At 31.5% G+C, this 288,358-nt stretch overlaps 5 protein-coding genes and 2 non-coding genes across 18 annotated transcripts; 2 read left to right on the forward strand and 5 right to left on the reverse strand.

Moving 5' to 3' along the window:
- The first annotated feature begins 4,480 nt into the window (after nucleotides 1-4,480).
- Gpdh1 (Glycerol-3-phosphate dehydrogenase 1) lies at nucleotides 4,481-15,093 on the forward strand. 8 transcript variants are annotated; one of them, XM_076394652.1, is made up of 8 exons: nucleotides 4,481-4,602; nucleotides 5,135-5,191; nucleotides 5,328-5,505; nucleotides 6,365-6,505; nucleotides 10,947-11,201; nucleotides 11,262-11,599; nucleotides 12,490-12,582; nucleotides 13,724-15,093. In XM_076394652.1, exons 2-8 carry the CDS (start codon nucleotides 5,142-5,144, stop codon nucleotides 13,779-13,781), a joined length of 1,113 nt encoding a protein of 370 aa, XP_076250767.1. In that variant the 5' UTR covers nucleotides 4,481-4,602; nucleotides 5,135-5,141; the 3' UTR covers nucleotides 13,782-15,093. The 8 variants fall into 8 exon arrangements, with proteins under 8 accessions (XP_076250767.1, XP_076250766.1, XP_076250769.1 ...); XM_076394651.1 differs by lacking the exon at nucleotides 4,481-4,602 and adding an exon at nucleotides 4,870-5,079; XM_076394654.1 differs by lacking the exon at nucleotides 4,481-4,602 and adding an exon at nucleotides 4,870-5,079 and having other exon boundaries at nucleotides 14,400-15,093.
- A 1,585-nt stretch (nucleotides 15,094-16,678) lies between these two features.
- LOC143190399 (methionyl-tRNA formyltransferase, mitochondrial) lies at nucleotides 16,679-18,138 on the reverse strand. Its single transcript, XM_076394655.1, has 4 exons — nucleotides 17,924-18,138; nucleotides 17,677-17,871; nucleotides 17,289-17,590; nucleotides 16,679-17,234 (listed from the first exon to the last, which is right to left on the reverse strand). The coding sequence occupies exons 1-4, from the start codon at nucleotides 18,088-18,090 to the stop codon at nucleotides 16,882-16,884; spliced, it is 1,017 nt and encodes a 338-aa protein (XP_076250770.1). The 5' UTR covers nucleotides 18,091-18,138; the 3' UTR covers nucleotides 16,679-16,881.
- A 90-nt stretch (nucleotides 18,139-18,228) lies between these two features.
- On the reverse strand, nucleotides 18,229-19,727 carry Upf3 (UPF3 regulator of nonsense mediated mRNA decay). The gene has a single exon (XM_076394645.1). The coding sequence runs from the start codon at nucleotides 19,636-19,638 to the stop codon at nucleotides 18,280-18,282; it is 1,359 nt and encodes a 452-aa protein (XP_076250760.1). The 5' UTR covers nucleotides 19,639-19,727; the 3' UTR covers nucleotides 18,229-18,279.
- Nucleotides 19,728-19,946: 219 nt separating this feature from the next.
- On the forward strand, nucleotides 19,947-97,998 carry LOC143190392 (uncharacterized). Of its 4 annotated transcripts, none has more exons than XM_076394633.1 (16): nucleotides 19,947-20,116; nucleotides 59,171-59,317; nucleotides 75,311-75,606; nucleotides 79,013-79,256; nucleotides 79,317-79,575; nucleotides 87,942-88,153; nucleotides 88,225-88,466; nucleotides 91,062-91,163; nucleotides 93,180-93,344; nucleotides 93,568-93,774; nucleotides 93,829-93,984; nucleotides 94,046-94,222; nucleotides 94,280-94,609; nucleotides 95,795-95,974; nucleotides 96,032-96,163; nucleotides 96,773-97,998. In XM_076394633.1, the coding sequence occupies exons 2-16, from the start codon at nucleotides 59,223-59,225 to the stop codon at nucleotides 96,898-96,900; spliced, it is 2,925 nt and encodes a 974-aa protein (XP_076250748.1). In that variant the 5' UTR covers nucleotides 19,947-20,116; nucleotides 59,171-59,222; the 3' UTR covers nucleotides 96,901-97,998. The 4 variants fall into 4 exon arrangements, with proteins under 4 accessions (XP_076250748.1, XP_076250747.1, XP_076250749.1 ...); XM_076394632.1 differs by having other exon boundaries at nucleotides 19,948-20,116; nucleotides 91,062-91,223; XM_076394634.1 differs by lacking the exon at nucleotides 93,180-93,344 and having other exon boundaries at nucleotides 19,979-20,116; nucleotides 91,062-91,223.
- Nucleotides 97,999-98,404: 406 nt separating this feature from the next.
- On the reverse strand, nucleotides 98,405-98,510 carry LOC143192129 (U6 spliceosomal RNA). The gene has a single exon (XR_013004748.1). It is a non-coding gene; the product is annotated as a U6 spliceosomal RNA (small nuclear RNA).
- A 6,782-nt stretch (nucleotides 98,511-105,292) lies between these two features.
- Nucleotides 105,293-160,411, reverse strand: Hr4 (nuclear hormone receptor 4). Of its 2 annotated transcripts, none has more exons than XM_076394643.1 (10): nucleotides 160,271-160,411; nucleotides 150,956-151,060; nucleotides 144,148-145,497; nucleotides 142,771-142,965; nucleotides 140,090-140,366; nucleotides 139,843-140,026; nucleotides 118,180-118,372; nucleotides 115,055-115,194; nucleotides 106,194-110,299; nucleotides 105,293-106,148 (listed from the first exon to the last, which is right to left on the reverse strand). In XM_076394643.1, exons 1-9 carry the CDS (start codon nucleotides 160,281-160,283, stop codon nucleotides 110,219-110,221), a joined length of 2,538 nt encoding a protein of 845 aa, XP_076250758.1. In that variant the 5' UTR covers nucleotides 160,284-160,411; the 3' UTR covers nucleotides 105,293-106,148; nucleotides 106,194-110,218. The 2 variants fall into 2 exon arrangements, with proteins under 2 accessions (XP_076250758.1, XP_076250759.1); XM_076394644.1 differs by lacking the exon at nucleotides 105,293-106,148 and having other exon boundaries at nucleotides 106,389-106,518; nucleotides 110,168-110,299.
- A 4,796-nt stretch (nucleotides 160,412-165,207) lies between these two features.
- On the reverse strand, nucleotides 165,208-165,312 carry LOC143192110 (U6 spliceosomal RNA). Its single transcript, XR_013004732.1, has one exon. It is a non-coding gene; the product is annotated as a U6 spliceosomal RNA (small nuclear RNA).
- Between the last annotated feature and the right edge of the window lie 123,046 nt (nucleotides 165,313-288,358).

Below are 288,358 nucleotides of genomic sequence, written 5' to 3' on the forward strand. Positions count from 1 at the left end.
CAAGTGGCCATATATGCATTAATGATATTTCAGTAGTTGGAATGTTTGTCAGGATGACAAATTATATCATGTAGTTGATTTAAATCATAAAATTAAGAATTAACAATAAAACAGGAGAGTTTGTGTTTATTACAAGACAATTATTTGTTCTTAATAATCTCTCTTTCATTTAACTTAATCAATATCACATTTTAATGTTATATACCAATAATTTCTCCTTCGAAATATCTTTATTAAATTATAGATACACACTTAATAAAGCTGAAGTCACTTTAACCATAGATCAATATATAAATAACATTGAAAGTTATTGTTCTTGGTAATAATTGACTTTTTTGGCCTTGCTGATATTCAGATATGTATATATAATTAACATTCAATTAAATATTAAATTTGGCTTATTCATTTTTAGTTACCTATGTCTCCTCGTGACTTTTGACTACTCTAATCTCGACCTGTCATTTTATACAAACTTAATTTTTGCTATGGAAATACACCATTACCGGTAAGAACAGTTGGCTACTAAGAAATAATTAGATTACTGTTACGACGCAAATTTATTATGAATGGTTGGAACAGCCCTAATGTAAAATGTAAATTAAGCTAATTGTAAAATTCTTTCGGTTCTATTGTTAGAGGGTCTAATTTATTAGACCTTTTAACTGAAGTTTTTAATATATATGACATGGAAAAGAATTATGACCTGATAAAAAACATAACGTTCGCAGTATATTTAACGTCTGGTAAATATAGACAGGCAAAAAGATACCAAGTAAAGAGAACAGACGTGTTCAACAAGGATGATTCCCATCGGCTCATTGTCAAGTGTTTAGGATAGCGAGAGTTTAAGTACCGAGGCTAGACGAAACGTGTCGGATGTTAGAGGACTCTTTATGGCGCCTAACCATAAATATATCAAGAAGACGCGAAATCGTGGAATTTTTGGGAATTCCTTAAGAGTCCGAAACGCACATATTTCATCAGCGTGAGAAGTTCCTGGCTGGAAGAGTGTTTCCCACCCCGATATTCTCAGCGAATCGGGGTACAGAAAAGGGTTTCTTGGACCAGCCTTGTCCACCACCACCAAGAACCCTAAGGAGGAGCTTCAGCGATAAAACACTGTGCATCCATAACGAGAAGACATATTCACTTCGCTATGAAGAAAAAGCTCAAGGTCTGCGCAGTCTTTTTAGACCTAACAAAAGCGTTTAACAAAGTTTGGCACGACGGCCTAGTACACAAAGCCATCGAAGAAGGTTTACCTGAAGACCTGATAATTTTACTGCGTTCCTTTTTGTCGGATAGATCCTTTCAAGTAAAGATTGGTAATACACTATCCGGTCCTAAATCAGTCAAAGCAGGAGTCCCCCAAGGTTTCCCATTAGCCTCAGCATTATTCAACCTCTTTATGTCAGATATCCCAATAAAGAAAGATGTTGAAACCGCCCAATACGCGGATGACAGAGCTTTCTTTACCAGTTCCCGTTCTGTAGATACCGCTCAGAGAAAACTTCAAATTCAATTAAATGCCACAGTTCAATGGTTAAATTACTGGAGGTTACAAATCAACCTCCAAAAAAAACCAAGCCATAATCTTTCACAATTAGAGAGACATCCGCGCCTACCAGCTGAGGGTCTCAATTCCGTGGCGACAAAAAGCCACATATCTCGGCCTCATCTTTGACCGTATATTCCTATGGTCATCACAGATAAATTCATCGGGAAACTGACACACCAGACATAAGACGGTTCGTTTTCTCCTTATACAAGAAATTCCATGCAACCTCAGCTCTCTCCAACAATTCTCACATCAGATCTCTGTCAGAGGCGTTCCCAATCAGGTAACCCCGAAGACTATTCCCCCAAAAGTGGTTCTTCATGCCGCCAAAGGTTCTCATACCCCAAAATAAAGCGCCTTCCCGGGCAATCCTCTCTTATAAATTGAGTTAACATCAACAAGGAAACCTTTTGAGCTGGTAAATCAGGCCCAAAAAAAAAACGGGAAGACAGTCTGACAGTAATTTACATGAACACCGAGAAAAAGAGTGTTATTTAAAATGAGAAGAATAAAGTATTGCTGAGAGAAAATATTGAATTGTTTGAAGAAGAAACTATTGAATTGAATGAAGAAGAAAGAATTGAATGAGCCTTAATTGAAGAAAACCTTGTATTAATTGAAGTATTATTGAAAGCATAGATTTCCTGTATATATTAGCCAATCTACAGCTTTCGTTAATAGTAAGTACAGGCGATTTGAATCATAATCCTTTTCTCATGACGTATTAAGTAGTATCTTAAATGTATATATGTGTATGTATATATGTGTATTATTCGCATCTCAACAATTACAGTAACTTCATAAAAATATCGTTATTATATTTTTCAAAAATTCAAAGCATAAGATGGATTGTTTCGTTTAAAATAATTTACCATATACTTATTTTTTAATTTGCCAAATAAAGTTATTGGGACGTTACTCAATGAACGACTGGCGAGTAACCAACTTAGAATTAATCCCAGAAGACATCTGGCCTTACCCAGCCTGGTTACAGATGTGACTAGGGTCATTTTTCCTTGTCGCATTTTGCATTCTTGTCTAGGACAATCACAAACATACATTTACGACCATGCCCCAACACGATTCGAACCTTCGACTATTGTAACAATAGATAGACCTCCTATGGCCTTTACTGCGTCAGCCAAGCTATTGGCTATTGGATTATATTGAATTTAATAATACACATCTCTCTGGGGTTATTGACAATAGCGCACTTCCATGTCGACTAGATCATACTTTATCTCAGCTCCTTCATAGTTGTACGAGCGATATCCTTCGCTATGACTCAATGTCGTTGCTCCATCCAATTAGTTTATTTTTTCTTAAAATTATGCTTTAAACCTAATGCTCTTTAACCGAATTCGTTCTTTTTTTAATTCTATAGTGACTCCACAATGGGTAAGTTGATAGGGTGCGCTAATGTGGCTGACGAGCCTGGATTATCCTAATAGGCAATTGCAGGCTTTGATACGCTGTATAGCATCACCCGTCGCTTCGGCAACTTCTAGTTGATCACCTTGTAGCTCTCCTACAACTGGAGTTCGCCGAGATGGCGCCATGCAGAATTTAAAAATTATTGTAACTTTATATAGATTTCTGTAATATTGGTATGATTAGTACTATTAGTATAACATTTTAGGCAGAGATGGTACCCACAAAAAATTGTTTCTCAAAAATATATAGGATATACAATCTTTTTATTAGTAAGTTGAGTGATAATGTAATTAGTTCTAAATAATTTTTTTTTCGTTTTCATTCATCTATGATACGATGACTCCGCAACCTGATATAAACAGAAACTGTAACAATATATTTATTTAATGATAATTTACATATATAAGTAACATCACATTTCACACATTTAATCCACAAATCAAATTTACTTTTTCTTTTTGGCATAAACTATTAAATGAGAATAACACATTATCCATTAATATCTAATCTTATATCGTTTTCAAAACGATATTTTAATTCACATACAATCATTTAAAAAATATCAATATTAACAAAGGCTTCTAATGGTTGTACTTTAAACTGTCAATATAATTTTGAGAGCTAACATATAGTCAAATTTTGATAAAGCATTAATAACACAAATATTAACACACTTTTTTAATCTCTTGTGAATATATCCTAGTAAATAATTAAACCATTTGCAACAGACAATTTTAATACACAGATAATCTAGATTGTAATTAAATGTTTAACTGTTTTTTTAAATATCTCAACTTTACAATAGTAAAGTGCTGTTTCTTTAGAATAATGACCTTTAACATAACATACATTCTTTTTAAGCATGAAATTCATAAAATATAATGGAAATATAAGAGTCAAAATTCTCTATAAGAGTCTCAATTTCAATCAATTATTATATAGCTTCTTCAACCTAGAATATTGTTACATTTTACAGTTACATTTTTGTTTTAAGAATGAACCTTTCGGAATAATGGTTAATTCGAACCAAATTTGTTAATTTGCATGTTATGTTAAAAAAAATTGCTACAACTAGCTAACAATAAAACTAATAACATTTATTGATATTAAATATTTAAATCATAAGGCATTATTGGTTACATAAATAATTTTAAAATTAAATAAATATCGGTTATATGGCATCAAATAATCAAAGTATTATTAAATAAATAAAAAACAAGCTTTTTTATATATTATCTTATCAACTGCTTTTAAAATATAACAAATCAATTTCACAAGAAAAAATAACTTCACTTGTACTAATTAAATTTGAATGCATATAATGTTTGTTTTTCTTTTAACACTTTGTTATTTTTTAGTTAATTGTGTTTTTCTTATGCAACCTAATATACGACATATATTAATACTATTTAAATCCGAATAAAATATTGATTATTTAGAATTAAAGGTAGGTAATTTATTGACAGAATAAAATTTGACAAATATATAAACAGCATGAAGTTCGTTGTCACTTTTCATATTGTTTGATATTAATTAGTATAAAAATGTAGATTTTTACGAAAAATCCAGATTTAATTGGAAGAAGTAGGTCAATTTGGATCATTCGTTGGGTAATGTTTTTATATTTATTACAACCGTCCTATATATGTTCTTGTGCCGTGTTAATATTACTATTATTAAAGCTTAAACCATTTACTACAAATATTTAAAAACTGGAACAAACCGAATGTGATTGTTTGGTCCCATAATATATAATACAAAATCTCGATTTATTTATAGCAACTAGTTACTCAATCTTTTCAGGTAATAAAAAAGGGAGCATATAGAACAGGATTAAGGCCATGTGATAATTGCGTTTTAAAGTAATTGCGTCATCTATGCTCATTTTTTATTTTAAACCTTTGGTTATGTCTTAACCATTAGATTATCTATGATTGTCTTGTCTCGTTTGGTTTTAAATACAAGCAGAGAAATATGTAAAACTTACTTTCAACGACGACCTTATACCCCGGTCGTATCATTCAGTCGTGTTATCGCTAGCTCCTTCGCAGGCTCAGTGCGAGGCTTTCGTTGCTTGTATCTGCTGTGTATAAAATCGACTGTTAAACAGATTTCCATTGTAAATAACTCTTACTTTTCCAGTGACACGATGGCCTGTACAAACCCAAAGAAAGTCTGTATTATAGGCAGCGGTAACTGGTAATTATTATTTTTATTTTATTCATTTTATATAATAACATAACCTCTATAGGGAAAGGATATTTTTATATTTTTTATACAATAAAAACAATGACAGCCTTGAATAATAAAACTTAATGAAAATTTATTTTTCAAGGGGTTCAGCAATAGCAAAAATTGTTGGATACAATGCCGTTAGATCAAAGAATTTTGATGATAGAGTTACGATGTATGTATATGAAGAAATTATCAATGGCAAAAAGTTAACTGAAATTATCAATGAAACTCATGAAAATGTAAAGTATTTACCAGGCCATCCATTACCTGTTAATGTGGTAAGTAACTTTATTCAAGAATACTATTTTAAAATTAATTTTAATTAAAGTTTGGCCAATATATTCTTTACATAATTATTCACATTGTTAATAACCAACTTTAAGTTAAATTATACTGTATTTATATTATACTTGTAGAGTTATACTATACTTATAGAAACCATAATATATTGTTTCATTTTAAGTTAAAGCAGCCCAAAGGATCTGATTGATACACACACATTTTAGTGAACTATTGATAAAAAGATTAAATTTGGTTTAGAGATTACAAAGATTACAAAATATGATATTTATTGATTTTTCCTATAAACAAAATTGTATGATTTGATTAAATGGGACCTTGAATAATTTTAAGTAAACTAATGCTTCAAAGATGTAATTAAAACCTTAAAATTATTTCACACATATCTCACCTTGAACCATAATTTGTTTTAATATAATGAATTATGTAAAATTTTCTAATATATAGTAATATTCCATAATATGTAATAATAGTATTTTTCCATTATAAAAATCGTTTCATAATAATTAATTAATACTAACATAAATTACTGATGTTTTTATTAATTTTAATTATATTTAAAATGTATATGTTTTATGCCTTACCAATTAGATAATAGATTATATATTAAACAATGTTATCAGCTGAAATTATATCACTATATTTTTATTTGATATTAAAGGAATGTATATGCAGTTAAAAGTTGAGATATTTTTATTAGTCTGGATGTCAGAAGGTCAATTGTAGTAATTAAAACAAGCTTAATAAATGACGTAATTGGTATTTGCTTCTAATTGATTCAAAATTATATTTCCACAAAATGTCTTATGTGGCGAATAAGAAATATATTTGTTACAGGTCGCCATTCCTGATGTTGTGGAAGCTGCTAAGGGTGCAGACATACTTATTTTTGTAGTACCCCATCAATTTATTAGGACAATATGTTCCACACTATTAGGAAAAATAAAACCCACAGCAATAGCTTTATCGTTAATAAAGGTAAAAGTTGATCATGTATGTCTTTCATCTCATACCTCAACATCCATTACACCCAACTTCATCATTTAAATTATTTTAATTCCATTCATATTCTCATTTTTATTTAACCGTTTGTGTCAATAAAACCACATATATATGTTACTAACTTTATTATAGATTTTAAACCACATGCAACAGTAGACATATTCACTCATCATAAGATAGCATGCCAAAAAGTGGTTCAAACTAATTTTCTCTTTTGTATTCACTGTACTCCTGGGTCATTCAGCTTTTGCCAAATTTCAAGTAAAATACTATGTTATGTTAATTATATAGGAAATTCCTCGTTACTTAACTAGTAAAAAATTAGATATCTGTTGCCAATTTTTTTTAATGTGTGCGTCATTTGTTACATGATTTATTAGAACGCAATCCAAATACCAAACCAAATAAAATAGTAATCATATGATCATTTTAGAAGGAATAATTAGTTTGATAATAATAACATATTTAAGCAAGAAAAAATCGTAATAAATTTAACTTCGTAATACATTCACGAACAAAAACCTATTAAGTTTGAAGTTCAGTTTAATTGGAGTTTGACCATGTTGCCGATAAAGATACTTTGTCAACAATAATAACACCATATTTACACCTTCTATAGTGAAAAATTGCAAATGCGCAAATTGTTATTGAATTTATATACATGAAAATATGCATTCGTAATTGTTTTTGTCCAATTAAATTAATCAAACCTCGAATCAACAAATCGCAACTCTGTTAAAATTATAATTTGCTATCTATAACATCAATTAAATCGGTATTCATTTTAATAGTAAAATTCTCAGCTGCATACTGGATAACTGATAGTTTCTATAGGATATCCAGTTCATATTCACTTTAAATTAAAAAATTATTAGATGCAGTTCTGTAGCCCGGCTGTTTGCAAACTTAGATCGGTCAAAAAAAAAAAAGATTAATTTTAGGCAACCTTGATAAATTCGTTGTTTCAAATTAAAAATAGACCCATCTTATTCTGATATTATGTAAGGATTAGCGAATTTTTTTTGCGAAAAATCTAATCAAATTGATTGGTATTTCTATGTAAATTTGTATATTATACCATATGGATCATGAACATATAGCAATTTGAAAATACGAAATTAAGACATTGTAACACAATATTTATCACAAACAATTAAACATGCCAAGCGTTGTTATGTACAAACCAAACATAATAATATACGGAGCCTATTTTATATTCATTGTATTGTTTTGTTTTTCTAACATACGGAATAATTATCATATAAAAATATCTCAAAGTCAATTTGCTTTGTTTTTTTAATATAGTATTCTGATAATAATGCAGAGGAAAAAGCATCTGTTTCGAATTTGAATATTTATTTTTAAATGTTTTATACATAATGAAGATTCTCATTAATTTGTCCGTCGTAAATGGTGTACATTAATAGATATTCTCGATAAGTATGTTCATTTATTCAGACTAGATAATTAACAAGCCTACACAGGGTCGGATATATTATGATTAACAACAGTGTTCTCATTGTTTAAAGAAAGAAAGTGTTTAAAGTTTATTCTATCAAAATTTGAATATGCCGGTTTGGTGGCGCAGTGGTAAAAGCGATAGGACGGTCCTACTACTGTTACGATAGCCGCGGTTTTGAATGCTGCGGGAGCTGATCGTAAATTTATGTTTGTGATTGTCCTAGACAAGAGTGTAAAATCTGACAAGGAAAATGATCCCAGTCACTCCACTAATCACGCTGGGTAAGGCCGATTGTCTTCTGGGATGATTTCTAAAGTTGGTTACTCGCCAGTCGGTACTTAATGCTGAGAACCGTGGTTCGGATCCCACGTTAAACTGTAGGTCCAGTCCGGATAAACCCATAGTTGGTAAAAGGAAACTAAAAAATAATTAAAAAAGATTTTAATATAAATTTTTTATTCCTTTTATATACAATTATTATTCCAGGTGTGTTAATTTCTGTTACTGATATCTCGACAAATTTGTGTTAACAGTTTTTACTTCTCAAGGTTTAAATTTAATCCCATTTTTATTCCCCACCATCATGATGGAGGATAACAGACGGTTCTTTTGTTTGTTATTTCTGAACAATAATGATAAGGAATGTGTTATATTTTTAGGATTTTTTAAATAATTTTATGAGATATTTGAGACATTGTAAATAAATGTTACTTATTCGACCGCTGTTAAAAGATGGGCCGATTTTGTAACTAGAAACATAGAAACTGGTTCGCTCAACATGATCGTTAATATATTTTAAAATGTGACCTTTAAATGCGGAAAGTTAAATAACATTACCTTGGATTCAATTAATATAACAGATCAATTGAAAACACTTTTTTGGCAAAATTAGTTTTTTTTTATTCAACATAATTCCCCTTAAGGGTGATACACTGATTATAACGACCCTCCAACTTTTCGATACCATTTTTGTAGTACGATTTACCCTTTGCTTCAAAATATGCTACAGTTTCGTCGATCACCTCTTCATTCGACGAAAATTTCTTCCCATCAAGCATTCTTTTCAGATCTGGGAACAGAAAGTAGTCGCTGGGGTGCAGATCTGGAGAATACGGTGGATGAGGAAGCAATTCGAAGCCCAATTCATGGATTTTTACCATCGTTTTCACTGACTTGTGACACGGTGCATTGTCTTGGTGAAGCAGCACTATCTTTTTCTTCAAATCCAGCCATTTTCGGCGATTTCGCCCTTCAAACGGTCCAATAACGCTATGTAGTAATCGCTGTTGATGGTGCTTCCTTTTTCAAGGTAGTCATTAAAAATTATTCCATGCGCATCCTAAAATATAGACGCCATAACCTTGCCAGCCGACTGTAGCGTTTTCATTGTCACATGTCGACGAAAAAACTCGGATTTATTACGCTTGATTATCTTCAAACAGTGCTCCGAATCATTAACTCGTCGTTGTTTTTGGTCAAAAGTGAGCTCGCGCGGCACCAACTTTCCACAAAGCTTTCTTATACCCAAATATTCGTGAATGATATGATGTACACGTTCAGTTGATATCTTTAAAGTGTCTGCTATTTCATTGACTTTCAATTTACGGTCATTCAAAATCATTTTGTGGATTTTTTCAAAGTTTTCGACGGTAAAAATCTCTTTTGGGCGTCCACTGCGTTCACCGTCTTCGGTGCTCATTTCACCACGTCTAAACTTAGCATACCAATCCTTGATAGTTGATTTTCCTGGAGCAGTGTCCGAAAACTCGGCATTAAGCCAAGTTTTTTCTTCAACTGTTTTTTTTCCTTCCAAAAGAAATATTTTATTAAGACGCTAAATTCATTTTAACCATTTTTTTCACAATAACAAAAGTTGCTTCACTCAAAATGCTATAATTCACAAACCAATGATCCGACAACTGTCAAATTTATACACGCATCTTTTGAGGGTTTTGAGCTAGCCAAAAAACATATGGATTTAATTCTAGTAGCGCCATCTATGTGTCAGGCCGGGGACTTTTTATTAACCTTTTACATAAACAATCGATGCAACTTAGGGTAATAAATCGTAAGTGTTTTTAAAAATGTGCGGTGTTAAACATATTTCTATTATCAATTTTGAAAACGTTTCTTAGTTGTGTAAATAAAGAATATTCTTCAAATCATAGGTGGCCGTTAATGCCGCCACCTATGTCTTCTAAAATCGAAGTAAACGAATTAATTATATATTATATATTACTGTGATTATAAAATAGTAATGTTTGAAATAAATCTCAAACGATATCCATAATCCAGCTAAAATAAAGTTTTACATTCGCAGAGGTTTTTTGAGTTTTGAAATAGCTAGAAGTTTGACGAAATTAAGTTAGGGAAATAGTTATTGTAGAATGAAAGTGGAGAATAATGAATAATGATGAAAACCCTAAAAGTTATCAGTCCATAATTTTGCCTTCTTTTTTACTAATAAGCCGATTTGTTGCAAAAATAACACTTTTACAACTTATTTTAGCTTATTGTTTGATCATATTAATAGTAGGGATAGCTCATTTATTATCTTGCAAATTAATAATATTGGAAACAGTAACAATATTATTAAAACTAGATAAAAATATATTTTCCATATACGAAAATAAACTAATTTTATATATGCATTCATCTATTTATGGATGCTTACATGACGAAAGTACATAATTAAATCTGTTATTAGTATCACTCAAAAGGTTACTGATAAATCGGTTATTTATTGACGCTCGAAACTAATGATTGATCTTTTATTTGAACCTTAATAAATAACAGGGATAGGTTACATAAAACCAACCGTTTGGGTTTGATAAAGAGCGATTCGTGTAAAGAATTTGTCTATATCACAATGTAATCAATATATGTATGAAAATACCAATTGAGAATCTAAATAATTTTTCTTCATTTTTGTACTAATTGGGTTGTATGTTTTAGGGTTTCGATCAAGCAGAAGGTGGCGGTATTGATCTCATCTCGCACATCATCACCAGACATCTGAAAATACCTTGTTCCGTATTGATGGGTGCCAATTTGGCGAATGAAGTTGCCGATGAGATGTTTTGTGAGACTACGATCGGATGTAAGGATGCCACAGTTGGTCCGTTGTTGCGCGACATCATACAAACCAACTACTTCAGAGTGGTGGTCGTAGACGATGAAGATACTGTTGAAGTGTGCGGTGCTTTGAAGGTAAATTACTTAATTATATTTATAGTACCTTATAGAACAATGATTCTAACTCATTTATAGAACATCGTTGCCTGTGGTGCAGGTTTCGTCGATGGCTTGGGATTAGGAGATAATACCAAAGCGGCTGTTATTCGGCTTGGTCTCATGGAAATGGTTAAGTTTGTAGATGTTTTCTATCCCGGCGGTAAATTATCGACATTCTTCGAAAGCTGTGGAGTCGCCGATTTGATCACTACTTGTTACGGTGGCCGTAATCGTAAAGTTAGTGAGGCTTTTGTACGAACTGGCAAATCGATCAAAGAACTAGAAGATGAGATGTTAAACGGACAGAAGCTGCAAGGTCCATTCACAGCTGAAGAAGTAAATTTCATGCTGAGAAATAAAGGAATGGAGGAGAAGTAAGTGATTTAGAAATTTATCCAATAACTTTTATTTTCAGTAAAAAAAATACTAATTATCGAAACATGGATCAACCTAGGTATATATAAAGAAACTTACGAAGTTTTCTGGTGAAATGGTAATTATGTATAACCCTGCACGATGTCAACATTGTAAATTAATCTTGATCGGGGTATTACATATCTAATACTGCATAATTTTGTATGCTGTGATTTAGTATCCTTTTATGTTTTATTTCAGTATATTTTTTGTCGAGATCTAGTCACTCTAGATCCGGACCTTAGGAAGAGAAAATAATATGGAAAATCCCCCTCCGAATGTGTGTAATTTTGGTCCATAATCGTACAGTTTCTTCTTATGCTTTAATTAAGTTTTAAATGTGGTTTGTTATTCATCTAAATTTAATTTCATATTTATCATGTTTGTGTTTGTAGTACTTTTCTATAAAGTCAGTTCGAGATTGGCAGTCTGTGGCGGCCATATTTTTTTTGCCTATTTCTATTTAATCTGTTGAGTATTATAACTGATGCGAAATCACCGCCGCAAGTAACACGATTGAGCAGCATGTTCAAAAAATTATTTCGAATGATTAACTTTTATTATCAATTTTTTTACATCATAAATGAAAATTAATTTAGACCTAAACTACACTTATACATTATTGGTATGGTTTGATTCGCCTCAATTATCTTATTTCCTGAGCGTTGTCCAATAGTTATATTGTTTCCAAGTTGTGATTTAATAACTTTTCGTGTTTTACGGCAAAATCGTGGAGCTATGTGCCCTTATAAGAAGTAGACCCATATTTCATTTTAACATCGACCCACTCCTATTTAAAACCCGATATAATTTATTCTCCCCTTTACTAATTGCAAATATTTTTTTGTAGATTCCCCTTATTTACAGCCATCCATAAAATTTGCACAGGCATACTGACGCCCAAAGACTTCATTGACTGCATTAGGAATCATCCAGAACACATGTAAGATATAACAGTACTACTCTTTGTTTCCAAGCTATTTCTTACTACAATTACTGCCTGTTTAATTAACTATATAAGTTAATTTGGCATCTATATATCTGTTAACCAAACATCCTGTTTCACATCTTCCTCTTTCTAATATCCAATTGAACCACTACAATCTATCTGCAATTTCCAGCTAAACATATCCTTCTTTTGAAGGGATATGTTTGCATTTACTAGAATAAAATGTATTTTTCTATATTTTCCTTAATAATTTTCTTTTAATTCCTTAACTAATAGCATGTCTTTTCACTTTATGCTTTAAAAAGAGTCGTTTTAGTCAACTTTAGTACACGTTTTGGTTTATTTCTAGCATTAGTGCTCGAAAAGGACCCATCTGGAATAAGTTGCATCAGTGATATTCTAATGTAATAAAAAACTTGTTTATGCTTATTTGAAAATATTTCGAAAAAATTTCAAAATCAAATAGTCATAACACATTCTAAAATATTGTATATGTAGCTTTTGCTAAATTATGCAGTGTTCAATCAATTTCTAGTCAAGTTGAATAACTTGCTATTCAGTGAGTGTAACTATATTTAAGTTGCTTTTAATTTTCAAATTAATTGGACGAAACGGAGTTATAATTGATAAAATCATATATCCTTCCGTAAATAAAATTGTTTCAGATATATCCCAAAACATATTGGCTTTCAATGACCATGTTCCCAGTCCATATCATCCGAATCCAAAGAATCCTTTAACTCCTTGTTTATTGTTGTGTTTTTATTTTTAATTATTTTATATAATTATACACCTCTACTAATTTGTTATGGTTATTGTTAAATAAAATGTTGTCCCTTTATTAACAAATGAGTTTTTATTTATTAGTTTTATCGTTTAGGATGTCCGTAATAAATCATATTTTTTATTGAGAATTGTTTACAAATCAAGTTGTTCACAGTTCTCAAGATTTTTTAAAATTATTTATGAGAGACCTGTTTATATTAAGATATTTGATAAATTTATTATGTGATAATTTAGTGATGCACAACTAAATATATGATATGTTGTTCCCCTTTCCCTTTTTTATTTAATTAATTTATAATAATGTTTATTGTTGTTTTATTTTTATTTGTTAATGGTTGTTTTGTTTTAGGAATTCTATAATCGATCATTCTGACAGAATCGTTGATCATCATTCTAGCAAACTTTAGGACCCTACTAAACCGCCATCGCTATTTGTGATACTTGCATTTAGTCACCAACACTAAGCATTTTAACTCACGTATTAATATTTTCCGGAGCATTTTGGTCACAGTAACATAACTAATAATGCAATAATGCCATCTGAGTTCTTTAATTTAACATATCAAGTTACACTTTATGATGTAAGAAGGATTACAGTCACAGACTTTAAAAGAATTTGTTACTTTAATTTGCAACTTTAATGTTCCAAATAAATTAAAATAACGGCTCTCGAAATTTTACATCTAAGTATTCCCAAGTGACTGGAATCTAAAACTATTTACTTAGTAATAAATTATCTAACATTATTTACTTTACTACTCTAAGAGGTACTCTTTCTAGAATATTGTTTGCCAAATTTATCTAGAATAAATACAAATATCAGATATATAGTAGTTAGCAATAAAAAGGGTTCTTCATAACATTATCATTGTTAGTATTAGAACAAAAAAAAACAAGAGGGATTCTTCAATACCCACTGTTCTATTTATTTTTATTTTTTGCACTTTTTTATTCACTACATCATCTTACTAACCATCAAAAAACTTCAACCATTTTCTTGACTCCTATTAATTTTTATTTTACAGGATAAAGCAGGGTGCTGTTTAGATTTTCTACTTTCATCTCACCTTTTTTCTGTCCATCATATCTTTATGTCATTTTTTTCCCATGGGATCTTTTTCTAGGAGAACTATTAGCATTGGTAAAAACTAATATAGCAATTTTAGTCATTGGTTTGTATATGCTGATGACATTATACAATTTAGTTGCTTTGTTAAGATTAATGCTATAGTACAAGTACAATTTGTAATGGGCTAAAATAAGATAAAACAAATGGTTAGTAGTTGAGAAATTATCAGTACAAAAAATGGACTGGAAATTCCTTTTGTACATACAATTTTCTTACTGGCACTAAGGCTACTAATGGTGTTGGTCTAACTATTTGGAGCATTTTGCTTCTAAATTAAAATTATTACTAGTCAATATGCCTTTATTGTATACATAATAGTTTAGATAATTAAAATGTAACACATTTTTTATGGGTGTATAAAATATTTTGTGACATATTATTTTGAACTATGATGTAATAGGAGAAAAATTATGTTTGAGATGTGTTAAAAGTTTTAGCCCAAACGGTCATCTAATTTACGTATAGTGAGGCAATGAAGGAGCAGATGATCGATTAAATGTTTCGAACCTTTTTAAACAATAATCTATTTGTAAAAAAAAAATCCAAAAAATATTGTTATTTAAAAGAGTAATATATAATATTCTGATTTCTGGCACTGTTTTATTTTCGGTTGTTAAACATTTGATAGTAGAGTCCGGATTAATTAAGTCACTTCACGTGTCTGCCATATTTAGGTGCGTGCTAAGATGTCGATGTAAATGATACCAGTGTAAACTATAAATATTTCTTCGACTTGTACAGTGGAAGAAATTTTTAAGGAGAAATGTATATTTGTATTCTTATTACTGCCATATTAGGAAAAACCCTCGAATTTAATTCTATTAGTTTCCCGTAACGAACTGTTTTTATTCTTTGTTAAGATTTTCTCGTAAAACGTGATGTCCAAAAAATGTATTCCCATGTTTAAATCAGCGTTGTCACATTATTAATTTTAATGTGTAAACTGTTAATTGAGCGTTTCATTTGGCAAAATCAACGATCATGTCATCCGCAGAAACTGCAAATTATGGCGTATAATTAAAATTTTAAGTCGTTGATTTGATCTGTATAATTACTCTGCTGGTACCGATTTGTCAATCTCAGTCACAAAAAAATAGAGTAATATATACTCTATGTAGGAAAACTTCAAGTGAAAAAAAAGCTCCATAAATTGTCAATAATAACTAAATCTACCTAGCCAGTAAATGGATTAAATTCCACATAGACTCACAAAACTCCTGCTAGTGATTATTGCTCCGGTGTAAGATAGAATTTAAGTTGCTTAGAAACTATAGTTTTTATTGAAGAATTATTCAGCCAAATGGATCTTTCCCTTTGTGTGCTAAATGTATGTAAAATACACAGATTTACATCTTCCTAATGTATAATAAAATAATATTCTAGGCCAGTTAAAAGTAAAAATCATGAATCATCATTGGCTTGATTTGCAAAGCAAAGTTAACGCAGAATATTCATCATATTCTCCGGATTCAGCGCGATCCGTCTTGTGGCTAATGTGACATTTAAACAAAATCATATGTAGAATTTTAATGCTGTAATAAATTAGTCCAAGTAATTAGAAGAATTTAAGTGTTTTAAAGAGGTATAAAAAGTATTGTACATTTTCTTTGTAATATGGTGTAATAAGAATGAATGAATGCAATATTCCCTATTATACAAGAACAGTGCAATGAACATATGTTAAGAATAATCGGGTTTACTTACGTTTTAAATGCATTAATAATTTATTTGGAGTATTATCCATGTGATATTACTACTCCAAAATTATAGTAATTTTTAGACAGGTGTTATTTTATTATATTTAGTTTTATTACATTTAAAACAGTTACGGCCTTTTCATATTATCTAAAAAGCATAAAATATGTAATGTTTGTTTTTTTATTAAAAAGTTATTCTAAACAATGAAAAATATCACAAACAAAAACGGTTACTATTATATGTACTGTTATATGTGTATGTACATGCTAAATTTCAACAAGCTTCTAAATTCCCAGATTAAGGAAGGAATAATATAAATACAAAAATTTTTTATGTATAAATACAGCATAATAAATCTAATATTGATTATATTCAAATATGTATAAAGTAGCCTAATTGCTCGCGGTTTTCTTTAGCTCTAGAATAGTTAACAAGGGAGTGAGTTTGTTGTTTAATAATTTAAACATTCTAAATATATAAAATTTTAAAAAACATTTATTTCTGATTTTGTTTTATTCTTATACATTTCATGTATAAGATAACTCAGTTTTTATAAATGTTTATGATATACATGTATGATAAATTTGTCAATTTCAGTATTTACATTACATATACTCCGCATCATAATAAATAGCATGCCTACATTTGTTATTAAAAATTATTACAGTAATCTAAAATATTTATTTAAAAGTATATATTTGATCTACAGCTTGCTTTTTAAGAAAACCATTATTGAAATCATTAGCTGACATAACTTTTTTGCCAGGTATACCTATCCTTGATATTTTTATAAATGTTCTTTTTGCACATTCTATTCTTAGTATATTTTGAGATCTCACATACTCTAAACTGCCTGGTTCTTTAGACGGATAAATATTATTATCTATACTAAGATCAATCAATTTTAATGAAATATCTCCCCAATTTGTAGTCAGATGATGAATTCCTTCCAATGCTCTGGCCAGATTGTAAATATCTTTAGATGTCATTCTGTTCCATTTTATCCTGGCAAATTCTGGAGTTATTTTTGGAGCTAAAATTTTTTGTTTTCAAAATATCCAAGTTTAAGTTGCACTTAAAAATTTACCATAGGTTATTCCTTCAGAAGATTGTGGTTTACAATTCAATAGATAACCCTCTAAATTCCTGATAGTTTCAACCAAACATTCAGCACCTAAATGTCCCAATATTTTGTGTAATTCAGGCATAGTCATGTTGTCTGATATACTAACTTTTCTTTGCATTAACACTTCTCCAATATCAAATTTTTTTGGTTTAATTTGCATCACAGTCACACCAGTTTCTCTATCTCCATTTGCTAAAGCATAAATTATGGGTGCTGCACCTCTCCATCTTGGTAGAAGACTTGCATGGACATTTAACATTCCTCTGATATGAAACAATATCGATTATATACTATAAATTTTTAAAAATAAAATATCTAGATTCGATAATAATTACATTTACTTACTCACATTTTAAACTTATTAATTATTTGCTCTGGAATTAAGTACCCAAATGATACAACTACACCCAGATCATAGTAATTCTGATATATTTCTGGGGGCCAATTTATTATATTTAATTTATGTTCTTCTGAATATTTCCATATTGGATTTTTATTAGAATTTGTTACTACATCTAAAACTTTTATGGTGTTTGTATGTTTGCTAAAATGTAAATAATATATAATAATTGAGATATATTTTCAATTTAACATACTGCTCGTTTAAAAGAGATTTTAAACTGTAAAGGGCAAAATTATCACTACCAAAAAACATAATTTTCCGTGGCGTAGTCGTTTGTATAACACTTTCTGTACAAAAATATTTGTAGACCTTTTGTTTTAACATAAAATACAAATCATTTTTTCTTAATATTATGGACATTGTTAAGAGAATGTTTATTGTAATGGTTAATATAGGTTATCTGTATATCTAGCTGCATATATTCAGGAACTTTCATCGTATAGAAGAATCTAACAAAATTACTAAACGATGTGGTACACATAAATAAAACCAAGTATATTTAATACATAATGTTTATTACAATATTAATTAATAATAATAACAGAGCATTTATGGTTTCTTATCTTCGAGTTTAACATCATCATCATTTTGTTTTCTTTTCGATAACATTCCTGGTCTATACAGGGGTATAGTAGGCCGATCTTTATTTCGAATTCTTCTAGAGTTACCTTCAGCCTTATCTAGCTCCTTTGTTTTATCGTCTCTTTCTGTATCTTTTTCTTCTGAGGGTTGTTCTTTTAATGATGCATTTACTTGTAAAAGCTTTAAATCATCATCTTTTGTTGTAGAATTTGCTTCCACAGTATCATCTCCTTTGCATGTATTAGCTTCACTAACACTTTCATCAACACACTCAAGTTTTTCCTTATTTTCTTTTTCTTGTTGTTCCAACTTTTTTTGTTCAGCTTTTTGAGCTTCCATTTTTCTTTCTTCCCTTCTCTCACTATATTTTTTAACCTTTTTGGGGCATGTTTTATTATCTTCTTTTTTATAATCTTCATAGTATTTTGGTCTATACTCTCTATGGGAATAATCATCACGCTTATAGTCTCTATTATCAACATATTCTTTTTTAGGAAATCTAGGTTTTATTTCTTTTCTTTCTCTCCTATCATCATATTTTTTCTCTTTGCTTTTAGCCAAAGGTGATTTATCATTTGGAGATTTATCACTTTTATCATCAAGTGAATCTAACTTTATTTTATCATTTGGAGACTCATTTTTATTTTTTGGTAATGGTATTCGATTACCTTTTCCTGGTGATCTTTCATCATACTTTTTATCATCATAATATCGTCCTTCATATTTATGTTCTTTCTTTCTTTCAAACTCCTTCCTTCTTCTTTCCCGTTCCTCTCGTCGAACTTCTCTTATTTTTATTCTTTGTGCACGCTTATTTTTAATAAACTCAAGGAGAGGGGTTGTAATATCTTTCTTTTCTTCAGATTTATCATTTAATTGCAACGTGTATTCTGGCTTTTCATCTTGACCTACTGGTTTATTTAAGGCTGCTACAAAATCCAAATAATAAGTGTCAGTTTCAATGGTAGCACATTTAGGGTCCATTCTATTTTTTCCTCTTTTCTTTGGTATTTTTTGAAATGGAGCAAATTCCACAACTGCTGCATATTCATGACCTTTATTATCGACAAACACATAGTTATCAAATCTTTCCTTAAAGCTATAAACATCCTCAGGGCATATGAAGTTGATATACGCTCTAGCAAAAGAATGCTCCCCTAAACTCATATCCCCTTTAACATAATAAATATAGTTGTATTCTGGTACTGGAGATACTTGATTCAGAAATTCTTCTTGAGTCATGGTAGGTGGCAGACGCCGAATAACCACTTTAGTAAGTGGTTTTTCTTTTTTCTCAACTCGTTTTTCGTTTTCAACTAAAGTCATTTTGGTTTAATGAACTTTTACACCTAATAAGACATTGTGGTTACGTACTAACCATAGATAAAAGTACCAACTTTGACGTTTACTTACTGATCTGACTTTAAATTTCTTCCTTTTTTTTAGAAATATCTATTTTTACTATAAAAATTTGATTTTAAAATAAATTTATAATACATTCATTTTAGAATTTTATATTTCATTATACATGTACATTTCCTTTCTTTAAAACTTCTTTAATCTTCGTTTCATATTTTCTATGATGTAAATTTCAAATTGTCAGATTTTTGAGCAATCTGACAACCTTGCTTTATATTGACGTCTTGCATTAATAACAATGAAATCCGTTTAGTTTGTTTTTAGATTGTGTTGTGGTGTGTTGTAATTTTATTATTTTTTAAGTTCGTTTATAAACGTTATTTTGTTTTGTTTACAGTGAATTGAATATGATTTAAGTTAACTTGATCTATATATTTTAAGTAAGGTAAGAAATTAATCTCACAGGCTTTGACTCAATTAACCCGATTTCCTTCTAAAATCATTGTAATATAAAATTCTATTTCGCAAAAAAATGCGCAACTATTAACAATTTATTAATTCAGTTACAGAAAATAGGTATTACGTTACTGTTGAAATCATATAATACTTGGTAATTAAAACATTGACATTGATTTTTGTGTCCACTTCTCTAGTTTAGAACGTGTTTTCTTTATTGTTCAGGACTTTCTAATTGAATGTTGGCTCCAACTACACAAATTAAGATTTGTTTACCATTTTAGTTGTTGTTTATAGGAGAACTAGTTAAATAGGAGCATATTTAATTAGTATATATTAAACGACAACAATTTTAGAAACATAATTTGAGTCATCATTCTGTTTAAATCATTAAATTTGTTACATCCTTGTTTAAACGCATATAGGCTCGGTATGATATAATTTGTTGTCATTTATTCTTCTCAGCCAAGCGATGCCGAAATTATTATCCAAAAGAAAATAGATAATGCTATGATCTTGGTAATTATATGTAGCTTTTATACGTCTTGATTAATGTTATTAAATTAAAATCAGAGAAATACAACAAAAATATTGGCGTTAGCAAGATATTACAGTTTTATAATGGATTATTATTTTCAATATGGTAGCATCTATTGCTTAGTTTTTATTTTACTTTGTTTATATTTATGTTAATATGTTAATAAACAAAGCATAGGGATTAAGGTTCAACTATTTATTGAGAATTATAAATACATAATTTATTATTAGTAATAGTACTTCTAGTTATACTAAGGGGAAAAAGAAAGTATTGATAACAGTAGTAATAATAACTGTGAATATAATCTTTGAAAGTAAGTTTTATTTCCATATTTATTCAGTGCAGGAACATTCAATTACGCTCTTTATTACCGAAATACTATTGGCCTGCATTTCACTGATATGCGGGCGACAGAGTCTTTATGTACTTTTTCCTTTACATTTAGTAATCTAAAACCATTATGTATATTTTGATATATAGCTATCATCCCTTCTATTTAGTCGTTACAAAATAGCGTTATCACATAATGATGGGCGGTTTATATCCTTCATTTTTATAGCCAACAAGTAGAAAATTAAACGTTCTGTTTGTTGCAAATACGGTCTTAAAATGTTTCATAACACCATTAATTTGTCAGTATGTAGTGACAAAATTTATTTTTTCCTTTTCCTAGAAAGTCGTTGCTTTCATAACATTTTAAATAACGTAGTTCCATCTATTTGGATATGAAATAATTCCTAATAATTTTAAATATTCTAGCTAGGCTCCTATGATGTTTGTTTAGATTTTTTGTTAGCTTCTGTTTCTTGATGATACGTTTTCAATTCTTTGATTGGTCGAACGAGTTCTTAGTACGGATGCTTTTTTACCGGTGGTATGTTCAGGTCGGTCTTTAATCTGGCTCAAGGTCGTAGAAGTTCATTACCCCGGAATTATCGTGTCACAAGTGGAGAAAGCAAAATATACCGAATCTTATAGGTGTGTAACGCAGTTTTACACTTGTTTCTAATATTTTTGTGTAGATATAAGGAATGTTGATTTGTTACTTTAACTGATTTGAAATAAGGTAACGCCAAAAAGCACTAGGCGTTTGTACGCTATTTAAACGAAATGTTGAACGAAAAACGTTACCTCTTAAAAAAGTGCTGGTTTATTTTAAATCATTTTATGTACCCAAATGCTTTTATTTAAACCTCCTAAACTGCTTGGAATAATATTTTATTCAAATTTCAAATCAATTCGTCCTCTACTCTTCGAGTTTTATGGGCACGTCTATATGCAGAGCTCACTATCAAAAATCACGAAAAAACATCGCGATCCAAATGAAGTCCGAAATATGTAACTTTTTATAGCCACGGAATATAAAGTTTTTCAGTTACTAAATTGGTTTAATTAAGAAAACTCTTACGGTGTAAAATTCAATACACCAATTTTCAAGTGCCAATTTTCAAAAATATCGATATATCGGTCAAAAAATATTAGCCAAAAAATCCATATTTTTCTCAAAAAATATCGATATATCGATATTTTTTCGACATCCCTACTTCATACCATTCCCGAGCCATCATGTCACGAAAAAAGAAATTAAAACACACCCTCCATCCAAGCTTTGAATTTCTTATCACAGTCCCGGTTCCAAACGGTAACTTAACAAACGGTAAACGGTGGCAAAAAAATATGCAAACAGAATGTATATTTAAAAACAAGACATTAAGATCGCAATTCTAATTTCTGTTATAACGATGGATCAAGCCAACTTAAAACGCAAAATAAATCTTAAGTATTACGAAATATTCCTCAGTTATAAATAAATCCACTGAATACTCAGAGTTTTGTAGACAGAAAAATTCGGACGCTGAATATTTATATCTTGAGATACCATTAATCCAATGTCTCTTCCTTTTTTTTTTAAGTTGCTGAACTTCTTCATTTAATCCCAATTTCATCGGTCTTTTAGCGTTTCCTAAACAAATAATGTAGAACAACCATCAACGATTTAGTTGTTTTTACAATACGTTTTTCTGATTAACAAGAACTTTTTTTATTATGCGATCGTTTTGTCAACGCGTCTATTCAACACGTTCATTGAACTGAACAATGAACCCTCTAAATGGTCAGTAGCCGTTTCAGGTTGTTGTAGATCGTGAACAGATTAGTTTGTTGCATTTAGGATGTCATCTTCTGAGTTCAACTGGTCAGATCTATTCAGAGCGAGAGTTATTTTTTGGCTAGCAAATATTTTCTTGGACCAAAGTAATTAAAACACTAATCACTTTTTTGGATTGTATTTTTTAATATTTTTAGTACATATCAACAAGTAATAATTAAAATTACTGCAATTCAATACCTAATGATTGGATGCATTAAGATGGCGAAAAAATATTGATATTTTTAGCCGATATAAGCTTTTTAATTATTTTTTATGAACCTTTAAAGTTGGTATTTAATCTTAAAGCCTTAGTTTCTTTTTAAAATGTTTACAGAATATCGATATTTTTTTTCTTCGATATATCGATTTGTTCTTCTGTACTTATTCGCTAATTGTAGATGTATGATATTTAAAATTAATATTATATGTTTTTCTTTAATAATTGAGGATGTTGTTCTAATAATTGTGGAGTGTTTTCTTGGGCTGTCCATTCTTCATCTTTCGGTTTCATATGACCTTCTTCTCCTTGCTATGTTATGTACTATGTTGAGCAATCACCAGCAGTGTAATAGTTTCGGGTTTATATTTAGAATTTTTTTCTCTCCTGTCGTGTCCTAAAGACTCCATTTGTAATGTAGAATCTATTATGAGTATCTTTTCGGGATCCTGTCCTATGAATCAATCATGCGTGAACCAGCTTGGTGTCGCAGCGGTTAAGACGACAGATCCTTCTACTGTTGCGATTGTTGTGGGTTCGAATCCTGCTGAGGCATGGATGTACTTTATATTTGTGATTGTAATTGTAAATATCTTTGTAGGCAATAGTGGAAGATCCGACAAGAACAAATCCCACTTTAAACAGTAGGTCCAGTCTAGATAAACCCTCGTTGGTAAAAAGGAGACTGTAAAATATATAAAAAAATCATGTGTGAACTTATTATATATGTTATAACGATGACTGGACGTTTGTGTACCATATGTGCATAATATTTAAAAAAACATCACCAAACGTCAAGGCCAATTTTCAATTTTTATTTTACCGATTCTGTTTTCCTTATGGTCATGTCTTTTTAACTCTTACTTATGAATGCGTGGGTTGGTTATGGTTTTGCAGAATGTGGTATTATGGTCGTTCTGATGGTTGAGATTACAATCTCTAAGACTTTATTGGAGATATAGGAATGTCGGGAAAACCTTTTTCAAAAAATTCGTATCTCTGAATCAGAATAATCTGTGGCGACCGCCACGACCCTTTAGGCCACCACGAATTCATCAACAAGTACAAAGGTTGGCAACGCCGGTGGATTGGTACCATGCAGTTCCAGGCTATAAAAGACCATCACGACGACGTCTCGCTCTTTTTTCTTTTCTCCATCCCCTTGTAATAGTACCACTTCCACAGCGCTACCGTACTTCCTCTACCTAACCTAATATCTTTTCAATTCTCCCGTCGACCACATGTATCATTTAACATTGAAATGAACAGTATTTCTTCCACCAGTGCTTTCAGTTCTCGTGAAAATTCCTTCCAAAAATAGTAGTGAGTGTTCTGACATATCATCGCATCGCATCACACATTTCGACCGACTGACCGACCCGACGAACATTCCTACAAATCTAACAAAGGCTACAGATGCATCTATTGATTAGTGCAAAGAAATGTTAAAGAATAGATCCAATGCACAAATATTAAAAGCTATGTATTACATATATACAAGTGATGAAAACAAAAAACCTAATAAACCTTCATTGGAAATATTTTTTTAACAAAAATCGAGAGTGTAATCGGAAGATTATGTATTATTGCCTATCTATCATTCACAATTTTAATCTATTGCATTAACAATCTTGAAAAATATCGTTTCAAAATGCTGCTATATTAATTTAATTATTAATTGTTATTTACAAGCTAACTACCAAAAATGTACGGAAGAATTACATCGAACTCGATGTGACGACAGTGGCAACGTGTGGCGGTAAATTGTGAATGGATACGACCATTTGTTTGCTAGTAACTAGCATTGGGCACTCAAAAAACTTGCGACTGAAAATAGTAATTACTATTTTCAGTCAAATGTACTACGGTTAGACTCTTTTTTTCAGTTCGTGATGTCAGTCGAAGATGTACGAATTCTTTCCTGTATAAATTGTGAGAGACGAAAGGACGGAGATAATTGCTTGGAGCAGTTAATTTTATGTGTTTATGTTTTCCAACGGTAGTATAAGCGAGACGGAGATGTACATATTCCTTCACGTATTAATTTTAAAAAAGAAAAGGAATACTAATAATATAATTACTGAGTACTGTGAAATTAATTATTTCATTTTAAAAGAACTAGAATTACTTTTGTATTTGAATGTTCTGTGGATCTGTAAATAGAAATTGAATTTTTCTATGGAATAATACCCTACAAATTTTTTATCACGTTTTAATATGCTAATTGCTATTTTTAAATAATATACTATAATAAATATAGACAATACTATAGAACTTAAACAAAACCTAAAAACTAAAGATGTACAATAACCATAAATACAATACTTAAATAATCCATGACATAATTGAAAATGATCGCACAATAACTACTAGAGCTTTTTAAAATAAAGTATAGGCTTTATTTATTATTGAACGGAAATATTTTTTAAACAAAAATCGTGAGTATAATCGAAGTATTACGTATTATTGCCATAAAACTAGTCAAAGGTATTTTACTATTTATCATTCACAATTTTAATCTTTTACCCTATTGCATTAAGAATCTTGAAAAATATCGTATATAATAGCTGCTATATTAATTTAATTATTAATTGTTATTTACAAGTTATATATATATATATATATATATATATATATATATATATATATATTTTACATACACCTATGTAATCATAAATTGGGTACATTTTTGTCAAGGTTGCGGCTAGGACGACACAGCCAGAACGTTAAAAATCGGTGAATCAGAATGAAACTAGTAAAACCAAAAATAGTAACTAAAAGTACACGACAGAAAGAGTTGATAGCAAATAGTAACAAAATCAGTGGGGCCGAAATTAGCGACTGAAACAGTCACTAGTAAAAATTAGTAAAATCAGTGGAACCAAAAATAGCGACTGAAACGGTCGATAGTAAGAAGTAGTCAATGACTAAGCAGTCGATAGTCAATAGTTAGAAATTAGTAAAATGTCGAAGACTCATCATTATCTCTATCAGGAAAATGCAAGCATATGGAAAAATTCATTGATTTTCGTGGGTAATTTTAAAAGCCAGTGCAGTTGCTAAATGCCATTATAGAAAATATCAGTAGTAAATAGTTACTGCAAATAATATAGAATAGAATAGCATATGTCCTACCTTTATAAGCTCGATTACTCCTAATATGCGTTATCGATTTAAACGCTTAATACCATGAAGGATTTTGAGATACAACCAATCTGTTCATGCATAATTTACTCTTAATATGTTTTTGTGGCTCGTCAAGCACGAAAACAGCACGACCACAGTCGGAGGAGCCTTCGGTTTATATATATTAGAAGTTATTGCCAGCTTAACCGAGAACTAACCATCAAAGAAGATCAATATGCTGTTGCTTTAACACAAATGCATAAAAGGTATTCCAGAGGTTCACATGCAATGTATTTTTACTTCAGCGTAAATGCATTTATCACTGTTTTAAATCTTGGCGTCCCGTTTGTTTTCACACCGGCATAAATGCTAACAAAAGCAGTTCTTAAAATATATCGTATATGAAGAAATTCTGGCATTCTTGCCAACAAAAGCATTTTTAAATGTACATGTTTGGAAAATGTTTATGTTGCAACAGATTTTTAATTTTTTTATTCACATAATTTTTATTTATATTGTGTTAATAGCATGGCAGTAATATTTATGCAGAAGTCAGTGAAATTTGCTCGGTGATCTGTCGGTCTCTATTTAAATAATATTTATAGGCTGTACGGTGATTCTGAAAACCTTTTTTGTTGGGGTACGGTTTTTAGAGGTAAATTTTAGAGGAACACAGTAGGCTAGATAAGTAAGTGTTCTAGGCTAGTGCTGTAATAAAGAATTACAAAAATATTAATTTATAATAAGAACTAGACAGATTATTAAAAATACGACTTAGCGCGTTTCAATTTTATTTGGTTTATTTATCTAATGTTTCACAGTCAAAGAATTAGTTTTGTGCTACCAATAGATAGAAATGGTAAACGAAAAAATTTGAGACTGTGATTTATTAAGGCAAATAACCTAAATTTGCCCAGAATCCATTCTGCACTGTGTGACAGTAATATAAATAATAATTTTAAATAAAATATTAGATGTTTTATATAATTGAAGTGAGTGAGTAGTCCAGACACTAACCATGAAATATGACAGATTATTGAAAAATATTAATATCAATAATATCACAAGCACCAGTTGAGAACTATGATAATAGTATTATTGACATCAAGTGCCCTATATTTGTTAAGACAAATCAAAGTTGGATCGATGGCAATGATGATCATTGCATCTCTGCTCTCTCATATTCATTTTACTTAGTTGATAGCAACTACAATACAAAAAAGGTTTAAACTACAATGTATACATTTGATGACGGATGTTTGACTTTCTTAAACCGTATTGTATCATATTACCTTGTAATATTTGGGTAAGTTGGTTTACATAAAATACACTAATTGTAATTTTGAAGTTTTAATAATATCGATTTTAATAACTTATAAGCACGAGTGACTGCAATATTTAATTTACATAACTACTTTACAAAATGTGTGTTTAGACATGCTTTAATATATTAAGTTCTCCCATAAATTCTTAAACTAGATCTCTATTTAGTTTCTTCTATTTTACTTGATAGTGACGTTCGGGTTGATACACTGTCTGTACATAAGTGTTGTTTGAAATATTTGAATCTTCTGTTTGCTAAAACACGCACGTATCAGGCTATAAAACCTTGATAAACCTCACATTGTGCAATCAAATATGTATCAGTTACTCTTAACCTGGTGAAGTATAGCCCATCGAACTAATTAATGTACAAGAAACCAAATATTTAATATTGCTTTTTTGTAATCTAACCGGCATGGGATTTGACACTTTTTGAAGGCTTGAATTATATATTTTTTTATATTTTCAGAATATATGGTCGTTTAGTAGTGAACAGCAGTGAATGTTCAGTGAGCTCAATTATAAGCATATTTTCTTTTGTTTGGTTGGCATTCGAATCTCGTAGAAATATATACTGATTTCATTCACAATTGTACGATTAAACCCATTGCATTATATTAAATATAAATTTCCATATTATTTGAATAAAGAACAAAATTATTATCAAGTATGTTATTTACCTCGATATTACGTTTATTACACTTTAGCCATAATTAAAGATACTCAAAATAGTAAATACTTACATTAGAATGGACCCATTGAGGTGAATATATCGATGTTCAAACTATATAGGCTGGTTTGTGCCTTATTTTGCTGGCTTGGAACTAATTCTAATGGGGAATTATTTTAGATTGTATTCATATATATTTCAAACACTAATGTCAATAATTGATAAATTTGTGCTATTTTTCTGATAAAATCATAATTCCGTTACTGTCGAACTTCTGAGATTTTTTTGGCGTTTGATTTGAATCAAGTCATATTCATAAGCCTCTGGGGAACCTAGTTTTATAATATTTTGCAAGATTTTTTTTATTGAGCAAATAAGTATTATTATATGATTTCAGTATAATATAATATAAATATCTTGACATGTAGTAGTTCACTTCAGTAAGTGATACTATCTAAATTCTTTTTGGCAATTTGAATGGCGGTGTTAAAGTTATTGGATAATACCAGGTAAAAACTTTGTTGAAACCTTATTTTGATATTAAAAACACTATAACATGTGAAATTGACTGTTATCGAAGGTAGTTAAAATTATTTTTTTATGTTTCTGCTTCATTATTTACCATTGGTAATTTGTTATTACTAATTGGGACGTTTAATTAGTAATTAAATTATAATTGAAGAATAATAGTTTAATGTTATGTTTTAATTTATCTCCATTTATTAATGTATTTATTTATTGTCGTCGGTTTTATAGGACTTTTTGTTGTTGTTTTCTACACAAAGTTAAAATTAGTTTATTCCAAATAAACTTAATTTACAAAGTAGACGGGTATAATGAATTGTCAATAACGACAATTTTTACACTATCAAATGACACCAACAGGGAGCTTCTCTGATTTGGTATTTGAATGTGACTGGTGAAGACTCCGTTAAGATGTGAAGTATGTGTGAAGAGTATGCTGTACTGTTTTACCACTGTAGAACACTGACTAGAACCTCTTGCTTAGCCTGGTGTATGTCACGCTCCTTCTATATTGTTCTTGCCAGTAACTTTTCCTTCTGATTGATAGACATTTATAAGGGTTCTTCCATGTGCTATATAAATTAGAGGGCAGGCAGCGATATAAAAAATCATACAATGACCATCAATCTGACGGAGACCCAAATATATCATCATAAAACTATAAAAGTGCAGATATAATAAAAACGTTATTCCGACATTTAAATATTAGAATTTTCTGAACAAACATTATTTTATAAGTTGAATATATCATATTTACGGGATATTAGAAAACGGAAGAGGTAATCGCTCAGTTCTGAAAAATATTTAATGAAATAGATAAACATAATGATAAATGCGATAATCTTTGGGGTTTTTCATTTTATTTGCGTTTGTACACGTTATAATTCATAATTAATACTCAGAATAAATAATTTTGATATTTTCCGATTCTGATATATTTGATTAACGTTTATTGTTGAGAAACACAAACTGACGCCAAGCCCTGATGAATGTTTTGGTGCGAATTTAAACCTTAAAATGTGAAAAGCTTAATTTACTCTAGTGAAAATATATTTTTAAAAACTAGTAAGAATTAGAATTATAACAGAAAGAAATACAAATTAGAATGTTACAGAATTTTTAATATTAGTCATCATTGAATTATATCCAGCTTGAAAAGTACAAAAGATTGCAATATCAATAATTATCGATGCTATTTGGTAATAGTATTGAAGGAAATGGATATATCACTAATCGATCATACTATATTTTGCAATAAGTTTAGTCATTCGATAAAAAATCATTTGGTGATTTGAAGTACATTAAATACATTTTATTACTCAATTTAACCACTCTAAACTTCGATTAGACTCATTCCATATATTTTCCAGAAAGAATCACTCCAGTTATCAATAGACAATGTTTTTAACAATGGAATAAGGAATTTTAACACGTAATTTTATTTGTGTTAAAAAAATGTGTCACAAAGTGTTATTCTGTACTAAGGTCAAGGAGTTTGCAACATCATAGTGAATATCATTGTCTATTTTTAAAACTTTTCCCTGTAATATAATCGATTACGGTGTTGAAAAACACTAGCCATGAAGAAGGGGGTGTCGTTTCATATTGAATAAAATGTAAGTATATCAGTCAGTATATTAATCCACTGCTCTTTGTGGCGATTTTTGAGCTATGGAAAATATATAAATTTCTACGTTCAGTTGGACTAATCTGGTCTTCGGTTTTAAACAGTTTTGGAAGTAATTCAAGGAAAACATTTTTTGTTTCGAAGAAAAGTACAGAGCTAATATATTGGGTTCATGCATATGAAAATATCTTTTTTGATAATTTTTAGTTATTTCGAATGTGTTTTGTTTCTCTGCTGTTAATTAATGCAATATACAACTTTCTGAAATCTAAAGCTTAAACCAAAATATTGGTCATGTCAAAACTGTTCTGAAATATAAGACATAAAATATTGAACAAATAAAAGTTTGCAATCGCATAATAGAGCCGCAGTTCTACTTGCCCGCTTTACATTGTAGTACTAACCGGTCATTTGAAAAGTTCGTCATTGAAAGTTCTTCAAAATTAGTTTTTTTTTATTCAACGTAATTCCCTTCAAGGGTGATACACTGATTATAGCGACCTTCCAACTTTTAGATACCATTTTTGTTTCATTCCATTTTTCAGTTTTTGTTTTGTTCCATTTCAGTTTCGGCTATCACTTCTTCATTCGGCGAAAATTTATTCCCAGCGAGCATTCTTTTGAGATCTGAGAACAGAAAATGGTCGCCAGATCTGGAGAATGCGGTGGATGAGGAAGCAATACGAAGCCCAATTCATGGATTTTTGCCATCGTTTTCACTGACTTGTGACACGGTGCATTGTCTTGATGAACCAGCACTTTCTTTTTCTTCAAATGCGGCCGTTTTTCGGCTATGTCGTCCTTCAAACGGTCCAATAACGCTATATAATAGTCTCTGTTGATGGTGCTTCCTTTTTCAAGGTAGTCAATGAAAATTATCCCATGCGCATCCCAAAATACAGACGCCATAACCTTGCCAGCCGACTGTTGCGTTTTCCCACTCTTTGGAGCGGGTTCATCGTGTGAAGTCCACTCGGATGACAATCGAGTTGGACTTCGGAGTGAAATGATGGAGCCATGTTTCATCCATTGTCGATGGAAAAACTCTGGTTTATTATGCTTGATCATCTTCAAACACTGTTCTGAATCATCAACTCGTCGTTGTTGTTGGTCAAAAGTAAGCTCGCTTTCTCATAACCAAATATTCGTGAATGATATGATGTATACGTTCAGTTGATATCTTTAGAGTGTCTGCTATTTCATTCAATTTCAATTTACGGTTATTCAAAATCATTTTGTGGATTTTTTATATATTTTCGTCGGTAACAACCTCTTTTGGGCGTCCACTGCCTTCACTGTCTTTGGTGCTCATTTCACCACGCCTAAACTTAGCATACCAATCCTTGATAATTTATTTTCCTGGGACAGTGTCCGGAATCTCGGCATCAAGCCAAGTTTTTGCTTCAACTGTATTATTTTCCCTTCAAAAGCGATATTTTATCAACACGCGAAATTCCTTTTTATCCATTTTTTTCACAATAACAAAAGTTGCTTCACTGAAAATGCTATAATTCACAAACAAACGATCCGACAGCTGTCAAATTTATACACGCATCTTTTGAGGATTAGGGCTAACTAAAAAATATAGATTTAATTGTAGTAGCGCCATTTATGTGTCAGGCCGGGGCTTTTCAATTGACCTGTTATATCGGCAACTATGTATTAGTTGCTTGCATGTATTGTAAAAGGCATTTATTGAGAAGAATTACTACGATATATATTAATCAAGATATTTTCCATCATTTCCTATCTCTTTTTCCCATTTTTCTCGTAACAGAGAGATATCGTGTTGTTTGAAACTAAGCTATGCTGCATCGACCTTAATAAGTGGTAACAAAGAGGCGCTATGTCTGGCGAGATTGCTGGTTGTGGCACACTTCGTATTTAAGCTGCAATAAGGTATCCTTCCCACCTCTTGCAACCTGTGCACGAGCGTTCTTATGCAAGATTCAATAATTACTTTGCATATGTTCCTCGCTATTGCTGGTCTCTGCAACAAATACGTCGTACAATTTGTTCAATTGACGTCAGTAGACATCTGTAGTAACATTTTCATTCGGTTTTACCAACTTCTGATACACTACATCTCGCTGATGCCATATGCATAACAAGATTTTATGATCATAAATATTCCGGGATTGATTGGGTATTGATGTGGATGACTTTTGTGGGCTAATGGCTTGTTCCGCTTGGATTTACATGGTACATTCCCTTAGCATATCCCCCTACATTCCTTCTATGAAACTGCGAAGTTAAAACGGTTTGAAATGGTTTTTTCGTGTGCTAGCCATTTTCCCTTATTTTGGATCGTTACCATGTCGTGTAAACATCTGAAACAGTTGATTCATTTGCTACTAAACTGTCTGAAAGTTCTTTGAACTGGGTTTGGTTTGACTTGGTCCAATTAGTTTTACAATTCATTGTCTTCATCTTGTATTTATAGATCGTTCGATCTTTGTCAGTTAATCAAAATCCGTTTTTAAATCGTCGAAAACCAAACCAACAATTGGAATATGACTGAGCAACATCTCCATAAGTTTCTAAATCTATTTTAGGACTTCGACAACAGTTTTTTTCAAATTAATTAAAAAAAAAGTAATGAATGTTGAAATACGTTCCATGATTAGCGTCTGTCTGAATAACTCAATAATACTAAATGGAAAACTGTTCCTTTTTTGCTGAAAAATATTAAGTTAATTTACATTGATATTTAGCATTTTCACCAATAGATCCTTAATCAGAGAACATGGAAGCATCTAATAACACTCAAGTATATTAGTCACGTCGTATTTACCTAAATTCACCTGCCTGAAGGTTGCGTTTTTGCTTTGTTGTAATATTATTGGAAGATATTTTTTCTTGAAGTAATCCTGCAGCATTTGCAGATTCAGTACTTTTGGATTTGTTATAGTAACACTTTAATATAATTAGTTAATAGCAGTGGTTTTTGATGTTTGGGTTTTTTTATATTATTGGGTATACATTTCCTGTTTTTTACTTAAAGCTTTGAGTAATATAAACATTTATTATTCTAATCATTTAGTGGTATTAATTCTTTGTTGTATTAAAAACCGCACATAAGATATATCTGCTAGAGTTTTTGCGGTTTATTGTATGCAACATTTTAATGTCATTTAATCGAATATCTATATTAACCATGTCCTGTGTGTTTATTTTATTTATATTAATAGCAAGTGACAATAGATTATATTTAATTTATCTTTAATGGTATCTATCTTTAATTCTATAGAAAGCAGTAGTAGGTAAAAAAAAACATATTTTCTGGTTTTACGAGCTAATTTATTTAGTGTATATTTTGACGCTATCCGGTGACTAGGTCAAACACTCTAGGCCGGCCATGTGTACAATTCGCTATATTAAAAGCTCTATCCTATTCACATGTGGTAACAGATAGTCCGCTATAATAATACATATTGTTCTAGTTTTAATAAACTCATTTATGAATGAATGAATTTGTATTTAAATGTTTTTGAATCTGAATATTCTGTTTAGATTAATTAAAAAATTATACAATTTATTTGTTTGTAGTTAGTATTTTTAGTGGATAATATTCTTAGTACCACTCTTAATTTTATTTATATTTTAAAGTCTCGTTTCTGAACTATGGTTTATCTGGACTGAGTGTAGGTCTCTCGGAGTTAAACTTACCGATTGGCGAGTGACCAACTTAGAAACTATCCTAGAAGACATTTGGTCTTATTATTGATACTATAGTATTATATATATTTGTTATTATTGGTCTTCCTGTAGAGGCATAGCTTCAGTCGATGTATCATTCAAATTCAATGGAAATTCAATTCAAAGCAAATGAGCGTTTTATCAGTAATAATATGAAACTTGAAGGTTTAATCATATTCCTAAAATTTTTAATGTGCACAGGAATGCCATAAGTAAATATTTTCGGCGTTTGAAAAATCTCTTTTGTCTCTTGTTTTCATCTTATATCAGTAATAAAAACTGATAAAACAATAAACGTAAACATAAAACATTTGTAACCTTTGGAACAATTTGTTGCAAAAATATACAGTATTCTTTCATATTAAAGTTGAAACATTCAACTGTAACATAATATATTATATTCCACAAATTATAGAATATCCACAAATCGAAAAAGTTAATTAAAAATCATTTACATATAGTCTATTCAAAGTTTTTTTGTACATACGTCATTCAAGATGTTTAATGTAGGCAATACATCGCAATTTGTAAATTCGTTTTAGAATCAGACAATATTTTCTTTCTCATTTTATTCTAGTTAAAAAGAGACACAGTGCTGTGTGATAAGTTCAAACGTGTAAACGAATGAGACTGTCAAAATCGTCCGGTTGTCAGACGTATGCAAAATTCTTGAAAGCAATAGTGATAAGAGGTTATAACTCTAACCTATAAACTATTGTGGCTGCATAGTTAACTGTAGTTTTTAGATGTACTATAATGTAAAAATAAAAATTATATTTGTTAAAAAAATTTAACAATTATTTTATTTCGATTAGAATTTTGTTGTATGTCGTAAGCCAAACCGAACTAAAACTCGGAGTTGATGCGGCAACATTGCGACGTTTTTTGACGTCACAAATTTAGATGACGTATATACAAAATAACTTTGAATAGACTATATACTTCTACGTCTGGATCTACCTATACATTAGATCTCCCCCTTAATTTTATATGTTATATATGATTGATCAGTTTATTTAATAATTTATTTGTATTGTTTTTTAGTCTTTATTGTATTATTTTACTATTTATCAGTGAAACTATGTTATACCATTATACTAATAAATAATTCTTAAAAATATAATTTCTAAAAGAAGAATCTTGAAGAGTATTTACCAAATTCCTCGATTACTTACAATCAGCCACAACCATTCTGATCTTATATGTTGTTTACCTTCTATTCTTCATTCTGTATGATCTTAATTCATATCTTTTTAGTGCTGACCGTTGGATATTCCATCCATAAGTGCCAAACATCAGTGTATTTTGATATTTTTCTTGACTACAGTAATTGTCGAATTTCGAAAATTCGAAATATTTTTTACATACAAGTTTTTCAGATGTTAGATTATTGTTAGATGTTTCATTATTGTAATATATCCCTTCTTCTATGCAACTTTCCTAAATGATGCTTTTCTGTTGTTTTCGAATAATCTTACTAATAATAAACCAAGTTGTTTCATTAGAATTGCGATAAAAAGAATAGTACATCCGAGTAAATGAAATGAAAAACATAATAAGAAAGTGACTAGTTATCAAGAACTATGTTGGGTGATTGGACTAAGATCTCATTTAATAGAAAAACTGGTGCTAGAGAAAGTGGTTTCAAAAACACAACCTATGGCTTTATGGAAATGATCTTGCGACAAAACTCCTAACTAAAATATTTAAATATGTTTTCTAAATTACTTTGAAAGATTTCCCACCCAAGCAGACTTATATAAAATTTAATTTAATTAATATTAAATATTAGATCATCATAATTATCATGATCTCCTTTTTGATTGAGGAGGTTGTATTCGAATGCAACATTCTACATTTTTTTAAACCAATAAACTTTCTTAATTATACGGTTTTTTTTTACAAACGAATATTTATGTAGATAATTTAAAATATCAGTAAACAATTATTATTATATTAGAGGAAACTACCACTGGATTTCCTGTTTGATATCATTTACTGTCATAACAATTGCTGATGCGCTTTAATGTTGTAGATTATAACAAATTGGGATAAAATAATCTTATTTATTTTTTGATCCAAGCCAGGACTTCCTGTAACTAATTAATGTCTATATTAGTATTATCATTTTATCGGGTGGTATTCCTATCTTAAATTGACATCTCTTAAGAGTTATTCATTTTAAAGCATGGATCTTAAAACAATCATATTTGTGCAAAAAAGCCTATTAGGAGTAAATGTTGTTATACTTAAAATTTACCTAGATATTTTTACTAACATTTAAGAAGTTCGATCCGTTTTAATTGTCGTTAATAATTAACTATGTTTATGTTTATTCAACAAAATAATTTGATAAATAGCAACGAAGTCGACAAATAAACAATTATGTGCCAAACGCCAATAAACAGAAGTATCTAAACATGACATGCTGAAGGGGTATAGAAGGATCATTTGATTCCCAAATTTACAAAAACCTATTAGTTACTTACGTGTGAGTATGATTGAATCAATTACTTCTCTATAATTGCATTTTTAGATTAATATGGGCAGGAAAATCCATCTAAAATTCAATATTTCAAAAAATCCACCATACAATATGTTCAGTTGAATTTTGACAGTATAAAAGTTGATGTTAATAACAAAAAACATCTTGGTTGGATAAATAATTATCTGTATGAATTAAAATACCATTACTAAGGTCTATTGAAGATACTACCAATATCACTTTTGAATTTTAATTTGAATAAGGAATTGTTGTGGAAAGGGCCAGAAATAACGAATAATAGTCACAAGGTTATAATCTGTCAGCTTAAGGTCTTTCAAAGACAAATTCTACAAGTTATTTTCCGAGATTGTATTAGAAATTAAATCATTCAGTTAACATGAGACAATCAGTGCGTAGTTGAGAGAAACACTCAGAGGAATGAAAGGTGAGCGAACTATTCACAGATTTCTGTTGCGACAGCAACCTTTTTGCTGGATGACGGAGCGAGTACCTTCGAAAAAACCTACAAACAAAACAAAAAAGGAAAACACGTAAATCAGATGAACATAGGTTAGATGGCTGTCATAAAAAATCACTAAAATATTAATTTGTAATTTGTAATAATTATATATTATAAAGAAATTATTAAAAATTAACTCACGCAACTTCACATTTCGTTCATTGAAAACGATTTTCTGGTATTTGATGTTCTCTGATGTTACCACCTCATTTAGACGTCCACTGCATTCTGCATCACCGGTGTCTCTAACCGGAGGCTCTGATAGAGCGGAGTCCTTATAACACTTTCCAAGCCATTGCTTCGCATGAACGGTATTTTTTCCATCAAGAAGCAGTGTAAAATTAAAACACGAAGTCGTGTCACTCTTAACAAAATAACACACAAACTTATGAGTAGAATATCATGAAATTTTAACAGTTTTCTTCTGAAGATTTGTACTAATTGAAAAATAGTGAATGCAATAAAACTAGCGCCGTTTATATGTGGTGTCCTCGATTTTTCTGCCCATGTGTTATACAATAAACAAAACAAATGATGCTTAACCCTAAATTTTATCAACAGTATTATTTACCTTGATGTTACTTGAATTACACTCTAGATATAATTTAAGGTACTAAGGTAACTTTAAATAGTAAATATTTACACTAGAATGGTCTTATCGCTATAGAAAAATTTATCAATGATCAAACTATACCGGCTGGTTCACTGTAATATACAATTTTGACTTGGAACGAAAATACACAACTGGCTTGGAGTTTTTATCGATGTGTAAATGTACTAGGAATTCTCACACCATCAACACACATTAGGATCTCTACTTATAATGCAAAATTATTAAAATAATGTATAAATAGGACGTGTGCCCATACACACCGTACGGTGCAACCGAAACAATTACGTCACGTGCAGATTTGGAGCGTTCAAATCCATTTTTTTACGAAAATATCTTTTATTGCGGGTAAATTAAATACGTAAAATTGTTATAAGGTAGTTCTTCAAAAAAGGATATCTTAATTTAACCGTAAAAAACGCTTGGTATTATAACATAAAATAAAAATTCGGCACTTGCTAATTTGTCAAGTTTTGTTAATATTTGCCATATAACTATATCTGTTTATTAGGTCGCGTAGTGGTTAAACAATTTAACCGTTATTTCCATGTATAAACATTGTAGCCTCGCTATCGTACTGTAACGTATTGCGCATTAACAGAAAGGCTCACGTAAAGACAAAAAGCTGTAATAATAAATTAAATTTGCTTCAAGATACATAACAGTAGTTAGATTGCAAAACCATAATAATTAAATTTTGTTAGATTTATGCCTCGTGAACTTGTGGAAGTTTATGAGAGAATATGTTCTCTTTAAAATCCAAAGCAAGGTTGGGACGAGAAGTATATAACAAGATACTAACAAAAATGGACGGACAACACTTATTTGTATTTTGCTAGATTTTATTATGAATAAAAATGTTAGTTAACTTTAAAAGCCTTTACGTAAAAGTTAAGTAACTAATAACATCTAACATATAGGTTATGTTTTATGTTTGTCAATACATATATTTGCCAGTTTTCCAAAGTATCATTTCAGTTTCAACCAAGTATAAATGATGCTAGTTACATATTTTTTTATCCGACACCATGCAAAATTCCATAATATTCTATTCCATCGCAAGAAGGATTTCTGCGCATACCGCCTCTAAATTGAAAAAGTCCTTATCCTATGGCTCCAGAAGGTATCATACCTCGGTCTGCAATTCGACCTCAGGTTCCAATGTCAGCTCAAATTCAACAAGCTGTGTGCAAAGACAATGATGTATACAGCCTACTATTTCCATTCCTCTGCAGAAAAAACAAACTCCCAATCCCCGAGAAAGCCGCTCTATGCAGAGTGCTGGTCGTCGGTATAGGTACGTCTGTGAGAGACAACTTACACTATTCCAAGTGCTCTAATCAAAAAAAGTCTAGAATTAGGCATCCCGTTTGTAGAAAGCTTCGCGAACATGTTCAGTATGAGATTCTCCCAAGGCGGCGCCTTACAATACGATAACAATCTGATCAAATCCCTACCCATCTATAAACCTCGGTAGTTAAACCAAATACGATAATCCCAGTTGTAATCCATGGTCTCTGTCGCCCTCAAAACATAACTATCCTGAACTCGAAGATCATCCTGGAAAAAGAAACAAAAATCATGATATTCTTAGTCAATTTAGAATGGCTTTCAAAACTGTAATACTCAACTGCGTATTTACTTGTTCATGTTTTATTCAACAGTGAAAAACGCTTTCGACATGTACGTTACTTCCATTCAGACACAAAAAGTATCCAATAATTATTTGAAAGGTGGTACAGTAGAGATTGCGCTCCCATCATTTTGTCTAGGGTATTTTTTCACCTGTGTTGTAGTTGCGAATAATTTTGATCGTATACGTCCTTATTAGGTATTCCTTATTTGATTTTTACAGTAAGTAGTGTCAGTTTCTCCCTATCATACGAGAATCACTGGAAATCTGTATCTCATATCAATAGAAACTCCACCATTTTGCAACCCTTATGTTCTTACAACCACTTACTGACATACGCTTGTTCATGCGTGAAGCCCTTAGATCCCTTAGAGTCAACCATAATATACTCAACTCATTAGAAGAAACATTCACACCTAATAATATAGATAATCATTTAGCTTATCTGGGAGAAATAAAAATACAATTTTCCATTGAGTATTTATTTATTTCATCCAAACATTCCTTTCATTATTTATCTTCTGTGTGTTAATTTGTTTTACTATTCCGCATTAACTAATTTTAAGTACACACTCTTTATTTGTCATGCATTATTTATGTGCCATTTTATCTTTCGTTCAATGGTTTTAATCTTTTCTTTTATGTATAAATCTGCAAATACTCACAGATCTAATATTAATATAAAATAAATCAATCTTCTAAGTCTCTGAATAATGCAACTGTGTTGCGGAATATAAATAATGTCAGTTCCTTGTAATTTTACCATTTGGTCACAGTGACCGAAGAAAACGAGGAAAACTCTTTAAGTGCCAAATTGCCTCGGAGATAATTTCTTTCGCAGACACGTTTTGTCCCTTGATTTTTAACACAACCTTATGAAAATTACTGGTCTGACTGCATAATAAAATACAACCTCAGTTCGGTAGGGGTAATAGAGATTTAAAAAAATGCTTTTAAAAGGGGCTGTTATTTATACTAAAACGGATTTAGCAAATACGGTGCGTGAGGAAACAATTCAAACCCCAATTCATGGATTTTTGCCATCGTTTTCACTGACTTATGAGACGGTGCATTGTCTTGGTGAAGCAAGAATCAATTTCGTCCTTCAAACGGTCCAATAACGCTGTTGATGATCCTTACTTTTTCAAGGTAGTCAATAAAAATTATTCCATGCGCATCCCAAAATACAGACCACCACATATACATCCACTCGGATGACTGTCGATTGGACTTCGGAGTGAAATGATGGAGTCATGTTTCATCCATTGTCACATATCGACGCAAAAACTCGGGTTTATTACGCTTGATAATCTTCAAACACTGCTCCGAATCATCAATCAACTCGTTGTTTTTAGTCAAAAGTGAGCTCGCGCGGCGTCCATTTTGCACAGAGCTTTCTCATACCCAAATATTCGTGAATGACATGATGTACACGTTCAGCTGATATCTTTAGAATGTCTGCTATTTCATTCAATTTCAATTTACAGTCTCTCAAAATTATTTTGTGTATTTTTTGAAATGTTTTCGTCGGTGACAACGTCTTTTGGGCGTCCACTGCGTTCACCGTCTTCGGTACTCATTTCACTACGTCTAAACTTAGCATACCAATCCTTCCTGGTTGATTTTCCCTGGGCAGTATCCGGAAACTCGGCATCAAGCCAAGTTTTTGCTTCAACTGTATGTTTTTGCCTTCAAAAAGCAATATTTTATCAACACGCGAAATTCCTTTTTTTATCTTTTTTATCCATTTTATTCACATTTGCTTCACTCAAAATGTATATGGCTAGGACTAAATAGAAAACACTTGGATTTAATTCTAGTAGCGCCTGTTATATAATTATTGATTTGTGTAGGTAGCGAAACACACTTACTTAAACTATTTCTTTATTTCTTCTTTTTTCGAGAATAAGAAGTGGTAATATGTTAAACCCACCGAGACCCCAACAACATTGTTCGTTCAAATACGTATAATGTATATGTATAAACACTTCGCCATCAATTGACAAGAACCATTGCTCTTCAGGGATTGACAATATAATGTAGACACTGTACAATATAGTACTGCTTCAGTGTAAATAATGCACGATTATCTCGACATCCTCAATGATGAAGTTCTTACTATGACTGCTCCCTCACACTTATTTGACATATGCCAAGATAATGCGTCCATACATACAGCTAAAACGGTTAGATCTTGATTTGAGAATCATCAGAATATCATCAAACATCTTATCTGGTTAGTATAGTCGTCAGAATTTAATATAATTGAATCGTTATGGAAAAAAAGTTATGGAAAGTTTTGGTGCAGAATGAGGAGTAGATTTCCAACTTCAGTATTATTAAATCAATTGGCGGATGTTTTTATACAAGAATGGGACAATATTCCTATGTAAATTATTCAAATGTTCTTCGAATTTCAATTGTCAAAAGCAAATGGAGGCTTAACAACTTACTAATCAATAAATATTGTATATATCAGGCGCTTTATATTTCGTTACTATATTATTGAGTAATATTCGACATTGACTAACATTAGTAGTCAATATATCCGATAGGATAATTTGTGGTTTAATGATACAGATGCGGAATACATATTTTTAATCTAAAACTATTTCTATAGTAAATATCTAAGAATAAAAAATATAGAAGATATTAAATACTTCCTTTGTCGGTGATGTAGTATCTGGAATTCGCTGGGGTTTGCGGTTTTTTGCTTGTACCATTTGTCGAACGAATTAGTATGATATTAGTCATGCGTTCATGAAATTTGATACCGCAATGTATGTATGTATGTGTCCTACTGCTGTTCCAAAAGCTCTATCACGACTTTATCAATGACTAATATGTTTAAAAATATACGGTTTGTTTTTTTACTAATTTTATTTCGATATTATAAATATTGTTATTAAAGACCCACAACGTTAGATATAATGATTAGAGAAGTAAGTTTAAAAACCCCGCTCTATTACACAAAAGCTCTTACATTTATTCTGAGAAATATTGCCCCATAATAAAATTCGTCTTCTGTGAATGCCATACAATAATCCACCCAATTCTTGTGGTGCTATTATTTGCTCAGATGAGTAACTTTAACAGCATTCGCCACCATATATCCTATCATTTTAAGCTTTAGTTAGAGATTTTTTGCAGTTAGAAGCATTCAACGTTGGGATCATTTTCCTTGTCGGATTTTATACTCTTGCCTAGGACAATCACCAATTTTAAACAATCAAGAAACATAAATTTACGACCATGCCCCATCAGGATTCGAAGCCGCAACTATCGCAGGAGGACTGCCCTATCGCCTTTACCACCGCACCACCAAGCCGGCGTCTCGATAATTTGTTTTTAGTGATGTCGTGAACATGATATTCTTCTTGATTCAAATTTAAAGTACCATGAGCAGAAGACCATTTGGACCATCTGGGAATATTTTGGTTTAGTTTTTAAAAAATCTGATATTCCTTTAGAACCGTTCACAATTATTACTTTTAGTGGTTCCACAATCTGCCCAATAGGCAATACGTATTCTAAAGTCTATACATGTCCTATAATCAGATCAGATTGTGTTAAACGTCTAAGCATTTCACTATCACGTCGCATATTTAGCTGATTAGCGAGTCTATTGAGATGCACTGACACTCTTTCGAAGTACTTCATACAAACACGTTGAATTACACTTGTTATAGGTTCTAGGGAAATATTGCGTGGTATCACTTCATTTGAAACATAGTATAGAGCATCAACAATGGCACGCAACAGTTTATTTTGGAACCGTTGAATGATGGATATATTAGATTTGCTAGCGGTACACCATAGTTGGATTCCATATTACCAAATAAGCTTGAATATAGACTCTTACAGAAATACCTTGTTACCTAATGATAACTTGGATTTGCGCCCGATGAGCCTATACATTTCATATAATTTAAGTTCAAGTTGTTTTCATTTAGAAAGTATGTGCTTCTTCCAGATTAGGCGTCGATTTAAATGCATACCAAGATTTTAACATCCTCTGCTTGGGGGACTTGACAATGATTGATATTCATTGGAGGACATGTTCTTCTACACAGGATAAAAGTTATATAGGTGGATTTTGTTTCGTTGGCTTTAATGCGTCATGTCTTCAACCATAGTTGTATTTGCTCCAGGTGGGTTTGTAGGTTCATTGATGTTGTGGCTGGATTTTCATGAGATGCTAAGATTCCTGTGTCGTCTGCGTATGTTGCCACAGTAGTTATTTTTGTGGTGGGTAGATCGGCTGTATATAGAAGATCTATCAGTGAGATACAATTTTCCGAACACGAATATAATGAAATGTAACGAATGTAATGTCATTAATCATTGATTACCATGTTTGACCAGTGTTGATGACGGTAGAGAAATGCATAAACTGACGTAAAAAGGTAAATAGGCTATTTTTAATTCAAACTAAAATGCAGGGTTTTCGACAGACCAAGGTGATATTGTTTTGTGGTCACGTCACAATACTTTTCATATGTCCTTGCTAATGTTTGCTGTCTTAACGTTTTAGTATGCTATGTATGTGTTAATGTGTATTAACAAATACACTGTGTAAAATAACTGCGCTACTCTAAATAGATCGGATGATTAGAATTCATAAATATTTTTATAATATAATATATACAATGAAAACAACATTTGTATTTAGCTTATACAACCCCAGGGATAATGTTTTTTGTTTCTATGCAAATTAGTAAAGGAGAGTGTTTCCTAAACAAATCCAGGTAAATAAAAGCGTAGTATTTGTAGTTTATATTAAAATTTTCTGCAAACTATAAATTATGAAGGAATAAGGCAAACTATAAATTATGAAGGATACATATTTTGATTTGCTTCATAGGTTTTTATTTTATAATTTTCGATGGTGTTGTCATACGATGATAAATTATCGAGAACAGATCCTGTTTTAATTTTAAAAAGTTTTTTATTATATATTATGTTATGTTTACGTCTAAATGGCTAAATATTTAAAACTGAAACATCATCTTTATTTTTGACAGAATTAGTAAACCATTAATATCATAATGCTAAAAATAGAAAACAGTTTACGTATACCCACCTGTTCGTTCCATGCAAGTACAAATGAAGTGATGCCGCTTGGCAGCGTTAATACTATGCACTACACGGTTTTTTATTAACCTTATTATATCCGTCTGTTGTGTTGCTGTACGAGAGTCTGCACATCTATTTCTTTTCTAGAAAATGCTCTGAGGTCTAATAGTTTGCTAGATGTTACTAGTTTAGATCTTTAAGACCGATACTGTTATAAATAACAGGTCAAATGAAAAGTCCCCGGACTAACACATAGATGGCGCTACTAGAATTAAATCAATGTAGTTTTTTAGTTAGTCATAACCCTCAAAATGTGCTTGTATAAATTTGGCAGCTGTCGGATCATTAGTTTGTGAATTATAGCATTTTGAGTGAAGCAATTTTTGTTATTGTGAAATATATGGATAAAAAGGAATTTCGCGTGTTGATAAAATATTGCTTTTTGAAGGGGAAAAAATACAGTTCAAGCAAAACCTTGGCTTGAGGCCGAGTTTTCGGACACTGCCCCAGGAAAATCAACCATCAAGGATTGGTATGCTAAGTTTAGACCTGGTGAAATGAACACCCAAGACACTGAACGCAGTGAACGCACGAAAGAGGTTGTTACCGACGAAAACATTTAACAATCCATAAAATGATTTTAAATGACCGTAAATTGAAATTGAATGAAATAGGAGACCCTCTAAAGATATCAGCTAAACGTGTACATCCTGTCATTCACGAATATTTGGGTATGAGAAAGCTCTGTGCAAAGTGGGTGCCGCGCGAGCTCACTTTTGACCAAAAACAACGAGTTGATGATTCGGAGCTGTGTTTGAAGATGATCAAGCGTAATAAAACCGAGTTTTGCGTCGATATGTGAGAATGGATGAAACATGGCTCCATCATTTCACTCCGAAGTCCAATCGACAGTCATCCTAGTAGATTGCACACGATGAACCCCTTCCAAAGCGTGGAAAAACGCAACAGTTGGCTGTCAAGTTTATGGCGTCTGTATTTTGGGATGCGCATGGAATAATTTTCATTGACTAGTGTATCACCCTTGAACGGAATTATGTTGTATAAAAAAATTATTGCCAAAAAATGTGTTTTACTATGGTAGGCCGGGGACTTTTCAATTGACCTGTTATAATCTCTCTAATAAAGAAATGGTCATGTATCATGTACGTAGTCGTTGTCTCGTGTGGACAAATTTCAGTACATTCGAATTTTCCATCGACTGTACCTTCGACCGCCAGTTTGCTTCTGACGATCTATATTGCACTGTTCGTACGTACACAAATATCAATGGTATAGCCTGTATAGGTTTGTGTGTAATGGTTTCCCAAGTGTTAATGTCTCCAAATTACAATCATCTACGTCTGAGCAATTGAGTTATTGCAATCCGCTTTTGGTGTCTTGTGTAAGCTTCTGCCGAAATTCTAGCAGATTCGAGTAATTCCCAGCAACTTTTGTGGCTTTTGGTGGCCTAGGGATGTTTAATTCCTAGTTCTTGTTCATTTAATTTGTTTCCTAATTCTTATAGTTTAAGGCTAATGGATTTTGAGCACCTTCAATCGACCTTCGATGATCTTAATGAATGTTTCATAACTTATCCAACATATGGGACTCTCCTTCTGTATATATATATATATATATATATATATATATATATATATATATATATATATATATATATATATATATATATAAATTGTGTTTATATATATTCGTTTTTAAGTATATATTTTTAAATTAACAGCATTTAATTAGGAACATTTTATTCAAACCCAATAAGGTGTGGTATATACTAGTTAAAAAGATTCTGACGCATCGAAATATGTAACCAGTCGATAAAATTGTATTTGTATTATATACTCTAACATGTGTTTCTTGGTTATTAAAAGTTTTGTGTTTTGTTTTTATAATAAAATATTGTTTTAATTCTGGTTTTGTGGTACTAGTTTTTCGTAACTTTAGATTTTATATCTTGACTTGACTATTAAATAAAATTCTTTATAACAGTTAATTGATTACTCTAAATCTGAAGTAACCAATACCCAACATTGCATATGGTCATTACATTCAATTCTTGAGCCAAATACCTTTTGATAAAAATGCAAACTTAAGTCTCGATGTAATATTCTTCTGGTTAAGGCGTTGTTCAGAGGATTATCCTTAGATGCAAGAAATCTTTTATCATCATCCTGTAGTGCTCATCCTTGAGGATTGACGAAGTTTTTAAATAAATACGGAGCAATAACGTCATGAAACAATAACTTCTTGTGGATACATTACTACTTGAAAACATTCGGGTTGGTTAGCGTAGCAATTTTGGATAAATGTTTTTAGGGTAAATGATGAGGCTGGGTGAATGGAGGTAAAACGAAATGAAACAGTGGTGTTTACATTATGTATCCGTTATTTATTGGCAATATAAAAAATGTAGAAAATACAAAATAGATAAAACCATGTCAGTATTATTTACAAGTACACTTCATATATTAAAAATATAATTCTAAAGTGATAAGATGCGTTGATAAAATAATATACATTTTTAATCTATAAATACACCCGTACATGCTTATAAAACATGACTATAATCAAGGAGCTGCAGACGTCGTTTAATTTGAATTAGGCAATGGTTTGCTAGTATCTTCCGTTATATCAAAACATAAACTTAACGTTTGGTGTTTGCATAATTTTGTAATAGAATTTGATGCAATTTAGGTTAAATAAAGCTGTTAATAATGTTGCGGTTATTTTAGGTTTATAAAGTTAATTTTCAAGCAAATAATCTAAATATAGTTTTTATTTATTTTGATTGGTTTTTGTTTCATTCATTATTGCTCGGTAACAAGTTCTCGGTTATACAACTTACAAAACGTAGAGGGTTTAAAACAAAAATTTTATTTCGTGCGAATACTATTTTATTTTCATTTCTATTTCTATTTTTAATTTAAAGGAAAGAAGTGGCGACTTGATATAACTTTATTGCTGATCCAGTCCTACTCTAATATAAACCAACCCTTATTTCTAAACATTTTATTTATTCTCCTATCCAGACAGCTTGATTATCTTCGAAACTGCACTGTTTGTACTTTTTTTTTGGTATAGCCTGTACTTTTTTTTGGTATAGCCTGTACTTTTTCAAGTTTTGGTGTCTCCTAATTCCATGGTCTAGGCTTGAGCAACTACAGTTCGCCTTTCCACCGTGAGCTAGGGATACCGAAACAATATCGATATTTTTGACCGATGTTTTGGTTGTAAATGAGAGTATCGAGCTTTTGTGTTGCAAATTAAAATATCGATATTAAAAACCTAGAGTTTTTGTAGGAAGTATTCTTTTGTTTTGATATTTCTCCCCTCGGTTCAATTCGGTCATCAAGTGAATTTTGCGTCAAAAAGTAAGGTTGTAGTGAAGAAATTTTGATACTGATAAGTATAAGTATCGACTTTTTTTGGCCGATATATCGATATTTTTCTCCGAGGTCAGCATCTCTGCTGTACACCAACTCTAAGCTTTGGTTAGTCACCGAGTTAACCGCCAACGCCTTATCATACATGAAACTTCACCAGAACCAGGGGCAATCGGAATTAATGATGATCGATCATGAAATGATCGAATTAAATGTGCGACATCATGAGTAAATTTGCCTTTGCTGGTCGAAAGTTCATTAATAATTAAAATGTAGTTATTTTCAAAATCAGATCGACTATTATTTAATATACTGATTAAAAAACTGAAACTAGATGTGGTTGTGCGATGAAAAAAAAATATCCCAACGAAATAAGAAGCCTACAAAATAGCTTTTGAAAACGTAAAATGAAATTGTATGAGATAGCTGACATCTGAAATATATAACGTAAGGATTTTACAATTTTATACAAAAATGCGGCTTTGAAGTAAATCTTGCATTTGCTATGCCTGAGAAACAAAAAGAAAACAAGGCCACAATAGTTCAGATGAATGTTTGCTTAGGTATTATTATGTTGTAACAAATAATATCCACACTTATATATCTGAACCAGAAAAATTCACAGCATCTGCGAAAGTCGGCCAAAGCGACTAAACATACAAAAAGTAGGTTGGCAAAATTATGGCATCTGCATTTTGGAACGCATGATATTTTGTTTATCGACTATCTTGAGAATCGCTGAATCACTGAAAAAATTATTAAATAAATCACAAATTCGTTTCAAATGAAACAGAAAATTAATCTTTCTACCTCTCCCCTCTACACTAAATTTTGAAAACACCATATATTTTATCACACTGTAACAAAAGTTATTAAATTTAAGCTGTGTTTTTTTCAACGTATCGTATATATATGCTTCGTGTATATGGATTAATTTTAAGTGATTTACAATACGTATATGTTCTAAATGATATTTCGTAATCTACCGTCTAAATTCATGTTACATATTTACTAAATTTTTATTTTTATCTTTTCATTGGGTCATTATATTTTAGCTACGTCGTATATTAGGTCGAAAATAATTGCTGCTTTTTTTGTAACATTAAGCTGGCTTTTTTTTAGTATAGAAATTAATTTATTCCAACTAAATATGTTGAATTATTATAGATGATTACACTAATAGAGTTCGATGCTCCATTATTTGCATTGCCATGATTATAAACAATATATTTTCGAGTTAGATTCTTGTATGTGTTCGGATGTTTTCACGTTTAAATGCCTTTTTAAGAAAAATTACATTATATATTGATCAAAATGTTTTCTATCATTTTCTACCACTTTTCGATCTTTCTTACAACATTGCGATACCGTATCGAAAAAATAATGTTAGTTTCTGAAAAATGATTAATGCATTTTTTTGCAATAATACGACTTTCAGTTGACGTATATAGATTGATATCCTCAGTAGCAGTTTCATTCAGCTTTAGATGCTTGTAATACACTACACCTTGCTAATCCCATCATATGCTCAGTAAGATTTTATGCCCATGAATATTTCGTTTCCCTGCTGATGTGGAATGGCTCTTCTGAGTTAGTTCATACACCACAGAAAACGCTTCTTTTTTGCTTGGTAAGCAATGGAAACTACGATTTGGAAACTGTTCAGAATGGCATTTTCAATCAATTATAGTTGAGTACACATTAAGAAATTAAATTGAGTGTTGAATATGATTGAGTTTTCACAGTGAATACTCCTTCGATAGGATATTTTAGAAGTACAAAATACATACATACAAGCAATTATATACATCGAAGGCTCTGTATCACTGCATTACAGACATAGTAGGTTTTTGTCATTGCACATGGCACGTAATATTTTTGTTTTGTTGTACCAAATGGATAGGGTATTGATTTGTCGAGCAATAACTTATTTCCTAATAAAGCTGATGATAATACATAATTGCGCCTGACATTTAGGTTAGTTTAAGTCTATGTCGTTGTGTTTTCTTAAGGTGAATTTTTAGGTGTTATTATTAGATCTTCTTGTGATGATAAGATTGTAGTATTGTCTGCGTATGTTGTCACACTACTTATATTTGTGTTCGATAGATATACAAAAGATAATTTCAACCCAATATACTGCCTTGTTAACGAAGTATATTGTATGTAGTTCAATGCTTCATTATTTTGTCATATAGTAAACTGTCTATTTAAAGTAAATCAATGAGGAAGAAGCTTCTTTAATTTAACTTATTGCCGTCTGTTTGCTTATTACGAAATCTAAATTAATGTTATGGAATAATATTTCTATTTTCAATTAGTGTATTAAGTTTCGTGATGTTGAGAGTTGTTGAGATGAAGTTATGAAATTAGCTTACTTTTGAATGGCCTAAAAAATTGTTTCTTGAAAATTTACTATTTAAATACTACCGCAAATATAAAGAAATTAAAGATAGATAAAACAGTTGTGGTTAGTTATGAACTATAAATAATAAAATATACAATTTCTACAATAATATTATTATGTTAATTCATACTCTTATACTTTACGTATATGACTTTGTTAAATCGTACACAATATATTTTATTGTTCCCTACATTGTTAGTTAACAACAAATGGTGATAATTAAAACAGACGCAATAGTGCTATAGTCTGAGTCGAATTGCCACTACTTTGACATTAACGTCTTTAACATTAATTTTAATTTTGTTCGTCGATAACAAACTAATTAACTTTGTAAATATTTTCGTGTTACCTAAAGGAATAGAGTGATTTATTATTTATCATCTATTTTCGGAGACATAGTCATTACCAGATTTTAGATAAAACAACACTTATTCTAGCTTATTTTGATGTTTTATTCGCTACATATCGGTATTTCTACAAATAGTGAGTCACATTTAAGATTTATCGATAATAACAATTTCCTGGTTATTGATGAATGTATTATACAAGAAAATTAGCTTGTTCTTAATTATTTTATTATATACGTTTATTTAAACGAGTTTGTGCACATCAAATACAACAACAGCGAGCACGACTAATGCATTTGAGCGATTCCGCAGACACAATGCTCCTGTGATCCTGGAACGAGCTGCATTCCACTATGTGCGGCAATAGATTATTGTGCCGACAAATCGGTAACAATTGGGGAAATGACAATAATTTGTAAATATTGCAAGGCGTTAAAATACAGTGGTGAATCTACTGGATTATGTTGTGCTGGAAGCAAAGTAAAATTGCCACAATTGGTTCCACCACCAGATCATTTACGCTCTTTGGTTTCTGGGATTGGAAATGATTCAAAGCACTTCTTGGAAATAATTATTGGACAAATCTTTAGAAACTACAGATACAAGGACAAATCTATCTTACTGGGGGCGCAGTTACCACGACCAGATGCAGATCGTCAATTTTTAAAAATTTATTTTATTTCTTATTTTTATAATCCAACAGTGAAGAGAACCATTGTCCAAGAATGACAAATGTTTCGTCATCAGAACAACAATTTAGTAAACATGTTCAAAATAGCATTGGATCATTTAGTCATTCATTGAGGCAGTACGAAGTCTGCCGGGTCAGCTAGTCTTTAATATTCATTTATAATGTAGGCATCCAGTTTGATATTGTTTTAGTAATTCTTTACAGTTTTTTAACGAGTAGTATGTTCTAGGCCTTTGTAGTGATTCTCTATAAAAGATCTAATCTCATGGTCAACCATAGACATCTTCAGGTCGCAATGACAATTTGTTGGAATATAACATGTTATTTACTTCACCTTTTCGCTTATTCTAATTGATTTAATCAACTGTTTAATTGTACATGGCTGAAATAAGTTCAATCTATATAATCAAAGTTTTATGTTGAAGCTTGAAGAAATCATATCAGCTCTCAATCTAATAAAGTTTTATGAACTCGCTAAATACTCTGAAAGAGAAACTGAGTCTAAAACTCTTCGATATACCGATATATAGATTCGACATATAAATATCTATACGATTCAATAAAAATGTCTTTCGAATTAAAAATTTTGTTTATTTAAAATGTGACATTTGTACACAACAGTATATTAAAATATTTATCTACTCTTTGAGACTCAAATATCAGTAAAATATTTTAATTGACAGAAAACGATTTAGAAAGGAAACAATATACCTTGAAGAATATTTTCATTTATTTACGAACTAAACAGTTTTTTTTGTTACGATGCATTAATTCAGATTTACTAGAATGAAAAAGTGATGAGTTTTTTATGGTTTAATGAAAACATCTGTTTTGTACCAAATGTGATTAATTTGAAGATAAATGATGGCATGTGTTCGGTAATAAGATTGACAGACGGGGTTATTTATGACTAGGAGGGCAGTTACTCTGAAATGTGTTTTTTTTTAAATGAGGATCCATTTCTATTCAACTTCTTTGAATTAGACTATATATAGATATACATGTTTGATAATGATTTCATTATATCTAAGTTTCTATAGAAGCTGTTTCTATAGTGTGTATAGCTTGTTATTGAGTAATGTCATGAGGTAATTTAACTAGTAAAATATATGTATAATCGATCTACCGAACATTCTTCTCTGGGATACCTTCAGTTATTTCTCCCTTTCCATTGATATCTAAAATTGAAACGGTAAAATCCGCATTTTATGCTGATGAGGCTGTTTTATTTTTACGTTATCAATAACAGCTAAATATAACAGTCAAATAGCTTAAGTTCTGGAAGCTGCAAATTATTCCACAAAAAAGCCAAGCTATAATTTTCCATCATAAACACTTTATTTAAACTAATTTACTTATTAAAAAATTCCAATTCCATGGCTACAAAAAGTCACTTAACCGTTCATGATCTTCATTTTGGCCGCCATTTGAGATGGCCAGACCAAATCCAGCAAACCACTAGAAAAGGTTATGGTGCATCGAGACCTTGTGTGAACTGCTAGTCTGAATTAAAATCCTTGTAACATATATCATACTATACGATGCGTTTTTCTATATGATTTGCAATTATGGTTTCGATGTCTTAAACCGACTAATATAAACAAACTGTATGTGTTTCAAAATAAGATGTAAGTGATGATTATTGTATGGGCCCAAAAGTCCCGTAATAAAGAAAACGCTTTTTTTGTTCAAAATTGCATTAAAATCAATGTAATCTTCACCAAGAGGTACACAATCATTTCAGCGTCGCTCTAACATTTCACTACCACTTTTGTGGAACCATTTATCTTTCTGCCTCAAAATAGGCCTGTCACCAATTGCTGTCCAATCAGATGACGTTCGTTTTGATTCCGGAGTGAAGTGATGGATCCATGTTTCATCCATTGTCACATATCGACGCAAAATTTCCGGTTGTTGTTTTAACACCTCGTTTGGACGTCCACTGCGTTCTGCATCATCGGAATGTCTACGACCACGTTTGAAGTCAGCAAACTAACGTTTTAATGTTGTTTCTGATGGAGCGAAGTCCCATAACACTTTTAAAGCCATTGTTTCGCTTCAACGGTATTTTTTCGCATCAAGAAGCAGTGTAAAATTAATACACGAAATTGTTTTTGATTCATTGTTTCGGAAATAACAAAAATAATGTCCAGTCTTAGCACAATAACTCATAAACTTATAAGTAGAATACGATGAAGTTTGAACAACTTTTTTTTGAAGGTTACTACTAACTGAAAAAGTTAGTTTCCATTCTCGAGTTATTAATTAATTCCGGAATTAAAAAAAGGCCTTGACCCGTCCTTCGGGTTTTCTACAACAATCCCGATTACAACCGGGCCCGAATAGCAGTACTCAAAAAAATATTCTTTATTTATTGGTTATTGTTTTTATTTTTGCGCTTAATAGTTTTTTTCAATATCAGCATTTAAACCGTAAGAAAGTACACAACTACGTAGGTGAATATACAATTCTCAAATTTATATGTTATAATAAAAGATGCAAATTATAAATCTTTTAATTCAGAAACAGGTGTCAGTATTATATCTATAAAATCGCATTTTATAATATGTGTACAAAATGCAGTTAAGCTCAGGAGAATTCACTGTCTAAATTCACTATATTTCTGCCCATAGATTTTTACAATTTCAAAATGTCTTTATAAAAATTCTTTATGCAACGTAAAATACATTTTTACAGACCGTTGTATCACTACTCTGGTATATAACTATCGGTAAGAATAATGTTCCATTCTTGAAAATTAAAATAATTTCTATGTGTAAAATGTAATTTTTTGTATAATTTTTTGTACTGAATTCGAATTAATATGAACTATTGAACTAACGCTTTAATGTAATAAACGCCATTATGCATGATATTATATATTATGTAACGATATTTAACTGACAAAGGTGATTTTTGTATTTAAAATTATATTAAATTTGAGTTATTATTAAATAATGATAAATCCAAAATACCGTCATAAAATGATTGAGAAATAAATATTAGAATTTTATAAACATAATTAGAATAATTATAAAAATTAAGAATTATATGATACTCTAAAATATAATAAAATTATAATTTAAATTATAATAAAATTATAAATTATGTGTAATATGACAACATTGACATATGATATATGACATTAATTATTTTATTTATTTATTAATTATAAAGGGGCAACTTATTAAATCAACCGTTCTAATCTTATTTTAACCAAAAGAAAAAAACGAAACCTTTAAATACATTTTTCCGGACAATCAGGGCCATCTTAATCACTATAATATAACATTGATAGTGTAATTCTTATTCTAGACAGACATTTAGTATTTGAACCATATATGGAGGTTTTGATAGTCATTAGGGTACGACAGAAATTCAATCACTTTTTCTTCGGTGAGAGTTTATTTTAAATTAATTAAAATATGAACAAATAATTGTTGAGTTGGTGAGTAATATTGTTCAATCCTACATTTCTACAAATAAGATAACTGAAGATTTTCGCGCTAGAATCTCTTATTTATAATGACTTTTTTTCGATCATATTGACGTGTACACCAGCACTATGTTCTGGTGTTACACATCAACACTTAACACGATTCAAAAGGTTTGGCCCTCTTGAGGTGTCTTATTGTCGATATGCTAGATTACTTCAACATTGGTGTGAAGAAGTATCTGTTCATGGCTCTTGGCAAATCTTGTAATAGCTCTGTTAATGGTGTCTATTTCCAAGTCTCTGTGAAGATCATTATTTCTGAGACACCACAGGGCTTTAATAGTATTCCTCATATCCTATGTCATTCCTATGTCCTATATTTAGATAATTAAATATTTGATTAAATGCCATACATCTATATGGACTTAAGGATTTGTTATACAGAAGTGCTTTGTTGTATTTTGACAGGGTAGAATGTCTTTAAAATAGCCAATATATTTTTCCTTCTTGATATGAGTTTTCCGGCGTAACTAATTGATGTAAATATATTTAGTTTCACTCAATTTGTCTCTATTGCTTGGCTCAAGCTACAGACGTCTGCAACATTGTTGCTGTTTCCTTCTGATATTTCCTACAGCTGTTTACATTTAGCAGTATTGTCAACAAAAGTCGCTTATGTATATTATTATGTTGTAACTCAGAAACATCATTAGTATACACTTGTAAAGGACCTGTCACTAAGGATATTTTGAGTTTTTGTAACATTATGATGTACTTGATCTGGACATATTTGTTGAATGGAATTGATAACAAAAGTTTATGAAATATATTGAAAATATATGTGGAATATTTTTGACACATTTTTATTTAGAGTTCTTATGTTTAAGTTCAATGATCAGTTTGGTTACATGCTAAAGTATTTAACAGTATACAATTTCAACAAACTGAAGGTGGACTTTGGCTGATTAATTTCAATATTTTTGAATAGTGGTGAATCTCATTAAGTCTTTTAAATTTTATTCGAGGTCATAAAGAGATAAATATAGGAGGTTATTATTGTTTTATTCATTGTGTGTAAATTATTTTAAACGAGTCATCCATTTCGTTTTTTATTGATCAATTTAACATCTGTCTAATTAGAAAATAATTTATGTTGCGGTTATGAATGTTTTTTTTAATTAGCATGCTAATTAATAGTGAGTGCAGGACTACTTCCAGAATGGAGTCTCCTTATACGAAACGTCAACGGTTTCGAGTACACACACTCATTCATAACTCAGTTCATTCATAATTTTCTCTCTTCACATTTGTTGAAATTTTGTTCTTGTAAATTGAAGGTATTACGAAAAATTATATACATTCTTAGTCAAAGTGTTGTCTCGCTAGTTATTGAACTGTACGATGGGAAGAAATTAAATACCGAATGGTCAAAACTAATTTATTATTTAAAAAAATCTTTATTTTTTTTTAATCATTTTAATTCTTTTTTATGAAAGATATTGATAAAATGTGGCGTAGTGTAAGTCAAAGTCCGTGAGTCATGAAAACGCAAAAACAACGTATCGGAACCCGGTAAAGTTCAATCGGGTTTCTGAATATTTAAAGTTTTATTTTGTATGTTTAAAACAAAAAAGCAATCTTGGGACATAAAAAGCAAACATGACGATGGTGTATATGGAGTGTGCTTTATAGACTGTGGTGAATTTATTAATTATAATAAGTATTCTTAATCAATTTGATATATTTGATTTATTATCTATAAATCGGGTGTACAAATCTACGTATTATGTAATATAGTATTATTTATTTCTATTATATCGATATCTATTGGTGAAATGCGTTTGTGACTAAAAATCAGCTATTCATTACCCTGGGATGTCATTGTATTTAGAAAGTTGGTACAAAGTTGTTTTTCAATTCTTGAATTAAGATTATTTTGAAATAAGACGTAAGTTGAAAAGTTCCGGGCCTAATTCATAGATAGCGTTAGTTTTACTGCATTAACCGCTTTTTTAGTTCCAACCTCAAAAGAAAGCTGTTAAAATTTCATGATATTCTACTCATAAGTTTGTGAGTTATTGTGCTTAGAGTGACACTACCTTTGTTATTTTCAAAACAGTGGATTAATCAGTAATATCTGCTGGTTGAATAACAACTGTTGAATTCGATGGTATTGCTAATCTTCTATATAAAATAACAATTTTCCGTCTAGTATTTAATTTAAAGAAATTAACATCAACAACAACATAGTTTCAGCATCCTAGTTTCATTGCTTGACAGGCAAGAAGAGGGTTTTCTGTGGCATGTTGCGACGCGTTGTCTATCCTAGGGTCAAAAAGTCATCAGATAGTTCAGAAGAGGAAAGAGGAAAGAAACAGGCAGGTGCACATCGACACTAACGCGAAAAATTCGTGGTCATCATATTTTATTTGTGTGAATGAAACTATTACTGTAGACACGAGGTCACTTGCACAAGATGAATGACGTATTCTTACACAAAATACTATCAATAGCGCGTAATAGGCGCATGATAAGGGCATACGCTGCAAGAATTGTGAACGGTTGTTGGTCGAACGAGGAGTACTGCAACACTCAGTCTGTTCACCAGACATAAGGTCTTTTGATTACCTCTCTCGAAAAAGAAGTGGGTTCTTTAGACACAGTATCGCTATGTTGGCAGAAAAATAGGAAAAAGTTTAAAAGAATTATAGAGAACATTGTAATTAAATATATACTGTACCAATTTTTCACAATATATGATTTTCAAAGTGACAATATGATCATGCAAATACCTAATAATATTGAATATCAGTCGGCAACATAACATTGTATCACAATCAAATCACTTCCTCTTTTATTCAACGGGGCTAGGCATTTTTTTCATCAAAGTGAGACGCTTAAGAAATTGTGTTTTTGTTTTGTATTCTTCTCATTTTTCTATATTTAATTATAAATAAACAGACATTTTATATACATTTTGATGATATTTACGCAGTTGTTTTATGCCTGACGGCAAAACGAATCAATTTCAGAATATTAAGTTTGTCTGTTTAAATGGGCCTTATTGGTTGATATTACATTTGGTTATCAGTTACGCCTTTCAAAAGTGTAAATATAAAAACTAGCGTTGGACGCTATCGACTGAAACTCGCAAAACTAGTAAAACACTTTTTTTTTGGCAAAATTAATTTTTTTTATTCAGCATAATCCTATGCTTCAAAATAGACCTCAGTTTCGGAGATCACCTCTTCATTCGACGAAAATTTCTTCCCAGCGAGCATTCTTTTGAGATTTGAGAACAGGTAATAGTAGCTGGGGGCCAGATCTGGAGAATACGGTGGATGAGGAAGCAGTTCGATGCCCAATTCATGGATTTTTGCCATCGTTTTCACTGACTTGTGACACGGTGCACTATGTTGGTGAAGCAGCACTTTCTTTTTCTTCAAATGCGACCGTTTTTTGGTGATTTCGTCCTTCAAACGGCCTAATAACTCTATGTAATAGTTGCTGTTGATGGTTCCCTTTTCAAGGTAGTCAATGAAAATTATTCCATGCGCATCCCAAAATACAGACGCCATAACCTTGCCAGCCGACTGTTGCATTTTGAAAAGTGAGCTCGCGCGGCACTCACTTTGCACTTGATTGATGATGAATGATATGGTGTACACGTTCAGTTGATATCTTTAGAGTGTCTGATATTTCATTCAATTTCAATTTACGGCCATTCAAAATAATTTTGTTGATTTTTTTAATGTTTTCGTCGGTAATAACCTCTTTTGGGCGTTCACTGTCTTCGATGCTTATTTCAGCACATCTAAACTTAGCATACCAATCCTTAATGGTTGATTTTCCTGGGGCAGTATCTGGAAACTTGGCATCAAGTCAAGTTTTTGCTTCAATCGTATTTTTTCTCTTCCAAAATCAATATTTTGTCAACATGCGAAATTCCTTTTTATCCATTTTATTCACAATAATAAAAGTAGCTTCACTCAAAATGCTATAATTTACAAACTAATGATCCGAGAGCTGTCAAATACAAATTTATACACGCATCTTTTGAGTGATTTGTGATTCAACGTGAAATCCGTGTTTTATCTGCACTGAAAGTAACTAAAATGAACAATATTTTGAATAAAATCCATTGTACAAATTTCTCGAAATAAATATTAAGAGGTTGACATTAAACATGTAAACTTAAAAAATAAAATATATATGATTACAAAAGGACCTCAAATCTTATATGTACATTCTATATTTTTCAGTATTTAATAATATAATCTATTTGGGTTAAAAGCGAATTTAACAAATTTGGTCACAAGTTCTGCAGTGACTGACTATATTTGATATATTTTATTGTATTATGCGTTTGACTAATCATGGATTAATGGTTCAACATTTGTACGACTTTATTAAATATTAAGTTAATAGTGATATGGTGATTATGCATGATTTAAAATATTTATAATCTACCTTTTCATTACTGATATGAAATACGTTTATAAGCTTTATGAGCTCAGCATATGACTATGTTGAAATCATTGTGACTGACATTTATTTCATTTCCAGATTTGTGTAACCACGTCTCCTTACATGGCATATTAGATGTGTAGTATTCGACATGTTTTTTTTCTCAGCCCTATTTTTTATACCGATTTTCTTTAACGAAATTGGCGGAGAGTTAGAAGGACCCAACGTCTGTACGCGGCAGGAAACGTAAGTATTTTAGTGAGATTTATTGGAATGGAAGGAAAGTAGTTTTGATTTTGCAGGGAATAAAGGTTAGTTTGTAATATATAAAAAGTAAATGTTCGTATGTTGTTCATAGTTCGAGATGATATTTTTTAGAATAGAATAATATCATTTTAGTATGGATATGCGATAAATTTTTAGAAATATTCTACAATGTTTTTCTAATTTTAACTCGGTGTCTAATGGAAAAATGTCCTGTGATATTATTTACATTAAGATAGTGAAGAAGCGATTGTTCGCTCAATAAATATCTCATTTAACTAAGAAATTATTTTTTAGATTTATTTGCTAACTTGCTCAAATTATAAACTTATATTTATTCAATCAGTTAACTTTCCTTTAACTTTTTAACTTTTGGAGCTTTTTTTTACGATAATTCTTATTTAGGTGTGTTGTTATTGATCAATGTTGCATCATCAACGTGCTTTTTATTTTCGTTAAATAGTACGTCGATATTCTCTTTGGTACGGTAATATATTCACTCTTAGTCCACATCCAAAATTTTAATTTTTCTCGATATGCATTTTTACTGCCAGCTGCCAAAAATATTTTATGTGTTTCCGAATTATTTCTTAGAATAGGGATTGTCAAAATTTCCATATAAATTTCCCGCAGATCTAAAACCGTGTTGTTTAAACTTGAACAAAGTGAGTCAAAGATAACTAAAACGTAATAAATAGTTAACAGAGGTGGGATAATGCGGAATATATATGTTAAATCTATCAAAATTCACGATTCTAGTAATATTGATGCGGTACAATTTAGCACATTGTGTAGAACTTATTTAAGTTTGAACTATCAGCCTCTGAATAATATATCAGTAAAGAATTGTACTCACTCTTTGTTTCAAAATTGTACATGTTGAGCTATTAATTGAATTGATGTGTTTTTTTTTTGTATTCCAAATCGGTTATAATCTAATCTAGTAGATATTCTCCATATGGCTATTATGTTTATTTTAAGAGATTACTTGTTTAATGCAGCTGCTGTCATCACATATAACTTGTTTATCAATATATTTTTGGTTTAGTTATAAATTTATTTATGACACCATATGTCATAAAGTTATGTTATTTATGGTGCTTGTATTTATGATCATTTTTTCATTTTAGAAATACATTTTTTGGAAAAATTGGTACACTATATAACCCAAAAAATTTCCGACATTTTCTAAAACTTTTTCCCATCTTTCTACCAACAAGACGATGTCATGTCGAAAGAGTTGTTAGTTCAGAATATCGAAAGAGTATTCTTTACAACTCTTGCAACGTGTGGTTGAATGTTGTCATGTAAGAGGATGGCTTTGGATCTCTTGCTCGTTATGGCTGTGTTTTTTTTGCAGGAACACATCATTCAATTGACCTCGGTAGACATTTGCAGTAATGGTTTCATTCGATTTATCGATTGCTAAACGACCTGGAAGTTCTTAAGAGTTTGAGCTGTATTTTCGTCCCATAATATTGCAACTCATTATCTTCGATCTATTTTGGACCACCAGACTGTTCCTTATGATTAACATCAAAATCACCATTTCTAAATAGTTGAAACCGAAACCGACTACTGGGATATGACGGAGGGGCATGACGTTTCTTAAAGTGGTCGATGAACTTCAACACCAGATTTCTTTAAATCAAAGAACTAAAGTAATAAACTGGCAGAAATTGTCAAAACCATCAAAATAAACAGTTAGAGGAGGTTGTTTAACAGCTCTTTATATTGATGCTTGGCAATTTCATCAATATATATCTCTGATTAAAATATATGCAATCATATAATATATTTTATATTCAATAAAATCCCTGTCATTTTAGTGTTTATTCAACTAATAAATCAAACCGTCCTCTTTTGTTTCAGTCCTCTTTTTTTTTAAATCTGTTTATTAATATAAATACACTTTATAACGAGTATAATTATATGTAATATTTCATTTGTTTGTATATATTTTTTATACATTGTAAAATAATTGTCTATGGCTAGGCATTAGTGTGCTGCTTTGCTTGCTATATTTTTAAGTTATTATTGGGCTGTTTTTTTTTGTAATCATTTATTTGTTCTTCAGGGCTTAGTGAACATGAGTAAATATTGCTTAATCTAAAAATATAAACAATGTTTTCTTTTTATATTAATATTTTCAATATTTCATTTTGAGCAAAAATCTGTATAGATAATTTAAAAAAAATGTCGATTCAAAAAAATAATTGTTTTTTGAATTGTAATTTTGAACACACCCTAGTTTGTCTGGAAATCCCATTTTTACCGCGAAATGCCCGATGGGTGTCGATGCTCTCTTGCTATCTAAAACCAACATCCGAAATTGTCCTTAAACAAACTATTCTGGACATGCTTTATATCAGTTTTATCATAATTATCTGTATATTTAACTGTGATAAAAGTGGAGAGTAAATCATCTTGGTGTTATGCAGTTCGTTCAACCAACAAGTCAAACATCATTCTTTTCTGGGTTCAATTTTCCCTTATCTGGGTGATAAAGGGCAAATTAAAATCAAATGATAAAAGTCCAGTTCTAGAATTAAAATATATTTTAAGACTAAATTATTTTTATTTTTTTATTGGAGGCTCTTATAAAAAATTGTCGCGCTGATCAGACTTGCAGGTATTTTCGCACCATCCTTAAAATAAAATGGAATTAGCTCTGAGGTCTTATTTTCCACGTTAGGATTTTGCAACATGTGGTTAAGCAACAAGAAGTGAGAGGTTTTCTACAAATAGTTTTACTTATTGTGCTTATATTTCGGTAAAATGATAATTTAACAATATAATATGAAACTTAATGATACAGCATGAATATTGAGTGTTCGATGGAATTTAACATTTGTAAAGACATCAAAATTAATCCACTGTCCATCTTAATTGCTAGAGTTTGTTTAGATTTCTCGAAACTGCTCAAAAAAAATAGCCTAGCGTTTTCCATTTTTTTAATTTCTTTCAAGTAATAATTTGTATTTCTCAATGCACTCAAAATAGGCGTTTGTTTCAGTTACGGCCTCTTCATTTATCCCAAATTACTATTACTTCCAGTACTTTGAGCACTTACACCTCAAATTGTCACTGGTTCAAGGAGTTTACTCCTGCTAATGTTAATAACTATAATTGCTAAACTATTAGGCTTCCTTATATTGAATAGGTTTATTATAAGGTTCAGCAATTTATAATTATATATATATATATATATATATATATATATATATATTTAGTGTCATAATATCTATATACATTTTTACTTTTAGTTTTGAGTAATATCAGTGATGAGGTGAAACATTGGCTAAACTAAAAATCCTCAGTGTCAAGTCAGCTTTTTCCCAGTAGATCTAAACGAAAACAGTTCATTATTCGTTAGTAGATTTAGATATCTTTATTTATATATTTTATAATTATATATTAATTCATTATTAGGCCTATAAATTAGCTTTAAAGGTTTTTTTTTTAATTTGATCTTTATTGAAAAATCGGTACAATGTATTTTATTTAAATACTTTTTCTCATCTTTCAGGCAATTTACGGATTCCATCTCGAAAGAGAGGAGACGTATTTTTTGAGGCTATCCACGAATCGAATATCTCTGTTTAGAGAGGCCATAACTCAAATATCGGAATAAATAGTAATCAGAAGGAGCAAGGCCTATATAATTCAGCGGGTGGAGTAGATTTTCCCATTTTAATGTTTCCAAGTATGTTCTCACAGGTTTTACAACATGTGATCGACCTTTGTCATGGTTAATAGAGACAGGGCAGTTGTAGTCGATTGCGTTCCCCATTGATGGTTTCATGGAGTAATACCTTCAAAATTTCGTGCCAATTTTTTTTTTGCGTTGTTCAGAATGCCTTTTGCCTTCGGTGTCAAAATCACCACTTTTAAAACGTTGAGACCAGTGTTCACATTTTAAAATCCATAGGGCACGGTTGCCATAAGTTTCACACGGCATTCGATGATCTTCAGCCGCATTTTTCTTCATACCGAAGTACTTCCCACTTATGCAACTTACCCAGTATGAATTTACACATGAAAGATGACACATATGACGAAATGATAGATACTAAAAGGTGAAGTGAGGCTGCTACGTGAAATTGCTTACAAATGTATCCGATGCGATTAATACATTAGTAACATTATCTGTGGTAAATCCTTTAAAATTATTTTATAGCCCTGATAAATAATTGATTGATATGTTCTGTTATTTGCGATGGTTATAAGTACCTAGCTTTGACAAGGATAAATGTTTTTCTATTTTTGTGTACCTTTAATAATTAATTTCAGCGACGATATGGTATTTAGAGCTAGAATTATATTTTGTCCAATGAATAATTTTTTTCTAACATAAAATATGGGGAATATGTATATATTTTATTTTACTATATAACATAGTCTGAAATTGTCTGAATTGACTTGTTACCATTGTTAACTGACTCTTGACTCTCTCATTGACTTTGTCGATAATCTCGTAAAGTCAAGTTTTTTCATCCCTGGTATGTGCTGGTGAATCATGTTTCCTCGGTAATGATAAACCGGTGATGATAATCATTGAGATTCTGTTTTAGGACCAAAGTCTGTGTTATAAAATGGAGAAAATATTGAAACCATCAGTATAAACAGTTAGGTTAACAGCTCTTTATATTAATACATATCGAATTATATCGCTGATTAAAAGCATCTAATTTTTTTCCCAATAGAATTCCCAATTTTAGTGTTTATTCAACAAATTTTTTTTTGTATATATTTTTATGCATTGTTTGCTCTATTTTTAGCCTATTATTAGGCTGTTTTTTTTAAATCATCTACTTGTTCTTTAAGGTTTACTGAACATAAGTAAAAATTGCTTAATCTTAAAGTATAAGAAATGTTTTCTTTATACATTAATCTTTTCAATATTTTTCTATATTTCTATTTTATTTTATTTTTCAATATAACACAGTTCAAATTGTCTGAATTGATATAACTATTACATCCATTAATCCTTTTGTTGTTTTTGAGATAACCGACATGAATTATCTAAAAACTGTTACCACTGACTTTGTCGATAAACTCATAAAGTCAAGTTCTTTCATCTTTAGTATGTGGTGATGAATCATGTTTCCTCGATAATGGTAAACCAGTGGTAATAATCAATGAGCTTGTGTTTTAACAACCAAAATTTTGTGTTGATCATCATTAATTTCGCTGAACTAAGCTTTAATATATCTAAGTATTAATATATCATATTCTTTCGATATAATTTTTTTCACTACCAGATGAATTAATAGAATGTTCTACATAGTACATAGGGACTTAGTATTTGGTGTAAATATTTGTTGAGTATTCTATTTTTACAGTATTTGTTATGCAGTGCTTGTCTGAGCTAAGTTCTTATACAACCCTATACATAGTACATTGTTATTCCTATATACTACCACAATATTAATACAATATATAGCTTTGTATAGTTTCCAATATCATTTAAATGCTCTATGAATATTTTAATTTCATTCATAATATTCCCGTTTATTCTTTCAGTTAATTTTTTTTCAAATGTATGTAATATACAATTATTTGAATATTCATAAGTTATAAGTAATTAATAAACGAATAGTTATAAAAGTATGTATGTCTTTTGTTTTTTTGTATGTATAATTTATATAAGAGTTTAATATATATATATATATATATATATATATTGAATTGTGTAAAAACAATTAAAATAAATACAATAAAATAATAAATGCAAACGATGCACTGGAATATTTTCCATATATTAAGTTAAAAATATACGTATTAATTTATAATTTAGTTATGCATAATTAAATTTTAAACCGAAAATATTATCTTTCCATATAATAAAATAGAAAGGAAATTATAAATGTATATACGTCAATTATTTGTCCTGAAAATAATATTGCTTTTTGTTGGGTTATATTTAATAGTTTTAAATTTTTTTAATTGTTTTTTAATTAAATATTAATCATTTCTCTCAAATATGGTTCCATGTTTTTTACTACATCTCAGTTCTGTTTATCCGATTTGATTATTTAAGGTAGTTTAAGGAAGGATCATCCCATTGGTAAAAAGGATGAGATATATGATGTTAAAATCAAACAGTTAAGTTATTATCAAACAATTTAGTTATCAAACAGTTGAGTTACCAACGTGGCATTGTTTCTTGATTTTATCAACTTACTTATTCAGAAAATCGTTATCGGTGCCTTTTTGCATACGCTCATAAACCATAAACAACATTGACTCATTTGGATTGCTAACATAACTTATTTTTCATTCTGTAAATTAAACAATGCAAATCATATTAAACTTGATTGTTTAAATCCTACCATTTGGGACCACGTCGAAGACTCACTTGAACCTTAAAGATCTGTTATTATTAGAGTTCGTTCATCTCTTCATTAGAGTTCATTGGATGAAACCTTTTGGGCGTTAGTTGCATGGCCATGCTAAAATTGCATGTAACAATGCTGTCTTATCCAAATTATTTTAATACTCATTGTTTTTATTTTGATTAATAAACATTTAATTGTTTCAAAATTAATAGTTGAACGTCGATATTATTTCAGGACAATTCAATATAAATAATCTAGTAGACCTTGTGGATCAAAAATCACCTACTCACTTGGTTATTTAATTTTAGTCGAATGCCAATTCTGCTGGCGTTATTTCTATTACGTATTTCAAACTCAAGTATATTTAAATCAAAATATTTGCCAGTCTGCATCTCTATTTATAAAACACTAAATCACTTAACCACCGTTAAAATCGCTTCATTTAAAGCATTCTTCCTGTTCAGACAATATTAATAGAATGGTGCTAGCGCTGGGTAATTCTTTTTATTTTAAATTATTTAAAATTATCTGTAGCAATTATCTATTTTTGAAGGGCACATAAGATGTACTTATTAAATATTTAATATTGACAATCAATGCTTCGTAAATAAAAAACAAATAATTTAAATAACGTTCATAAATTTCTCATAAAAGTAGAAATATTTGGCAACGTAACCATCGCAAAAGTAACCTCTATTTTTCATTGCCGATCTATTTTATTTATGTGTGCTTTAAACACAACACGGTCAAATGATACCAATTTCGTCATTTAATTTTAAACTAAAACAATTTATTCAGGTCAGGTTTATGTTCCTCTTTTCATTTAGCGCTCGGTTAAATTGATTAAAATCGTTCAGTTAAAGATATAATCTGCATAACTATTAGGCAACCCACAATTAAATGAATAGGCACCGATATAAATAGGGGGCTACATTGACAACGCATATTTTCCGACAATGCAAGATTGCAACCATATGTCCTTGAAATAAAATATAATTTCCAAGTACCTGATAATAAAATTGCAGCTGTGTAATTTCAAGAATTGTACATTGCATTTTGACCGATATCAGACACACTAAATGTTTTGTTTAAAACAATGTACATTAGTGAACATGAATCATCGACGAATCATTAATATAAACATAAACCATTATTTCCTTATTGTCAGAGTAGCAATCTCGCAATGAAAATTGACTTACAATAAATCCGACTATATAGTATTTAATCAATTGTATTTGAGTCATTCTGATTATTGAAATTACATACGTATTTTCCAACAATTTATAAGTTTTTAAATTTTTTTTGGGCTATTATGTAACTCAATATTATCATTTTAACTATTCAATTAAATGGGTCATTTAAAAATTAGTATTTTTTTAAAATATCACCATTTCTTTATTTAATTAAATACAATACCAAAGGATATGAGAGTTTCATATTTGTTGTATCTGCATATTGCTTATTATGACTTTAAATTGTATACTGTTTTACGTGGGTAGATGTATTTTTGTCATTTGTATTTTCCGTTTCTTTAACTTTCTGTTGGAGGTTATTTAAAAGTAAACTGACGGAAATTTTTTATTCTCTATATAATTAGAGATTACTGTAGATGTTTTTACTATTCAACGTTTAAAATTCGAGTTATTCTAAGTTTTTAACTTCATATAAAAAGTTAAATTTCAAAAACATGGCACATGTTATTTCTATTTATTGTAATTTTTTCAAATAATCGGTTTTAAGGATCTTGAATTTAATTAGGACTTATTAAAAGCTTGACCAATTCGATAATTTTATTGCATTTGTGAGCATTGCATAAAATGAGAAATTGGAGAGATTACTAAAAAATAAAAAGATACGTCTATTGCTTTTTGGGTCTGTCTAGGATCAGATTAAATATTTTTCCTAGATTTACAAATCCTTCTTTCTGAATCTGGTAGAGCCCTTTACATATTTCTTCTCAACAAACACTAACACACTTCTTTAAAACGACTCCGTAAATTTCAACAAAAAAGCAGTGGGCCATATTTCATTGATTGCTGCCTTGTTGGAATATAATTGAATCTTTTATAATTAATATTATTTTTTTTAAATTGCTCTATAATTAAAATGCTCTATCCTATCTATAAATATGTGTACATATTGTTTACATATATACAAGCCTATTTTATTTATTTGCAGAGGTTGTTACACCTGTTTTAAGTGAAAACGCATTACGTCGTCAGATAATATTACTTATATTATTTTAAAACTTATGATTTCCTGTCATCTCTATTGTTATAAATGCGATATAATTATTATATATAAGATGCAAGTAAATATTTTAATAATAAAAGCAAGAGAAAAAAATCTGAAATTAAATCTCTTTGTGTGTCTTTAGATGAAATCTAAAAATTGAGTCATTTTTGCAATTTTGTCCCAATAAAGTGAACTAATAGGCCATTATTTTGAACGTGTCGGTAGTCGGACGATGCAACATCTGAACGGTTGGGCAAGGTCAATCGTGTATTCAATATATCTAATATATGTAGTATATCTATATATATATATATGCAATAGATCTGTAATTATGGTTTTATTTGAATTTAAAATTTAATTTAATAAAGTTTTTTAATTTAATTTAAGTCCACTTTTAATGATTAGTTCCGATCCTGATCACAGAACTTTTTCGTCAGTCCATTCGTTTTTTGTCTTGAACAAAATCACCACTATTAAACAGGATGACTTTCAAATAAACTTTATTCTGTATAGAGTCTCACATATTTGATATATGTGGTGCTTGCATGTTTGATGATCATTTTTTGTTCCTGATATTTATTTATGATATCTTGTCTCTGATATTTTTTAATTCGATATATTAATTAAAACTTTTTCTCCTCTTTCTGGCAACATGTCGTTATCGTATCGAACGAATAATTGGTTTGGCAGCGGTCCAATCATCGATCGACACTTCTTTCGCATTTCGAAACCGTGTTAGCCAAGCCATATTACAGAACAAGTGATAATTAAGGAAAGGAAAGGAAAGCTTCTCATTTGAGTTGGAACAGTGCGTTCTTCACAACTTTTGCCAAGCGTTGTCATGCAACAGGAAGACCTTGCATCTGTTGCTCACTATTGCTGGCCTAGATATCTGCAGTAATTGTTCCAGTAGGTTTTAGCAGCTAGTAGTAGACCACAATGTTCCACTATATGCAAAGTAAGACTTGAATTGCAGTGAATATTTTGCTTCGTGTTGATGTGGATGATTCTCCCGGATGATCAACTGTTAATGGCCAGTCACAGTATACCACAAAACATTTTGTTTGACTGACAAGAATGACATTATGAAGTTGAAACGGTTCGAAATGGCATTTTCGGTCAATTCGTGTGGTATCCATCTTCTATCTTTTGGATGTTTCTCATCACGTCATCTGGAATCAATTAATTAATTAACTACTAAGCTGTCTGAAATATCTTTCAAAAATGACATCAAAATCACCATTTTAAAATCGTTGATACCAAAACCGACAATTGGGGTATAACGAAGCACCCACAAAATAACATAAAAGTCACCGTAAAAATCAAGTAACAATTTCGCAATTTTTATGAGCGCATTGTTATGGAAATGGATAATTGTTATTTTAGAATAGTCATTCTAATATATTTCATAGTCACCTGCTATTAAAATACATATAAACACCTAATATATTAATATAAACACACATTTAATGAAGACTGTTTTTTTTTCGGAAAATCGATTGTTGAACGGAACAATGGACTTCTGTTACCGTACGCCTCTCTTTATCTTTTAGAAAATACTACGAATTGATTCAAACACCTCATGTTTTATTAACTTTTGTTCAAATGTATTTTTCCATTTCAAGCGCAGTAATTTTATTTATTGTGTATGTTTCTTATAACTTAAACAATTTTTATTTAATTGAAACTAACGTGTTGCCATTCCGAAGGTCGCCTTTATGAGGATAATTTAATTTAAATTAATTTCATTGTATCGTTGCATTACTTTTGAACTTTGTTGCCATGTTGATTTCATTGTTCTAATAAAACATTCCCCGCAGTTGATCGAAATTGTCCGCGTATATCGGTTTTATGTTTTTACCTTATTTTATTAAGCAATTATATAACCAATTCGCGTTATATTACTTGTGTTTTTCCGACTAATGAAGGTTGAAATTGTCATACTTACAAGTCAGCGGATACGGTCACTTTGTAATTTTACGCAGATGTTAGACCTTGAAGATATTAAGTGAAACAAATGCTTTTTTCGGTTTCAATAGAGATATTTCAATAAAAGTTAATTATTTAGGTTTTATTTATTTATATCACCTTTTTAAGCCAATAAATAAAACATTTTTTTTGAAATTAAAAAAAAAGTCTAAAGTACCTCTATAGAAATGCAGAATACTCATAAATTTTAAAATGATATTGTTTGTTATTAATATGTAGAGAAATATTAGGTGCTTACATGTTTTGATCAGCAATGTACACCACTGTTACATTCAATGGTTTTAACATTTCTCTGCGTAAAATAACTTTTCCTTTTAGTATTAGTAAGTTATTTAGTGTAGGATAAATATATTGATATATCGGCGAATACAAAAATTTTAAAACAAGTTCGATTATCTCCTTCAAAAACCCTAGACTTTTAATATCACATTAAGGGAAAAAAAGGCAACAAAAACCATTCACACTTAACAGTCCACCCATCAGACCTAGACAACCAGATATAACATATGCACAAATGGTTGAAAATGGCCCAACTCAAAATCCTGAAACCGCACCACAACCTACTGAAATTAGCATCATCATCGCTAAATTGGAAAGCATGATGATGATGACAAAATCACCGTCTGGAAGGCCAATTCACAGATAAAATTATCTGAAAATTCCTAACTATAAGCTTTATCATAGAAAACCCCCAAATAAAAAAGCACACGGAAGTACAGCCATAATCATGCGAGAGAATATAAAACATTTTGAAAGAGAAAAATACAATAAAGGTTACCAGCAAGCAACCAACATAACATTAGAAGAAGCCCATGGACCAATAACAATGTCTGCGATTTATTGCCCACCTAAACATTATAACAAATCAGAACATTTCCGAGCCTTCATGCATGTTTTAAGGTGAAATCTTGGATCATTTGTATCCATTTGATTTCGAGGTTATCGTGCAGCTCTTCGGTGGTTACGTAGCATTGGTAATTAATCGTAGAACATTGTTTTGGGTGCGTTCGTTTACTAGATGGTTTGATGTTTTACTGCAACCCCATATTTGCACCCCATAAGTCTAAATTAGCTTTATGATTGATTGATAAACCTTTTTTTTAAATTTTACTTCGAGTTGAGAGTATCTTCCGACTAACCAGTACAGTTGCTTGACTTTCAGTCTAATCTGCTCTGCTTTTTATCTAATATGATGTTTCCAATTTAACCTACCCTCGAGATGTATTCCAAAGTATTTTCTTTTCCAAGCTGATTCTGTTTGGATAATCGGGTATCCATCAAGTGATATAATTAGGTTTTTGTCATTTCGCCGCGACGAAAAATTAACACGGACAGAATTGGAGATATTAAGCTGTATTTTCCTGGCTCTAGTCCATTTGTAGATCTTGTTGACCGTTATTTGTAGTTTTTCTGCAGCCTTAGGCTGAAATACATTTTTTATCATGATAACTGTGTCGTCAGCAAATGTTCCAAGTACTTTGTTGTTGTACTCTTTTGTTGTTGAGATTACAGCAGTATAGAGTAAGTACATGGATGGTTCCAAAACACTACCCTGTGAAATGTGACAAACTACCGAGCCGAAATAGGTTTAAGTGTCGAGAATGCCCCTTCATGCGAGACTCATTGAACTATTCACGAATCATTAAGAGCATTAAGCAAATAATGATATACAAAACGAAACGTTCCATATTTCTTTGGGTTATAACGTTTTTAGCGGTTTCTTTTTTACGTTCAAGTTTGCTTAGATTTTAGGAAACATTTCTTTATTTTTGATTTTTCTTTTCTACTGATATGCGATTACAATACAAGAATAGCTACATAACAGGTCAATACGATTTGTCCTCGGCGATCACCTCTTCATTCGACGAAAATTTCTTCCCAGTTAGCATTCTTTTGAGATCTGAGAACAGGATATAGTCGCTGGGAGCCAGATCTGGAGAATACGGTAGATGAGGAAGTAATTCCAATCCCAATTCATGGATTTTTGCCATCGTTTTCACTGATTTGTGACACGGTGCATTATCTTGGTGAAGCAGCACTTTTTTTTCTTCAAATGCGGTCGTTTTTCGGCGATTTCGTCCTTCAAACGGTCGCTGTTGATGGTCCTTCCTTTTTCAAGATTGTCAATGAAAATTATTCCATGCGCATCCCAAAATACAGATGCTATAACCTTGCCAGCCGATTGTTGCGGCCACGCTTTGGAGCGGGTTCATCGCGTACCGTCCACTTGGATGACTGTCGATTGGTCTTCGGAGTGAAATGACGGAGTCATGTTTCATCCATTGTCACATATCGCTGCAAAAACTCGGGTTTATTACGCTTAATCATCTTCAAACACTGCTCCGAATCATCAACTCGTCGTTGTTTTTGGTCAAAAGTGAGCTCGCGCGGCACCCACTTTGCACAAAGCTTTCTCATACCCAAATATTCGTGAATGATATGATGTATACGTTCAGTTGATATCTTTAGAGTGTCTGTTATTTCATCCAGTTTCAATTTACGTCATCCAAAATCATTTTGTGGATTTTTTAAATGTTTTCGTCGGTAACAACCTCTTTTGGGCGTCCACTGCGTTCACCGTCTTCGGTGCTCATTTCACCACGTCTAAACTTACCATACCAATCCTTGAAGGTTGATTTTCCTGGGGCAGTGTCCGAAAACGCGGCATCAGGTCAAGTTTTTGCTTCAACTGTATTTTTTCCCTTCAAAAAGCAATATTTTATAAACACGCGAAATTCCTTTTCACTCAAAATGCTGTAATTCACAAACTAATCATCCGACAGCTGTCAAATTTATACACGCATCTTTTGAGTGTTAGGGCTAACTAAAAACATATGGATTTAATTCTAGTAGCGCCATCTATGTGTCAGACCGGGGATTTTTCAGTTGACCTGTTATCGATGTATAGAATATGTATGTAGTATTGTTCTTGCATTATTTTATGATGATTTAATATTATAAACAAAATTAGTTATATTCAATATTTAGAGGTTTTCAATGCAACAATGTCGAAAATCAAGTTACGTGATAGTTATGTTGATATCTTTGATATGTACATCGCGAACATTCTTTAAAAAGTAGTTGTCATAGCCTTATTCCAGTAATACTAAACTAAACTATTTTAAATATATGTAAGTGTTTTTTAAAATCTGCCTGGGTTAGGTTAAAATTATCTTATCTCAGTGTTTACATTATCATTAGGACATTTAGACATTACATTACTTAAGCTTTCATAAAGTTCATATATAATTAACTGTCCATTAACAATAGAAGTCAAAATTTGAAAACCAAATGGTGATGAGTATTCTTTTTATATATTTTTGGTCATTTTAAGATGATAATGCTATTATTTTTTATTTATTTTAGATATTTTGGATGAACTAAAAAAATAATTTCCAGTAAATACTAAACTAAACTATTTTAAATACGAGCTTTTTAAAATCTGCCAGTGTGGTGTGAAAATTATCTTATCTCATTTTATATATTATCATTAGGACATGTAGACATTACGCTATTTAATTTTCATAAAGTTAGTGTTAAATTATGATCAAGATCCCATAATTATCTTGTAGCGACCTTGAGGCATGTCGAATTTTACATCGTGGAATAACGGTCAACAAAGTACCCAGAAATATAATCCCAGATGTTGAACACGGGCGGGGTGCTAGCAGCGACAACTAGAATACGATAACGAATAGCTGGCAACCCCGAGCTGTTTATCTGGAATGTTATTGAAGGGTATTTCCATCATTCAGTAACCGACCATCGTTTGGTTTAGACGTGCCATCATCGACTGCCCAAGCCTCGTCAACAGGCAACACCGCTGCCATCCGTTTTATCTATTTTGTATTTTCTATATTTTTTTATCTTGCCAGAAGTCATAATTTGAAAACAGTCATAATAAATTATTATTTTTTTACATATTTTTCATCATTTTGAGCTGATAGTGCTATTATTTCTTATTTATTTTTGATATTTTGGATGAACTATTCAAATTGATAGACGAACTGTTAAAGATTTTGAATGGTTTTACTTGAAACCAGGTACAACTTTGGTTTCTTTCTGTCAAATATCATCGCCACTAATGAGTTCTTTGGAATTCTAATCATGTTTTGTTTTCTCTTAAGCTGTTAAATATCTAGAAAGTTAATAGAAATCATTGTTGAAATGTGTTTAAGCTAAACTATTCTACGAAGGTATTTACTTCATAATCTCGCTTGGACAGATTTAACTAATGTTAAAGCACCGAACCAAAAATTAGAACTTTTCATTGTTCAATCCTCAGGCTTCCAAACTAGAACCAATGAATGTATCATACTGCTTATTTTAATAAATATCTCGCTTCAGGGGGCAACTATCATAAATAGTTAACTATAATGAAATGTATTACTCATTTAAGTACCATATTTTGCTGTTGGTGTACATATAAAATAATAGTGTAATGCAGCAATATAACACAACGGTGCTAAATCTAGTAGTTAAAAGGCCTAGCCCCTTTAAACTACATTAAGCTCCCTTACCCTTAAATATATATAAACAAAGACCAAGAATTTATAAAGATAAATAGCCTGTTTGCATTTTAAACTGACTTTGTTCGTATGTATATTCATAGATTTTTCCGTCAATTATGGACCGATTTCCAAAATTTTTTTATTCGAAAGAGAACACTTACGAGGTGATTTCATTGGGACTAAGTCAGGATCTGATGAGGGGTGGGGGGAAAATCGAGGGGAACCCTCAAATTTCACGGCACGTAGGTTTTTAGCATATTTTTTTTATCTAAAATAATCAGATATTTGTGTATAATGTTATTGTTGATGTGATGAAAAATTCGGAAATAGTTCAGTGTAAAAGCCATTCAGTTTGCTTTTTAAGCACCAATCATATCATATGTGGAGTCGTAGATATATTGCAGTCAACTGTTTTTTTATGTTGTAATGATTAGGACGTTAAGCTACACACGGAGCTCGCGGGTTCGATTTCCGACGGGTGCTGATAACTGCGTAATTTATTGAGTAAATATCTAGCACTAAAAAGAGAAAAATAAAATATTTTTAACAAAAAAATTTAACCGACTTCAAAAAATAAATAAGAAACTCACTAAATAGTAAAAAATAATCAGACTTAGATTTTTAACACAAAAAAAAACGTTTTAAAATAAAATGTGTACATAATAATCCTTATAACAACTAAGTAAAAATAATCAAAAACTTATTTAATGTATCTACTACACGTATTTTATATTCTACTATATACACATAATTTAGCTTATACCTTTATTTTTTCTTTAAATGAGTAATAGTGATGATATTAGTAATAAATGAATAAATATTTTATATTTGTTATTTATATGATTATGGTATTATTATAAGTTAATTTATACAAACTATAGAAGAGTTTTTCTTTCTAGGTATACATATAAAGTTAGAATATCAGAACAGGTACCATATCAAGTACGGGAATTTGTTTGGTGCTTGAATTTCCCACCCCGATGTTCAAAGTACAAAATTAAGTTTAAGACAATCTATAAGGAACAAAATTTGATCAAAACCCGTCCAGTAGAGGATTGTTGCAACGGATATACAAGGAATAGTGCCGGCAACAAATGCTTAGCGGTATGCTCCTCCGACTGTCTGCATGGGACCTGTATAGCTCCGGATACGTGTCAGTGTGAACAAGGATATGGCGGCCCAAATTGCAACATAAGTATGTCATATTTTATAAAATTCCTTAAGAGTTTAACTAATAGTTTAGTATTTCTATTAATTATTAATTAAATCTTAGAGTGGATATGTTTTGTTCAATCTTGATTTACAAAATAATTTATTACTATTGTTTTGTTTTACTTGCTTTAATATACAAGCAATGCGAGTATAGGACTAATACATTAGTATGTATTTACCAAATTAAAATAAAACTAAATTACTTAAGCCAAAGTTGGGAATACACTTATACACTAAACAAGATGTGGTTTGGTTCGCTTTAATCCTCTCGATTTCCTGCGTGTTGTCCAGTAGCTTTATTGTTTCTACGTTGCTGTGATTTAGCAACCTTATTTCATGTTTTAATGCGATTTATTAAGGTTTTAAATCTCAGATTACTTCGGGTATCCATTTGATTTCGAGGTAATCGTATAGTTCTTCGGTGGTTACGTAGCGATAAGCATTGGTAATTAATCGTAAAACTTTGTTTTGGGTGCGTCTTATTACTAGTTGATTTGACGTTTGATTGTTTGCAACTCCATCTTTACAAGCCCTAGGTCCAACTTGGTTTTCTCATTGACTGATAAACTAATCTCTTTGATTTTAGGTCAAGTATCTTGCGACTAGCCAGTATAGTTGCTTGACTTTGAGTCTAATCTGCTTTGTTTTGTCTAACATGACGTTTCCAATTTAACCTACCATCGAGATGTATTCCGGCAGAATCAGCTAAATGATTCTGCTTGAGGAATCAGGCATCCCTCAAGTGATATAACTAGGTTTTGTCATTTCACAGCAATGCAAAATTAACACGTACAGATTTGAATATTATTAAGCCATATCTTCCAGTCTCTATTCCATTTGTAGATATTGTTAACTGCTACTTTTCTACAGCTTTAGACAGAGATACATTTTTTGCCGTGATAACTATGTCATCGACAAATGTTCCAAGTACTGTTGTACCTTTGTTGTTGTTATATCAGCAGTATAGAGCTGATACAGGAATGGTTTCAAGACACTACCCTGGGAAACTCAAGCCTAAATTGGTTTATGCCGCTTCATGCGAGGTTCTAAATGTTCTTGCATATGATTTAAACAGTCGACAGCAATACCGCGGTAGCAATTTTCTTATTTTGTAGATTAATCTCAAATGTCATACTCAGTCAAAAGCTTGTGACGTCCAGGAATATTACAGGGCAGTATATATTTTCGTCAAATGCCTTTTCAAAAGCGGTGTTACTCTGTGCACTTGGTCGATTGTCGAATGATGATTTCTAAATTCAAATTGGAAATCTTGTATTTCTATAAATGGTGTAATACGTTTTAACAGCACTTTTTCAAATAATTTTGATATTGCAGGTAGCAGCGAAATATGCCTGTAAGATCCAACCTGTTTTCCCAGTTTGTCAGGTTTTTTAAACTTAATTATTCGAATAATCTTAAGACTTTCCGGAACATGCTTCACTCTCAAACAGGCATTGAATATATTTATCAAGATGATTATTGCCTTTCGTGGTAGCTCTTTCAATAATCCAGGTGAAATATCATCTATTCCAGGAGCCCTTTTAGGATTTATGTTATTGTCAATTGATGAATGATGTACAGTAGTTTCTATATCAATCGGTTGGAATGCGTTAATTAAAAGTTCTGCAAATAATTCATAGTCGATCCTATAATTCGATATATGATAGACAGATAGATAGATTCTAATAGACGGTACTCTAATAATTGGTCTTTTAAATCTCCGAGTTGTTTTCCATAGCGAGTAATCTTTGTCTTCTTCCGGGACACTTACATTGTTTTGTGTACAGCATTTCTGGTTACTCTTCTAGCTCTGTCATACTCTTCTAGCTTTTTGTCTTTCATTTATCAATTCCCTAATTTCAAGGGGATAATTTACCTTATATAGAAATTATAATTTCTGTGCTGATGTCGGGCTAGCTTCTTTTACAGCAGACCGAATTTGTTCAATTATATTTCTGGTTTGTTGCACAAGATCGTTTATGCTTTTGAGTCTTATGTTTAAATTTATTTGTTCTTGCAGTATCAGTCTAAACGTGTCCCAAATAGTAAAGTTGTTGGAAAGATATTTTTTCCACAATTGTCGCCCCTACCGTTAACAATATTGGAGTGTGATCAGATGATAGTTCGCACAAGCTCTCTCTTGTATTTCTTTTGATGAGATGCATTTAGAAATGTAAAGTTCCAGTAGGTCTGACATTTTATTACTACCGGTGGACCAGTAAGTGGTGGCCCCTTTTATAAGTGGTATCACGCCCTGAATGAATTATACTCTATTTGTATCTTTTTTGCTTGTTTCCAAATGTGCCAGTTAATAATTTTTAATTTCTTCGAGAGTTGATTCTGAAAAGAAACGTCAGTTCATGCCATGTTAAGTCTATATTGGCTTGATTTTGAGTTAGCCTTACTTCTTTTTATAGTCAAACACTCGAATTTTGAGTTAAATAAAGTCAATTTTTTTAGAAACTCGCGCTGATAGTGTTTATATGTAAGATGATATTGTGGAATCAAGCGAAACAGTGTTCACACCAGTGCCTTTCACAAAACAAAAAGTGATTCGAGTTCGACTCCATTTTCACACTTGGGTAGACATTTTTGCCCAATTCATCATACTGTTCCCGCCTTTCACTCCTGATTACGATTTTTTTCAGCAATGTATGGTTGCTTTTTTTATGAAATATTTTACGAAGTTGATGACTGTACGAGTCTCTATAGTCATAATTATGATTTTTTTTTGCCAAAAAACTTTTTCAAAAGTATTTTTCAAGTTTCCATAAATTAGGTAGTGGAGATTATTCCTAAAGTCTTTTATCAGGCTTTTGAAAGGTTGTTAACTATCATGAATTTGTTTGCGAAGTTTATGAACTATGATGACCTTTTTAGTAATGCCTTGGTAAAATGTAAAAAACAATAGTTAATGATTTATGGTATTGTTTGAGACTTCTCTTCATGATTGGTTTGCACACTTTTTTGCACAATTCAAGGTTTTATTGTGTCAAATATTTTTTCATGACATGATCTCCAAGTTAATTCAGGCTCTCACATTCTCCTATTAATATTTTTTCCCTATTATGATTTCCCAGTTTTGTAGCTCTTTTCTGTTTCTTTATAGGTATATTCAGGCGTTCTATGAATCTATTTGAGGTATATTATCCCATCTACTTGTACATTGGTGGTTTGTCATATCGTTTCTATTTTCAGTTTGATTGTGAGTTGTTGTTCTTACTAGAAGCGATGTTTTTAATTTCTAGTGTCACTAAAATATTAGTCGTTAGAAACAAAATATGAATTTTTATATATTTGTTTTTTGATAATTTTTTTTAAAATGCTTTAGCATTTAAGAAACAAGTAGATTATAAACAAATATTTTATTAATTTGGTTAAACTTTTAGCATGTCCTGCTAATTTATGGGGTCGAGATTGTCAAAATAAATGCAAGTGTCAAAATAATTCTACCTGTGATCCGTTCAACGGTCATTGTCAGTGCAAGAGAGGCTGGATTGGTGAATATTGCGAAAAGAAGTGTCCCCAAGGTCATTATGGACTAGACTGCCTGGAAACCTGTCGATGCGAGAACGGAGATTGTGATCACATATCGGGAAAGTGTAAATGTCATCCTGGTTACACAGGACCACTGTAAGTTTTTATCAATTGCTATTTCTCTTAAATTGTAGTTTAAAAACAATTCGTTTGTAGTTGCGAGGACATATGCCCCATTGGAACGCACGGTGAACACTGTAAATCTAAATGTCCTTGCCAGAACTTCGGTACTTGCGATTCAGTAACGGGAAGTTGTTTCTGCAAAGCGGGCTGGACAGGGCAAGTTTGCGCTAATAGATGCTCCTTTGGATTATGGGGCGTGAATTGTTCTCAAATATGTGATTGCTATAATGGAGCTTCTTGCCATCATATCCATGGCACCTGCGAGTGCCAACCTGGATTTAAAGGAGACAGGGTAAGTGAGGAATGTGCAAATGTTATAAATTTACCTCTAATTTTAAACCTTAATATCGCAAATGAACCTGATTCGACATATCTTATTATCGTTCAAATTTATTAATTTAAAGTTAATACGCGAGTTGCATTTTTTATTTCTGCATCTACAAAACTCTTTAGGTAGCCAATAAAAAAATTGACAAAAACCTATGGAGATGAAGAGTATGTTGAGAGATGAGGAGTATGTTTTTCGGCCCAATTGAAATACCTGCGTTTGGATCGTGATATTTCTTCAAACTTTGTCCACATAATTGTCCCATAATATGGAGAGACAGAAAACAAACCTGTGGGTGTCAAATTAGCACAACAGGGCCAATAGTTATCAAATTTCAGTTTTTTTTACTATTATCCTTAGTGGAACAACAAAATGTCTAAGTGGCAATAGGTATTTCTTATGATAACTATTATATACATGACATGTAGAAAACCACTTTATTGAGTGATCTTTTAAATGTATCGAATGTCTAACAAGTCCCCGGCCTACCGTAGTAAAACACATTTTTTTGGCAAAATTAGTTTTTTTTTATTCGACATAATTCCCTTTAAGGGTGGTACACTGATTATAACGACTTTTCTATACCATTTTTGTAGTACGATTTGTCCTTTGCATCAAAGTAGGCCTCACTTTCGACGATCACCTCTTCATTCCACGAAATTCCCAGCAAGCATTCTTTTGATATCTGAGAACAGGACATAGTCGCTGGGGGCAGATCTGGAGAATACGGTGGATGAGGAAGCAATTCGAAGCCTAATTCATGGATTTTTGCCATCGTTTTCACTGAGTTGTGACACGGTGCATTATCTTGGTGAAGCAGCACTTTCTTTTTCTTCAAATGCGGCCAGCAAAAACGGTGAACGCACGTCTTTGGTGCTCATTTCACCACGTCTAAACTTAGCATCCCAATACTTGATCGTTGATTTTCCCGGGGCAGTGTCCGGAAACTCGGCATCAAGCCAAGTTTTTACATCAACTGTATTTTTTCCCTTCAAAAATCAATATTTTATCAACACGCGAAATTCCTTTTTATCCATTTTCTTCACAATGACAGAATGCTATAATTCACGAACTAATAATCCGACAGCTGTCAAATTTATGCACGCATCTTTTGAGGGCTAGGACTAACTAAAGCAGATTTGAGTTTAGTTCTAGAAGCGCCATCTATGTGTCAGGCCGGGTGTGTCAGGCCGGGGACTTTTCAATTGACCTGTCCATTATATATATCCATATATATAATGGACAGGACAATTTAATATATGTCTATTAATCAGATTTGACGACGTGTTAGTCTATGCACCTTAACTTGGGATGCATCAATACTCTTTCGAAGTGAACGCTTTGAATTAAACTCATTATGAGTTATAAAGGGATATCGGCTGTATCACTTCATTAGACATATTACAGAGTATCAACAATTGAATTAGCTATAATAGACTTGCTAGCAGTATCCTATAGTTGAATTCCATATAACTACATATCTAAGTATTGACTCATACAGCAATACCTTGTTATCTAATTATAATATAGATTTGCGCTCAATGTGCCAAATACTTTTGTTTAAGTTCAAGTTGTTTTCGTTTTTCAAGCTAGCGGTCGGAGTAGACATATTCCATTCAATAAAACATATTCAATAAAGCGAACTCACGTCATCTGCATTGATGACGTCAAAATGTTGTTATATTGTCGCATCAACTCTAAGTTTTAGTTAATTTTGGCATTGACATACAACAACATTCTAATCTAAATAAAATAATTAAATTATTAAAAATAAAAAATACTGATATAAAATATAATTTATTTTAATATTACGGTACATCTAACGTAAAGCATATATTATAGAAGGACTTAAAACTACAATTAATTATACAGTTATAATAGTTTATAGGGTAGGGTTGTGTTTTATTATATTTGTGTTACATTTTTTTCCATACCACCTATAAGTTAGAGTTCCAGGCGCGTTTTTATGTAGTGGTATCTCCTGGAGGCTTAATCCAACTAATTAACAATTGTGTACCCAACTAATATATTTTACTTTCAGTGTTTGTAGGTACAGTGTTTCCTTGTAAAGTAATTTTTATATCACTGTATTTCTCCTTAGTTTGTTCTCTTACTACCTGTGTACATCTTTCTTGATAAAACTAAATTTAATCATTGCACTCTCAAAACAGTTAGTATTCCTTCTCTACTCACACATTTTAACAAAATGCTCATTTTATCATCTTGCCATGATTGACCATTAGGTTCCATTCTGAAATATTCAAGTCATCTAAATACACATACTGAAATAAAAATCTCCCTTGATTTTATTATATTCTTTTAAATTGTATTCTTTTAAAACCAATGACTGGAAGTTCCATTAGACCTCTTCGTGGGTTATCTCTACACCATTTAAATCTTATATTACCTAATAATATATTTCTCTAAATTTTCTACGGAAACTTTTCAGATTAGCAGTTTCCTCTGAAATAATTATATTAAGTTATGTTTATATTGAATACATTACTCACTGTTTTTAAACATTTCATATATTTGATCTCTGATAGACAGACATCAAGCTGATCTTGCTGATCGTTACCCTCTTGGTATAAGGACGGTCTCTTTTCGTTGAATTCAAGATAATATTTTCCATTTTTTGAGATATTTCAGTGACCGTGCCTATACTAATATTCAGTGCAGCTGCAACACGCTAAAAATATGGTTAATAAAAACCGCAGAAATTTAATATTTAACAGTAAATATGCTTACCTCTTTCTCGTTATCATTCGAAGTTATCGATTAGAGGCACACTCTGTTCTGTCTGACTTCGGCATTTTTAATCAGAGTAATAATGTAACAAAATGTTAAAACATTTGGCGATTTATAATCTGTAGTTACTTGGCCGAACTTAAGACAGCCTTCTATCTTTTTTTAATAGAATAAAATGAGAATGAAAATATTGTCTGACTCAAACGAATTTATAATTTGCGACAGGCAATACATTAATCATATTGCTGACGTCAATTCACTGTTTATTTTGAGAAGACTATACATGTCAAGGTACAGCATGCTCTGGTAGTTGATTGATATTCACTGGTGGGCATGTTGTTCTAAACAGTTGTTTAAAGAAAATATAATATCGGACCTGGTACACTGTCTCATGATATTCCTGAATATATTGGATGTAATTTAGTCTACTCATCGTATTGTTTTATATAAAAATGTCTATTTATGATATAAGACATTAGAAACTGAAAGTAAATCTTTTATCATTTAAATCTTATGCACATTTGTTCTATAGATCCGTGCTTATTACTTATTACTTAATTCTTTTTTCTATTGTATTATTAAGCCTCTTTGTGTATAATTCCTCAAAAACTTCGGATATTATTGATAATAAACTTATAGGCCGGTAGGACATGACATCTGTTTTTTTTCTCCGGTTTGGGAATCGTAATTATTTTAGCTACTCTCCAAATGCTAGGAAAATAATTGGTAATTATGCGTTAGATATGAGTGTTATTAATTTTACACCCTTCTCTGTTAGTTCTTGTAGAAGTTTTAAGTTTTGAGTGAGACATGTTTTTTTCGTCCGTGTTTAATCGGTTCCATTATAATTACGATTTTGTATAATAGTTCCACTATCAATGTTTGCCGCTATAATAACCGATTTGAACAGAAATTTGTTTTTAAAACAGTTACAGTCAGGAATGAAATTATTCATAAATGAGTGTAATTGTGTTTCATTGTTTAAATACAATACACTTTTGCTAATATAATCTACGTCAAAATATAATCTCTCGAAAACGTTTGAGATTTAATTTCATTATCAGCTAGTAAACGACGAAAAAATAACGTTCGTGCGTCAAAACGTCTAAGTATTATATCGTTAAATATACAAATTACAATTTCGAAATATAAAAAGCAATACTGTAATTTGGTAAATATAGAAAAATAATTTCAGAACTATAACAAAAGTATACTCGTTTGTATTTCGATAAAGTCCCCGTCTGTTATTTGGATCTTGATATTTTCAGAAGTGTAGAGTATTAGAGAAGCTATAATTTATTTCATTATTGAATATGTTTCTTTTTATTTGATTCTAAACAAACTAGCTGAAATGTTAGCATAAGAGTGTTATATTTATTTCTAAAGTTTGAATAGTCCTACATGTCAAACCTTGTGATAGTTCTGTTTACTGTTTAGAAGTGAATATCACATAAATTGACTGGATATGCTATTGCAAATCAGTTTAATATAGCGATGTTCTTCTTTCTAAGCAAAAAAAAACATAGCTCTACTATTTTTTAGAATCTAACCCCCTTTTAATCGATACTCTTCAAGGTTTAAAAGGTTTTCCATAATAGTTTTCCCTCAATATGCAGATCTGAATGTAAATCCGTGGGTGGCAAATCAAGACTATACATTTTTATTAATTAATGTATTATTACTAGAAGTTGTCGACTAACAATTTGTCTCTACGGTGACTTCAAATTAGGTATTTATCTAGAAAGACCTATTGGCTTTTGCTTAGTCTCTAACAAAATAAAAGTTAATAAGTACTGTTCAGTGTTTTTACCATTTAATACACTTCATTAAACAACTACACAAGATTACATGATTTTGTTCTCTTGAGTCTGTTCCCTAGTTCAATGTACGCTGTTAACATGGGGGTGTAGTCTTGTTGCTAATCTTTTACCTTCGTTTGATACTTGAAATTCGAAGGTTTTGGTGTAAGTGTTCCTATATTCACATCCACAATACTTCTCAGGATTTTATTCCTTATGTCCATAAACAGGAATAATTTAGATTTTCTCCAAATAATCAATACATTTTTTTATATTCCAATTCGAGTTACTTTCTTTCAAGTTTTACGTCAAGATTCATCTCAAGATACTTAGAATTGTTACTGTAAGACATAATAGTATTATGCATATTTATTGGTATGTTAACAGTTTGGCTGTAGGTGAATTCAATGTGCATTGATTTGAGTTTCGCTAACTTTTATTCTTTATCTTTGGATCAACTTATTTAGGAGTAGTTTTCTGGTTGCTTCTTCGTTATTGTCTGTAGTAACAAGTATCGCAGTGTCATTAGCAAATGTAGCCGTAGTAATATTTTCTATTTATGGTATGTCACATGTATGGGGTGGGTAAATAACAGGACTCGAACACTGCCTTGCAGAACCCTCGCTTTTGTTCCTTTCATTGTTGAGTAAGCGTCTTCTTGTTTAACTCTAAACATCCAGACTGAGATGTAAGAGTTGACTTCTACGTATTACTTTGGTCATATTTTATGGAGTGTATTGATTAATCCCTTATACCATTCATTTTTAAGTGACAAGTCATTATTCATACGTGTTTAACCGGTTTTCGATTGTGTTCCATTGTTAAATGTCGAATTAAGTTCATCCTTGTACGTCAGAATGTTTAGATATTGTACCGTCAAATATAAACTTAGATATTACATACTTAAAAATTATAATAGGCAAGATTACAGTAACAAAGAACTACAAAAAATATTGATTTATAATAATAATATAGGATAGATATATTCTAAAAAAGATTTATTTTTAAATTACAAATATCGATGGCAAATCCACAATAAAATTGATAAAACCTAATAAAAAATGTATGATGATAATTTTAAAATATATATGCAAATGTATTTTATATACATTTGATGATGGATGTCTATTTTATAAGCTTTTAGCATCTTGTAATATTTGGGTAAATATAATGTACAAAATTACAATTTGTTTACTTTAATAATAGCCTTACTAACTTATAAGACCACCTGCAACTGCAATACTTCAAGTCCTTACAAACTTGTACTCAAGTACAAGTACAAATATTATTCAAAACCAAAAATTTGTTTAAAACTTCTATTTGCCATCATAACATGTCAATTGAAAAGTCCCCGGCCTGACACATAGATGGCGCTACTAGAATTAAACCCATATGTTTTTTAGTTAGCCCTAACCCTCAAAAGATGCGTGTATAAATTTGACAGCTGTCGAATCATTACTTTGTGAATTATAGCATTTGAGTGAAGTAACTTGTTATTGTGAAAAAAAATGGATAAAAAGGAATTTCGCGTGTTGATAAAATATTGCTTCTTGAAGGGAAAAAATACAGTTGAAGCAAAAGCTTGGCTTGATGCCGAGTTTCCTGACACTGCCCCAGTAAAATCAACCATCAATGATTTTTATGCTAAGTTTAGACGTGGTGAAATGAGGATCGAAGGCAGTGAACACGGTGGACGTCCAAAAGGGGAACAACCTCGGCGAAAACATTTAAAAAATCCACAAAATGATATTGAATGACCGTAAACTGAATGAAATAGCAGACACTCGAAATATAGCAACAGAACGTGTACATCATATCATTCACGAGTATTTGTGTGTGAGAAAGCTCCGTGCAAAGTGGGTGCCGCACAAGCTCACTTTTTACCAAAAACAACGACTGAGTTGATGATTCGGAGCAGTGTTTGAAGATGATCAAGCGTAATAAACCCGAGTTTTTGCGTTGATATATGACAATGGATGAAACATGGCTCGATGATGATGAATGATGATGATACGATGAACCCGCTCCAAAGCGTGGGAAAACGCAACGGTCGGTTGGTCGGCAAGGTTATGGCGTTATCGAAAAGTTGGACTGTCGCTATAATCAGTGTATCACCATTGAAGGGAATTATGTTGAATAAAAAAAATTGTGTCAAAAAATGTGTTTTACCATGGTAAGCCGAGGACTTTTCAATTTCAATACCTGTTATATAGATACCAGGCTGTGAAAGCTTGATAAAATCACATTGTTTAATCAAATAAGAGATTTGATATTTGATATTAGCTTTTTGTAATCTATCCATCATGGGATTTGATTGACACTTATTGAAGGTTTATATTTAATTAATATTATTCTTTCTATTTACCATGCTATTTCAAATGTCAATTTTTCTTTCAAATTCATTTTTTTACAGAAATAGCTTTTATTCCGTGTAACAATAACATATAACACATGGGCTGACAAGTCCCGGGCGTAACAGAGAAAACGCGTTTTTTTTGTTCAAAATTGGCATTATTCATCAACGTAATCTCCATCAAGAGACACACAACTATTCCAGCGCCGCTCTAACATTTTAATACCACTTTTGTAGAACGATTTATCTTTTGCATTAAATGACGTCAGATTGCGTCAGATGACGATCGTTTTGGTTCCGAAATGAACTGATGAATGCATGTTTTATCCATTGTCATATATCGACTCAAAAATTCCGATTTCTTACGTTTACACATGGCCAAACACTGCTCAGGGCCATCAACAAGTTCTTGTTTTTCGTCAGCAGTCAGCAAACGCGACACCCACTTTGAACAGAGTTTTCTCATAGTAAAATGTTTATACAATATAAAGCCAACAAGTTCTTTTGATATCTTTACGATATTAGCTAACTCACGCAACTTCAAGTTTCGATCATTCAAAACGATTTTGTAGATTTTGTAAAGGTTTTCTGGTGTTGCCACATCATTTAGACGTCGTCCACTGCAATCTTCATCATCGGTGTCTCTACAACCGCATTTGAAGTCAGCAAATCAACGTTTTATTGTTGTTTTGTGATGGAGCGGAGTCCTTATAACACTTTTCAAGCCATTGCTTCACTTGAACGGTATTTGTCCCATCAAGAGTCAGGGTAAAATTAAAACACGAAATTGTTTTTAATATATTGTTTTCAAAATAACAAAAGTAGTGTCACTCTTAACACAATAACTCAGAAACTTATGAGTAGAATAACATGAAATTTTAACAGCTTCCTTTTGAAGGTTAGTAACTCAAGAAGCAGTGGATGTAATAAAACTAGCGCTATGTGTTAGGCCCGGGATTTTTCAGCCCATGTGTTAGAATTATCATAAAGTAATTTTTAAAATTATTCATCATGTGTATCTATTACCTATCTGTAATGTTATATCAACACTAATTTAACAAAATTTCGAAATATATAAGGCAACTCTGATAAAAATAATTTCAAGTTGATGTTTTTTAATATAAAGATCAATATTGTGTATTACCCTTTGGTAAATAATAATAATAATCTGCGTATCATAATTGAAATATGCTAGTTTGAATTGCGGTAAAGTCCCCGTCTGTTGTTTGGACCTCCGTCATTTTAAATGCCAATTAAATCTCAATTTAAATTGATTTTTTTGGTCTTTCTGTGGAGGTTGGTGCTTCAGTTTTTGATATCTGTTGATTTTGTTCCAACGAGAAATTAGTTAAAAATTATTTACTTCCATGACGATATCAAAATAATTCATGACCTTTTAAAATTTGTTCGACATCAAATAATTGTTTCAGTGTTTGGACATATGCCCGGAGGGCAAATGGGGCTATAACTGCGACCAAGATTGCAAATGTAAAAACGGAGCCAAATGTTCTAACAAGGATGGTTCCTGTCAATGTCTTAAAGGATGGATTGGAAAATATTGCGATGAACGAGCTTGTCCTGACGGTTTATACGGACCAAATTGCCAGAAATCCTGCGATTGCAATCCTATGAACACAGAAATGTATGCTACCAATTCACACTCTTTTTGCTCTACGTTTAAACGATAAATATAATAACTAATCAAATTTATAGGTGTCATCCTTGGACAGGGGAGTGTGATTGTAAACCTGGCTGGAACAGTAAGGACTGTTCAAGACCTTGTCCGATCTTAACGTTTGGAAAAGGTTGTCAGAACTTCTGTAATTGCGAGAATAATGCTAAATGTTCTCCTATAAATGGAACCTGTATTTGTCCGTCGGGATTCTCGGGAGAAAGGTGCGAGACAACTTGTCCTGACGGTTATTTTGGAGAGGATTGTGCACAGAAATGTGATTGTAAGTATTACAAAGCGTTTAGCTATAAATATGTAACGAGGCAAAAGTCCCGTTATCATTTTAGGCAATGCCTATAACTTTGCTAAAAGAAACGATAAGTAAGTTTGATTTTCATAAGAAGTTTATTAGACCATTACATTTTTTTTCGTTATGATTGAAAAGTTATATCTATTAAATGGTGATCGCAACTTTCGGCTCTTTTTAAGTCATTTTTCATGACATCCTGCAACATATGATGCTGAATTTCTTCAATTTCGTGACGAATATTGTCTTTAAGATGCTGAATCGTGTGGGGTTTATTCATATAAACTTTTAATTTTAAAAAGCTCCATAAAAAAAGTCTGGTGCTGTTAGATCCGGAGATCTGGCTGGCCATGCAAAATGGCCACTTCGCGAAATTAGTCTACACGGAAAAACTTCGTTCAATAGTTGAATTGTTGAACGAGCTATGTGTGTTGTGGCTTCATCTTGCTGAAACCACATGTCTTCTAGTCTCTCTAGTCGTTGCTCTTTCATTTCAGGCATAAGAAAATTTCGAATCATGTCTTGGTACCATTCAGCAGCAACAGTAACTGAAACACCTTGGTCATTTTCAAAAAAATAGGGACCAATAATGTTTCAAGCGTTAATACCACACCATCCACTTGTTTTAGTGGATGCATTGATGTTTCAGGAATTAATTGAGGATTCTGTGTTTCCCAAAACCGACTGTTCTGTTTATTGACGTGGCCATTGAGAAGAAAATGGGCTTCATCGCTCATTATCAATTTAGACGAATAATCTTGAATTTCACTAGAGAGCTTTAGGATTGCATTACTGTATTCAACTCATTGATCAGGATCTCTCGGTAGCAATTTTTCGACTAATTGAATTTTGTACGGGACCATTTTCAAATCAATTTTCAAAATTCGCCTTAAACTGCGTGCAGAAATGTGTAACTGGGAACCACGTCTCCGAATTGATGTTTTTTGAGACAGCACCACTATCGCAGCCCAGAGCCACATTTTCAGCGTTACGAGTCTTCCAGAACGAGGCCTGTCTGCTGTCGTACCGTAATGTCGAAAATTCGCATGTAAACATTAAATTGTTTTTTTGTGAGGCACTGGACGATTAGGATATTTTTGGCGCAATTTCCAGCGGAAATTGCAATAATGGAATGGTTATTTTCAATAACTATTGTCACTATTTCTGCTCGTTCTTGTGGCCTATATTTATCCATAATAATATTTGGACGTCTACACAACACAATGGTTAAAGCGAAACCGAGATAAACGTCACATAATCAAGATGGCGCACAATCAAAATGGTAATGGGGGAGTTTTGCCCCACCTGTTATTATAATATTTAATTCTGGATAGTTTATCTCCGTTTTATCCATAAAGTGCAAAGAATGTTTAATTTACTTTTTAATTTTTATATGAATTTAATTAGATATCTATATTAGTTAACATATAATAACTGTAATCATTGTATCTACATCATATCCAAATCCTCTCTTCAGTGTCACCAGAATTATGCTGGCAGTTTCCAGATCTAAAATTTCGAAGCAATTTCTGGTGGCGCAGTGATAAAGGCGATGCGACGGTCCCCTGTTGTTGCCCCCACTGTTGCGATAGCCGCGGGTTCGAATCCTGCTGGGGCATGGTCGTAAATTTATGTTATAGTTAAAAGTTATAACTATATTAACTTATAACTTAAATTTTAAATAATGACTTGTTTACATAGTCTAAAAATAATTTTTAAATAATAATTTAAATAGTTACAGTTAAATAATAAAAATTACAGCCATACTGAAATAATTTGATTTTTTTAATAAATAAAAAGTAGCATCTGGCACATTATAAACAATCATAAAAATGTCTGACAATGAATGAAATACTTTTGTTAACCCTATCAAAAGAAAAATAAAAAATTGTCCATTTTTCATTAATTTAAAAATTGAGTATTTTTACCTGTACAGGTACGATGTGCACTGGTAAACGCAACCCCTGCCGCCAGCCAGATGGGCCTGGTGCTGACCGAGAGATGAAATGTCAAAAGATTAGCTTATCTAAAATGTTTGTTTTCTCTACGTTGCTAGCTTCCATCCTAATATGGATAAATCTATCAATAATACATCCTTGATATGTAATTAATATTCTCTAATTTTTTTTGTTCATTTATTTGAATCGCTTATCCTTTCTTTACACGTCTACTCTCTTCCCAGTTTCAAGATATCCCAAGCCAAGGATATTACAATACAATTCTCAGTATACATAATTTTTGCTTTAAGAAACAGCTTTGCTTTTATTTGGAGAATAGTAAACTCTCTAGTTAAATCACGATATGTAATTGAAATCTTCACAGAAAGCAAGGTCTATATGGATTACATAGATTAAGATGAACCATTTTCTTTTTGATAACTTATTCCCTAAAAATATATTTAGTATTCTCCATAAAAAATCCTACTTTAAAACATTAGAGGAAAAGAGTAACATAAAATACGAATAAAAACTTTTAAAATAACAATAAATGATAAATTTAACATAATACAAATTATATATGAGATTATATGTAAAACGCTTGTTTATTTAAAATACTAATATACTTTTTTAGGTAAAAATAATGCGACGTGTTCATCAGAGACAGGCCAATGTCAGTGTTTACCAGGATGGGAGGGACAGCAGTGTGATAGACCTTGCAGCACCAACACATATGGTATACTTTGCAATCAAAAATGTGTTTGTAAAAATGGAGCTTCCTGTAATCCTATTAATGGTTAGCATTACTAACTTTCTAATTATTTAAAATATGTAACATAGTGTGCTCTATTGCGCTAGAAGCCTATACATTAGAACTTATTTCTTATCCCAGGAATTAATTCTTATTCTTATGCAATTGGTCATAATTTGAAGTTTCCATTAAGTCTCAATGACGATCATCTCAAATCTGAGCATTTTAATTTTTGTCTGCCAGGAGTTAAGCTGTGGATAATAGTATTTTAATTTTATTTATTCTTACTATTATTATTTTATTTATTATTTATATATGCTAAAAGAGGAACACTCAAAATTATACTTATAGCATCAATTATTTTTCCTGTTTAATTGGAAATATCCATCAGCCAAAACAATTAAAATATCAAAAAGCACCCATTGATCCTAATTTAGCCTCTAAAGGAATAATACTTTCTGTTGACTTGTATATTATAACATTTTTCATTGTGGAAAAACAAACACCACACAGCTTAGCTTAGTATATTTAATTCTCTTAGTATAGTATTTTGGTTTTAGTAACATTTTAAACAACGTGTTAACGAAAACGTTACTTTGCTTGATCTCGAAAGGAAGAGTTATTTATATTGCAATTCGAATTATTTTCTTTTCTTCAGTACATACTTATTTTAAAATAGTTTTGAATCAAAATAGATTCGAACATTCTTAAGATTATCACTGCATTTATATGGTTAAAAGTCAGCAGGCATTGCTTTCATTGACTTTTATTTTTCATATTTGTGTCCATAAACATATTATTGTTTACAATTTTCTATCTATTTCTTCGTCATTTTCTTCAATAGCAAGTATCCCCGCGTCATCAAGAAATATAGCTATAGTGATATATTAAATTTTTAATATATCAAACTAATAAAATATTTAAAGAAGAAGGATCATACATTTGCTTTAGTTTTTCCATCAGTGATTATGTTTCTTTTTAATGGATTCTAAAGCTCTTAGCTCGAATGAAAGAGCTTAAGAGTTCAATATATTGCCTGGGTTTCTGTATTTTGAGGAGTTCCATGTATTAAATGTTGTGAAAGGCTTGGCGAATGGTTTAAAAGAGGAAACAACCAAATAAAGCAGATAACGCTTGGAAGATGTTGAATACTACTACAAATCGGTTTATGTGCAGGGCAGCTTTTGTCTATGGGCATTGAAGAGTGTGTTTATTATGATAATCGAAAACAAAAAAGTCCTAGATTAATGCGAGTGAATCATATAAATTGCAAGCTAAGCAGAATGCCATATATATATTATCTGCATATGTTGAGATCAATAAGACACATTTTTTAACCATGCGTTGTCAGAGGTGTGAAAGGTACACTATTGCGATTTAAAAGGGGAACTCCTACATATCCATTTGTACTTATCAGACTTCATGTCTTCTAACGGACGAAAATGGATAGATGAATGGTTTCCAGATATAAAAGAAAAGTTATAGAAAATAATGCAAACTATTTTAACAAAACCTGTAAATATAAGAATTAATTTCTGGTCTGAATGAATTTAAAATATATATATTATAACAAATAAACTAAAATATTACATAATTTATTAAAATATTACCACACAGACAACTGCATAATAACGATTACTGCAATAAAACACTTGGAAAATGCTGTATATAGTAAATTCTTATAGGTTTTGTAATTTTATTTTAGTACGTTTATAGTTTAGAGTATATATAAAAAATCTAAAAAAAATCTTGATTAAAAAATTATTAGTAGTAAAATCATCGTAGTTTTCCAATTAAATAGAGTATCAAGTAATTCAAAATTAATTACTGATTTGTGTAAAAAATTAGTATACTTTTGCTGCATTATTTATTTATTGATTCATATTAAGGAATTAAATTGACAATAGTAGTAAACTGTATTTTTGAAATTGTATTTTGCATGCCATATTTTTGATTTTTTTGTTTTGTATTTTGCACGTTTTTTTGTTTTGCTCGCTTTAGGAAGTTGTACTTGTGCCGCGGGATACACGGGCGAGCTTTGTGAAAACAAGTGCGTCCCTGGCTATTTTGGGGTGAATTGTGAACAGGTTTGCCAGTGTCAAGAAGGAAATAACATTGGTTGTGACCCCGTAACTGGAAAATGTATATGTAAACCAGAATGGAGAGGTAAATGGATATATACACTAGAATTAAATGTAAAAAATCGAGATATTAAAGTTATTGCCTTTCTGAGTATACAAATCGAAGGATAAGATTTTTCTCACCATAAGTATGGAATTAAATTCAATCAGCTATGGTTTTGTAAATATTTTATTTTTGAAACAAAAAGTTAGCTTTTTTCCCTATTGTATATTCGAATATTTTCCTAAGCGCTCTTTCTGTTTATTAGGTACTAAATGCGAAACCAAGTGCCCTGAAGGAAAATATGGACCAAACTGTGATCTGGACTGCAACTGTAAGAATAATAGCTCTTGTGATCCCAAAAATGGACAATGTTATTGTGAAAGGGGTTGGTATGGAGATGATTGCTCCACTCCATGTGATGAGGGTTGGTATGGCGTTGGGTGTAGAGAAAAATGTCTAGTAGTTTTATCAGGTAGGTGGCAGTGCTACTTAAAAATATTATGTATATAACTATGGCCTCTTTAAGGAAACAAAACCTGCGATCACATAACGGGTGAATATATATGCCCACCAGGTTATTTGGGACTTACCTGTAACCATCCATGCCGTTTTGGATTTTATGGAAGGAACTGCGAGAATAAATGTTCGTGTAAAAATGGCGCTGACTGTCATCATGTCACGGGTATGAAATATCAATTTAACATCTATAGTAATAACCCTAATGGTTAATGTAATTTTCTTAGGCGAATGTCAATGTTTGCCAGGATGGATTGGACGAAACTGCTCAATACCATGCGAGCCAGGTCTGTTTGGTATGAATTGTAGTCAACATTGTAAATGTCTTAACGGAGGTGAATGTCGCAGAAATGATGGCATCTGTCGATGCAAACCCGGGTGGACAGGGTCTCAATGTACAGATAGTAAGTATACTTTAAGAAATATCTTCTTTTGTTATATAATGCCCTTTTCCTTTTTAGTTTGCCCGGAAGGTTATTATGGTGACCATTGTATGCAGCCATGTGAGTGTCTGAACGACAATTTTGTTTGTCATGCTGCACAAGGTTGTATATGTAGACATGGTTTTTACGGCCAGAACTGTACCGAGAGTAACCTTTTGCAAAGAGTCGTCAGGATAGACGATGAGGGTGGCAGCAGATATGGAATTGTGATTGCAGCTATTTTGGTGTTCATAATATTCATCGCCGTTGTGGTGTTGGTTATTTTTTATTACAATAGAAGGGTATCTAATTTGAAAACTGAAATTGCTCATGTACAATATATCGCTGATCCAAATGGATTTTCACCAGGTAAATTGTTTTCTTGCATGCTATGTATTATGAATACTGGATATTATAACCTATAAACTGAGCTTGAATCATTCTGAATATAATCATAAAATAGGTACACCTTGATAATGTCTAATTACAAGATTTTGTGCGAAAATGCTGTTTCTTGAAACTTGCAGTAGACAAATAGTAATTATTTTAACGGATAAATACTAGTTTTACATAAAGGTCCATTTAAAAGATAAAAACAAATTATAACAGCTTTAATTTATATTTTGAAGCTATGGGTAAATATCTTAAGATTCATAGCAGTAGTCCAGAGCTATTTATTTTATGGGCTGTTGAAAATATGGTTCGACTATTTCAGCTGATGTTATAAGCAATATTAAACAAACAATATCGAAGCAAAAATGATCTGAATATATTAAAAGGTACTACTAATATTTTGGTCAACAGCATGATATCCACAGTATTTTCAGTCGCGTGAAGAAGTTGGAAAATGAGATAAATATGGAAAAAAATTATAGGTTGTAATACTTTAAATGAGACACTATAAATTCTCTAATTATAAATAATGGCAAAATGAGAATTGTTTTAAATTAAATACATCTATTATACATAATTAAATTTATTAGATTTGTTTTTAATACAATGATTAGGTTAAGCTTGGCAAAGATACACACCATACAATAAACTTCTGTACTTCGGTATATCTACATTTCCATGTAGCTTTAATCAAGAAAATATATATCTGGAAAAATATGGCGGATTATGTTAAGTGCTTAGTTGGTTATTTTGATTAATTTAATTTGCGAAATCTTAACGCCAGAGATCATCAAGAGTATTTCGCAGATCCATTGCTAACAGAAATATATTATTTAATAATTTTTCTTCCTGAATTATATTTCTGGAGCTCACATTTTTTTCTCTTATTAGTTTCCTCTTTTTCCTATTGAGATATATTATTGGTGTTAATGATTAGTCAACAATTCTTTATGAATATTTTTTGCGCATTTTCACTTTAGTTAACTACTCGAAAATGACAGTTTCAGTAAACAGGCTTGTTTTAGATATATTTAGATACTAAAAGTCGTTATTTAGTATTGAAGAACTTCAATATTATGTTATACTATTGAATCGCAATATTAAGTATTTTATTTAAGTCAATTTAATATTTTGTTTAATAAAATAACTATTTTCTTCTAGATCGCAATCACTTTGATAATCCCGCATATGCATATCCTGGAACGATGAAACGAGATAATGAGACTTTGCTCAATAATACCAACAGAGTATTTAATAATTTACAAAAACCATCAAATGTCGATCGAGCGAAAATTGGTATTGCTTGCTGTTCAACTGACGATGATGATTATCCAACGAAGAGTAATATCATTATTATTGCTTTTTAATACTAATCTAAGTTCGTATTTTAATTTTCAGGTAGTTACGGCTCGCAATATGACGAGTTTAGTCGTCTAAAGAACAAAGACGCTGACGCGACTAATCCGAACATTTATCACAGTATTGAAAAGGTGGATCACGTATATGATGAAATAAAACACAAAGATATAGGTAGGCATCATTTAATCGTTTTCTATTTGTTTTTTTTCTCATTTAAATAACTCTGAATACATATATATATATATATATATATATATATATATATATATATATATATATATATTATATATATATATATATATATATATATATATATATATTATATATATATATATATATATATATATATATATATATATATATATATATATATTGTTATAATTCTTTCACACAGGAATATACAATATCAATAATGGAAATGAACTTCGTAAGTTGTATATAGTCTTTCAGTTTGTTTTTTGCACTTTCATTTATTTCTTGAATTTATTGTGAACTATTCGTATAAATGTCTCTAAATTTCTATAATTATATGTATTGTATATGTTGATAATTTACCTTTATATTCAGCACAATATGTTAAACTATTCCATAATACTTTTTATTTGATGCTCTAACACTAATAAGATACATTCTAATTCTGATGATTCTATTGAAATCTTTTGATAATCTTATAATGAAAAATATATGTTTTAATATATATTATACGCATGTTACTGTGCTTGTACGCAATATAACGTATAACATATGCTTATTAATTAATTGTAATTTTGATTGTTATAGATCTAGAATATGATCATCTTGACTACACCAGGCCAGTTAACACTTTGAAACCTCATTACCAGAAAATGTCTTCACCTTTTGGATCTCGAGATATAATTAAAGATGACAAATCGGATTTAGAGGAATAGTAGTATTAATTATTAGAATAATAAATATCAATATATTGTATGTTGATATACAACTTATCATGTAAATTTTAATTTTACTGTTTTATATGACTATTTTTGATAATATAATTTGTTTTTTTTTTGTTTTTCTGTCTCTCTTCACTGCCCAAATATTATAAATTTGGTAATATTGGGCACTATTCCCTTATTTACTATTGTAAAAGAGATAATATATTAACTTATCCCGTTTTTAATCATTCAAATCAAAATTTTAATATAACAAGATGGTGTCACTAAATGCTTAAAGTATGTCCTAATATCAGTAGTGAGGAACTCATTTTGTAAACACAAAATTAACGAGTTGAAATATCATTATTGACCGATAAAATTTTATTTCAAATATCTATGAAAACTAATGGAATAAAAAAAGATTTAAATAAACGCATCTTAAATATTGTTTATTACTGTGATAGGTTTTAATAATAAGAATTAACTGAAATGTGGTTTATTAAGATAATTTCTCTCTATACTATTTATAAGATATATTACATCGTTTGAATAATTCCAGAAATAATTTCTAGTTGAATCTCAATATATTGATGGAATTCATATTAATGTTAGGTTTGATTTTATAATTAGGGCAGAGCTATTACAATATCATATTATATATCTAAAAAAGAATATGTATTTGAAATTAAACTTTACATGATGAAAATTAAATAATAAAATATTTCCTTTATTTTTAGTTTGTAACTCAATGTTCATTGATAAAGCAATTTTAATATACTACTGAATATAACATCTCTGTAACATACTTTACTATTATTTCTAATTTGCTCATTTTAAACTTTAAATTTAAATGTCTCATTTTAATTAATCTAAATATAGAAATTAGTAATTAGCTCAAGAACTAATTAGTGAGTTGATTTTAACTGGTGTATTATAAAGCAATAATTTAATTAGTATGTATTAAAATTTTGGTTTATAGATAGCTTTTATATTTTAAGTGATTTTATTAAGTATTTTTTTTGTAATTTACTATTTTAAACTGTGATAGATTTAATACTCAGCTGTAAGTAATAAGTGTGCTAGTAGTGCAAAATATACTTTTACAGCCGATATTAAATTGTTTTATTGTATTCCATAATGTCCAGCTCTTCCTATCCACATTTCCAGTCATTTAATTAGTGTTCTTTTCCCGATATATTCTCTATTTCATTGATCTAATTTTTTTCCCATTATTTCTTTTTTTTATTGAAGTCAATACTGTTTTTTTTATTAAATATTTTTGATCCTTCAGCCTCTCAAGGCTTTTCAAACTCTATTACAACATTTATTACACACTTAATTAACTATGTTCACACTATTAAAAACATAATTTGAACACTGTTAAACATACTTTATAATTTAAATTAAATATAAAACTATAGTGTAATATTTAACTATCTGATTTTTTACGTTGTCCCCAATATTTAGTCGGCTTTTTGCTCGATTGTAGGAGTTGCATTACAGGGAGAAAGCCTATAAAAATGTGGAATGCTTCTCGATTTCTGAGGTCCTCTTTGTCTAGGGTTCATGCTAATTTTCTTTTATTGCTTCAATTTTAGTATATATATTGTCAAAGCGAGTATTAGTCGGAACTTCAAGGCATCTTTTATTTTTTTCTTCGTTTTTCTTTTATTTTATCACCTATCCAAATTTTTACTTCATTTGATTTGGGTAGATTTGTTGGTATTTTGCTTTTCCTTGGTTTGTCGATATTAAGCTGATTAAGTTAGTTGTGTTATGCTTGTTTCTAGGTATCACTAGACTTACGCCGCTATAATTCATTGTAATCAGTAACAGGGTGAATATTCTTTGATTTTTAATCCAGAATACCCCAGGGGACTATGGATTGGGCCATATCGATTATTGATCCAAGTGCCGCAACCATAGTACGGGTGTGACGATCCCGGGGCCCCAGTCTTGTTATCAGGTTCAGAAATGTTATGAATTATATTTTTATTCTCATTCTGTAAATTGAAAATCTAATTAAACTAATTAACTTTTTATTCTATATATTTGGCATCTACATTTAGCTGATTAACAATCATTAACAACATTGCTATCCTGAATTACACTTTTTATGGATCGTTTCAAACTTTGCTCATCTGACGTCTCCAATTGTGGGATCTTTGTAACCATAACCTTCTTTGTTTTTCCAAGTTAATGTTAAGGATTTTTCTGTGATGATATTTTACGATCTTCGACATGCATTATTACGATATCAGTGTATCGATCAAATATTTAGCGATTGACGATCGACTTTTGGCGATGAAGCCCATTGAAGCATCCTTGGTCACTTTGGTATAACAAATTTTATCGTGGCTGCAGTTCGCGAGGGACGATAGTCGTGGAGGTCATCTGGGCTCGAAATAACATTCTAAAATGGTCATATGATTTACCGTGAAATTGAGTTACCCTTGGGCATTAGTACGACATGAATCATCAAAGATATTGCATGAACATCTGTGAAAAATATTTGTTCACGTTGACGTAGAAATAGTTAACAAATATAATCGCTGTGCATCAAAAGCTGTGTATAACATCTACACAGGTGACGAATGTTGGATCTATAGATATTGGCTACAAATAAAACAACAATAGACTCTATGACAAAAGTGATTTGTTCGCAAAGCATTTCGAAGCAAATAGTCTTTGGATGTTAAGTGCCTGTTTGTTTGGAATAACTGGACATACATACAATGTTCAGGAGCAACGTAAAACCGTTAATTCTATTTGTATTTTGTGAAATACGAAAAAATAAACTGAAGAAATGATTCTTCTTCATGACAATGCAAGTTTTCGTACATCGGCTGAAACAGACACTTATTTGACAGATCAAAAGATCGAGTTTATAGGTCATCCTCCGTAGAACCTTGATTTGGCATCAAATGACTTTTTTATTCTCGCATATTAAGAATAAAACTAAAAATCCACTAAAAACAACTGTTTGGTGTGATATTTATGCTCATATTCGTATCATATTCATATTCATGCATCATTGGTCCGTAGTTTTTGAAAATGACCAAGATGTTGCAGTTGCTGTTACTGCTAAACGGTACCAAGACATGTTTCGAAATTTTCTTGTGCTTGAAATGGAAGAAGACTAGAGGACATGTGGTTTCAGCAAGATGAGACAACAGCCCACACAGCTCGTTCAACAATTCAATTATTGAATGACGTTTTTCCACGAAGATTAATTTCGCGAAGTGGCGATTTAACATGGCCAGCCATATCTCCGGATTTAACAGCACCAGACTTTTTCTTATGGGGTTTTTTAAAATCAAGAGATTATGTGAATAAGCCCCAAACAATTCATCATCTTAAAGACAATATTCGTCACGAAATTGAAGAAATTCAACAGATTCAGATGTTGCAGGATGTTTGAAAAAAGCCTTAAAAAGAGCCGAAAGTTGCATAGCGAATGGCGGTCATCATTTAGCCGATAATATAATTTTTAAATAATAATTTTTTAATCATAACAAAGAAAAAAAATTACCAAGACCAAATAAACTTTTTATTAAAACCAAACTTACTTATATTTTCTTTGAGTAAAGTTATAAGCAACTAAAAATTCATATTTGCAACTATAAGTAAGAAACAATATTATTTAAGAACAAGTATGACAAATTTCTTGACCGGTCAGTGTTCGCTAGAGATAACGACATATTCGCTAATGTCAAACTTTCGAGCATCTTACAAGTTATAGTTCACATGTACCAAGGTCTTCAGTAATCAGAAGAATAAAGTTTTTATAATAAGAATTTTTTGTTCTGGTCTAAAACTAAGCGGTGGAATGCATGACGCATACCTGGTCGTGGAGACTTGTCCTGGAGTGACAAGTTGGACCGGGTTATGTTGAACTGCCTCTGGGCTTATCAATACACTAAACCCAAACCGTCTCACAGTTGACCCCTGCGGGTCGCTACTGTATTAAATTTGGGGATATGGCACCCACCAATCGGGTAGCCGTTATTGGACACGAGGACTCGGCGAAAAAACAGATAGTGAAACTAACTATAGATTCGCGAACTACAGTTAACACATGACTGGATTCTATCGCATGCGGGCAAAAGTTATAACTGCAGCGACGGATGAGGTCGTTTCAACCTGAAAAAGGGGAGGTTAGCGGTGACGCGGTGCTAAGCTTTCAGCATGTCCACCGGCTCGCGAACAAGCGCGTTTTCAGAACAAATTAAGCTGAGTTGTTGTTTGTGGAAGGATTGCGATATGAAGTGCTTGATTTCCGAAGTGTCAGTTTACCTATGAATTTGATTTTTTATGACAAACTATAGAGCGTTTAGATTCTCCTGAGGAGCTTGTTATGGAAAATTTGGAAACCGTTGCACCTGGTTGGATATAACAAACTTGAAGTCGGCATTAGATCCGTTGAGGAGTACTGACCAAATTACCGTATCGTAAAATAACCATTTGATGGAGATGGGAAGTCTGCTAGAAGAGCAGATCAGAGAAATTAGCAGGTTTGCTATCCCCGAACCTTTCTGGGTTTGGAAATGCCAACCCAACCGTCCTTCGAAGTGGAGACCTAGGTATGTGACGTTATCCAGCCATGGAATTGTTTCTCTGTCGATCTTAAGTTGCGAGACGCGCAGTGCGTAACGCTTCTTATGGAAAATGATGGCCTGCGTTTTCAGGGGGTTGATTTGCAACCTCCAGAATTTGAACCACTTGACCGCAAGATCGAGCTGCGTAAACGTTCTTGAATTGTTACCCCGAACATGGAGGCCGTAAAGAAATCAGTGTCGTCAGCGTAAGTCTGGGTAATCGATATTCCGTCGAGACCTGGAAATTTTTTGGTTTGAAGTTTGAAGCCGATCTTAGTCTGTAGAGACTTTGGAGACACGAGATGGTTGAGAAAAAAGCAGGAGGGAGACATTTCATCTGTGCGAATTTTTCTATAACCGCTCACTTCAGGGGGGATGACATTGTACGTCTTCTCCACGAGGCATCTAGAGACATGCCAGAAGAAAGGGTCCAATTTTTGGTCCGTGAGAAATGAGTTATATTTCATCGATCAGAACAATAAAGTGGCATTCACTGTTGAAGTAATAAGCACAGTCTTCTTAAGATGGTGCGTATGGAACAGGTGAAATATTACGGCGTATATTAAGTCTAAAATCAGACTCTTTCAAGTGTTTGAAACCGAGACCTCACAGTATATTATCAGTAAGCTTGAAATGCTGTGTCTATTGGTCTACAATGTTATAGTAAAGGAGTCTCAGATTACAGTGGTCTGGACATATTTGTTGAATAAAATGACAACATTTGATAAAAATCTTCGAAGTCTTGCAGTACCAACATCGCTATATTGGCTGAGAAGTTGACACTTTCCACAGACAGACAGACACAACTTATAGTCTACTATATGTGTGTATGTTCCTTACTGCCCTACCTGGCTGGGACTAGATACTCTAAAGTCTAAATCAAGATCAATTGCTTTACTAATCAATTACCTAATGGAAATATTCAGCTCTTACCCTCCAGATCAACGCATAAAAGTTTATGCACAACATCAAGTTGTTATTAGAACAAGGTATATTAGAGTGTTAGTAGATGATTGTCCATGGTTGACCCGTAGGACTTCAAAATACACACCTTAAAATATCTCAAGATACTTTCCCAACACTCTTTCTTATCCAGCCAGAAGTATCATATCCTTCTATGAAGCTGCTTAAATCTCAATAGCAAACTAGAGAGAACTTAATATGACAACTGCAGATAATAAGATAAATGATAAGATAACAACTGCAATAAATAATAATAATAAGAATGGTAAATCTAATGTACTGACATGGTGGTTATTGCCTGCCAAAAGCAACAAACCTATCTACTCTATTAACATAGTCAAAATAAGCTGGATACCTAAAAGTTCATACAGTGCGATGGAACTTTTAAAAATCTATCACTTCACTTACAGTTTTTATTTCTTAGATCATTTACATCTTTCATCATCTTTCTGTAGATCACATCTTTTAGATCCCTTATCTATGTTATGACCTTTATTTTCTAGATATCTACATATATCTACAAATAACAACATAAATAAAAACAAAAGCAGAAATGATTAGTTCAGAAACCCTTTCTATAAAATATCTCTGTTGTGATTTTATGGTTGGTATTATTAACATTAAGAGGCATGCGAAACTCCGCTGAAAAATAAATCGTTTTGCTTTTAAATAATTCTGAATTTTTTTATTTCCGTAATTTAATGTTGCGAAAATAAACATGTATGGTTGAAATGGTGTGTAAGTTTAATAAGGAAGTGTTTTCATGTTATTTCTTAGTTTTTCTTCATGCCAAGTGAATATTGTCGCCGTTTTGAAACAAGAAGGTCAATAACCTAACCTCGCGCTTGAATTTTAAAAATATCTCTTGACCTAAATATGCCATACGTCCCATAAAATACGAGTATCGTTTATTTGGTAAGTTACGTTATGCTATTACAATGGCGTGCGTTAGCCACTATTAAGTTGTCGCTGTCGAAATACTACAGACATTAAGGGATAACTGTAGACCGTTTCTTAGATTAAACGTTAAACGTATAAACAGATGGATGTCTCTGTTCTAAAATGATTCATAAGAAAGATAAAGGCTTAATTATATATCATATGCACATTCTGAAGTACTCAATGATACCTATTTAAAAATTTCAAAGCTATTTTTTCCATTTTTCTCTCATACATATGAGTAATATAGATTTTATATTTAATATTATTTTAAAATTGGTTTCCAGGATCAATCAATTTTAAAAATGGTAAAACTCACCTGCCATAGTTTATCCAATGATGATTTGTAAATATGTTAATTTACAATCTTTTCACTGCAAACAATATATTGTACCTTTAGTACAATAAAAAGAAGGGCCTCTGTATTTTCATGGAGATTTTTGTGTTGCTAGTTGTATCCCATAGTTGTATACCATATAAGTTTTAATAATTGATTTTAAATTAAGCTTATTTTATTTCAGCTCTTTATTTCCTTTATTACATGTTCTTTAATTTTCAACTTGATATCTGATGCTATTCTTAAATATATAGCATTGTTTTCGTATCTAGTAGTCTTATTTAAATTCGAGATTGATGGGATTTTCCGCCTTTTTGAATGATCTACATTGTTGTAATTCCAATTGTAATTTATTTAATAACTACTTGCTCGAAATTGAGTTATACACCTAAGGCTAAATGAAAAAAACAATATTATGAAAATGTTCGCAACAGAAAATATTCTACTTCTTAAGGATCAAATTACTGACTTTAGATCTTTGGAAGTTACTGGTTTTTATATATCCTAAGTATTGTATACCAATTTCCGGTTATGATGTAATATATCTAGTAATCTCGTAGAAAAGTTATAGTCAAGAAAGTAAGATTAAAAGCGAAAGGATCTTAAAAAGATATCCCAACATGATATCAATTTTTTCAGCGAGCTAATGTTTACGCATCATTCGTTGATGAATAAGAGCAGGTTATAATATTCTTCATAGTTCTGTTCACTTGATGGTGTAAAGTTGGTTTCAAAAAAGGCGTGTGAAAATCACTTACGTAAGTTTTACAGTGCAAAAGGTCATCAAGGTATATCATTAATTAGTGTTTGAAATAATTAATAAAGGTAAATTTGCTTTTAAAAGCATAAAAAATTACTTTTTTCGAGAAAAAAAAAAAAGAAACTAAACTGGAAAATGTTGGTAGCATTAAATTGTAGGAAATATCTAAGTAAGGTATTATGTAAAAGTAAACTTATTAATCTAAATTATTTGGTATAATCTTGGGTAGACTGAGTGGATGCAGTTAGATACAGATACTAGCTAAATTAAGAGTTCACATCGCATAAAGGCTTTGGACAGTATATTAATAGAATCTGAAAACTCGATAGCTCAGGATGTGTGCACTCATCATCATCATTAGTCCATACAATGTTAGTATGGACAATGTTAGTTTCTGATTTTTCAGATCGCTTTCTGTGATCTTGATCCATGCCTTTTTGGTGCTCTTATCTCACCTAAAATATCGATTTCACCACAGAAGTGCGTGAGGAATTTATTCACCTCGAATTCATGAACATATCCAAACCATTGAAATTTGCATCTCTGAACTTGTTCATCAATTATGCACTGATTGTCGCACCTTAAACGAATTACTTCATTTCTAAAACCATATCGAAGAGAAACTTATTTCACAGATTGTGAAATCAGTATCCAAAACTCGAAGCCATATAAACGAATTGCAGATTAGCTGTGCGAAAAGGGCGGATTTTACTTAATTGTAATATTTCCTCTCCTCCACACGCGCCCCCATGGAGAAGTAAAAGCTTTTGCAGCTAAAAAGGGTTGAAATAGAATTAAAACGATTGATTTTTAATAATTTGCTTTATTCACTAATAAACAAGCTCAGATAATCTTAATTTTAATAAACATAACGGTAACTGAAGACGATGTATAATAAATACATCCATTTATCAAAAGTATTTGCAAAAGATACAGAACCACATCAATTTGCCATCATTGACTTATATACATAAACAATTGTTTCATATATTCCGTTTATCGTTAAAAATAATATCCTTTTCGTAGATTAAATTATATTTTGTAAAATAATAAATTCAATACAATAAGTCAATTTAATAGCAAGAGAACTAAAATAAAATGGGGCACTGATAATATAATCCTAATAATTACACTTAAGTTCTGTGACTTTTACAAATTTAATAAGTACAGCTATGTAACACTATATCACATTTACTTGGTTTGTTGTGGAATATTTTGTGTTAAATTGGTACAATAGTTTACGGTTATATTTTTTCTTTGTTATATCTAATGACTGCTGAAAATGATCATATTAAAATCCTCCATGGGCTGTGATAGAAAGACGTTGGCACCATACGTAAATCATACTAAGTTTTCATTTAGATATCACAGGATAATTTGATTTTCTTCATTTTAATTAACTCGTATTCAGTTCCTTAAATATATAACAGATTCACATATTTGATGGTCTCCAACATCCGCCATTGTTGTTACTCTTTCAGTGATATAATTCAAAATACGCCACCGTACCATCAGTAAATGTGATATTTCCACAGTTTTCAAAAATATACAAGGAATCCATATCGATCTTAATGGAAATAAATATTTAATAATACATACAGGGCGTTTTGTAGAATTTCCATTGTTTGTAGACAAATTGTCTCGTTTGACGTTATTGACGATACTATTCTTTCAATGTACGATTAAGATTTGACGTTATTGACGATACTATTCTTTCAATGTACGATTAAGATTTTCGACAAATCGCCCTGTATAATACACAAAAAAGAAGGAATAGTATTTCTATGTGAAATCCATGAAGGAACAATCTTTTTGTACACATACTTGGTTGCACTGGTAACTTTGACGTACAAAAATTCATTCATACAATAATACAACAATTATATGGACAGCATTTGGACATTGAAAATAAATAAATAAGGTAATATATACAACATTTTACAAAATGGTACAAACGTTTCTAAAATTCTTAGAACTCTTGCATTATTTGCTCAGGCAGTGACAATGGTTTCGGTGTTTGCTTTCTTCTTTAACTAAGATATATAGGCAATATAAAAATACAAAAGTTTATTATAATTAGGAAAAACGGTATCATATATATTTTGCACACATACAATTAATTTTAAGATTAGTAACATTAAGTCAATATAACGCGTTGATTCTAAATGTTTTTGTCCATATAATTCTGGTTATGTCTCATTTACTCCTACATTTATCTTATATATTTTTTTATGTAAATATATTATTATATACTTATAAGATATTTTCTTTTATAATGCAAGAATAATGGCATTGTAGCTTTGTTTACACATTGTCTTTTTTCTGGTCGTTTGGAGCCTATACAACCGTATATACACCGTGTATTTTGTAGATTTGCTAATGCTATTTCTGAGCTAAACGTGTAAAATTCCTTAATGTTTTCGTGCATTAGGTTTATCATTGAGTTTAACCTATCAAGTGTTTTGTATGTTAATAGTAAACAATATTGGGGAATAATGCCGTTGAATCTGCATTAGGAACAATTTTTGTGTATGTAAAGAAAATATTAAAAAACCCTTTATGATGACCGATGGAATATAGAGGATATTTTTAATTATGAGCTGAATTTTTATCATTAATAACAAAAAGTTAATTCACTAAAACAAATGGGAAATATAACGAAAATCATTTTAAATAAATATATTTATATTTTATAAAATTTAATGAATATAAAAATAACATAAAGCAAAAAATAGTAAATATTTTTTAATAAGGAGAACATTTTTTTAATTAACAGCTTTTAATATATTTTTATAGAATCGACTTGAGAATGTGAATGTGAACTAGGGGGGTTGCATGATAATGTATATTGATGGTTTTAAAACAAGAAGATGATATAAAAGAGAGATTAAATATATGTAAGTGATGGTAGGAGAGTAAAGGTAATAATAAAAGTTAAGTATAACGTAACATATTAAGTAATAAAGGAATTAATATAGTAATAAAATGGTACGAAAGATAGTTAAAAGTAAATAACGATGTCAAGTATATTAAGAAATAAGAAGGCAGCAATCTAGAAACATATGAAAACAGAATTTAAATCAATAAAGTAGAAATAGAAATTAAAAGATTTTAAACCATCCCTTATAAAAAAACTAAATGAAACATTCAAGTAATATAAAAATATAGAAAGAATAAAGACAATAATAAATAAAAAGGTAGATTAGAAAAATAAATAGATAATTTAGTAAAGTATGTAAGATAATGTAATATGTATAGATAATGTTTATGTGTAAAATAAATAAAATGGCATAATAAGATTTAACTAGATAAAAAATGGTGGAAAAAACATAATAATAGAACAGGTTAAGAAAAAAAGAAGATTAAAACTGGAAAATATAACAGAAATAAAGTAGAGTAGCAATAAGGAATAATAAAATGACGCAGATAATTTAGAAAGCGTTTTGTGAAATAAATTGTAAAAGAAAAACGAATTGAAAGAAGAAAATATTGAATATTGAAAATAAGAATAAATGAAATTTTAGAATAAGAAATAGAATCTAGCGAAAAATAGATTGAGTTGATTGAAATTGAATATAGTAGATAGTAAAAAAATGATAAAATTTTATTAAACAAGTATGATGAGAAATTTAAAATAAGATTAAATATTAATGAATTAAACTGAAATAAACACCAGATGAATTATGATATATAGATAGAAGAAGATGGACAAAAAGCATGGCGCAGATAATTTGGACATTGTTCAGTAACATGCTTACTATGCAATAAAATTTATGCAATGAAATTTTAGAATAAAAAAACAGACTATAGTGAAAAATAGATTGAGTTGATTGAAATGAAATATAGTAAGTAGAAAGATGATCAAATTATGAAAAATAATTGGAATGAAATGATGGAGAACATGAAAAAATGGAGAAGAATTGTGATGAATATAGTAAAGGAGTAAAAAGAATAAAGAAATTTTAGAATAAATAGAAATTGAAACTAATCAGAGTAGAAAAATAAATAATAAATATATGCAAAATAAATGAAAATTTCATCGTTTTTAATTACAGTGCTTGTTAATTCACTAAACTAAACTCTGTATATTTTAATATCCCGAATATACCTGTATAATAAAAATTAATTAATAATAAATGAACAGAACATTAATGATAATGAATTAATTTGTACGATTCAAAAGCTAATTAATGTTTGAAAGATTAAAAATATCCCCCATATTAGGTTTTAGAAGATATCAGAAGACAATGGCAGTGTTAAAATCATTTTAGCAATTATTATGGCAGTGTTTTCTGAGGTATATAGTATCATCGCTAGGATCAATTACCTGAACGTTGTTATAAACAAAAAAATATATAAAAACGAATATTAGTCGAGGTGTTTTTAGGATTAAACCACAATGCCATTTCTCGCATAAACAAGGCAACATACTCAGACTTATGTAGCGGATATCCGCAAGATAACTTTCGTCATAAAAAGGAATAAGTCCTTTTACCCAGCTTACTTTATTTTGCGATACAACAGGCGCAGTATCTACAATATCTGCCAAGACAAAATAAAAACGGAAATGATAAGGTAGTAGAATAGTAAGTTATGCTGCTAACATACGACAGGTATTGTAATTACTTGAAACAAAGGGAATGATTTGGACAAATATATATATTTTATATATATATGTATAATAGGTATATATATTTCTTTAATTTTCTTTCTATCAAGGCCTTGTTGCAGTCTACTCCAATCTACTACCTATTATTTAAAAAACAATTTAAAAAAATTAAAAAATAAATGTATATATAGTCTTTGTCGAAGTTAAGGACACCAACATCCTTGACAAAGAGATTTGTACTTCATACATTCAGATGTCTGTCGAAAGATTTAATTTATAGACATTCTCATCGTTTAGTTTAGTTTAGAATCTGTACAATAGACCCCGACTACCTCTAAGAAGGAATTAAGCTGAAATTGTCCGTTTTATAGCATATAGACACATTCGCTGAATATATATTAGAAAATAAGTTGTTCGTGTCATTGATTATACAAGTTTTCGAGGAAGTCTAATATAGAAAAATACAGAGTCTCATATTTACGTATACTTAACACCATCCTAATTATCCCGGATACCGTTAGGTATATTAAAATATGTTGTCCAGGTTATGTAAACTGGGTAATGTGCATTAGTATGCAAGTCTTATATTTGGAGCATATGTAGGTAGTTAAAAATTGTATACTATTTCTACCACCATGTATAACTTGTGGACATTTAAGTTTGCGTCAATATTAGGAGCATTATGTAATTAAAAGTAAGACAATGACAAAATTACCAACATGACCGTGGGGGTGTTATATACAGAACTGATAATGAAAGATGGATATGATAGAAAAAATATGAACAGTGCCGTCCAATGTTCTAAAATAGGTTTTGACTAGATGCCGCGTCACAAACTTAAATGTCCCAATCGGTTCATGTAAATATGTGTCAACATCATCAGTCCATCGAGTCATCTTTGCAAATATTGTTTGTTAGTGTTTCCCTTTTTTTGTTTCTTCAATTTCGTACACCGACATAACAAAGAATAATGCATTTTGTTTCTCTAATCTTATCTATCTAATAGTATAAATCCGCCGCAATTTTCTAAAATATGTGTACGCTTCTTTTATTTATATACAAAATAAACTTACTCGCAAAACAACTTTTTTCAAATTCACCTAGGGTTGAGTACAGCGCTCCTACTACCTCTGAATCGCTGAATTCAATAAAAAAGGAACGTAGAACATCTTGCTTTCTAAAAGAAGAGATGCCGCAGACTGTATCTGGAAAATAAGGAGAAGATCATTAATAATGTTATTGCATTCTTTATTTCTTAGTTCAATAACAAAATAAATGGATACATTGGTCAAAGTGTTTATACATTGGAAGCCAATTAACTCTTTGATGAGGCAGAAGTGGAAGGAGCTGGATCAGGATTTTTTTAATTGAAGCTATATTGTGAAAAATCGGTACAATGTATTTTACTCAAAGTGTTGTTTATCTATAGCCTCTACTTTTTCCGATCTTTCAGACAATTTATGCATTCTATCTAGAAAGAACGAAGTATCTTTTGAGGTTATTCACGAATTGACCCATTTTTAGTCATATGAAATGAAACGCTGTATAGATAGATCATGACACATATGCTCGAACATCTAGTAATAAAAACGATGTTTCCACCTGGTTTCCAAGATGTGGTCGAGCATTGTTATGCTAAAGAACACCATTATTGTGTCATTACTCGCATTCTGATCGTTTTTCGCGCAGAGTTTCGCTCAAACCCATCAATTGGTGTCGATAGTGATCCTTATTGATGGTTTCTTTATGTTTTAGAAGCTCATAGTATACCACACCGAGATGATTCCACCAAATACAGAGCATTAGTTTGTACTAGGTGGTTCCCATGGTTTTTTCGCTTTGGATTATAGTAATGGATCCGGTTTTCAAAACCAGTAATAATATAATGGAAAACGCTTTTCCGATTTTGCCGTTGAAGCAGAATTTCACACATGACCAAAAGCGTTTCAATGTCTCTTAATTTTAACTCATATGGTACAAAATATCCAATCTTTTGGATCATTCCAATGTTCTTCAAGCGAATGGAAATGGTTTCTCGTATTACTCCCAACAATTCTGCATATTCTTGAGTTTTACATGGATCATCACCGAGTAATGCATTCAGATATTTGTCGTAAAATTATTACTATGGATATAAATTCAATAATAGATAATATTTCATAGTAACAGATAATAATAAGAGAATGGCTAATTAACTTGAATTAGCTTAAATATTTATTCCAAATTTCTTATATGCTAGGTTGTGTATATATAGTCTATTCAAAGATTTGTATATACGTCATCAAAATGTTTAATATATTGCCTGCCGCAATTTGTAAATTCATTTCAGAATTAGACAATATTTTTCTTCTCAATTTATTTTAGCTAAAAAGTCTGTCAAAGTCGTCCGGTTGTCAAACGTACGCAAAATTAAGGTAATAAACTGGAAAACGTTATTTTACACACAAATCGCTGCGTCATATTACTTTGAAAATGCCGAAAACAATAAATAGTCAGGGTCCAAACGGATTGTGTCTTTAATGAGTTATTAAAAGGAACCAGAAAATGGAGGCCCCTTTTTGCCCGCAACTTCCGTTACAGAGGTAAATATTGATGATATTAAATATTATAAGTTGCTGCAATTTTATTGAAAATATTTTTAGCGTGTCGCTGCTGCGCTGAATATTAGTGTGGCTATTGTGACTAACATCGCATACGAAGTGGGTGACGAATCTTGACCATCTTGATAATGACTCTATTCAAGATCAAATATACGAAATGTATAATAACAATGAGTAAACAAAGTACTCTATTGATACAAACGTAATTTAATAAAAATTTGAAGAAAATTGTTAGTCTGGAAAGTATACATAAAAGAGTTAGGGACTATTATAATTGAACTATTTCTAATTGTTATTAATGAAACGTTTTGAAATGCGTTTGTTTACTTTTCTTTAAAAGAAGCCTGAAAAAAAATATAAAGTAGATCAGATGGTTGAACAATATGGTCACAACGACTTCCTTTCTATCACTGTATATTCAATTCAATCAATAGAGACATGCAGAGGAAGAAATTGATAAATGGTGGAATCGTGAACATGATTTACACAGATTGGAAATTAACAGTTGACTGATTGACTTGAACAGTGACTCGGAAAGTGACAGTAACTAAAGGAAACTTTCAGGATATGTGATAATGCTGTGCAATGCTGGAAATTCCTGAAACAGAGTGATGAGTGTGGAAAAATAATTAATAATTATAGTTAATTAATAGTGTAACTGCAGAAAATGGTATTGTAGGGTGTGAAATATTTGTGTGTATAGATATGATTGTCATTGTTCAAAATTAAACATGAGCATTAGGTTAGAATGTATGAAGAGATGATGAATACTACCTGTTTTGTAGATATGGTAAATGCATTATGCAGAATTCAATGAATAATTTTATCAAGAATGGTGTACACAGGTAGTAGCAGAAGAAATAAAAATTACAGTATATAAAGATGACTAGAAAGTAAGATACACTATTTTGATATATAATTGTTAACTAGATGGATTAGGCCTCCAGGGGGATACCACTGTATAAAAAAAGAACTCTACCTCATGGGTGGTGTGGAAGAGAGTCCAATGTAAATATAGAAAAACTATTATACTCCAAACTATTATACAGGGGTTCTTAATAGTAGTTTTAAATCCTCCGATAATATATTATATGCATTAGATGTACTATAATGTTAAAATAAACTATATATGTTTGATAACATTTTTGTTTAATTATTTTAGTAGAATTTTCTTGTATATCAAAGCCCAACTGAACTAAAACTCAAAGTTGATGAGGCAACATTGCAATGTTTTGACGTCACAAATTTATGTTAGATGACGTATATACAAAATAACTTTGAATGGCATTTAAAAGCTAGACAAATAAGACCCAAAATGAAACATTTGTACTGATCGTTGGTCAGTCAAATACTTACAACCTGACGAACTTGATCGTTAATATCAAAGAGATTATATATCATCAGATAATAATAAAGCCTATTGGACTCGGGTGGCAATTATCGTGTTATACTAAGTTTAAAAGTATCCACATTTTTGATATAAAGCATGAAAGGTGATTATTAAATTACACCAACGTGGAAGAAACACAATTACTGACGCGTTATTATGAGCGCATGAAATCAGAAGATTTAAGCAAATCAAACCTAACGTTGTGTCATTATTACCTTCATCTTAAATCAGTTTAATTTGAATTTGGGAAATATATTGCACTCGTCTTGCTTGTTAATTGAACCAAGTATAAAATAAATAATAATAGAAAAATAGTAATAGTAAACGGGTCTAATAAAATATTGTATAAATAAAGAAGTTGTTGAGCACAGACTTCCATCATCATCCTAGTTTTCTTTCTCTGCTAGGCCAGTTTATCGCAGCCATTTTAAAAACAAGGATAAGGTCAATAACCTAACCTCGTGCTTGAATTTTAAAAATATATCACTTGACCTAAATACACCACATAAAATATCTACATATATCGTTTATTTGGTGAGATAGGTATGCTGGGTTACGTCACATCGCTGTGTCTGCAGTGTCGTTCGTCGGTTCGTCGATTTATTTGTTGTCGAAAGTTTATTGAATAATAATTGCAGTTTTAGTTTAGTAAATATTTAATTGTGTTATTATGCTTGATCAATAAATATTATCAATTTTGTTGTTTCATAATAAGTAATATAATATTTCAATAGAAGTATAGTTAATACTTTTTTAAATAATAGTTTATAAAACAATACGTTCCATCTTTATATTATTTAAATACTTTCTGTAGCTTTATATTGTATTTTCGAATTTTCTGAGTCACTCTCATGATTTTTAACTACTCGACTGTTATTTAATGCCATTGGGACACTGAGTTGTTTACGACAGTAATCAAAAATCTAAAAGAAAATAAGACTAATGCATTTTCTATCATATTTAGGTCGAAATTGTCAATTTATTTGCCGAAATATAAACAGAAAATACAGCAATCCCCTATGATAAGTTGAACACTAATCAGAACAAGTTACGTCAGTGTTGAATGACGGATGCTGTAAGAATATTGAACAAAATATTGAGAATTTAGAAGGGAATTTTGTATGGGCGCAAAACAATGTTTTGATTTGTTCATTTGCGGCTAGGTGGCTTGAAGTTTCAATTTGGCAGCAAAGCTAAATTTGACATATTCAGCTTTCAGAAGACTGTTCTAGAAGATAAGAAATCGTAGAGTACGTGTGTTTATATTTGGTGGAAATAATCAAGAAGTTACTGGATATTTTGGACTTTTTTGGTAATTATATACTTCCTATAGAAACAATTTGATTTATCTAGAAATAATTGTACGAAGAATTTGTAACTATGATATAAGTATGACAACAATATGGTCCAATTTATTTCCGGTGACGTTTCAGGAGTTATTACCTTTGATGATATCTTTATATTTAACACAAGTTGAATGGACAAAAGGACCTTTTAACCATTTAAGAATGAAAATGACAATTGGCAAGTTTCTTGAGAATCTAGTACAGGTATAGTGTTCGCAACTATAAAAATCGACATGTTTAGCGGTCACCATTTTGCTTGTACATATATATATATAATAATATAATGTAATGTAAAATAAATAAATATAGTTGAATTTTAATTACAAGTAATTCAAATACTGCCCGATTCTGCTGATTATCATTACTGTGTTTGCGTTGTGAGTTACAATAAAAGAAACAATAACAAAAATCTATTCTCATAGAGGGTTTTACAACTAGTTCAAATAGTTTGGTCGTTGCCTGCGGTTTGTCCACTAACCCGCATCGCTACTGTGGTTAATATTAATTAACTGACGACAAACGTGATTTTTATTAATATATGTTTGTTATATCTACTTCACTAATCCACTAATCAAGAAACGACTACAATTACTTCTAATTTGGACCAATCATTAATCTACTCACCTCTGGTAATCTAGCTAGTAAGTCTTGAAATCTGGTAGTTTGTTGAGGGTATACATTTTGCGTATAGACACGTAAACAATTCATATATCGCTCATGAATTGATTCCAGTTCTGTACTACCTGAACCGTTAGCTGGTTTTGCTGCAATAAAAAAATATATATGTGAGATACTGGAACTAAGGAGATGCATACTTTTTAAGCTCGTTAAAATATGGCATCATAACTAATGGTGTTAATTCGGTGTAATTTCTTTACATACGAGAAGTATATAACATTTTCACGTAGTTTAACGCAACATTTACGAATATAATACAGTTAGAAATAACTGTTGTTAATGTTGATGCGATGCGTGTGAATTATTTTTGGGCTTTAAAACTTTTTTGTAGATAATTCCTTTATGATTATTATATCGCATCTACATATGATTTTAGATGGTAAGCTAAGATGAAAAAACATATGATCTATTGAATTCCCAATAAAAAAACTACTCCTTTATAAATACATTCTGAAACCTACATATACATCTGGGTAGCATACCATATGCATATGCAGATGCAATTGTATTAAAATTGAAGTATTGTTGATAGTTTTTTAGCCTTCTATCATGTGCAATTAATAGATGTTACCACATTTTAATGTTTTATTATATAAGATAACGTGTGTTTCTAATATGACAATAAATAAATCTTTTTAACTTATTTTTCGTTAAAAATAGAGCTAAGTTAGACAATTATGACCTTATATCTGAAATAATTTACTAAACATTATTCAATCTTTCTTTCTATCACATCGTGTATTCATCTTTATGATTGACTCTCATGGCACATTTTTAATTACATATTCTCGATATTACAAACTAAACATTTCTTATAAACTTATATTTTATTCAATAATTCTCGTCTATCCAATTCTGATTCTTAATATTGAGTTCATTAATAAAACTTATAACTGCCCTCGTAAGTACTAATAAATAATATTAATTTAAGCATCTAGATATTGTTGTATATTTTAGAGAGCAAGATGGTAAACGCATATGATCTAATGAATTTCATGTTTAAAATATACTTCTTTTCTATAGACAAATTACATCCCTGAATGTCTAAACAATAAGTAGTCCGAAGAACTTAGACATATATAAAATGAAGACATATATTACGACTTGGAGTGTTCCTGGAAGTGTTAAGGTAAATACTGGAATGTAGCCGATTTTGCGTATAACATGTTAAGTTGATAATAGTATTATTGTTTGTTTACTTTTTGGAATATTTTTATAAGTTTAATTTAGTGTTAAGAATAGGCCTTCACAATATATGATATAGTAAAATAATGGCTATTTATATAGAGGGAGTTGCATGTTATGTTTTATTCCAATAAAACTATATTAGTCAATGCACGTTATCAATACCGTCAAAATTATAGCCAAATTCAGTTTATAAAAACGTAAAATCCCTTTTTAACTCGGGACATTTTTCTTTCTTATTTTACTAATTAGCGTTGGTCTAGTTAAAAAGATACAGAATGAAGGCTGGTGCCTCCGAACTTGTAACCAAATCGGTCTATATAAGAGTGTTTTCTTCTATGAGTCTTTAAAACTCCTTTGGATTTCATGAGTGTATATTAGAGAATCAATCAAATTTTTAGATGATTCTCATTATAGTACTATTAAAAAATAGAGGTCTGTAACAAAAACACCGTTTGAATATTTTCAATTCATTTTTCATATATTTTGGTATGCTGAAAAAATAAGGCATTTTATTTTAGCTAACTTCCGGTTAGCATTCATATAAATATACTTTCATTATGCCTTTACAGTTTTAGAAGTGAAAATACTATTAGTTATCAATTAAAGATGAACTTGGTCAATTGATTACACAATTGAATCCATACCCCGGTCTGATACATAAATGGCACTACTAAAATTAAATCCACATTTTTTAGTTAGCCCTGACCCTCAAAAGATGCGTATATAAATTTGACAGCTGTAGGATCATTAGGTTGTGAATTATAGCATTTTGAGTAAAGCAACTTTTGTTATTGTAAAATACAAACACTGTCATTTTCCTGGGACACTGTCCCAGGAGAATCAACCATCAAGGTTTGTTATGCTAAGTTCAGACGTGGTGAAATGAGCACCAAAGACGGTGAACGCAGCAGACGCCCAAAAGAAGTTGTTACCGACGAAAACTTTTAAAAAATCCACAAAATTATTTTGAATGGCCGTAAATTGGAATTGAATGAAATAGCAGACACTCTAAAGATATCAACTGAACGTGTACATCGTATCATTCACGAATATTTGGGTATGAGAAAGTTCTGTGCAAACTGGCTGCCGCGCGAGCTGACTTTTCTCGCCGTCCAAGAAATATTGGCACCTCCGCGTAAAGTTCTTTTACCATCGTTGCTCATAACGTTGGGATTGCCATTCCCCAATTCCAAAATCGTTTTCCAAGGATGGGGATTGCTTTAAATGAATAGTTTCAAAGCATCCAGGCCTCTCAGAAGCAAAGGCCACGGAAGGCGTTTTCATCGTGGCAGACATTAGACGGCCTATGAAGGGTGGATTGCTTGAGAAATATTTAAGGAATGATACTAGAAGACCCTAACTGTAAACAAATCATCAAAAGGATGCTAAAAGCATTTCAAACTTTGAGTTGTTTAATGAGTCTAAAAATACATTATTTTTTATCACATTTTCTTCATTCCCACCTCGACTACTTTCTGGAAAAATTGGGAGATATAAGTGAAAAATGGAGCGTCTCGGTGATCACACTTCCTGATTATTTTCACAAGCGAAAAAGTATCTGAAAAAAGAAAATGATGCACCACAACCAAAAACATAAATATTAGGTCAGAAAACTAAAACAGCTCCTTTACATGTAATACTTTCAGTATGATAATTATTTATTTTACAGGATGTATAGCACGGTATCAGTGATATATTACATTCGCAATCTATCATACAACATAAATTCCGTATATCCGGACATATTAATGAATTAATAGCACCCATCTGATTATGACACAACTGTCTGATACGGAGCTTCGATAACAATGAATGACGAGTGATAAAATCACAATATTTTGCATCAATAATGTTAATTGGTAATTAATGGATGATTAACTCACCTTGATTAAGCATGGTGATAACTTTAAGGCACACATACTCCTCCATGGTCAGTTTAATCTGTCGAAACATGAGCGTTACGTGGGTGATCTTTTCGATCATCAAACCGACGTCCTGACGCAACTGTTCGATGGTGATTTCCCGACCCATCATGGACGTTAGGCAGTTTTGCAGGGTGCACAGGTTAGCTTCCACCTGAAAATGAAAAAAAGAACATGTAAAACAATAATTTTTTAAAATAAATAGTCAGCATAACGGATATCAAGAAAGATATAAATAAAACATATATTATACTGTTTTTAATTACTAACTGATAAAACCCCTCGTGAATGTTTCATTGTATAAACCAATCTTTTTAGTGTATATGTGGCAGCTGGATGTTCGGAAAAAAATCTTCTGAAATTAAAAACGATTATTGAAACATGTAATTTGGACCAAAAGTATCTTTTTGAGCTTAGAGAATGCCATTTAAAAGTCGTAGACATGTTGATGCAGAAAAAATAAGTTCGTTGAGACAATATTCTTGATACTAGTCATGCTAACATATAAGCTAAAGATGCTGCTGTCACAAAAATATATTTTAAATCATTGATAAAAATGTTTAAGTAAAATAATATTAAGCACATGTCTTTTTCACTTAATATTATTATGGTATTACTATAATACAAAATAATACTTATACATAAATAATAATATTTACATTACAAATATTAACTAATCAAACAAGTTATTATATCAAATACATTAACGTCAGTTTGGATGTAACTTTACCATCTGAAGAGGATCGACTCTTTAAGTAATCTTAAGCAGAACAAATAACATATTTAATTATTATAAGTTATTCCTCTTTTCAACTAGGGTTTATTTGCACTGGAATAACTACTATTGGGTGGTTAAGGTTGGTCAAATTATTGAATGAATTTTAATGTACTTTAGAAAACATGAGATCATACTCAGACTGGTTATTGGAACGACTAAAATGTTATTTTTTTATGGAATTTTATTATAGTTACGTTATTTTAGTCGTAAACATTTTTTTTCGAGCTTCTATGAAAATGTAAGTATCGATATAAGCTTATTTTTATATAGGTCATTTCAAATAGTGTACAGTGTTAAATCATTTTGTAAGGACCTGTACAAATGAATAAATAACAAAAATAAAATGGTCAGATGCCATTTAGCAGTGAAAGCTGTTGCCTTCGACTCACTACAAATAATTTTGAAATCTCAGTAATACGTTGTTGTTTTAACATTTTAATATATGTTATAGATATATGCTTGATTACTAAACATATCTCTTGCTATTTGTTCAATCAAAATACTCAGTTTTAGTTTTATTTTAATCCTATTAATTCGAACTAATTTTTCTGGGTTTTTTTTAAATTTATTAATTTATGTTAGTGGTTTTAAATTTTTTGATAATTAAAATTTCTCCTATATACTAAAAGTGTAAAATGAAGCTTTTAATAATAAACATGCAAAGAATAATTATTGTATTAGTTGTTTTTTTTTATTGTAGTAGTTATTAGGTGCTTGGATGCATTCTGATAATTTTTGCATTATATAGAGGTGTTTTTTGAGAAAAGTTGGTACAACATATATTTCCATTATTTTCGACAATTTTTCTTATCATTTCTGGCAACATGGCGATGTTGTGTTTTACGATGTTGGTTTGGCAAAGATCCAATCATGGATTCATTTTCGCACTTCTTTAGCAATTAGAAATTGTGTGCCAGCCAAGTCATCATAACTCTTGTAACTTCTGCAAGAGGATGCAACACTCCGTAATTCAATTTCTTTAAACGTCAAGTAGACATCTGCAGTAACACTTCCATTGGGTTTTTGCAGTTCGTAATATATTATATCTTGATCCCACTGTATGCACAGCAATATTTTATGGTTGCATATTTTGTTAATTTTAAAAACCATCACTTTCAAAGAAATGATTGAAAGTAAAATCAGCAATAGGAATATGACAGTTCAGCATCACTATAAGTATCTTAAAAATTTCAAAGTCATCGTAAGTTCAGTTAGCTTCGGTTGTTTAACACTTGATTATATGTATATATAATGTATTTTATAATTACGTAATTACGTTTATAATTACGTATTGTACATTAATAGATATTGCTGACAAAAATACATGCAATGACTAAATATCTGTCTAAAATGTAATAATTTTATTTCAAGCTTAGTTTGCGAAATTCAGGAAAATGATCAGTGAATCCCATAAAAGCTAACATCCTTATTTTGCAGTTATAATTGCTCAGAAGCATTTTTGCAAGATTCAATCAATAATACAAAATAAAAATGTAATTATAATTATACCATGATATTAAAAAAAATAAATTGTTGTAGAATGTTCAAATATTTATGCTATCAATTATAACCATGCTGTTAAAAGTTTATATAGATTGATTTGGTGTAATATTCACCATTTGAAACAGATATTTTCATATTCAGATTCATTTAGCATATAAATTTTACACATCATAGCTGATCTGTTCCAAATTTCAAAAATTCAGTTCAGTTGAGTCACCTTTACAAAACTTGCCATCTTTTGGTCGATTTTTAATAGTAAACAACTATATGAATGAAGCAACACCTCAATTAATATAATAAATTAAAGATGTGTAAATAAATTGCTGTACAATAACTACTATATATATGATTTACGGTTTAGGACATATTTAGTAATGGCGATTAAAGAATCAAGAATTAAATAAAGACATTTTGGTGAAAAACACATAATGTTAATCAAATATATAGTTACTGTGTATGGAATAATCCAGGTATTTATTTATGAATTACAATTATAGAGATAACCGCCAAAAATAACCTTGACAAAAATATGACAATTCTATAATTAGAAAAATTTCAGTGAGTAATTAATACGTACTCAAGTTATGCAAAAGAAGAAAACATCTCAATGTTTAGGAGCGTATTGACAAAAATAACTTTATTATATATCCGAACAAAAAATGTTATCATAAACTCGGTGTTAAGAACAGAGGGGTCTTCAGGAGTCACTCGATCTAGTTCAACAAGAAATTGCCAATTAAACATGAAAATATGAGGTATTGGAGCATTTTAAGAAGATAATATAGGAGTAGAATCTTTTTTTTGTAACTTACTGATGGATAAGTTAGGTCATTATAAAATCAATGGGCCAACTATTTATTAGTTTGTATAATATTAGCCAATATTTCTAAAATTTGTTAAGGAGAACTAAAGATTTACAGTTATTTTAGTTCTAGTATATCAGAAAAATGTATATTTAAGAATAAACTAAACAGTACTCAGCATGGGGATAGATAAACTTATGAAAATTCAAAAAAGTAGACAGAAAAATGCATATTTCTTAAGTTAACATTTGTAAGACCAGAATAAAGTAACTAACATATAGGCTGACATTTCATGACTAAAAATAAGTCTCGAATTTTTTAAAGTGATTTTTATGATTCACATTTTGTACAAGAAGGGTCAAGAGAATACAGCTTGTGCTTATTGAAAGTAACATCAAGGTCAATGGGGTCAATTTTAGCAGAATTATTTGCAATGTATTGCAGCCTTGGGCAAATAATACTTTAACTTTTACACTTCAATAGGATAAGTCAAGTAAAAGTTTTAGATTTTAATTTTTAGATAGACCAGTTTGTCTCGCCATTCGTGGAGTAAACATTTTTCGAAAAACGAAATGCTGCAAAAAGATATTAACGCTTTTGAAGCACGAAATTATTAACGGTAATTTTCGAAATAGCGTGAAGGAACATAATAATAACCAATTTTGAGCACTTAATTAAATTAATTTATATTTGCACAAATAATAAATATTTTATTTATTGCGATTGAATCAAAAGTAGTTTATTTGTTTATGTATCATTTTAAAGCTTTTTTGCAGAAATCAAGCTATTAATGCATAAAAGGTATATTTTGAGTATCTTTAATGTATATTTTCTACCACATAGGATTTATCTGGATTTAATGGTTAACATAATTTCGAACCACAGTACAGATTAACAATTGGTGTGGTGATGACGATTGTTCTTTGTATTATTTGTAAACAATCACAAATATATACTTAAGTACCAGTACGAGGACTATCTTGTCCACTTTACTATCGCATTACCTAGTGTCTGTAAAATATATTGTGGCTAGTTATTTTTTATGAGATATAAAATAAAATAGCAGTATTAAATTCACATAAATAAAGTTTAATTTATAAATTATGACAAAGTTTAAGTATCATTAATACTTTTTGATTATTTACTTGTCAAATGTAAAATAATAATGGTGAAACTAAGTTCAAATTAAAGCAAATCCAATGCACTTCTAGAAGATATTAGAACAAAGTGATGTTACTGGTATTTATTATAAAATTCGTTTTGTTTGTAATAATTTTGGTTAGAGTAAATAAGGGAGATAGTTCATTATTTATCTTAGTACCCTTGAATTAAAAAAAGAAATAAAATAAGCAAAGATATATATATGTGTAAATTAAAACACAATAATATTAGCCCAAAATATCTCCAAAATATATAAATAGTTAATTTTTGAATCCAGTGTAACACAAACATATGTGAAAACAATAAAATACATTTATTCGGTAACAGATATTTTGTATATTAACTCTTCCAGTAGATTAATATAGAGCAAAATAATCTGTTTTAGAGATGTGCATTCTTTCAAATATAATGGTTTGAAAATGGGATGACTCATTCACAAGTATTGGTACATGAGTTTTGAAGATGTTTCATGAAAAGAGGATCTGAAAAGAAAGATCATTGACTGATCAAAGGAGATTGAGTAGAAGCTACGTACAGTGAAAAATATGTTAAGTGAAGTTATGAGTTTTAAAATACTAGTTGTCCAATTCTTAAAAAGGCAAAAAGACATATTTTAATGTGTGCTTGTTAGTTACATTTGGAGCATTTTAGCAAGCATGAGACTTCCGAAATGAATTCATATTCAGAATTCGGGCAAAAAAAATATTGAAAAGGCATGAAAAATGATGTTTCCTTCGTGTATTATTTTTAAACCAATTGGATTCAACAATTCAAGCAAAGTATTTTCGAAAACTTTTTTATACACTTCTGGAAGCATACGATGTTGGTTTGGGAAAGATCCAATCATCGATTCATTTTCGCGCTACTTCAGCACTTTGATCTGAATAAGTCATAATCAGGAGGCGCAGTGTCTGTTCAGAACACTCGAGGTGCAATCGTGTATCTTTCCCATCTCTTGTAAATTGTGGCCAAGCATTACCATCCAAGAGGATGACTTCGCCTTTGATATTCGGTATTTTTTGGTACAATATGACATTTGTAGACATTTGCAGTAACAGTTCCATTCAATTTTAGCAGCTCGTAATATATTATATCTTGTTGATCCCACTATATGTAAATTATCCAAACTTTCACGAATATGACAGATCACCATAAGTATCTGAAAATGTCAAAGCCATCGCATTTTACAGTTAGCTTAGTTTTCTTAACAGTTGTTCATATTTATACTTCGTATTTTCATCAATAGATATCGCTGATCAAAATATATGCAAGCATCGAATATATGTAGTCGATTTCTTTTCAAATTTAGCTTATGAATTTCCCGAAAATAATCAGTGAATCCCATTAAAAGCTAACATTATTATTTTGATTTGAAGTTATTAGTGTTCAAAAGCGTTTTTGCACGATTTAATCAATAATTCTAGATAAACGTGTAATTCTAATCGTGCCATATTATTTAAAAAAAAAATTAATGGTTGTGGAATGTTCAAATGTTTATGGCATTGTGGATCATACTATTAAAAGTATATACTGACTGATTTGGTGTAATATTCATCATTTGAAACCGATATATACATTATGATATTCCCTTGAGTCACCTTAATTAAATATTATAAATTATATAAATGATTATAAGCATTTTAGGAAGCATTAGACTTAAGTCTATCGCTATGAACCTGAATTAAATCAAGATACAAAAAATGTGTGAATGTTTCGGACAAGAAAATGTCGAAAAAGCATGAAAAACGATCTTCCACCTGGTTAAACTCAGTTATTGTTGTATTATTTTTTAAACCAATTGGATTAAACAATTCAGATAATGCACCTGGTGTCCCATCTATAAAAAATATAGCTAATTGAATTGGAATTCAAAAAAATCTATTGGTTATTTGGAATAATATCTTAATTATTCATACATAATAAGTTGCTGCTATACAAGCAGACAATAAAACCCGTATGGGCTTATCGTATGGAATTCAATTATGGGAATGTTGTCTACAAGAAGTGTTATTAAGATGATACAAATATTTCAGAATTAAATGCTGAGAAGTATTATAGGAATAGTTACTTACACCTACACCTTCGAATTACTGTTAACTGTTATAGACGAAAAACTAAAGGATAAATATATTGAAAAGTGTTAATTACCTTTTATTACCTAACTTAACGGCAACGACTATTAATAATACATTAATAATATAAAAAAATTATAAAAAATAATATCGCAGTCATTCAAATAACAACGGAACTAAATTAAAACATACTCATATCATAGGAACAAGAAAAATATATAACAATATCCCATGAAATGGAATTAAGACGTCTCATTTGCTGCGGAATGAAACACTGATACTTTCTCTTTCGTAATGTCGGACTCTCCCATAGCAAAACCTGAATACAATCCAAAAACCGATCTAGGATGGACGTTCATTCTTCAAACGCGACGGTAGCTCATAAAAAAAAGGAAAAGGAAAAGGAAAAGTAAGCGTTACGCAAGCGGCGAACAGGCCGATAGTACCGTTATATAAAAGTGCTAGATATGGTGTACCATCATCATCTCGGCTATGTTTTCTACTCGCCGGGTACGAAACGGAAAGTAAAAGTGTTCGGAGCCGCGACCGACCGTCGCTATCAGACCACTAACGGTTCAAGAGTTTCACTTCTTAGTCACAGACGGCTGGGTTTGTGGGCAGTACTCTTCCTTCAGGTCAGTTACGACACCGTTATTTTTAGAAAATGGCTGATGACGACTGTTAGAACTGATCAACGACCGTCTTCTTCTTGTTGTTAATGAACCGATCCTTTCACTTTACCGGACGGTATTAATATATCTTCAGGTGGTCGTTAAATTTACTTTGGTTATTGATGTAAAAACAATGTTTTAACATCAGTCTTAAGGCGTTGGGTGGGTTTGGACATTGTAAAAATCACTAGACAAGAATATTTTTCGGCGTCAGTCGTGCAATTGCAATTTTTTTCGAGTCCATTTTTACAATCAAAAGACACCTTTTGTATTACCTGGTGGCGTAGATTAGGGGTGTTGGCCACCGAAAAAATATCGATATTTCGATAAATCGACGACAGTAGTTAAGTAGATAGAGTACAGTAGATAGAGTTTTAAGTATAAAAAATATCGATATTTTACAAAAAAATATATCGATACTTTTAAGAAAATTTAGATTTTTGATAAACCTTTAAAATTATTAATTAATTTTAATTTAAGTACCGATGTTGAAGCTTTATTAATAATTCTGTTTGATCTATTCTGAAAAAATATATCGGCTAAACATATTGATATATCAGGCAAAAAAATATCGGCCGAAAATATCGATATATCGATATTTTTTCTGCATCCCTTGTGTAGATGTGTTTTGATTATAAAAATGGATTGAGTGTATGTAACTGCGTTATTTCCTTTAATATATTCTTCCATTGATTAAATATTATGGTTTTTTCTTATTTGAAAGAATTGTTATGCTATGTTTAGACGTGGTGAAATGAGCACCGAAGACGGTGAACGCAGTGGATGCCCAAAAAAGGTTGTTACCAACGAAAACATTATCATATATTAAATCATTTTGAATGAGTAAATTGAAACTGAATGAAATAGCAGACACTCTAAAGATATCAACTGAACGTGTACATCATATCATTCACGAATATTTGGGTATGAGAAAGCTCTGTGTAAAGTGGGTGCCACACCAAAAACAACGACGAGTTGATGATTCGGAGCAGTGTTTGAATATGATCAAGTGTAATGAACCCAAGTGACGTCCGATATGTGACAATGGATGAAACATGTCTCCATCATTTCACTCCGAACTGCAATCGACAGTCATCCGAGTGGACTGCACACGCTGAACCCACTCCAAAGCGTAGGAAAACGTAACAGTCGCCTGGCAAGTTTATGGCGTCTGTATTTTGGGATGGGCATGGAATAATTTTCATTGACTACCTCGAAAAATGAAGGACCATCAACAGCGACTATTACATAGTCCATTGGACCGTTTGAAGGACGAAATCGCCGAAAAACAGCCGCATTTGAAGAAAAAGGAAGTGCTGCTTCACCAAGAAATTGCACCTTGAGGATTGCAACTGAGGTCTATTTTGAAGCAAAGGAGAAATCGTACTACAGAAATGGTATCGAAAAGTTGGAGGGCCGATATAATCAGTGTATCACCCTTGAAGGAAATTATGTTGAATAAAAAAAACTAATTTTGCCAAAAAAATGTGATATACTATGATAGGCCGGGGGCTTTTTAATTGACCTATTAAATATATGGTCTTGTATAGTTCTGCCTTCTCGAAATCGGCTTTGCCATTCTCTTAGTGGCTTATATACTACTTATTTTAGATGTTTCTTTTTACTTTACAATTTGCTCGCATATCTTCATGGCTGTGCACAACAGAATAATCCATATATGATTATTACAGTCTTCTTGTCTTCTTTTTATGTATCGTAATAATAAGGGCAAATTTCCCAATTCCAAATCCCAATAGACCCTGCTTCTGGATTGGCATTGACTAGTCATTGAACTGAGGTTTTGTTTATTTGATCATTAGGTATATGAACATCATCGAAAATTGTACTGAGCGGTGTGATTTTCAATAAATCAAGGTAAAATTATTTCTGTATACATTGCTCTGCTTAGTCGGTTTTAATGTATTTTATTGCTGCTTATTTCTTTATTATTTGTATTTGTTAAATATAACACAAAACAATTATATTAAGTCTACATAAATAGTTAATAAAAATAACAGTTAAAACAATAGCCACTATTTCAAAGTTTAATTAACGTAATGTAATTTAATTATTTTGTATAAAAGTCATAGATTGGTTAGTAATTGGAGTGAATTACCTTTTGAGTTTACTTTTCGAACATAAAATAGTAAAGGAAACTAATTTAGTTCGGATTAACTAGTCATTAATCAAAGAATATTTATTTGATCGTTGGGTATTTAGTGTAAATTTCATTGAAAATACTTTACAAGAATATAATACAAGAATACTTTTTTCTTTTTCATAGAAAGACCGAATTTAAGAAAATATTGCTTAAATACTGCTGGTTTATATGTTTAAACTATGTAAGTGTGCATCTGACCCGGAATAATTATCATAACGTTGTGAAACAACAAACTTTCTCAGTTGGTTAATTACCTGTCGATAGGTTTCAGAAATTCCACTTAGAAATCCTTAAGAGTGTAAATAGGTCGTTGCCGACCGACCACGAAGGGGGTGATCGGAGGCACGCGTTTCCCAATATATCAGAAACACATAGTAAAAGAGAACAGTCAGGACTCATATTATCTGATTCGTTTTTGATAATATCTGTCCAAATTATTTGAAAAACTTTTACTGGAAAGGGTAACACCAATCATTGAGGAAAAACATCTTATTTCGGATCACCAGATTAGTCTCAGGAAGCAACATTCCACAATTGATCAGTTTCACCGGTGTCGCAGAAAAATCACCAGAAGAAAATAAAATTTGTTTTACAATATTTTTAGATGTTGCTCAAGCTTGCGATAAAGCTTGACATGAGGGTTTAAAGCATAATATTAAAATGCGTCTCCCTGATATCAATATTCAAACATTTTAGAGTCACGTATAACTGGCTGATACTTTAGTGTCAAACAAGAAGATACCCGTTCTAATTTGATAAACAGGTATGCCACAGGGAGGTGTACACTGGAGACATTCTACATTGTGGACCATTGTGGACTTATGGTGTTCAACTCTGGAATTGTACCAGATAAAGCAATAGAAATATTATATACACAAACATGAACAAAGTCTCCATCAACACATACACATTAATATTGAGGTTATTCAGCTCCTAGGTAATGATAGCATGGTCAGTAGCTTAAAGAATGTAAAATCATTTGATCTAGTTCAGTGAATTTATTAGTAAGAATCATTGGACATTGAAGTTTATTGTAAGTTATCATAAAGTGATAATAACATTTTAAAACATTTAGTTAAAATATTTAAAATGTATAGTATTCGTAGTTTGAAAAAATGCAATTCACTTTTATAAATAAAAAAAGACCTTTAAAAGTAAATCGATTTATAATAATTTCTTTGAAAAGGTCCGGGCTCCGTGTCATTCCACTTTTCCAACCTACTATCCCAAAATATTAAGCTCTCTTAGTTTTTAATTAGACTAATAAAATAATTTGGTCTGAATCTTCTTAACGTTGGGTTTTTATTTTTATTAATTATCGTTATAAAATACTAAATAAAGTTTTATAGTCATTTAGCAGAAATAATACATTTTCTAATTTATTGAGTATTGATTTATTTAAAGCGCGACAATTATATTGGATAAACGACATTAGATGGTTTATGGGTAAGGACCTGGTTTAATGTTTAATGTATTTTATAATATTAATTAATTGGTTTGGTAGATCAACTTAATCCTGGATTTCGCTTGATGTGACTTTATTTGTTAATATTTGCTTTTGTTTTGTGTTGACTTTTTACCAACACTTAATACTACACAACTAAAATCTAAATGTGTCAAGTGCATTTAGACATCGAAAAAATGTGCCCATAAGCACCTTGTATGAGCACAAATCATTATTCAGAAGTACATTCACCAATAATTTTAAAACAGATATCGACTTGTTCATTGCTTCTAAGAATTATTTTAATTTATCAAGCTACACGTAATTGTGCGTGTCTGTGTAAATCGAACCCTGCATTATTGCATGATATAAAATCAGGAGTAGAGATTGTTATGTAGTTGGAAGAAAAATTAAGTTCAGTAAACATATAATATTGGAACCATAGATAAATGTGAAAAGTATGAAAATCGATTGTAATTATTGTTATGAAGGAACATTGATGCAGTTGGTAAACGCATGATAAAATATCTGGTCGGTAAACAGTATCAAATAAAAATAATCATTAACAGAATAAATTCTCAAGCTGTTCATCGAATCATCAAAAAGAATACAATATTATCATGACAATATTAGAAAATGAACTTCATGTTCCTCTAAAGGTGCCAGGTGTTAGGTTTTTAAGAATTTACTTCCGTGAACACTAGTTTTACCTGCTCAAGAAAACAGTCTTTCTAGGTCCTGATTGTGGCGACCGCCACGACCCTTTAGGCCACCACGAATTCACCAAGAACAAGTACAAAGGTTAGCAACGCCGGTGGATTGATACCATGCAGTTGCAGACTATAAAAGACCATCACGATGACGTCTCGTTTTTCTCTCTTTTCTTTTCTCCACCTCCTTGTAACAGTACCACTTGCACAGCGCTACCGTACTTCCTTTATCTAACATAATATCCTGTCAATACTCCCGTCGACGACATTTATCAATTAATAACGATTTAATATCAATAGTATCAATTTAATAACGAAATAAACAAGTATTGGATCCAACGAGTGTTTTTAGTTCTCGTGCAAATTCCTTTCAAAAATAGTAGTGAGTGTTCGGACAAGCAATCGCGTCGGCAGCCATTCATTCCGACCGACCGACCTGATGAACATTCCTACATTTGGTGACCCTGACGTGATCAAAGTGTCTAATAGGTAAATCAGTTCAACATAAGCCACTCAACAGGTGCTTGACACGTGCATGGAAGGATAGCACAAGGAACGGAACCCATCAACATCATATGGTCGACGACATCCCACGAGACTAGCCTGATGGACGAAAATTACAGAAGCCCATCATGTATACCATCAACACATATACCCTCGCATCACGAAACGGGACACGTAATACACTTATAGGTACCCTCAAACAAAGCTAACCGCCCCAAGACGAACGATGTCCTGCTACAACTTCGATGGCAGCTGCTCCCGTAAAACTCCTCGCTCAGGTTGGGATCCCCATCTCATCAGCAGTCTCTGGGCGTTTGTTTGCGTGATTGCGGGTGCACTCCGGAACCTGCACCACATAGAGGTACGTTCCACGGCAGCTCCACTAGGAGGGGAGTTATGTGGCGACCGCCACGACCCGTTAGGCCACCACGAATTCACCAACAAGTACAAAGGTTGACAACGCCGGTGTTTTTAGTTCTCGTGCAAATTCCTTTCAAAAATAGTAGTGAGTGTTCGGACAAGCAATCGCGTTGACAGCCATTCATTCCGACCGACCGATCCGACGAACATACCTACACTGATGAACACAAACTTGTTATATATTGTATGAACACATTTTTATATTTGGATACGTTTCAAGGATTTCAAGCTTTTTGATTCTAAAGCTTAACTCTAAGCCTATTTTTAATATATGTGGTTGATCACAGACCCTGTTCGAAAAAAGGCAATAAAACTAACGTTTTGTTTACTAGTACTACTACTTCTGTTCCTTCCAGGCATAATTTTATGTTTTTTTTTTGGTAATTTACTTAAAAGACACGATTAAGTGACAGTTTAAAAAACTTTTCAAATCTTCTTTATAAGCTCTGTTTTAGATGTGACACAATAAAAGTAAAATATCTCAAATTGTAATCCTGCAGCCGATATAATATGGTTTTTACAAGTATTAAAATAGGTAGTAGAGCATTCCATTTTTAGCTGACCTCAAGACAGTCTTCTGATTTCAGCCGATTTGGGCTCAATGATATATGTATCAGGCCTATAAATTAATTTTAAAGGATTTACAATTGATGTTAGAACTGAGTATTAAATCGCATTGGGTACGTTAATTAACTTCATGTTAAATTCTCACTTAACAAGCTTTACATTTCAGTGTGTGTCATTTCGTCGAAGTGTGAACAAACAATTTTTAGAGCGTTCAAATATCGCATTTGCGGGAAGTTGTATATTTTTACTTCTATTTGACGAAAAAGGCTGCTGAAGGTCATCGCATACTGTGTGAAGCATGTGGCAATCATGCTTTAATATATGAATACTGATTTCGACGTTTTAAAAGTAAAGTGTTTCACATCGAAGACAAAGAGCGTTTTGTACAACCAGAAAAAATGTGAAGACGAGGATTCTAAGGCATTACTCGATGAAGCCACCTATGGGGAACGCTATCAACTGCAATTGTTGCGTTTGGGGCGAGCACTGCGCGCAAAGACACAACACTGATATTCTTCAGCATGACAACCCACGATCACGTGTTGCAAAACCGGCGGAAACATATTTGGAAAAATTAAAATGGAAAGTGCTCCCATCCGCCATATTATCCAGACTTTGCACCTTCTGATTACTAATTATTCCGACATTATAAGTTATGACCTGCCTAAGCAGAGCTTCACTTCGTATGAAGATAGGAAAAAAGGGTCGATTCGTGGATAGCCCCAAAAGGTACATCGATCTTTCGAGATGGAATTCGTAAACTTCCCGAAATATATGAAACAGTAACGTCTATCGATGGACATTACTTTGAATAAAATATATTGTATCGATTTTTTACAATAAGGCTTCAATTCTAAGTTAACAATTCAGGTGTATATTGAGAAAAACCGAATGTCTCGCCACATTGAGCTTCCACAATAAGGGTTCAAATTAAAAAAAGACCCTTTAAAACTAATTTATAGACCTAACATTTATGTTCGTGTACTTTGGAGCTATAAGTACAAAATACCTCAGTATCAGGTAATTGAAATTATATTTTTAAGAATCACAAATTACATTTTTAAGGAGTATTTGAATTACAAATATCAAATATATACCCCTGGTAAGATTTTTGGGTCATAATAATTTTGTCCGCCTTCCTATCTGAATTGTATGATTAATAATTGGTTAACAATTCAGATGTACTCTGAGGAAAAAATATCCCATCATATTAATCTTATCGTTGTTAATTTTGATGTTAATCGATAAACGGTTCAAAGCGTCGCTCTGGAAAAACGAACTGGCACGGCACTGGAATGCAGCGCGCCATAAAAGATGCACCGATGCTCCAATAACGAGTGCGTTTACCCCGCGTCCTAGGACGTTCGCGCTGACCCAATTTCGCCGATTCCGAACCGTGACCGGAAAAAAACCGCATCGAAAAGGCGGCACGGAGCGATTTGCCGAATCCGCGCTCGGTTCATAGATGAACACCGGGACGTTCCCGTCCAAGGACTTGTTTACTCGTTGCCCAAAGGTGAATAACAGAAAACTAGAACGACATTTTCAGGGCCTCGCGACTTTTAACGTTATCGATACGGATCGACCTGTCGCGCTATCGACATTTAATCCGTTGATGTTTTGAATTCGATCGTGTGCTTTTTAATGTACGACTATAAATATCATTATTCATAATTATATTGGCATTGTTACATATTGGGCGTTTTTGAACTTTAATGAAAAAACATTTGAAAACGGTATATGAAATCTAATTAAAAAATATTTAATCAGTAATATATAATATTGAGTGTGTGAAGAAGTAATCCATGTTTTTAACCTTGAAATATGTTACTTAAAATTTATTTTTACTTTAAAATATTTTTATTGGGAAAAATTGGTACAATATATATTATTTAAAATATTTTATATCATGTTCTACAACTTTTTTTGCTCTTTCTGCCCATCCAGGCCAATTCTGCTGCATCGATTTGAACAAGTTGTAATCAATAAGTTCTTCAATTTATTCAATTGAAGACAATCGACATTTGAAAACCTTGCTCTTGATCCCACTATATGTATGACAAGACTTTATGGTGTCTATGGAGATGGACCTACGGACCTTATGGACTAACCCACGACGTTGCGCTTGTGATTGTCGCTTATGTAAATTCATTATTTACCGCCAGTCACAATATGCCATAGAAAACACTCCTTTCAAAATCATCGTCTTCCAACATTTCTGGGATGCCCTAGACTGCTCGCTGTCATTTACATCAAAATCGCCATTTTTAAACTATTGAAATCAGAACCAATAATGGGGATGGGATGGGACTTAAAATCGAACAACAAAACTAAAAAATGTAATTTTAGCGTCTGAATAACTCAATAATATTAAATAGAAAACTGTATGTTAAGAAATGTAACTCGTCGAATAGACATTTACAATAATACTTCTTATTTTCACCAATATGTTAGATATAGCTGATGAAAATATATGCAAAAACCTAATAAAATACTTATATACGGTTCTTCAAAATAATTATCATTCAAGTATTGAAAAGATCAACTTGGTATTGATATGAACTATATATTGGTGATATGAAAATAACATTTTTTAACAATAATAATGCTTATTCTTAGAATTAATGAAAGAACTAAACTCGGTTATACTTCTTGCACAGGATTTTATTTTGAGCTTTTATTAGCAAATTAAGAAAAATATAAAAGTAAATACAAGAAAGTTGGGAAGAATATCTGATGTTTATTTCCGCCACATTGTTTTCATTTTTTAGAGTTCCCCAGGTTAGTGCCTTAGGACCACTTCTGTATCTGCTCTACACTCCTGGGATATCAGCAACAACAAAATAAACAGTACTTGGGATATTTTCCGGCGACACGATTGTTTTGATAGATATAAAATATATCTCTACCTAGGGTCGTGAAAATGATGAAAAACTAATTATATCACTTTACGAATGTCTGATTCCACAAGCAGAATCAGTATATTTATACATTTCATTCATCTTGATGGTAGGTTATATAGGAAACATAATGTTAGCAGAGCAGATAAGATTCAAAATTAAGTAACTGTACTGGTTAGTCGGAAGATACTCTCAAATTGACCTAAAATCAAAAAGATTGGACCTATGGAATAGCACTAAAACATCAAACTAACTATTAATTCAACGCTGACATACGAAGTTTTATGGTTGAAGATGAAATACGATTATTAAATCACAACAACGTGAAAGCAATGCAGCTATTGAACAATATGTAGGAAATCAGAAGATTGAAGTTAATCAAATCACATGAACTCGTATAGTATATAAATGTTACTCTTAATACATGTTGATGTATTTATCCCGTACTCGTCTTGCTAGTGCATTGATGCAAGTACAATAGAATAGTAGTAATAAATTCATTTGTAAAATAGCATTGGACTAATATAAGATGTAATTAATAAAAACAATTTACAATTTTCCAATATTTCTTTATTAGATGTTTGTTCGTTGTAACAAATGCGTGAACTGAAGATATTGAAGACAGTTCAAGGTTTATTCAAAAGTTTTACATCGTAGTTTAATGTAATGCATGAAATTCAAAAGTTTAGCCGTGGTATACGACCTGCTTGGTAACCACAGTGGTCAAGGCGACAGGACGGTCTTTCCACCGCTGCGATAGTGGCGGGTAAATTTATGCTTTAATTGTGATTGTCCATAGGAAACAATGCAAAAACAAAAGAAGCAGTAGTAGTTGACAGTAATGAACTGTTTGTTATTTATTTTATATTAACCTATATCTCTTACTACTATATTTAATAAAATTGTACTTTTATTAATTGCAACTCACGCAAAGATTTTAATTTTTATTCAAAATTAATTAATATTTTATGGATGTCATACTAATAATAATTTTATCAACATATAACAAATAAATATTTCTCTGTATCTCTGAACTAAAATAAGGATTTTACTTTGACTTATTTGTCTAATTATTACATTTTGTTAATGAATAATGTTAAAATTAGTCAATTATTGTTATTAATAAAGTGGTATCTTGAAAATATTTATATAATAAATACCAAATTGCATAAATTGTGAATAATAATAAACAAATATATTTCATTTTAATATATATTATAAACTTGTTTGTTTATAATAATGTGAATTACATTACACGTTAGATAAAAATTAGACCACATTAGATTAAAAAAAACTATGCTGGTTAGTTGGAAGATACTCCTAGCTTAACTAAGAGATTGGTTTATCAGTCATTTATGAAGTCTATTAGGACTTATGGTGTGCAAATATGGGGTTGCATTAAAATATCATATCGATTAGTAATACAAAGCTACCAAGTTATCGCTACGTAACCAATTAACTGCACGATGAACTCAAAATCAAATGGATTTACCAACTAATCTAAGATTTCGTCTCAAAACATGAAATAAAGCTACTAGACAACACGTAGCAAATCAGAAGACTGAAGCAACACGAACTTGTACAATGTATAATTGTTACTTTTAACTTTACTTTAGGTAGTCTAATTTCCTGTTTATTTTGCTTGTGTATCGACGTAAATATAACAGAATAATAGTACCGAATTAATTTATAAAAAATTTAAAAAATATATTTTATAATAATTTTTATTTTTATTTTAATTCTTGTTTCGCCCAATTATTTTTAATTTAATGTTATTTAATTAGTTAATTATAGCGTGTCTTGTATTAATCCTAACAATAATCAAAATAAAGTAAATTTATAACCAATTTAAATCATTGTTTCCCCATGATCTTTGAGACACCGTCAGAAGCCACGACTTGCTTCCGTTGTTTATGTTTAATAAAACGCTAGAGGTAACCTACTTACACTTCGCGTTGTGTGGAGTTGAATATTTTTAAAAATTCGCTCAAAACTAGAACAGCCATCGACCCTTAGCGACGCGGGATTTAAGAAAAGTGGAACAATCGATCGTCCGAACGCCTGGTATCGATAATTCTGCCCCTCTCTACCGTAAGGCCAATTAAGCTGTCGGGTAGCGGTGCGAGGGGGCGGAGGGAGCCCGGCGTTCGGGCCGTGGTGGGGGCAGGGCGGCGACGTACAGCTAAAGTGCAACGGTATCTAGGTCGACTAGATGCGTCATCGTGTTCAGTTTCCAGATCAGTTTAGATCTACGGATATTTTTATGTGTATGCGGTTTATTATTAGAAAAATTCAGAGTCAATAGGGAAATGTCGCGAGAACGAGAACGTTATGAAAATAATCGTCTTCAAGGAAGTTTATTTTGCCATGGTTTGGCGCCATGTTTGAACAAGAACGCGTGAGATTCATGGATAATGTGTGCTTATATCACATGATTTGTGATCGGTTATTTTTCTCATTACATGTACAACTAGTAGGAAAATAAAACAATTTCAGCAAATTATTATTAATGAAAGTTATTAAAGAAATTAATTTCAAATAACTATATATGAATTTTAAATAATATTGAAGGAACTAACAGAAAACGGCGTAGAATTAATAACATTTATATTTAATGAAATGTTTCGAATGCTTCGCTAGCAAGTGGCTTGAAATGTAATCTCAAAAGAATTTTTTTTGAGAAATCTTATACCAAGAGGCCTAATACAATAATTTAAAATAGAAATATTATTTCCAAATCAATCAATGTTACCTAATAAGCATGGAACTATAGAACACATTCATAGAGTGCTAAACCAAATAAATACAGAATTAAGCAATAAGTTAAAAGATATTGCTCAGCTGCATTCTTGGATATATATTTATATTGGCTTTTGATAAAGTATGGCGCACAGGGCTGTAGGTTAAACTAAAAAAGCTTGTCTCTCATCCACACTTAGAGGTACTGAAATCTTATCTTACAGATATAGTTTACTATAAAAACAAGGATGATGAACACACTACTATGTACAACTATATACAATATTTTCGGGAGTTCCACAAGTCATTGTACTGAGTCCATTATTGTACTGCTGATCTATCGCCCACAAAAATCACTTCTATAGTAACGTATGCAGACGATACGGGCATCTTAGCATCTCACGAGGGTGTAATGATAGCATAAAGGAGACTTCAAACATACCTTCATAAAATATGTCCAAAAACTTGACGTATTGAATGAAACCAGTTAAACAAAATATACCCATGTCACTTTTATTTTACGTAGAAGAACATGTCCACCAGTGAATATTAATATAATAATCAAATCAGAACATAAATAAGTTAGTCTGCTTCTAAACCGACGCCTTACTGGGAAAAAACAAATACTTTTTAAACTAAAACAATTTGCACTTTACACACCAACAGGTCAATATGGATAGGTTTTTTTAGTTAGCCGTAACCCTCAAAAGATGTGTGTATAAAGTTGACAGCTGTCGGATCATTAGTTTGTGAATTATAGCATTTTGAGTGAAGCAACTTTTGTTATTGTGAAAAAAATTGATAAAAAGGAAATTCGCGTGTTGATAAAATATTGCTTCTTGAAGGGAAACGTACAGTTGCAGCAAAAACTTAGCTTGATGCCGTGTTTCCGAACATTGCCCCAGGAAAATCAACCATCAATGATTGGTATGTTAAGTTTAGATGTGGTGAAATGAGCACCAAAGACGATGAATGCAGTGGACGCCTAAAAGAGGTTGTTACCAACGAAAACATTAACAAATCCACAAAATAATTTTGAATGATCGTAAATTGAAATTGAATGAAATAGCAGACACTATAAAGATATTAACTGAATGTGTACATCATATCATTTACGAATATTTGGGTATGAGAAAGCTCTGTGCAAAGTGGGTGCCGTGAGAACTCACTTTTGACCAGAAACAATGACGAGTTGATGATTCGGAGCAGTCTTTGAAGATGATCAAGCGTAATAAACCCGAGTTTTTGAGTCGATATGTAACAATGGATGAAACATGGCTCCATCATTTCACTCTGAAGTCCAATCGACAGTCATCCGAGTGGACTGCACATGATGAACCCGCTCCAAACCGTGGGAAAACGCGGCAAGTTTATGGCGTCTGCATTTTGGGATGGGCATGGAATAATTTTCATTGACTACCTTGAAAAAGGAATGACCATTAACAGCGACTATTACATAGCGTTATTGGACTGTTTGAAGGACGAAATCGCCGAAGAACGGCCGCATTTGAAGAAATTTAACTTTAATTTTTCTGCTTCACTAAGACAATACATCGTGTCACAAGTCAGTGAAAACGATGGCAAAAATCCATGAATTAGGCTTCGAATTGCTTCCTCATCCACCGTATTTCTACTAACATTTATACTAACTTTTAATATCATTATTTACTACTTAAAAGTCGAACTTATACAGTTGTATATGGGAATTTTAAATCACAAAAAGAAATATCATTTGCAACTGTTTCATAAAAACATTACCATTTCACAACCGGCCGATTAGTCTGACTTAGTATCTGATTATTCTCTAATTTATTTGAGGATATATTTTTGAGTCGATTGAGTAGAGAACGAGATATTTCAGGAGCTGAACGAAACTTAACGTAACCAAGGGAAATATGTTGAAAGGGACAAAAAAAATAAGAAAAAATAAATAAACCGTTTGTTTAATTTCAAAATAGGTATACGAATGTTATCTTTTTCAATAAGGCAGTTTGAATTAGTTTCTTTTTCAGGTAAAGTTTATTATAAATGTTTCTTATCTCATTTATCTTTTATAAACTCATGTCACTTAAACATTTTTTTATTACTGTTGTTTTTGAGAAATATTTTTGACAAATATTAACGTACTAGCTGAGAAATTCTTAGAAATATTTACTTGAAAATCACACTTGTGACTAGTTGTTTTTATGTATATGTCTCTAAAAGTGTGAAAACAGCAATACACCACAACAGTGAATACACCACATGACCGTCGATAGACATATACATCCTAATTTATGATTTTTGGGACGGATTAGTTTAACCATATGTCATACTTAACCATAGAAAATACTTAGAGTATAGCCATATAAATAATAATAATATAAAATAAATATAAAATAATCTTTAATAATTAAATTACAATTAAAACTTTATGAAACACAGAAATATTATGAAGATGAGAAATTAGGGACATCAAGATTCATGATAATCTCAAAACAAGTTTACTATATCGTTGAATGGTATAAGTTAAGACAGCCGAATTCTATTGAATAGTAGTTCGAATAAATGTTTTAGTAAGACTAGTTTTACTGTTTAGCTGTTTAGATCGAAAGGGACTAAGCAAAACCTAGAAAGATCAATCAATTCGATCAAAAGTTGCTGAAAAATCAATGTACACCAGTTTTAAGGTTTGAAGCCTGTTAATCCATGTTGCCAAACAAAACTTTGCAAAGATTTAAATATTTTCTTTGCAGATTTTATATTAAAAATGTTTTTCGATGATATTTCCACTATTTTTATACTTTTGGCTTCTCAAATCGATTTATAATTAAAGTAAAAAATTTAGAAATTCGACTTTATTATGTACAATAATACTAATTTGAGAACATTTGAAAAAATAAGAAAAGCTGCTAGATAGCTGTTTATAGTAAATGAAAACTGAGAGTTACATCTAATCGTTATTAATAATGATACAAATTCGAAATATTTTTTACGCAGATATAATTTTTAACAGGTAATTATAATTTCAAAACCACTTTGTTTATTTTCACTGATTTATGTGTTAAATTATTATTCTTATTATGATCTTATAAAAAAAATCGTATCATATAGGTTCTTTCATATACAATTTTGTAGTAATTAACCCATTACATGTTTTTATAAATAATTGTGCGTATTTAAATATATAAACATTAAATAATATGACTTACCTCTTGACTAAAATCTGGCTCAATCAATGTGGTGGAGGCTGTAGCGGCCTGATGCATCTGCTGCTCGTTGGCAGTCTTTTGGATTGCTTGGTAAGCTGAAGTGGTGAGAACGAGCAGTTCATGCCATTTGTGGGTCAGTAATCGCGTGTGAACTTCCACAGGAAGTTCTAAATAAAATGGTAACCTGCAAACGAGGAAACATCATCAAAAATCCGCTCAAAAAACTCGAGAATAGAGCGCCACCTACCGTTTTGTCCATTGAACTAATTTATAAACTATAGAGTCGCCGATATTGCAGAGCTTTTCACTTAGGTCTGTATTATGGTCGAGCAACTCGTCCAGATTCCTCAACGTGGCAATGTCCTGGAATTCATCACAGTCTATCAGGGTCTTAATCATGGACAGTACGTAGTCCGCTGAAAAGGTTCTATCCCTGGAACTGGACACGGCGCTGTCCAGTCGATGACGCAGTCTAATCACCTCGCTGGGGTTAGTCAAGGCCGTTTTTAATATAGTTCCGTTGACTAAAATACATTATAAGTTAATACTATTGAATAATAGTGAAGTTCAATGAAGATATTTTTTAAACATATATTATTTCATTCATAATTCTAATTATGGTCAGATAAGAGTCAAAGCTAAACAAGATATTTTATTAATTATGCTTTTGATTGATTAATATTTCACGATTATTTAAACGTTATATATACCTACTTTTTACTTAATAGGTTAATATTTGTAAATATTACTGTTAATAAAAAACTAGTTCTCTCGTCATCGTTGAAGAACTTATTCGATAGCTCTCGAAGCAAACTACCTTTGGAGCCCTTCGTTTGTTAATCACTTTCATAGCTGACGATTTCAGCAAGACTTTCTTGCGAATTAATGAAACAATTTTACTTTACACTACTTACAATTAAGTGAACAAAGACGATGTTTATTTTGGGTGTATATATCTAGACTTCTCGACCCTGGATTACGAATTATCGTGAATTGTAGTGAACTGTGAATTTAGTCAAATGAATTAAAACCTTTTCTTGTTAAGCCAAATTGACCAGCTAGAACCAATTAGTCTTTTGTTAAGTTCGCTTCAGGTTCAGATGTTTGGGTCTGCGAGTGACAGAGATCCTGGATTACGATTGGGATTGTCGTACTTTAATTATCTACCGCGAGTGGTGAATGGGTAGTGTTTTTATCAGTTGGTTTTCATGTTGTAAGGTTCCAAGGCAGAACCTCACACTGAGCATGTTCGCGAATCTTTTCACTAACGAAAAGCCTGATTCGTGATGGGTATTTCTCACAAACCGAGTAACGCGCGGACTTTTTTTGATAGCGGAACTTCGATCTGGGGGATAGGAAGTTTACTTTTTCTGCAGTGTTATAGGATGCTGTACATGCCATTGCCTTTGCAAATCGCGTGCTAGATGTGGGCTTACAATTGTAATCTGCGTTCGAAATGTAGACCGAAATTTTTCCTTCGAACTTTTTCGATTTGGAGGCGATATACCTGGAACTCCTTTCGACAATGGAGCAGAATAGCCGGAGTTTTGCTTGGGTTACTGTGCAGTCGCCATAATTTATATCACGCTATCGCTTGGATAAGTTGTGCCTGAAGATTTTTTCTAATGACATCGAGACTATATCCGGCATAAATTGCTGTGTTTGATGACTTGGGGAGATGAATTAGAAGCCCTCGGTTTGCCCTATTTAAGGTGGCACGTATGTCACGCCTATTCTGAAAGCATAACGTATCTATCAATCACGTTTTCTTCTAACCAATGGCCAATTATAAAAAATTTTCCACATTCTAAATAAGCCAGAGGCCAGATAACGGTAACAAAACATGATCAAACACTGACCGACAATCTGCCAGAGAGATCCAAAATACAGTCATAAAGCTATAAAAATGCAGATATTATAAAAAACAGTATTTCGGGAAATTATTAGATTAGAATTTTAACTATTAACATTTTACAAACATAATTAAGCATTTGTGTGGAGGAACTCTTATGTGTTGGTCTGCTAAAAGTTTTGAAGGAATGACAGAAATACAATTCAATTAGCCAAATATGGAACACAAGTGCCGATCCGAATTATATTTTTTAACAAGACAATGTTGTTTGTTCATACTACGAAACTTCATTTTAAAGTGACTAGCGCGCTCTGAATATTAATGAAAATTATTATGGAAAACTAGCTCAATGGTAAACATATTAACAATGTTGAACAACTAAAAAGCTATCTAAGATGAGTAAACGCTGTCGAAGATACTGATTGAAGTTGTGAAAGATAGAGGAGGATAATTCATTTCTGCAATAAACATGTTATTATTTATATTATCTAACTGTGCTACAGTTTTCTCGCGTTTTTCGATCGACAAACTGTTCCAGCGCCCTATTGTATACTTATAGGTTCCGCGTAAAGAACCTATAAATAAACAGTAGCTGTCTCTTTGTAATGTTTACATGAACCGTAGAATCTAAAAGCTAAACATTTATATTTATTAAGAATTGAAATGAAATATTTTTAGTGTGCTTATAGTTTTGCCGCGGAGTGTATAACAGACAAGACATTCAAGACAGTTGAGACTGTTACTGTAGTAATTTGGTTTATTAAAATTATGAAATTACTTATTTGGTTTTCAAGTTTATTCCTATTAAGGATCTGACGAGTAAAAGTTATTGTGCAAATTGTATAAATTAGAAACTGATGAATAAAATCGTACAGAATAACTTTTATTACAAGTTTAAAAAGTTTTATTTGAAATTAAGAAACAGAAATTATTTTCCTGTTAATCCTCTTAATGATCATTCTAATTTTAAATTACGAACATAAAAAATGTTATAATGATACTATTATTATTATGCAAAACTAATTTCCTTTCGTATTTTTAATGTGTCGGAAGAGGCGACGAAAACAAAAACTGACCTAGGTTTGAGGGTAGAGCTGACGGCTGCTGCTGGGGCTGCTGTTGTTGCTCGGCCTTGAATTGCTGCAAACTTTTCTCCTGGTTCTTTGCTGCCGTCTTGCAGGATGGTTTTTTGTGCTTTTTGTACTTTACTTTGTACAAATTATAGACAGCACCACTGTTCCTGCCTCCAGGCATACGATCTTCACGTACAGCTGGAATTGACACGATCGTATTTGTATAGTTAATATTAACAGTGTATGGATAACTAACTATGTATATAAGTAGAGTTATATTATTTTAATATTTTATTAATATCGCTATTTGGATTTTAGATGATAGTTTAAGATTTAGAAATACGTTTATCATCATTTAACTATGTTCATAATTTGCCCTTCATTTTACCGGAAACTATCGATAAATCAGTCAGATGAATGTAACATAACGTCAGTTAGAGAAAAATAAATAAAGTGCAAATTCGACAGATGTTTAAAAGAAATATACTTTTGCTAATTGTACGAATTTCTGTTGATATTACCAAATTGGCTACATACAATTTAAAAGCAATCGTTAACTACTCATAGTACTGTGATCACAAAATAATAAGATCTAAAAATCGTGATTCTGTCTATTATTATATCAACCGCCTTAGAACAATTATCAATAATAGAATATTTTGTATGTTGTGTGTTTCTCAAGAGGGTGAACTGTGCCCAATAACTGTTTTTCCATCAGTATAATATAAAGGGGATTTCTTTTACATTATTGATTATACGCATAGAATATTTAATAAAATATTCATATTACAATTCAGTTGTTTTTTTTTATTTTTTAGACAAATAGTACTGATTGATTAAAATAAGAATACGAAAATGAAAATTTTCATAAAAATGTTGTTCCACATTCCAGCGGAAACTTTTAAGTGAATATGCGTGATGTGTTTACATAGTACAGTTATGTAGAATTATTATTAGAATATAATAATCGTTATAATTTTTAGTAAAAAAAACTTTTGTATAATATATTTTAAATATTAAGCTTTATATTATTATTATTTAGATTATCAGATCTCTTTTTTTCGGTGGTAAAATTGCTTGCATTGAATTGTTTCATTGAACGTTATGTACCAGATCTAACAGTTAACAATATTGTTGTTTATTTATATATCTTAATAAAAACTAAATTCTACATAATAATTGCAGCTATATTTATGAATATACTGATTTGTTTGAAAATATTGTATAGTTTTTATTAGTCAGAGATTGGAACATTTTATGAAGTATTTAGTTTTAATGAAAACATATATATGTTATCATACCAAAATATATTCTGTGTAACATTCATTAAATGAAAATATTTTGGTATGTTGTCCCACTAGAATGAAATGTAAAACTTACCTTGTAAAACCATTCCTTGTTCGATGCACTTTTTAAACCTACAATATTGGCACCGATTCCTCTGGGTCTTGGTGATTTCGCAATTGCCATCGGCCACACACGTGTACACTCTCCGATTTTGCACCGTCCGTTTAAAGAACCCTTTACAACCCTCACACGTTATAATACCGTAATGTAAACCGGTCGCTTTGTCCTCGCAAATCATACAGATCATCGGCTGTTCCTCATCCTCTCCTTGTTCTTGCATCTCGCTGCTACCGCTTGACTCGCTTAGACCGACCAGCCGCAGGTCCGATCCACTTGGAAACAGATTCTGGGGTGGCATCCCCGTGGGCGAGGTGAGATTGAGCGCCTGTGTCTGTTGATTGATGGGGATCTGACGTAGATCTCCGGCCCAAAGGCGCTCCATATTCAGTGGCGCGCTGGTGAATCCTCCTATGGTTTGGGTGGGGGATTGAGGCGACAACATCGATCTGCTCACTGGTAGCCGAATGCGGTCCTGGCCGAGATTGAGAAGCATTTGGGCTGCGCTTTCTTCAGGATTCGAGGTGGTACTTCCACCTGAAGACCAACCGGATGTTGTGGGAAACAAGGGTGGGTCCCCACCCGTCGGAGACGTTGGAGTTGTTGGGCATAACGCTGGCTGGCTCCACACCATTGTTCGTACTCCTCCCGCTTCTCCCATGATCACAGTAGGGGTTTGCCGAACGGGCATTGAGGAACTCGTTCGGGGCATCGGACTCCCTGGCGATCGCAGCTCGCCGGTGGGCGACGTAGCCCCGAAACTCCCCCCGATCAGTTCTGGCTTAACTCCATTGATTCGTTGGTTCTTGAACCACATCTGGCTCTGAACCATAGTGGCCTGAGGTTGGCTGATGATCACGCCTCTGGGTCGGGCTTGAAGCAGAGACGATGGCGACGATGAGGTTGCCTCCTGCGACGATACGGCCGTGGCAGGAGTCAGGTTCCTCGGTGGACTCGGCGTGGTGGGCTGCAGTAGAAGAGGCGCGTGCTTGATCACAGGACTGGTGTTGGCGGGTCTTCCCGGTGAACTATGCGGTCTAGGGGGCTGCGACGGGCTGAAGGGTGGAGTCGGTCGCAGAGCTGGTGGACTCTGGCTGCGCAGACTACGGATGACGCTGGCTGTAGTGCTGGTACCGCCTCCGTCGAACACTCCGGAGTCTTCCAGGCGGCTGGACACCTTGTCCAGTGTGGGTTCGGGCTTGATGAGCTGGTGGGGTGCCGGCGTCGAGTCTGGGCTGGGTGGGTTCAGCACCACGTCGGACATTTTCGGCGATGGGGGAATGATGAGATCAGGAGATGACGTGCTAGTATCGGCGACCGACTCGCCTAGAAGCGGACAGAGACATTGCCTAAAAGCAAATTTTGCTGATGGCTGCCTAGTCTAAGTGTATCTTATTTTTTAAACAAGTTAAAACTATGGCGTGAATGCACTGAACCAAGCTAATAGGTAATAGTACTGTTGTGAGTTAATTACATTTGTCTATATTTAGGAAAATTCTTTAATTTTAAGTGTACGAAAATTATAATGCTTTTGTGTAGTTTAGGCGTCTAATTTATTAGATCATTTAACTGTTTTGGACAAGATTATGACTTGAGATAATATAAAATATCGCATTGTATCCAATGTCTGGTGAAGTTAGGCCAAGCAGATGAGAAAGGTACCGAGCAAACAGAAAGCACGTGACTAGAAAAAATTATGTCTCATCGGCTCGTTGTCGTGTGTTCCGCGGCGATAGGAGTTCAGGTACTGGGGCCAGACGAAGCGTGTCAGAAGTTAGAGCTGGTAAAGGACTCATGATGGTTATAAACATAAACTTGAAGAAGGCCCGAGATCGTGGAATTTTTGAGTATTTCTACAGTCAGTAACGCACGTGTTCCGTCGGCGTGAGAAGTTCCTAGCTTTTCTTCCTCCCAAAATTCTGAACAAATTGGGATGCAGAAAACAGTTCCTTGAACCAATCTTGTCAGCCAGTACTAAGAACCCGAGGGAGGAGCTTCAACGGTAAAATACGGTGTACCATAAAACCGAATTAAAAGAATGAAAGAGTTGCAGAACGAATTCCAAACGCAGTCAAGTGTTAAGAGTACAGAATTAATACAATAAAAGTCAGGACAGAATTACATAATAAGTCAGAGCATGCAAGTGTTGACAGTGAGAAGAGAAACGTCAAATTAAGAAGCCAGAAAAGATAACACGAATGGATGTTAAGAATGTCGTGTGTATAATCATCAGTTAGGTGCGATGACGGAATCAGTATTATTCAAAACCAGACACATGATTTAGTAAGTCATTTCCATTCAATTCATACATTTTTTCACCATTACGTATCAATTTTGCATGTCTCATTTTATATATTTTTTATTATTATTAATTTAACTCGTTTTTGTGCATTAATTAACAGAAATAAGAGAGAATATACATTGTATTTTATTTGCTGCAACATTTTTTTCTCTCCTTAACAAGTCCACAAATACTTTTAATTATACGTGTAAGAACAAATAAAATTCTGCCGAACACAAAACCAAACATTGAGCTCTATAGCAGCCAAATGAAAATTATTCTAGTCATTACGAGACAATGATAAAGAACGACGAAAAAATTAACAACATTTAAGAGGAACGCCTTGACTACATACTCATAAATAAACACGAAATTGAGGTCTGTTCAGCTATATTTCGAGAGGCCGGCAATTTATAAATGGCACCGTTTAAAATAGTTTCTTTCCTTATAGTCCTCTTGAAGCTGGCTTCGTACAACTAACTTTTTACAAGCGAAAACTAAGTTGAAACTTAATTAAAACACAGGAAATGATTTCAAAACTCGCTCGAAATAACTTTTTGGGATTTTAACGGAGTCTCGCCGAACAAGATACATCAAAACTCGATAAACATCGATTCTTAAGTCTTCGCTGTGATTTATTGACTTACAAGATTCCAAATTTAAACTGATGTTAATAATATAGTTTTTTTATCTTTTTCTCTTTATATTAGATGCCTGCATATACTTCGATCAGCGATATATATTGGTGAAAATACTACGTACTATGTAAAGAGTTCACATCAAGGTACGCAAAACTGTCAAATTTGATGATTTTAACAGTTATCTACATAAAATAACAGTTTTCAATCAAAATCTGCTGCCGAAGCTCATCAATTTTTTTTAAATATATGATGATGCTTCTCCGTCATATCCCTGTTGTGATCAATGATTTAAAAACGGTAATTTTGATGTCAATGACAACGAACAGCCTAGAGGACCAACAAATTACGAAACAATGATTTACAAGATTTATTGGGTGAAAAATCAGCTCAATTTTATTTTGAAGAACTTTCCGATAGCTTAGCAGTTGATGAATTGATTATTTTTAGATCTTCCCAGGCGATGGGGAAGATTCAAAAGATGGAAAAATGGCCACTACGCGAATTGACAAAATCCTATTTAGAACCGTTTCAACATTGCGGTTTCATTTCTTGTCAAGCAAAAAAAGAAGAGTTTCCTATAGATTAATGTGACTGACGATGAAAAGTACTACGACAATATCCAGTGAAAAAAGTTATAATTTAGTTCAGAAGAGACATCCACATCGCTCATTCATTAGTTATAAAGTCTTACTGTGGATAAGGTGTATTACAAGCTACTAAAACTGAATTAAACTATTACTGAAGATGTCTATTGACGCTAATTGAACAAATCCAATAGCTTTGTTCCAATAAAAATCAACAATAGCGACTAACACACTCTAAAGTCATCCTTTGAAGGAAACAGTATTATAGCTCAAATGAAAAGTTTTTCGGCGTACCTAGAGTACTTATTAGATATGGCACCTTATGATCACTTGTACAAATTGATGTAACATGGCTTGACTGCTGGTACACGGTTATGAAAGGGTGAAGAGTTTCTCGAGAAAAGGTCGATGATTGGATCTCTACTAAACCAACATCGGTCTTATGCCAATAAATGGCTTTTTTATTAATTACATCTTACAATATACGCTTAGTACAATCTTAATTTATAAAATTTACTTATTACGATTGTTCAGTAGTACTTCATCAATAGACAAACAGGACAACGAGTGTGGCATAAATACGTATAAATATAATTATTTATATATGTATTTTCCCCGGATAAATATGTATCTTAAAATGAAAAAATGAGCATAGTGCATGTAAGTGCCTAATACATTATAAAACATAATATTCTATGTAAAAAGGGCATAAACGATATCGTTAAAAGTGTTGCGCTTGAAATGCAACAAGTCTTTTGATGAAAAATTAAAATAAAAAAATTAAAACTACTGCTATTTCATATGATAAAACAAATAGTAATCAAATTTAGTGCTATATGGTAAATAAGTCGGGTAATATTGGACATTTCTAAGTATTTTTCATATGTTTTGTTATTTTATCGTGACTCTGATTATATAATTATTTCTGTTTTACAACAGTTAGTTCAACACCCGCGATTTAATTTATTTTCGATGCTAAAACAGTATATTCTGACTTTGATAATGATATAAAAAATTATATTGAAAATGAAATTTAAAAAAATATATAATGTTGTTGTCGACCAGTTTATTTCAAATAATTTTTCAGAGTCGTTGACGCAAACTTAATAAATAAACCTAAACATAACAGATATGATACTTAATAGATTGTTCAAGTTTTGTATTCGATAAGCTATTAGCTTTATCGTTTCATTTTCAACTGATTATCTGAACTTTTGGAAGCTGTATATTTCCAACACTATTATTATGAATCAAAACAAGAAGCTATGGTATAGTATGGTTGAAGCAAGTACTATAGTTTAAAAGCGAATAGTATCCAGAAATTGACCAAGAAGATATTAGAATAAGGTTTTTCGAACGAAATAGGTATTTTTTCTGTAGATTATCTCTTAACTGGTAAAAATACACTTAGATTGTTACAGTAATCCATTTGACAAATTGGATATAAAAATCATCTTTCATTACAATTGCATACTAAGAAATCATAGTTCAGCAAATAATCATGAAAATCAGTTAATAGAGAATCACTGAAATAAGTTCAAACAATTAAATGTATTTGTAATGTCTTTGAATGCTAATTAAGCCGATAAGATTAAGTTTTTGTTATCGAATGACAAAACTTATTGAACAATCTTTTATTCAATTTGCTTTTTCCATAATTTTAATTAGTAATAATCTCAAATTTGTCGACAGCTTGAAAAGTACTATTACCTATTATCATTAAGAAGTTGCTAGTGAATGTTTGTGGCCTATAAGCAAATGGGTGCCTGATGCAGTGATGAGTTTATTTTATTTAGTTCTGTAATTTCGGGTGATTACAAATAATATTGCTTTCCAGATTATATTTTTATTGCCATTTAAACTAATGGATAAAGCAGAAAACTTTTCATCATTATTTCACATTACCGGTTTAAAATTTGATGATTTAAAATATTTAAACAAATTGGTTTGAAATAATAAAATAGTTGAATAGAACAAAGAAAGGAATATATGCGAAATCTAGAGATTTTCAAATTATTTGATAATTTATCATATCAGCAGAAGCTTGATGTTTGAGTTAATGTTCGATGTTTCAGTGATCAATTAGTTCGATTGAACAGAAGAATAGCAGAAGTCACTGACTAAACTTGTCACCTATAGATTTGTAGGGTGGATTGGTTTGATATCGAAATAAATGACAAAAAGTTCTCACTTATCTTTTAATAAAAATACAAGAACGTTTATAGAACTAAAATATATAATATAGGTTTTTTTCCGTACCATATTTAAAACATATCTTATATTTATTTATTAATCTATCTATAGTTTATCTAATAAGAACTATACGTGGGCAGAAACAGTTTGAGCTTTAAAATGAAATGGATTTATGAAAAATTCGTTATATTTTACAATAACTTTGAGCAAAATAATGACATCAATCAAGAGATATAGTTCTGTATACTCTATCAATATCAAAGTACTCAATTCAGACATAGTTATTTTAAGAAATAAATAAGAGGCAGAATGTATATTACTAATTTGAATCTACGTTTGTGGAATATCTCACTAAATATTGGTTTAATTATGAATAAGCTTGATGTTTGAGATAGTTAATGAAGACTGGTTCTTCATCGGTCGGAAATAAAGTAAATTTCTATTTTTACATATATTAGTAACAGAAAGAAATGATATAGAAGGACTGATCAAATTTCTAGGTTTTATATTATATTATGAGGAATATTAGAACAATTAAAAGGTATTTTATTATAGTATTGACAAGAATGTGTAGTTTGTGTAAGTTGTAATACTGTACTAACCAACAACGTCACACTATTATTCTATTTATAAACAAATTTATTTGCATAATTATCTGAACAAAACCAAAGGACGGAAATTGTTTATTTTTTCGATAACGTTTATATAAGTGAAATAAGGAATCCACCAAAATAATTACAGAACTCTTATCATTTGAAGTGGATGAATGGATGCGTTTCGAACTACGAACACTTTCTATGTAATTTAATTTGAGATGATTATATTGTGCCTGAAGCAAGATCTATGCTCTAAATGGGAAGTATTGTTCTTGACATTGCTGTTGGCTTATTGATAACAAAGTTTATAAATAATATATAAACATAAATATTAGACATAGTTCTTATATAGTAATAAATGTTGATATATAAGATATGTTTTAGATATAATTAGTGGATAAAATGATTTCGTTATCCGTTAGTTTACACCTAACCAAGATATGCTTGAATGCAATGATGATATAGTATAGTTATTCGAAAGCAGCTTACCGTCACTGCTACACCGTGAGTCCACTTTTCTTCTTTTCAATTTCAGGTCTTGAAAAAGGCTCATCTTGTCGAGCTCACACGGAGTCCGCGTTAGAGTCATAATTCCTGGAAAGAGACAGAAATAAAGTTAACAATAAATAAAAACGAATAAAAATGAACAATACCAAAAAATTTACAAACATTCCTTATTCTGTTATTTAAAAGGCAAAGGTACTCTGCTGTGTGTTAACGGTAATACAGCCTCCAAATTGCAAAAACATGGATATGGGTGACATACGATTTCAACAAGATAGTGTCACAGGCCATATAGTAGCAGAAACAACTACGTTACTTTTCAGTTTTGGTGATCTAATTGTGACTGAATGGTGCAAATCAACTTCTTTTTATTTAGAGTTCTTGGGCCACTGTATTGCTGAAATATATCCAGATTTACATTTTTTTTTGTATCAATGTATAAATGTTTCGATTATGGAAAAAATAACTGAATAATAAAATTAAAAAAATGACTATTTAGAATAAAGTCTCCTTTGTCAACATACAATAAAGTACTTCCGTATAAACAAATTCTTAAGCCCATATGGCACCCAGATAGGGGGTTGTGTCAAGAGGAGCAAATTAGACAATAATCCAGTGACTTAAGAAGAAAATATTGAGAAGTATTGTTAATGCGAATTGAAAATGGGCACCATCAACCAGGTTATTAGAAATGTTGCATAGTGTCGTGAACAGAGTCAATCTTCATCAAGTCAGTCTTCACCACGTCAATGTTAAAACAATCCAACTTCTCGAAAACCTGGTTCTGACAAGACGACCCATAAGGGCCCATAAGGAATTTTTTGAAATAAGCGATTGAAAAAATGAAAAAGTCATGTTGTGAAAAGAGCGGTTTATAATGAATGTGAATCAAACAGTTGAGGATGCTTTTTGTATTATTCGAAATCAGTAGCAAACTGCTGTATACTTGAAGTTGTATTCAAAATTTTGTAGAAAGTAAGCAATTATTTTTTGTGTGAATAATCTATATTACATACAGGTTAATTTTATTTTAAACAGTGTAGAAGTAAGTCTAAGGTGCGGTATGACTTTTGATATATCATATTTAATTTTAAGTGTAATGAAAAATATCAGGGTAAACAACAATAATAATAAATAATAAATAATTCGCTTCGAAACAGCCTTAATCACGAAATTTATTTACAGTTGCGTACTAATTAACATGCGTATAATAGAAAAAAACGTGGTTGAACTTAGACCTGACATGATGGACACACAGTTGAACAGTTGGAAACAAGCACTAAATTCAAGTACCTTTGACAACATAAAACTAGAAGACAAAAAGTGTTTATTCTAATAAAGAGGTTTAAATCATATATTAACTAATAGTATTGTATTTAAAAAAATATTTTTTCTTCGTAATTTAAATTATTTTATATCTATTATTAATTTTATCTTTTGAGATTTTTGATTCATTTATATATATGGAAAACATTATATTCTGGAAAATATAAAGAGTTTGACTGCATTCCGTTTTATTTATTGATGGAAAAAAGCAGTTTCCATTTTTTGTGTTTCAATTTAAAGACCTTTGGATATCATTATATCAAAAAAAAACATTACTCAGCGCCATTATGTATCATCATTTGAATTAGTAATGATCAAAAAGGCAATGCTTAGTGAATACGACCGAAGGGGTAGAATCAATTTAACAGTTTTCAAGTAGAATTTCAGGGTTTTATCCTGCCTCTATTTGTATGATTAGCGATGTACACATTAATTGTGCACGTTAGTTGCTAGCAATCACCCGTAATACTCTAGTTTCACTTGAGTAGTTGAGAGTATTCATTAACGGTCTTCTTACTACTAATATTCTAACTGCTGCAATAGTATCGGGTTCGAATCCTATAGGGTATTGAGATACTTTATATTTTTGATCACGGTTACGCCAGTAAATAGGCTGGGTAATACCGGATGTTTTCTGGGATGATTTCTAAAGTTGGTCACTCGCCAGTCGGTAGACTTAACACTGAGGACCGTGGTTCGAAGCCCACCTTAAGCAGCCCAGATACACCCTCATTAATAAAAGAGAAATTAAGTATGATAAAACATTATTGCAGTTACTTTTTACACAAAGTGAAGTTATTTATTTATTTTAAAAATTATTTATACTTGGGTTTTAAGCTTGCTAATACATCGTTATTGCTTATAAATTCGGTACCATTAAACTTACAGGTAGTTGTGTGTTAGATGTGATGGTGCTACTTTGTCTTGTTGTAAAATTGTCAAGCTTGTATTTTAGTTACTTAGTATGAGAATATATAATATAGTTAATTAAAGGCTTAAATATAAATGAAATAACAATAAACATATCTCATCGTCAACAGGTACTAGCTATTTTGCACGGTCATTCACTATTACTAATGTGGCTTGTATATTTTTGAATAAATCTTGGAATCAAGGAGATAGTTAGAATTAGTTTTAATTCAATGTACGAGTATTAAGGGGTAGGAATCATATTATAATTATGACTTGCTTCACTCAGTACTACTTACATTAATTAATAATTAGAAATTAATTATATTATACATAACTCATCACTTAAAGAATAATTTGTATTAATCGAAACAATAAAATTTGTTATGTTCAAAGAGAATCATACATAGCAATATTTTCTATATTAAAATGAAATAACTAAAAAGTTAAAACTTAGTCTTGTGTGTAAATTATAACAATTACTATGTATACAAATATATATGATATGATATAATTCAAGATATATTTATGATTATAATAAATCTCTATTATAATAATACATAATATAATTAATAAATCATATATAAAAGAATGGTGGAACAATTAAACATCAAAGATCAATCAGTATATTATTTAATTTCGGTGAAGTACCCATCAAACATTGTTAACAAAAATAGCTATCGTGAATTGAATATATTTATGGTTGATAATGACGACGACTGGTTTCAGTAAGCAGTATTTTTAAAAGATTTGTGACAAACAAGTTATTATCTATTATTCAGAAATTACTATGTTTTTTTAACAGTTACGATATTTTCGTTTTGGTTTATGTCGATAAGAACATCAAATACCCCTATAGTCATCAAAGACAGCTGTTTACTCATATGTGTTATGTCATAATGTTATAAAGGTGTTCGAAGGCACTATCTCTCTCTAAGAATTTTTAAATAAATTTTAACGATTTGTATGATTTTTCTTCCTACAAGTTACTTTAAGCAACGTATTGAATAAACCATTTAAAATGTTGAACTAATATCTGGTATATTTTTTTTAAATAATCAGATATTTATATCATATTATAATAAAGTATTAATTTTATACTCTTTAATTATTTTAATATATTGTTTATTTACTATTAAGACCGTAGGATATAACTTTGTATTTTGTTTAAATTAATTATTACTACGTAGTCACATTTAGTAATATTAATCAATTATTATTACAATGAGCACATAATACAAAGACCACATAATATAAACATGATTTTACTTCATCATTCATTTTTAAAAACAAAGAAACCTATTTTTGAAATAAATTTTAATTTATTGTACTAAGGGGTTATGTCAGATTCCTTAAATGTTCTAACGAGATATAAATTATGTAATTTATTATTCAGAGAATATGTAATCTTCCTAAAGTTAACTATAACTTTAGATTTTATTTTAGGCTTTCTATTTAACAATACGAGACTCAGATATAATCCGTCTAATTTCCATTAAATTATTCCAATTCGTTTATATTTCTGTGATAATTCCTAACGCTCTTGAAGTAATATACTGCTGTTTCACAGATTATATAAAGTTTTAAGGTACTCTTCATCATACTTAAAATATAAATAATGCATAATTTACTTGGAATAGCCCCTTATAGTTTTCAATTTAATTTTATTCCGGCTTGCCATGTGCATTTACTGACGAGTCAGTGACTAGAATAGTAAAATATGGCGACTCGTTTAAGCTGGTATAGCTCCTTAAATTAATTCTTACTGATTGATGGTCAGTTACACAACTTTCTATTCGGGTACAGGCGTTGTCTAAAACTGTTCCGGACCGAACACAAATAATAAACTGAACGGCACACGTTTTCTCCGATGATCAGTTCGATCAATTGCAAAACGGCACACGAATACGTAACGCGTACTGATGATGATTGCGTAGCGGCACTGAAATACAAACCGCAGCCCTGAACGCGGAACGCTCTTTTTTCCCGCCGTTGATCTTATTTATAGAAAATTGAACGAAATTTTCCATTGTGCCGAGAAAATGTCACCGTTGATGTTACTCCTTCGCATCGTCTACACCGTATTAACGTACTGGCGGTACTTACGGTTGCGATGTGATCATTCCGAGTGACTGAAGGCGATCGTCGATGAGTTGCATTCATTTCGCACTAATATAAAACATAATCTACGTTGGCCTAGGTTATTATTTATGTCTAGTGCGATAATTTTCTATGCGTTCGAAAAGTCTCCAGGCAGGGCCGTACTCCGTACTTTTTTCTTTACTATATATATATATATATATATATATATATATATATATATATATATATATATATATATATATGTAAACATAAATTGGGTACATTTTTGTCAAGGCTACGGCTAGGACGACAGAGCCAGAACGTTAAAAATTAGTCGAATGAAACTAGTAGAACCAAAAATAGTAGCTAAAAGTATACGACTGAAACTGTTTTCAGTCGATACTTCCCAACGCTATTAATTATCTTAATATGTTATAATATATTCTAATATATTTAATATATCTAAACATATCCGGTAAAACAAAATAACCCTTGGTTGAAATGTTTCCGGTTCAACATTAGTAGTAATATTAACTAATAATTATCATAGTTAATATTGTAGTTTAAAGTTTCCCCAAGGCGTTGGAATAATTTTAAGGCTGTCTATAGTCTATCCAATAAAACGGTCAATGCAAGCCATCAAAATTTATGACGTCAGCACCTCGCAATGTCGATCAGTACCAACACAAATCAAATGTTATAAACTGATTCGGTTATCTTCTTTTAAATTAGAGTAAAATGAGTAAAAGGAAAAATCCGTTACGAGTTTAAAACTAACTAGTGATCGCCCTCTGGTCGAAATTCGACCACAATTTAAAAATGATATATTACTAAAACTTGTTTGTGCAGTATTTTCGATATAAGATCCACCATTAGGACTTTTTTCATTGTCTTTGGAAATATTCGAGCTTACAGCAGGCATCGAATATTTTCACTAAACTCCTGATTCCTTTGTGCAGTAGATTATTCAAGAGTTACATCGATAAAATCGTAGCCAGATGCTTTTAGTCGTTTGGTAACTCTTAAGATGTACGCTTTAAACGTTACACATTTTACACATTTTATTTAGAATAATAAATATGATAGATAATCAACCAATAAATGATGACAAAAATGAATGATTTTAAGCATATATATAGAACAAAACTTTTGTATACTTTTTATATTAAATGTGTCTTTATATTTCTCTAATTTTTAGTAATAAACCTGTTACTAAGAACTCTTTCTTTACATAAACTGACACTAAGTAATATTTGCGGTTGATGGAATAAAATTGAGAGTTTTATTTTTTAATTATTTAGTAATTTTATAAATTATTTATTTAGCATGGCATTTAGAAATAAGAATAATTTGATAATTTGCTGTTATCTCTAGAACACTATTTTGGCAGCATTTAGTTAAAAAATCTGGTACATGGGGTGGCTGTTCGCATATATATATATATATATATATATATATATATATATATATTTATATATATATATATATATATATATATATATATTTATATATATATATATATATATATATATATATATTTATATATATATATATATATATATATATATATATATATATTTATATATATATATATATATATATATATATATATATATATATCCACATCCAAATAGCAACTTGAATAGCAACATCTATTTCAAATTATAACTTCGTTACTGAACGACAAAACTAATTGACAAGCCTACTTAAATAAGCTACGGAATTTTCTTTTCAATCTACAATTATTATCTTTAATCAGAAAGACAATTGATCTGTTTTACAAAATCTTGTGACAAGTTATTTGTCATTAGATTTACATTACAAAAAAACAGATTGTACTGGATGTTTTTGTGAAAACATAATTAATCGAGGATGATTTTCCATTTTAAACTTTTATTAATTTTATTATATATAATTTATTTAATTTTTTTTATTTGCCTCTTACATTAGACATGCTTAGTACAATTTTACTTTATAAAATTAATTTACTACTATTGTTCTGGGTAACCTGCATCAATATGTAACAAAAACATGTGTAGAATAAATACGTCAATATATATTTGTCAAATAAAAATTAAATTGGACTACTTCAGCTAAAGTTAAGATTAAACACTTATACACGACACAATTTTGTGATATCATCCTGCGTGTTGTCCAGTAACTGTATCGTTTCTATGTTATTGTGATCTAATAATTTTCATGCCTTAAGGAGAAATCTTGGATCTCTATTTGATTTCAAGGTTATCGTGTAGTTCTTCGTTGTTGAAGGAATTTTGGCATCGTTGGATTACTTGTTGGTCTGATGTTTTAGCGTAAACCCGTATTTGAACCTCATAAGTCCAAAAAAGCTTTAAAATAAACTGATAAACTAATCTCTTTAATTTTAGGTTAAGTTGGGAGTATTGTGGTGGCAAAACTGTCACTACACTTGTATTGCTCCTGGGTTAATCCATAAAATTTGTAAAATAATATGGAAATCCCTCAACGAGAAGTCCATATTTACTTGTTATGTGTACTCACAACAAGGCATTTTGTCCGCTTAAAGAGTTAGATTTAAATCAGCTTATTAGCTTAAATCAATTTATCAACTATGCCACAAACACAAGAAGAAAACAGTGACTAGTAAGATAGTATTTTGGAAAATAATAATGTGTAAAGCATTGAATTTTGAAAAAATCCCTTAATATTAATTCACAGTCGCAGCGGAATTATTATCGTTGCTGCAAGATTTAACTACAATAAAAGAAAGCCTTCTATAAGTAACGTTCATAAATATAAAAACATACAATAAGTATGTAAAATATTTGGCTCTAAGCGATTTTTTTCAGTATAAATAAATTTCGTCTATGAATTTTCTGCATAGCCGACATTCAATCACTTTCACTTTTCGAGCCATGAATGTCGCAACTCAAGAAACCGTACCTCCACGCACAGTTTTCGACAATATCAAGGCTGATGGGACATTGACTTTGTCCGGGTACCAACCAAAATCGGTCGTTTTTCATTGGCGTGCAGGGCCAATGGTGGAGATTGGAGGGGGTGGTGAGTTTTGAAAGGCCAACCTCTGTCATTGTGCGATTGCTGCGGTTTTTACTTTCGTAAAGAGGTCGATGACACGACACCCGAAAACTGGGACAATGGCAGATGGTGTAATTTTTTCTTTTAATTTTTGTTTGTGTGTATGTGTGTACGCGTGTTGCAATACGGTCGCGTCTGACGTCATCCTTCACTGTTGCCCCGATACCATAACGTTTTTATTTCAATTTATTGTCGTTTTTTAGGTAGTTATTGAGATATTTTTCGCGTACGCGTATTTATTTCAGTGTTGCTGCAATAATTTTGTAAAATATATGTTTCTTATGTAGAACGTATGCATTACCTTCTTCCTTATTTACATTTTTGGATAAAAATAGCAGCTTAGTCATAATTGAAAATATATAAATATAGACTAAAAATTGGCAATCTTTTTCTGAACAATAGGTTCTTCATGATAACTAGATATATGGTTAAAATACTTTTACATCACACTTAGAATTATTTTATTTAATCAACCCATCTCCCATTATGATATAGTATAGTACTAGTATGGGAGATGATTAAGAATATATTTTTATAATAAATGTTTAGAATTTGTAATCAATATTATTATTTATTATAAAGGATAATTTGGTTTAATCAATTCAATAACATATTATATATAAAATCAAGATTATTTATTTTTATGCTGCATTTATTTCATATTTCTTTCTGATTGACATTTTTTATGAAAATCTGTGCACTAAAATATGTAATAAAATGAAGATATATAGAAAGATGAACTACAAAGCTGAAGACAACATGTCAAATATTGCATATTGCATATAATTATGAAGACATAGTCAAGGTCATTAACTTTCATAATTTTCATTAACTAAACAAGTTACAAGATAACATGCTTTGAAGTTACAAATTAATAAAGCTAAAGTAATTTTGCATCATTACGACAGTTGGTACGCCAAGACATTTAACAAAAACATGTGAAAATCAATTAAATATTTCGATTCACGATATCGAACAAATGAAACAAGACAAAATCAAAGGAATTACGCAAACAAACGACTGGTAGAAAGGAGAGTTTCGCCTTATGCAACGGTTATTAAAGATCATTAAAGTGCTTAATAAATTTTAGGAGAATGCACTGTCAGTCAGTCAGACGATGATGTAATAAATGAAAGTCGGCTGGATGAAAAAAAAAACTTATAACTAATCAGGAAATGCATTGAAGCTGTTTTCACTTGTTATGCAAGCGACTAGATAACCGCTGCTGTTGAACTACTTTCATAGAGGTCTGTTACCTTTCGCGAATAGATAGTCAGTGGTTTTACTAATTATATAGTACTCATGTTGTTTTTGATCGACAGTAACGTAACCGTGGGGTGAAATCAATATTTCAATTAATACCTTACGTACTTTAGCTTTATAGGTTTTGTTTTGGTAGTGGTATTTTTTAGTAGCTCAAGAATCATTGTTTTTGAAAATGTTTGATGCAACATAAAAAAAATGTGTTTTTAACGTAAAAACACGTTAAACATTTTAAACAAAAATATATTGTAATGATAATTGAGAATAAATAACTAATATATACATAAATAAAGTAAAACATATTGTTAATAAATAATAATGCAGTAATTATGCGATTGTTTTGAGAATCATGTTTGAGCAACAAATTATTAACAATAATTTGGAGGTTTAAATAATCTTTAATAAAAAATATGAAAATAATTAATAACGTATACATGAAAGAATATTTGGCGGGTATATATTTATATAAACAAATAATGTTTTTAAATCAACTAATTAATATTTTAGTTAAGTAGAAACATTTTGTTTTTGTAGTATTAATAATTATAAAAAAATCAATTTTTTTATTTATTTTCAGTTTGTTTCTTTCTCCTAATTCATAATGAGAATAACTAACCTAAACACAAGGTAGCGCCGACTTACCAAACGATGACATTTTTGTCCATTTATATAAAAATCGTCGGAAAATTTGAACAATCACTGTCGCGGAAAAATCGTTTTCCCAATCAGTTACATATCTCGGATTCCTAGAGAGAGAGTCAAGTCAGTCAGTCCATTGGCGACGGTTTTGTTTTGTTTCGTGTAACGGAATATCCTAGACGGCGCTGGATTCACTTGTTTTCCGCGAGCGAGCGCGATGTGCATCCGATGACGACAACGACTTCGACGGTCACTCGGTAAGGTAGAGCGCGCTTTGACCGGCCGCCGTTCGTGCTAACGGTATAATGTGTACGACAGGCACAGCTAGGAGGCTAATATCGCTGGTCGACGCTACTCCAGGTATAAAGTAGGCCACCGACTGTTCAGCCAACTGCGATCGTAGCAGAAAAGATAGTAGAGAGTGAAACATGGGGGATAGAGTGGGGCAATGGACACCATCTTCCTGCCAATGATCCTGCCGGGGTACGTGTGGGAGGTTGATTTGTTTATGCTAGGTGGGAATTTTCCTTTCTATTTTCAAAATAATACTGAACTTAAAACTACACGTAAGCTGGCGAACTGAGATGTTTCGGTTGGTATTGCCTCATAAATGCGCCGACGAATTTGTTGTTTGTTAGGTCTGTTTGGTGGTCAACTGTTGCTCAACGCCGCTCGGTTTCTGTGCTTCTGCTAAGGTTACGAGGTTGTTTACCCCTGGAAAGCGAAAATGGTGCTCGCACACCATGTTATTTATAGAAAACTTCGGTGAATTTATTTCACAACCGATCAACATTATTTCACTCTTCCATAAAATATATAATATCTATATTACCAAAAAATAAATTATATTTAATTGAACTCAACATATTTTTATTATTAGATGCACAAATAACTCTTTTACGTTCAACAATCGATCATAAACATTCTCATCGTCGTCAACAACACTGGACATCCACAAACTCTAGCGAGTTCTTATTTATATTCGAATTTGAGAAATTTTAGGTTCATTTGCGGGGAACTTTTATGTCACTTATTTAATAGTAACCATTCTGCAGATATAACAGATCTTTTAGGAACACGTGGTACTTCCTACTTATGTGTAATACGTTTTTAGTGGCATGCTTTCACAAGCTTAAGGATGGTGAATCCGGTGTCAAAGGCAAAATATAGAGGAGAAGGTAAATAATAAATGACGACACTGAATTGAAATTCAAATATAAATCGAACTAAATCATTATGGTAGATCAGTAGACACTAGACATTGCTCATTTTGACGATTGATTGTTGTAGTTAATTTTAGCCCTTCAGAAAGTGTCAAAAATTGTTCAGACTCTTTCATCAAGATCTAGAATTTTTCAACGTAGAATCTGTATATTGCATGAAATATGAAGAAAAGTGGTAGCTAACGATGGATTATACTTTCAGTACAGTAGGTTGTACAGTTTCCTGAGAAAAGATTCACAGTTACGAGAAAATACCTCCAAAACTTAGTATGAGTCGAACTACTAAACTGTTACAACTAATAACGAATAGGTTATTAAATTCCTTTTAATTAGAGGAACCATGCTGCTAGATATAAAAATGGAATCTCATCAGGTCATTGTTGGCGAAATAGTTTGATTTGAAGTCTTTGCTCGTAACTCGTTAAATCATACCCAGAAGCCATGTTATGTGCTGTCGATAGAAATTAGTGCTTATCACGAAGGACAATGTCTGGTAAATGCGGCCAGTTCAAAAAGGCTTTTCATTTTAATATTTGATATATAAAATAATAATAATAATAATAATTGTTTAATATAATGATGACACAGTTCATCTTAAAATTTGGTAAGTAAAAGTTCTTCGGAGAATTGTTAACGATCCCTTATATATTTGAATAAGGGTATCCATAAAGACCTAATGGTACCTACCGTCAACGAAGACATGAAATGGTTTACGAAAAAAAACAGCAAATGAGATTGCGTGACATCTGTAGGTTGAAGTGACCAATAAAAATCGTTGAAATAATTATAGTCAAGCTATGTTTCTAAAGAAGTACGACTATTTGAACTTAAAACTCTGAAACATAGGGTTTGGACTTGACCAAGAATGTTAAGGAACATATTTTAAATTTTTTTATCTTTTATAAGAACTTAATCAAGACTTCCTTTTTTGCCAGTTATTTTTTTGTTTATAAGCCATTTAACGTTAACGTATCTGTATATTTTCAAAAACATAAAAAATTAACATCGTAGAGTGATTAATATGAATGGCGGTTTATGGAAGAAACCGCAGATAAACCAGTGAATTACAGTTCAACGAATTGTTTCAACTAATTTCAACTAATAATATTCACTAGATTTAACCCACGATGACTTCTCTCACTCTAAGAAACACTTTTGAACAAATTTGACCAAACAAGGAGGTAATAGCTGTCGGAGAAAGGTATTCTTTACTTTTAAAAACAATATAATAATAAAGAGTTTTATATGTTAAAACATAACAAGAGCGATACGATAAATAAAGCACAGTAGTATTAGTTAGTATTAGAAGTTCAGTATGTTCCAGTATGTCCTAAAATATGTTTAAATACCAACTATAGTAGTCTATATAATTTATTGTCTATAAGTTTAAAGCATACGTAATCAAACAATGAACAAAAATCAATTATGTTTATACAAATACATCACTGTCTCCTAAAATTATGTTTTTTAATGATTACTGACAAAAAATTGCGTTTTTTATTTTTTTCTAGTAATTTTAAACTTTTTAATGCTACTTTTATATTATTGCAACATCTGAAATTTACAGCGCCCTAAAAACGACATAGTAAAAATAAACTGTATAATCAACTAAAACTAAGCATTAACATTTTTATTTTCTGTTATTTTTATGTTGTTTTTTAATATTACCAATTAATTTATATATCTGTTGGTGTTATAACCTTGATAAATATTAAAAAGTAAAACAGTATTAGTAGATTACATTCTATAGTTATAAATGAAGTTTAAACATAAAATATTTTATAATTGATTTGTATGATTGGCTGAAATAAATTATTTCTTTTCTGAATTCATTCAGCTTTAATTATGTTACCTTTTTAGTGTTGTATTTGAATATAAATTGAAAATTAAGATCGCGCAGCTCTTTTAATAATTAAATATTGATCTATTATATTTATATAATTATCATTGATAGGATTAAGTGTTATTTGCTATTAATTATAAGTAGTCTTGTGTAAACACTAAATATTAACTATAATTTCTTAATATTTTATTTTATTAAATATGTTATTATATGTTCCATTTTTAAATTTGATGAACTACAGTGGCATAGAATTGTTGTAGAATAAGCTAGACGAGGGAAAAGACATCATTCTTGGTCGTACTAAGACTGGAATATTGAGCAAGTGTTCGCCACAAAAAAAGAAACTTCGTTATTGTAGATGTTATCGTAGTTTTAAAGGAGTGTGAAATAAGTTTATTTTCGATCTGACAACTGAAAATTCATATTGATTTTCATCAATTTTATTTGATTGAATTTACTGAACCGAAAGCTGATTCAACAGAACGTTGTGTTGGTTATATAGTGGGTCTTCTATTTATATGGACATATGAGGCATTGTTTTTTATGAGCTAATATCAAATTGGATGCAATATTAAGGGAAGTTTGACAGAACCACACAGTGGCTATAAGAAATGATGATAAAGACATGCTAACAATATTGATGGGTGAATGGTAAAAAAAATCTGATAACAGAAAGTGAGAGTAGTGTAGCAAAAAGAGGTATCAAAAAAGGAGAGAGAAGAAATAATTAATTAAAATCAAAATTGTCCGATTTTGATATATAGATGTCTTTAACGGATCAAATTTATGATGGTTGTAAAATATAATAATTAAATTTAAAAGGTTCTCAACAGCCGATGGTCGGATGGTAGTTGGACGAAAATGAGTCGTTACCTTACAATCCATCGAAAACCTCTTATTTAATTCCTTACTAATTCAAACTCAAAAAATGTATGCAATCTTGCTTCTTCGAAATAAAACAAAATATTCTTACTCTGGATATTACAGTCACTTAATTCCAGGTACTTAATTAGCTGATACGTTGCTAGATATTTCGTATCCAAAGGTATTCCAATTTCAGATATTTCATGCAGTCCTATCGTAAATAGTAAAGTCAGCAATCTAGTACATTTGGACTGTATCCTCCTTGAAAATGACAACAAGTTATGACCCAACAAAGCCCATTTAAATTAAAATGTAAAGGAGAGATTAACCCCCAGTTCGATATTACCGATGTTGATTTAAATAAACATTTAGTGTCTATCTGCTGGTGTAACAACCTTACAATTTTTTATGAACTCCACAATAAATGTATTATTCAGTTACTTGAAACATTTACCTTTTTTATATTAATATTGTTCCTGAGATTATTTGCAGATATAGCAAAAAAATTGCTAAACAAATGTTATAAAATATTTTAAAATTGTATAGGTACAGACAAAATGGTGAAAGCAACAAAGAAGGTTGTATAGATACAATTATACATCAATTAATAGTGATAGTAAAACAGACGAATATACATAAAGATATATAATTAAAAAAAAATTAATGAATGCTGAGTTGGGGATCTGACACATGAGCAAATATTTCGGACAGAAAGGTTGTGAAACAAATTCCAACAGTGATTGCAAAACCGTAGAGATTTTTTGACATGAAATACAAATAGGTGTTTCGATAATGACAAATCATGAATCTTGTGAAACCTGGGAGATAACAATATGGAGGTAAACATGTTTCGCTTGATGGTCTACAGGTTATCTACAGGTTATCTATTTTAGATTTTATATCGGGGTATAAGTTACTAGTATATGATAGTTAATGAAGGGCCCTACCATTTGATACTCATTCCCACCGATCTTCATATGGCACCTATAGCTTATATGTATTAGTAATTGAAATATGTGGAACATTTCACGATTTTGTGTGTCATACTTGCGCAGAGGTCATGCTAATCTGATCTGTATAGTTCCAATTTTAGTATATGTATACCCTATGATTAGCTTGCATAGTTATAGACGAAATTTAAAATAAATGAATTATAAAATATAATTTATTGATGTGATTGGTTGAAATATATTATTTCCTTTTATTCAGTTTTAATTAATCAGTTTTAGCGGGAGGAGCTGATAACTCTAACTTGTTAAAACAGCTAGTGAATACAGCTAGTCAATACTGAGAAATTATTAGCAACGGGGGAAGGGATTCTATAATAAAAAGCATGTATCATGCATGAGAATATTATGAACAGTGATTAATAATGTACTTTCTATACACAGATAATTTATTTATCAATCTCTATTAGTATATGAGTAAATATTACCATTATTGGAAAATTATTATCGAAATAGAAATGATGGTTTACATTCCAAAGCGTTTATTAGCCGGGGAGAACTGAAGTTCGTGTTGAACTCTTAGAAATTTCATTTAAATGAAATAGATATGAATAGTAATGGAAACAGATATTGACGTAGCAAATGAGCAATGAACAAATTATGGTTGAGGTAGATTTTTCAATTGGATTTATATTGGTAATCTAAAGAATCGAGAATGAATTTTCTTTAAGTCAAAACGTTTGCGGGATCAGTTAATGATAAAATTTAAAAGAAGATGATGATCTTGAGATAAAAAAGATAGTAGAATTAAGTTGTTGGTATACCAGGATCCAATTTATATTAGTTAAATTAGGTCTCCATTCTTCCCACTCCTCCATTGGGTTCGTTAAATTATTTGTATTAAGAAAGGTTCTAAAAGCTATAATATCACTTCATCTGGATATGCCCCGATTCCTTGCCTTAGAATACGGAAAACCATTAGTAATCCATTAGTAATTTCATATCTTATCATCCAACAATAAAACCTTGTTTAAAATAAAATCGTACCGATCAATATTACTACAACCAATTATATCCAAATAGTTAAATTGTTAATCGAAGTTATTCTTAAAACTCCTCAATCTAATTATTGTACAAGAGCAACATTCCGGCTCACCAGTTTGTATTTAGAAACAAACATTGGACAATCGATTAGGTGCATATGTAATTGAGAAACCTTTGAAAAGAAGGAAATTTATTCAGCCATATATCGTAGTCTAAGCCTTTAATGGGACGAGGTTCTCGAATATAAGTTTAAGGAGGACACTAAAGGGAGGGCAAAGGAGTAACACTAACACTACACTACTCGCACAAGTAACAAGGTTGAAACTACTGTGAATAGATAGCATAACTTTGTTTCAGGTCTAAAAAATGTGATGGTTGTTTAGAGAACAATCAGAATTAATACTCGACCATAACATGTTATAGGAGCCGACCTTGAAGCCAGTGTGAACCTACGGTCGCAATTATAGGATTGCACTAAGTAATCTAGTGTTAATATGATACAAATGTATCGAAACAAAGTTCCTCACATCATTGTTAACGCCCCATGGTACATGAGAAACGAGAATATCCACAAATATTTAGGAGTACCAATAGTCAGCGAAGAAATTGAACGGTTTGCGAAAATATATCAAGAGAAATCGCTTGAAAATAAAATCTTCAAAACACTGCAGTTGCTCCACAACAATGGACTGACTTACCGGAGGTTGAAGAGACAAAAACCTTATGAACTAATATAATTATACGTGAAAATTCTTAGATCTGAACTTATAAAGGCAAAATTACTAGATAGTTATAGTTAATACCTAATTGTAATATTTAAATGTGTGCCATGTGCTTTTAAATAAATCTATCGTTTAATAATTCAAATATTTACGTCCTATCCTCAACCTTGTTAAATATGATGTAAACAACTGGACGTAAACAAAGCTGTTTACAACTCACAGTTTCTTAATACGTAAAACTAAGAAAAATCAATTGCTGCAATAAGAGATATTACAGCTCATCAAAATCTAATCAAATGTAAGAAATAATAAAGATATAATATGAACAGCTCCTTAGAAAACCAGACGGACAATACAAAATCTAGAAGTATAGATCGCCAAGATCAGGACTAAAACAATGAACCACTGGAATAGGATAATGTTCCAGATCATTTGGCTAGTTCAGTTACTTCTAGTTCAGGTTAGTTAATTTCTTATGTTTAGTGATAAAAATATCGATATTTTCTAAATATTTTAAAAACGAGAGATATATTTAATAAACCTTTAAAATAAGTATCAAAATTCACTTAGCTTTTAAAATTAAGTATCAACTTTAATTACTGGTTGGTATATAAAAAATAATTAAAAACTTATTTAAATGTTTAAGAATTTTATTTACGTTTTTTTAATATCGTCTAACAAAAACATCGATATATTGATATATCGATATATTTTCGGTATCCCTATATTAAAGTATCTTGAATTGGATATAGATTCATTGTTGTATTCACACGAGAAAATACAAAAATTTGATATTTATGAACGCTGATTAATCCCTTAAACTGCGAAAAAACTAATACAATATTTACAAGATAAAAGATTGAGGTTGTGGTGACAAAGTGGCTTCGACAAACCACGGTCCTATTACTCTTTAACTTGACACCTTAGTACTGACCTCTACCTAGGTCGAAATATGTTGAGATAGGCCAAAGATTGTTCCGTTGCCGCCAAGTCAATAGCGGAGCTTATCATTTTCGCCTTTACACAAATATTGCTTCTATAGATACCCACTCGTTTTATGTTCTATCGTAGCGAAAAATATTTACTTTAGAGGCCTTGAACTAATTTCGGTGTATAACAGAATTTTCATATACGATTATACGTAAACCAAAAATATAACTAAACATGTTTTGCTTGTTGATTTTGTCCGAGCTCAGTAGCGACATAGCATATTCTGTAATTTTGTATGGATCAATTCTGTTTTAGATTCTTGCATGTAACATACACTGATAATTGTTTGGCTTTGATAAGGCACTTATTGAGAAAAAAGTTGAGACAATACAAATTTATTAAAATATATTTTCATTATCATTTCACTATCATATCATGTATCATTTTCTACAGCTTTTTCCTGTCTTTATGGTAATCAAAATGCTCTATGCCTGGTGAGTATGTTGGGTTGGGCAAAACTTCCTATTCGAGATACAATAGTGTATCCTTCACAGCTTCGGTAACGCGTGGACAGTCGTTCGAAGATGATGCTTTTTGCAAAAATACGTGGATCAATTTGTTTATTTGACGTCAGTAGCAGGATTGCCAACTTGCAGGGAATTCCCCAATCTGCGGGAAATCTCAGGATGATTGGGGATTTATTGAAAATATAATATCGATAGTCCTGGTTGAAATACTTCTGCAAGAACTTCATAGAAAAATTTTTTAGATTTGGACGACACATACCTTGAAGAGAGTATCCAAAGTAAAAAAAAATGATAGTGTGTTCTGGATGGTATTGCAAATTTCTACAGAACATGCCAGGAATTTTATACTACATTGAGGTCAGAAATTATCAAATGATTTGATTTCAGATATTTTCTTTCATATCCGCTCAAGAGCTACATATTAAATTACAGGTACCAATGCTGATGTGATTTCCACTGCTTCATAAAAATAAGTGAGTGACCCTAGTGACGAGCTCATGCTATGTTGGATTTTGATCAACTTGAACTTGAGCTTCATGAAGACAGTATTGATGGTGGGATTATGAAGAGAAAAAACCTAATACTGATACACCAGATGGGTCAATTAACAAACATTCAATAATTAATCCTGTGTATAGAATACCATTTGTAATTGAAAAAGCTTATGAAGGTAAAAACGTATATTCAGCTATATTATTCGATATAGCACAAACCTTCGACAAAGTATGATATGATGGTCTATAGGAATAGAACAATAGGAAGCTTATAATATGATATAGAAGGTGTATTGGGCCAAATTCTTTATCTAATCTACACATGTGATATACCACAAATGGAAAATATTACGATGGCTACATTTGCAGATGACGCTATGATTGTTGGTGTTAGAGACAATAGCGAAGAAGCCACACGAATATTAGAACAGGTAAGTGACAATATAAATAATCGGAGCCAAACCTGGAAAATTAAAATTGATGATAGTAAATCTGTGCAAGTGCAGATTGTGCAAGTTCATGTCTAATCAGGAAGCAGAAGCACCAATAACAATAAATAATACTTTACGTAGCAATGAACCTTCGTAGGGTGAAGACGTATTTTCAATACGGTCCAAGCTATAAAAAGATACCGTTCTTTAAAAAACCCAGTATTTTATTACGGTTATTTAATTGAGTGTTAAAAACGCATAACAGATACGGCTATCCGTCTCTCAGTGGACCTAAAGTGTAGTGAATACGTGTTTACGTGACCAGACAAAAGGACTGCATCTCATTTTTATTAGTGTTTAAAATTATTTCATCTTATTTTACAACAGTCCTTTTGAAATTCATTTATAGTATTTATAGTAAAAAACTAGTGCTAAAATAACGTAAGTGAAAAATGAAGTGCGTGAAATAAACAATGTATTTATTTTATTTTTTTTATCCTCTGGAAGTAAATTAAATAAAATATTAAAATATTAAAAAATGGCAAACCATAGCGATTCAACCAAATCACCTGCACACTTTGATATAAGATTAGAACAAACAGCAATAACGCAAACTCCACCATCAGAATGGACTACAGTCATTAACAAAAAACGATTGAGAAGTCCAGAAGAAGAAATCGCGAGGAAACAAACAAGAATCAGTGACTATTGGTTGCAGAAACCGATAGAGACAAAAAACAGTTTTAGCAACCTGTCGGAAGAAATTGAAGAGAACATACAACCAAGCCCTGAAAAAGTTGTTCCCAAACTACCACCAATAACAGTCTATAAGGTAGGATTAATAAAAAACATCCATGACTTATTGAAAACCATTACTACGAACTACACAATTAAAACAGTGAGCTATGAAACAATTAAAATCCAATTGTTCGAAGCGGATCACTTTAAAGTTCTTATAAAAGAATTAGATGAAAGAAACACCCAATACCATACATTCAGGCCAAAATCCGAGAGAACATTTAAATTCGTATTAAAAGGATTACATCACGGGACGGACTTTAACACCATCAAGGTAGCACTAGCTGAAAAAGGCCACGAGGTCGTAAATATTCACAATATACGACATCACACGACAAAAAAACCTCTGCCTATGTTTTATATAGACATAAAACCTAATGGAAATAATAAGGCGGTGTATGAAATCACCAAACTGGAAAATAATATTATTAAATGCGAACCACCACATATAAAAAGAATTATACCACAATGCACAAGGTGTCAAGCGCACGGGCACACAAAGACTTACTGTCGCAAATCATATAGATGCGTAAAATGTGCAGGAGAACATAAGACAGGAGATTGTACTCGTAAAGTTCGCGATGAAAAAGTGAAATGTGTTAACTGTAACGGAAATCATCCAGCGAACTACAAGGGTTGCGCAGTTCACAAGCAACTACAGCAGAAACTCTATCCTGCCTTAAGGGAAAAAAGGCATCAACAAAAACAATCCACTACTACCAATCTACCACTACCTACCAGAACAAGTCAACCAGACATAACTTATGCCCAAATAGTTGAAAATGGTTCAGCACAAAAACGAGAGACAATATCTCAACTTACTGAAACTAGCAACATCTCAAGATTAGAAAATATGATGGCCAAACTAATGGATCAAATGAGTACGATGCTTGGTCTACTCACAACCGTCGTAAGCAAACTTGCCTAATGCCTGAAACCAATAGTTACAAAATCGCCGTCTGGAATGCAAATGGGCTCCAACAACACGCCAGGGAACTAAAAATGTTCGTAAATGAACAAAATATTGACATTATGATGGTTTCCGAAACACACTTTACGGACAAGAATTATCTGAAAGTTCCTAAATATAAGCTTTATCATACAAATCACCCTGATGATAAAGCACATGGAGGTACAGCCATAATAATTCGAGATGATATAAAGCATTTCGAAAAAGAAAAATTCCGCAAAGACTACCTGCAAGCCACCAGTATAACCATAGAGGAAGCCCATGGACCATTAACAATTTCTGCGATTTATTGCCCACCCAAACATAACAACAAGGCAGAACAATTTCAAGAGTTCTTCAGTACGTTAGGTAATAGATTTATAGCAGGAGGAGATTATAATGCAAAACATTTAATGTGGGGTTCAAGAATAATAACCTCAAAAGGTAGAGAACTGCTCAAAGCCATAAGGAAAGATAACTTACAACATATCTCTACTGGTGAACCAACATATTGGCCTTCAGACAGAAATAAAAAACCAGATACAATAGATTTCTGTATTACAAAAAATATTGATCCAAAAAAGTGTCAGGCAGAATCATGTTTCGACCTGTCTTCTGATCATTCACCAATAATAGTAACAATTTCTTCAAAAATTACCATCAAAGATAAACCCCCTTCTCTGTGCAATAATAGAACTAACTGGCCCTCATTTAGAGAAAACTTAGACCAAAATATCTCTCTAAACTTACCGTTACAAACTGAAATGGATATAGAAATAGCAGCAATAAATCTTACAAAAAATATACAGGAGGCAGCATATTCCGCGACTCCCAACAGTGAAACATTTCCAAGAAAAAATACACATATATCATGTACAATACAGAAAAAGATAGCAGAAAAAAGAAAGTTACGATGAAATTGGCAACAGCAAAGGACTGAAGAGAATAAAAGAAAATTTAATAGGGCCATAAAAGAGCTGAGAGATCTAATTCAAATTGAACAAAACCAAGGCATTCAAGAATACCTAGAAAACTTGACATCAACTGAGGCTACAGACTATTCGTTGTGGAAAGCAACAAAAAAGCTTAGGAGATCCCAGCAGCATAACCCACCTATTAAAACAAGCGAAAATAATTGGGCGAGAAGCAATAAAGAGAAGGCCGACATTTTCTCAAGACACTTAAAAAATGTTTTTAAACCTTTCCAGTCTCAGCTACATAAAGATGACGAAAATAAAATTACTAGCTTTCTAGATTCGCCATTTCAAATGGATTTACCGCACGAGAAATTAACGGTCAAAAAAGTTAAACATACAATAATGAGAGAGATTAATATTAAAAAAGCTCCTGGTTATGACTTAATTACTGGCAAAATTTTAAAAGAATTATCAGAAAAGGCTATAAAACTATTAACATATATATTTAATGCTATGCTACGAATTAATTACTTCCCTAGTATCTGGAAAGTAGCTAAAATATTAATGATACTTAAACCAGGAAAAATACCAGAAGATGTGACCTCCTACCGACCTATAAGTTTATTACCAATAATCTCGAAAGTTTTCGAGAAATTATACATAAAAAAACTAAACTATATAATAGAAAAAAGAAAAATTATTCCAGAACATCAGTTTGGCTTTCGCAATAAGCATGGGACTATAGAACAAGTGCATAGACTTGTAAACCAAATAAACGGTGACCTAAATGCCAAAAGATATTGTTCGGCTGCTTTCCTAGACATATCTCAGGCTTTTGACAAAGTATGGCATACGGGCTTGCAGGTTAAACTAAAGAAACTTCTCCCTCATCCGGACTATCAGCTACTGAAATCGTATCTCACTGACAGACATTTTATTGTAAATCAAGGCGATGAACATACCGAATTAAATCCCATATATTCAGGAGTTCCGCAAGGTAGTGTACTGGGTCCAGTACTGTATCTTCTGTATACGGCTGATCTGCCCACCACAAAAATAACTACTGTGGCAACATATGCAGATGATACAGCAATCTTGGCATCCCATGAAGATCCAGTCACAGCATCAATAAACCTACAAACCCACCTGGAGCAAATACAATTATGGTTGAAGACATGGCGCATTAAAGCCAATGAATCAAAATCCACGCATATAACGTTTACCCTGCGTAGAAGAACATGTCCACCAGTAAATATCAATCATCGTCAACTCCCCCAAGCAGAGCATGTTAAATATCTTGGTATGCACTTAGATCGACGCCTAACCTGGAAGAAGCACATACTCTCTAAACGGAAACAACTAGGACTAAAATTATATCAAATGTATTGGCTCATTGGGCGCAAATCCAAGTTATCATTAGATAACAAGGTATTGCTGTATGAGTCTATACTCAAGCCCATTTGGACATATGGAATTCAACTATGGGGTACCGCTAGCAAATCTAATATATCCATCATTCAACGGTTCCAAAATAAGGTGTTGCGTGCCATTGTTGATGCTCCGTACTATATTTCAAATAAAGTGATACAACGCGATATTCCTCTAGAACCTATAACGAGTGTAATCCAACGTGTTTATGTGAAGTACTTCGAAAGAGTGTCAGTGCATCCCAATGTACTCGCTAATCAGCTAAATATGCGACGTGATAGTGAAGTGCGTAGACTAAAACGTTTAACACCACCTGATCTGATTACTGGACATATGTAGAGTTTAGAATAAGCATTAGAATAAGTCTAATTAATTAAGTTAATATTTTATACAGAAGATTGCTTAATGAAGTGATTTTCTACATGCCATGTATATATAATATATATAATATAAACAGAAGAAATACTTATTGCCAATAGGGCAGATTGTGGACTCACGAAGAGTAATAAAAAAAAAAAAAAAAAAAAAAAAAAAAAAAAAAAAAAAAAAAAACGTAGCAATAACTCTAAGTATCTCAGAATTAATCTTGAAGCAAAATTTCTCTGGAAGGGACATGTAAAAAGGAAAAAAATTGAGCTAAAGTATAGGAAAACGTATTGGTTAATAGGAAGAAAATCACAATTATCACTACATAATAAATTGATATTATACAAGCAATCACTGAAATCTATAGATAGGGAATTCAATTATGGGAAAAAGTTTTCCAGAACAAAGTTTTAAGAAGTGTTGTATGTGCACCCAAATACTACAGGACTTATTAGCTACATCGAGATCTTCAGATATCCACTACCACTCAGGAAATCAATAGATGTGCAAGGATAGATATAGACTACAGAACTCTTGGATAACACCAGTACAGGACATAGATTCAAACGAATGAAACCATTTGATCTTGTGCAGCATAATGTAGTGAGATGCATTTAATAGAATAACAGAAGGAAGGACTTTAAGTTACGACCGATGGGTCCTCCTAAATATATCTCTAGATTTAAATTATTGTAGAGACAAATTGTAAGTTAATCGGCAATGACCGATGATGATATGGCTGAGTAACAATGCAATAATTTGAAAAAAACATTTTATGGTGAATGCTTGTTCTACTGTGGAGGGATACTTGTTCCCAAACATAACAGCGATATTGAAACGGTTGAAAATGCTATTTTCATTCAATTTCACTATAATTCGTATAATAGTCATTTTCCCTCCTTTTTGGATCTTTCCCTTTCCATATAAAGGTCTGGAGACAGTTGATTCAACAACTGTTATAGTTAGTTACTGTATAACGTAGAAGTGTCTGGCTCCGGAAATAGGTTTCTTGAAATAAAACAACAAAATATAGAATGTCGAAATGAAACTTTAGACTTTCCACGATTGGCATCTGTATATATTGAATAACTCAATAATACTACGTCTAAAATAGTTTTTATAATGATAGCGCTGATTAAAATAAATGCAAGCACCTAGCCTATATCAAAAAGATGGAAACTTCGATAGTTCAAACTGAAGACCAGTTTATAATAAGTGAAATTACATCAATTAAATTGTTCCTGCATTTATCTTTTATGGTAAACTAACCTAACTGTTTTATGGAAAATGATGCTGAAAAAATTACTATTCAAATGAATATCAATGGGGAAAGTAATATTAAATAAAATTAAGCAGGATTACATATATCTTGAAAATCATATAGCATTTTATAACATTTAACTATTAGTAACAATGGAAAAATAATATTATAACATGTCAGATCTAACTATACAGTAATGCCGACTTACCTGAATACATTCTAACATGTATTAATAGCCGTAAATAGTCAAGGATATTTTCCTCGCGCGTAAATTCGGTAGAATAGAGGCAGACAGAATCTTTCCATGGCTGTTTTTTCCCTCATCCTTGCGCGCTTTATATTTAGAACGACCTAACCTAACTCAACATTCAATTACGACGCTATATAATGAGAAAATGCGTTCGAAAAGCGGTAAAATCTTTAAAAATGAAATAGAATAAAGTCAAGGTCGAAACATGGAAACTAACTGACCTATCCCACTACTACGGGCGAATGCAGTGGCGGCAACTGTTCCGCGGTCCCTCAAAATGGCGCAAAATCCATCGCCGACAGACTTGCATTTCCCGATTAATTTAACCGGGAAACGCTCCGGAATTTTCGATCGTTTATTTTAATGCGTTAATGGAAAATATAATTATTTTCCTGTGGTTTCTTTACTGGTGTTGTACCATTACTTGTTTTTCCATAAGTTGTGAAGCTTAAGTTATAATTAATATTGAATTTATATTGTTTCTAACGACCAGTAGATACGTTTATTTTCAAGATGGCCTACATTTCTGAAGATCGATCAACATCATCTAACAGAGTAAAGTTTAATTTCGAGACTGTAGAAAAATGAAGTTATTTGATTAAAAGGCTTCAACAAATTACACTAGTTCATATTACATCTTTGTTAAGACGACTTCCTCACATACAAAATTAGCAACCCCATGGAAGTCATGGATTAATGGCGAGATTTAGTAAAAATTTCGAAGTAAGTAGGTAAACAAAGGACAGAAGTATTTTGGTTGAGAATTAGACCCTGAGCACTGGCTAAAGATTAATGATGATGATTTCATTATAACAATCAGGTAAATTGTGTTAATAGAAGCTAAGAAGAAACTGTAAATAAATATAAATATAATTTTTAGTAGAATTTAAGTCATATCATTGGACCTTTCCTGGTTTTACATGTTATTTTATTGAAGAGTAAATATTTATTCAAAGTCCAGCGGCAAGTTATCAAAATACTATTTCTCACTTATTTCAGCATTTTTCATTACTGGACATTTCGCTAATGATCATCTACTATTTATAACTCTTATTATATGTTCTTCATTTTAATCATTCCATTCCCTAATTTCATTTAAAAACGTTGGGAAGAAGAATTCCCCCAAGCTTGCATATAAAAATACATCTGAATCCAACGAAACTATCGGTATTCACTCTAATCACTGAGGAAATGTCTAAACAATTGTGTAGAAAGGTCATAATTAAACTTATTTTAACGTAACCTTTAGACGAAATATGTACTTACATACTGGAAAGGTAAACAACTATATGACGCCAAATCTTACAGATCTATTCCCCTACTAACACTTTTCTTTTGAGCAAATATTACTCAAAAGACTAAAGCCAGTGTAAAACTAATAATCTCAGATTCGATTCAAGATCTAAAATTAAAAGAAATATGCAAACAGTTTTTCTGGATATATCATAAGCCTTCGACAAAGTTCGGCATGAAGGCTTGGTATATAAGCTATGCAAAATGCCTTTACATACATAATATTAACATAATTAACATCCAGAATATTCCTCAGAAACAAGAAGATGAATATTCTAAATTAAAAGAAATAGAAGTGTGAGGCGTCCTATACTGTCCTTATCTGATTTATATTAGTGATGCACTTAAATTAGACGCAATTATGGTATATTCGTGGATGATTTTTGAGCATACTTATACTTAACACACATCAATTTTTGCAGTGGATAAGAACTAAGAAGGGCCTGTAAAAGAACATAAAATTATTTTACTAAAATGGTCTATTATAGACGATTAAATAATGGTGAATAAATCTTAAAGAACTTAAATCTGTGGTAAGTAAGCATTGAAGATCTCTTCCTGTCAAGACAAAGAAATCATAAAGTTCATAGTAGGAACAAACACTTAATAGTGTAATTGTGCGTGAGTGAAAAGGGTGTAAAGCGAAAAAACAGAATAATAATATAATTTGAAACACAAAAAACATCATTTATTGACAGAACATTTGTTGACGGTTCTGATGATGAACTTGAACCAAAAAAAAATGTTTCCATTTGTCAAGCTTTTTGATTTCTCAAATCACTTTTCTATCTTGGTTTTTGTTTTCTGGCCTCCTCTTTTATTTTCTAAATTAACAATTTTAGAGCGCTTTCTGAGCACTAACGGAGTTGGTTATTTAAGCGAATTTGTATAAAAGTACAATAGTTTTATACAATAAAGCTGATTAATATTTAGAATATTAAGAGTTTAATATGTTGTGCGTAAATGCTTCTGCTTTATACTCTACGTTTTAGACATCCCTTCAGATGTATGGCAATGATTAATGAAAGATCAAGGTCGTAAATCGAGTCATTCTGTTAATAGCTGTTAATGTACATTTAATACGGTCCAGCGATTACGTGGTCACAACGAGCGGGATGAGGAATCAATAAAAATCTCAATTTAAAAAAGTTGTTCAACGTAACGACACTTTGATTGGTCACAACGACCGGCTCATTTATGTATGGCAACGTGCTGGCTGATACCGAAATTGATAATTTGACGTTTTAATATTTGGCACTTACCAATTCGGCTTCCCGTATATTCATTGTGAATCACTATGTCTCTTTATCACTATAGTTTATAAAGAGGATAATATTTTTTGAGGTTTCTTCTATTAGGTAAACGTATAATGATTGGAATATACTATATCAGTAGATTTTTATTTTATTAAATTTATCTTTCTTACAGGTTATTTTTGGAAAAAGTCTTTCCGTAATTTCGTTGAAATGTTCAGAAAAACCAACAGTATTGTCAAATAAGATACGAGATATTGAAGCACAGTGATTTTAGGTCTTCTTTACTGGTTGACAATGGCTGAAATACGCCAAAGAGAAATAGTATTTGATAAATTATCCATATGTTGTTAATTTATTAACTAATGTTATCTCCATATATACACTATACACACAGATTATCTCTAGATGCAGCCATTCAACTGTGCATCATTTTGGATTTTGATTATTTCATTATTTTGGATTTTTAGTATCCTGTTTTGTCAAAATGAACAATTTTAGAGCTCTCTTTACCATGTACTCCAATTATTATTAATAAAGCTTACTCAATATTTAAAATAGTGTATTCTAGAGTAAATTAGACAATTATACCTTTTTTCACTTTGGCTTTGAAGAACATGAACACATAATCAACAAATCCATGTATTTTAGAATTACTATCAAAAAGCTAGTATTTAAAGCTGCATATTCTAGAATCATAAAATCAGATAACTTCTTATGAACAAAAATGTAAATAAATCAAACATCGGTTTAGTTAGAGCAGTAGTCTAGGCGACAGGATGGTCCTCCTACTATAGCATAGTTGGTTGTGGGTACGAATACTGCTGGGCCATAGTGGTAAATTTATGTTTATGATTGTCCAAGAGGCCAGAGTGATAAATCCGACAAGAAAAATTATCCTAATCACACGAGCAACCTGGGTACGATCGAATATCTTCTGGAATGACTTTCAAGCTGGTCGGTCACTCGCCAGTCGGCAGGTTAATGTCGAGGACCGTGGTTCGGAGCCTACGTTAAGCGGTATGTCCAGTCCTTCTAAACGGTTGGTCCGATTTTGATGAAACTTTTTGTGTGTGTTTAAGTGGATTCGAGAATGATTGAGATTTACAACTAGACCCCTTAAGAAGCGCTGCCATAGGATTCTAGAAAATTTGAAAAATATTTTAAACATTTTCAATTATAAAGATATATCACAATAAAATCACTAATTTGATGTAATTGTGCTCACCTTATACTATTTGTTTTATGTAAATTTGTTCGAAATAAATTATTCCATCAAAATAAAGAGCCAATGATTTTGGACAGGACAACGTGTGTGACGTGAATATAACTATAAGAAATAAATTTAACATAGATATTTTTTGATTCCGTTACTTGTCTTTTTTCTCCTTCTGTTATCTTCAATCCATTCCCAAATATTATTCATTTATTTTATTTATTTAAATTAAAATTCTAACCTTCTGGGGTCAATTAGGGGTCTATAGAGTTTTCATCACAGACTAAGCCTAGCTTAAAACATGCATTTCTTTTAGACCTTGACTAAGTGCTTCTGCCTATGCATTTTTAATTTTTATATTATCTCAACAGTTATGATTGTCCCCAATTTTTAGTAGAAATCTTTTTCTCTGTGATATCTATTGGCTCACTGTAAGTTTCTAAAACGTCAAAATAGAACATTATGCAGCCTATGATTTTGATGTCATCATATTCACTCATAACATCAATCTCATTCCAACACCAAATATTATTGCCTATTTTGTTTCTGATGAGCCTAATGTACAGACAAGATTATTTTTACTTTTTTATTAATGAATTATTACCAGTATTTTAAAAGTTTATTGGTGTATATATTATAAGGCTTATTTTTATTAGAGGAGATAATATGATTTTCGAATACATAATTCTCCCTCAATATAATTGTTACTGTCACGTCATCAATCCATAGTAGGCGCTCAGGAAGAGTGTCTACTTTTCTTGGCTGCAGTTGTTATGGCATTGAAATCATTAATTTACTGTATTTATTAATTTTAAAGTAATCACACTGTTGTTCCATACACGACAAAATCGAAAATTGGTCTTGTGAATTTTGAATTTTGTTCCAGTTCAAACACTAATTACTCTTCGACATGCTGATTACGTAATAGTTAGCAAGATATATCGAGGGAAACGCTCAAATTTCAAAGGTACGTACAAAGTTTTCACATATTTTTTAACACATATTAAAATAATCAGATATTTGGGTATAATGTTTTTGCTGAGCTCATGTGACGGTAAATTGGAAGTCGTTCAGTACAAAAGCCAATCAGCTTACTTCTTAAGCGCTAACTATAGCATATAAGACCTCGTAAAAATGTTCTAGACAACTGCTTCTAAGGTGTAATGGTTAGAGAGTTTAGCCCCCAAACGGAGGTCGGGGTTTCGATTCCCGGCGGGAATGATAACTTTTTATTGTTTAGTTAGAACATTTGTCAAATCGCCTAGGCTAGGTAGCAAACCCCGGAGCCTGAAGCATTCCTTAATTTCAATCATTGTCTTTTAATTCCTATTTTTCCTCATCCTTGCACCTTTATTCGCCTACAATAATATTAAATAAAATAATTGCGTAATTTATTGATTAAATATCTAACAATAAAAAGAGAAAAATAAAATATTAAAAAAAAATTCAACCGACTTCAAAAAATAGATAAGAGACTCACTAAAAATTGAAAAATAAACACACTTAAAATTTTAACACAAGAAAAAGACATTTTAAAATGAAATATGTACACAATAATCGTTGTAATAACTAAATAAAAATAAACAAAAGCCTTATTTTATCTATCTACTACACGTATTTTATATTCTACTATATACCCACAATTTAGCTTAATACCTACCTAAACATATTTAACTATTTACAATATTATTTTAACTGCTACCAACTGATAATGACACTTTTGACAAATAGTGACACTTTGAAGTTGGTGCCGAGCCCAAAGAATACAAAAATAATAATATAATTTTGTGAGATATACAAAAAAATAAATTACCAACAAAATAAATCTAAATTAATATTACAGTTTGGGTTAAATAAGTCTTTTGTTTATTTTTATTTAGTTATTAAAAATATAATATATGTTCATTTTAAAATGTGTTTTTGTGTTAAACATCTAAGTTTAATTATTTTTCAATTTTTAGTGAGTTCCTTATTTATTATTTTTGAAGTTGGTTCAATATTTTTGTTAAAAATATTTTATTACTTTTAAATTAATGAATTATTACCAGTATTTTACAAGTTTATTGGTATGTATATTATATGGTATATTTTTATTATAGCAGGTAATTTGGTTCGAATACATACAATTGATTTGAATACAATTCTCCCTCAATATAATTATTGCTGTTATGCGGGGAGAATGTCTATTTCTCTTGGCTGCAGCTGTTCTGGCATCGGAACCTTTGGTTTACTGTTTTTATTAATTTTAAATTTATCACGCTGCGTTTCCATATACGATAAAATCGAAAATTCGTCTTACGAATTTCGGATTTTGTTCCAATTTACATACTAAGTACTCTTCGACATGCTGATTAAGAAAATCGTTCGTCAAATTGCTTATTTAGCAATATATGTAATTGACAGGCGCGCGAGCTAAAATACATATTTTAACTTAGTTAAAATATACATTTTTTGTAGATTGTAGTTTCAAATAAAATCAGCAATAATTCTATATTATCTTATAAAATAAGCGTCATTTATTCATCCAAAAGGAATCATATTTATGGAGTTAATGCCTGATGTTTTATTTTCAGATATTTTCAGCTTCAAATAGTTCGACTAGATCCCTGTGAGTATTCTTCTATACTATTACAATTGATTATGCTACTGTTTGTATTTTTATCCCGAATTAAAGATTTTTCTATTAATGTACAGTTCTTGAAGTTCGGTGTTTGAAAAGTTACCAATCAGAACATGCCTATTTTTGCTTGATAATAATTTGGCATTTATGCGATGTTGTGCTTTACGATTATTTCAATTGCTTGAAAAAGAAAAGTGTTAAATTAGTCGTACATTTTTGCTGAACAAGTATACTATATAAAACTCAAAATAACATTTAAGTATATAGGAGCAACAGTATTCAAATTATTGCATCGATCCAAAAAGGGGAGAAATTAAAATCACTGGGTTAAGGCAACAAGTTGAACAGCAGAAATCAGCGTTTCATGGTCGCCACCGATTTGTTCGCTCGTCATCGGACTGCTGATGGTCATACGTTTCTCGTCAGAGTTATCGATAAATAGTTTTAGTTCAGTTTATTCGGTCAGACAAGTTTGGTTTTAAAATCACACCTATTTTTTTAACAAATTAAGTTTAAATCAAGTGTTAGCAACATGCGACCCTATATCTTATTTGGCCATCCTTGATATTTAGCTTGAATTAATTTTATAAACTTTTAACACTTTTGAAATTTAGCAGAGTGAACTCTTGTTTTATTTAACGTTGTATTGCTGTAATTTTTAACAGTGACACTACTGTGCCTTTGATAATATGTTGACATTAAATTTTCCTAGTTAGAAATATATTAGTGTTGGGAACAATCTACTGAAATCGACTATCGACTGTTTAGTAATTGACTACTTTTTACTATCGACTGTTTCAGTCGCTAGTTTCGGTAAGACTGATTTTATTACTATTTACTATCGACAGTTTCAGTCGTTTACTTTTAGTTACTGTTGTCGGTTCTACTAGTTCATTGATTTGATTTTTAACAATTTGGCTGTGTCGTCCTAGCAGCGACCTTGAAAGTAATGCGCCGAATTTATGCTTATATAGATTTATATGTAATGTAATATATGTGGTTTTATGTTTTTTCGTTGTTTGCTTGTGAATTACTATATATTGTAAATTAATATAGCAGCATTTTGGAAAGCTAGTTTTCGAGGACAAAAAAATAAAATTGTAAATAATAAATGGTAAGATACTTTTGATTGGCATAATAGGTAATATTTTGGGCTGATATAATAGGTAATACTTTTTTAATAAACTTTCACGATTATTGTCCAAGTCTTTTGTTTGTCAAAACTTTTTTCCTAAAATCTTGAAAACTAAAATTAGGTTCCAAAGGTTTCAGAAATGGCATTGATTCCAAAATATTTGAAGAAGTTTTTGCAATAACAGTCGTTAAATTTCTTTTAAAAATATTAACGGTGAAGATGTGAATAAAGTAAATTAAATATTTGTAATAAATACATTTTCTGATAGGAAAACTCTACTTTAATATTCAACAACTGTTTATTTTGATGGCTATTAAGAAGAGCACCACAGTTTTTAATTTGTTGACGAATGGACTATCTTAACAGAATGTGTTCAACATTTTTTAGACCCTTGAAATAATAACCACCAAGTTATCTGGTGAAAGATAACCCACGATGTCTTTAATTATACCGTTAATAAGAGGACTGCAGCATTCCATCAAATCCATGATTTTAACAAGTGAATGGGGAAAATTTTTTCAAAATTGTCTATTAGATGTTATCAATAAAAGACTAGTAATTTTAGAAATGAGCACGATATGCGGGAAATCCACATTTTTAGATCCTAGATTTAAGAAAGCAGGAATTGGAATTGCAAATAATGCTGAGGCGATACAAAAAGTTATCACAAAAGAGGTATCTTCCATTCTAACTTGAAAAAATACAAATATAGTTCCACAACTCAAAATTCAAGACGTAATTAATAACCAAGAATGTATTGACCTCTCAAGATATTTTGATAAAAAAATGGCTAGAATGAAAATAGTACTTACTACAAGTACTGCAGAAACATTACAGATTAAGCATTATTTGGAAATGCCATTTATTGGGCGTTTAGAAAACCCATTGGATTTTTGGCAAGCCCATAAAATGACACTACGTGTATCCTTAACTCTATGTATTCTATACCCGCAACATCTGTCCTTCAGAACGAGTTTTTTCAAAATCTGCAAATAATTAACGATTGAAGAAATCGGCTCACGGGAGAAAAGTTGAACATGACAATATTCCGAACAGTTATTTAAACATATTTCCCTTAAAAAATAAATAAAACTTTTATTTAAAAAGGGTCTGGTAGTTATTGTACGATTATTTTTGGTTCGTTATGGATTAGATTTTTCAATTATGTATACGTTTACATTTTATTTAGTATTTCATCATCATCATATCATTTTATTTAGTATTCCTTTTATTTAGTTATTGAATATCTTTAGTTTTTAGGTTTTGTTTAAGTTGTATTGTACTATTTATATTTATTATACTATGTTATTTAAAAATAGTAATTAATATATTAAAACACGATAAAACATTTGTGGTGTTATTATTCCATTCCTTTTTACACAACCACAGAACATTCAGTATAAAAATAATCCTACTTCCTTTTGAAATTATGTTATTTATTACATGTTATAGAAATTAGTAATATTTTTTTCCTTTTCTTTCTTTTTTAAAGCACGTGAATGAATATATATACATCTCTGTCTCGGTTATACTACCCTTGGACAATATAAACACATTTAAAATTAACTGGCATTTATCTCCGTCCTTTCCTATCTCACAATTTATACAAACAAGAATTCGTACATCTTCGTCTGACATCACAAAAAAAAAACAGTCGAACCGCGCATATGACTTAAAATAGTAATTACTATTTTCAGGTCGCTATTTTTTTGACTATCGCTTGTGTTCAGTTATGTTTTGAAAGAATGATTTTTGATGTAAGCGTGGGACTTTCTGTGTTGATCAGGACTTTTGATTTACATTTGATCTTGAAATACACTTTAGTAATGTTGGAATAAGAAGTTATCTTAATATATCTCTGTTTATTATTACAAAAGGGTGTCTTTTTTTTGGCTTAATTCCTACATACCTTCTTTGGAGAAGATATTTGTCGTCGAAGTTTTAGTTAGAATATAAAAACAAACTGTTTAAATAAATGTTCCTTAAAATATTGTACGGAAGTGTAGCGTCGGTTTCATTGGTGCAGTGGTCAAGGTGACAGGACGGTCATCCCACTGTTGCGATAGTCGCGGGTTCGAATCCTGCTGAGGCATGGATGTATGTTTGTGATTATAATTGTAAATGTCTTTATAGGCAACAGTAGAAACTCCAGCAAGTAATAATCATCCTAGTCACGTCTGTAACCAGGCTGGGTAAGAGCGGATGTCTTCTGGAATAGTTTTAAGTTGGTCACTGGCCAGTCGGTAAACTTAATGCCGAGGACCATGGTTTGGAGCACACGTTAAATTGTAAATCTAGGCCAGATAAACCCTTGTTGGTAAAAAGGAGACTTTAAAATAAAAAAATGAATTTGTAGTATTAGGTTGAAAATTAATCATTATATTAATCGTTTTATTTAATTAATCTACAGATGTTGAGGAGGAACATTATTATCATTGCAGGTTTTCTTATCAGTGGTATTAACTACAAATAAGTATGTTATTTAATTTTTTCAGTATATCATAATTAGTATTTTTTAAAAATTACTGTTATTGTGGCTTTGTGGCTGTATTATTCTGACCTTGAAGTCTTTGAATTATTTTAATATTACCGAATAATAATATTATTTTACTATTCAATTATATATAAACTATAGGTTACGTATAAACACATGACAAAGTAGTTCGGTTCGGGGTAATTAATAAAAAATAGGATATTTAATGTGAGAGGAAAGGAACTTGTTTATGTTTTATTACAAATATTGTCCATCGCTAATCACTTGTAATCTCTTGTGAAATCACTTGTGAGCTCGATAATAATATTAACTGTTTCTGTTTTATACTCTACGATAGGGATATTTTAAATAATATCGATATATCGTTTTCGATATTTAAAAAAAAATATCGATATATTTTTTGCAACAAGTATAAAAAATATTTCACAAAAGATATATCTATATTTCTAAGAAAAAATAAAAATAATAAAATGTTAGCTTAAAAAGACATAAATTTTCTCTATATATTTTAAAAAGTAGATATTTTTGGCTGATCTTTAAAATTAAGTACCAAAATTTTAAAAAACACCGATTTTAAAGGTTTATTAAAAATGATATTTAATTTATTTTGAAAAAATATCGAAAAATGTCGGCTAAAAACATATCGATATATCGGCCAAAAAAATCGATATATCGAGATTTTTTCTGCATCCCTACTCTAAGTGTTAGTCACTCTTCAGATTTATGGCAATTATTAATGAATGATCAAGGTCATACAGAGATACAGAGCACATTTAATGTGAAAGGAGATGAACTTTCTCTCTTATCACGCATATTGTCCATCGCTCATTATTACTTCACCTTTCACGTCTTTATCGTCTGAATGCTTTATTTTTGAATGTTACCTATGAATTTTTATATAATCCGAATGCTTTCTTAATCAGGCTATGCGTTGTCGCTCCAAATAAGTAATAATTGAAGAATCAATATCGGGCAAATAAGGTAACTGGGATAGGTTGATTATCGCGTATTTTATAACATGGCATGTTATAATGTTTTCAAAATAACGTGAACGCATATTTATTTTTATGATAATTTATTTCTGTTTCTGAATTTTGTTTATATACACGTATACAGTTTTCCACTGAATTTTTTTTGCGTTCAATACCAAATTCAACGCTCTTAAACTTCGCTGCAATATTGAGCTCACTCCAACTTGTTTTACGTAAGCCAACATTGCCATATGCTTCTAAAAGCAATCGACTTAACTAATTCCCTTAACTTAAACTACAACAGAAGTTCATGGTAATAAAATAAGAAAAACTAGATGAAGTTGTTACAGAACTATTCTCATTTAAAGACCTCATTTAAAGAAGATATTGTTGGTAGATATAAAGTATTACAAATAGGATGCTTTGTATCAGAGAATTTTAGCATAAATACATTCCCAAGCTTTAACTTTTCTATGATTTTTTATAACTTTCTTAAGGTTTGTGAGAGGAGTATTATTTCTGATGATGTACATACCTTCAACATTAGGTGGATCTTTTCGCTAGTCGCTTACGTTTTTAGCCACAACCACAATGACTACTAGGTGTATCGGAAAGTCATCATTGGATGCTATCACAAAAAAACTGTTTGTCCTTTCAGCAAAACCATTCATTCTCTAAGTTCTTTGAAATTGGTTGCTAAAAAGTGCTGCTCTACAAGCACGTATCCCATTGATGCGAAAATTTGATAGTAAGATTGGGCAAGGTTTGGAGAATACGGCGGGTACCTTAGTATTTCCCAGCCAAATGATTTCAGCGTTACCTTTAGTGGTTTTGATTTATGAGACGGCGAGTTATCGTGCTGCAAAACAACTTTACCGTGTCTTTGGGCCCATTTTGGCCGTTTTTTCGATCAATATGTGGTTCAAGTTAATGATTTCTTGTCGGTAGCGATTACTGCTAACTGTGTCACTCGGTTTCAATAGTTGGTAATACACTACTCCACGCTGGTCCCACGAGTTGGCTATGAAGTCGATCGGCCGGCTTCGCTAGGCTATACCATAATTTTTTTGCGTTTAGGGTTTTCATAATAGATCCACCTTTCAGCACCCGTCACTACTCGATGCAGAAATGACTTCCGATCATACCATTGAAGTAACATTTCAGACATAATTTTTCGATTTTTTGTTTGCATGTCTTTCAATTGATATGGGACCCATCTTCCCATCTTTTAGATTTACTGCTAGTAATCGGTTGCTAATCATTCCTTGGGTCACATTTAACTCTTCTACCAATTATTTTTGAGTTTGGGTTGGATATTCGTGCAATAACTGTTCCAGTTTCGCATCTTCAAACGTTTTCGGTCTACCAGAATGTTCTTTCTCTTGCACATCCGAATCAGCACTTTTGAATTTTCGTTACCACGTCTCGTATGTTTTTAAACTCACCGTAGGTTTCTGCCAGAAAACGATGGCTTTCAGCGGCTTTTTTCTTTTGGTTAAATAAGAAAAGTAATGCGTGCTGCAAATATACGTTTTCAGGCATGAAACTTGACATTTTCAAAGGGGTATAAATCTATGACGGTGTTATTTTTGTCAAAAATATAATAGGTGTAGCTTTGAAGTTAGCAAGTAGAATAAAATGACATAAGTGTCTTTAGGGTTAATGATGCGAGTATTGTAGCGACCTTGAGGCATATCGAATTTTACATCGAGGAATAACGGTCTACAAAATACCCAGAAATATAATCCCAAATGTTGAACACGGATGGGGTGCCAGCAGCGCCAACTAGAACCCGATAACGAATAGCTGGCGGCAGCTCCGAGACGTTTATCTGGGATGTTACTGAAGGGTATTTCCATTCATTCAGTGCTCAACCATCGTTTGGTTTAGACGTGCCACCATCGACTGCTCAAGGCTCCTCAACAGGTAACTCCGCTGCCATCCGTTTTATCATTTGTATTTTTTTCAAATTTTTTTATATAGCCAATAAATAACGGTCACATAATGTAAACACCACTGTTTCATTTCGTTTTACCTCCATTCACCGAGCCATCTAATTTACCCTAAAAATGTATAAACTTAAAAGAACATTTTCTCCAAAGTTAGGGCGTGAATCTGCGGTGGGGGTTCATGCAAAGATAATTTTATCGAGAATGTATTGCTATAAAACCGCCATTAATCGAATAGCGTTCGTTTGTAGGGTTTAAAATGAGAATTCGTCGAACAACAACAATAAAGCAAGCTGACGCAATGCAAAACGCACATGGAGAAATTCCTGACCATGCGAACCTTGAACAATCCGAACATGTTGCAGATATCATCGACCTTTTCACGAAATGTAACGCACTGTGTCGGCCGAGCCGGTGAAGCGGCCGCAAACGTCGCCGTCACCGTAGCCGTTGTACGAAAACGATGCGATGTAGGTCAACTTTCTCTTAGAGAAGTGAAACCGTTCAACAACACCAGTGCCGTTCGATTTTTTCGCACAGAATTTCAGGTGAACAACCTCGGTTCGTATTTACAGCTCGTTGCGTAACGCTGCGGCCTTCCTGGTGTTACTGCTGCTGCTGCTGCCTGCCTGCCTGCTTACCCGCCTGCTCGACCAGGCCTGGCCTGTCGACCAGTCTGCCTATTTATCGTTATGTTAAAAGTGCATTACCAATACAATGTAACATTATTGTCATATCACATAGTACAATATAATATTAGTTGTTTTTTTATAAAGACAGGATTACATTGGTCCATAATATTTATATTTGCTTAATGCATGGTTAATAACAGAAAGAAAATATAACCAACTCAATTTATTTACAATTATTAATAAAAAAATTAGAATATTTTATTACCCTTAGTGGTACAATATGTCCAATGGGCAATTTCTTATAATTATTAAATATATGACATGTAGAAGATGTATTATTCTCAATCTTGTTCTAAAGTCAAAATGTTTCATACCCAACATCAGATTGAAAGGTGGTAAACGTTTTACTCTAGATAGTGCCTGTTATCACTTACATTAGCTGATTGACAAGTTCATTGTAGTTCAGTGACACTCGTTACAAGTACTTAACACTAACATATTGAATAATACTCATTATAGGTTCTAGAGGGATATCACGCTGTATTACTTAATTATAAACGTAGTATGGGGCATTGACTACAGCAACCAACAATTTGATCTGGAATCGTTGAATGATGGCCGTTTTAGATTTGGTAGAAATACTCCATAGATGGATTACATAGGTGCAAACGGGCCCAAATATTGATAAAAATTAATTTTTAGCGATTTGCGTCTGACAAACCAATACAGTTGGTTTAGTTTAAGTTCAAGTGGTTTTTGTTAAGTATGCATTTCTTCCAAATGAGATGCCCACCAGTATATTGGCATCCTCCTGCGGGAGTTCATAATTTTTAATATTCACGCTACGTATATTCTTCTACGCAGGGTAAAAGTTACATGTGTAAATTGTGTTTCATTCGATTTAGCACGCCAAGTTTTCAAGTATAGTTGTATTTTTATTGAAGTGTGCTTGAAGTTTCCCTGATGCCATTATTGGATCTTCATGAAAGATTGCCGTGTCATCTGTATATGTTGCCATGGTCGCCTGGTCAGTAGATCGGCAGTATACAAGGGATACACTACTAGACTCAGTACACTACCTTATGGAATATATAGATTATAATTAAATATTATAAATTAATATAAGCTCAAATAAAGTTTGGTACTAGCACTTTACCAGTGGCCGAGAAAGCTCAGATATAACTAAATGTAAAAATTTCATTTTCAATATATATAAATAAATAAATTTTCATAAATAAAATGAAACATATAAATATCAACAATTATAAGTATATTTAAATGGCATTTAGGTTGTTGACCGATTTTGAAAACCCATTCTAAAATCTTTATTATATTTAAAATTTATTAACTATTTATTATTTATTAAAATATATATGTTTTCTGCAGGATTATATATAATTTCCAGGATTTTGAAAACGATTTTTTCTAATTTGGCATTAAATTGGTGCCAAAACTCGCATCAATATCATATGGCCTTAGTATACAGGATACAATAATGAGATTAGACGCGAAGTGAGTGTATAAGTCTTATGTGGTTTCGTGCAAATGCAGATTAAATGATCGAAAAACACAGACAATTCTATATCTATAGAATATAATTTTAGAATATAGAAAATGCTCATCTGATGTTCTCATCATGCCAGTTAAATACAATAATAATGTTTACTTAATTCATTTTTTTAATATTCTATTAAATATCTCCTTTATACTAACAAGGATTTATCTGGACAGCTTCGAACGACGGTCTTTGTCATTACACCTACTGAATGGCGGACCAACTTAGATCCATGCATCCCGGTGTATCCGGTCTTACCCAGACTGGCTAAAGGTGTGACTGCGATTATAGTCCTTGTTGGATTTTGTACTTTTGAAGTATATCACACAATTATAAATAATCAGGAACATGCATTTATAACAATAACCAGAAGAAGTTAATTGATTTGCTTTGTGGTCTTCAGAGAAAGTTACATTATTGCAAAATGTACCAAAAACTCGATAAATTTTAAATAATAAAATACCACACATTTTGGATTAACATCTATTAGCTTGCAGTGGCCGATTCTCCAACAGATACAGAATTAGATTTATGATCTAGTAAAATTTACTGTGTTTCAGTCAACAAGCTTTCATTAGCTTAATTTCATTTCTTATAGCTTATTTATACCGTAGAAGGCACATATATAGTAATAATGTTTAATTCATAATATAGAGAACTCGGGATTGTCTTTCCACTACATATTTAACTAGCTTACTTCCATAGATGACAGACAATATTTAGGTAGCTACATAATTCACACAGGCTAGCCCAAATACCATACAAATTCAGTTTTTTTACGATTTAACGCTTTTTTACTGTTTTTTTGAATATTTCTTTCCGTTTCATTACTGTTTAGTAAATGTATTGTAATTCGTTAAGCAATGTAAGTGAGAGCATTTTAAAAAGACCAAATTCTTGGTTAATATAGTGTGTGCGTGTGATAAAAACAGATTAAACTAAACATTTATATTTATTTACATAAAATATAGCAGTAATATATTATAGATTTATAGAACGTTGCTTATAAAAGCCATATTTATTATAAAAAATCCTACTTAGGTTATTTTCAATAATATATTATAGTAAATGAAGAATTTTTGTATGTTGATAAACATTTATTACGAGCAAATCATACCGCTCATCGAATGTCATGATTTTCTGATATTGTGTGTTTTATGTTGTATGTAGGTTCTACATTCTAGAAGCTCCTATGAACATTTTCCATTTGAAATATTTATTCCAAAAAATTGTGTTTTAATAAACCAGAAGTGGCTGTATAATCACCCTGTCTTGGTTATATTTTTAATGGTAATTCTGCCATGGGAAAGCTTTTTTGAGACTGGACGAAAACAACGAAACGTCAATGAAAAACATTTCTTATACGAAAAACAACGTGTTTGTGATCCAAAGCGTTGTTTGTTCCTGTTTAAACACAACAGGTGTTTTTATGTCGCGTTATGATAATGAATGAAACAAAGAATCACTACAATGCCGAATCAATTATATATCGTATTTAAAAATGTAATAATAACAAATATTTTCTTTTATGGAAACCATTTACTCTGTTGAAAGTTATTGGTTTCGCCAGCAAAATTGATTGAAAGTTTCATTACTTATCCATGTAAAGTAGTTGATAAACTGCTGCCAGCAATTATTAAATATTCACAGATATCCAATTCTGAATTGAGAAGTAAGTATATATTAACTTAAAGAACAATGATAATTCATTATTTTATTATTCGATCTGACATTAATTCATGGAATTATGAATTGATGGTACCAGCATTCAAACTATATATTTTTCGGACGGACCGGGCCAAGTATTCGCTTATCAAGTTAGAATATAGCGGTTTTATTATACAAATACCAAGGAGACAGAATATGGTCGCCCAAAACTGGCAGTTGTTCCAGTAAATGTAAAGATATCAGAATTACAAGAGCATTCGAGCATGTGTCAGAAATGTCTTAGTACGGGATGTGTTATATCATTATATTATTTAAGTTATTACTTGTATAAAATAATTTTTATGTTTCTTTATAAACATTCATTATAGTAATTACCTATAATGGATAAATATAAAGGCATTTTCAGCATATTTATACTACTAATCGCAGACCTAATGTTATGTAATTAATTGAATTGATGAATAAAAATCAACAAATATATTAATAAAAATAAGAATGAGGTACGGGAAAGTATTCTATGTTATAACATCTTATACATTTCAATTAAAATCCAAAGCAATTAAAGATGTTTAATTATTACGACACTGGATACATGGAGTACTAATTGAATAATTAAGTTCTTGCTCGTTTTACTGTATAGCATCCACTCATTTTTGGATAAAATATTTTATTAAACTTTTCAGTTATCTTATTATATTAATTATATTATTGTATTAATATTAATAGTATAATAGTTATTCATGTTTTTGGAACAATGAGAAGTATGAGAAGTGTCTATATTGTTTGGAGAGCACCAATGTAAAAACATAATAACAATCTAGCTATAGAAAAGACATCGAGCCAATAAATAGATGTCCCAATAAAGGCAATTGAAAACATTTACTGGAAACAAAGATCTTTTCTGTCTTGATCACACTCCATATATCTGAAACGTATTTCACTTGTCTTTGACATAGTTATATGACAAGCAGAGAACATTTTTATGATAATGATATTTTCTAAGGCTCAGACTAGATCTGGCAAAAAGTATTATATATTAATATAACACATAACAGAGACGTCGATATATGGCAGATTAGATAGGTTCTTATAAAATGCTATACATATTTTAACAATCCATGGAGATTTAGGTATATTTTCATACATGATGTTCAAACTATAAACTATATATAGAAAATGTCACAGAGATGTAAGTAGCAGGATGCAAGCTTAGTTTGAGGGGCCACTGAGCATCTGTTTCGCCGCTGGAAAAACATCCTATAGTCTTTAATATCTGGACCACAGCAAATATGGAGACAACATATTTGTAGCTGAAATATATGTTAGATATCGTGTTAATTTTTCGAATTCGAAAACCTAGGGACTACAATATTAAATCATTGCTATTAGTAAACTATAAATCTATATACTACAGCATATGGGTATAAGTAGAATATGTGGTGTCATAATATTTGGTACATTGTGAAACCCGTTTTATATGGGTCATATTTTCATTAGAGATATTAGTATACAAGTAAAGTTATATTATGTGATTTTTACCGATATTTAAAATTGTATATATATGGAGGTATAAAAATGAAGAGAAGATATAGAAATGAGAGGCCTAGTTCCATTTTTGACTTTTTAAAACAGATATTCCACATCATCGTTGACAGTTCTTGTTAAAGGTTTTAACAACAATGTTATTTATTTACAAAACAAATTGATTGTCGAAATGTAATGTAAAAAGTCAATAATGCCATAATTTTTGCTTGTTTGACAATAGATGGCTACCCTTACATTATTGTCAAAAGTAATTACAACAACTAATACTTGCATAAATATTTCTTGAGAAAGTTTATTTAGTGGTAATTAAACTTTTGAAGGAATCTGCTGAACAAACATATCATGTTTAAGAAAGCTTATAGGGAATATGTTGTATTTGAAACCACTTTGATTCGGTCGGCCACTGAAAAAGAGGATGATAACTTTTGATTTATGTTCCAATTCAACATAAGGGGTAGCAACTTTGTGACTCCGTAGATTCGGTAACTTCATGAACATTTCAAACGAAGCTTTAAAGGCATTTTTCTCTAAACTACTTTTTCGAGAAGGTTGACATGATATCTCAAGTTTCATTGAACATTGTGTGATCCTTCTTTATACATTCGAATTATACAATCGATATCTATAGAATCAAAGTTAAAAAAGTTTGTTTAAAAATTTTTGTATATGTATATTTTGTTGTTTTTTTGTTTTGTTGTATTTTGTATTTTGCATTTTGTATATTTCTGTGTTTACTATTAGACTGCTGCCAACACTTGTATGACTTAAAAGGTCCTAACATCCCTACATCTATAAAGGGGAGCTCGTCGCTACATATATATACGTACACACTTCGAAGACAAAAGATATTTAATTTTTCTGGACTGGACTCCGAACCACAATCCTCAACATTAAGCCTACCGACTGGCGAGTGACAGCCTGGTTACTAACGTGTTACTGACACTCTTGCCTAAGGACAAGCACAAACACAAATTTACAACCATGCCCCAGTAGGATTCGAACCAGCGACAATCGCAACAGCAGGAGGACCGTCTTGTCGCCTTTACCACTGCGCCAACCAAGCCTGCTGATATTTAAATTGTTTTTAAAAAAGCTATGTGTTGATAGAGGCCATCTAAAGAATTATGAATAACGTCTATAAAATAACAGAAAAAATAAACACAATGATTAAAAGATCTTAACAAAGATTAGAAATATAAAATTAAGACAACGCATAATATTTATAGTTTAAATATAAATAAGTTAGTAAACTTCTAGAAAATGGTTAGCGATAAATAAGGTGTAATAGCCCTAGATAAGCAAATAGAGAATATAATGCGAAATATTTTGTCAATAAATAAGAAATAATACACTAATTTATTGCATTAAAACACAATGTATATCAGATAAAAATTTACGATCAGAGGAGGAAAATCCTTGAGAAAATATTATCAACATTTTCCTTAAAAATCGTTTTCCAAATAATAAACACCATTCGGAACAATCTCTCATAGTCAAGGTTCTGTATAAATGAACCTTGACACTATCGCTGATATATTTTTTCTGTTACTCGTCGTTTTGTCGATTGCCAACCGACTAACCTTAATTTTTTCAGACATCACTATCGCGGAATATAGTTTAGAAATAAAACTGTGATTAGCCGACGCACAGTTATTGTGTCTCTGTCTCTTTCTCTGATCCGCTCATCCAATAGGCTTGATTTTCTGGGTTGCGTTTGTGTTCGCGTAGCTTCCTGTTATTTGTCGTGATATTTTTCTGTGCTTGTTTGGTACTGGTTAAAACGAGGACATAAAAAAATCTGGATAAGATAAGAAATGAGTATGAAAAACCTAGTCGGCTGATAGCAATGTTGCTGCACAATACATTCTCCTATTTTAAGAATATTAAATATTACAATATTTTTGATGGGCGTATTACGCAATGCAATTTTATTCAGTTTGTCTGTTCATGTTTATATATACATTTATTCTGTTAATTGATAAAATATAAATCAAATAGCGTTCATATCTACTATTCTTCTTCTTTTTTCTACTTAGTATTTATTTTCTTGCTTGAATTTCATTAATATAATTGTAATATCAATAATTTTACTTCTATTTAATTTATCATAAAACATTACATAATTATTGAGAAATCATCACTATCACAAAGTGAAGACAGTGTTGGGCCCAATACTGTACCTCTTGCTTTTACTCAACACAAGAATTACTACTATGGCAACGATCGATAGTCTATACAAAATAACAGCGAACTCACGTCATCACGGTGTCGAATATATTGCCTATGCTAATTTGTAAATGCATTTTGAAATAAGACAATATTCTCTTTCTCATTTTATTCTAGTTAACAGTAGTAGAAGATTACACCTATAATTATTTAATAATATAGGAACGAGATAGTATATGTTATGTTAAAATAAACTATATTTGATAGTATTTTATTGCTTCATTATTTCAGTTAAATTAGAATTTAAACAAAACGGCACGCATTATAGACACTTCCTCCTAGCGGTAGCTATGGATTGATGATGATGATGATGGCAATTCCTACTATGGCAACTATACGTTAATAAATACATGAATATTAATAATAAAATTAAGCTGAAAAACTGAAATTGCGCTCTGAAATGAAATGTATCTATATCTATATTCCTTTATCTATCTATATCATTTTACCTTGCTTAGAAGAACATATTCACCAATGAATACATAACAGTTGCCAACTCCATCAAGTGGAGAATATTTAATAATTTGGCACGTATCAGCTTGATTTAAAAGAACATAAGCAACTTGGACTTAAACTAATATAACACTTAGTTCTGAAAGAACCGGAAAAGTTCCGGGCCTAAAACATAAATGGTGCTAATTTTATTGCATTCACCACTTATTCAGTACTAACCTTCAAGAGAAAGCTGTTAAAACTTTATGATATTCCACTTATAAGTTTATGAGTTACTGCGCTAAGAGTAACACTACTTTTGATATTTTCAAAGCAATAGACCAAACACAATTTCGTGTTTTAATTTTACACTGATTCTTGATGGGAAAATGCTGTTCAAGCGATGCAATGATTTAACAACTGTTATAAATATTCCGCCCACCAGAAACAACAATAAAACGTTGGTTTTCTGACTTCAAACGTACAGACACCAATGATGCAGAACGCAGTGGAAGTTCAAATGAGTTGGTAACACCAGAAAGCATTAAAAAAATCCACATAATCGTTTTGGATGATTGATAGGTAAAGTTGCGTGAGTTAGTTAACATCGTGATGATATCAAAAGAATGTGTTGATTTTATATTTCATGATCATTTATATATGACAAAACTGTTCGAAGGGGGTGCCGCATTTGCTCACTCTTAACCAAAAACTGGAACGTGTTGATGATACTGAGCAGTGTTTGAACGCAACAAAGCAGAATTTTTGTATCGATATGTGACAATGGAGGAAACATGTATCCATCACTTCACTACGGAATCAAATTGATCGTCATCTGAGTGGACAGTAATTGGTGACAGGAATTTTTCGAGACAAAAGATAAATCGTTCTACTACAAAAGTGGTATTGAAATCTGAAGCAACGTTGAAATGATTGTGTGGCTCTTGACAGAGATCAACGTAGATGAATAAAGCCAATTTTGAAACCAAAAACCGCATTTTGTTACACTCGGGACTTTTCAGCTCATGTGATAAGACCAACTAATACATACTAAAATATCGTAACGTTACATTGTCGATTTTATGGACAATTACCCTGAGTTTGACTGTTAATGCACTCATGTATTCGCCAGTGTTAATGTTATTTCATGCGTTGACCGTGAAGTGCGAAGGGTAGAATGTATACCGGCATTCCATCTGACTAATATACAAATTAGACCCTAGTATAATATTTAGGTTCTGGCTCATTTAGCACACTACGTCCTGAAATAGTTTTTCTTGCATATACTGAACAAATTGTTGAAGTACTAAAGATAATAATAATAATAAATTAATAATCGGAGTCTGGGTCGTGGTTAAAACATTGAAATGAGAGGTTTCCCACTGCTAACGTAATCCGTAGACAGTATTGTCAGCAACACCAGCAATCCGCTGTTCCCTCAACAATTTCCTCTCTTTCAGATATTTAGCATATAACCTCGACTGTCCCAGATTACTTCATCTGTCCAAATAACTCCAACCACAGAGAATACACAAAGATACCAAGAAAGAATAAGTTTCATTTGCTGATGATGTTGCACAAGGAGTCAGCACCCACCACAGCAAAATTGATAAAACAGTGTAAAAATGAACAGTGTCCATATTTCCATTTCTTTGTCTATTTATTATTTATTGATTTACTCTATATTATAGTTTTGTCGCTGTTCATGTCTTTTGTGTGTGTCTTTGCACCATACATTTTAACTTGTTAATTGGTAATTGAATACCTTTAGCCTCTTAGTTTTTATTTACTTTGACTAATTTTACATATTCTGCAAAAATATTAACGGATAGGGGAAAGTTTAAAGCAAAATATTGAAATATCATTAGAGATATGAAAATAAAATATTAAATAAAATAAGGAACAAAATTACGTGTATTAAATAAACGGTATTATAGTCGGAAGAGATTAAAATAATACTATCAAAGTACCAGTGCCACGTAACAGTACCATTAGTACCGGAAGTACATAGCTGTTGGCGACAGAACAGTAAACTGTCGGTGAAAGCTAGCCGAGCGCCCAGGAGATGTTTATTCTAGCAGCGGTAAATTTCACTTTCAAAAATCCGTCATTTCCTACTTTCTCTTCTTTATATTAATCGTGGACTTTGCAAGCCGATGAAGCTCTCGCACGAGAAAAAAAATCATCCACAATGCTCTATTAAACACTATATTTTTTCGTCTTCTTGTTTCTACGCGTCGTTGTTGCGAAACTCCGGTTTTTATAGTTTCGTCGGCCACGACTTGATACGTATTAAAATTTGACAGGAGAAATTTCGATTAAAGGTGAACTTTCTTAAAAAAGGACTACTATGGTTCTTTTTATTTGATCTTTTATTTACAATCGAAATTTGCCAGTTTTTTAGATCTAACGCAGCTTTAACAGTCTTTCATTACTCAGAACAATCAAAAATAATGTTTAAAAAACTTTTAAAAACAATATACTTAAAAAACTTGGCCAAAAACTTCATTCAATTCTGCTCAAGTTATTGTTTCTCCAATACTCATCGATTCTGTTGAATTTAAACACCAAATTGCGAATATTAGGGCCAATGAAAATCAATTCTTCTAGTTTGGGATCTGATAATTCCGGACATTTTCTACGCAAATTTTTAAAACAATTGTTATCTTTAGCAAAATCTTTTAATTAAATTAGTTTAATTTGTATAAAATACATGAAAACTTATGTAGGTGAGCATAGAGATAGTTAAAAGCTATATAGATAGTTATCATCACACGGCATACAATCATGTGCTGTATAGTTAATTTTCTATAAAACTGTGGTAATATTTTCATTCTTTAACAGTTTTCTTTATACGAACTGAATGAACAACAGGCAATGAAAAGATTTGTTTATTATAAAATATTAAAACATATTACTAATAATTGGCCATATTGGAATATTTTCATTAATAAAAAGACAGAAATTAGTTTATAACATATTATTGAAAAAGTTTCATCATAGTTGGGCTGTATTATTATTAATAGTTTAATAGGAATATATTTGATTATTCAGGCATCATACTACCTCATACTTTTGACGTATAATGAAGGAAAAGGTTGCATAGATAATTTATAGGCTTAACTGGATTCGATCAAAACCTTGTTACAAACAAGCAATCAGTAAAAATAAAGTAATTAAAGTAAGCAGACGAAAATTACCGTAAAAAAATCTATGCAAATTTGCACTAGATGAGATTGAAAAAGAACGAAGCAAAACATGAAAATAACAAAAAGGCAGGAGTTTGTGCGGTACAGGATAATGGAATTCACTTGGAAAAATGTGTTGATTTGGGATTATATTCAGATTCAAAGTATATAAAGAAGAGATATTATAGAATATTGTAAGAGGCCTTAGTAAATACAGGTTATGGGACCAGGCTATTATTGGAAGACCTAGTGGCCTAAGTAGAAATTACACATTATCGTCTGGGGATATTTGTGCGAATAATACTGTAAACTCAGATCTCAGACCCAGAAGAAAAAAACCAGAAAAAATAAATGATTAACAAGAGGCTTAAAACTAAAGAAGAAGAAGAAATGAAACCATCTAAATTGAGAGAGAGAGAATAAACTATGACAACCCATAACGAAAAAATTGGACTCATTCGGAAAGACATCTAAGATGTTTTCTTATAATACGGACCTTAATATATAGAAATGGAGAAGGTATAAATATTTAGAAATTGTAGTATGTAGTATAATAAAGATTTTACCGACTAAATTTAATTTAAGAGAAGGAATGCATTAAAACACTTGTTGTCTATATATTGTATCTTCCTTATGCAAGAAACTTTAATTTTTAACAAGAAAAAAATAGAGTAATCCGAAAAAAATTACTTTTTCATCCAAAACTCGAAACTTCAATGAAAATTAAAAGTCTACCGGGAGTAAATTCTAAGTTCTACCGGGAGTCCTAGAACTTTATTAATGTCTTCTTTCATTATTTACATGTGATGAAGCAGTTCTAGAGGTAAACACTTCGACACCCGTTATTCCATTTCCAATTTGAGTAATTAATGGTATAAATATGTTGGATTATCATTAGTAATGCCAGGTCATTGAAAATTAAAATTGTTTTAAAATAAATCAACAATATTAAAGTAATAGAAGTAGTGAAAGCATAAGTATAAATATGAAAATGTGATATTCAATTATATGAAGGTAAGGTGTCTCTCATTTCATTTCCCTGTCTGACAGAGAGGCTTAACTTGTTCCCTTTAGTAGTTATTTAGACGAATCTTTGTGATAGCATGTTAAAAAGTGGACAGCTGAATGCAAACGTAGTTGCATGCCTCTCGAAGGACCTTAAGATAAGAAAAAACACAATTATACACAAGAGGAAGAAGAGGATATAAACTATTGAAAAAGTGTATGATATCGTGTTGGACCATAGGTGAATGAGAAAACTGAGACTGAGGGTGCAGTTTTGACCAAAAACATTTTTAACTACACGTGACAAACGAAACAACAGGCAGAACAGTGAGTGAAAACTGGTGGTTCTGCGCCAAATAAAATAATGCGAAGTACTTTGGGTTGTGAAGGGGCCCTGTTAATTAATTATCTTGAAAACGGTAGAATATTTTCAGGTAATCATTACTCCAATCTTCTTGATTCTAGCGGCCAGAAGGAAGTTGAGATGACCGTAGATAAAACTGTTCAGGTTTGCACAATCTCTCTTCCGTAAAGGAATACTGATGTTGAAGAAACACTTGACTACGTGTGTTGAAAGAAATAACGAAAGGCAGTCAAGGAAGATTATGTAGAAAATAAAAATAGTTTTTGTCACCCCAGAAACTGTTAACCTTATCTCGTATATACATGTATAAAATATTGATTAGTTACATCTTTCTATTTGAATGAGACATGTTTAAAAAATTAGGGTGATACCTACTCGTATATACCCATCAGTTTCCAACTTAAATGTTGAAAATATCTAATATATGACTTCTTATTACATTCCGACAACAGACATTAACAAAAGACCTTGTGAAACAATTGCGAGTCGAAAGCCGATTAGATGGATTAAAGCACCGTCAACGACCAGAGGGATCTAGATAGGAAATTCTTTAATAAGTCACATGTGTAAAAGAAATTTTGTGTATAAATAACATACATTTTCAGTTGATAACATAACTAAATACTTCAACGTCACATAAATATGTATTTTATTATATAAAAATAAAAGATGATTCATAAGATCACACAAAACTTAATATAACAAGACTTTTAAATATTTTTCATGGATATCGGTAAATATTATAATATTATAAATTAACATAATAATTAATAAATTATAATATTATAAAAACAGTATTTACCGATATCCATGAAAAATATTTAAAAGTCTTGTTATATTAAGTTTTGTGTGATCTTATGAATCATCTTTTATTTTTATATAATAAAATACATATTTATGTAACATTTATTTATTTATGTATATTTTGTATGTATATTTATTTATAACATTTATGTACATATTTATTAACTACTTAAAAATATACAAAAATATATAGAGTTAGCAAATTAATTTTAATGTAATACACTTCATGATACATTTATTGAATTTATTGCTATGGTATTTTTAATATTTTATGACGTATTTTATATATAAAGTTAAGCTTTTCAATATTACATTAATTTAATTTATTTTAGTAATTTTCTATAATATATAATAAAATTATAATAAAAAATATACTAACAATAATAAATATTATAATATTATATAATATTACATAATTATAACATTATATATGCAATAATAAATATCTATTCAAATATAGTATTCGAAAGCTCAGATTAGAGAAATTTAACAGATGATAAAGAAACTGATTAGGCACTCTGGAAAGCCACAAAATATCTAAAGCGTTCATGTCTACACAATCCACCTATAAGAGACCTATCTGGGAATTGGGCACGTGACAATCACCAAAAAGCGGAAGCATTTGCTAAATATCTAGAAAACAACTTTCAATCCAAATGAAACTAATATTGAATATCATTTGCCGGACATAGAAGCTGAAAATTCGATGCTTGAATTAGTCACGCCGAAAAAGATAACGAAAGTTATTTAAACTGATATTAACTTAATTAATTAATTAATTATAAAACTCACTAACTTGATTAATACAGCATTTAGATTAAAACATGTCCCAGGCATTTGGAAGATGGCGGAAATTATAATGATCTCTTCAGGAAACTATAATTTAATGAAAATTTTAAAAAAATTTAAAAAAATTATAATCATCCCAAAACCTGGGAAGTCACACAATGAAATAAGAGCCTATAGACCTATATTGCCTGCCAGCCAGTAATATCTGAGGTTTTTGAAAAACTCCTGAAAAAAAAGCATTGAATCGATCATAGAGGGAAAACACCTAATATCAACACAGCAGTTTGGGTTTATTAACAAGCATTCAACAATTGACCAGGTCCACATAATAACAGATTGAAAAAGCCTACGAAAGTAAAAAAGTATGCTCAGCTATATTCTTAGATATAGCACAAGCTTTGATAAGGTTTGGCATGAAGGCCTTGTTCATAAACTACAGAAAAGGTTATCAAAACAACACACCAAACTATTAAATTCAATCATTACTACCGGAATGTTTAGAGTCAAACAAGAAGAAGCTTACTCTACAATAAAATAAGCTAAAGCAGATGCACTACAAGGAAGTGTAGTGGAACCAATGTTTTAACTACTCTACACTTGTGATATACCACAATTGGAGAATATTGAAGGTGGTTACATTTGCTGATGATACTGCGATTATAGCTGTCGGAGACAATAGTGAAGAAGCCACACGAATATTACAACAGGCAAGTGACAATATAAAAAATTGGACACAAGCTTGGAAAATAAGAATTAATGAAAGTAAATCTGTGCGTGTACGGTTGACCTGAACAGAGCGTACAACCATCAATAATATTAAATAATATTATCATTCCATATAGAAACTTTGAATTAGAAATATTACATTAAATTAGAAACTAAATATCTCGGAATGAATCTTGATGCAAAAGTTCGCTGGAAGGAACATATAAAGAAGAAAAGAAAAGAGTTCTTTTCTTTTCTTCTTTATATTGAAAATAGGAAATCTATCTGGAAATGAAATATAGGAAAATGTACTAGCTAATTGGAAGAAAAACACAATTATTAGTACATAATAAATTGCTATTATATAAATAAATACTGAAACCTATATGGACATACGAAGTGCAATTATGGGGATGTTCTGCAAATAGTAACATAAACAAAATACAAATTTTTCAGAACAAAGTCTTGAGAGGTATTGTGAGCGCACCCAAATACTATAGGACTGATTACCTACATCGAGACCTTCAGATACCCACAATCAGTCAAGAAATCAAGAGAATTGGAGTGGAGAAATGAGGAAAGACTCCATTCTCATGAGAAAATTGAACTATTGCAGCTTTTGGATACCACGAAAACAGGACACATACACAAAAGAATCAAACCATCTTGATCTTGTGTAGTGTTGTGTAGTGAGGTGAATATAATAAAAAATACAGCAGTGACATGTGTAAACATTATTTCACCAGAGACTGAGATAGGGCCGATGGGTCCTCCTAGTTATATATCTAGATTTAAGTTGTCATAAAGACAAATTGTAAGTTAGTTAGAAACGACTAATAGCAATGTAATAATTAAATAATAGAAAAGCTCACATTTAAATAAACATAAGGTCGTGTGTATTTTTAACATGTTCGCAGTTTATTATTTCTGATAATGTATAGGTGACTTCCTTTGATTGAAAAATATTACTCATGTATATCAATTAAGCACAATTAATCTCATGCACAATGAAGTGTAAAACAGGCTCTAAATGATTTGTTGATTGGTTTTTTCTAAAAAAATCTATCTTATTGACGATGGTTCCTTTTTTAATAATGGGTTTTTGCCTTTTAGCAGAAACACTTTTTCAGATACTGCACGCACTAGAGAGAGAGAGAGAGAGAACAAATAATGAATGCCGAGAAGATTGTTTTAATATTGATTTTAATATCGAATATTAAAATATAGGAAATACCAACTTATTGACAATTAGTGGCATACTTGTTATTGGAGATCTCAATGGGCTCCGAGACCTAGATATGGTCGTAGTCTAACGCCTAAGACCTTTCAAGTGTTATATTTAAGACAAATTCTATTTTTCCAGTGTATAGTTGAGGAACAAATTCGAAACGTAAATTACAAGTATTGAACGCGTTTTTACAGACTTGGTGGAAGACGCAGTGAACAGGTCCAAAAAATACACGAATAAATATACAAAATCAGAAAATGGAAGACTAATATTGTTGGAGGCCAGAACAGTTGCGAAAGCTCGCCAATTGCTGCGAGATTTAGTGAAGAATGTTCCTCTTGCACCAACAGCTACTTATTGGTTGAAAAGGAAACACTTTCCACGAACGCCGTCTATGCACTAATGTTGAATTAAACAAAAACATGTAATCTCAACAAAAATAGATTGTACATCCGAATAGAAATGAAGATGTCTTAACGATCCTCTAAACTTATTGGCATTTAATCTCCTAACTCAGAAATGACTATTTACTCGAAAAGTGTATAGAAATGAAGTAGAAATAATATCATCTTTTAAATTTTATACTTAATAAATACCAACAAATGGACCATTTGAATTGTAAGTTATTGTATCAATGGTATCCAGCTTCAGCTCTCTAAGATGGTGAGCATGAACGGAAGGAAATATGATAATGAAAACTAAAACTAACCTCTACCAAATATTTTACAACTTCTATATGGCTACACGACATTTGTTGTATGAGTTAGACATGTGTAATGTCGAAATATATCATAATCGCTGGTTATCACAAATTCTATAGCGCTTCTCGCCAAGATCTTATTGAAAATGAAGTTATTCAATTCAGATGTGACAGTCACTAGATGAAAACACAACGATTAGGTTTAAACATGACCTAATTCGCAGGAAAAGATTGAAAGCATATAAGGTTAACAACATTCGAGTTCAGAAGGGCTGCCATCATAGAGAGACTTGGAAGACATTGTTCGAAATTTTGTGGCCTAACAGCAGTCTTCTGGATAAAAATTAGATACCTTTCCTACATCTTCCTCATTTGGGATTTGGGATAATTGATGATGAAGGATAAAGAAGAACGGGTTTGCGTGGAAGTAAATATTCATCAAAGTGCGGGTTAAAAGTTAAAGAAGAGAATCCTAAATTTACAATTAGCCGTAATGTTCTATCGTCACGAACTCAAATATTTTCACCATTTTATGGTAATAAGTAATAAAGACAAAAGGATATTGTTGAATATTTATTTGAACGTTTCCTAGTTTTCTCCCATCTCAGAAAGATTTTAACATGAAAATAACGCGAAAATCGTGGCACGCCCACTATAAAACACGAAATTTTGAATTTATAATAAATACTTTTCGTAATGCGTTCGCGAACATACTGTGTCAGGGTTACTGGTATGTTTTTTATGATTACGAACTCTGCATCATTTCAAGACAGGCTCGTTAGCATTCGAAAATAATAACAATATTTTTTGAATAAGTCAGCTGGATTTTTGTCATTTATGTACAACGAAATTATTGTAATTTTTATCGTACTCAGTTTGATGGAGGTAAAAGTGAAATTACAAGAATACCAGTTGAAAATTTTAATTTAACCAAAACCAAGAAAAACATAGAATATCTTAAAATATTGCGTCGATATTAACGATTATATGCACAGAGTATTATCTTTCATTATCTTCTCAGCGACGTTCTCTTATAGATGTTAACTTTTAGGTAAAAAAGAAACTGAATATTATGAAGATAATTGATCAACAATTGTCAGCCCATTAGTTTTGGGCCTCGAATGAGATCAACTGAATGAAACATCAATAACTTTATCTAGTGTGTTCAATGTTATTCCAAGTTGGCTCACTTTCTCTATTACGGTTTCTGTAATCTCATAAAAGGGAGGTATAGGAGGAAATAGAAAGAAATTGTTAAAATGGTTGGGATTGAAATGTTTGCATTGAACCTATGTTTCAATCGCAATAAAACTGAATGAAAAACGTACGATATCAGTTCTAGATGTTAATACAGTGAAAAATTGCTAACAATTAATTTTAGACGAAATAAAATTGGCGAGAGTTCTTGGGAAACATTGTTTCAACAATGTCATATGCTGCTCACACATATTTGGTGGTTAAAAAGAGTAGGGTCAGCATGGAAGGAAGCACTAATGTTCTTAATCCAAAAAATTACATAAATAATTAATGTAAAATATAATATAAAGAATAAATATTGTGAAAACTATCGATATAAGTCTCCTGTCAATTGCAGCGAAGGTGAAAGGCCTAGAAGACAAGCTGAGATCATCATCTCGTCTGATAGAGGCTTAATAGGAATATATTAGATGTGGAAAGCCTATGATATGGGGTAGCTTTGGAAGCTGAACATGTTCCTCCAAAAATTATTAAATTTCTCCAGGGATATTGCTGTGTCCAAATGACCTGTCAAATTCAGTTGAGATCCGAGCCGATGTTCGCCAAGAATATGTCTTTCTTCACAGCTTATCATCATAGTAGTTTCATAACGTTCAATATGATGCTAAAAATTCCTTGGCTGATATTACGTTCGCTGATTATTGCTCGTTGAGATCGTATTAAAAATTAAATTCGTGGGGAAATCGATATTTTAAGCGGATGATGGAGCGAACAGCGAACAGAAAGACTCCTAGCTGTTAAAATTATGTAGAAGAAACTATCGTCAAATCATTTATAAAGACCAACACAAGAAAGGCACTGAGCGCAATATGCTATTAACCCTTATTTAGAAAAAATGACGAAACATTATTATATTAACTATTACACACTATGACAAAGGAAGATTTAAATTAAACACCTAATATCACCTTATATGTTATAATATTCCAATATCAAAATTATTACCTTTAATATGAATTAACAACAGATGTCGTGAATTAATGTTGCGGTAACTTACCTGAAAATAAACAAAAAAACATATTAATGTCTAATATATAACTAATTAATTAAATTAGAACAATTTGTTAATATACTATGAAAAAAAAATAAACATAAATGAGGCACAGGATGTTGTTCGAAACTAGTTCTGTTTGAAAGATAAGGTAAACACGATTGGATTCAACGTTGATTGGTTGAATATCTGACGAGATAGAAGATATAATTAATCACTTTAAGAAAGTTGTTTTTTATATTTCGGGATTTCAATTAAAAAATAATGATTTATAAATATTAATTATTCGTTCTTCAATATATCACAAAAAACCGAAATTCAGAAAATATATTGACAGCGACAACTGATTTTCCATAAAATATGATTTAGTGAAATCTAAATAATTATTTTTAATAATAAATATTATTAATGTTATGGGTGCTTCAATAGTAGCTTGGGGAGTCTATTTCTTAGTGAAATGTTGATGTAATATAGAACGTCTGGCAATACACCCCCAAAATGGGAGATCAATTTGGAGAATAATATCAACAATTACTATTACAATGAATTTAAAAAATATGTTTGAAATGTAAAAGAAATTAAACTACTTTTACTAAAATATTCTTTTATTGAACGACGTAACTTATTCAACAACCAATAAATCAGCCATAAAATATTAATAGAATGATAAAATAATAACAGTCTCAGATATGGTTGTTCGAATACATTGTTCTATCACGACATAATAATAGGTGCAAAATACCCAGGTACTACATAAGTTAATTACATGATTTAACTATAACAAATATAAACATATTAATGCGGAGTAATGAAATTAGAGCGGATCGTGGACAAGATTATAACGAACTATTACGTGTTATGCTATTCTTGTATTGCCAGTTGTACGAGTGAAAGCGACAGAAGACGTTATGCAACAGTGTTACTTCTACAGACAAACCGCTATAATTTATCTTTTTGGGTCTTTATTTGTATATTCGCGCTCTCCAATAATGTTAAAAAGAAGATAATGATAGTATAGTATTATAGTCTACAAATTTGAAAAAATCGATATTTTGTCATATTCTCAAAGTTTAACCGCTTAAGAGGAATTTTTTAATTTTAAATTATTTTCAGAGATATAGCTGTTGGAGTGATGGAGCATCTAAACCGGCTTGGCCGGAACGGATCACGACAATTCTCCTCCGTGTGAGGAAGTATTAAATTGAAAATAATTGAAAATTATAACGCCGACTTACGAGAGTTTATCATTTGAAATCTTGAGTCGATGATTAGGTCCAGAAACTCAAAATAATAACGAATCTCGGAATTCATTGATATGGGCTTTTACACCTAAACGTATGCATGCTGGAACTGACGGTATTTAAATTGCAATTTTTATAGTAGCTTGCATTTTCAATGAAGGTTTTAGTCCAATTTAAAAAATGAAAACTATTATGGGAATAACAATTGGTTCCGAAGCTTCCGCATTCATTATTAAATACGAGCCTCTAAAGCTTCAACGGAAGCCAGAAGAACTTGTTTGAAAGAAAGATATGTTGAAAATGTTTTTTAAACACATTTTTTTAAGTTTACAGTTTTGTAAGTAGAGAAGGCCCAATGTATGGAGCAGGACTCGCAGATTAAAAAAAATATTAAGCATAAACCAGTACTATTTAAGTTTGCAGACCAGACTGAGCCTGGTGTAACTGTGTCCGAAACTTAACAAGCTTTTTTAGAAGATTTACTTCAAATGTGGTGTGATCTTCTCTATACATTATTCTGTCGTACCAAAGTATAACGATAACTATTACTACCTCTAAAGCTTCAACGGAAGCCAGAAGAACTTGTTTGAAAGAAAGATGTGTTGAAAATGTTTTTTTAACACATTTTTTTAAGTTTACAGTTTTGTAAGTAGAGAAGGCCCAATGTATGGAGCAGGACTCGCAAATTGAAAAAAATATTAAGCATAAACCAGTATTATTTAAATTTGCAGGCCAAACTGAGCCTGGTGTAACTGTGTCCGAAACTTAGCAAGTTTTTTTAGAGGATTTACTTCAAATGTGGTGTGATCTTCTCTATAAATTATTCTGTTGTATCAAAGTAAAACGATAACTGTTACTATTTTTAAAAATTCTGAAATATCAAAAATATCATAAAAATGGTAGAAACATTTTTGATTTTTTGAACAGCCTTTGACTGACTTCAGATTAACAAGAGTACGTCATTTTTTTTAATTTGAGACCCATCACTTCGTCATTTGACTTAATTTCACTTGAAAAGTAACCTAAAATGCATGCCTTTAGATTACTATATCCCTTTAATGTGTAAAAATAATGATTTTACAAGCTGATGATCATCTGATGCAAGATCGTTATTTCTTTCTGATTCAACACTTGATAGACTAAATCGCGCCAACCCGGTGATTGCGGAATTATATTAATTAGTAGCATTTTTGTTCAAAAAGTCGCAAAAACAGTACTTTGTGAGAAAACGAATTATCGTAATAAGCAACCATGTTATCAACAAAATTCCATGTTTGCAATTTGATTCTGCACAAACAATGTATAAAGAAGGATATCAGGATTATTATGTTTTACTATTTTTTGATCGCAGTAGTATCTTCCTGACTTTATTCCATGCACCATCTCTTACAGAAAATCAAAATATTCAAATTACTGTAATATAGATTTTAATAAATGTTCTTAAAAAACTATTGTATTGAATTCGGAGCAACATTCTTTTTGTAATTTGTTTTGATCATGTACTAGTTTAATCCATTTTATTTTCGTGACATTGAGCTAACTACGATATAACATAATAATATAAAACGTAGTTGAGAATATTATGAATATAAAACCACTGTGATATACAAAATAAACATTTAAAAACACGGTTGTTTTTCTAGGTCAGCTTTATGCTCAATAAGGTGGTGGTAATATCAATTAGCACATAGGCAAGGAAACTTAGTAATATCGTTTTGCAGAAAAAATTAATTACTTTGATTATTGTATATGATGTTCCAAAGTCTTTATTTAAAGACATTATGTTATCATTTTAATATTCGATATATTTTTTTCATATATATTTTTGTGTAAAAGCAACTAGTAACACTTAAAATGAACAAATGTTATTTTATCAGATGAAGAGTTCTATGATTGTCGTATTTCGTATGTTAATAATGCCCCTTGAATTTTAATTCATTATTTGTTATATTATCCTTAATTATATATTCTCGTGACTCTATTCGAATCTTAAGTGGCTAGAAGAAACAGGATTTTCTCTACACTAATTAGGAATATTTAAATGAAAAATATATTTGCTTTACCAACGTCTATTAAAATTTTGTGGTTATGGAACAAGTTACTGAGGAGTAAGCGACAGCGTGTTATAAAATAAAAGGGAATATAGATAACTGATAATGATGTACAGAAACTATAAGTGGTAGAAAGAGAATTAGATGAAATTATTGAGAATTGTATTGGAGCCAATAATAATGACAGAAAACAAGTGGAGAATAAGGATTAGTTATTATATTTCAAGAAATAGTAAGTCAGTGTAGTAAGAAAAATAAAATAACGAAGAATACAGTGATTAGGACATATACTAAAAAGACAGAAATGATAAACATAACAGCGAAATATATATATCGGTAGGAAAAAGGTAGACAGGAAAACGAAAGTCGAGATGGTTAGATGAAGAAAACAATAATTTGTTGGAGTTACGCCGTTGTACTGCAATACGTAAGAGTGTGTTTTCAAGTGATGGTAAATATTTGTATTATAAACTTTCATTTAAATTAAAATATGAACATATCTTCAATATTATTAGGTTCTTGTCATTAGTAACATGTCACCACTTTTTATTCTTGAAATAAAATTATTTTCTTTAAGTATAATAAAATCTCTTCAAGTATAGTAAGAAATAAATATGTAATATCTACGTAATATATATATGTAATGTAATAAATATGTATGTAATAAATATGTATGTAATAAATATATGTAATAAATATGTAATACGTATTAACAAAAATTATCAACAATATTTAATGTATGGAAATATTTGTTTGTTTTGATGTTGTTTTATTTCAAATATCTAGAGAATGTAAATTAGATCATACTTTCATTATATTAAAAATTCTTAACTTCTTGGACGATTTTTATAAACCATTTGCCAAATGGGTGGTTTCTTGATGATGCATTACATTATTTGATTACTTATTGCTCCATCGTCGTATAATTATGTATATTTAATTCATTTACGTTTACTTTTAATTAGTATGTGTTATTTTATGTATATTTATTTTTAATAAGTAAACGCAACTAGGAAAATAACAGGAGAAAATATCAATAAGTTTTTTTATATATCAAATAATATTGTATAAGCCATTATTGGCTGATTTTTTTTGGATTGTACCCTTTTCCTTGTAAATATTTTAATTTTAATATTATATATTCAAGATGTTTTAAATTAGATCTTTATACGAATTATTAATAAACAATAACATTTTCTTCTCCTGAGCCTGATATTTGTTATAATAAAATGAGTTTTCGCAAATATTTTTTCTGTAGCGTAGACTTCCATTTAAAGAACTATCTACACTTTATGTGTTAACATGGATGGCTTCTTCAAATATGAATTTAAAAAGTACGATGAACCTTGCATTACGATACAGTTAATAGTAATTATAGCTATAAGAAAACAAGCAATAACAACTCAAAAAAAAAGACTATATACTGGTCACCAAACCGACTACAATATTATTAAAAAAAATTAAAATTGAATCATTTATTTTTAACGGTTGTTATTTTTTTTTAATCGAGGTAGGTACGCTTAATTATTTCGTCACTAATTCGCATTTTAATGTCTCCTGTTCGATGTTGTTGAACCCATAAAAATTTCACCAACTTTCATTGTCAGGTGTCGTAACTGAATCAAGGACAATATATTAAAATTTTGGCCTAAAATGGTGCTTGACTGGTGTCGAAACGTTTTTATTATGTACAGAGTGCGATCGTTATCTGGGGATTTCGTTTAGATTTTTATGTATGTGTGTATTATAAGTAGGTAAAAGCGAGGAAAGATTTATGAGATTCTGCGATCCCATCTGATTGGATTGAATCTTGCTTAAATCACACTGATGACGTAGTGAAAGTTTCAGTCAGTCTGAAAGGTTCAACGCGTATCTCCTGCAAGTTTACTTTCATTTTTTCATTGCATTGTAACAACGATACTATTTTTATTTAATGGCGAAAATGCTATTGTTAATAATTATATTATTTGAAATAAATCTCTGATTAAAATTGATAGTAATCGACTAGGTTTGACCAAACGGATTTTAAAGCCTCGCTTTTTTAAACAAAATTTGGTAATTTTAGTATTGCTAGTATATAGCCATTGTCGTAAACATGCTTGTTTATATTGACAGGTCTACGTTTCTGAAAGACAATAGAGCAGTCAACCTTTTCGAGGCCTGCTTAAATAACTGTTTTCCCTCGTAATAACAACACAGATTCTAGATTATCAACTAAATTATACTCTATAGCTCCATTAATCTCACGTTGTGGATTTTTGAGAAATGTTTTTATATAAATATTGCTTCTAAAAATCACTTTCAATCAAATCAGTTTTGAAACTTATTCCCATATTAAATCATATCGCTTTTATTTTCTTCTGTAAACATACAAACAAATAGCTCCACTCAGACCATGTTAAATAGGCTTCTCTTCACATTTATATATAAATAATAGAATAGAATATATTATTATATTTCTATATTGGCCGACTGATCAAGAGAAAACTCCAGACATGTTAGATTTCTTCATAGTAAGAAACATAACGTCCAACTATATAAAAGTCGAAGAAAATTTTGAGCTAAGTTCAGATCATACGCCAGAGATTCTGACGTTGAGCGAAAATATAATAAGAAAAGAAAGAAACCCAACGTTAACAAACAAGAGAACAGACTGGGAAGGATTTGTTAAAGAATTGAACAAAAGAATTCAACTAAATGTACCCCTCAAGACAACTGAACAATTAAATCTTGAAGCAGAAAAATTCGTAGTAGATTTAGTAGTAGTAGAACGTAGCTGCTTGGAATAATACTCCAGAAATTAAGAGTACAACTAAAGAATTAAAAAGAAGTGAAGGAAATGGTAGCTGAAAAACGTAAATTACGAAAAAAATGGTAACAAAACAAAACACCTGAAAATAAAAATAGTTTAAACAATATAACCCAAAGACTGAAAAGAGAAATACTGGAAATTAAAAACAAAACCATAAATGACTATCTGAGAAATTTAACAGATGATAAAGAAACTGATTACTCACTCTGGAAAGCGACAAAATATCTAAAGCGCTCATGTCTACACACTCCACCTATAAGAGACCTATGTGGGAATTGGGCGCGTGACAATCGCCAAAAAGCAGAAGCATTTGCTGAATATCTAGAAAAAACTTTCAAACCAAATGAAACTAACATTGAATATAATTTGCCGGACATAGAAGCTGAAAATTCGATGACTGAATTAGTCACGCCGAAAGAGTTAACTAAAGTTATTAGAACTGATATTAACCCCAGGAAATCGCCAGGCTACGATTTAATAACAGGAGAATTACTGCAAAAACTACCAAGAAAGGGAATTATAAAACTCACCAACTTGATCAATACAGCATTTAGATTAAAACATGTCCCAGACATTTGGAAGATGGCGGAAATTATAATGATCCCAAAACCTGGGAAGTCACCAAACGAAATAAAAGCCTATAGACCTATATCACTGCTTCCGGTAATATTTAAGGTTTTTTAAAAACTCCTGTTGAAAAGAATAAAACCGATCATAGAGAGAAAAAACCTAATACCCACACACCAGTTTGTGTTTATTAACAGGCACTCAACAATTGACCAGGTCCACAGAATAACAGATGTTATTGAAAAAGCCTACGAAAGTCAAAAAGTATGCTCCGCTATATTCTTAGATGAAGCACAAGATAATGTTTGGCATGAAGGCCTTGTTCATAAACTGCAGAAAATGCTACCAAAACAACACACCGAACTTCAAAATCATACATTACAACCAGAATGTTTAGAGTCAAACAAGAACAAGCTTACTCTACAATAAAAGAAGCTAAAGCAGGTGTACCACAAGGAGGTGTACTGGGACCAATGCTTTATCAACTCTACACTTGTGATATACCACAAATGGAAAATATTACGATGGCTACATTTGCTGATGATACTGCGATTATAGCTGTCGGAGACAATAGTTAAGCAGCCTCACGAAAATTACACCAGGCAAGTCGACCTTCATCGAGACCTTCAGATACCCACAGTCAGTCAAGAAATCAAGAGAATTGCAAGGGGGCATGAGGAAAGACTCCATTCTCATACGAATATTGAAACATTGCAAGTTTTGGATACCACCAGAACAGGACACAGACTCAGAAGAATAAAATCATCTGATCTTGTGTAGTGTTGTGTAGTGAAATGCATATGATAAAAACTACAGCAGTGAAGGCCTTGTTCATTGACATGTATAAAAATTATTTCACCAGAGACTGAGTTAAGGCCGATGCGTCCTCCTAGTTATATACCTAGGTTTAAGTTAACATAAAGACAAATTGTAGGTTAGACGGAAACGACTAACGGCTATAAAAAATATTTTTGTATCGCTATTTGTATTATTTCAATTAATTTTGAATGAATGATTATCATTTTTAATGTAGATTTCCTATCTGAGAGTTTTTGTTATAAAACGTATTTTTAATTATAGATATTAAACATTTTATTATATAAATTAAATAGATTTTAAGTATTGTTTATTGTAATTGTAGTTGTACCAAATAATGTTTAAATATTGTTGTGATTATAAATTATAAATGTTAAAAATAATAATAATAATAATAATAATAATAATAATAATAATAATACATATATATCTTAAGTCTAACCAGAAAGTAAAATATTCAAATCAAAGGAATGCCTATTGATGATTGCGTAGGAAGGTCAGCACCCTTCATAGCAGAATTGATAATGAACCTTAAGAATAAGTAGTTTATCAATATCATCACTTAATCCTTTTGGCCTTTACTACTACGCTTATTTCTATATAGAATATTATTATAGAAAAAATCAGTGCAGATATGAATGTCTCTGAATGTTATTGTTAGATTATAGAACAAAAATAAACACTATAGGATCTTTGATTCCATTTATAAAATAATATATAAAAAATAATAATCACGAAAAGTCGATTTATCTTTTAGATATAGATAGACTAATCAGAACTCACATCAAATTCTATTAGTTTAATCAATAGAGTATGTTTATGTATAAATATGGATTTAAACATAAGACAAAAGATAACTTATAATAGGGAATAACAATGTTAGGAAAGAAATCTAAACAATACATATACATTAACAGTGCATATGTAATATTTAAAGACATAAATGACGGTAATTTATTTGTGTATGTTAACATATAATACATACATAAATACATAAATATAACAACATATAGGTATGTATTTAGTGTCACATATAAATCAGACAATATTGTAAAACTATTTTTGAAAAATTTAAGTTTCCACGAGGAAAAATATTCTTGGAAACTTTGGATGCTGAAGACAATTAAAAACCCAAGATAATTCATCAGTTAACCAGTTTTAAATATTTCGTGTGTTTTCTTTTGAAGTTAAGACAATAATTATTTAATTTAATTAATAACGAAATATTATATTGAGATACAGTTCTTGTCTGCAGTCAACGCAAGGACATGAACTAAGTTTCCACCAGGAAAAATATTCTTGGAAAAAAAATTAACTTTGGATGCTGAAGACAATTAAAAACCCAAGATAATTCATCAGTTAACCAGTTTTAAATATTTCGTGTGTTTTCTTTTGAAGTTAAGACAATAATTATTTAATTTAATTAATGACGAAATATTATATTGAGATACTTTTACATTTCTTGTATATTTTCATTGTTAAATCGAGTATTTGCGAAACTATTTTTGCCCATTCACATGAGAATTGTTCTTTATTAACTAATAAAAATATTGATTGGATAATAATAAAGTTTTAAAATTAACAATAAAGTGACAGAATTGCCTATAAATAATATTTATTATATATATTTTATACGCATTTTAGTTCCAAGTATTAAAACATTTTAGTAAATCTATTAAAACAACTGTCATATATATTACGATGTCATTACAGATCCTTGTTGTTAGTTGTACAACTATCGATCATATTACACGGTAACAAATAATGAAAAACAAGATAAAACCAGATTTAGGTCAGTATGACTTCTCTCTACAAGTTATTAAACAAACGAACCTCGTTAAAATACACTAATTATAACACATTAACATTACAAGAAACTCGTTTATAACAACTATATTACGCTAAAATGAAAAATATACACTACGAAGTTTATGAAAATTTAATATTATTTCAGCTTCTTGTCAAACACACGTGGTCGTACATTGTTCGTCGATGTTAACCTCGACTTCGGATTAACCTCTAACTAGGTTAAATCCATTATCGCAAGAACAATGCACACTATAAACAAAATATCGTATACTGGAATACTCTACTTTAATTTGCAATAGTTTAGATGAAAATTTTGCTTGTTAGATCAGTTTTTGAACGTAAAATATGGAATAAATGTATATTTAATAAAAAGTATGGTATATTTAGAAAATATATGTTAATTTTTTTTTATTTCATTGAAATATCAGTCAGAAATATACTAAATTTAATAGATGATTAATAAACGCTAATAAACGTTAATTTTTATTTGGACTGTTTTGGTAAATATGAATGTAAAAAATTAATTAAAATATATGGTGCCATTACGCGTACAGCTATCACAACTTGATTTACCAATTGTGTTTGAGTATATTTGTATACTATAAGCTTAAAAGCGTTATATAATAATTTAAAACTGTTTTAGTTAAAAGCAGTATAAAAAAATAAATAATTAGATCTACATTTGATCTTAATATTAACAGGAATGAAATCTTGGTTTTAATATTGTAATGTAATTTAATAAATAATATTTTATTTAATAGCTAAGAGGTATTAAGGAACAAACTTGATGATTCACAAGGGTTGCAATATATAAATGGACTTAATAGCAATTGAAAACGATGCGAATTGAAAATTGTAAACATTAGAATGGAATAGATGGGTCTGAAGTGAAGATTAACTTCCCCTTGAGACACTCGGTTAAAAAGAGTAGCTTCCAATCGCAGCTAAACAATCGCGTAAGAATTTTCTGGTACCACTGTGACAAAATAATAGTAAAGACAAAAAAATCGTTCTTTATTATGAATTCATTCTATCAAGCCAACATTTTAACAAGCGTTATGCGTCGTTTTCATGGATTCATTAACTCTGCTGAAAGGGCTATAGTTATGGACCAGTAACTTTTTAATTTTTCGTCCTAATAAATTTTGACATAGCATTGTTTCTACCTAAAGTTGTTTTGTTTAATTTGCATCGGAGGGTCTTGACAGAACAGAAGCAAACTTCTGAATGAAAAGATCAATAGAATAGTGAAGTTTGTTGGACAATTTGTTTACACATTTGGTATAAGTTTATATTATTTATTTATTTTTTAGTGAATGAATTAGTAACGTGAGTAATGTTGTTTCATAACAGACAAAACAAATTAAACGTATAGTAAACGTCAAAAATGGATAAAACCCATACTGACGACTGTTGAATATGTGGTAAGAATGAATAATAATTGTTTATTCTTTATAAAGTGGCCTATTTGAAACGAAATGAGAACATACGATCAGTGGTAATAAAAGGAAATTTGAATTTTCTCTTCATCTTCCTTTTTTCATCACAACACATCAAAAACTTGATTTAAATATTTATTATTCAAATACATATTGCTTTATTTAGATGCAACTTTTATCACTTGCACTGCTAGTAGCTATTTACTATTATTTAACATATAAAAAATCATTAATGTTGATTTAGCAATGCTACCAATGAGCCTTAACAATTTTTAACTGTTTACCACCAGACCGATATATTGATTTTTCCCAACATTCTTTATGAACTGTAAAATTTCAAATCACAAACGTTCTTCTTCAACATTTTCAATAACACATCTCAAGCTTAGTATGTTTTAGATTTATCATCTTGCGTTGTTCAAACAGATACATTATTTTGATATTTATATTTGTTAACAGAAAAAAGTCTTGATTAAAACTACTGCCAGTAAATTAGTTAGTAATTACTAAAAATATTATCTAATAGCCTTATAAGTTTTTGAAATTAAAAGGAATTTCCGGAATTATGTATTTCACTATGAACTTTCCCTTGTACTTATTCCAACAAAACTACATTTTCTGTATCTCATCGCAGTGTTGGTTTTCCTAAAGGCCAGCAATATACGTTGCCATGAAATATTTTTTAAGATCCAGAAGACAAAGTGAATTATTTTAATTGGTCCAAAAACGAACCAAACTTCCTTGGTTGATTTCTTAATATAAATTTGCTTCAGAGCTAAAGGGCGAGTTCACACTATTCGCTACCATTTTCTTTTTATTCACATCCATCAGTTCAGTTCCAACCTTCGTAGGGTGAAGACGTATTTTCAATACGGTCCAAGCTATAAAAGGATACCTTTTTTTAAAAAAACCCAGTATTTTATTACGGTTATTTAATAGAGTGTTAAAAACGCATAACAGATGCGGCTATCCGTCTCTCAGTGGACCTAAAGTGTAGTGAATACGTGTTTACGTGACCAGACAAAAGGACTGCATCTCATTTTTATTAGTGTTTAAAATTATTTCATCTTATTTTACAACAGTCCTTTTGAAATTCATTTATAGTATTTATAGTAAAAAACTAGTGCTAAAATAACATAAGTGAAAAATGAAGTGCGTGAAATAAACAATGTATTCATTTTATTTTTTTATCCTCTGGAAGTAAATTAAATAAAATATTAAAAATTAAAAAATGGCAAACCATAGCGATTCAACCAAATCACCTGCACACTTTGATATAAGATTAGAACAAACAGCAATAACGCAAACTCCACCATCAGAATGGACTACAGTCATTAACAAAAAACGATTGAGAAGTCCAGAAGAAGAAATCGCGAGGAAACAAACAAGAATCAGTGACTATTGGTTGCAGAAACCGATAGAGACAAAAAACAGTTTTAGCAACCTGTCGGAAGAAATTGAAGAGAACATACAACCAAGCCCTGAAAAAGTTGTTCCGAAACCACCACCAATAACAGTCTATAAGGTAGGAATAATAAAAAATATCCATGACTTATTGAAAACCATTACTACGAACTACACAATTAAAACAGTGAGCTATGAAACAATTAAAATCCAATTGTTCGAAGCGGATCACTTTAAAGTTCTTATTAAAGAATTGGATGAAAGAAATACCCAATACCATACATTCAGGCCAAAATCCGAGAGAACATTTAAATTCGTATTAAAAGGATTACATCACGGGACAGACTTTAACACCATCAAGGTAGCACTAGCTGAAAAAGGCCACGAGGTCGTAAATATTCACAATATACGACATCACACGACAAAAAAACCTCTGCCTATGTTTTATATAGACATAAAACCTAATGGAAATAATAAGGCGGTGTATGAAATCACCAAATTGGAAAATAATATTATTAAATGCGAACCACCACATATAAAAAGAATTATACCACAATGCACAAGGTGTCAAGCGCACGGGCACACAAAGACTTACTGTCGCAAATCATATAGATGCGTAAAATGTGCAGGAGAACATAAGACAGGAGATTGTACTCGTAAAGTTCGCGATGAAAAAGTGAAATGTGTTAACTGTAACGGAAATCATCCAGCGAACTACAAGGGTTGCGCAGTTCACAAGCAACTACAGCAGAAACTCTATCCTGCCTTAAGGGAAAAAAGGCATCAACAAAAACAATCCACTACTACCAATCTACCACTACCCACCAGAACAAGTCAACCAGACATAACTTATGCCCAAATAGTTGAAAATGGTTCAGCACAAAAACGAGAGACAATATCTCAACCTACTGAAACTAGCAACATCTCAAGATTAGAAAATATGATGGCCAAACTAATGGATCAAATGAGTACGATGCTTGGTCTACTCACAACCGTCGTCAGCAAACTTGCCTAATGCCTGAAACCAATAGCTACAAAATCGCCGTCTGGAATGCCAATGGGCTTCAACAACACGCCAGGGAACTAAAAATGTTCGTAAATGAACAAAATATTGACGTTATGATGGTTTCCGAAACACACTTTACGGACAAGAATTATCTGAAAGTTCCTAAATATAAGCTTTATCATACAAATCACCCTGATGATAAAGCACATGGAGGTACAGCCATAATAATTCGAGATGATATAAAGCATTTCGAAAAAGAAAAATTCCGCAAAGACTACCTGCAAGCCACCAGTATAACCATAGACGAAGCCCATGGACCATTAACAATTTCTGCGATTTATTGCCCACCCAAACATAACAACAAGGCAGAACAATTTCAAGAATTCTTCAGTACGCTAGGTAATAGATTTATAGCAGGAGGGGATTATAATGCAAAACATTTAATGTGGGGTTCAAGAATAATAACCTCAAAAGGTAGAGAACTGCTCAAAGCCATAAGGAAAGATAACTTACAACATATCTCTACTGGTGAACCAACATATTGGCCTTCAGACAGAAATAAAAAACCAGATACAATAGATTTCTGTATTACAAAAAATATTGATCCAAAAAAGTGTCAGGCAGAATCATGCTTCGACCTGTCTTCTGATCATTCACCAATAATAGTAACAATTTCTTCAAAAATTACCATCAAAGATAAACCCCCTTCTCTGTGCAATAATAGAACTAACTGGCCCTCATTTAGAGAAAACTTAGACCAAAATATCTCTCTAAACTTACCGTTACAAACTGAAATGGATATAGAAATAGCAGCAATAAATCTTACAAAAAATATACAGGAGGCAGCATATTCCGCGACTCCCAACAGTGAAACATTTCCAAGAAAAAATACACATATATCATGTACAATACAGAAAAAGATAGCAGAAAAAAGAAAGTTACGACGAAATTGGCAACAGCAAAGGACTGAAGAGAATAAAAGAAAATTTAATAGGGCCATAAAAGAGCTGAGAGATCTAATCCAAATTGAACAAAATCAAGGCATTCAAGAATACCTAGAAAACTTGACATCAACTGAGGCTACAGACTATTCGTTGTGGAAAGCAACAAAAAAGCTTAGGAGATCCCAGCAGCATAACCCACCTATTAAAACAAGCGAAAATAATTGGGCGAGAAGCAATAAAGAGAAGGCCGACATTTTCTCAAAACACTTAAAAAATGTTTTTAAACCTTTCCAGTCTCAGCTACATAAAGATGACGAAAATAAAATTACTAGCTTTCTAGATTCGCCATTTCAAATGGATTTACCGCACGAGAAATTAACGGTCAAAAAAGTTAAACATACAATAATGAGAGAGATTAATATTAAAAAAGCTCCTGGTTATGACTTAATTACTGGCAAAATTTTAAAAGAACTATCTGAAAAGGCTATAAAACTATTAACATATATTTTTAATGCTATGCTACGAATTAATTACTTCCCTAGTATCTGGAAAGTAGCTAAAATATTAATGATACTTAAACCAGGAAAAATACCAGAAGATGTGACCTCCTACCGACCTATAAGTTTATTACCAATAATCTCGAAAGTTTTCGAGAAATTATACATAAAAAAACTAAACTATATAATAGAAAAAAGAAAAATTATTCCAGAACATCAGTTTGGCTTTCGCAATAAGCATGGGACTATAGAACAAGTGCATAGACTTGTAAACCAAATAAACGCTGACCTAAATGCCAAAAGATATTGTTCGGCTGCTTTCCTAGACATATCTCAGGCTTTTGACAAAGTATGGCATACGGGCTTGCAGGTTAATCTAAAGAAACTTCTCCCTCATCCGGACTATCAGCTACTAAAATCGTATCTCACTGACAGACATTTTATTGTAAATCAAGGCGATGAACATACCGAATTAAATCCCATATATTCAGGAGTTCCGCAAGGTAGTGTACTGGGTCCAGTACTGTATCTTCTGTATACGGCTGATCTGCCCACCACAAAAATAACTACTGTGGCAACATATGCAGACGATACAGCAATCTTAGCATCCCATGAAGATCCAGTCACAGCATCAATAAACCTACAAACCCACCTGGAGCAAATACAATTATGGTTGAAGACATGGCGCATTAAAGCCAATGAATCAAAATCCACGCATATAACGTTTACCCTGCGTAGAAAAACATGTCCACCAGTAAATATCAATCATTGTCAACTCCCCCAAGCAGAGCATGTTAAATATCTTGGTATGCATTTAGATCGACGCCTAACCTGGAAGAAGCACATACTCTCTAAACGGAAACAACTAGGACTAAAATTATATCAAATGTATTGGCTCATTGGGCGCAAATCCAAGTTATCATTAGATAACAAGGTATTGCTGTATGAGTCTATACTCAAGCCCATTTGGACATATGGAATTCAACTATGGGGTACCGCTAGCAAATCTAATATATCCATCATTCAACGGTTCCAAAATAAGGTGTTGCGTGCCATTGTTGATGCTCCATACTATATTTCAAATAAAGTGATACAACGCGATATTCCTCTAGAACCTATAACGAGTGTAATCCAACGTGTTTGTGTGAAGTACTTCGAAAGAGTGTCAGTGCATCCCAATGTACTCGCTAATCAGCTAAATATGCGACGTGATGGTGAAGTGCGTAGACTAAAACGTTTAACACCACCTGATCTGATTACTGGACATATGTAGAGTTTAGAATAAGCATTAGAATAAGTCTAATTAATTAAGATAATATTTTGTACAGAAGATTGCTTAATGAAGTGATTTTCTACATGCCATGTATATATAATATAAACAGAAGAAATACTTATTGCCAATAGGGCAGATTGTGGACTCACGAAGAGTAATAAAAAAAAAAAAAAAAAAAAAAAAAAAAAAATTCACATCCATGGTAGGTGACCCCAATTTCATCCATCGCGATGAATTGATAGCTTGACGTGTGTGTTATTATGTTTGTAAAATTTTCAAAATGAATTAATTTTAGTTATAAAATCTGTATTATCTTCTTATAAAAGCATATAAATAAGAAAATAAATAGAATCAAAATACGAAAAACTGTATTAGTTATTTGGCAGAAAATCTATATTAATCGAACATAATAACTTGGTGTTGTACAAGCAAGTACTAAAATCTACATGACCTATATGAAAGTAATATCAACATAATACAAGTACTTTAGAATGAAGTTCATAGAAGTATTGTGAGTGCACCCAGATAGTAAAGAAATGATTACTGACACTAAGGCCTTTAGATTCCAACTGTAAGAGAGGAAATGATACGCAACAAGACATGAGGAACGGCTCTCCACTACCATGTAAATACCGAACTCTTGGACAACACTAAACTAAGAAGCAGACTTAAAAAGAACCAATCCGTGTGATCTTATATAGTGGCGATGTGAAGTGCACTAAGTTGTAAAAACACTGAAAAGTGCTGCTAACTTTTATTGTATTATTAGGGATTAAGTAGGGGCTAATGGATCTTCCTAGATAAGTACCTAGTTGTACTGTAGAGAAATTGTAAGTTGTCGGTAACGATAAGTAATGATATATTAATAAATTTTAAAAAATGTTCTTATGAAATTTAAAAATATGCTGATTTGTGATGTTTGTGCTTGTAATTGTAAATGTCTTTATAGGCAACAGTGGAAAACCTGGCAAGGAATAACCATCCCGGTCACTCCAGTAACCAGGCTGGTTAAGACCGGATGGATGGGATGGTCTTTAAGTTGGCCACAAGCGAGTCGGTAGGCTTAATCCCAAATACCATAGTTCGGAGCCTACCTTAAATTGTAAGTCCAGTCCAGATAAACCCTCGTTGGTAAAAAGGAGACTTTCAAACATATCAAACATTTATTTCTGTAGTTTGTGAATACCGTGTAACAATTAAATTTAATTAATCTTATAAAACACAAACTTAAATAAATAAATCTGTATTTTCCTTTCTTTATGCTGTATTTTATATATAATCGCAAACAAAAAAGTGTTCTTTTAATTGTAATCACCTTGTTTAAAATAAAACGCATTCGTACAAATATTTCCTTCCTCAAGTTAGTCGGGAGGGGAAAAACATTCGTCACACCGTCATCGACCCTGATGTAAAATCTCTGTGATTCGCGGCGTGTTTTACTGAAATATTTTTTTACTATTTCTGTTAATTTTCATCCGATTTGGAGGCTAGATCACAGCTAGGCGAGTGCGGTGCCTATTGGGAATGTTGAGAATCCCACCACACGACCTTACATTTCGATTTCAATGAGAATGGTGGTCTCGCATAGCAATGACCTGCATCTAGGACAAATGTTGCAATCCCGTCGCCATTATAGAAGCTATTATTTGTAGTTATAAAGTCGATGTTAGGGAGTTTTCGATGTGCGCTACGTTGATCGAAGCAATACGCCAATAAAATCAACGAAAAACTTAAGCTTATTTCAATACTGTATGGTTATATTATATTAAAAGAATATATAGCTTTATAAAATAGTTTAAATCTTAGAAATAATTTTTTTTTAATATTTGCAGATTGTTTTGATGAAGATTTTATAATTTTATGCTTTATTTCCATTATTGAGTCACTGCTTTTTGGCTATATCTATATCTTTACACTATATCGGAAAATTGCTTCATATACATTTTTTAACCTACTTTAAAAATGGAAGAGGTTACATGTTCGGCTATATATATATATATATATATATATATATATATATATATATATATATATCTTATAACTTAACTTACATTTAACGTTCATTATATTAATTAATGTATGATTTTTAAAAATCCTTTTCTGCAGAGAGTGCACTTCTGAGGTGGTCCCATTGGAACCAAATTAGGATCTGTTGGGGAGAAGGGGGAAATCGAGGGAAAATCTCAAAGTTCAAAGGCATAGCATCATATGAGACGTCCTAGAAACATTGTAATCAGCTGTTTCTATGGTGTAATGGTTAGAACGTTGAGCTCACACACGGGGTCGCGGAATCGATTCCTAAGTCTATTTATCTATAAACTGATCAGTTTGAAGTCGGTGTCGAGCCTATACAACGGAAAAATAATAATATCATTTTGTGGCATATACAGAAAATTAAATTACGAACAAAACAAATCGCAATGGTAATAATTAAAATAATATTGCAATTAGATACATTTAGGTAGGTATTAAGCTAAATTATGTGTATATAGTAGATTATAAAATGCGTATGGTAGATAGGCTCAATACGTTTTTTGTTTATTTTTATTTAGTTGTTACAACGATGATTATGTACATTTTTTATTTTAATACGTCTTGTGTTCAAAATCTAAGTTTGATTATTGTTTACTTATTAGTGAGTTCCTTATATATTTTTTGAAGTCCGTTCAATTTTTTTGTTGAAAATATTTTATTTGATATCTTTATATATGTCAAAAGCTGTTTCAACAGGCATTTATCATCGATCGATGTAAGTAACATTTGGAAGGAGGGAATGGAGGGAAGGTGGGGCTTCCAGTTTAAACATTTTTATGCCGATTTTCACACATGTGATCGAACGTCCTTAATGTTTTATAGGAACCGATTTTCTTCATTATTTGACATTTCAATATTATTGGGTAGCGATTGCCCATGATGATTTAGTTTAGTTCCAGCCTTTAATGGTACAATAGATTGTAATATTTCACTGTTCCAAAAACTCATTACCATACACTTATAAAAACAATCAATATGTGAAAAATCGTATAAAAATTAAGGAAAAAATACGAAATATTGATACAAAATGGCTGATGCTCGAAAGTTATATTGTTGTAGGATTTCAAGTTTTAAGAAAATACGTTTTTTGTCACATAATGTTAGCATAATGTATTGATGGTATCCTGTATATTGTTACTGTTAATTAGGAACTAGATGCTGGCGAAAAACATATTTACTTGTAACTCTAGATTATTCTCCTGTTGCAAAAGTGGCAAGTTAAAAAAAAGCCGCTTAAAGCTTGAATATTTTAAATTTATATTTGTGATTGTATTTAACTATAGATAGGTAAGGGTGTAAAATCTGACAAGAAACAATCCTCCTAATATCGCCAAAAACTAGACTGGGAAGAACAGAAGTTCATCTCTAATCTGAATATGTAATTTGGGATAGTCTCTACTCTCAACTGGGACAGTTGGCCACTTGTTAATCAGTAACGTAATGTCTGGAACAATATTTTATTTACCCACATTTAGAAACACAATTTAAAACCTAGTTCAGATAAACTTTAGTGTGTAAAAAGTAAAAAACCCACACAATATAGTTTTGTGCATTGTTAACTTATACATATTTCTATTTTATTTCTCAAATATCTAAACCTCAACTCTTTTAAATTAGTTTTTATGGATCGCATTTTTATTATTGTTTCATTTTCAACGTAGGGAATTATTGCTGATAAATTTTCAGTTATCAGATCAGTTAGTCAGAATTAATTTTAGTCATAAAATATCTTTAAGTTGTAAATAAAACTGTAAATTATAAAATATATTATTAAACCATTATACCAATTTTTTAATAACCATGTTTTTATATGTAATATTAAAAACCGTTATGCTGTGAAAATAAAATATTTTACTTCAATTAATTTAAAATGAATTTCTAGAATAGTTTTTATATGGGGATCCAAGTTTAAATGATTGAAAATAGAGAAAATAGAAGCTAAATAACTAAGGAAGTCACGAATACATGAACATGCGGAAATCAAACAAAAATATAGTACAGTGGATTAGAATAGCAGAAGCTATTAGCAATTAGTAGCAAAGCGCTTACGTTCGATAAGGTGGCGAAAAATGGAATAAACAAGGAAGATGAATCTACATAACTCCATAAACAAATGTTCCATTACTTTTATTTCCGGTGTTTTCAGTTTAAATGCCAGATATGATATCTCTAGTATTATTTGATTTTCATGAATAATAGGTCAATAGAAAAGTCATACCATAGTAAAGGACATTTTTTTGGCAAAATTATTTTTTTTTTCAACATAATTCCCTTCAAAGGTACACTGATTATAGAGACCTTCCAACTTTTCGATACCATTTTTGTAGTGCGATTTGTCCTTTGCTTCAAAATAGGCCTCAGTTTCGGCGATAACCTCTTCATTCGACGAAAATTTATTCCCAGCGAGCATTCTTTTGAGATCTGAGAACTGGAAATAGTCACTGGGGGCCAGATCTGGAGAATACGGCGGATGAGGAAGGAATTCGAAGCCCAATTCATGGATTTTTGCCATCGTTTTCACTGACTTGTGACACAGTGCATTGTTTTGGTGAAGCAGCACTTTCCTTTTCTTCAAGTGCGGCCGTTTTTCGGTGATTTCGTCCTTCAAACGGCCCAATAACAGTAGTCAATGAAAATTATTCACTGCGTATCCCAAAATACAGACGCCATATCCTTGCCTGCCAACTGTTGCGATTTCCAACATCGTGTGCTGTCCACTCGGATGACTGTCGATTGGACTTGAGTGAAATGATGGAGCCATGTTTCATCCATTCTCACAAAACTCGTGTTTATTACGCTTGATCATCTTCAAACACTGCTCCGAATCATCAACTCGTCGTTGTTTTCGGTCAAAAATGAGCTCGCATGGCGCCCACTTTACACAGAGTTTTCTTATACCTAAATATTCGTGAATGATATAATGTACACGTTCAGTTGATATCTTTAGAGTGTCTGCTATTTCATACAATCTCAATTTACGGCAATCCAAAATCATTTTGTGGATTTTTTAATGTTTTCGTCGGTAACAACCTCTTTTGGGCGTCCACTGCGTTCACCATCTTCGGTGCTCATTTCACCACGTCTAAACTTAGCATACCAATCCTTGATGGTTGATTTTTATGGGTTAGTGTCCGAAAACTCGGCATCAAGCCAAGTTTTTGCTGTTTTTTCCATTCAAATAGTAATATTTTATCAATACGCGAAATTCCTTTTTATCCATTTTTTTCACAATAACAAAAGTTGCTTCATTCAAAATGCAATTCAAAACTCACAAACTCTTGATCCTATAGCTGTCAAATTTATACACGCATCTTTTGAGGATTAGGGCTAACTAAAAACATATGGATTTAATTCTAGTAGCGCCATCTATGTGTCAGGCCGGGGACTTTTCGATTGATCTGTTATAAAATTTGTCCACCAAAGTAAGTGATCTCTGGGTAATTGTAAATGAGAGCATAAATCGGAGTATACTAATAACGATCGCTAACACTAACTCATATATTATAAAATTCACTATTTAGTCCATCTGTCAGTTATTAAACTTTAATATCATTAATAAAACATAGTTTTATTATATCATATAGTAAAACTTATTCCATTAAAGAACTTAACTTAATTATGCCTCCGAAATATATATTTATAGTTTTATTGATATACCATTTATTGAAGCTCATAAGTTTGTTTAAATGAAAATTTTGAATAAAAATAGCATTTTGGTAAAGAAATCCACGAGACTATTTTAGGTTGTAATGAATGTAAACAATCGATATATAATCAACGGAAAATTATATTGCCTTGTGAGATATTATTCCCAAGCAATAACTAAAGCTTCAATTTCAATACAATGTTTTTGACGTAAGAGTATTACTTTCATCACATAATTTTTTCTTTTATGTAAAATTAGGAAAATACACAGACACGTATTGAATTATTTATAACAATTGTTTTGGATTTTCGTGAACTACTTTTAGATTTATAAATGCTTAATTAAATATGATAGTATTATTTGTGCGAATCAACGTGTAAACTTTAACTTTAAACTGTTCACGATAAAATGTAATTAATTTAATTTGTGCAATCTCCGTATTAGGCTATCGTACTGGATGCTCAATCACTCCCTCAACATATTTACATAATGGAGATTTGTTGTTATTTGAGTTCTCATTATATTGGATGTGAGTAATGTAATATTGCAACTTAAACTTAAATTTATTTTTTTTATATATTATAACGTAAATTACATTGTAATATCTAAATAAAGTCTGAATTTATTACTTTATTTTCAGTTACTGTCATATTATTATATCAGGACAAGGTCATAATATTTCAGTTCGAAGTACTGAACAGCGCTCTCTATATTATTCTAAACAATATATTACTTCAAAATCTCACCATCAGAGCCAAATTTTTTCCTATAGAGAAATTTTTTTTACATTTCAAATAATTATTCGATAACGTATGTGGTTGTAATTAATATCCCAATATGAATATGAATATTTTAATGGGGGTGGACGTTTTCCTTACACGGTTTCCTTAACACTTCATTCGCAATTTCTTCGTCTTTTACAATGGTTTAAAACTAGGTATGTATTTAGAATGGCTCTTAAATAATATCGAAAGAAAAAAGTTATACATATTTTTTTCTTTCCACAACACTTCACAACTGTATAAACTGCAAAGATTCGAATTTCTTAAGTGGGTTTTCTAGTTCAATAACGTTTCTAAAGGCATGTTTTTTGTTAGAATTGATTATTGAAGATCAACAATTGTATATACAGGTTTAACATTATTAAAACTATATTGACAAATAAAGTGTTACTATTTCATTTAAGGACACAATAATACACAAAAAATAAGTGTATAATCGGCGTTTTACGAGGGTGGTTCAAATATGATCGAGACAAACACACTGACACGTTTATTTGCTATTGAAAATTTTACAGCTTTTTTAGGTATTTCCCCTCAGTAGTTACGCATTTTGTCCATCTTTCCGGAAGTTTTTTGATGCCGGTATTGAAGAATTCCTTGGGCAACTCGGACAGCCATGTGCGTACGAACTCCTCTACCTCGTCGTCGGTGTTGAATCTTTGACTTCCGAGATTTTGTTTCAGTGGTCCAAACATGTGGTAATCACAGGATGATAAATTCGGACTGTAAGGGGGTGTTCTAGTACCTCCCGTCCTAATTCCGATATTGTATCGAGCGTGAGGCGCGCATTATCCTGGAGAAGAATCGCACTTCGTGCTGGAATGCTTTTCCGTTTCAAGCGATAAGTGGGTTTTACACGTGTTTTCAGAAGGTTAGAGTAGTATGTAGCATTAATGGTACGTTGGGTGTGCAGGAACTCGACGTACAGTATGCCCTTCCGGTTATTTTACGATATTGAAGGTGTTCGTGGATGATAGACTCTACACTATCAATACTGATGCCGAGTTCAGCCGAAATGTCTCGAGCATTCATCCTACGGTCCTCCAAAAAGAGTTGTTAACGCCTTCCCACGCTAGAAACGAATACGTTGCGCTATGGAGCTCGGCACTTGACGTTCACTCATGGTCTTAGCACGCGCGTAAAACATGCGCTCCTGACGAAAACTATGCCACACTGTTCGTAAGGGGCCCAGCATCACATACTCAAGCCACGACCTTCAAAGCATACATGCGCGCCATCTAAAGCGTCTGTCTCCATCATATTTGAACCACCCTCATAGTTCAATGTTATCCCAGAGTTGCAGTATTTTATTGCTAAATTTTAATTTTTTTATAGATTGTTATGATGTTAAGATTTATTAAGTGTTAATGATTGTTTATAAAATGACATTTTATTCTATATGGAGAATAAATATTTTCTCTGCATTAACTGTATTTTTTATATTTAAAATTCCAGTTATTTTGTTTAAAATGCTGCCCTCTCAATGGGGATATTTTTTGGGACGTTAACACATTGATATAAGACAAAAAAAATTTACCATTGTCTAGATAATCGACATTATGTCTCAATAACTATAAAATATTAATAATTGTTGTGTCAATTTATGTTTTAAAATTATCCTAATAATGCTTGACAAACATATAACATGAACGCTGTTTTGTATTTTCAGTAATTCCTCCATGATGTCGTTGAACTCTGCTTCAATATCATGATTATATATCTCATAATATTTCTTTTTACTTCAAACATTTGCCTGTACTGGAAGTTAATAAGTGGACATAATAAGATCAAAACGTTTGATTTATTAGTCAATAACAAAGCTTATTTGGATTTATGCGGTGCAAATATGGAGTTGCACTAAGATATCAAATCGACTAGTGATCCAAATCTGGCAAAATAAAGTTTCTGATTAATTTACCAATATTTAATCGCTACTTAACCAACGAAGAAGAACATGTTGACTTCGAAATCAAATTAATTCAATTAGTTTTTTTATTCAACATAATTCCCTTCAAGGGTGATACACTGATTATAAGGACCCCCCAACTTTTCGATACCATTTTTGTAGAACGATTTGTCCTTTGTTTCCAAATAGGCTCCAGTTTAGGCGATCACCTCTTCATTCGACGAACATTTGTTCCCAGCGAGCATTCTTTTGATATCTGAGAACAGGAAAGAGTCGCTGGGGGCCAGATCAGGAGAATATGGATCTAGAGAATACGTTGATGCGGAAACAATTCGAAGCCCAATTTATGGATTTTTGCCATCGATTTCACTGACTTCTGATACGGTTCATTGTCTTGGTGAAGCAGAATTTTCTTTTTCTTCAAATGCGGCAGTTTTCGGCAATTTCGTCCTTCAAACGCTCCAATAAGGCTATGTAATAGTCGCTGTTGATGATCCTTACTTTTTCAAGGTAGTTAATGAAAATTGTTCCATGCGCATCCTAAAATATAGACGCCATAAACTTGATAGCCGACTGTTGCGTTTTCCCAAAGTTTGGAGCGGGTTCATCGTGTGTAGTCCACTCGGATGACTGTCGATTGAACTACGAAGTGAACCCAAAAACTCGGGTTTATTAGGCTTGATCATCTTCAAAGACTGCTCCGAATCATCAACTCGTCGTTGTTTTTGGTCAAAAGTGAGGTCGTGCGGCACCCACCTTGCACAGAGCTTACTCATACTCAAATATTCGTGAACGATATGATGCACACGTTCAGTTGATAACTTTAGAGTGTCTGCTATTTCACTCAATTTCAATTCACGGTCATTCAAAACCATTTTGTGGATTTCTTAAATGTTTTCGTTGGTAAAAACCTCTTTTGGGCGTCCACTGCATTCACCGTCTTCGGTGCTCAATTCACCACATCTAAACTTAGCATACCTATCCTTAACGGTTGATTTTACTGGGGCAGTATCCGGAAACTCGGTATCAAGCCAAGTTTTTGCTTCAACTGTATTTTTTCTATTAAAAAAACAATATTTTATCAACACGCGAAATTCCTTTTTATCCATTTTTTCACAAATACTAAAGTTGCTTCACTCAAAATGCTATAATTCACAAACTAATGATCCGACATCCGTCAATTTATACATGCATCCTTTGAGGGTTAGGGCTAACTAAAAAACATATAGATTTAATTCTAGTAGCGCCATCTATGTGTCAGGCCTGGGACTTTTCAGTTGACCTGTTATAGTCAATAACTATATACATTTTAAAAATGAAATCTAATTTGTTACCAAAAAAAACCTAAAAATAATGTTTTTTTTTTAAATTCTGTTGCATTTCATTGCAATTATGCACGTTATAAATAAATTAATGTCGAGAATAAATAATGTAAATATTATTTAATTTAACTGTGTCAATATTATGACAGAAGTTTTCAATACAATTAAATATACAATCATATACTATAGATGCTAATAGAACTTTTAGATTATTTACGAATTAATACAATATGATAGTGATTAATGTTTGAATCGGCTATGAGTAAGATTGTATTAAAACTATCCATTAATCAAATCTATTTTGTTTCTGTAATTCTGGAGGTTATGGCATTTGAAAGGATATTTATAGTAGTTATGACGACTAATCACCTTATATTGTTTGTAAAAATATATTTTTCGCTAGTATTGATTTGAATCTTCAATAAATGGATATATGTTTTTTATATTATTAAAACTGCACCCACGTTCAAAGTGTTACTATTTCCTTTTTCCATTTTAAGTTAAGTTCAATGTATTACTTTGTTACTTCAAAGAGTTCGATTACATATATGTTACAGCAAAATGGGTAGTACAAACTTTATATGCTCGTTCTTCTTAGATATTTAAGAATATTTAGATAAACATTAATATTAACATAATAATTATTAACAAAAATTTTATTACAAAATAGAGATACAAATAATACATATTTAGAATAAGGATTAAGAAGTCTAATGCATTACGTTGTTATTTCAAAAAATTCGATTAGATATATGTTAGAGTAAAATCAATAGTACAGATATTATATCTTGGTTCTTTTTAGATTCCTATTGGATAAACATTAACATTAACATAATAAATAATGGCATACATATTAGATATTATTAGATACAAATAATAATTCTTTAGATTAAGGTTTAATAATGCGCGTTGGATTTAAAAATATGAGAATGAAAGTTAGATGGAAAAAATACCTATTTATAAATAGAAATTGATTCTAAAATGCTTCAAATCTATTATTGAGCAAATAAAGCTGATATCACTTAACCAGTTTGGTTTGAAGAGTGCCCACTCCACAATTGACCAAGTACTGCATTCAAGATGTATGTTCTACTATCTTTCTCGATGTTTCACAGGGCTTTGACAGAGTATGGCATAAAGACCTACTATACACAATAAAATCAAATATCTCTCAGAATTTCTACCAGCTCTTAACAGCTCATTTAATTAACCGATACTTTCGTGTTAAACATGAAAGAACATGCTGTGATCTCAACTTGATAAGGGCTCACATGATACAGGACAGTGTGTTGGGACCAATATTTTAACTTATTTACATCAGTGATCTCCCCACAATATTATATAAGCACATCTTGCACCTTTATTGATTATACGGCAATATATATATGTACGCGATTGTGATCTCCATCGTCACCCAGAAATTGGGCAGGGACACTGTGAAAGTTTTGGGTCATTTTTTCTAATTTCTTGGTCCTAATGCGTTTCCACGCTTTGTACTTCTCTATAAAATCGCAGTCTAATACTCAAATACTGCCCGCCCATGACGATGTTCCATGCCCCGTTGTAGCCATGCTAGTGTGCGTTCCGTGATTATTATTTACACCACTCAATTCTCCAGAGTCGCCCTCGCTACGTGACTCGCTGTCAGGGTTTGCTCTAGAATTTGATGTCATGATTACCGACTCTGCCCGTTCATTAATCAGTTTGATATTAGAACTGTCGTTGTTCCCCTCCGAGTCTCTGAGCTGACCCATCGGGCGGATGGGTCTTACCAACGGTAAGACCTGAATGGCAGGTATATAGATTTCTACCCAGCAGTCTATTGTTCAAAGTGTACGCAGCAATAATGTGCACAGTATCTTCCACACCATTGCCGCATTCGCACTGTCCTCCACTTTCTCTCAGCCCGAACCTCTGGATATATGCGGCCATGTTTCCATGCCCCGTTGTTAGTTGCACTGTCTTTTGTGTCAGGTTCAGTCTGTCAAATTCGACCCTCTCACAAAATCCATAGAGTGTTCTGTCCTTATTGCTCTTGCTGCATATCATCTCCCATCTCCTATCGATCTCGCGCTTTATTTCGCATTGTATCTGGCGATGGCTCTTCTAACCCTGATTTGCAACGTCAATCTCAGTCTTAGTATATTAGTTGTAATTAATTATTTGGTTGTATATTAAGATAGAGAAAAACTACATGATAGTTAGTTTTAATAAATAGATTTAAAATAAAAATATTATGAATGAGAAGGTAATATCAATATATGTGTCAACGTTTGATGGAACTGTGCTTTATTTGGGTATATATTTGTGATATGTAGTAAAAGAAATGGTATATCAGGAGAATAATGTTGATATCAAAATAGAGCACATATTTAGAAGTTTGAAATTAATAAAACAATAATATAAACTTCATATCGTTAGTAAATTATGTGTAAAAGATTATTTTTCTGTACGTTTTGAAGTATTCGTAAGTAAGTTCTGAGTTTTAGTTGCTTTTAGCTCTGCTAATCATATTAAATACGCAGTTAAGATTTACAACTAATGTTACCGGACTTCTTCGAACCGGTCTTTCACTACTAAATTTTCGCCAATTGTCAAACCACAACCACTTTGTTTGCTTATTTGTTTGCTGAAATATGGCAACTTTCAATAGCACTTTTTGATATTAAAATACTATCTATTACAAAAATAACTACTTTGACTACATACGCACACGGTATCTTAGTATCTTAAGAAGATACAATAATAGTATAACAACTGCTAAACATATCTTAATAAAATACAATTGTTGCTGAAAATTTAGCGTATTAAAGAATATGCAATAATTGCAAATTGTATAATATGCAACTATTCTTAAACAAAACGTTATGTTGCTCAATTCTACGCTTCTATGGAAATGATAGAGATTGATATTATTCTAGAAGCTATAACGAATGTAATTTAAATTGTTAGCACTAAATGTTTTGAAAGAGTAGCAATGCTCCCCAATGAACCTTTTAATCAGCTAAATGTGCTTGGATTAGAATGTGTAAAAGTCGATTGAAAAGTCCCCGGCCTGACAGATAGACGGCACTACTAGAATTAAATTCATATGTTTTTTAGTTAGCCTTAACCGTCAAAAGATGCGTGTATAAATTTGACAGATGCCGGATCATTAATTTGTGAATTATAGCATTTTCAGTGAAGCAACTTTTGTTATTGCGAAAAAATGGTTAAAAAGGAATTTCGCGTGTTGATAAAATATTGATTTTTGAAGGCAAAAATGCATTTGAAGCAAAAACTTGGCTTGATACCGAGTTTCCGGACACTGCCCTAGGAAAATCAACCATCAAAGATTGGTATGCTAAGTTTAGACGTGGTGAAATGAGCACCGTAGACGGTGAATGCAGTGGACGCCCACAAGAAGTTGTTACTGACGAAAACATAAAAAAAAACCACAAAATGATTTTGAATGACCATACATAGAAATTAAATGAAATAGCAGACACTCTAAAAATATCAACTGAACTTGTACATCATATCATTCACGAATATTTGGATATGAGAAAGCTCTGTGCAATGTAGGTGCCGCGTGAGCTCACATTTGACCAAAAACAACGACGAGTTGATGATTCGGAGCAGTGTTTGAAGATGATCAAGCGTAATAAACCCGAGTTTTTGCGTCGATATGTGACAATGGATGAAACATGGCTGCATCATTTCGCTCCGAAATCCAATCGACAGTAATCCGAGTGGACTGCACACGATAAACCCGCTCCAAAGCGTGGGACTACGCAACAGTCGATTAGCAGGGTTATGGCGTCTGTATTTTGGGATGCGCGTGGATTAATTTTCATTCACTACCTTTAAAAAGGAAAGACCATTAACAGCGACTATTACCTAGCATTATTGTTTGAAGGACGCAATCGCCGAAAAACGGTCGCATTTGAAGAAAAAGAAAGTGCTGCTTCAGGAAGACAATGCACGTGTACATCATATCATTCACGAATATTTGGATATGAGAAAGCTCTGTGCAAAGTAGGTGCCGCGTGAGCTCACATTTGACCAAAAACAACGACGAGTTGATGATTCGGAGCAGTGTTTGAAGATGATCAAGCGTAATAAACCCGAGTTTTTGCGTCGATATGTGACAATGGATGAAACATGGCTCCATCATTTCGCTCCGAAATCCAATCGACAATAATCCGAGTGGACTGCACACGATAAACCCGCTCCAAAGCTTGGGACAACGCAACAGTCGGTTAGCAGGGTTATGGCGTCTGTATTTTGGGATGCGCGTGGAGTAATTTTCATTCACTACCTTTAAAAAGGAAAGACCATTAGCAGCGACTATTACATAGTATTATTGGACTGTTTGAAAAACGCAATCGCCGAAAAACGGTCGCATTTGAAGAAAAAGAAAGTGCTGCTTCACCAAGACAATGCACCGTGTCAAAAATCCGTGAACTGGGCTTCGAATTGCTTTCTCATACACCGTATTCTCCAGATCTGGCCCTCAGAGACTATTTCCTGTTCTCAGATCTCAAAAGAATGCTCGCTGGGAAGAAATTTTCGTCGAATGAAGTTGCAGTGCTGCTATAGTCTGTATCACCCTTTGAAGGCAATTATGTTGAATAAAAAAATAATAATTTTGACAAAAAAATGTGTTTTACTATACTAGGCCGGGAAATTTTGGAATACAAATATATATATATATATATATATATATATATATATATATATATATATATATATATATATATATAAATATATATATTTCTTGTCTTAGAATGCCTTTTCAACAATTGCTGTTACTCTGTGCACTTGGTCGATTGTCCTGTAATGATATCGATATCAAAAAAAATTAGAAAAGGTATTGTAATAAAGTGTATGTAAGAAGAAAATTGCTTAATGAAAATTGCTAAGTTAAATTAAAAAGTTACACTACTTTCGATATTATATATATTCTGATAAAACTGCAACAAGGCAAAACACGGAAAAAAGGAAGATTACACGTGAATAAAAAGAAATTCATTTATAAACCGACACTATTTTTGTATCGTTCTTAATGAGAACAGCTTAAATTATATTTGGCCGTTAACACCGGCGAATAGGAATAAAAAAAATGATTAAGGAAGTGTTTTAGCGTGAACCGTTGCGAAAGTTCTCCATCAGCCACGGCTCGAAACTGAAATTTAGGCCGAACTAACAGCGTTCGTTGGCACCAACAAAACCGTGTTTGGTTTCCGTATCCATTTTAAAAGGCGATTTAGAATTGAATACCTTTGCATTTTTCAGAAATTGGGCCGCACCGGATGATGTACGGACTCACATATAGATTTTTTTTACGTAACGTCAACCATTTTCAGATCCATCTCGTCTTGACATGACGCTTTCTCGATGTCTTTCGTTTCTAACATGGACAGCTTCGATTGACTCCGCGTGGTTCCATCGCTGACATTTGTTAATGATTCGTATCGGGTTTTGATTGGTTTAAAACATATTTCGACATAGTTCTCAATATAATGCGGTGAACAATATAGTTATGGGTGAAGGAAAATCAATACAGTTGTGTACTTTTTTTTAGGTATACGCCTACATCTCGATGTTGTATTCATTTAATACTTCGTTTAATTGCCGAGATATCTTCACCTAAGATAGACTCATTATTCATGGATTCTTGGACCATAAATGTCGCCTTTATAAATACCTCCCTCTGCCAATATTCCAAGAGAGAGATGTTCGACTCAAATGTGGAAAACGTTGCATCGTGCACAAAAACATATGATCTATCCAAACTAGCGGTGAATTATAATGTTAAAATTAGTGTTGGGAACAATCGACTGAAATCGACTATCGACTGTTCAGTAATTGACTACTTTTTACTATCGACTATTTCAGTCGCTATTTTTGGTTCGACTATTTTTAATAGTAACTGTTTTCAGTCGCTATTTTCGGCCCGACTGATTTTATTACTCTTTACTATCAACTGTTCCAGTCGTTTAGTTACTATTTTCGGTTCTACTAGTTCATTCGACTGATTTTTAACAATGTGGCTGTGTTGTCCTAGTCGCGACCTTGAAAGTAATGCGCCAAATTTATGATTATATAGACTTATATGTAATATATGTGGTTTTATGTTTTTTTATAGTTTTCTTGTGAATAATTATATATTATAAATTAATATAGCAGCATTTTGGAACGCTAGTTTTCGAAGGCAAAAAAATTAAATTGTAAATGATAAATAGTAAGATACTTTTGACTGTCATAACTAACTGGTATTACCTACTGGTAATACTTTGAACTGGTATAATAGGTAATACTTTTTTAACAAACTTTAACGATTTTTGTCCAATCGTCTTGTTTCTAGAAAGCCTTTTTCCTAAAATCTTTTTTTTAGAAAACCCATTGGATTTTTGGCAAACCCATAAAAGGAAACTACCTGAATTATATCAGTTACACGTAAAATATTCCTCTATACTCGCAACATTTGTTTCCTGGGAACAAGTTTTTTCAAAATCTGGGAAAATAATTATCGATCGAAGAAATAATATTTACAGTAATTTAAAAATAAAATAAATAAAACTTTTATTTAAAAAGGGTTTGGTAGTTATTGTACGACCATATTTAGGTTCATTATGGATTAGATTTTTCATCCTATACGTTTACATTTTATTTAGTAGTTATTTTAGTTATTGAAAATCTTAAGTTTTTAGGTTTTATTTAAGTTGTATTGTACTATTTATATTTGTTATGCTATGTTATTTAAAAATAGCAATTAATATATTAAAAACCATAAAACATTTGTGGTGTTATTATTCCATTCCTTTTTACACATCCACATAACATTCAGTATAAAAGTAATCCTACTTCCTTTAAAATTATATTATTTATTACATGATAATAGAAATTAGTTTTTTTTCCTTTTCTTTTTTAAAGTTATCACGCGAATGAATATATATACATCTCTGTCTCGCTTATACTACCATTGGAGAATATAAAGACATTTAAAATTAACTGCTCCAATCTCACATAGCTGCTTTCCTATCTCACATTTTGTACAGACAAGAATACGTACATCTTCCTATGACATCACGAATGGAAAAAAAAGTCTAACCGTGCATTTGACTGAAAATAGTAATTACTATTTTTAGTCGCTATTTTTTTTGACTATCGACTGTTTTGCCACTATCGACTGTTTTCAGTCGATAGTTCCCAACGCTAGTTAAAATAAATATTTTATAACATATTTGTTTCATTATTTTATTTCTATCAGCATGTTGTAATATATTAGAGTTGAAATAAACTAAAAGCCAAAGTTAAATGAAGCAACATTGCGACGTTTTGACGTCTTAAATTGAGATGACGTGAGTTTACTGCTATATTGGATGGACTATATATACAGATGATTTCAAATCCTGTAGAGGACACGACTGTGTTCAATAATGTTCAATAATCACCGCTGAACTATTTAGTATACTTAAAGGCACTTATAAACATTTCAATCCAACCACATAAAAACTGGTTCATCACCGACTCTTACAACTTCCTCGAATGTTTTTTTGGAGTGAAAATACTGTCATTTCCTTGTTTCTATGACATCTACCTTTGTGCAATCACTAATGTTAATGTTTCATTCGACCTTTTTATGGCTTTATATGTTTGGGATTATTCCAATAGATCTATTTTTGATCACCGAAAACATTTCGATGCAGAAAACGCCTATCAATATCCCTGAGTCTCCATATGGCAAGAGAACTAACTTACTCTTTGTTCATTTCATCATTTCTAAGGGCTTTGGATGTTTGCTTACTGTTGATAAATCACCTTTCAATGCTTTTTTAATTAAATTATATGGAGGTCTAGGTGATTCCTTGGCTTACAAATCAAAATTATTACTTTTTAAAGTGCAAATAATTTTTTTTGATCTTTTAATTTTTTTTCTTTTATTGCTACATGTACAAATTAGAAGTATTGGTAATCGAAAAAAATATCGGTATATAGTTTTTAAAAAAATCGATATATTGATATATTGGAGAAAAAAATTATCGGTATATTTATTGCAACAAGAGTAAAAAATATGGATATTTTACAGAAAATATATTGATATTTTTAAGAAAAAAACATAATGAAATATTAGCTTGAAAATTGTTTTTTTCTAAATATTTTATAGTTTATTTTGAAAAAAAAATATGGGCCAAAAATATCAATATTTTTGTCAGAAAATATCGATATATCGATATTTTTTCTGCATCCCTAATATAGATGACACGGTAGTCTTAGCTTCTCCTGAAGATCGAATAATAGCACCAAAAAATCTCTAAATCCACCTTTCTCTATGTCTTTAACTCTTCTACCCTTTCTCCTCCTAGATGGCTATTTACTAATGCTGGTGTTGATCCTCTCCCATATCGGTATCCCTGAATATGAGTGTGATAACGTTGTAGAAGAGTCTGTTGTGTTCTTGTCTATCTGTATGAACTGATTTTTCTTTAGCTATTACAAGGATTATTATGTACATATTTTATTTTAAAAGGTTTTTTTTCTGTTAAAAATCTAAGTTTATTATTTTTTACTTCTTAGCCAGTTTTATATTTATTTTTGAAGTTGGTTCCTTTTTTTGTAAAAATATTTTTCAAGTTTATTACATTATACTTAGTACAATCTTAATTTACAAATTAATTTATTTCTATTGTTCTGTTGTATTGGTTTGTTCTAATGCACCAATACACAAGCAAGACGAATTGGCCACAAATACATCAGTATGTATTTCGCAAATTCAAATTAAATTAGACTACTTTAGCTAAAACTAAGTGATTTGTCCTGTCAATTTGCATATTGCTTCCCCGTGAATATAACCTTATCTCACATTTTAATACGAATTCTTCTTGGATAACTTCATAAATCCATACGAGGTCATTGTGCAGTTCCTCGTAGGTTACGCAACGATAAACATTGGTAATTATCGAAAAACTTAATTTTAGAGGCGTTGGATTGACTACTCGGTTTGATATTCATGAGTACAGTTATTTAATTTTGGGTCCGATCTCATCCGCTTTTTGTCTAACGTGATGTTTCCAAGTTAGCCTATCATCGAAATTGATGCCGAGGTATTTCGCTGACTCTGCTTAAGGCATTGGGCATCCCTCAAGTAATATAATTAAATTGTCGTCATTTCACCGCTCATTGACATAGAAAGATTTCGAGCTATTAAGAGGTCTCCAGTTATCCAGAGTTATCCTAGAGTTATTCAGTCTCTGGTCAATTTGTGGATGTTGCTATGAGTCTTTGGCCAAAATTACTGTATCGATGGCAAATATTCCATCACTGTTTTTTTTTGTTTTTTGGATACCAGTAGTGTTTTTCCTTCGAAAAGATACGAAGAAAGATCGAGCAATAGATTCACGGCAACAACTTATTCATTTCGTGGATTAATTTCAAATGCCATACTCGGTTAGATAACAGATCAATTGAAAAGTCTCCGGTCGGACACATACATGGCGCTATTAGAATTAAAGCCATATATTTTTTTAATTAGCCCTAACCCTCAAAAAAGCTGTGGGATCATTAGTTTGTGAATTATAGCATTTTGAGTGAAGCAACTTTTGTTATTGTGAAAAAAATGGATAAAAAGGAAATTCGCTTGTTGATAAAATATTGAATTTGAATGAAATAGCGGACACTCTAAAGATATCAACTGAACGTGTACATAATATTATTTACGAATATTTGGGTATGAGAAAGCTCGGCGCAAAGTGGGTGCCGCGTGAGCTCACTTTTGATCAAAAACAACGAGGAGTTGATTATTCGCAACAGTGTTTGAAGATGATCAAGAGTAATAAACTCAAGTTTTTGCGTCAATATGTGACAATGGAAGAAACATAGCTCCATCATTTCTACGTCATCCGAGTGGACTGCATACGATGAACCCGCTCCAAAGTACTGGCAAAACGCAACAGTCGGCTGGCAAGGTTATGCCGTCTGTATTTTGAATAATTTTCTTTGACTACCTTTAAAATGGAAGGACCATCAACAGCAACTATTACCTAGCGTTATTGGACCGTTCGAATTGCTTCCTCATCCACCGTATTCTCCAGATCTGCCCTCCAGCGACTATTTCCTGGTTCCAGATCTCAAAAGAATGCTCGCTGGGAAGAAATTTTCGTCGAATGAAGAGGTGATCGCCGAAACTGAGGCCTATTTTGAAGCAAAACAATTATGTTGAATAAAAAAAAATTGCCATTTTTGTGTTTTACTATGGTAGACCGGGGTTTTTCAATTGACTTGTTATGGGAAGTCCAGAAATATACGCTTTTCCAATAACCACTGTTAGTCCATGAACTTGGTCGATTGTAGAATGGTGATTTCAAAATCTAAACTAGAGATCTGGTACAAGTAATTTAACACATTTTAATAACAGTTTGAAGCTCGGATTGTTCTGCCAGTTCGTCAGGTTTTTTAACCATAATTATTTTTTATTTTAACCACATTTGAGGAAGAAAGACATCCTTAAAAAAGTTGAAATTCTAAGTCTGATTCAAAAACTTATTTAGATATTTATTAAAACTTTATTCAAGGTCCCATACTATTTAATTAAGTGATAACACTATACTATATGTCGGATATAATATTATCGGTGTATTTATCACGCATTTCTCCAAACCTAACATCAAAACCAAACAGTGAATATATTTAATGCAACTAGCCTTGTTATTCGTAGATACGATGCGCGTGGAAAAAATCAAGTACACAAACTATTTGTTCTGGCATATGCGGCTCGTTGGGTACTTGCTTTTTATTGGCTAAAAATATCGCTCGGGCCTTCAAATCAAATATTATGTTGCATCCATTTTGATGAAAATTAGTCTGGTGCATTGCAACAGCGCACCGACAGGACCGGACCGTTTGGATTTCGATTAATTTACTTGGAGGATTTTCGATGTTTTGCTGTTTACGGAGTTTATTGATATTCAGTCAAACTTTGATACCGCTTACATATAATTTATATATATAGACCTTTGAATTGGCAAACAGAGGTAGGCTGAAATTAAATTCCACATCATGACTGAACCTTATTTATTGAAGGAACCAAATGACACACAGTATGAATAAAATTGTAAGGAACGTGGTAGGGTTATTTGAGAAATGTTTAAGACAACAAGAATGTTTATTGGTTGTACTGTTGTACTACTGTACTACTTGGGATCAAAATTATCAAGATTGTTTAACCTTTTGAATGCACATGGCGTCCATGTGCGCCCGTGGTGATCCTTCCCGCTATTCTGCCAGCGCACATGTATGCCGGTACAATAAACCAAAAAAAAAGTGTCATATTAATCATATTAAAAAATTTCAAATATTGAATTTTTAAGTCAAAAATTGATTTCTTTTTACTTTATGAGTGCCGTACCAAGGAAAATATTTAAGTTAGTGGATCGCAGAGAAAGGGTTAAATAAAATAAAAAAGGACTTATTTATTTTGTCCTCTTGGATGCAATACTCTTAACAGGTCAATCGAAAAATCAACTTTTCAACTTTTAGATACCATTTTTGTAGTACGATTTGTCCTTTGTTTCAAAATAGGCCTCAGTTTCGGCTATTACCCCTTTGTTCGACAAAAATTTCTTTTCAGCGAGCATCCTTTTGAGATCTGAGAACAGAAAATAGTCGCGGGGGACGATATCTGGAGATTACGGTGAATTCGAAGCTCAATTCATGGATTTTTGTCAACGTTTTCACTAACTTGTAACAAGGTGCATTGTCTTGGTGAAGCAGCACTTTCTATTTCTTCAAATGCGGCCGTTTTTCGGCGATTTCATCCTTAAAACGGTCCAATAACGCTATGTAATAGTCGCTGTTGATGGTCCTTTCTTTTTCAAGGTAGTCAATGAAAATAATTCCATGCGCATCCCAAAATAGAGACGCCATAACTTTTCCAGCCGACTGTTGCGATTTCCCACGCTTTGGAGCGGGTTAATCGTGTGCAGTCCATTCGGATGACTGTCGATTACATTTCGAAGTGAAATGATGGAGCCAAAAACTCGGGTTTATTAAGCTTGATCATCTTCAAACACTGCTCCGAATCATCAACTCGTCGTTGTTTTTGGTCATAAATGAGCTTGCGCGGCACCCACTTTGCAGAAAGCTTTCTCATACCCAAATATTCGTGAATGATATGATGTACACGTTCAGTTGATATCTTTAGATTGTCTGCAATTTAATTCAGTTTCAGTTTGCGGTCATTCAAAATCATTTTGTGGATTTTTTAATGTTTTCGTCGGTAACAAACTCTTTTGGGTGTCTACTGCGTTCACCATGTTCGGTGCTTATTTCACCACGTCTAAACCAATCTTTGATAGTTGATATTCCTGGGGCAGCGTCCGGAAACTCGGCGTCAAGGCAAGTTTTTCTTCAACTGTATTTTATCCCTTCAAAAAGCAATATTTTATCAACACGCGAAATTCCTTTTTATTCATTTTTTTTCACAAAAACAAAAGTTGCTTCACTCAAAATGCTATAATTCACAAACTAATGATGTCAGCTGTCAAATTCATACACACATCTTTTGAGGGTTAGGGCTAACTAAAAATATTCTAGTAGCGCCATCTGTGTGTCAGACCGTGGACTTTTCAATTGACCTCTTATGCCAACAACATTGAATTATTAAAGTATAGTCTAACAGAACTAGAATATTTTGAGCGAATTTGTTCATGAAAAATTTGTAAAAAATCTGTGTTGTGTTTGTGTAAGAATCGTAATGAAAATCCCGAGCGATCGATCCTTTTTACACAAATAGCTTTTTAAAAATACTATAGTGGCAGCATTTAAGATATTCGTCAAAATCTCGTGGACTTTCGAGGTTTTTACTGTTTACGGAGTTTAATGGCATTCAGTCAAACTTTGATACCGTTTATATATAATTTATATTTCCTCAATATTACATATATTTATATATTTGTGAGTATGACCCTGTGAACAGAGGTGGGCTGAAATTGAGTGTCACGTGTCATGTCACATATTGAAGGAACAAAATGACAGACAGTAAGAATAAGATGAAAGTAACATGGTAGGGTAACTTGAGAAATATTTAAGATAAGAGAGATATTTATTGGTTGTACTACAGCGAGTTATGAATGAGTTATGTGTTTTGTTCTCTTGGATGCAATATTTTATACGAACAACTTTGAATTATATAAAGTACAGCATGACAGTGGTAGAAAATTATGATTTAATTTTTTTATGAAATATTGGTAAAAAAACTATGTTGTGTGAGAATCCCGTAAGATTATAGAATTATAGACTCTTTTTACACAAATAGCTTTTTAGTAATACTATAGTGACAGTATTTAAGCTATTTGTCAAAATCTGATATTGATTATTATTCTATGTTTACGAAATATAGTAAAGAGAGCAAAGAATGAGAATACAAGTGTAAGTAGCTCTAGCCAAGTTTGACATTCAAGTAAAATCTGGCTATTTTTTTTTTAAATTCTAGTTTACTTTTATTACTTAGGGTTCATCTGGAGTGGGCCTATTGCTTAATGTGAGCTCCCTTCCTCGGTATTAATCCTACCGACTGCTGAATGACCAACTTAGATATCAAAAGATATCCGGTCTTATCCAGCCTGGTTGAACAGGTTTTCAATCCGCGACTATCGCAGCAGTAGGAAGACCGGTCACTGCGCCACTTCTGTTTATTTAATTTAGTTAATTTTTAATTTTTTGTGTTAATTTTTGGTTAATATGTTCACAATCTAACATTATCTTAATCTAACTTACTAACTCAATGACTATAAACTCAAATAGCTTTTATTATGATAGGCGTAGCTTACAGTATATAAATACATAACATGTGCTTTTCATGTTCATTTTTGGAATTAACAAGTTGTTTTGTCTACATTAGACAGACAGGAATTTACAAAAAGGACACATATAACATTTTTTTATTCAAATCAAGTAGATTGAGAGAGAATCTCTCAAAACAGTCGAATTTGATTCATCAATGATGCCAAAAGTATTTTAATATATTAGGAATCCAAGCAATATCTTGACTTTTCTATTTAACAATAAAATGTCGTTTAACGTATTGTTTTGTTATATTTAATATTATAAAAAATATATAAATAAAAAATTCATTTTCACCTGTAACAATTATATAACATTTTTCATATTCATTCATAGGGAGTTCATTTAAAATTTATATGTAATGTCATAAAATTTCCAATTAACATAATATTACTGTAATTTAGTTACATTAAAATTTATGAAATTAGTCTTTTAAGTATTTCATCAACTGTTAGCGATACTTAAATGAAATACATTTTATGAAAAATTTTTTGTGTGAATTCGGCGTCCTCTGGTTATATATAAGTCTAAACTCGGTTTTTGCTCTGATATATTAAATCTTTTTATCTTAAAGGTATAAATAATTGTATCAAGTTCTTGAACTGTGCGCTTCCCTAACCTTCAATTATTTCTAATCTGTATATTTCATACCCTTGTTATGTACAAACATTCAGTGAAGACATGTGATGGCCAATATTCAGTCACATATCGAAACTCAACAGCTTTGGAAATATTTTGTAGCTAAACAATAACCGATAAAATAAGATGATTATAGATCGCATCAATAGAGATAAACTTACATAAACTTATAGTAAGCTTATAACAGAACAATAATAAAGAGACTTTTCGTGAAAATCAGCCGGTTTGATAGCGCAGTCTCAAGGTAGCAATATATCGCACTCGGAGCTTTTTCCATTTATAGCGACAGTAATTGCAACCAAAACTGTTTTAATCATATTTATTTTACTAAATATTAGGAAAATATATTACCAATATAATCACTGAAAGCAATTTTTTAAATATTTTCTACGAAATTTAAGTTCGATGTAATTTGTTTTTATAGAACACTAATTGTTAGAAAATTACTGCAATATGTTTTAGCACACAAAATAAACCTTCAATAATTCGATTTAATATGGATTAAATTTTTAAATACCCGAAGAGAAAATAAAATAGAGCATATTCTTTAGTACTTTCATTTCGATACTAGTTATACCCAGTCAAGTGTTACGGTGGCTCAGGTAAGTATATATTAAAGCAAAGCTTGAAGAAACAATTTGTTGAAGATATCTCCACAATTATTAATAGATATCTAATTAATCTAAGTAAAGGTATTATCATGCATTAGGATGCAGGTAAAGATGCAGATATCAAAAAACAAAATTAATATCTGGACCAAGCAAATCCCTCCACGCCAACTTTACAAATAAAAGTAATCAAAACATTTGTGTCATATGATACCATGCCAATTTCTATTTTGAATAAATGCAATAAATTGGGTTTTTCGTTAAGAAGCTTCTGCATTTTGTTTCGTTCGCAGCATATATTCAATTAATTTACCATCCCCTACAATAGCAAAAAAGAAGCAAGCAATCGGATTTTTGACACATTTATCATTTCCTTGGTTCACTCAATTTGATGCAGTTTAATTTTACTATCGGCACAACATATAACTATCGTTTTTCCATTGAGTTTTAGAGCTGACATGATAAAACCAAAAACTACATAATAAGGATAGTCTATCTAAAGTAGTAGTGAACTCATGTCATCAAGGTGTATCATATATTGCCCACTGTAAATCCGATTTAATATCAGACAATATCTTCCTTCTCATGTTATTCTAGTTAAAAAGAGATACAATGCTCTGACACGTTGAACATGTAACCGAATAAGCCAGCAAAAATCGTTCGGTTGTCAAATGCCTGTAAAATTCTTCAAATAGTTTGCGATAATAAAAGGTTATAAGCCGGCAAACGTTGTTTTGGGTCTTTACTTGTTTTGATACATTTCCAATCGCTGTTTAATATTTGTAATCACTCTAGTTGAAAATGCGGAGGCTAAATAAATAGTCACTCCGAAACATTTACGTTTTTTCAATTACGTTTCTAATCAATAACTTCGAATAGGAACGAAGTAATGCCTGTTCTAACTAGTAAAATGCGTTACAGAGGTAAGACTTGATACCAGTACATATTAAGGGTACTGGGGGTTTTACTGAAAATATTTTTATTGCATTACAGCTGCAGAGAATATTAGTGTGGATACTATGACTAAAATCTCTCAAAAAAAGTAAAACAATATAATTTTTGATGCATCGAAAAGTAAACTAGTTTTCAAGAATAAATTTGCATGCAGGTTAAACTAAAGAAACTTCTCCCTCATCCGGACTATCAGCTACTAAAATCGTATCTCACTGACAGACATTTTATTGTAAATCAAGGCGATGAACATATCGAATTAAATCCGATATATTCAGGAGTTCCGCAAGGTAGTGTACTGGGTCCAGTACTGTATCTTCTGTATACGGCTGATCTGCCCACCACAAAAATAACTACTGTGGCAACATATGCAGACGATACAGCAATCTTAGCATCCCATGAAGATCCAGTCACAGCATCAATAAACCTACAAACCCACCTGGAGCAAATACAATTATGGTTGAAGACATGGCGCATTAAAGCCAATGAATCAAAATCCACGCATATAACGTTTACCCTGCGTAGAAGAACATGTCCACCAGTGAATATCAATCATTGTCAACTCCCCCAAGCAGAGCATGTTAAATATCTTGGTATGCATTTAGATCGACGCCTAACCTGGAAGAAGCACATACTCTCTAAACGTAAACAACTGGGACTAAAATTATATCAAATGTATTGGCACATCGGGCGCAAATCCAAGTTATCATTAGATAACAAAGTATTGCTGTATGAGTCTATACTCAAGCCCATTTGGACATATGGAATTCAACTATGGGGTACCGCTAGCAAATCTAATATATCCATCATTCAACGGTTCCAAAATAAGGTGTTGCATGCCATTGTTGATGCTCCGTACTATATTTCAAATAAAGTGATACAACGCGATATTCCTCTAGACCTCTAGAACCTGTGTAATTCAACGTGTTTGTGTGAAGTACTTCGAAAGAGTGTCAGTGCATCCCAACGTGTTCGCTAATCAGCTAAATATGCGACGTAATAGTGAAGTGCGTAGACTAAAACGTTTAACACCACCTGATCTGATTACTGGACATATGTAGACTTTAGAATAAGCTTTAGAATAAGACTAATTAATTAAGATAATATTTTATACAGAAGATTGTTTAATGAAGTGATTTTCTACATGCCATGTATATATAATATTGACAGAAGAAATACTTATTGCCAATAGGGCAGATTGTGGACACACGAAGAATAATAAAAAAAATAATAAATTTAAGAAATGTATAAAAATGGTGAGTAATTTTTTTTTATATAAACATAATTTAGTACAATTATTTTAGAGATGAAAATCAGACAAAATTCTGAAATAAGCCCTTCAATACCATAATATTAAAATAAATTATATCTTATATCATTTTTGTTTCATTATTCTATTTATATTAAAATGTTGTTATATATCAAAGCTAAAATAAATTAAAACGTCTAAAATGTCAAAGTAAAATGAGGCAACAGTCCGACATTTTGACGTGAATTCATTACTATATTGGATAGGCTTATACATAAACATTCGCGTATTTGAAAGGTAACATCAAAACATTCGGTTAAAAACTAAAAAATCAATATTTACATTTTTATATGAAAAGATAAAATAATGTTAATAAATAATGATGAAAAATACCACTACATTAGTTTGACAACGATATACGCAATATGTAGACGGCAGCATCGCTTTCATGCGACATCAAGCTGTGTAGTAACCGACGCAATTCATTCAGAACAATGAGAGGTCGAACCTTAGAAATTATAATGGGTTACATTTCGGACGCTTTCTCGTCACTTCATTTGAAACGGCGTGGTATTTACACAGCGATCATTTGAGACTTTCTCCATTTTTTCCTACGGTCTAACTTTTCGGATAAGTAAAGGTCAGCGTCGTAAGTGTGAAGAAATCATTACTAGATAAGGAAAGAGAATGTACCTAAAATTAAGCCGGTAAAAAAGTGAATTATGCGTAAGGTAATATTTCATACGAATTGTAATAAAAAAAAATACAATTCTATTTCACTTTACAGTTACTTGATTTTATTATATATTGTATATGATTTTTCGTATTATGATAAATTTTGTATTATTCTTATCATTATAAAATTTATTAAAAAATCTTAACTATTATTATACTATTATAGGTTTGTGACTTCATCCCTACATATTATTTTATTTAAGTTAAAAATTATATTAAAAATTATTTAGTAATATCTTCAAGGTCTTCTATCGGAAATGATTTAGAACACTTAATAACAAGTCTGCATGATTTATTTAACCTCTTGGAATAGCATGGTACATTTTGTCAAAAAAACTGCTATATGCTATATGCCTGCTATATTATATTAACAAATAACAACGAAAAACTTAAACACAAGTATTTTACTACTACTACTTCTATTCATTGGAAAAGAATTCCTGAAAGTAGCAGTTTGAGTTTCGCAAAGAGAAATATGTCAGTCAGAGACATATCAAGTGATAAAGAGTGGATGTTTAGTGGTATATGTTGATTTTTTGTTCAGAAATTCGATCGTAATGCTCCAATATGTCCAGAAATTAGTTTTTTCGATGAATGTATTCTCTTAATAGTATAATATAATGTCTCAATAGAGAAGGCTCGCGCCAAATTACAATTAATTGTATTGGTTCAGTAGAACTGGAGATATCATATCAACTACCTTAAAAAACGTAATTTTGAGAAGACGCGTTTAAAGTTATCTTGACGGCATATTTTTAGTGAGTTAATCTTTTAAAATATAAAAGAAATCGATTTTTTCAAATTTTTAGACTAGAATAACCCCTTCCTAAAAGGCGTCTTGGGACTGACCCTCATATATTGATTTATGACATATTTATAACGAACTATATAAAACTGGTCAAATGGTAACTATATAATGCTACAGCTAATAACCGAACAAATAAAGTCAAGAAATTTCGCCATTTACTGGGCAAGTGAGCAGACAATATTTCTAAGATTAAATCCTATCAAATTGATATGATTGGTGACGCCTAATTATATGAATACATCATGATTTAATCAAACTCATCTTATAAACTGTAAAATGTTTCAAGGTCTCTTAAATCTCCTTTCCTCCTCCTTCTCCTCTCCTCTCTTTAGGGAAACCTGAAACCTCCTTTCGGAACTAGTTTCCCCCTACCAAATTAAGTTTCTAAAAAATCTTTTCGAATTTTCTCGGAGAGAAAACCTGTTCATCCATAAAAAAACATTCAAAAACTTGCTGAGTTAGAATAGAACGTTAAGGGATCAAACTCTATAAACGATAAAATATAAAATTCAGCCCCCAATTTTCTTAACGTTTTATTCTAGGTATTGCATTATATAAAGACTATGGATAGGTTTTGAAGTTGGGTTTTGAGGGTTTGGACGCTATTATTTTTAAGGCATTATTTAAATTTCATATAACAGAAATGACATATGTCATAAGAGCTTTTCTTATCATTTCATTTCTTAAATTTTTCGATTCTAATTAATTAATTCAATTAAAATTAGTTTAAAATTAGCTTTAAGTTGCCCTATGGTTCCAACAACAATCAGCACCCCTTCGACTTGTTAATAAAAACATGTTGTTTAGTCAGCGACTTTAATATGGATATTATTGGTGATTGCTGCGATATAACCTCATTTACATCATCTGTTTTAATCATTCAGAATTGTTGAACAAAGTGTAAATACAAATACACTTATTTTAAATGTTCAGTTAATTATCCTGTTTAATATAATACAAATAAGAAAGTATTTTTATTTTTCATTATATCAAACATTAAATATCACTCAGGCCAATGACAAATGATGGTTTGAAATAATTCAGAAATTTTATCATGTGTTACAATATATACAACATATGGTTATTTTGATCAAATTTTTGTAAAAATATGTGCTTCTTCTTGAAATACAGTTTTGACACAGCTTTAATTTTAAACTATCATTAAACCGAAAGCACCCCTCTTTTCACACATATAGTTCTGATTGAACTTCAAGATACTTGTTCTATCTTCTACTTTATATTAGGCGATAGCATGCGCCTTGATCCTACATAAAATAATAGTTTTTCAATTAGTACTATTGATTTATTCAATATTTAATAATTTTTTTGTTGTTTAATTTGAAAATATCGGATATAAATTTTTTTCTAAAGTGATGGTAATACTACTCCGTTATACTCAAATTGTCGGTGTTTGCTTAAACATTTAAAGGTGACGGATATCTGTGAAAAAGAATTGTATATAGAACCAAAAAAGTGCAAATAGAATAAATTTCAAGACTTATTGGACGAAAACCCAGCATAAACTCGCTATCTTCTGATAACTATTTGTTAAAATCGATGCAGCATGGTTTACTTGGCACACGGTTTGGAAATACCGAAAAATTGCGAAAATGTATCAATGATTATCTGCTGCTAAACCAACATAGTTCCATCAACACGGTGTCACCATGTTACCAGAAAAATTGGAAAATGTAATTCTTTAAAAAAAGATTTATGTGAATCTTCACATCTTCTTTGACGCCAAATAGACTTTTTTACAAATATATAAGTAGGGTTACATTGATAAGCTATACGATGTTTGAGGCTTCTTGTAAATTTTACATGGCCCACTTCATAGTGTTAATCTACAAATTTCTATGAAAATTGATATTTTTAAATTACCAAACAAAATAACGATATTTTCTATACCTTAATCGTAAATACTTGAACTGTTACTAATGTATATTGTTTACTAGGACAAAATCTCGCTAGGATTGGTAGTACAGAAATATTTGAAAATTAGCACGTGGTTGTAAGCTGAAAAATAACACTGAAGTATTTCAGCAGCTAAAGCAGAATATGTGATTATTCAGTGTTGTTAAATAGGAAATTGTTTTATTATTTTTTAAATTGATTTATTACACTGATTTTTTTGACTAACCTACAATTTATCTTTACAATAATTTAAACTTACTATATTGCACCTACTATACTTCTCAGGACTTTTGGAAAACTTGTATTTATATTACTTTTCGCGGAAGAAATAACCAATATATTTTGCTATATTTCAATTCCAGTTCTTTCTTTTTCTTTTTTACATATTCCTTCCAGCGAAGTTTTCTATCTAGATTTATTCCGAGATAAAATTGTTATATATAATGATGACAATTATTAATTATTATTAAGTAACTATATTCATTGTTAATATAATTAATATATGGGACTAAAAATATACATTTCTCAGAAAGATGAGAAAAAATGACATAAAACTGAAAATTATATTTTGAGTATATATGAAACAAATATTTAATCTAATTCATACCACCGCAGGGCGTTGTTTACTACTACAGTTGGTCTGATTAAAGTTTACTAGTTAATTAATGGTATAAACATCAGCTAGATGACGCTAGTGCAATTCTATACGAGTGATAGTTTGGATGTTCACAACTGTATAGTATAAATCATTAGTCAGACAGATGATAAAAACAATAAACGCGTAGCAAATAAACAGAACTTATATGACATAGGCCTCGACAGCGGTCGCTTCCATCTCATCGCAATGGCATTTTTTTCCTTCAAGGTCTAGTTAGCCGGCATAAAACTGAATGCATAACAAAAGCCGTTCCGCATATGATAGCGTCGTCGTTTTTCCAAAGGTACATATAAATGAAGGATAAAACTTCCGTGAAATTGAAGCTGTCGCCAAAAATGGATATATTTTCTTCTATCTTGAACAAATGATGCTTGTTTGAAATGCATTTACATATTTTATATACATGTTGTAGAAATAGGATAATTTTGAACTATTAATTTATAACAGCATGGTTTGTTAATAAAATTAATTATATTTAATAATAGGTTGTTAAATACGTTGTTGTTTTTTAAGAGTTGGAGATATTAGTTTCATCGTGTAATTTCTAGAAAAATAACAATACTTATTACAACATATAAATTCTTATTTTTGGATGGTGCAGCACCAAAAGACGTTCCTGAACTATAGTTCAAACTATTCATGTTCCATCAGAATAGCAAAACGATAAATCTAAAAAATGACATATAAACATATAAAAAATATAACATTAATATATAAATGAAGAATAGAACTTCCGTAAAATTTAAGCTGTCACCAGAAATAGACATATTTTCTTCTATCTTGAACAAATAATGCTTGTTTGAAATACATTTACATATTTTATATACATGTGTAGGATCTGTATACTTTTAAAATATTAATTTATTATATCATGGTTTTCAAAATTAATGACATTTAATAAGTTGTTAAATAAATTGTTGCTTGATAAGAGAAGCTGTTATTAGTTTCGTTATTTCTTTGCAAATAATACCTGTTGCAATGTATGAATTCGTACTTTCGGATGGTGTAGTACCAAAACGATAGCTAAAACTTCTTCGACCAGAATAGCAAAAGGATAGCTCGAATCAAAATAAGAAGCTAGAAAGCGATTTATGGTCCTTTAGACACGGTAAATGGGAATATTCGCGAAGAAATCCTTGGAAAAAAGGTTCATACAACTAAAAAAGCAATAAAATTAGTAAAATAAACTATAAACAATGAAAACATACACTATTTTAAACAGCATTAACTCTCATTGGCTCGTATGAACAATTAATAACAAAACTAAGTAAAGATATCTCAATAGGCTGGAGGATGCTTACTTAAAGATGGTTTAAAAGATAATAGGAACAAAAGCATAGAAGTTCAGTAATATTACGTAGCATCTCACCAGTAGTGTTATTAGATTAGGTAGCCGCAGTGGTCGAGGCAACAGGACCGTCTTCCTACTAGTAACTTGGCTGCGTCTCTTCTGGAATTGTCTCTAAGTTCCAGTAAGTGGCCCGCCAGTTGTTGGGCTTAATGTCGAGGACCGTAGTTCGGAGCCTACATTAAGCTGGTCTAGTCACTAAAAAATCCAAGAAGTGACTAAATCGAGATAAATATCTACAGAGGAATATTAAGTTGAATAATAAAATATATCTAAAACCTTTAAATCGTGCTTGTACTAATACATATTCAAAAAATAATGCAATAAATGCTATAATATATATATATATATATATATATATATATATATATATATATATATATATATATATATATATATATAAAGAGTAGCTAATTTAAATATTTTTTGAATTAAATACCTATTAGTATTCTAACGAATATAGCGAAGCTTAAATGTTGGTACGGCCCATAAAACTTGTGTAATTATATAGAATAGAAGTAAAAACATATACGTTTTTCCAATACTGAAAAGTTGGGTCAACGTAAAAAATCATCAAAAATCATTGACCAAAAACCATAACTTTTACTTTATTACTTATGTCTTTTAGCTTCATCGCCAAAATGATGAGTACTGATTATGAATATATAAGGAAACAGGCTAGTATTAACATTAATATAGATACTGAAATGAAACATTTACATTGCAAAATTTTAAGGAAGGCATATTGTTTTATGGGCTATTAAAACCAGGTGAAACTATTATTGTCATAAATACAAATAGCATTATAAACAACAATTAGTTTGATTTGAAGAATCCATAGAATAAAACAAAGAAACTGTAAGGTATTTGTTTGTAAAATAACATTCAACCACACGTTGTTAATTCCTTTGAAGATATATTGGAGGCTTTTGGTCGTCAGTCTTCTCACCGCTAAAATTGCGTTACTTTTGTGCTTATTTTACTAGGTTTGTTAAATATATGTCTCAAATTATTTTAAATTGTTATTATCCATAAACAAGAGTGTAATATCCGACAAGCAAAGCATTATAGTTACATCATTAACAGAATTGATTAAGACCAAACGGCTGGAATGATATTTAAGTTAGTCATTCTCTATTTTCAGTAGGTTCAACGTTGAAGACCATGGTTTGATTCCCATATCACTAAAAATCCATGAAGTTGAAGTTATATTAAAACCAATATACAACGTTATATCTCCACTGGTTTATCTAAAATCACACAATATATTCACCAGCCAGCTTTTTAATGGGGTTTCATTCATCTTTGATGATTTCAGTAAATTTAAATAAATCACTTGTTAGTTAAGGCAATGGACACTATTGGAAATAAGCCTTAAAACTATACTATTGTATAAATATTCACAAAGACTTATGGATTTGTCAACTTTTTCGATGTTTTATTTAAGGCATCTTTTGCTTAATGTATTCTCTAAACACTTGACTGGCGAATGACTAATATGGTCATTAACTAACAAGACCAATTTATTAGTAATTTTATTGATGAAATGATTGAACACTCTAAGGTAAAACACTAACAAAAAATAACTGGGATGAGTTGTTGTATTATATAAATAAAATATCGTATTAATATTTCATGAATCAACCCAGATTGTGCTCGTTATCTTATTAAATCAAGTTTATATATTTGAGAGCTATATTTCTAATCTATGATACAACCATAATTCAGTAAGATTCAATTTAAACTTGGAAGACTTACAAATCTTATATTTTAAAAGTATATGAAATCGATTAATATCAAATACTTGTGTTTTTAATTTCAATATGAATATCACCGGGAACATTATATTTTAAGGATGTAGAAGCAAAAAGATCAAAGATTGTTTTATTGGATTCAAAAAGCGTGAGTAGTATTGTTGAGTAGCTTAGTAGAACTAAATCTGTTGCTTAGTAAGTATTATGTTGTTATTATTACTGTAATAATTTCAGTTTTGGATAGTACAACTTCCTTGCTAACCCATTTACTAAAAAGCTACGAAACCTATTCGAGTAAATATAAAAATCTACAAAAACTAAAATAAACATATAATAAAAATGTGCTAATAAGAAGATGAAACACTTTTTTTAATTTCTAGGAATTGGAATCAGAAATATTGAAGCTTTAATGAAACTATTATATTTATATTCATTATGATTTTCAGCAGCATGTGGCAAAAAACATTTTCCATATTGAAATGTTTAAATTTTTTAAGTCTGTAGGATTACATTCTGGCTGCAATAACTGGAAATTTACAGGAGTTACAGGAAATTTCACAGTCACTGACCAAGAAAAATTCGAGCTCCTCGTAGAGACCCACGAGGCCCAGTTGAAATGCCAGATCGATCATGTGGTCGAGTGATTCAAATTCTGGAGGTTGCAAATCAACCCCCTGAAAACGCAGGCCATCATTTTCCATAAGAAGTGGATACCGTCACGTACCTAGGTCTCCACTTCGACCGACAGAAAGGTTCGGGGATAGCAAACCTACTATCTTCTCTGTTCTGCGCTTCTAGCAGACTTCCCATTTCCATCAAATACTTATTTTACAAGATGTTAATTCGGTCCGTACTCCGCTAAGGATCTAATGTCTACATTAAGTTTGTTACACCCAACCAGATGAAACGGCTTCAAGTTTTCCAAAATAAGCTCCTTAGGAAAATCTTAAACGCTCCATGGTTTGTCAGAAATAATTAAATTCACAAGGAAACTGACACTCCAGAAATCAAGCGCTTCATATCTCAATCCTTCCACAAACAACAACTCAGCTCAAGTTCTTCTGAAAACGCGCTTGTTCGCGAGCTAGTCGACATGCTGAAGCTTAGCACCGCGTCACCGCTAACCATCGACAGTATCCAGTCGTGTGTTAACTCAAATTGGCGAATCAAGTTAGTTTCACTCTCTGTTATTTCGCCGGGTCCTCGTGCCCAATAACGGCTGCTCGGTTAACGGGTGGATATCCCTAAAGAATTAGGAGAAAGGTAGACTAAAATATGATTAGGTTGTGGGAACTACCATCATTTCGATATTCATTGTTAGAAGAATAAATCTGCAATTTTTACTTGACTGCATCTTTGTAAACTATATAAATTACGATATCATAAGATTAGTTAAGTCAAACTTTAATTATCTTCTTAAACTGGATAAACTAACTTGTCGTTCGATAAAGATTGAACAGACATTTCCAATTTTAATATAATACAGTCCCACATTTTATTTATTTCTAATTTGCATTGGAAAAAAGAGACGAAGATTATTATTTAAGAACTATTTAAAGAAGTACTTGATTTTAACTATTTATAAGTGATGTTTTTCAGGTGATGGGGTCATAGATAAAGATGTATTAACATTAAAGACTTACTTAAAATTAATATAATTCGAAGATGATGGCCACACTGATTAAACTAAAAAAAAACATAACGCCTGAATTTTTTCCAGGTTATAAAAGAAAACAGGATTACCTAAGATTGATAGCGTTTTGCTGTTATTTGTCATAATTAAGTAGAGTTCGGGCAAATATATTGAAGCTGCAGCAGTAAGTGCGCAAAAGGTGGATTGGAGATGCTCACAGTCCCCTAGACATAAATTATAACAATTGGAAACATGCATGCTTTCAAAAAACCTAATTCGCAAATTTCTGGTACAAGTAAGCGAAGTTCAGGGTGTAAGACCATCAAAGGCGAACTAGAGCTGCTGTGAACTAATATAGTTTATTGGAATTTGGATAGAAGCTTGTAGTTCAGGGTGCATGGCCATCAAAGGTATATTGCAGTTTCTTATTCAATAGTATAAGATTAACATATATGAAAGCTGTAACATCTACATATTGTATATATAATAATTTATCTATATAATTAGAAAATACAAACAATAGTAAAAGAGAAAAATGGCGGGCTGATAGCCATTTGAAAAGTCATGTAAACAGGAATATCAGATAATAATAGAAATATATGAAGAAATTTAGAGATATTTAGTAGCTTTTTAAACATCATTAAACAAAATAATTAAAATGCATTAATTCAAACAAATCTTATAAGATGAATACATTAATATATATTGTTACATATTACTTCTATATTGATATTGTTTTTATATTACGTTGTTAAATTATAATTATAGAAGTATTTAAAAAAAACTACTAAACCGTTAAAAAACTTAATAACGAACTTACACCGTAACTCTTCATCTGTGCGAAACAAGAAAAAAAACCAACGATTCTGGCTACGGCGACCTATAGAGGGTTGAGTAGGAACGGCAGTGTTAGAGGACGTACGTTGACCCCAGTTCTGCATTATAGCGGCGACATGCGGAAAGTTCAGTTCACAGGAGGCGGCCCGACGTAAAACGTGACGTAACATTTATACGAGGAACGGCCAACGATCGCCGCGAACGCTAATCAGCACACAGCCATCGGCTATTTAACCTGTTTCAGTACTGATAAAAACCGAACCAAAAAGCAATAAAAATAAATCAGTTGCTACAGTAGTTGAACGACCTAGAAACTACAATACACTCATATCTAATCTATTTTTAAAGTATATGTATACTCGTTAGCCTTATGAATATACAATTTTAGACGAGTGATGATTTTTTTGCCTTTTTAATTCAGTTTTATAAATAGCAGCATATATTCTTATTATCATATTATAAGTAATTTATTACAACTAATTCATATGATTTTTTTTTGTATTTACAATGGGAAATTAGAAATAATAAATATTTTAAATCAAATATTATTAGATGTACAAATAAATCTCTTGCGTTCAACAAAAAAGACGTCAGAAAATAAGCAACCTAAAATTGTCTGATTTAAAATCTCATATCATATCATAAGATTTTATTTTTGTGAACATTGTGTTGTATTATAACAATATTTCAGTGAATGAGTATTATCCTCTTCTGCAATTTGAGTTTTGAATTGAGTAAATACCATTTATAGTGTGAAAGTGAAACTTGAGTGAAAGAAATTGTCAGGGGTATACATCCCCGATAAAAAAAATGAAATTGAAAGTTCAGACAGGAGTAAATAATCACAGCTGGTCGAAATATATTTGAATTAATACATGTGGGTTAAAAGCTGGATAAAAAATGTTTGAAGTAAAAGAGCGATTAACTGATATTCCGATATGAAATCGTTTATTCGAATCCGGTTGTATAGAGATAATTGTTTAAAGGGAAAGTCCCATCGCTTTGCATTCACCAAATGTTGCTTCCTCTAACTATAACTTCGTTCATGTAGTTCGATGACTCAAGCCTTGACTTGGTTAATTAGTAGTTAATTTGCGAATAAGTCCAAAATTAAATCGAGGCCTAAAGATGGACAATACTTTGAATAAAATACATTTTACGTTTTTAAACATATAATTTCTCTGCAAAGTTACGAAAAACTCTAAATTTAATTATAAATTGTTGGTGAGATATGAATTATCATCCAATATGCTCTTCTTCACTACTCAGCTCAGCTAGAATTACATGAACTTGAAATGAATTTGAATGACCCTGGTATGAAAAAGGGTTATATTCAATTATTATCAAAGGGTATGAGTATTAAATTGTAATTGTGATATTTCTGTGGTTTTATTACCATTTGGATCGAATATTGGAACTAATTTTCCAATTTAGTACATGTTCTTTTTTGATATCTTGCTAGAAAACTCTTAACCTATAATATATTTAAAGAAATCAGTTCAAGAGAAAGTGTGGTGTAGCTGAAGCAAAAGAAAATACTTTAAAATGTTACCGTTGCAAAATGTAATTAATTATTACCTATTACACTGTAATTAATATATTATCATGTAAAACAAAGTTTATCCATTAATTCCAATGCTTATCACTAAATAACTAACAAAGAACTCAATATCTTGGTGTACCTCAAATGCAAAGGGCCTTTTCACTCAAGTTGTATTGCAGCAACGTATCGCATTATAAGCAACGTGGAAACAATTTAAATACTGAGCAAACGCGTAGAAAGTCAGAAGAAGTCAAGAAACTTCTCAATTGCCTAGAGCCCACAGAAATATTTCTATCCCAAAATCTACCAAAAACCAACTGAAATTCATAGGCACCAAATGATCGTTAAAATCGAACAAATCGTCAGACTAATTAAAATACTAAAAAGCAACAATGCACCGGGTTAAGATAGAATTGTTGTAGAACTCTTGAAGTCACTACGTCCAGGGACTGTGAAGGAAATCACACTGATCATGCAAAATATTTGGCTGAAAACAGAAAAGGTTCCTAATGATTGGAAAATTGCCTTGATCCATACAATATATAAGAAGGGATACAGAACTGATGTACATAATTACAGAAGAATCTCACTTTTGCCAGTCCCCTAGATCGAACACAACAATAACTTGAATGCAGAATTAGAGAATATAAAAAAAAATTCAGACCAGGCAGTCCAGAACAAATATTAATTTTAATATTAATTCTCAGGCAACAGAAACTTTATAATGTGAAAGTGATCTATATATTTGTAGACTTCAAAAAGGCCCATGAATCTATGGACTGTGAATCTCTTTACCAAATTATGGAAGAACAGGGTCTGGATTTGAAAACTAATGCAATTATCAGACAAACGTTGACTGGTATATAATACAAGATGAAGTTTAAGGGAGTAATATCAGAACCATTCGAACCCTTCGAGGCAAAGTGATGGACTCTTCCTATTAATTTTCAATTGCGTCTGCAAAATAAAGTGGGATTTTAAAATTGACCAACTAATCAAATTAGGAAGAATCAAAATTACGATAGACTCTTGGCTTTAGCAGATGACCTGGATACTCTAACTCATCACACTCAAACAGCTCAAAAACAAATAGAGATTCTAAAACAAACAGCAGAAAATGTAGATCTTCAAATTTCATTTGAGAAAACAGTGCTTATGACTGGCAACAAGTTAACACCAACATTTTTAGAAATTAAATACAGCAAAATCCAAAGTGTTTCTCATTTCAAATATTTGGGCGAAACCATTTAAAAAACTGGACTGGCAACGATCACTAATATGATTTGCTATCAAAAAATGGATACAACTTTATACTTAGAAAAAACATATACAATAAGATATATATATTTAAATATACAAAACATAATACTCTAAATATACAATAAAACATACTGAAGAAGGAACATACAGGGTAAGGGCAAATAAATAATTAAAAAATCGGATTTAAAAAAACGTAGGCTGAAGTTTTATGGCCATATTAAAAGAATTATAAGTTAGATATATAATTAAGTAGAAAGATAGTAGTGTATATAGTAGAAGTATATAAGTAGAGATTTTTCGGAGAAGGCTGATCTAATAAAAGATACAATTATTATAACAATATAAATCAATTCTATATACTCACTAAGGAACAAATATTTAATTATAAATATATTATTAATTAACCGAAAAAATTTTAATACCAATTAGTACATAGCCAACTTGGATTTAATCCCATAATACCTTAATCAGTGTACTTACAAACGTGAGATTTGATGTTTGCTGTTTCTTATTTAATACTTTACATTACATTACACTTTTGTCTTATATATATATATATATATATATATATATATATATATATATAATAAGTTAATAACCTTAGACATTTCTTAGTCCAACAAGACTTTACTTAAATCACTTTGTAGATTTGGTTTGAAATATTATCTAGTGTTAGATAAAACACAGGAAAAAAGATATATTTCAAACTTTTCATTTTGCTTAGTTTTATTTACACAAGTAAATGGAATTATAATTGGATTTAATTACACTTAACTTAAAATTAGTTTCCAGATTCAATTGATTATATATCGATGTAATTCAAATTTTATTAGGGCTATAAATTAGTTTTTAAAGATTTTTTGAATTTGAAGCTTTATTATAAAAATCGATATAATATATTTTATTCAAAGTATTGTCTGTCAACAGCCACTACTTATTCTTATCTTTCAAGCTATGTACGAATTCCGCCTCGATAGAACGATGTATCTTTTGAGACTATCCAAGAATTGACCCATCTTTTGATATCTTCATAAGAAATGAAGATGCTGATAGGTTACGACTCATATGACGGAACAAGTGGTAATAAAAAGGAGCAAAGTCTGGAGTATACAGCGGGTAGTATAGCATTTTCCATTTGAATGTCTTCAAGTACGTTTTCACTGGTTTTGTAACATGTGCTCGATCGTCGTTATGCTGAAGAATAACACTGTTGTGTCTTTGCTCCTATTCCGACCGTTTTTCGAGCAGTGCCAATCTCAAACGCATCAATTGTAGTCGATAACGATCTCTATTGATGATTTCATCGAGTATTGCTTTCAAGTCCTCGTCCTCAAATGTTTTTGGCTGTTCAAAACGCTCTTTACCGTAGGTTTTAAAATCGCTACTTTTAAAACGTCGAAACCAGCATTCATATATTGAAATCGATGGAGCATGATTGCCGTAAACTTCGCACAGATTTCGATGACCTTCAGTCGCCTTTTTCTTCATATTGAAAGTAAAATTTGCCACAAAGGCGATTTTCTCGATACAAATTTAGATATTTTCAATGCATTTAATTTTTTTTTATTCGCATTGAATGACACAGACCGAAACGTGAAACCAGTCAATGAGGCTTCAACATAAAGTTGGTTACAGTAACACCATCTATTGTAAATCGTTTAAAATTAATTCATAGGCCTGATATATCTTATCCAATTATTCTAATTGCATATTGAACTTAACCAACGCAATTTCTAGGTAAATTAATTCCCGCCAATCTATACTAAAATAAATAACAAACAGCTGTAGAACTAGATCAACGTCCAAAAACATTTCCATCGGTCCCGGTAGGTTACGGCGCGCGATTTTTTTCCTTTTCTCTCCGGGCGTCTCGCTCGCACGCTCGCGCGGCCTGTCCGCACGACGCGTACCGATCGCAACGGGCCGTGATATGCGCGCGGTTCCGTTGAACTTTCGGAATTTAAGAAAGGGCCTCGGCCAAACAACACACACACAATCGGCAAGGTCAATGACACGCACGCCGATTTTCGGGCGGGCGTACGCCCGATCGGCGCTTCCGTGCTTCCCGTCCGTGCCCCTGCCGGCCGGTCTTATCGGTTATTAGCCGATGGTGTTTTGTTTTTTCTTCCTCTTTAAATCGGGGTCCGTCGTCTTGACAATACCTTGAATGGTCGACACTTACAGGAAGTTAATATCCACTTCAATTGAAAAACATATTTATGACAGATTATATTCGGTGGTGGCCAAGAAATAACTTTCACGAAAACTTTGTACTGTCAAAGATGCAAAAGTTATTTTTGAAGTAGGATTTGAATAATATTATATGAGATATACTTTACATTAGAAGGTAAAATTAATAAGAGAATTGTTCATTAATATCAATTATTAATCAAATTGAAAGTTCACCTTCAATTAACAAACGTTCAGATATTAATTTTAAATGCTTTATTAATAACATTTAAGGAAACATTACCTTCGCAATTTATTCTTGTTCAGAAACTGCAGTTTCTGTCCAGAAATAAAGATCAGTCAATGGGTGCTGAATTAAGATCTTACTGATCCATTAAATCGACGAATTCAGTAGTCTTTACTGGGCTGACTTATAACAGTTGAACATTGTGGACAATTATTTCCGTTTGCTTATGTGTACTGGTTTTATTAACACCCGAAAATACCTCAACTTTATCACATTAGAACTTTTTAATAATTTTGAACATTCGAAAAGTCGTGGGCATCATCATTATCGTTGAAACTCTAGCATTTACTGTCTTCTCACCACTAATATTTACTGTAAGATGTGGTGAAGCACAAATTGGTCGCCCTGGACTACAATGTGCTGTGGTTTTTAAAGAAGCAAGCAGCGTACTATTGGCTGAAAAAACTTGTATAAACCATCAGGTTCAATGAATCGATCTCCGATTAAGCAAATGTGGGTATTAAGAATTATCTGCCAGAAAATGTGTACCACAAGTACAAGTATAAATACAAGCTTCAAGTTGTATTTAAACTGTCTATTTAAAATTTAGTGGAAATCTTTATAAATTCCTCTGTTTCAAGGTTATCGATTTTGAAATTTTGTTTACTATTTTTAAAAATCAGAAACGACAAAAGTCAGGGAAAGAAAGTTTGTTTCTAATCGTGGCCATTTTGCGAAAGAAACTCCTAAATGTTCGGGACATAGCCACATCTTTACTAATAAAGATTTTTTTCTTTGAGAATACTACAAGTTTTGGAAACATATAGAACAGGACGCACCTTTTTTAGTGCTCATTTCTTCAGCCGGCAAGTCTTTCAATTTTGAATTTTTCTGTATTCTCGAAATATTAATAGCAATAAATATTTTCCTGGGTTCCATTTGAAAAAATACGTAAAATGTTATTCTATAATTCAGAATAATAAAGTCTGCCGACTAACTAAATAATAATCATCTAAACATGTATTAGTTATTACATTTGATGGCCATACAAAAGAAACTTATAGATCAAACTAAACTGTAATTTCAAGAAATGTAAAACAACCCTCCAATATATATATATAGGGTACGGACAAAATAATATGTACACATGGTATGTACAAAATATTTATTTATTAATAATATGTTTTGACATTTGCTTTTCACACAGCTACAATTCTTCACGGAATAAATTCATAGTGTCATTTGAATGAATAGTATCCAATGGAAAATTGTCTCATTCTTATACAAAAACATTCGCTAATTGCTTCAATTGTGTTGGTGGTGGAAATTTATTCCTCACTTTCTACTCTAAAACTCTCCATAACTGTTCAATTATGTTCAGATCTAGCGGTTGTGCTAGCCAGGGAAGATGTTTGGTGATATTCTGATGGTCAAACCAAGATTCAACTGTATTGGCTATTATCTTGGAATATGACAGTGTTTAAAAGTTCTATGTTTGTCATAGAATTTGAACTCATTGAGGATGTTGAAATATTCATTGGCAGTAATCTGGCCAATTATGTGAATGAGAGGATCAGCTAAATACCACGATATTGCCGCCTAAATTATAAAGATTGTTGACTCGTGGTTAAAGATATTGTCGATTACTGCTGTCATTTTCCGCGATAATATTTAATGTATTACCTGTCACAATTCGTAAATTCGTTTTAGAATATTTTTACCATATTTTCATTCTCATAGACTATCTCGAACTAGCCTGTTAAAGTCGTCCGGTTGTCCATCGTATGCAAAATTCTTCAAAACGATAGTGATAAAGGTTATTAAACCGGTAAACGTTATTTTAATGCTTTGCTTGTTTTGATAAATTTCAAATTGCTTTTTATTATTACTCTGATTGAAAATTCCGAAGCCAGACAGAATAGATTGCGTGTCTAATCTTGCCAGTAAAATTCGTTAGAGAAGGAAGCATTATTGCTGTTAAATATTGATTTTCTGCGATTTTTATTGAAAATATTTTTAGTATGTTGCAGCTGTATTGAATATTAGTATTGACACGGTCACTGAAATATCTCAAAAAATAAAAAAACATCATCTTTAATTCAGCGAAAAAAATTCGTTCTCATACGAAGCGGGTGATAAATCAAGAACAGCTTGATGTTAGCTCTATCAGAGATTAAACATACGAAATGTATGTAAAAACAGTGAGTAGCTTTTCAAAATAAACATAATTTAATATAATTAGTTCAAAGAAAAATGTTATGTTAAAAAGTATCGAAGACGTCAAATGGAACTTTCGGATATTGCTTTTAAAAGAATAAAATTTTTAAAAGCATATAATACAATGAAGAAAGACTTATTATTTAAATTTATCTATTTAGATGAGACATAGATACTTCAGAATGGGACTAATATACCCAACAGTCACTCATGGCAAGATGATAATAGAAATAGTGTTATGACCACAAAAATTGATGGAAAAAGGAAAATGTTGCAATAATTGTTTATTATTCATAACATTTATTAATAATTCGTGCTGGAAACAGATATGGTTAATAACACCTTCGGTTTGGATGAACTCGATAAGACACATTGAAGAAGAAATTGACAAATGATGCAATTGTAAACAAATGTTAGATAGATTGGAAATTAGCAGCTTACTTGTTAATTTGATTGAAACTGTCAATTTTTAAGATAGGGTGATGAGAATAGAAACAAGTAAAGGTGAGTATATAATTAATATATGATAACTGTAGGAAATCTTATTGAAGAGTGTAAAGTTTTATGTGCACAGATATGTGGGGAATTGTTCAGAATATCCATGAACATTTGGTTAAAATGTGTCTGTCAAATGAGAATGCAGTAATTAAATCTAGTTTTATCAAGAAGGTTGTATATAGGTATTAATAGAACAAACGAAGGAACAATACACTGATATAAAAATGTCTTTACAAGAAAACACTGTTCCGAAGGACACAATAACTAAACTTAAAAAGGTAAATATGCTCCCTATTGAAAGTAAAATCTATTACTTGGATATACAATTGTGAATTAGGTGGAGTAGGCCTCCAGGGAATACAAGTACAAACGCACTAGAACTCATAGGTGGTATGGAAAAGAGTTCAAAGTAAATATAATCAAACACAACCCTAACCTACAAACTATTATAACTATGTACTTAATTGTAGTTTTAAGTCCCTTGATAATGTATGCATTAGCTTTGCTATAATGTTAAAATAAATTATATTTGATAATTATATTTGATTTGTTGTACGTCAAAGCCAAACTGAACTAAAACTCAGAGTTTTTAGTCTCACTAATTTTGTTTTCTAAAACTCAGTATTTTTAAAGTCTATCCAAATTTATTCTAAGAACTATTCCAGTTCATTCTAGAGATTATTAAACTCAGAGTTGATGCGGCAACATTGCGACGTCTTTACGTCCCAAATTCAGATGACGTATGTACAAAACAAATTTTGCATATGTATCTCGCCACAATGCAATTTTGTATTGTCCACACTAGTGGCCCTTTTAATGTTCATCAGTCTCCGGGCGTTAACTTTGGGTCTCGCCTACTGTTCCTCTTCGCCGGTGATGTCTTACCATATTTTATATATGCTATCACTACCGTGGATTCTGTCACTCGTGAAACTTTAAATAATTCCGCAGAGGTCACACATTTCTGAAATTTATTCACATTCTGAAATATAACCTACAAAACTTGACATCTAAACTGAGCAACAGATACGCGTCACATTATTTACACGAAAGCAATATTGCCAACATGATAAGATGCAATATATTGCGTAGTGTGCATAATATTTTCTCTATCCGTTGTTTGCCAATTACATTATAAGATGGATTTATTATACTATATAAATTAAATTGTATATATGTTATGAAAAATCTTAAATAAGTTGATGAAAAGAGAATAAGTTTCATATATAAATAAATAATAAACTTATACAAACTGTTCTACAATATAATATAGTACCAACACATTTATAGTATATTAGTGAATTACTATTAATCATATATGATTAATAGTGATTCACTAATATACTATAAAATAAATTTAATATTAATATAATTCATATTATATTTTTACTTTTAGCTATTTATATATTTACTTTTAGCTATTTATATATATATATATATATATATATATATATATATATATATATATATATATATGTATAGAGAGAGAGAGAGAGAAAGAAAACAATAGCGGATAGTAATTAAAATATATATGGGAAACTTTTCGATAAATGTTCAACTGGTTCTTACGCAACGTGTTTCGTGCTGTTGCTTTTCTATCCGAGCCATTCTTATGTCATAAAATGTTAATGAACGGCATCGAGGGGTAACCAGCGCGGCTGAAATGCAACGGCGGTCTAGATGCACTTTCACTTCTAACGCTTTGGTGATGGGCAACATACCGCAACGGTCGTGGCAACTTTCACTTTAACGTCATCCGAGCCAGTCTTCGAACTATGGTTTTAGGAAACGTTCAGAAATCAATCAACTGCTTATTATAGTTTATGACCGACGGGAAATAATTCCTAGTTTGAATATAAATATATTGAATCTGGGAATCCCCATACATAATCACCGTGATTTTACCCGTTTTAGGAATCTAATGAAAATGTTTACGTTGTTCGGCTCGCTTTTATTCAAAATTATTTCGAATAAAGTTTACTATAGATCTATTGTCTTGGCCTGAATTATTTTGTAATGGATCATTTCAACCAAAACTCCATTCCAATATTTTTTTTTGTGATTGATGGTCATTCACTCATATAGAACGTCAACTTTCTAGAGATTTCTTTAATAATATGAGAGCTAAAAGCTTTTTAACGTCGATTCTAAACTGTTAATGGATTGTTAATTGTGGCTCTATGGCTATGTGATAAAAATACAATTATCAATAGACAAATCTTAGAAAGGAATGGTAGAAAAATGCGATATAGTAGAGATACATAATGGAACAAAGATATTTACGAAGACAGGAGGAATTACCGAAGGTATTTAAAATAACAAGAATCGACTGAGTAGCATCAGAAACAAGAAATATTTGAAAGAATTCAGAATAGCGTAGTTTTTCTGAATATATCAGAATTTTAAAGTTATTTAATACTGGTTTTAAAACCAAATATATGTATCTAGAATATGCTGTTGATATGCGTCACATCTTTTTGATAAAGCCGGGCTTAGTAGCCACAGTGGTCATGGCAACGGGACGCTACTTCTATTGTTGCAACAGTTGCGGATTCGAATCCGGTCCACTCATTGATGTAAATGTATGTTTATGATTGTGATATGCAAGAGTGTAGAGTCCGATAAGGAATATCCATGCCATTCACATCGGTAGGTAGGGTGAATAAAATCGAATGTCTTTTCTGAGATCTTCTCTAAACTATTCGCCAATAGGATTACCATGGTTCGAAAGCCATGCTAAGGGATAGGACTAGTTTATATTAGCCTTAAGAGAGGACTATTATAAATAACAAAGATTGTTAACAATAATGTACTACTTTATTATATAAACCTTATGAGCTCGTAGTTCATAGTTATTTCTATTGTTAACAAATGTTTCAACATTTCTTCACGCAAAACTTTCTTAGGATTATACCAAAAATAAGTTAAAATAACCGGTATTAAAATACAAAGAAATGTTTTACGAGAAGTAACATAATAAAATATTTCAGAATAAAGTCCTGGGAAGTACTGTGAATGAACTCAGATACTAACATATAAAAACTAATAATAGGAAGAAAAAATTATAACTTTTGCCGCACATTTTATAATAATGATTCCATTCCATGAAATAGAAAATAGCTAAGCATTTATATCAAAAAAAAATATTATAACGTAAGTATAAACACAATAAAATTTATTTGGTATCTAGTGAGCCAAAATATATAATAATAAATATTTAGATATAATATATTAAATAAAACAACGTTTATTTAAGTTTTTTACTCTTTAGTTAATTTTTAGACTAAAAATTTCAATGGAAATAAAAATTTGTCATAGTTACGTTGCCGACCGTAATCGTTATCATTTTAGGAGTCACTACGGAATACATTATAATTATGATGATATTCTGATAATTTTGTAAGATTTAGATAAAAACAATCCGAAAAAAAATTACTGAAATCTATTTCCTAGTGATCAACATCCACGAAAAGTAAATATTTAGAATAATATGAAGGATTAAAATTAATTCAATCATATTAAAAATCAAATTATTTCTGATAAATTTGATATATGTGTGATATTTTTGCCTTTGCTATTATCACACAGTTGTTTTCAAATATATTAGATAGTATATAATATTAATTTATATATTAAATTAAGACACATATACAAGTTTTATTTAAAATTGTAAATCTATGTTCGTTTGAATACGTTTATTTACTCCTTTAATCAGTCTATAGTCCTAATATCGATTTAGTAGGATTAAGTGAACCGACACATAATGATGTAGTACCAGTTCAATCAAAACAAGAAGGGAATGTTTATAAGTTCAATTTGGAAGAAGTGAGACAAATATAATTAGAGACTTCTTACTAAAGTCAACCTGAAGTACATAGGCTGTTAAAATTATTAATTTAACAAATCACATGATAAGTTAAATTGGCGTTTTGAACTGGAATTTTAAAGGGACGAATCAACCTTCGAAAATATTCTTTATTGGTGATCAAGTTCAGTTTGTTTACTATTGAGCAATTGTTATTACTGATCAATCAGTGACATTATCTTTATGCGATAACGTGTAATGAATGATTTTAAATGAACTGCTTCGAAGCAAAAGAGGTTTAGAAGGCTAAACTTTATGCCAATATTAAAGTGTAATAGCTAGCAAATTATATATAAAATATAGCCTTACAGTTGGGCCCCATCAACAGTCTTGATGTTAGAATTTTAAACTCACTGATATATCTAGTGAAGTGATGGAATATCAATAATCATATAATCTACTAAAATAAAATCTTTTATTTTAAATATACCAGCAAATGACATCTATTTTAGCCCGATATTTCAATATATATACAGGCTTAATCAAAATTGCCCTGAATTGGAATTCAAGTGACAAGTAGGTATCAGTTACTTAACTTTCTGATGAGTGGTAACATCCAGGCATTGACACACTACATTCCAACATGCTCTAAGGCATCAGGTAACATGACGAAATCCAGGAGGCATTAATTCTGCGGGGTTGAGTTATGTTTTGATTATGCAATGACCTGATTGTAAATCTGATTATTATCTCTATTTGCAACAGTACAGCTGGGATTCCAACAGTAGAATTATGAACAAATTGCGTACAATTAAATGCGACTGGATCGACTTGCAGAACTTCACAAGGAATTTAAAATTGAAATGGCAAATAAATTTCGGCTACTTGGACAACTGAATGATACAGATTTGAAGAAAAGAGAAAATCAAATATTCGCAAATATTTTGTCGAGTGTAGCTGTCCACTCAATATATTTCACAACTTTGGATATCTGATGAATGTTTACACGAGAACGAACGATCAAAACTCCCCGATTTCCAGTAATAATGTAAATTAAATGGGGATGTTAAGTGAAACTAAATTAAAAAAAGAGAGGACTTGTATAGCTACCGATTTTGACTTCCAAACCAAGTCTTTTGCATAGAAATGCGAATATCAAGCGTTTCACCAAATACCTAAGAGATATACCAACTTTTGAAAATGGAAGCTTCGTAAGGTTGCACAATGATAATCTCGAGCGATGAAGGATATTAGTCATAGTGCTTTACCATCATAACCGTCCACAGGGTTTAGAAACTCTGCAAATAATATTCTAGAAACTTCATTTCTAACAACATATTGCTTGAAGAATAAGCACTCTTCCCTAGCACCGGCTATCGATTGATGGATGGTGATGATGAAGATACAAACTTTAGAATGTATTTATTACATATAGTTAAATATCTTTTGTACATAGGAATTAATTGCTCGTAATTTTTTTCAATAATCGATGAGAAACAACTTCCTACATACAACAATAACAAGCGGGAACATTTGCAGATACGTGTTATAACAGGTCAATTGAAAAGTCCCCGGTCTGCCACATAGATGACACTACTAGAATTAAATCCATATGTTTCTTTAGTTAGCCCTAACTATCGCGTGTATAAATTTGACGGCTGTGAGATTATTAGTTTGTGAATTATAGCATTTTGAGTGAAACAACTTTTGTTATTGTGAAAAAAAAGATAAAAAGGAATTTCGCGTTGATAAAATATTGCCTTTTGGAGAAAAAGTAGACACTCTAAAGAATGTGTACACCATATTATTTACGAATATTTGGGTATGAGAAAGCTCTGTGTAAAGTGGGCGCAGAAAAAAACAACGACGAGTTGATGATTCAGAACACTGTTTGAAGATGATCAAAGGTATTAAACCCGATTTTTTGCGTCGATGTGTGACAATGGATGAAACATGGCTGCATCATTTTACTTCGAAGTCCAATCGACAGTCATCCGAGTGGACTGCACACGATGAACCTGCTCCAAAGCGTGGGAAAATGCAACACTCGTCTGGCAAGGATATGACTTTTGTATTTTGGGATCCGCATGGAACTATTTTGATTGACAACCTTGAAAAAGGAAGGATCATCAACAGCGACTATTACATAGTGTTATTGGACCGTTTGAAGGACGAAACCACCGAAAAATGGCCGCATTTTAGGAAAAAAAAGTATTGAAAGTATTGCTTCACCAAGACAATGCACCGTGTCACAAGTAAGTGAAAACGATGGCAAAAATTGATGAATCCATTCACCGTATTCTCCAGATCTGGCCCCCAGCGACTACTTCCTGTTCTCAGATCCCAAAACAATGCTCGCTGGGAACAAATTTTCGTCGAATGAATAGGTGATCGCCGAAACTGAGGCTTATTTTGAAGCAAAGGACAAATCGTACTACAAAAATGGTATAGAAAAGTTGGAGAGTTGCTATAATCAGTGTATAACCCTTGAAGGGAATTATGTTGAATAAAAAAACTTTTCCAAAAAAAGTGTTTTACTATGGTAGGCTGGGGACTTTTCAATTGACCTGTTATTTCACGCATAACAAAGAAAAATGAACAAACGTATTAATTATATTTCGCAATGGCAAAAAGACGCAAACCATCACACTACGACCAGCAATTAATCAATACGCAAACGACCTAATTGGAAGCAAAATACGGCTCGGTTAAAAGCTGAAATTATTTTCTTTGATTTTGATACGTGTCGCAAATGATAACTGTTACGGTTTCATATCGGTGGGCGCCTTGGAGTGTTATCGTTTATTTATTGGCTTTTTTACTCGTTAATTACCACGTAAATATTGTCAAGGCTTCCTTATTAAAAAGGGCCTTACTTATATTTTTCATTAAAATTACTCCTTTATATTAAGTTGTTTACTAGTTTCATCACTTATATTTTCAATTTATTCGTAATATTTTGATTAAATTTGGACGCAGGTTGCACGGTAACATCAGCAATATGAATTCTTTATTTGCATAACTTTTGAAATATAATACATGGACTGAAAAGTTCCGGGCCTAGCACATGGCCCTAGTTTTATTGCATTCACCGCTTCTTTAGTTAGTACTAACCTTCAAAAGAAAGCTGTTAAAATTTCATGATATTCTACTCATAAGTTTGGGAGTTATAGTGTTAAGAGTGGCACTACTTTTGTTATTTTCAAAACAATGGATCAAAAACAATTTTGTGTTTTAATTTTACACTGCCTCTTGATTGGAAGAATATCGTTGGAGGAAGCAATGGCTTGAAAAGTGTTATAAGGACTCCGCTTCATCAGAAGCAACAATAAAACGTTGGTTTGCTGACTTCAAACATGTTCGTAGAGACACCGATCATGCCGAACACAGTGGACGTCCGAATAAGATGGTAACATCAGAAAACATCAAAAAAATCCACATAATCGTTTTGAAAGGTCGAAAACTGAATATGCGTGTTTTAGCTAAGATCGTAAATATATCAAAAGAACGTGTTGGTTGTATATTGCATGAGCATTTGACTATGAAAAAGCTTTTTTCAAAGTGGATGTCGCGTTCGCTCACTGTTGACCAGAAACAAGAACTTGTTGATGATTCTGAACAGTCTTTGGCCATATTTAAACGTAACAAACCGGAATTTTTACGTCGATGTGTGACAATGAATGAAACATGGATCCATCATTTCACTTCAGAATTAAAACGATCGTCATCTGAGTGGAGAGCAACTCGTGACAGGCCTACTTTGAGGCAAAAAATAAATCGTTCTACAAAAGTGGTATTGAAATGTTAGAGATGCGCTGAAATGATTATATGAATGTTTGAACAAAAAAAAAGCGTTTTCTTTGTTTTACCCGGCACTTTTCAGCCTATGTCTTACTTTTTCATTTTAAATGACGCTTAACTAGGGAAACATTCGATTCCAAATATCATGTAAGATCGGTCGGAAGAACCTTCCTTATCGACGTATTGTTATATAAATTATCATGGCAATTTAGTTATATTTTATCACGATTAATTTAATATATTAGAAGAAATATATAATAGAAGTTAAAGAAAGTGCTGCTTCACCAAGACAATGCACCGTGTGAAAAATCCATGAATTGGGCTTCGAATTGCTTCCTCTTCCACCGTATTCTTCAGATCTGGCCCCTAGCGACTATTCTGCTCTGAGATCTTAAAAGAATGCTCGCTGGGAAGCAATTTTCGTCGAATGAAGAGGTGATCACCGAAACTGAGGCCTATTTTGAAGCAAAGGCCAAATCGTACTACAAAAATGGTATCGAAAAGTTGGAGGGTCGCTATAATCAGTGTATCATCCTTGAAGGGAATTATGTTGAATAATAAAATTTATTTTGCAAAAAAAATGTGTTTTACTATGGCAGGCCGGGAACTTTTCAATTAACCTGTTAGGATGTATTCACTGGGAATTAATTGAATTAAAATAGCGTAAGAAATATAGATTGATTAGAGGAATAGATACATTACTGTCAAAATAAAACAAATTAATTGAAAATAACAAACGAAAAAAAAATTATACATGTGTCAGATTGTGTCATACACATGTTATATTTCTTAGATATATTTTTAATCACCATTTTTACCCTTTCTTCTATGGGTGTTGAGTATTGAAAAAACATTTGCTCATTGCTCATCATTTGCTGCTTTTTGATTGCTTACATCGTCGTAGTTTTGAATTGATTGATTTTGTTGCTTATTTATTAGCTCTTTCAGCTCTTTTGTGGCCTTGTTGAATTTTCTATTGTTTTCTTCTGTTCTGATTTATTGTCAGTTTTTTCGCAATTTTCTCTTTTCGAAAATTTTTTGTTAGATGTTTAGATGAACTATAATTAAACGTTTAACATGTCGTACTATTAGGTGTTGCGTACCATGCGGCCTCTTGTATAGATGTTGTTATATTTTTTGCTGCTATTTCTGTATCTCTTTCTGTTTTGAGAGATAAATTTAGTGATAAGAAACTGTCTAATTTTTCTGTAAATAATGGCCGGTTTTAAATAAATTTCTGTAAATAATGGTTTTAGTGTTATGCAAAGAAGGTGATTTTGTTTTGTTGAGAAAATTTGACTTCACTCTACAATAACTGGTTAGTGATCACATGATAGATCGAAGCATGATTCAGCTTTGCACGTTTCGGTATCCATATTTTTTGTAAGACAAAAGTTTATGGTATCGGGAATTTTATTCCTATCTGACGGCCAATATATTGTCTCACCAATAGAAATATGCTGTAAATTATGTGCCTTCAATGCTTTGACCAATTCTCTGCCTTTTGGTGTTATTAGTCCAGAACCCCACATAACATATTTTGCATTGTAGTCTCCTCCGGCAATGAATCTATTACCCAGCGTGTTAAAGAAACCGTGGTAATGTTCTGCCTTGTTGTGTTTAGTTAGACAATATATAGCACTAATTGTTAATGGCCCATGCATTTCTTCAATAGTTACACTGGTGGTTTGTAAATATTCCTCGCTGAATTTCTCTCTATCACATTGTCTTATGTTCCTCCATGTGCTTTATCAACTGGGTGTTTTGTGTGATACAGCTTGTATTTCGTAATCCGTAAATAATTTCTATTCGTGAAATGTGTTTCGGATACCATCATGATATTAATATTTTGTTTATATAAAACATTTTAAACTCCCTGACATGTTACTAGAGTTCATTAGCATTTCAGACGGCTATTTTGTATTTGCTGTAGTGGCTATCAGTGATTAGGCTATCTTGGTAACGACGACGGTGAGTAAATTCATCATTGTAGTCATTTGTTCCATAAATTTTCCCATCATTTCCTCTAATTTACTAATAGTACTTATAGATTCACTGGTGATTGGCGTTGTTAGCGTATTAGGTTGGGTCTGACTGTTGGTTACTGCGTGTGCGTGTGAACCTCGAAAATGCTTAGAATATCTTTGTAAGTACAATGTATTCAATGGCGATAGTTAACATGATTTATCTTTAGCATGGCAGTATAACAAATTAAAGTCAGCATAAAATGTTTACGATATTTCGTTTCCGTTTGAAGTTTATAGAAACACTATATCATGATTATATATTAGAATATATCAAATGGTGTAAACAAGATCTCTTCTCCAGGAGCGATCATAACAAGTCACTTGAAAAATATTACCTTTGCACTTCAAGATCGATAATGAATAGATATTTTTAAATGTGAATCAAACAATACAAATCCTAAAGAAATAAATATAATTATTAAGATTGTATATAATCTATTTTCTTAGTTTCTTCAGTGTTATTAATAAATATTCTTGTTTGTTAATATTATTTAACATACATATAATAATCAGGGAATATTTCTTTAACAATCTATAAGGAGCTAAAGTAATAACATCTCTTGAATATTAAATATTTTCGATGGACAGGCAAATAAAACAAGTGCGTTGTGTTTTCCTTTGTACTTAGTCTATTTAGTGGTATAGTTCACTAGCTTAAACTAGTTTTTTTTTCGCTTTTGTCGTATAACTTGTTTATAGTACAAACTGATGTTTAAATATCAGTGACTGATTGTACTTAGTTTTAAGGAGGTTTCAAGATTATTACATATATGTACTTGAATTATAACAATAACACAGTACATGAAATTTTTACATTCTGCTTCATTCAACTTTACACCAATTATTCTACCAGTCCTATTACCAACATCGTAACAAGAATACTTACAAGAGGCAAAGTTAACAGGAACTTGTACGAGCTTACGCCGTTAATTTAGATAATCATCTAATATAAGGTGAAATCAACGCTCAAGTACTTCTTTGAAGAGCCGACACACTTGGTAACTAGGAAAGCGATTAGACTGCACTCTTTGATGCTAATAAAGTTGCGGTTCGAATGTTATTATATATAAATCTAACACAAATTAATTATCTTAGTCACGTTAGTAGGAGCCATTTACTAAGGCCGTATAACTACGAAGATGTCCATGTTGGTCCCTAGACAATAGGCAGATTTCATAAATTATCAAAGTTACTTTACCATGACCAAGGTCCATAGTCAATATCTGATCTCAAATCTAAAAGGTTGGCGTAACTATCCATATCATACAATATTGTTTGAAAAATTATTTATTGGTTAGGGCAATTATAATGCTTTGAAAGTTACATATTTTCAATTTTCTCTGTACTAGTAGTGACAAAAATTAAAGTTTCAGGTAGACATTGTTGAAACAACGGAATCAAGAAAGAAGCACCTTTACTACAGCTCTGTGCAACATTCGATTGAAAACCAGAACTACCTTCGAAGTGGTCCATTCAATTCCCGCAATAACTCAGAATATTAAGGTGTGTTATCGAATTCCTCATAATCAGAAAGTCCGTGTCTGCTTTCTTTATGAAAAAACTATAAAAATGAATCCTATTGCCAACCGTTAAAATTAGTGTGTGACAATCATATACTGAGGATACTGAGGAAAGATTACCATGAAAGCATTATATAGGTTATATACCAGAATTGCAATGTACCTGGAATTTACACCTTATAAATCCTGAGGGTTGTTGGAAGAACATTTTTTAAATAAAATTTTATATTAAAACTACTCTCCTAGATTAACCATGCATCCCTAATATTTATGAGTTGACATAGATTGTTATTCATACTATGAGAAGCTGCAGTTCTACTCTCTCACTTATATATAAATACACTATACGATAAATGTAATAAATATAGGGATAGTAAAATATAAGAAAAATAGAACAGTCTACTAGTCAGTTGAAGAGGAACTTTAAAAACTTTAAAACTAAATATAATAATCGGAAAATATTAGAAAAGTAAAATGGATTACAATAGAAGGTTACTATACTAATACTGAAGATTTTTACGATATACTGCCCGTATGGAGAGCTTCAAAAACTATTTCGTCCAGTATAAAGCCTAAATCAACAGCAAATTTCCAAGCACCAACCGAAGTGCAGTAACATTGGGAAGGAAGACTTATTATTTCGCAGCAATAATATATATAATTAGTAGAATACCTATCCTAAATAAAGTGTAAAAGATTTTGTGTTCTAGTGCTGTGATAATTTTCAAAAGCCGGACTGTCGACTGCAGTTAAAGCAAAGTGTCCATTTATAAAAATTCTATAAACAGATGAAACCCCATGGTTACAATTTGTTTTTGTCAATTCTTTAGAGTTTTCTGAGAGCAAATTTAATAAAATTATTTAATTATTATGCGAGGTGTTTTATTTATGTCAATAGAAAATCATTGTATCTATATAATTCACATATCGTATCATATTATTGCAAGCAATACACAGATGGTGCAAAAAAAACAGATATATCTAGCCTTAATTTTTCTGGAAAAGACATCTGACAGAACAGAATAGAAGTATTATGGTAAAAGTAATTCCACAAATATATAGGATAACTCAAAGCCATCGTAGCAGACAACAGGAAATCATACATCTTCAAAATCGAAACAGGACTAAGATTTTATAATCCTGTTTATAACATTTAATGGATAAAATAATCAAGACATGTCAAATAGACGAAACTAGACTAGAAATGAAACAAGAAAAACATACGGAGCTTTTAGAGATGATGTAATCAGAAGTGTTTTAGAGCAATTACAGAAAATTTTATATAGCAGGAAACAGATGTAATATATAGCGGGATAAAAAAATATCAATTTGTACTTATAAATAGCAAATTACAAAAGGAAAATATCGAGCAAAACTCAAATGGTAAAAATCAATTTGCAGACTAACTCTAACATTAGGTTGCGAGACGTAGGTACTGTCAAGGACTGATACAATTAAGATGCAAGTAGTACAAATGAAATGCCTCAGGTGGACATAAGACAGATAATACAAGTACACAAGACATAAGATACAGAACAGGTAAGACAGGTACAGTTTCCGAGATATCGGCTACCGAATTTTATTTTTATTGTATGCTGAGCTTTCTTCGCTCGCAGACTCCAATCACACTAAACTAAGAGAGGGGTTCGCCAGACACGCTTTTCTTTAACATATAACACGTCTCCATCAATAGCTACAGAATCATTCCAGCGCCGCTCTAAGATTTCAGTACCACTTTTGTAGAACGATTTATCTCTTGACAACACGTTGCTTTGATATTTTTACGATGTTAGCTAACTCACACAACTTCACTTTTCGATCATTCAACCGATTTTGTGGATTTTTTTCTGGACGTCCACTGCATCATCGGTGTCTCTACAAGCATTTTTAAAGTCAACAAACCAACGTTTTATCGTTGTTTCTGACGGAGCGGAGTCCTTATAATACTTTTCAAGTCAATGCTTCGCTTGAAAGGTATATTTCCCATCAAGAAGTAGTGTAAAATTAAAACACGAAATTCTTTTGATCCATTGTTTTGAAAATAACAAAAGTAGTGTCACTTTTAGTACAAAAACTCCAAAACTAATGAGTAGAATAGCATGAAATTTTAACAGCTTTCTTTTGACGGTTAGTACTAACTGAAAAAGTGGTTAGTGCAAAAAAAATAGCGCAATATATACGTACGCCCGGGATATTTCAGCCCGTGTGTTACCTAAAAAAATACTTCAGAAGATGGGAAAAACCTCGAGTGAAGCGATAATAATGAACAGAGACAAAAAATTTAAAAAAATAAAAAACAATTTAACAGGTCAATTGAAAAGTCCCCGGCCTACCATAGTATATTATAGCGACCCTATAACTTTTCGATACCATTTTTGTAGTAAGATTTGTCCTTTGCTTCAAAAAAGGTCTAAGTTTCGGCGATCACCTCTTCAATCGACGAAAATTTCTTTCCAGCGAGCATTCTTTTGAGATCTGAGAACAGAAAATAGTCATTGGGATTCTGCAGAATACGGTGAAGAAGGAAGCAATTCGAAGATTAATTCATGGATTTTTGCCACCACTTTCACTGACTTGTGACACGGTGCATTGCCTTGGTGAAGCAGCACTTTCTTTTTCGTCCTTTAAACGGTCCAATAACGCTATGTAATAGTCGCTGTTGATGGTCCTTCCTTTTTTAAGGTAGTCAATGAAAATTATTCCACGTTCATCACAAAATACAGGCGCAATAAACTTTCCAGCCGCCTGTTGCGTTTTCCCATGCTTTGGAGCAGGTTCATCGTGTGCAGTTCACTCGGATGACTGTCGATTGGACTTCGGAATGAAATGATGGAGCCATGTTTCATCCATTGTCATATATCGACGTAAAAACTCGGGTTTATTACGCTGGATCATCTGCAAACACTCCTGCGAATCATCAACTCATCACAAAAGTCAGCTCGCGCGGTACCCACTTTGCACAGAGCTTTCTCATACCCAAATATTCGTGAGTGATATGATGTACACGTTCAGTTGATATCTTTGGAGTGTATGCTATGTTATTCAATTTCAATTTAATTTCAATTTGCGGTCATTCAAAATCATTTTGTGAATTTTTTTAATGTTTTCGTCGATAACAACCTCTTTTGAGTGTCCATTGCGTTCACCGTGTTCGGTGCTCATTTCACCACGTATAAACTTAGCATACCAATCCTTGATAGTTGATTATCCTGAGGCAGTGTCCGGAAACTCGGTATCAAGCCAAGTTTTTGCTTCAACTGTATCTATGCCTTCAAAAAGCAATATTTAATGAACACGGGAAATTCCTTTTTATTCACTTTTTTCACAATAACAAAATTTGTTTCACTCAAAATGGATAAAACATATGGATTTAATTCTAGTATCCATCTATGTGTCAAGCCGGGGACTTTTCAACTGACCTGTTATATATGGAGCAAGAGAGAATAGATACTAGACTAACATATTTATACCACTGTGTGGTACAAGAAGTGTTTTTATTATAAAAATATAGTTACAAAAAATTTTCTTCTGAAATAAATATATATCTTTAATTTGAACTACAAACAAGGGAACATAAAAAATGAACGGTCAGAATTAATAAAAAGAAAAACAATTTAAAATATAAAAACTGTATAAGTATGACCTGCTAGGTTTATACCTAACTTCTAAAAATTAATCGGAAAACAGAGGTCAACGATTCCTCCCTTCTTGTCCCCATTATGGGGCCTCATCTCTCCCCACACCCGTCAAACTCAAACCATCATCGCTCACAGAAAGATTTTGCTTTTCGTTGCTAATAAGTCGTTTGATTCAGACCGTTGAACTCATGTTCCGGGAGAAATAAAGTGTGCCAGGGCGCATTACGGAAACATTCCCCACCCAACGACGCTACCACCCAGTAAAATAAAACACTGTTAATATAATCTGCTGGCTCACGGATATATTTCAGATTTAATTTGTTGAATTATGTTTATTAGAGACTTTTGAAGATGAGAGCCGATGTTTGACCGATCGGGCTTTGTTAAGGATTAATATAATAGAGACTCCGTATTTTTCAGTTTGAACTATTTCTTTGTGAAATCGATTTTTATTATTAGTTGTTGGTATTAAAAATATAATGATTTTTTTGCAGTAAATTTATGGAATTATTCAATAGTTAACTCAGTAGTGTAGGGGTCAAAGTAACGGGACCATACTTCTACTGCTGCGATAGTGGCGACATCGAATCCTGATTAGTTTATTAGCGTTTTTATGTTTGTAGTTGTTATTGGTTTTATAGACAAGATAGAGAGGGAGTAAAACCCAATAATTTTAAACAGATATCTGCATAAATGTTCTCTAAGTTGGTCATGCATCATACTGGATAAACGTAATGCTGAAAACCAAAAACCCAAACCTAACCTATAGGTTCCCTGTAATATATATGACGCTCTATTTGCGAATTTGGTAAGCATTTCCATTTACCTTCTATAGTTTCCGGGCTATATTGTGTGTCTATGCTCGAATTTCTTCCACATCCCAAATTCAAAATCGACAAGACTAAATAGAATACTCGTCTGAATAGGTTCGCTATAGCATTTTCAAACCAAAAAACATAAATATTTTTAACAAGACAATACATATTCAGCAAAGATGATAATTAAAAGGCATAAGACACTTTTAGCTCTCTATTACAATCAAACTTGCTTCATCCTTTACTTTTCTGGGATATTGTGTACGTAAATCTTTTAAATCTGATGTCGATGTTAGGTGCCCAGTGAATCAGTTTTACTAATGAAGTAACTCTAGTGATGATAAAAAATTAGATTATGCATATGATGCCAATCACCATATTGATCCTTTTTTAATAGCAAATAGAGCCGCAAAGATATTGAACTATATGTTATGTAAATGAGAATGAGAATATGGAAGGAATAAGAGCAAAACGAAAGTCATGGTGATGGGAGGGCCAGAAGTAATAAATATCAAAATTGCGGATCCTAAAATAGAATAAGTAAATGCTTTTAAATATATGTGTATAGAAATTGAAACAAATGGAAACCAGAAAATGAAATTGAATGCCAAAATTGGAATTTATACTTGGCTATAAATAGAAAATTCGTTTAAAAAGCAAATATCAAGCAAAACTAACATTAGGTTGCGAGACAATATAATTGTCAAGAAGATATAAAACATAAGATAGAAGCAGTAGAAATGAAATACTTCAGAAAATTTAGAGTGTAACAAAGATGAATAGAATAATAGATATTGTGTACGCATATTTGGTAAATCTGATGCTGATGATGGGTGCCCAGCGAATCAGTATTACTAATGACGTAACTCTCGTGATGACATAAAATTAGATTTTGCATATGATGGAAATCATCATATTAATCATTTTGTAATAGCACATAGAGCGTCAAATATATTGAACAATATATTATGTACACAAGTACCAGGAATTGGTCAATAAAACTCAAAGTATTCATTATATATTAAATTTATTTTGTTGCCAATCAATCCAATTATAAGTTACGAATTCTGATTATTTCTTCACTATAAAAATAATTTATTGAGAACAATAGGTACAACAAGTTTAATCCATATTTATTTTTAATATTATTATTATTTTACATCTTCTTCTATTACTTTTCTTCATCTTCGAAAAATCTTAATACCATGTCGAAAGAATTACATTAATTTGACAGAAAATTAATAATTTGCCCACCTTTTCAGTATTTCGAAACCACGTGCCAGCTAAGTCATGTTGCATCTATTTGAACAAGTGATAATCCAAAGGAACTATGTGTAACCTATTTGAAACAAGAAAGTCGTCCAATTTGTTTAACTGATGTCGTTAGACATCTCTAGTAACAGTTTCAATCGATTTTAGCATCTCGTAACACACTATACACACCCTGACACAGATCAAGACTTTGTGGTTATAAATATTCTGCTTCGGTGTCGAAGCAGATAATTCTCCTGGACCAATTCATGACTTTGACCCCTATGATTATCGCACGCTTCATCAGCACTGACAATACGCCACAGGAAACATATATTTTTCCCATATAACAAGCAATGAAACAGTTCGTTGCCATTTTCCCTCATTTTTGATTTCTCCAATCGCATATAAACATCTGGAAATAGTTAATTCATTAACTTTTAAGCTCTTTGAAACTTGTTTGAAAGTTCGAGCAGAATTTTAGTTCAAGGCTCACAATTAATTTTTTTCAAACTATTTGACATTGACATTAAAATCTGGAATAACGCTTTGTGTGATGGTGTTCAAGATCCACGAGTTTTCTTTCCTCGTATCCCATCTTTTTCTCTCAAATCTAAATAACTATGTTCACTCCACATTTCTTTAATTTTAGTGATGCTATCTAGAGTTAATAATCGGGCCAAGTGATGTTAACATTTCCCACAGGACACGCGTTTTTAATAAGGCCAATTCAAAAGACGGATTACAGTAGCTCAGTTGCTCAGCTGAAGATTATTGGAAGTAACAGGGATACCAAAACTTGAGACACCATTCCAGAAGGCTATACCATGGAAATTTGACCGACGTGAAAGACTAGGAGACCACAAGTTGATACAGCTTTTTACGCAGACGACAATGCTTACTTTGCTTCTTCAAGAGTAGCACCGCACATCCAAGACAGACTCCAAAAACATCTCGATGAGACATTAGATGATTGGTTACATTTCTGAAGGTTGCAAGTCAACCCACATAAAATCCCATAGAGACACAGAAAAAATTCATAGAAAAACAGACGTCCCCCAAATTCATCATTTTATATCCGAGCTCTACTCGAGATATTTTTCCACTCTTCGCCTCTCGGATAATGGATATATTGCGGAGATGGCTCATATTTTGGCCCATTCGGCTGTTCGTGGCCTTATACTATCGAAGCCGACACTGACTCGTCGTGCTCTAACTTCAAATTGTCTCGATCTTTTTACTGTGTCTGTGTCTTGGACGTTGTTACATTATTCTGATATATGTAAACTTCAAGTGCATATTCTACTTCACTATACTTAAGGCACATCCACTAGATTAGAAATGAAGTCGTTTAATTAAGATGCGATAATCATTGCACAGTTATAATGCAATGGTCTGCCTAATCAAAGTTGAGCGAATTTCTAACAGACTTAGGAACATCGGCCTATTCAATGGAACACATAAAGAGCAACACTAGAAAAGACTATAGTAAGATTGTAAAGAGCGATCTGAAGAATTGTAGATTAATATTGTCGGCCAATCGTAAACAGTAGATCTGGTGAAGAGTATTCGAAATCCTATCGCACAAACAGTAGCGTGTTGCTTGAGAATTGCATATTCTCCTCGGGGCCATCTGTGGATTGACAGTGGTGATGAGCTTTGTTTGCGTAATTCGGGTGTGTACTAATTGAGAAAGGTCTCACTATATAAGAATCTGTTCTAGAATCAATATAGAGTGAATCTAGCAATGGAAATTTTATGGCAGTTTCGAATAATGGTGAAGCTGATTTTGCTCAGACTTTTCTAGTTCACCATAGCTTATAACTGTAATAAAACGAACTGGTGAGATGGTGATAAATTGAAAGGGGTTGTTTGTTTGGAGAAAAGTAATTAGTACACATTTAACTATTAAGGAAACGAATTATTCACAGCAACAAAACTAATTATAACTTATTCAGGGCGTGAACCCACTACTGACCCACCGACTGTTATAAAATACCAGACCTATTGGATCTTAACATTTCGAAAAAAACATCATCAAATTAAGTACAAATCGCGGGCTTGTACGAACTATTTTCTGATCACACACCAGTATTGTTAACACTAGGCGCGACAATTCTGAAAATAAAAACAAAGAAGCCTAAACTTACTAACAAATTTACTTACTGGGACACGTTTAGACTTATAATGAAGGAATAAATAGGTTTAAATGTAAGACTCGTTCGCAGTATAGACGATCTTGAACTATAAATCCGAAAAATAATTGAACAAATTCGGACTGTTGCAAAAGACGCTACCCCGATATTAAGAGATAATATGAGGTAGATTAACCCCTTCAAATTAGAGAATTGGTAAAAGAAAGACGAAAAGCCAGAAGAGTATGGTACAGAACCAGAAATGCTGTAGACAAAAAATATTTAACAGAATTAATAATCAGACAAATCAAAAGATTAAAGAATATTACAGAGTTACTTCGAAAACTATGTAAGTGAATTAAACCCGGAAGCAGACAATGATTACTCGCTATGGAAGACAACTCGGAGATTTAAAAGACCAATTATTAGAGTACTATTAAAAATTATCAAAATGAATGGGTTCGACGTAACGATGAAAAGGCTGAATTATTCGCAGAACATTTAGCTAACGTATTCCAACGGAATGATATAGAATTTACAATAGATGTAAATCCAATGGAAGTTTCCACAGAAATTGACAACAACCTCAATCGTTATTATGCGTTATTAAAAGAGCTGCCACGATAAGCAATAATCGCGTTGACATTCAATGACTGAGACTGAACCATGTTCTGGATTGTCTTAAGATTGCTGGAATAATTATGCTTAAAAACATGACAAACAGGTAGAACAAGTTGGATCTTAGAGACCTATTTCGCTGCTACCTGCAGTATCAAAATTACTTGAGAAACTGCTGTTAACCAGATTTCGAGATTTCCAGCTTGGATTTCAAAACCACCATTCGACAATCGACCAAGTACGTAGACTAACAGCAGGCGTTGAAAAGGCATTCGAAGAAATGAAATACTGCTCTGCAATATTCCTGGACGTCTCACAAGCTTTTGACTGGATATGACATTTCGGATTAATATATTAAATGAGCAAATTGCGACAGCGGAATTAATGTCTACTGCTGGAATCAATTATTTTGGAAAGAAAATTTAGAGTCTCACCTTAAACACTTAAACCAATTCCGGCTGGAGTTCAACAAGTTAGAATCTTGGATCCACTCCTGTATTAGCTCTATACTGCTGATATCCCAACAATAAAAGAAACTGCACTGGGAACGACACAGTTCGACACAAAAAAGTACAAGTAGCAGTCGAAAAGATCTACAAATAGACTAGGGACTGAAAAATGCAGCTTAATAGCTCTAAATCTGACCATGTTAATTTTGAGTTACGGCAAAATGACTAAAAGCTAATTATATCACTTAAGGGATGCCCAATTCCTCAAGCAGAATCGGCCAAATACGTCATTTTCGCTAAGACATCAAACCAACTAGTAATCCAACACACCCAAAACAATATTCTACGATTAATTACCAATGCTTATCGCTACGTAACCAACCATTATTAAATAAGAAGCACAATGACCTTGAAATAAAATGAATACACGAAGTGATCCAAGATTTTGCCTTAACGCAATAAATATGGTTTCTAAATCACAGTGTCGAAGCAATACCGCTACAGGCAAGAGGCAGGAAATCAGAAGATTGAAGCACCAAACCACACAAACTAGTTTAGTGTATAAGTGTATTCTTAA

Source organism: Rhynchophorus ferrugineus, unplaced genomic scaffold (genome assembly GCF_030347505.1).
Source record: "Rhynchophorus ferrugineus isolate W39M unplaced genomic scaffold, kcgeb_rfMv2 rfM2, whole genome shotgun sequence".
Taxonomy (NCBI): Eukaryota; Metazoa; Arthropoda; class Insecta; order Coleoptera; family Curculionidae; genus Rhynchophorus; species Rhynchophorus ferrugineus.

Bases quoted from the DNA above. Each gene is read 5' to 3' on its own strand.
- Upf3 (XM_076394645.1), bottom strand. From the start codon at position 19,638: ATGACTTTAGTTGAAAACGAAAAACGAGTTGAGAAAAAAGAAAAACCA.
- Gpdh1 (XM_076394647.1), top strand. From the start codon at position 4,923: ATGATTGTCTTGTCTCGTTTGGTTTTAAATACAAGCAGAGAAATATGT. The intron at 5,192-5,327 runs GTAATTATTATT...TTATTTTTCAAG, and splicing joins ATTATAGGCAGCGGTAACTG to GGGTTCAGCAATAGCAAAAA. The intron at 6,506-10,946 runs GTAAAAGTTGAT...TGTATGTTTTAG, and splicing joins TAGCTTTATCGTTAATAAAG to GGTTTCGATCAAGCAGAAGG.
- LOC143190392 (XM_076394632.1), top strand. From the start codon at position 59,223: ATGTTTTTTTTCTCAGCCCTATTTTTTATACCGATTTTCTTTAACGAA. The intron at 93,985-94,045 runs GTATGAAATATC...TAATTTTCTTAG, and splicing joins TGACTGTCATCATGTCACGG to GCGAATGTCAATGTTTGCCA. The intron at 94,223-94,279 runs GTAAGTATACTT...TTTCCTTTTTAG, and splicing joins AGGGTCTCAATGTACAGATA to TTTGCCCGGAAGGTTATTAT.
- LOC143190399 (XM_076394655.1), bottom strand. From the start codon at position 18,090: ATGTCCATAATATTAAGAAAAAATGATTTGTATTTTATGTTAAAACAA. The intron at 17,872-17,923 runs GTATGTTAAATT...TTTACATTTTAG, and splicing joins AAATCTCTTTTAAACGAGCA to CAAACATACAAACACCATAA. The intron at 17,235-17,288 runs GTAAATTTTTAA...AAAAAATTTTAG, and splicing joins TTCTGAAGGAATAACCTATG to CTCCAAAAATAACTCCAGAA.
- Hr4 (XM_076394643.1), bottom strand. The intron at 115,195-118,179 runs GTGAGTTAATCA...TTTTTATTGCAG, and splicing joins TATCACCATGCTTAATCAAG to CAAAACCAGCTAACGGTTCA. The intron at 110,300-115,054 runs GTGAGTAGATTA...CTTATTTTCCAG, and splicing joins TACTAGCTAGATTACCAGAG to ATACAGTCTGCGGCATCTCT.